At 38.9% G+C, this 243,793-nt stretch overlaps 2 protein-coding genes and 1 long non-coding RNA gene across 9 annotated transcripts; 1 reads left to right on the top strand and 2 right to left on the bottom strand.

The window, feature by feature from the left end:
• Positions 1 to 348: 348 nt before the first annotated feature.
• Positions 349 to 15,370, bottom strand: LOC119716737 (uncharacterized). Its single transcript, XR_005265252.2, has 3 exons — positions 15,188 to 15,370; positions 6,465 to 6,569; positions 349 to 5,128 (listed from the first exon to the last, which is right to left on the bottom strand). It is a non-coding gene; the product is annotated as an uncharacterized lncRNA (long non-coding RNA).
• Positions 15,371 to 20,025: 4,655 nt separating this feature from the next.
• On the top strand, positions 20,026 to 21,940 carry POU4F2 (POU class 4 homeobox 2). The gene is made up of 2 exons (XM_027456518.3): positions 20,026 to 20,393; positions 20,922 to 21,940. The coding sequence occupies exons 1-2, from the start codon at positions 20,100 to 20,102 to the stop codon at positions 21,861 to 21,863; spliced, it is 1,236 nt and encodes a 411-aa protein (XP_027312319.1). The 5' UTR covers positions 20,026 to 20,099; the 3' UTR covers positions 21,864 to 21,940.
• An 11,034-nt stretch (positions 21,941 to 32,974) lies between these two features.
• TTC29 (tetratricopeptide repeat domain 29) lies at positions 32,975 to 159,286 on the bottom strand. Of its 7 annotated transcripts, XR_011809078.1 has the most exons (14): positions 158,886 to 159,286; positions 156,506 to 156,602; positions 152,560 to 152,643; positions 138,168 to 138,391; positions 134,077 to 134,256; positions 127,454 to 127,639; positions 109,214 to 109,426; positions 108,231 to 108,316; positions 92,609 to 92,700; positions 87,710 to 87,833; positions 83,207 to 83,438; positions 45,256 to 45,388; positions 37,394 to 37,457; positions 32,975 to 37,007 (listed from the first exon to the last, which is right to left on the bottom strand). XR_011809078.1 is itself a non-coding variant. In XM_072037406.1 (13 exons), the coding sequence occupies exons 1-12, from the start codon at positions 158,893 to 158,895 to the stop codon at positions 37,420 to 37,422; spliced, it is 1,566 nt and encodes a 521-aa protein (XP_071893507.1). In that variant the 5' UTR covers positions 158,896 to 159,282; the 3' UTR covers positions 32,975 to 37,007; positions 37,394 to 37,419. The 7 variants fall into 7 exon arrangements, 5 of the variants coding, with proteins under 5 accessions (XP_071893507.1, XP_071893506.1, XP_038034750.1 ...); XM_072037406.1 differs by lacking the exon at positions 45,256 to 45,388 and having other exon boundaries at positions 158,886 to 159,282; XM_072037405.1 differs by lacking the exons at positions 32,975 to 37,007; positions 37,394 to 37,457 and adding an exon at positions 41,221 to 44,927.
• Between the last annotated feature and the right edge of the window lie 84,507 nt (positions 159,287 to 243,793).

The following is a 243,793-nucleotide window of genomic DNA, read 5'->3' as shown; positions in this document are numbered from 1 at the left end:
CGCTATCTGCCATCCAGAACCACATCCTGTAACATTTTACTTTCCTCAACAGGTTCCCATACAGATACTGTGCATTACCTATTTAACCACTGGGACTGCATCAGGTCCCCGAGTCATCTGGCACCTGTGTAAGTGCATTCTCCATTACATCATACAAAACAGCGTCGGGATATATTTAGCTGTGGCTTAGACACAGTATGAGAACAAGAATTTAGCATCTCTGATTTCACATGACCAAATTTTCGTTTTTGTACAATTTATTTCAAGAACAGAATGCAAACATACCTCGGGGCTTCCAGATGCTTTCCTGCCTCTGAAGGCCCTGTTGCTTCCTTCTGCATAATACAAAAGCATGGTGACAGGAGTAGCTATATGACAACAGACCTTCGCTGCTCACAAGTAGTCTGGTGAAATCAATGAGTCTGTGTGAGCAGCAACCAGTTGTCACATTTGCAAAGATACAAAAGTGGACTGTGTGTTTCTGGGCTTCACCTCACAAAGGATCAGCCTTATGTTGTTCGTAACCGATGCCGAGACATTGGCTTCTGTTTGTGCCAGATGGAGCCTGTTCCTTTTGAGTCCTCAGCCTCTTAGCTGCATGACATACCTGGCTGTCTAATAACTACACAGTTAAGTTACTTCAGGGAATGTGCTGGGATTTTTAAGTCGTATAGTAGCAGGTGTCATCTGATTATGCATTTAGACAGAAGAGATTTCAGCATAAAGGAGAGGGGATCATGAGATAAAGGGAGCTTAAACGAGAGGAAGAGAGTAATAAATAATTTAGCTTGAAAAGAACAAAGATATTCAGAATGAACAAGATAAAGCGAGGTGTTAATTATAAATAGGAAAGTTGAGAAGAAAAAGTGGAACTATATGGGAGACAGTTTACAACACATTTATATTTCTCACAAGCACTTAGTGGTATAATCTCAGGTTTTCTCAGCAGCTGGAAGAAATGGCTGTACTGATCCCATTAGCTGGTTTTGCTCCTGGAAATGGAGTGCACAGCGCTTACTCTGTCCTGGTCTAGGTGCTCATGCTCTTATCTGTACAGGATCATTTAGCTGCTGCTACTGGACATTATAAAATGCCCATGAGCACTTACAGATTGCCAACTGCAGAACTTACCACCATTAGTGCAACGCAGTAGTAGGAATTATGTACAAGTTCAATTTAGTACAGCACTTAATGGGACTTAAACACACAAATAGGTATGCTTTTCTAAAGAAGCTATAAGATGGTAAAAGGTTTTCTGGATCTTTATTTTTATTTCTATAATGATTTGATCCCACCCCCTGAGACTTTAAATGCATAATGCTTTTTCTTTTTACACTAATAATAAAGGCTCCTCAGATATTTAGGTATCCAACAAATGAGCAATTATTATTTTATTTAAGAGCCCAATGTGAAATTCTCATGCAGAAGTCTTCAGCATTAGGAAGAAAATTCGAGGGAACAAGCAGGGACCCCTTTCCTAGAACCTACTTGTTTCTACAAAGTCACAATGCACTGGCTTTGTGCTCCTCTGCTCACAATATTCTCTTGTCTAGACCTCCAGGACAGCATATAGATATAACAGGAGGCAAGACAACTTTTGTATTTTGCACTTCTTCAGAGAAATCTTTTCACACTGGACAGCAAGACTATAGTGCATTCAGATGTTAGGATTTTTTTAAATGATTTTAAAATGATTATCACAGCATGATAAAATTGTTTGAAATAATTTTCAAACTTCCTGAACTGCAATTTAGTACTTCTTAAAAAAAAAAAAAAACACATGAAAAGCTGTACATATTTAAACCTGAAAAATGAAAGTGAAAATGTAAAAATAGCTTTTCTGGATGATTTCACAGTAAGCAATGACATTTAACCTGCTAGATATTTCAGAGAGGACATACTAATGCTTTTGTATCTTTTTCTCCTTACACTTTTCACAGATGACTTTTTAGTGTTGCAACAGTCATACCAAAACCCCCTGAAATGTGAGTAGTTTCAGTATCAACCCGTTGCTGTATTTACAGAGGGAAGCAGCAGCCAAGGTTTGTTCCTGGGTGTGCACAGGTGTGCAGATGCCAGCTGGTTACTACAGTTTCAGAGTAATTAGCCACTCACAATGGGAAGAGCATACAAGTTGAAGAACAAGGAGAGAGATCATCCCCGCCTACAATACTTGTCACAAAGGTCAGGTTTGCAAGGAGCAACCACTAGAGAAACCAGAAATACATGAGCACATACAGACTTGAGAAAGAGGCAGCTGCTAGAAGGGTTTGTCTTCAGGATGTTGAAAACTGGGTTTTAGGAGCTTAATGTGTATCTTTGATGAAGGAGGAATGGTGGGACTTGTCCATGAGGAAGGACAGTCCATGAGGAAGGACAGCCCATGCTCCAAGCTTTGTATTTACCTAGATGGACAGAGGACAGGCCTGATTTATTTTGTGCCTGTCCCTTTTGATTTTAACAGAACCAAAGAGTTTAAAGGTGCAGAGAAAGAGATGCAATACAGATGTGCAATAGAAAGACAGAAGCATACACACATCCTCTGTGCTTACCTTGGCACGTTGACTTCTGTTGACTATTTCAAAGCATCAAACCAGTTTCATAACAAAGCCTGACCATTCACTTCTCACCAGCCACCATGATTTCCCCATGATATCCTTACATAAGGATACAGATTTGCAAAGTCAAGTTTTACCTGCCCTCCCCCTAGTAAGCCAGGCCACTCCAGGTGCAGGGAAACACAGGAGCTTGCAGTCATCTAGCTTGATGATGCAGTCCTTTACCTGCGTGGAAGCCGATTCTACATTATTCACAAATCAATTTCTTTGATCACAGCCCTATCTGGCGTTTGCTTTAAAATGGACTGGAAAGTGCTCCCAGAGGAGCATCTGTGCATGTGCTGCATAGGCCAGTCCTCAGAGCACCTGCTCCCACCCATCCCTGCAGCACCAGGCTCCTCTGCAGTGCTGGAGTTAAGCTGCCTGCTTTCTTCCTCAAGTGTTATTTGTACCAAGACAGAAATCTTGATCAGACCACAAGGCTTCACTGCACCAGCTCTAGCAGAACTCCAGATAACATGCTAGCATAATTCCAGGCATGTTTGCACCGCAATCAAGGAGCTGTAGTGCATGTGCACACAATGCACCTCATTTTAAGGGAGCCCTCCTTTGTGCCAACCACAGTGATTAATGCTTCTGGAATAATGACTGCATCCAAAACTAATCACAGTGACTTCCAGATCTGGATCTGATTACTGCTTCCATACAAACAAGCACCACCAAGACAAAGTTATCAGGGTTCTCCCCTTTGCTCTACTCTGAACACAGTCAAAATCCAAACTTCTCCACCTCCTCCTGCAGACACCCTCACCAGCCCTGTCCTTGAGGCACCGGGGTGTATCAGGCCACATCTACCACTGGGGATCAGGTCCGCTCTTCCTCTCCCCTCAAAGATTCAGAGTTAAGTGGAAAACTCATCTCAAGTGTGAAAGCAGACAACCAAAACCAAAAATGGAGTCAGGTAGGAATACAAGCTAATGGGAAGTACACTAACTAATGAGGAAAAATATAGCCAGATAGGAAGAGATCCTTTGAAAACCATTTATTAACAAATCAGCTTCTGTACAGTTACTTTATCTGTCAATAGAAGAAAAAATGAGGATGCTGACAAACCTTCATCCCACGATCTGTGGCATTAATAAATAACGAAGTGTTAAAAAACTGGGACACTTTGTGCCTATAACAATATCACACAAGGACGAGGGAATAAAGCTGAACAAAAAAGGACATAATTGTGTATTGCTGGTAAATAATGACATGAATGGAGAACAAAACTGCAGAAACAAATCCAGTCCCCCCACTACAAGCATCTAATAGAAAGAAAACAGGGCTGCCTCTTGTTGTTGTTGTCAGTAATCAGATCCAGATCTGGAAGTCACTGTGATTAGTTTTGGATGCAGTCATTATTCCAGAAGCATCCAGCCCAAACTGACTAGATAAAGACAGAGGGGATGGAAGCAGAGGGAGGGCTTTTGGGGTATGTACCACCCCAACGTAAACAGCACAAGGAAAGATACAGCCTGAAGGGAAAGCTTTTTAAACCCCTAACAACATTAATCAGATTTCACAAAGGTTTTTAAGCAGCACACCCTACTGCCTGCCATCTACACAGCTTATGCCACAGAAGCCATCCAATGTTGGTTTTGCGTTGCTCATTTGTCAAGTCACATCCAAGCTCCCTGATTTTGTTCCACATAAGCGTCTCATATGCCAAAGCATTCTGCTGTTGAAAGCAAGGGAAAGGATTCATTTTTTGTGGGTTCAAGCAAGTCAGAAAACACTCTACAGAAACTAGGAAAGCAGTTAAACACAGGGAAGGATCATCTGGTAATGAAGGTTGGACTAAAAAACAGGAATCTGAGGAGGCTGAATTAGGTAGGGCCTTATATTCCCTTTATAGGATGTGCATCAAGCAGAGCTCTGCCTCGAACCCTCCAGGAAACAGGAGAGTTACGATGGTGCCTTTTCCCTAAGAGCATCTCTAAGCTTTCCTCACAGGAAGCTTTCCTTGTGGTGCATTCTGAAGTAGATCAAATGTACAGGAAAATCCCAATTCAGAATTAATTGGCATACATTTTTCTTCAGGAGCTGGAGAGATTTTTGAATTTCTTCCCTCTAGATGAACTCACAACACTCCCACAATCCCACATTTGAGGTTGTACCTGTCTTTGTAAGCATGCAAGCAAAAGGCCTGCAACAATGTGTCTGATTTTGCCACTCAACCTTGCTATTCAGATGCTTTCCAGTCTGCTGTCCATGGCCCGTGTTTGCTCCAGCTTCTCCTTGCAGCCTTAGCTTCCTTCAGCTTTGTTCTTGTTGCGGGTGCAGTGTCACAGGACACAAGCCTTGTTTGGCATGAACCAGCTGCAGAACCAGATGCTTGGTGGTGCCAGGAACCTGCCTGCTTAAGGAGTCCAGAACAACGCATCACTTGGAAGCACTTGGTACACCGAGCTCAGGATCATCACACCACATCCTTATCTTCTGGTATTTGATGACAGTGAAGGCATTTATACCATGACAGACCACTGCACCCTTAAGCCATGCTTCTTCTCTGAAGAGACGGCTTTCTTTTATAGAATGGAGAAAAAAAAAAGAAAAACATGCCAGCCAAACACCACATCCCCTGCTAAGTACCACTACTACTTATCCGGACAGGTATTCACTTTTCATCTGCCATCCAGCAGCTATCTGTACAGGCACCAAGCTCCGTCTGAGTCACACAGTAATAATCACTGCTTATATACAAGATCCCTTGTGTACTGTATATTAATGTCTGGCTGGTAATTTAATGGCACCTCTAGGCATAAACAAAAGTTTATTAAAACAGTAAGTAAAATGTTCCCAAAGACTGGCCTGCATTTTTAATTTTCTATTCAGCATTCCAAAATCCAGAGCCAGCCTTTTTATGCAAAAAGACAGCTACAGAGTTAGCACCAAGTAGCAGCATTTTGTGCGAGTTAGACACAGCATGGCCTAGAGCAATAGGATGCTTCATTTATATTCCTGACCCTTTCTTTTCTGATCATCTTTAACAATGACAGCCAAACAAAAATTTGGATTACTAGGAAACGTGTACAACTCAAGAAAGCAGCAGCATATTGATTACTCCTCACAATCAAATTACGTGTCAGCTCATCCCTGGGAAGCCACATGGCAGCTGAAGCCTCAAGTCCCAGCCAGCAGTTGGCAGTGCCCCAGTGCCCTCTGTAGTTTAGACCGGGCTGTGCTCTGAACACTGGGCACACAAGTGTGATGCTGTGCCCTCCCTGCAATCCTCTTTGTTCACACAAGACACTCATTCCACAGTGTTTTGAAGACCAGCAGCTTTCTTTTATGAGAACTCCTTGAGCATGATAAATGCACACACTATGGGCTTCAGCTGCTACACATACTGTGCATTGCAGTGGGTGAGTAGGTGGATATTTTTCAACAATACCTAAGCAGAAAACCTCACTGATTTTCACATTTTGGGTTAATTAACAGGGACCCAGCAATCTGCAGTAGGCAATTAGTCCATGAAGGAAGTGCAGCACAGAGCCACCAGCAGCCAAGCAAGGAGCTCTGCTTGCCACAGGCTCCTGAGACCACAGCCACATGTCCTAGCAGCAGCAATGCTCCTCTGCTGCAACTCATCACATGCTAGTGGCCTGCAGCGCTTCCCAGCTCCCAGACAGTAACGTGCCCCATCCCCACTCTGAAGGAACGTGCTCGACTCTCACCCACACTCTTGGGTTTCCACAGCAAGGAAACCTGAGCATTCAGGCAGCCAGGTGTGCTCCCATGTCTGCTACCTACACGACCAGAGGAATAGGACTCCAGGAGCCCAGAGCAAATACAGATATTGCCAGCTCTTTGCTTGAAGCCTGGAAGCATTTGTCATAACCTAGAGATTTGCCTGCTTACCAGAATCGAGTCATTCAGGCAGCGAAGTCTTTTGCAAACAGCACCAACAAAGGAGAGACCACAGGTACTGCAGAGGGAAATCCACTAAAATAAATCCTTCAGTGCCTGTGTAAGGATAAAAATTGGTTTGTAAGAGATAAAAGCACTCGCAGCACATCAACTGCCTTTCTGTGGCATTCTTCAGTGCTGAACACAATTCAGGTTTTTATTGTTAAAATACATTTTCCTCATTCTTAAGAGACATCCTAATATAAACAGATTTGCTACTGCCCCATTAGCCTTAACCTGCAGAGCTTGGTGTCCTTATTTATAGCAACATGACTTTACCCTTAAAGAAAAACTGTTCTTTAAGCTCCGGTCTTGCAGCTTCCATGGTCTTGTCAAAGATTAGATATCAAAGCTTTGAATATGCAGCAGTAAGTGTGGGATTTTAAGTCTTGCACATGTATCTTGTTTATTTTGTCTATCAGAAATTGATGGCACTCTTCATGCAAGAGGAGGCAAAAGGCAGAAGGTAAGGTGCCAGGAGCAATACAGATACAGCTGTGGTATTTCACATTTCCAGCTAAAGACCTGGGTCAATACTTACCTATGATAAAAGGATTCCACAAGGTATTCAGGCATAATGGACTGTTCATGCAAATAAGGGTTTGCAGGATCTGGTGCAGAACTTGAAATTAAGCAGACTAACACTGCTGTCGGACCCCTCAGACTTGCTGTGGTGGCAAGTCCCTAAAATCCTCACGGAGGTCAAGGGGTGTTCCACAAGGGAGGGGAATTTGCATTCAAACCATTCCCTGGCAGAGGACATCCATTGTAAGACCTTCCTTTCTAGATCTTACCCCCTACAGATGAGGATGGTTGCTTAGGACCTTCACCCTTTCAAGGAGAGTATTCCTCCCATTTTGATCTTCCTGTTGTGATTTAATCAATGGTTTAATGTTTCTCTGCCTCCACAAGGTCCAAGCTGCCCAGCAGCCACGTGGATACAATGAACTGTGGATAAAATTCTGGTCAACGCTACACTTGCATACATTTTTAAAGGTGAAGAGGCAGATTCATTTAAATGCTCTGCTGAGTTAGAGACCTATGACCTTAAATCATATGCAACTTAAACCTAGCTAATAGCAGATATATATATATGCACAATGACAGCAAGCCACTGACTCCTTCGTTCCAGGAACAGGAAAGAAAAACGTTGGCCAGAGTCTGGAAGCTTTGCATATTCATACTTCTTACAGTTGTTAAATGTTTGAAAATTCAGGTAATGAGCATACAATACTCTGGCTGCCTTTGTATTGCTTGGGGGTTTGCTATTCTCGTAATCTCTCTACAGAAACCGTTCTATCAAGTCAGTTTTTTTCCCCTCAAATTGAATTAGCACTTGTACATTGAAGTTTTCAACATCACCCATAAGATTTTTCAACTTGTCAAAAGAATCTGCGTGGTCTCTAACCATGAATAAAAATGATTTCAGATATCATCTTTATTTGAAGTTTTATTTCCTGGGATTAATTTAATTGATTGTGCTGGTGGCTTGTTAAGCAGCTGCTGAAATAAACAGACCATTTGTCTTTCTATGTAAACATATGGGTACCTGGTTTAATTACACTTCACAATAGTGCTGGAAGGGGAAAAAGCAAAACAGAATAAAAGCCACCCTGTTTTCCAGAGAAAACACAGACCTGAAGTCATAAGGATTCTCCCATAGCAACAAACTTGGCTGCTCTTCTTCTAGGAGATTTTAATAAATCTTTTATCATATGGAAGAAAAATTATGAGGTTATATATATCTACTGAACTTTTTCCACATATAGCCACATGCTTACCGAAGACATTCGTGTTTTTATCCTTTCCTGATATAACTAGGAATAGCCTCATAAATCTCCGCTTCAATATAATCCTCATTTTATGCTTTGCAGACCTAATCCTGATCTGTGTCTATTACAATCACATTAACCTTGTTTTATAGCTGTGTAACAGATCAGGCCCTAACCTGGGAACTTGAGATAAAGCCAGAAGAGGGGCATTCCTCTATTTTAACATATTTTTACTTCTCCCAGACAGTTCTGCTGAAGAAAATAGCATGGCCAACAGAAATAAAAGGATCGATAGTTCCAAATAATTCTTCCTGGACTCTTTTGCAAGAATTATTTAGTTCCTTTAAAACCTATATATATATATATATATATATATATATATATATATATATATATATCCTGACTTCCCTAGCTATGCTCATTATACAAGCAATAACTCATGGACTTATGTGGGAGACGAGACAAGCAGAAGGAAGTGGAGACCCCAGCACTGGAGCTAAAGGAGGCAAAAAGTCACTTCTGTACTAGGAATCTGGAAAGCCATAGGGGTGTGTAAGATCAGTTATCAATATCCTTTTTATGCCCAGATAAGCACCATTCCTAGCAATAAGCACGTACTGCGCAAATGCAATATTAACAGCATGTAGCTGTGTCCAAACAGCAGGAAACCACATAAACAAGACTTGTTACATTACACACAGCCTCAGCTTTTCCCCTCCAACCAACTTTGCCAGCTATTACAAGCTTTTGATGAAATTAAATACACAAACACTATCAAAGCACCTACAAGAATGGGACAAAGTAAATACTTCAGGACTATCATTTTGAGGCAGTCAGAAGGCCTTGGAAAGAGTAGAGAAGCATAGAAGTGTTTGGGTTGGAAGGGACCTTAAAGCCCACCCAGTTCCAGCCCCCTGCCATGGGCAGGGACACCTCCCCCCAGCCCAGGTTGCCCAAAGCCCCATCCAGCCAGGCCTTGAGCACCTCCAGGAATGGGGCAGCCACAGCTTCTCTGGGCAATAGCGGAGTAACTGGATTGCGTGATGTGTAAACCAACTCCAAGAACCAGACCAGAAGAAAAGTGGCTGTGGTCCCCAGGCCAGCGAGCTGACAGGTGCTTCAGAGCCAGGAAGCTGGGCTCCAAAGTCATCTGCAAAGCTACTGCTGCATGGCTGACCCTGCTGGTGGGAAAGGAGTAGGTCTCTAGCAACATGAACTAGCCTTGCAATTGCTTGCAAAGTGAAAAAAGGGGGAAAAAAAAAAAACAAAACAGGAAAGAGAGGAGCCCTACACCTTCATTACACAGGAGATGTCTGGCCATGAACAGACAACACTAAGCTTGAACTCAATAAACACTCCCTTTGCCCCACTGTGTCCTCATCTACCACTGCTTTTAAAGCAGCAAACCTTGCCCCTGGGGCTGTACACCCCTGTATCTACCCAGACACGTTCAGGTGACCGAGCATCAGCCCTGCCTCTGCAGAGAGTTCAAGCTCTGGTCCTCAGGAAGACTGCAGAGTAAGTCAGGATAGCCACAGATGCAACTCCTCCGCTGTTCTCAGTGAGATACTGGATTTAAAGACATACCAAAGACTTGCTTTTAAATGAAGTGGGATATTCATCCATGTATCAAGTAAATGGAACGATGTTGATTTGTCACTTGACTGCTAAAAAATAGAGGAAGGCAGTTAAGACAAGGCTGCAACCACATCACTGGCACCGCTTGCTGAAAGCGAGCATCCACCTAATGACAGACGTAAGCTACTCCGATTTCCTCGGATCAGTTTATAATTTGGGATGCTGTCTTGGGATATCCTATTTTTACCTTTAACGGAGGAACATAAAAATTCTAATCAGTTCTAAAGTCTCAGGAGTCCACGTGGAATTTGCATTTCTGCATAACGAAGGACTGGGTACAGAAGAATAAAGTGGGAACTATTTGGATTATACAGAGCCAGGTAGGATGCTGCCGTGGTCAGTTCCTCAGCAGGATTTGGCACAGTTGGCAATATTTACCTTTCCCCCCTCCTCTGGAATGAGGCCAGCTGTAATTAGACATTATAATGAGCAAGATGCTTGAATTCACAGTAGAGCAGCAAACTTGTTTTTCCTCACCTTCAGTAATGTATTTCTGCCCTCCTTCTTCATCTTTCCGTGCTGTTTTGTAGTTTGTGTCAAACAAGCTTCATTCTTCTCATTACAGACAAAAATCTTTGCTTGTTGAAGTGCTGAGAGAGCTAATTCTCGTTGTTCTCACTTGTTACAGAAAGCCTCCTGCCAAAGGAGCCATTTGGCTCAAAACACTGTAAACAAGCTCTCCTTCTCCCCCCCACAGCTTGCTTCAAGAAGTCTGTTTTCATAAACACTACATCTTGTCTGCTCAAAACAGCCAAGCTTGGAGTTGCTAATATCAAATACATTTGTAGAAGGCAGCAATAAAGAAGCACCTCGACAGACTAATGATGGCCTCCCACAAGCCTGGCACTTAAAAGGCTCACCTCCCTGCCTTGCATATTAAAAGGTAACAGCCGAGTGGCACCATTGCCACACACAGTTGTCAGGTGGAATACCTGCCCTGTTGGCCACCGAAAATTAAAAACAGGCATTGCTGGCAATGAAAAGAGGTGTCACTGATGGGCTGACCGTGAGTCAGGCTGTGTTGCTGCAGACCCTGCCCGTGCCAGTGCCTTTGGGCAGCAGCAAGGCACGAGCCAGGGATGTGCTGCAGATGGGCACGGGGCCCAGGCACACCCCGAGCTGTTTCCCTGGGAGGTTGCACGCTGCCAAGCCGAGCCCAGGAGGATGAGGGGTGATGCCATGCCCCTCCTTGTATCAGCTGTAACTTGGCGTTTCGCCCTGCATCCTATTCTGTGGGGATCCCACACCACATGGCACACAGATAGAGACCACCGCCCTCCCTTGCATAGCGTATCCTTAAGATGTTGGACAACCACAATGAGGAAACAACTTGGAAATTTGCTGGCCTGTGGTCTTGCTGCAAGTTTGCCATGATCACCACCACTCAGCCCACACACGGAAAGTGGGGGCAAAGTGAAGATTACTCACTGAATTTGATTTATTATTACAGGCTCTGAAGGTAAGCAGAAAACCTTGGTAGAAAGAGGTGAGGAGTGAAGTGTTTGTTCTGTTCAGGTTAAGAGGCAAAAAACCTCAGCTAGGTCAGAACTTGCTGAAACCCTGTTAACATTTCTGGGAGTAGCAGAGACCAATCCATCTCTGCAGAAGGACCTGTGTCTGAACACAGAGCTGCACATTCCCATCAATGGGGAGTTGAATGCTGGCTTCTGGCATAAATAAGCCACTGGACAAACCTGACACCAACACCACTGGGCTCTTCCACAGGGTAGGAACGAACAAAACTATCTGAAACAGGTGGAGTTCAGGGTTCATCCCAGAAATCAGGATTAATGCTTAAAAATGGGAAAGAGTAAAGATAACCCTAAATAGCAGTCAGCTATAACAACAACAGAAAGAGGGATGACGCCGAACCAAGCCCTGTTTTAAACAGCCTTGTGCTTGGTACCTAAGACACTTCGGGTGATGTTTGCTTTCCTATAAATAGTTTTGAAAAAAGAAAAATTACACTGGTGTCTTTTAATAGGAGCCAACTCTTCATAACTTTCTTTGGAGCTGGTTACATGGGCGTGCCCTAGAGGTTTACCACCTGAGCTCTTTCCCTCCATCTTCCGAAGCTGTGTAGGCCAATATTTATTCATCACTTTGCTTTATTAAGATGCGTTTCAGGTTTTCACCCATGTTGCATGTTTTGCAACTATGAAATATGGATCTAAGACCCCAAAGATACGAGAGAGTAAGGAGCCTTTCAGACATGGGTGGTTTTTGGAAAAAGCCCGCCCCAGATGCAGGAGCAGCACAGCACTGCTCTGTGACCTACAGCAGCTTCTAACACACCCAATTGTCTTCGGCTTAAATGTCACTACATTAGAACAAGTACAGAGCTCCTTTTTTACATTTTCATCGCGTCCTGCTAAAATCCCAGGTCTGACAGTGTATCTTGACGAAAAGGTCCACATGAAATACGTTGCTAATTATTTATACACCTCTTCAAAGGCTCGGCGCTTCTACTTGTACTTCTTACTACTCCTACCTACCCAGGCCCTACAGCTGTTTTTCAATCACTGAACCGAAACCCCTTAGAGTAACAAGTTTGTAATAGAGGTTCATAAACCTGGCAGTGATTAACAGCACGGGTTAATCAAATGAGTGTAGAACAGGCTTTCCCCCCTTTTCTTTAAGGAAAACTGGCCCCAAGTGTTTTTTCCCTTATTGCTGCACAGAAATAAATTTGCAATTAACTCGTACTTGCTGGTGTCACAGCAGGCTCCGCGGAGCCCAGCAGAAGCAGGCACCACTGCGCTCCGCAGCCCCTGAACGTGCAGGAGCAATCCCTCTGCAGAGGTGACAACAGCACGTGGACACCCAGGGGCGCCTGGGGACTGGGCATTGCTCAGTAATTAACTACCGAGACCAAACTGAAGGGAAGGTATGCTGTTTGCTTCATCTCCTTGAGCCAGGATTTTCTTTCCTTCCATTAACTGCTTCTGGAGTTTACCAAAACCCCACAGCCCCTTCAGTCCGTTCCTCTTACCCCCATCCCCATCACTACATACAGTTTTTCCCTCCTGCATACACTTGGATGTTCCTATAGGTTGCCAGTATTGCTTTATTTTGGCAGTAGGTATGAAACTGGGTGCTTTAGCTAAACCCCCACATGCACAGAGACATCCTTACAGCAATAACTGCTGGTAACCTGGAGCAGCGGGCAGGACACATCACTTCCCTGCTCCTGGGTGAGCTTGCTGAGATGAGTTCTTCCATACAGGCAAGTATTAATGAAAAACAAATGGGAAAAAGAAAAAAAGCCAAACCCGATTACACTATTTTCCACATTGCCAGAGGAACAGGTGTCTTCATCCTGAAGATACAGGTGTTTACCTTCCCCCTCTAGCACTTTTTCTCTAAGATGCTATTTAGCTAGGTCCACAATTTGCCCTCAGGAGGCACAGGCTTCCTGCTAACATCCTGTGACACTGTTACATGAGATCCCACCACCCTCCACCCACTTCTGTTCTTGATAGGTTATAACAATGTAACAGCAGAAAAATAAGCTTATTTGCACATAAATAAATATAAAACTGGAAGCAAGTTCTGAGTGGCACAGCTCCAGCAATCTAATGTAGATACAGACAATTCAGACCAAAGTTTCTTCTCCTTCAGCTATCTTCATACTAGCATACATTTCAGAAACATGGTGTAAGAATAAATAAGACCAGACAAAGACTAAAATTATCTTTTTTGTCCTCTCTAAAGTTTTGGGGGTGTTTTATCCAAAAGATGGTAATCTTAACATGCAGATGTGTGCCAGCATAGCATTCAAGGTGTGATTTGTATGTGCATGAGCTAACAAACTAGGGGAACGCTAACAGACACGGGAATGTCTGCTGACATAATATGGAGAGGAACAATGATTATTTCAGAAAAGTAACTCTGTTTATTCCACATGAATACGACTCTATAGTCTTTGTAAGTTACTTTTTAAATGGGGAAAAAAAAGAAAAATCACAAGACTGCAAATTTAACTCTTCTTAATTTGAATAGCACTCGCACAGCCTAAGTCTATCCTCTAGACAGAGACTAAACTCTCATTTGACGCAGCAGCAGCTTTGCCACAAGGAAGAACACACGAGCACAGCTTTGCTTTGGAGCTCCCATCGCTCTTGCTTTACCATAGCACCTTAAGTGCACAAGTCCTTGAGTAAGGAGACAAACATCCCCTGCTTGTGCTGATACAGAGATCTAGTGTTTTCACCACTTCACATGTACTGCTGGATTTACATGTAAAAAACTGTGATTCCAATGAAGTAACCAGAAGACAGTGATGTCACACAGAATTAAGTAAGGAATGCAGTGTTTTAAAAATAGTTATAACATCAGCCTGCACTTTTAAAATAAGGGGTGTCCCCAAGCTGCCCCTCAGAAGATGGCACCTCTTCCCTCAAAGGAAGGCTAGCCAGCCACCCCCAGGCCAGGTTTAACTCCACAAGAGCATGTAATGTTCAGAGTCTCCACACACGCATCCAAAGGAAGCATAGGTGTTTCCAATTCACTTGGTTATTTTTGACTTAAAAAGGAGTAAATAAAATCTATCTACTTAACTATGCGTAATTAGTATTTCTCCCCTCCCTCTTTGCCTGCCCAAGCTGCTTTGGATACACACAGTGGTTTCAGTCAGGACTAAGCTAATGCAGCCACCCCTGCTGGGACCTGACACCCTCCCACCATCTCTCATGGCAGCACACACAAATTCATTATCAAAACATTACCTAAAAAGATGTTATCTAGGTACAGGAGTAAGCCTGCCATCTCCTCAGAGACCATCCAGTTTTATTATACCACAGAAAACACAGGTTTGGAGCAACCACCCCTCTTCCTTCCCTCACCTGCCAGCCTGGAGACCTCCTTCCCCCCCACAAGCTTCTTTCCTGCCTACGGGCATCTAAAGTAGGTAGGCTCTGCTCACTGATGAGCTTTACTTGCTTTGGTGTCCAGGTGTTTAACATTTATTTGTCAGATTACCTTTCTTTCCAGCCTTTTGAGCCACCTTTAAGCACTCTGAGCAATTCAGGAGCACAGAGTGAGCCACTTCATTTCTAGATCAAAGCACCTCCTGCCTTTGGCATGTTTATAAGGCAAAGGCTGGTCTTACTTTTTAAAAAATAAGTTATTTCATATTACCTATTTCAATAAAATAGTATGCCCACAACACACTATGGCATGCCACAAGACACCACACAACACTGGGGACGCAGCACAAAGCACCAAATAGCACCAGAACACAGCCAGGTGCCACCAAGGCCATACCTCCGCCTAGGGACAGCTCCTGATGCCCTGCCACCAAACTCTCATCCTCTCAGGCAGGGCAGGAGGAGTCTGCTTCAGGCTCCGCTTGGAAAAAGATACAAACCACCCGCATCCCCTGCAAAATGATGGGCAGGGGCAGCAAGCTGCAGTTATCACCACACACCCAACCCCAACACACACAGCTTCTGCACGGCCAGAGGAGAAGGGGCTCGCTGGGCCCTAATTAAGCTGTTACACAGCTGCTAGCACCCACTGCAAACGAGTTTTAATGCTAGTAAAAGCTTTTTTGAATCCAACCCCCTTCATTCAAAGAGTTTAATATAAAATATTACAATGAAAATGTCATAATGACCCCAAAATAAAATAATAAACACCATTTTGGCCTACTTTGGGCTACTATTTACTGTATTTGCTACATATATATGTATAAACACATGGTTGATTATGATGTTTGAAAATTTTTAAAACACATCTTCTTGTTGTCTCTGGTCAAACATCAAAGCAGTTAAGCACAAGTTCGGTTCATCCTAATTCAGCAAAATATTTGAAGCTGGGTGTGTGTATGGGGGCTTGTCTGAAGTGCTTTGCTGGGTGCCCAGAGACTGTTGGAAAAGTGTAAAGTGTTTCTTCCAAATGAAGGGATGAAAGCAGAAATGCAGAGAAATCTTCCAGTCCCACTCATAACGCAGGACAAGACCTTACCAAGACCAGAGAGACCATGGAAAGCACAGAACAGAGGACGACACACACCAGATAGCGCAGCTGAAGGTTAAACACCTCTCGTGTGGGACAGCAGATCTGTGGGATTTGTGATAATACATCTACAAGTGAAATGGATTAAAACAGTGTAATAATAATGAAGGGTAATCTAAGGCACCATGTTATTGTCTCGATCAGCAAGAACAGAGTCCCGAGGACATCCACATTGTGATTTATAGGACTTTTTTTTTTTAATGATCTGTGAGATCCTAATGTCTTCTGTACAAGGAATGAGTGGGAAAGAGGTTGGGAACGGATGCCACCTGTGGGGCTATTTTAAGCTAGCTAGGTTCCCTGTAAGACTTACATTTGACATTCTTACCAGTTTTGTATAGCCCATTACTTCCTTTTGCACTGTATGCCCCTTTATGTCTGTGAATTTCCCTCTTTACAAGCCCCAGGAGGCATGAGGCCATCTGTGGTTTCCCTGCTGGACCAGGCCCATGCTGACCACCAACTGCAGCAGGACGGGGGACGAAACCACCACCAGGTGCCTGCCCAGACGTCCTGCGGCCCCCAGCCAGCCTTACCCTCGGCGAGACCCCTGAGGGGTGTGGGGAGGCAGCCCCCGGCGGGCGGTGAGCAGCCTCCCCTGGGTGCTGTTGGCAGCCTGCTGGGGACCAGGGCTCAGCCTTGTCTGAGATGCTGGGTGGCTGTGAGCAGCGAGGACAACCCATCCGTAATGATTTTTTCACTTATTACCGGTTTTGTTAGATCCCCTCACTTGTGCACGAGGCTGCTGTTCGTGTAGCCAAATCAAACGCGCCTCGGTTTGCAGGCGGCTCCCAAATGTGCTCTTCGCTCTTCCCCAGCATCGCTCCACATCTCCGTGAGGCAAACTTGCCTCCCGTCCCAGGCAGGTCCGAGGCGAGGCCGGGTGCTGGGGATGGGGATGGAGAACGGAGGGGCCCGGGGGGGAACCGGGACCGTGCAGGGAGCGCAGCGAGCGGGGCTGGAGGGCGGCGCGGCGGGGTGAATGATGCGGGGGGGTTGCAGGATTTCTTGCAAGTAATTAAGTTTCGATTTCTTGCATTTATTTTAGTGCCAGGAAGCGCGAGGCGCCACGGACGGCAGGAAAAAAAAAAAAAAAAAAAAAAAAAAAAAAAGGAAGAAAAAAAAAGGTCTCCATTGATCGGAGCCGGGCTTTGGGTTTGCTTTCGTGGCTCCTCCGCTGGGCGCTGCTGGGGGCAGGATGCGGGGTGCGGGGTGCTGGGGGGGGGGTCGGCGCTCCCCGTCCAGGCGGGTGCCCGCGCTGGCAGCGGAGGTGGAGCGCGCCCGGAGCGCGGCCCCGCATCCCGACGGATGAAAAATTGATGGGGCGCATTAGGTTCGGTAAAATATGAATGCGCGGCGTTAAATTTTAATCGTAAATCAGAGCGCGGATACATGAGAGGCGACAGGGATTTCTCCCCTGGTGTCTGCGTGGGTCAGGCTGTGGGCGTGGGCATGTGTGTGTGGGGGGTGGGGGGGGGAAATCTCCTTTTATTTGGGACCGGGGGCTGCGCGCCGGCCCTGACCCCCTCCCCTCCCTCCGGCTCCCCTCTCGCCCCGGGGATGCGGCCTCGCATCTCGTCCGCGCCGAAATGACCCAGACCCCAAATCAATAAGCGAAGGAAGAGCCCGGAGAGGGAAGCGCAGCGCTCGTTGTGCGGCGGGGCTGCGGGCAGGGCGCGGGGCGGCAGCGGGGGCTGCGCGGCTCCTGCGCGGCTTTTGCGCGGGCCGGCGGGGAGCGCAGCGCCGAGCGGCCGCGGCCGAGGGGCGGCGATGCCCGGTTTGGGGAGGGGGTCCCGGGACAGGGAAAGTTTCCTCGGGCGTCCCCGCCGCTGCCCCCCGCGCCCCGAGCCCGCTCCTGCCCCGTCCCGGGGCGCGCAGCGGCGAGGAGCGGCCGGCGCTGCGGAGCGGGCTTGTCAGCCGCGATTAAAGTCAAGATTAATTCATATTAACGATATGCGTCCTCCGCTCTCCCCCGTGACAGCACGCATTAGGACAACGGCCGCCCGTAATTACCCTGCAGGCGGGAGGGGCTGCAGCCGCGCCGCGGGGAGGTGCCGGCCCGCCCGATCCGGCCGCCGAAGTTGAGCCGCGGAGCGAGGCGCACGGAGCCCTCTCCCCGCCGGGCTGCCCGCCCCCGGACCTCCGCGCCTAGACCGAGGCGTTTGCCTTCATTTTTTCCCCCTTTTTTCTTTTTTTTTTTTTTTCTCTATTTTTTCCCCGGACCGGAATGATGCTCCCATCGCCCGCCGGGCCATCGCAGAGCCCCCGGCGCGGCGCGGGGGGCAGCGGCCGGGGTCGGGGGGGCAGAGGCTGGGGCAGGGGGTGCGGAGGTTGGGGTCGGGGGGGCAGAGGCTGGGGTCGGGCCCTGCAGCCCCCCCCGGCCGTCCCCGACCCTCGCACGGGGTCCGGCGGCGAGGCAGGCAAGCTCGGCCGCGGACTTTTGTCAGGCGTTGGAGGGGCTCGATAGTTTGGGCTAATTAGACAAGCCAAAAGGCTTTTGAAGATTAAGCAAATCGGACAACCCTTGTTAATTAGAACATAATTTAAAGTTTGAAATTATATCACTCACGAAGTAGCCTAATTAGTATGACGATATGTTAATAGCCTACTGAGACGCGAAGCGCGGAGGTTTGGCACGAACTCCTTAAAGGCTTGCAAGAAAATCCTCTTTCCTGCGTTGTCATTAATAAAAGATTTCTATAGACTTCAGCCTTTCAACGGTGACATACAATTTATAGTACACACAATGCATTAGCCCATAGTGCTGCTCACTTTTTTTACTATTATGAAAACTAATAAATTCGTCAAGCTGAATTAAGCATACAAATCAGATGAGGCATAACAGATTACATATTGAAGCGCTGTGTCTCCCGAGCCTAAATGAAATTTCAATCTAATAATTCCTTCCTGGCCCGGCCATAATTTGTTTAGAGATGTTGTTCTACTTCTTTCCAAGCGCTATTCGCACCATAATTAAATGATACTCAAGCTTTTAACTTTGATTTATTTCATTTCTCCGAGCTGGCGACAGTGAGAGCTGATACAATGCAATTTTTTTTTATTTCCCTTAAAATTACCAAGTCTGCTGTTTAGGTGAGAAATTAAACACCTAAGCACTTATTTTAACCTTCCTGGCGCAAAGCGAAAATTCACGGAAACGCACCCGGCCACCTTAACTAAACCCGACTTCCCCGGTTCCCTTCCCTTTCTCTCTCCCGATTTAATTTTCCCCCCTCCTTCGGCCGGGAAGTTGCCGGCCGGGACAGCGCTGCTCTTCGCGGGAGGACCCCCCCAGCCCCGGGGGAGCCCCGGCGGCCGCTCCGCGCCTCCCCCCGGCGGCTCCCGGTCCGCGGCCGCTGCGCGCTGCGCATCCCCGGTGCGAGCTCCGCAGGGAGCCCGGCCGGGCCCCTGCCCTCCTGCCTTTTATTTCACACCTTTTATTTCCTAACGGAGGTCGGATTTGGGGGCGGCGAAGGCGGGGTGGGGGCGCTTTTTTCTTTTTCTTCTTTTTCTTCTTTTTATTTTTTTAATTTTTATTTTTTTTAATCCCCCCCCCCTCCTTTTCCTTCGCCCTCCCCTTTCCGGGAGGTGCGCGGCGCGGGGGGCACGCGTGGGCGTGGGCGCGGGGGGGCGGCGGAGGGGAGGGGGCCGGGGCCGAGGAGGAGGCAGGCGCGCAGGGCCCTCGGCGGGGAGCGGGGCTGCGGTGACAGCCGAGAGGGGAGGGGAGGGAGGGGAGCGAGTAAAACCCACCGGCGCGGCGCCGGGGAGGGCACTTGGCGAGCGGCGAGGGCCGGCGCCGGAGCGGAGGCGGCGGCGGCCGGCGGCGAGCGCCCGGGCGGGAGGCAGCCCCGCGCAAACCCCGCGCAAACCCCGCGCAAACCCCGCGCAGCCCCGGAGCAGCCCCGGAGCATCCCCCGAGCGTCCCCGGAGCCGCCTCTCCCGGCCGCCCTGCTGGGGGCCGAGAGGGATTTTTTAAAATTTTTCCTTTTCTAAAAAAAAATCTCGCTTTTTTTTTTCTTTTTTTTTTTTTTTCTTTTTTTTTTTTTTTCTTTCCGCGGGAGGTGGGGGGTGGTGGTGCAGGCGGGGCTCCTGTGGCTTTTCCGGGGGGTCCGGGCCCCCGGGCCCCGCGCCCCTGCCCTCCTCGGCGGCGGCGAGCACGATGATGATGTCCCTGAGCAGCAAGCAGCCCTTCGGCCTCCCCCACGGCGGCGGCGGCGGCGGCGGCGGCCTCCACGAAGCCAAGTACTCGGCCCTGCACAGCGCCTCGCCCTGCCCCTCCGCCGCCGCCCCCGCCGCCAGCCCCCCCAGCAGCACCGGCACCGGCGGCTCCGCCGCTCGCGGCTCCGGCTCCGGCTCCGGCGGCGGCTCCGGCTCGGGCTCGGGCTCCGGCGGCGGCTCCGGCGGCTCCGGCGGCGCGGAGGCGATGCGGCGGGGCTGCCTGCCCACCCCTCCGGTAGGTGCCCGCCGCCCCGCTTTAAGGGGAGCCCCTCGGCGGCCCCCCGGAGCCGCCTGATGATTTTTTCATGGCCGCGCAGCAAATCACCCGGCGGCGCCGGGCCGCTCGCCCAACTTATGCATGCGCCGGGGCTCGGCGCCCCTATGAATTTTTATGACCTGGGGCCGCTGCGTGGGGCCGCCGGGGCGTGGGGCGGCCGGCGTGCGTGTGCATGCTCGTGTGTGCGTGTGCGGGTGTGTGTGTGTGTGTGTGTGTGTGTGTGTGTGTGTGTGTGTGCGTGTGCCCGCCCGTGTGCGCGCCCGTGGCAGCCCGCGCCTCGCCCGCTCCCCTCGCTCCCCGTGCCGCTCCTTCTCCCGCTCCCCCCCCCCTCCCATCCTCTCCCCCCCTCCCCGTCCTTTCCTTCCTCCCCCCCCCCCCCAGGATCTCTTTTTTAACATGCGGGGAAGGTTTTAGTGGCACGGCGGAGCGCGCGGGGAGGCGAATTCCCCGCTGAGCGGTATGTGCGCCTTCTATTTGCAATTGCAGAGCAATATATTCGGCGGTCTGGACGAGAGCCTGCTGGCCCGCGCCGAAGCCCTGGCAGCCGTGGACATCGTCTCCCCGAGCAAGAGCCACCACCACCACCCGCCGCACCACAGCCCCTTCAAGCCCGACGCCACGTACCACACCATGAACACCATCCCCTGCACCTCGGCCGCCTCCTCGTCCTCCGTGCCCATCTCCCACCCGTCCGCCCTGTCGGGCGCCCACCACCACCACCACCACCATCACCACCACCACCACCAGCCCCACCAGGCGCTGGAGGGGGAACTCTTGGAGCACCTGACGCCGGGGCTGGCGCTGGGGGCCATGGCCGGGCCCGACGGCGCCGTGGTCTCCGCGCCGGGCCACGCTCCGCACATGGCCGGCATGAACCCCATGCACCCGGCGGCGCTGGGCATGGCCCACGGCCACGGGCTGCCGGCGCACATGGGCTGCGTGAGCGACGTGGACGCCGACCCCCGCGACCTGGAGGCCTTCGCCGAGCGCTTCAAGCAGCGCCGCATCAAGCTGGGGGTGACCCAGGCCGACGTGGGCTCGGCGCTGGCCAACCTGAAGATCCCGGGCGTGGGCTCGCTCAGCCAGAGCACCATCTGCCGCTTCGAGTCGCTCACCCTGTCCCACAACAACATGATCGCCCTCAAGCCCATCCTGCAGGCCTGGCTGGAGGAGGCCGAGAAGTCGCACCGCGAGAAGCTGGCCAAGCCCGAGCTGTTCAGCGGCGCCGAGAAGAAGCGCAAGCGGACCTCCATCGCCGCCCCGGAGAAGCGCTCGCTCGAGGCCTATTTCGCGCTGCAGCCCCGGCCCTCCTCCGAGAAGATCGCCGCCATCGCCGAGAAGCTGGACCTCAAGAAGAACGTGGTGCGCGTCTGGTTCTGCAACCAGCGCCAGAAGCAGAAGCGCATGAAGTACTCGGCCGGCATCTGACCCCGAGCCGCCGCCCCGCGCCCACCCCGCGCCGCCGGGCCCCGGGACGGGCAGCGCAGGGGGCGCGGGGCCGGGGGCCGCCCCGGCCGGCAGGTACCGCCGCGGTAGGGGGGGTGGGTGGGGGGTGGGGGGTTGGGGAGGGTTTTGGGGGGATTTGGGGGGGTCCCGAGCCCGCCCCGGCCCCGCTCGGGGGCTCGGGACCCAGACTGCAATCCAGAGTTGAGGCTCGCGCCGCGAGGGACGCCTCTAAAGTATTTTGATTTAAATAATAATAATGATAAAAGAAAAAAAAAAAAAAAACAGATGGCAGGGTTTTCTGCATTTACACTGCGTATTATAAATATATATATATATTTTTACTGTGGTTACTACCCCCCCTCCCCGTCCTCCTCGGGAGCCGCAGCGCTCGGGGAAGGAGCCGACCCCGCTGTGTTCACCGCTCCCCGAAAGCTGTTATTAGATTGCCGCCAAGCAGCCCCTTGTAAATTATTAATTTCTCTCTCTAGCAACTTCATTTCGTGCTCATTCGAATTAATTGCACCTCTTTAATCTAAGTCTTGGTAAAAGTAAAAAAAAAAAAAAAAAAAAAAAAAAAAAAAGGATAGTGAGAATCAAACATTTTGTGTTGGTAGGATTTCTGAACGTGAGCTTCTCTCCTCGCCTCCCGACCGTCCCTTTCGGCCGGCTGTAAATTGCCCCGCAGCGCCCGGCCCGGCCCCAGCCGCTCCCCCCCTCCTCCTGCCCTCGTTTTCCGCCTTGCACAGAGATTTGGGGGCGCGGGGGGGACCCCGGCTCGCCCCCTGCTCGCCTCCCCCCGGAGCTGGGGCGCAGCGCCCCGGAGCCGCCCCGGCCCCGTTATTTCTCCACCAGCCCCGCATTTCTCCGGGCCGCCGGCTTCTCGCCGCCTTCCACGGCCGTACCGGGCCGCCGAGGGTGGCCCCCTTTTTTTTTGGGAGGCGTCTCCGCGGGGGAGCCGTGTGCAGGGCAGGGCGAGGGGCTGCGGGGGGCTGCGGGGGCTGCGCGGTGCCGCTGCTCGGGGCGCGGGGGGGGCGCGGGCACTGCCCGCTCCCGGCCGCTGTAAATAGTGGGGGTGGGCGCGCACCTGGACCTCCTCGGACAGATTTCGCTGTATTGCTGTTCTAGCTGAGACTGCTGAGTCTTAAGTCCTGTACATGACCCGATTTCGTTGCTTTGGTTCGCTTCCCTTTTTTTAAATTTTATTTATTTTTTAATTTATTTTTTAATTTATTTCCCTTTTTTTGTTTCCTATTTATTTATTTATTCGGGCAATAGGTTTATTTATTCTAGTCCTGTACCGCGTTATTTTTCAATGGTGTTGAATCGTCTTTCATTAAAAAAGAAAAAAAAAAAAAGATTTTAACGTTTTACTGGCACGGCGCGTTTGCTGCTTCTTTCTGCCCCCCTCTACCCCATCCTCTCCCCTTTTCCCATCGAAATCCTCTCCCGCATCCTGCGGCCGGGGGCAGGGGGGGGACGAGCGCGGCGGGGACGCGCTCCCGACCCCCCCAGGCCCCCCTGACCCCCCCCTTGACGCCCCCCGGCCAGCTCCGCGCCCCCGCCCCGCCCCGGGGGGGGACACACGGGGGACCCCCGGTCCCCTCCGGCCCCGCAGCCTGCGCGGCTCCTTCTGGCGTCGCGAAGAAAAGAATTACCTATAAATATTTCTAGATAAATAAAGCTGGGAAAAGGGGAAAAAAGAAAAAAAAAAAAGTGCTTTCACCGTGCGGCGCTCACAAAAGCCGGGGAAACCCGACGCCGGGCGGGGAGGGGAGCGGAGATGCTCCGCAAAGCGCTCGTAAATATTCATCTTCCCGCCCTGCCACCAGCTCCAGCTGCAGCTTCAAAGCCGCCCGGGCACGGCGAGGTGCCCCCCCGGTCCCCCCGGCCCCCCCGACCCCCTCCCGGCCCCTCCGAGCCCCCCCGGGCCCCGCAGCCCCCGGCTCCGGCCGTGGCGGTGGCGGCGCCTTCCCCTGCCCGCTGCCCCCGCCGGGCTGTTGGGGACGGGAGCGGGGGTTTGGGGTCGAGGGGGTCCGATGGGGGTCCGGGGATGGTCGTGGAGGGGGGGCAGGCGCTGTCCTGGAGCTGAGCCCCGCGGCGGAGCGGGCCGGGATCACGCAACCCCCGGGGTGTGCGGAGGGGCTGCGGGAGGAGGGGGGCGGCGGGGCCGGGGCCGGGGGGACCGGGGGGGCCTCCGGGGGGCGGCATCGGCCGGGGGGGAATCCGGGGGGACCCCCAGAGCCCAGAGCCGGCGGCGGGGCCGGGCGTCGGGCGGGCAGCGAGCTCCGCCGCCTCGCTTCGCCCTGCTCGGCGAGCCGCTCACTTCGAGGCTATTAGGGGCGAATTAATAAATTACACAGCGAATTATTAAATCCAGATAATTACAAGGAATAAGTAAGTAATCATTAGTTATCTCAGCTAATTACTGCGGGTCAGAGCGAGCGAGAAGGCGAAATCCTCCTCGGGAATTGAAATTAACTTTGCACGGGGAGTCTCCGCTTGACATCCCCCGTCTGCAGGCGCACGGCGGCTCCCCTGCGAGCCGGGCTTCCCGCTCCACGCGGGGAGAATGGAAATAAAATTAAGTGGCGAGGTGGTAACAGGCAGAAAGCAGCCGCCTTTCGTTTGGGTTTCTATTTTTTTTTTTTAATTTTCTTATTATTTTTATTTTTTCCCCACCTTTCGCCGCCCGCAGCCCCCCGGCAGCGGGGAGGCAGCGGCGGGGCGGAGGCTGCCGGAGCCCCCCGGGCTCGGTGCGCTTTGTTTTGGGGACAATGAGCTGCCGGCCCCGCGGGGAACCCCGGCCCCCTCCGCCGCTCCCCGGGAGCCCCCGGCCCCCGGTCCCCTGCCCCGGCCGGGCGCGGCCCCGAGCCGCCGGGCGCGCTCCGGGAGGGCAGAGCTGCCGGCGTCCTCCTCGCCTTCCTCCCTCGCAATTAGGTGGACGGTCTTCCCCCTCTTCCCTCGCCCCAGTCTGGGATGATAATTAAAATTTAATGAAGCCTGGGAGTAGCGGAGCTCTGCCTGGGGACCGCGGGATGGAATATTTTAACTGTACGTTTACACCAAGTGTCTGGCTTCAAAGACGTGACTGCTTTTAATCTCGAATTAGAAAACCACAGCCCTGAAATTAAATATTAGCCACCCCCGGCTCCCCGTCCTTCCCGGCGCGCTGTCACGGCCGTGCCTCCCTGCCCTGCCCCACGACACCCCCCCGTTCCCCAATTACCCTTTCGTTAATAATAGATGGCTTCGCGAGGGCGCGGTACTCCGGGCCTTGCCGATTTTTTTTTTGCCCTCCCCCCCCCTTTTTTTTTTTTGTATTTAATAGGGTTAATGCAATATTAATTGCTGGCGGCTGCTATAAGAGCGCGCCGCGTTTTTCCAGGGACAAATCGATGGAGCGGGGCAGCCGGCGCGCAGGGAGGAGGCGGAGGCGCAGCCCCAGCCCCGGGGCCGCGCAGGGTGAGTGGGGGCCGCCGCGCAAATCCCACGCAAATCCCGCGCAGGGGGGGCGCTGGGGGGGGTGGGGGTGCTTGTGCCCCCCAGGGAACGCGGGTGGTTGGGTGCGGGAACCGAGGAGGGGGCAGCCAGCAATTGTCCCCGCTGTTGGGGCAGGAGGATGCCCGGAGGAGGAGGAGGAGGAAGAAGAGGCCGGGGAGCGAGGGAAGGGAGGGGGAAAAATCCCCGAGAAAACTCCTCGTGGTCGCGGCCGGGACTCCCCCCCCGGCGGGGAGGGGGCTGCTCGGGGAGCCCCCGGTGCCTCCTCGCCTCCCCCAGGGCTGGGCCCGCCCGCGGCACTTGTTGCCTGAGAGAGAAAAAAAAAATAAAAGAGAAAAAAAAACGAAAAAAAAAGAAGAAAGAAGCGGCAACACCAACATCCCGCTCCCCTGGCTCAAAAATCCCAAAGAGAAACGGCAGGGGACGAAAAACGCGTCCCGGGCAGCTGAGCCCTGCCCCAGGAGGAGCCTTCGGCCTCCTCCTCCTCCTCCTCCTGCCGGGCTGCCGTCGGGCAGGGGCACGGGGCCGTTTGCGCGCAGTTTGCGCGCAGTTTGCGCGCTCCCCGCCCGGCGTCGCGCAGCGCAGCGCAGGGGCCGGCCTCGCCTCCCCGCTTATCCGGAGCGGGCTCATTTCCATAAAGTCCTTAAGGCAAATAACTGTTGGGGCTCTAATTTATATCTGATCGAAAATTAGCCGTCATTATGCGCTCCATTAGCAGCGTCTTTAATGTGCTTCTAAGCACCATTTGTCAAGCGGCTTGTTAATATCCTTCAAGTCTTTAAAGTTGAGAGCTCATTAAGGAGCGCGCTCCCTTATTGATGGCATTTAGATGAGTTTGGGGGAAGGAGCGGGCAGGGGCCGGGCCCCCCCGCACCCCCCCGCCCACCGAGGCCTCGGGGACCCCCCCGGGGGTCGTGGCTCCCCTTTTGGGGTGCACCACCAACCCCCCCCCCCCCCATCGAGGGAGCGGTCTCGGGAGCATCCGCGGCTCTGCCCCAAATCCTCACCTCCTGCCCCCCCCGGGCTGCTTGCGGGGAGCCCCCCGCGCCCCCCCGCCGCCTTCCCCCGGGCGAAAGCAACGAGGCGGTAATGAGAGCGCTAAGCAGGGCTGCGGGGGAGCGGCGCTGACAGCCGGGCCCCGCAGAGCCCCCCCCGGCGCTGCCCCCGGGGACACCCCTGGGAGCCTTTGTCCCCCCCCGGGCCCGGGGCTGGGGGCACCCCCGCCTGTGCAGGCGACCCCTGATGGGTTTTGTTGCTCTGGGTGCGCTGGGTCCTGTTTGGGGGGGAGCTGCTGCCCCGCTGGCAGCTCGCCGGGGTGTTAATTTCGCTCCCTGCCTTGCTGTCCCAAAGCTGTCTCGCTTCGAGTGCTCGCATCCAAAGCCTAAACTTCTCGTGGCATATTTATGCGGCTGACATTTTCATTCACTCCCTTTATTTCTTCATGCAGTTTTGCCAAACGCATCAGCCGCCAGGCTCCGGTGGTGCCGGTGTGCTGGGGGGCCCTGCACGCACCCCGAGCCGCCCTACGCAGCCACGGGCCCGCTGCCAGAGCAGGGGCACAGCGCGGGTGAGAGCGGGCAGGAAAGGGGAAAAAATGCACCAGAGGTGAGTGGCAGTGTATTTAACCCATGTCCCAATGGACTGGATGCTTTGGTTGATTTCTTCTTTTCTTTTAAAGACTTTTTCCAGAGTTTTACATTTTTTTTCTGGGCCTTCCTGGCAATTCTGCGCTTCTCCCAGCCCACGGCGGGGAGGCCGAGCAGCGCTGGAGCCCAGGAGGGTGATTTCCCCTCGGATTCACGCCCTCTGCTTGGATTCTCGGGCGTGCAATAAGGCACAAACTCTGACCCCTGCTTTTCTCGGGGATGGGGCATTAATAAAATCTCTTGCCTGGGGCAGGTACGTGTGTGATTTTCTGCCTTTTCCCTGGTGTGGGGCACACATGGGGCCTGTCCCTGCTGTCAGCTGCCTCGCTGCACAAGGGCTGTGGGGATGCAGTCACATTTAAGCCCTTTCCCTCTCTGTTATGCTTATTTGAAATGTGCCAGAGGATTTAAAAACAGAGGTGGGGAGAGGCAGAGAGAGGCATGACCACGCAAGCAGGCAGGCACACACGGTGCGACCCCACCGGCCTTCCTGAGATGTGGCCGTGAGGGGAAATGTCCGACACCGGGGGAACCTCGTGGGCTCTGTTCTGCCCCAGGACAGCTCCTGGGACAGCTCCTGGTACGGCTGTCCTCACCCTGCCCCTTTTCCCTTAGGAGTGCTTTAAGGACCCTCACCAATAGCTCTAGAGGGTCTTTGGCTTTAGGAGAGCTCTGACTGATGTTAAGGTTTAACCAGGACAACTCAAAGGTTAAATTGCAAACAAACTCCCTGTAATTTACTCCATAAAAAGCAGCAAATACATCACCAGGGCTACTTGGTTCGCATCCTTAGAAAAGACCCCTCAATTCACACACACCTGCAAAGCCTGAACCTCGAGGAAGGAAGCAGGACCCCCAAACCCCCTTCCAACCCCCAGATTCCTCCCTCCCCAAGGCTGGTGGTGTCCCCAAACGCCAGCACTTTCCTGCCCCGTGGTGCCCGGGCTGCTCAGCTCAGCTTCGTGCCAGACCTCCCCGCGGGTGAGCTGAGCTGCAGGACAGGCAGGGGCCTGACAGCTGGGCCTGACAAAACTGTCTGAGGCTGAGTAAAGACAACCAGAAGCCATTTAGCACATACCAGCACCCTGCACATCTGAAAGAGGAAAAACACCTGCAAGGACCAGAGAAAGGAGCAATATAACAATTATTGTGCTTCGGTTTCAGAACAGGCTTTCTAGGAAGAAGGCGCTGCTCCAGCTCTCCACTCTCTCATCATTTAGAAATGACAAGCCTTCCCTCGACCCAGGGAAGTGCTGTGCTCAGGCTGAGGCCAACTATGATGGACCAACATCTCGCAGCATGTATATTTCTTTATTTCGAGGTACCTCAGAGCGCTTCTGGCTGGCGTTACATTGCATCTCAATCTTATTTCTGGCGAGGCAGAATCACTCTCACACACTGTAAAACAACATTGCTCCTGCACACTCCAGGCAGTGGGCTGGAACCGAAATGCATACGTGCAGCCGGTTCCTTTTTGTGCCCACAACCTCTGCGAGGCCAGCTGTCTGACACGGCCCCATGCATTAGGCACTGTGCTGCCCCGCTGACAACCCCAGGTCAGGAGCACTTCCCTCTTCTAAACCTGAAAATACTCCTGGAGTACAAAACCCCCAGAAGAATGTCAATTGCAATTACAACCCTAAACTAAACGCACAGGATTGCGGCCTTTTCAGCATTGCATTTCTGTGCCAAGTTTCTCCATTGTGCACCCACCATTCAGTCATGTTGGGACAATTTGTTAAATAATGTAGAGGCACTTCATCACGGCGCAACATTGGAGGTGATTTACAGTTTGGTCTTTTAGCAGCACACCTGTAAATTGCTATAAATAATGCTAACCCCTATTAAGGAGACACCAGGGTGCTTCCAGGCTGAGCGAATTAATGGGGAGGCAGTTGTGAACGATACTGGATAAAAGCATCACCAGTTCGTGGCTGATATTCAGACCCGGTGGCGTGCCCCACAGCCAGACCTGCAGGCTGAGGTCTGTTCCCCAAGGGCAGAGCCTGGCAGGCAGTCAGCTGAGTGCTGGTACGCAGAGATCAGTGTCTCCCTGGGCATACCTTCGTTTGTCTCGAGGGCATAGTGTAACTTTTACTAATCAGCTAATTAATTTAATTAGAAATAGCTCAGTGCAGATGATCTTCTCATCTATACTAAGTCTTCACTCAGCACGTGTACCGTGTTAACAGCAGAGGAAGGCTATGAAGCAGGTAGACCAAAACCCCAGGCTATTTCAATGTAGAACACGTGCTACTATCCCACAGCTTTCTGACACCTGAAAACCACTGGGCACACCAGCTGTGAAGTTGAAAATAAGCACAACTAAACAGAACTTACCCACTTTCCATGTGTACAATGCCGATGGCTTACCTCCCTTCTCAGCAGTACTGAACAGTTTAATTTCTATCCAGCAATGCAAACAACAGCACAATCATTTTGGAGATGTGACTCATATTCAGCTAGTAAGAAGCGTCAGACAGTCAGGGAAGCCTGGTTCCTCATGAAGATGCTGCTGCAGATGCCATTTTTTGGCATGTTTTGTGAGGGGTGGGGAAAGCTTCTGCAGAACCCCATGTTAATTAACATTGAGAAGACACAGGTGGACAATCAATGTCACCCTACTATCAATGTCACCCACTAAACCATGTCCCTAACCACCATGTCCAACCTTTCCTTAAATACCCCAGGGACGGTGACTCCACCACCTCCCTGGGCAACCCGTCCCGATGCCTGACTGCTCTTTCTGAGGAGAAACGTCTCCCAGTTTGGACGTGGAAGAGTGTGAGAAAAGAGGATCGAGTTCCTAACCAAGGAACCAGTCATGACAAAACAGAAAATCACATGAAAAGCACTTCCCCCAGAAACAGGTGATTATCGCCCAGGGATGCAAAAGAACAGCTGAAGATGGCAGAACCACGTTAAACCATGAACTAAGCTTTCCTCATAGGTTCACCATGAACACTTGCATGTCAAAGGTGTTGAAAATAATTGACAGGTAGAGATTCAAAGTACCTGAACACAGGCAAGTGTTCACACAAGTGCCCTGAGCTATGCCTGGGATTCGGCTGAACCCACCCAGCTGTATTTTTGAGGTGTGAAAGCCTCCTCCTGGCTCACTGAGTTGATACCACCACAGGCTCAGCAGGCTGCAGCAGTGCAGCTCGGGAGCCTGCCACAGGTTTCACATGCTCTTTCAGCTGACGAGGGCCACTATATATTTCCAGCATCTTTTTTCCTTTGAAAAAATAGTTAACTCCACTCTCAGTTACAGTCCTGCAGATATTTCACTCATGTCTGATATTAAGAAATGTACAACAGGGACTGCAGAAATGAATCACACCATCTGATGGTGAGATTAAACCCAGCAGCTTTCAAGGGGCAGTGTATTGTCTCAGTGATGGAAACACCGCAGCTCCCTACAGCGGGGTGAGGGATTTGGGAAAAGCAGAGGGAGTGACTAAGACAAGCATACTTTTTGCAAATATATTAGTTCAATTTTTTTCTTCATTTACTTCCCTCACAGCCTGGCTTTCATTTACTTTGCATAAACTACCAAGCTTCCCAGTACAGGTGGCCTCAGGAAGTGATTTTCCAGGCAGGTTCCACTATGCTGCGATTTTCTAGTCAGGAAGGAGCAGGAAAACAGCCTGGAGCAGGACTCAGAGTGAGTGACCGCAGCCAGCAGCAGCGACTGAACCTCGCCTGCTCTGAGGTGGTTTGGTGTGCACGTGTGCCGGCCAGGGCCGGTGCTCGGGGGTGAGGTGACAGATGGCTCCTTGCCCTAAAACCTTTCAGTCCAACGGGCTCCTAATGCACTTAAAGTACTCACCGTGATCCTGGGCATCTCTCCTCCCTGTGCCAGCCACCCCTGAGCTGGCTCGGCCTAGGCTGGTTTTGTGCGAGGGCTCCCAGCCCTGGCTGCGGAGCTGCCCTGCAGGCAAGGCCATGAGGCGTACATGGGGCTCCTCCCCTTACACCACACAACAGCTGACACAACTCTGCCTGCCTTGCTTCTGTAGCGCTTTGGTGGCACGCTGTGTACGCAGCCACGGCTTAAAAACAAGCCTCTGCCACCAAGGGAGCTGCGGCCAGCCCTGGAAGCCTCCGGTCTTCCAGGAGCAGCTACTTTGTACAGGCCTGCGTGGGCGCCTGCTCTCCCCTAGCTCGGTGCACATCATCCACGCTATTGCCCCTGGCAAGGGGACTCGCACCCCTCCCTGCCCCTCACGTGGCTCAAGGATATTAGTGCTGGGTTTCAGCGTGACGGGAAGAATTCAAAGCGCCATAAATCCTGACCTCCCTCTGATTAACTGTCCCCATCTCGAGCAGTTGTTTAGCCATTTCTGCCAAATGCGCTGCAAAACGCGAGTGCATTGGTGGTGATATCGCTCTCCCACAACAGAGGCTGGGAGAGGCGAAGTAAAAGCAAAGGCTCTAATTCATCAAAATATTCTAATACCACAGAGCTCCTTTGAGAGCATCACGGCTCCACACAAGTGAAAGCTCATTGTAATTCAGAGCATAAAAGTTGAAGGGCCTGCTGTGGTAGAGCGAGGCCTGGAGACAGAAGCCAGGTAATCCTGAACTTCCCTTATCATAAATACTTTTTGTTTTAATTTGTGCTGTGAGCCTGGCATGAGCCTGGTTTGCCCAGAAAGCACACAGCAATGTCAGGGAGAGTGATTTCCCAGTACTCACGTGGAAAGGGAGAGTGTCCAATTTTCTGAGCCAACCGATGCTGAGGAGCCGGGAGGCAGACAACTCTTATGAAAGAAAACTGGAGAAAATAACTTTAAACACCATGCTTCAGGGAGGGCTCTTTGAGGATGCTCTTAGAAGCACCACTGTGGTCAAGTCCAGATTCGAGACACGTCATTTGCAAACCGTGATCCTGTGGCCAGATGGAGCAATGTTTTCTGACACAGTTCAGGAAGACTGGGGAGCAACGCTGTGAGAGCATGGGTCACAGTGTAGGGGGCAGGAACCTTCCTGAGGTGCTATATCTCTGTATATGGATATGTGCTTCCCTAGTTGGAGACTACTCGTGCCAGGTACGAAAGCTGGTGTTGGAAGCAGCTGACCCCCAGAGACAAGGCTTACCTCTGTTTGGGGTAGGAGATAATCAGCTTGGAGCCAACTGGGAGCCAGGAGCTACTTCTGCTCTCAGATGCTCCTCCTGAGATGCACAAGCCCCCAGCCTCTGGGTCTTCTGTGTGCTACTGAAAATCTGTTCTTCACTGTTCTTCTGTCTACCCATACAGATAGGCAAACTGCAGAGCAGATCGGGAGACTGGATAGCTGCTGGAACAACTTCAGACCTTTTTCTCCTGTCTCACTCTACAAAGAACCAAGTGGTTCTTCGGGGTCTGCACACTCTCAGCTCCCACAGACTGCAGGCAGGGCCCTTTCCAGCCCTTCGGATCTCACCTGGATTAGCTGTGCTTGGAAGCTGCTCGTCTCAAGGTTGTCTGCCTTTCACTTGGTGGTAAAACAAACAGGTAACTTCATTGTTAACCTCGGTGAAACAAACCTACTAATTCAACACAGAGAGGGACCAGGGGTTTCAGTTACTAAGTTGCTTTCTCACCCATGGAGATTAATTTCTGCCAGCCAGCATTGCAGCAAGCAGATAGGAATCTGGCACTCACTTTGTCCTGCAGATGAGTTGGGACTCAACAGTAGGCTTTCAATCAAAGACTCACTTTGACCTTTTTCTCTTTCTTCTCCTCTGCTAAATGATCTTGAGAGCTCGTTTAACCAACAGCTATATTGGACTTTTATGCTTTAACATTTAAAAGTAAACCTTAAATGTTTAGAAGGAGAAGTTTATTTCCTAAGGTTAAACTCCTGGCAATGTGCTTTACCTTCATAGCTGCTGGGCTTCTTTATGCTCGGGATCACTCTTCAGCAATATGCCTGTGTCAAAAGAAGACTCAGACATGGAAATATTCATTAACATGTTTATTTGTTTACCTTCAAAGACAGCACATTTTATTTACCTGTAGGCATACATGTAGAAAATACAAAGATATTATAGAGAAATGATGTCAAACAAGACACAGTTTTATTTTTTCTTTAAAGTCCTCATTCTCTTCTTTGTAGTTGTTGTCTTCAGAAACATTTCATGAAATCTCAAGACAAAATCCTTGATGTACACCATTTCTGAAGGCTGCTGAGTTCTGACCTCATGTAATAGCCAAGTCTTACATACCTACTTATGACTTTACCCTATTTCTTGCATTTTTACATGTATATTATTGTTTCTTTCAGTTAGTCTACTTTTTCCTAGCAGGAAACTAAAATGTGGCTTTAGTAATATCTACCATCAATCTTATTTATTCCATCTATTTCTAGGTAATTATATATAGTGTATTTCTTAGTCTACATTTGGATGGTCTATTTAGAGATGATTGGATCCCTTCCAGAATAGCAATGACCTTTCTGTGACTCAAACATTAATTTTCCAAATGGGTTCACAGGTAAATGGTGAAATACCTTATATATCATCATAATTAACAAGATATACCTTATTAATGATTAGAAAACATGCTTTTCATAATTATAAACAGAATCCTTTCTGAGGTACAAGCTTACCCTCTGCTAGGAATTGTTAATCAATACCATCAGATAGATCTAACAGCAAAACCTTCTAAAATCCTATTCCAAAAGCAGTCTTAATTGCGAGGTCTCACATACCACAGGCAGACGCATTACTCAGATTTTAAAGACATCAATATTACCACTTCAGAACTATTCAGAGTCTGATCTGCTATAATGTGTTTGACAAGTCTCTGTTTTGAAACAGACAACTGGCATTACGATCTACATTGATTTACCTGCTTTCCTAACTTCATTAAAGCCAACTATTCCTATAATTTCTTAGCGCACAGAAAAGCCTGCAACTTGGTTCTACCTCTCTCATGAGTATTCTTTTCTGATCATAATGTTTTGAAGGAAAGGGAATTAGAGGCTTTTTAGAAAAACGTGGAGGAACAGTAGCAATGATAATGAACCCGGCAGAGCAGAAAAAGATTCTGTTCCATATGAGGAGCTCCTTAAAGAAATCACAGTCTCCCTCACATAAAGAGAGGAAGAACCAAAGTTCCCTAATTGGAACTAATTGGAGTTCTGATCTCATGAGTATCTGAGCAGCAGGACTATGTCTGGCAAGAGATCACCAAAGGCAAGTGGCGTTGGAAGAGGCACTGGTAATTCAGTCAGTGGCAATCTTTCTGAAGTAGCGGTGAGTCACTAGCTCAGCCAAGCAGTGGTGAGAGCTGTGCTTTCAGCCGGAGCATGTGGGATATTAGGATGAGGCCTGTCCACTAGCCACAGAGCTCTGACTGTTTCTAACAGCTGAGAGGCTCAATCCAGGAACCCATCCAAATTATAATGTATGGAACTACTCTCTGTCTAACCACCTTGCCCCATTGATTGGAAGTGGAAAGCACAGCCATTGTTTTTCCACTAAAAAAGTCCGCAAGGAGCAGAACAATAGCTACATGCTGCCAGCCAGACAGCTACTCGTCAGACAAATAGTTACTGGGATGGGAGGCAGGTACATTTAGCTCAATAAACAACATTTTATCCAGGAGCTTCCTGACTGAAGAACACAGCTTGTATTTGCATCATTATAGGATGATAAAAATCCCCTTATTTTTATTAAAAGCTTTGTGACTAACAAGTATTTTTCAGAAGTATGGGAGAGCTAATGCTTTAGAGGAAGAATTTGTGACCATTTTCTCACCAGCATACAAAACTTACCACTTAGCAATGAGTTCAGATTTGCAAAGAATACTGATGATCATGGATGCTATTTAATATAGATGCATAACAACTTTTGGTATGCATACATATAATTTTTGTAAAACCTTATGTAAAAATGTACATAAGGTTCAAAACCCATAAGAATTTAGAAGCTTGCCCTTGAAAAAATGATAATCAGCTTTTCTAGAATGTCAGCTTGGTATACAATATTTTTTATATGTTTTTTCCCCACTATGAATGATAAATTCACATACCCCATTCTTTTCAACAACTTTCTGATAAAAGAAATTACAAATATCTAAAATCAGCATCATGTTAAAGAAGCTCTGCCACGTTTTATCAGGACTAGAAGAGTTTGCATATTAATGTGATTTTCAGGTGTTATTTCCAGTTGCTGTATTGTTTTTCTAGTACTTTTAGTCTTTCACATCAACAGCATTAAAATATGAGGGGTAAACTGTATACTGTTATTGTTTATATTTAATTCATGGTCCTGTTCCCCTTCCTTGTATTCATTAAATGTTTACCTTCTTTAACACTTAGTAAATTTGTATGCTTAAGTATGTGCATAATTTTGTGTAGGAACATTTTTATACAAGTTTTTATCCTTCTAGAAACATTCTAAATTAAAATCGTTGTCATGAGCCTTGTGTTCAGAAAATAAAGACCTCTAAGTAAAAGAATAAAAGTATTGCTACAGGTATTTGTTTACATTGTAAGCACACAGCATCTTCATCAAAAATGATCTAATAAGAGCTAGTTAATGATGTATTTTTCACCATGCCTTAACAGGGAGAAATCCTATTGTCACGTGTCAACCAGTTACTCAAATCGCAACCCTGAAGAAAACCAGTGAATTGAGTTATTACTATAGCAAAAGCTATTGCTTGCTCAAAGACTGTCATAAAAACTGATTACAGGTCTAATGGACCTTGCTTCAAACTCTGACTCCGGAAACCTCCGTTTAAAGACAGGAAAGATCAATTATTGGGATTCATAATGCTTTGTTTATGTAGCTCAAAAGAAAGATTTTCTAATATATGAAATTGAAAAAGCTTGCATGAATTTTCCTAAATAAAATCCAAAGGTTCCAAATCCTGTCTCGCCATATATTTTGTGAGTCAATAACCACCACCTTCTGTCCTTTAACTGTTCTTGGGGCCAGCAGTGACAGTGGCTGGGAAATGCCCCCTGAGAATGGTGAAGACCACAGGAGTCAGACTGCTGCGGGTGATGGGTGGAACACACAGCCAGGAATGTCAGCACCTCAAAACAGGAGACAATTCTCCACACACCCTCTATAATCGGGGCTTCAGATTATTTATCAGAAAGAGCCCAAGCAGATTTTTACTTTTCCAGATTGTGTGAATGAACACAGTCTTTACTAAAAGGGAAATTTCATTTTCCGTGTTGAAATGGTGACATACAGGTATTCTGCTAGATGCACTTTCACTATTAAATATACTCATTTCAGCTGTGCCTATAGATTGATGTTTCACTTGAGACAGTCAATGGCATTTCAAATGCTTTGGTTGTACAGATTTTCAGCAGTTTCTTAAGTGTGCTCAACCAGATTTTAAAGAAACTTAGTTGTGTTTGGGTCTGACCTGCATTATAGACAAGATCAAAACTGCACCACAGTGGGCCACCCAGGCTGGATCTATTCTGTTCAGGTCATTGTTGAACCACAACTGTTAAGCACAGAAGCTAAAAATCACTGATAGTTCTAGATATAAGGCATCAAGCTTGTAGTTTTTTTGTTTGTTTGTTTGTTTTTCCTGAATAGGACAATAATTAGGGATTTAAAGCAAATATTCCAGACATTTAGAAATTGATCTTCCAAGGTATTGAGCATCTTGGATTCACGTTTACTTCAGCAGGCATAAAGGATGTTTGGTATCTTAATGGGAGGATCTCGACACTTTGGAACACAACAAGCATTAGTGGCACAAACAACAGACATCCTGTTCTGTATTATTCTTTTCCTTTTGTATTTATGTCAATGACACTAGCTACTTTTCATAAAAAAGATGAGGCCACCCTTAGACAGACAAGAACTTAGAGCTCTCAGGTATTTATACTGCACCACTGTGTACCCACTTAAATGACAGAATTTCCACCAAAATCCTTACTTTGTTACGTGAGTCTTCAAGGATCTTCCAGTTTTTATAATAGACATCTATCAGCTGCTCTGTAAGCAAGCAGGTGTTCTCTGTAATGAAAAAAGGCAAATAACAAATACCAAATGTTGTAAGTTTATACTTGCTGATATCTACGTATTTTATGTTTGACTTCAGCATCTGGTTAATAGATTTGCTTTTGTCTCAAAGGCTTTTTTCTTTAAATTAAAAGCAGTTACAGGATCAAAGGCAATTAAATTCCAAACACAGGAAAAACAGTAAAAACTGTGAAGGAAGTGTGAATTTGTTCCTTTATGAACAAGAAAAATATTGTTACTTAGACAAAGTAAACCAGCTGATATACAATTACCCGTCAAAATCAGGTTAAATTTTGATACCAAATGACATTTTATGAAAATCATTATATTATTAGTAAAAAAGCATACAGATTTAGAGCAAATACTGTACCAGGAATTACCTAGAATTCTTGTCTCTGGAAGAGGCTCACAGGGGCTCCGAATCACTTGTTTCTTTATCAAGCTCTGTTATTACAAAAACAAACAAACAAGAAAGTGTGTTAGTGCTTTGGACTTAGAGCACTGTTGTAAGACAGTAAAAAGTCACAAGAGAAGGAAATCCTAGACAACAGATACAACTTTAGCTACCTAAGATACAGCTCTGGATTACAGAACTGGCAGGGGCTTCATAGTTCTCAAACAAGGTCTAGTTTTTCAGGATACGGCCAGGAGAGACCACTCTGATTTAATTCACTGAAGCAGCTGAGAGCCTCATACAGTTTGCCAGTGCTGCCATAGGGTCTGAACTATGTTGTCCCATCCCAGCTTTACACCAGGATAGCATTAATGTTCTTCCCAGTGGAACCTCAACGTTGAAGAAGCGGTGCAAGACCAGTGGGTGCCTCAAGCCCAACATGTGACTATGTATGTATAGTACCAGATGTACTTGCAAGGAAATACACTTGAAAGTGTGTCTCTGACAGCAACGTATCTTCCATGCTTTGACACATACAAAACCCAGTGGAGATGTGCATGACAGATAGGGAATAACAGCATAAATTGCTGTTCTCATGCACCTTTTGGCCTTTTGCCTTCACACTTGGACACCAAACTGTCACTGTCTGATTAACAGTTCTACCCTCCCAGCAAATATGAAGTGTATCAAGGGTAAGTAACAGAATACTGAGCCATAGATGTTTTCTTGGCGGTTGCTTGGCCTGTGCTAATTGGGAACAATAAAAGCATCTCATATTCATAATGATAATACATGTAAACCACCACAGATCACACCATCTAGCATCCTTCTGTCTCATTGTGTTGGGTAAAATGCAGCGCTAAGCATTAATATGTATTAATAGTATGTAAATACAATTAATCATAATAGGATGTTCCTGACATATTATCACTGCTGTTGATAAACCATAATTAAAAATTGTCCAGTCACATTTTCAGCGTAGAAAGAATTGGCATCTCTGTTGTTCTTGCTGTTTACATGACTCTATGTAAGAAATTGTCACACTTCTAAAAATCTCATTATTTCATTATGTTCCTATAGTAGAAGTTCAAGCAGAGCTGTTAGTCCTTTACACAACGTAATTAGTGAGAAGTCGTAGGACAGAATGAAAGCTGCAGTTACAAAGACCGTACCTACAATGATCACTGGCTTCAGAGAGGACAAGAATTTTAGGTACCATTCTATCAAAAGGTTATAAAGGAAATGTAACAGATCCCAAGACCGCATGCCCATGAGATGAGAAAGCATTCAAATCCAAGGCATTTTTCAGAGACACGTGGACTTTATTAAACTAGAACTCCACTGAAAAGCTCCATAAGTTGATAAAGAAGCATGGCTTGGGGAGCTGAAAATTCTTAAAAAAAAAAAAAAAAAAAAAAAAAAGGCATTGTTTTGAGTTGATGACAAGAGAAGTGACAATGAGAGTAACATACAGAAGGTGACCCAGAAACTGTTTTTTCCAATAAAGAATGAGGTAAGATACAAAGAAAATGGCAGGTGATGAGTTTGGAGACGAAGGAGAGGTTCTTCATGCACTGCCATCTCACTCTTGGAACTCCCTGCTGCAGCATGCTGAGGATGCCCTGAATGTCTGTGCACTCAAGAAGAGACATGGCAAGCAAACAGGAGAAAAGTCCGTGTCCTCTCCCATTTTTCCCTTATAGCTAGCTTGCTAAGGTGGCATAAAATATTATAACGCATCAAAAGTCAGGAACATGTTTTAAATATATTTAGGTACATATGCAACCAACAACACATTTGCAGCTGTTGTTAATGTGAGTGAACTCTTACTGTTTTGTACATGCAGGAGTAGTAATTTATGGCAGTGTTTTTATATCTGTTTTCCTTTTATACAGTGAACCTCATGTATTTGGGCTCACTGCTAGCCAATACTGTATTTTTGTCCTAAAAGAAAGAGAGAAAAATAAAATCTCACTGCATTCTTTACATCCTATCCATGATATGACAGGATGCGCTAGATTATCCTGCTGGTGATGAGCTACAATCTATTATTCTCATTTAAAAGCTACTTGCATTTTAAAGGTCATGCAGCTATTTTCAGTTGTATAGTCTGTAGTATGACGTAATGGGGGAGGAATAAAGATGCAGCAGCAAATAATATGACTCAACAACACAGGCATGTCCCACACTTGTAGATTTTCCTACTTTTTTCTGTTTTGATAAATTAAAATCGATGCGATGCTTTTTCAAAAAACAGATGGGGCCCACATGTTTAGCCATGTATCCTGACTAGGTTCACTTGGAATGGAGGCAGTTGTACTTGGAGGTTTTATGAATATAAAGATTAATGAATTTGTACAATTTGGGCATGCAGAGCATTTTTATCAGGCATATTCCATTTAGCATAAGCAGTAAACCATATATAAGGGTTGTGTCAAAGTTTACTGAATAGGACCCTTGGTAGCTAATGTAACATTTCTCCAACAAATCAAAGGTATTGTTCTATGCTCACATGAATATACAGTAGCCATTACCTTAAATTTAAAACTCACTGTGAGCAGCAAACACACTGTGGGGATATGAAGGCCATATTGTATCAGTGGAGTCTGCAGAGATTTTCTTCATATGGCTTTGCCTGGTTGAAATATATGTCGCAGTTGAAAGCTAAAGGGATTACTTTTGAATAGTCATCACAAAGGTTGATTATATTCGTATATCATTTAGCTGGACCCTGCAGGCTATTATTCCATTAGCTGTGCTGGCCCTGCACTGTCAAAAAGTTGATCATATAATGTAAAAAGGTTACATGCCTCTGTTAAGGTATGTGGAGTAACTTGAAACAGTAATCTTTTAAGAGCACTACGGCTTTGTACTTGAAGGTAGCTTGCATTTAAAATAAATATGTGCCAAATGGAATGGAATACATACCATGAACCTGCCTCTGCTTCCTGCTTTTCTTATTTTGAGTAGGCCGTATGCAATTTGAGCAAGCTAATTGTGCCAGGTAAGACATTGACCACAGAGTATTTTTTCAACCTTGGATCCAAATAACTGCACCCCAAAATAGCCGTGCCTTTAAGTGAAACATTTACAGAAATTATGTTTCTGGTAAAAGAGATTTGTTGGTTATGTTTCCCTCGCACATACAAACACACGCACATTTTCTTTCACTGCTTAATAAAATGGATCTTCAGATGGTTCCATTATGTGGATGCCTTAATATTATTTTATGCTAAAACATGGACAGCACATTAGATTGAAAGCATCTTACTGCTCCACGAGGCAGAGTAATCATGGACTATCCCTAGACAGCAAATGCTCCCATTGGGAAACAGTGCAAACAACACAGGCTAATGAATCACGGTAGTTATTAATCACGGGCATTTGTAGGAGCCACACATAACAGATGAACTCTCTCGACGAGGAAGGTTAGAAGGTGGGACTGAGAAAAGGACAGATCACCCAGTTGCATTTTAGAGTAAGTTTAGGGACGGGTATTTGCTTCAATACAATTATGCCTACGCCTGCTTCAGTCTTTGTGAGCAGGCAGAGAGAAACAATTCAGTCAGCTTGGTTCACTTGGCTTTCAGATCCTTGAAGGACAATTTGGCAAAAATAAATAAAGGCACACATACAAGACCCTTAGGGCTTATGGCCTGGTTAGAAACGAGACAGTGCTTCTGTTATCAGACAAAGTTGTTTAATTCAGATTGTAAAAGCCACAGTTGGTTCTCCTTCCTATATACCATATATATTATTCAGGGCAATGAATGAATCTTTATGAGTACAAATGGGAGCCTTAAATGAACTACAGGAAGTACATCGAACAGGTAGGTTTCTCTGAATAAAGTCTTTACAGATAGGTAGAGTTATGAATGAGAAGCAGAATTTATTTTATATGCTTGTAAAGAGTCCACTCAGACTATGGCACTGTAAGGAAAGAGCAGGGTTTTTATGGTTTGGATAAGAAAACTAAAAGGGAATATAAGTATTTCTCTGCTTAGCAAGTTCTGTCATTTACTTGTTCATATTCAACAGTCCTCACACAACTTAACCTTCCTTTCTTTCACAGTTTGGACACATCAGGTGTTTGTACAATGATGGGACTCTTCATCTCACATTTTACAGTTCTATTTGTTATGAAAATTCTACACCAGTTTGTGACAATACGCTATAGCAGCATTTGCATAAGCCATATATCAACTTGAAATAACAGCTCTGTCATGTTTGAGTGTAGGTCAACAACAAAAAGGCCAAAATGTGACAGTGTCTTTTGCTTTGTCTGGAAGTTAGGGATATGCCACAAAACTTCTACACCTTTTTTTTTTTTTTTTTTTTTTCATGGAAAAATCAGATTTGAAATACATTCACTAAGAAGGTCACTTCAAGAACCCTAAATAAAATAGCTACTAGTCTTTAGTTTATAGCTTTATCTTCATCAAATTTTACATGAAATCCAAACTATTAAAGTTTCAATAAGGCATCTCATCTCTGGCATATTCCAACCCAAGTTTAGAAGAAATTAAGGAAAGATAGTTTCAGATTTAGTATCTCTAACCTTTCTCAGTCTAAGGCAAAATTTTGGAAGCTGCCTGAATGTCTGCCCAGCTGGTTAATCCAGGTTTCCACAGTGCGAAGGAAAATTCCCAGAGGCCCAGGGGAGGCTTTCTTTTCTTTCACCCCCCACCCAGATGCAGAATAAAGATCACAGCTGGAACCTACATGCTCTCTCCTGAAAACAGGATAAGCCCCTGGGGAACTTCCTGAGACAGCCAAATTCTGAGCAAACGGGGGCTGCTCTGTCTCGGGGTAGATGCCAAACTGACCCTTGGCTACCCTGAGGAGCTGGTGAGGAGAGAACATACAAGCAGCATAAAAACACTTCCACTGCTTCTATCTCTGCTGCGAACTGTGAGCCACCACTGAAGATTGAGCCCAAAAGCTACTCAGAAATCCTTATGAAAAGAAATCCTTCTCTTGCTCATGGAGCTGTTATTTCATATTCTTGAAGAACTTTTGCCAGCATTTTTGAAGATATTCCTACAGGCTTTTTGCAAAAATGTGCATCTTAATGATATATGCGGAGACATTTTTAATGCTCGTCTTTAGAGTTATGAATGGAATCTAATCTCACCGCAAAGGGCAATGAAGCAGTAAGTGGACTGATGTTTTAGACAATATAATAACCACAACAGAAGCAGCAAATTCCTGCTCAATTTGTGTGCAGTGTTACCGTCGCTACATTTATGTTTTTTGTTTGTTTGTTTGTTTTTAAGCAAGGTATAGCAGGCGCTCAGTAAATAAGCAAAATACAATGAACCACAGGTTTCAGACACAGCAGTGATTCTGAGACCAAGTCATGTCCAGGTCAGAACACTGAAGAATTCCCTCAGATCACCCCAATGTTTGTCCTGTCTTGTGTGTGAACCTACTTTATGTACTTACTATGCAATGTTCTTGCACGGCTACACATAAAACCTTATGCCTTCTCCTCGACTCGTACAGACACACTGCATTAAGCCTGTTAAGTATTTGTTACAAAGGCCCAATTAAAAGCTAGAAGACAGGATCGCAGGACAGTTCATAACTATGCATTTTGTAAACACTATCTTCTACCCATTGAGCAAAATATGCCACTGAACAGAGGATCTCAGCATTTAAATCACTGGTAGTGTGTGATATTTATTTCTGAATATGCAGCTTGATGTGCCTTCAAAGCATCTGGCTGTCAGAGAGTGCTTAGCACCCCTTTCTCTGAAATTCAGGTCCCTCAAAGGTGTCCCAAAGGGAGGGAAAGCTGGAAAGCAGATTACTTAAACACTTCCTCTTGCTTAATTATGTGCCATTAGCATACTGAGGATCAAATATAGTATCAGATTGCTCTGATTAGAAGTATCTGTGATTTTAGTTCTTTTTGCTTTTATCTCTGCGTTTTGACATGAGTGCTGTATGCAATTTTGTTGAGTTTCTTGTTTTGCAGATCTCATTCTTTATGTTCTGGCTTGGCTCTGCTGTTTTCTGGCCTCTGAAGACTTACCTACTCTTCCATAATTATATATAAGAGCCCTTTTTCATGGCTGAGACTTCTTTATTTCAGCATCTCCAGTGACTACTCTGCCTGGTGGCTCACAAACTGTTTATTATCTGAGGCCTCTATGCAACTTTTTTTTTTTTTTTTTTTCCTGAGAAACTGTCTTCCAAGAGCTTAGCCAAAGGTATCTTTGGGTACAGAAACTGAAGCCAGTGAAGCAGAGAAAATCCAACAGTGCATCTGCTACAAAAAAAGAGGATGCCAGGGAGATTTTTTTGTCTCCTTATCTGACTTTAGCTTTACATCCTCTAACACATCTTAGGCATGAGTGCACCCTCTCAGGCTAAGGAGATGTAGGGGAAGCATCTGGAAGATTATGTTCTTTAAAAAAAAGATAGAGTCCCTTACAGAAGTATCAATTTTCTTGTGAATGAGGTTTTCTAGGGAGAATAGCATTCTTTGCAGCAGCTCAAGTCTTCTTCTCAGATTGATACAAAGTGCTCCTACTTCTCTCTTCCAAAAAAAAAAAAAAAAAATCCTCACTACCTTCATATAACCAGATCCCCTCTCTCTCTTTCCCCCCTCCCAGGTACAGGTAGATCAGAAATCATGTAGTGTTTTAGAACAGACCAATGATTTTAAGGGTGGAAATCACTTATCTTTGAATTGCTTTTCTAAGAAAACTCTGTTATTGTGAAGATTCCCTCAGAATGGGTGGTTGGTGCAGCTGCCACTAGTTGTGGAGGCCTTGAGAGGTGCCCAGACAGATGGGTGTTGCTGGGAAGCTGAACAGGAGGCATGGATTCCCTCCCTTCTTTCTACTCCAGCCCAAAGACTGCTTTGCCTCCTTGTCCAATTTTTGTGGAGGCATCCTTTGGGCTTTCTCCCAGGCTGCCTATAAATATCCATCAAGCTACCCAATTACCTCCATGCTCTCTTTTCCAAAGGGCTCAAATTATTTTGATAATAATCAAGCAACTGTTTACTCGGCTGCTGAACATCATCTCATTTTCTCCTACTGCTATTCGTTTCACAGTATTATGACTGCAGAATATACAGCTCAAAGGAAGTCCAGCTACCAGCCAGGTCATGCAGTACCACTCTAATACCAACAGGCAATAATGGCAACAGCTGGAAGTTAAGGTCCAGGTCTGTGGAGGGTACTTGCATTCACACACGGCAACATGGGTATAACATTGTGAAATACTTCCCATGCAGTGTCCCGTTGACACTTTGAAGGAAGTTTTTTCTATCAGCTTTCTTTGTTGATTTTACCAACAGGGTGAGATCAGACCTAGTTCTCTTCATCAGGAATTGGGAACAATACTTCTGTTGGTCAGACCAACACTGAGTGTTGGGTTTCTCCCTCTTCGTTTTTGGATTTATGGACTTGTTCTTCCAGATAACTTGGGACAACTTGAAAGGCCACTACTTCTCCCCTCTTTACAGATGTGTAGAGAACTCCAGCTTTCAGACCAGTCATCCGGTTCTTTTGATGAGAAATAGATTCACATGAAAAAAAGATTACACTGAAAAATGGAAATGGATTTTCTGCTTTATTAGCAGTCAGCATAAGACTTGTGACATGCTTTGGAAAGTTATAGAACTACAGAGATTTTTAAGAACATATGAGTAGAAGCTAGAATTTAAAAATAAATGCCTTGGCTAGTCTGGGCCTGATCCTCAAGTGATACAACCCATGCAGCTTCGCTGAAGCCATGGCTATGTCAGCTATGCCAAATTGTCTCAAAATAGGTCTTTAAAAAAATATTTGACTTCAGTAATTTTAAATTCACTTTGAATTATGCCATACTCACCGCCTCGTAACGTAAAAGATGTCACCCTGCCACTCCAGTCTTTGACTGAGTGACGAGGCTGGGATGAGAACCGATGAAGGATGCTGTCCTTCAGAGGCCCCATGCAGCTGCAGGAAGGAATGGGTTTCTAGGCCTGGCAGAGAGAGAACAGAGATGGGCGATCTGGCTTCTTCTGGACCTTTCCCCCCAGCACAAAGCAAAGAGAGAAAAGGAAGCAGAGTTACTTTCCTGTTGCTGCTGAAGGTTAGGCTGTTAAGGGAAAGGTTTCCCTCACAGCCCAGTCCCTCACATAGGCATTGGTGGAAGTTGGGGCAGACACCATTTCTGTTACAGCTGCTGCTGGTTTGAAGTGCCTTCCTAGGATGTGGTAAATCATGCAAGGTCACCAGTTCAGAAATAAGGAAGGAATTTTTCCCATGGAACAAGTCTAAGAGTGACTGAAAGTTTTTTTTTTTTTTTTTTTATCTGTGTAATTGTTCTCACAATGAGGGAAATCTATTTTGAAGTTAACATAGATTTGTTATATCACGATTTCCCTAGCAAGTAAACAAAGTGAATAGGGGACTCCAGATGATTTCAGCTATCTGAATTTACTACTGTCCTAGGAAACCCCTTGATTGTGCCATAATCCCCTTCACGGGAGAGAGCGAGAGCTCTTTCAAATCAAAGCTGGATAAATTCCAAGCATTAGGTAGAAGACTGGGTAATGGTAATTTGATAATCCAACACTAGAGTGTACTCTGATTAACATCTGGTGCTTTGATAGGAGACCAGGTCTCCCCACTAAGACACAAACCTGCAGCTTTCCTCTTAAAATCCATGCTGGAATCAGCACGTTCTGATCAAATCATGTTCCAACCTCATCACAAAGCTCACAAGGTGTGAAAGATAAATTAGAATAAGACACACCTGCTTGGAGTTTTAAGAGTCTTCATGCAAAGCCTTCTTCCAGCAGAAGGAATATTTCACAGGCACAAATCTTGAAAACTGCCCCTCTTCCAACAGTGGAGCCCTAGTTTGATTCTGGGGTGCAAAAATATTTATCAGGCATAAAACTAGAAACTGTAACTTGGCTTCTTTGGGTTCTGCTTAGATTTTACCTGATAATATCACAAGCTAGCTGAGCAGATTATATAATATGAAAGAATAAAAACAGTAGCCTTTCACGGAGACTTTGTTTGAGCTGAGCAGTGTTTTGTGGTGAACTCCACAGCCTGTGCTAGCATAGAGGCAGGTCAGCGCACTCAGCAACATGAACAACCATCTCCTTCACACGCACCTTTAGCGATCCCAAACTCAGCGTGCACGAAAGAGCAAGGTGGGTCATGTGGAAGCATCTTAGGCAGACAGCAGCGGGTTAGCAGTTTTGGAAAGGTTTACTTGCCTGACTACAAATCTCTCTGGTGAACTGCTTGCCGTGGCTCTATTTAATTCTTAATCTTTGCTTCTCTGTTTAATTCCTAGCTGCTTTGGAGACCTGTTGTAACACAGCAGTTAAAAAAATATTCGCATGTACTGTTGGGCCTCCCCAAAGAGCACTAACTTGACACGTAGGCCATGACAGCTGGGCTTGGACTACTAAGAAATCTAATCCAGGGTTTCCATCATTTCAGTTGTTGCTTTTCTTTCATTACAGTTTGACTCAGCCCCTAATGGATTCAGCTTTATAAAATCAGAAAAGAGGAAAAGAAAGCAATTTATTCATGTTTCACTAGAGCTCACAGAAGACATGAAATCTCTCTAAAAATGCAAATTATTTTGTGCCACACAAGTGAGACTGGGCAGCTAAAGCTCTTAGAGGAAGGCTCTTTCCCAGGGCTAATGTTTTTATACCCTGTGATTGAATAAATCAATCCCTTTATTATCACATCTCTTTTTTTCTTGAGAAGAATGTAACCGAAGGTACCAAAGCACCCTTTTTAATTCTAACAAAATTGATTATGCGCGTTAATTTTGTTTTTAATCCCAGACATATCAAAATAAACACCATAAACATGTGTAGCAGAAATCAATCTCTCTTAAGCATCAAGTTGGTAAAAACAAGGATTTAGTAAGAATCCAAGATGTAAAAGACTAATGTACAAACTAAGCCCTTATTTATGTAATGTGCCTTTATACAAGCTCAATATAAACCTGAAAGAAACTATTTCAGGAGAGCAGAAATGGTTTACTTGCACTGCATCAAAAATGACCCCATAAGACCTCCTTTACTGAGATAGCCCAGATATTTAATGTGAACATATGTTTTTAAAGGATTTCTTGTCTTATGTCCAGTCATTCTTGTTAATTCATGGGACAGCATACTGCAGATGTGCTCTTTTTTATGTTACATAAAGCAAAAATTACATTTAACAAGTGTAAGGTTGGTCATAAAAAATAAATAAAAATAGACTCTTAAAAGCTGGGAAATCACAAAGTGAGGCTATCAGTCATTCTTATTGAGAAGGGTGAGGACAATGTGAAATAAAACTTGCACGTCTATGAACAGACATTCCTAAAATGCCAGCACTTGGCTGTTATTTCATGTTCTCTATAGGTTGCTTTCATCAGTCCAATATTTCTTGCATTAGGGGAAGCTGCAATGTACTTTTTCACGAGGTGCCCTTTTTAGGCACTGACTTCAAATTCATTAGTAATTAAATTAAAAATCTTAACCTATCTGCAAGTTTGTGTACTTGAAAGAATAGGAAATAAAGTACATGTTAGTTTTGGTGTGTTATACTTCTGGTTAAGACCTCTAACTATTTATTTGTTTTAACAGAAGTATTCTTCATTAATGTAATTGCAAATAAAACCTTTTTCAATGATTAGTTTTCTAATGATAATCCAAATCTACATATCCATCTGTGCACCTTTCTGGCACATACACCAATTGTACCAATATTGTTGGTATTTACTCTTTATGGTATTCCTCCTTCTTGAGAGCAAAGAAAATAAGCAATATGTCTTCAAAAAATGAATGCTCTCTTCTATTTTTGACTGACACAGAAGATGCCTATCCTGCATGCAACTTTTGTAGCCAAGTTTTATTCTCCACCAAGCCTCTTCTTAAATTGGCGTAAGATGACATAGTCAAAAAACTTACTAGAAGGGATTTCTAATTAGAAGCTACTCTTGGAGACTTGGCACAGTAGAAATTCAACCCAAGACATGGAAACAAAATGGCTTTTAAGGCAGTGAGGTTAGTTTTTGTTTTTGTTTTTATTAAGCACACAGAGAACAAACAGAAAAGCTGTTCCTTCGGACCTCTCATCACCATTTGATACTATCTAAAATTGCAGTCTCATCTCAACAAGATAAACGAAGCCCACAATAACGCATAAGTCATCAGTCAGGCTTTAACAGCTGGAATCTTTCCCAAAATTTGTCACTTCTAGAGAGGCACAATCCCAGCACCAGGCCTGGTATTTGCAAGATTCCACAAGGATTAATTCTGCTCTTCATGTAATAATTGTCTTTTGTAACACATGGGTATGGCCATAAAGGGGAAGGATCAGATTAGACAGTAAAAAATGCCAGTAATATGTGAGTGACTTGCACAGAACAAGAGACTTTGAAGCACAACTGAAGGTCTTGTAATGTTACATGACACAGACCAGAACAGCTACACCCAGTGAGACACATCTGCACATCAGCTACATACTTCTGAATTTTGGTCACTCTTTCTTACTATTCATTACTCTAGACACCCACATGAAATTCAGGAAGGGAAAGCATTCTGCAGTCTTCTAGGACATTCTCAGTTTAGACATTGCTAAGTAAATTCATATATTTTAAAAGGATATACTTCATAAACACATCCTTTTACATATTTACATTCACTGTTGTTGAATCGTACATCTATTATTGTTTGCAATGGCAGAAAGAACTCATTATTAATTATCATATGGAAAGGGAGGTTTAGTATGAAATTGGTTTTCCTATTTTATAGGGAAAACATGTTACAGAGCAATATTTACAACTCAGTTCCCTGGGAGTTTTTAAGTAATGATGCAACAAAACAGAGTATTTTATTATAACTTATTCTGAAGTTTAATTCCACACACAAAGAAAAGATTTACAAATGAATAAAGACTACAGCTATTGGAATTTCAGAAATAGTTTTAGCAGAGAAGCCTGAATTATGAGATGTGGGACATTTACTTTACTAAGAGTTCAATATCTGTTTATGGACAGCCGCATTTCTTAAGACAATGCTAATTATTTTATAAATAACATTTCTCCAAAGTAAATATCTATTCAATGAAATCAAAGGTAAACAAACAACTTAGTGTGTGCTGTATCATTGCCAAATTAGTGGTTCAGGTCTGGACTGAATCCTGACTTCGTAAAACATGGCAAGTCTCTTCCTTGATCAGTGGGTAGATTGGTTCTAAATAGTTTTGATTTTTAATAATCTGAGCTGAATTCTTGGCAATATAATAATGGCAACTGAAACACAATGATCCCAATTAAGTATTTTCTGTACAGTCAGATATTCTCTATAAAGCTTTAGGTCAAGGTTCTTAACTTGCACTTAAGCCAGCAAGGGAATTAAAAATGTTAAAAGTATATTTGTATTCCATCTCTTTCTGCCTGAACTAAGATTATAATTGAACTTTATTTCTAAATATGTTATTTAAAAAAGGGGGAAGGTGGAGGAGGTGGGGATGAAGAGCATACTAACAAAATCCTCAATAATCTTAAACCAGACCACCGAAGAATTAAGCTAGTAGAACTTCCCCTTTGATTTCTTCAGAGTGTTGCTTTAGTTCATAGTGAGAATAACATGAGAAATCTTTTGCAAAATCATAGCTGCTTTTATTTACTATCTGTACCATCCAGGGATGTTAGAAGCAAGAAGCCCATTCAATGTAAAAGAGACAGTGTCATATATGAAGACCTTACTTCAGTAGGTTGATGAGGACAAAAAAGTGGACCAATGGGTTCATACCTTCCTTCATTCATTCCTAGTCCTTCAAAAGTGCAGAAAATTACTGTGCAGTATCCACATTATTTGGCTCCTATATTTAAGGCTTAGTTTTGTTAAAGTACCTAACATTTCTTATTTTTTTAATCAACCACTTTCTTAAAATATGCAAACATTCTTTTTCTTTTTAATTTCTCACACTGATCTCTAAGCAGAATCCTAGGGATCTTGCAGCAGAAAGATCTAGATTAAAAATCCTTTTATTGTGTATGTGTTACAACCCAAAAAAATGGAGAGGAAAAGACAAAGACAAATCTCTGCTGTAAATACAGGAGAGCTCAGCATCTAGAATAAAAGGGATCTATGAAGAGAATAAGAAGTTTCTCTCTCAGAACTGAATCAGACATCAAGGAATGTCTAAGAACTTTTTTTCTCCCCAGTTTGTGTATTTAAATCTATGTCCTTTGAATTTTTAGGATCACAGTCCAATTGCAGCACTCTCATTATATAATCTCGTTCATCGAACTACTAAGTTCTACATTAACAACAGTTTATCTAACACTTTATGCCTAGAATTTCTTCAGAACTTCACTAGTTTTAATTCCCAAATCTAGCAATGTGCCATCTCATAAATGTTTACTTATGCATCAATGTTATCCTTTAATTTTAGAAGTTCTGCTAACTCGGTGTTTATTCATTGGGGTATGCGTGCAATTGTGCACAATCACACATGTACATAATCATTTCTACTAACTGTGGTGGGAACACGCAGTATTTAATTGTATGCACGTCTTATAGCATCAAACTTTAAAGGATACCTGTCTTGATGGTTTACTTTTTATTTTTAAATATTGCATTATGACGCTACTTAATTAACTTGAGAGCAAAGATGCCCTACAGCTGCAGGCAAGGCCTTAATCAATACAAAATGGTTATATAATATCAATCCAAGGTTATATTTTTACCTACCTACTTTCATGCATTATTCTTTTAAACATAGGTCTCAACCATGTAGTCACCAGAAAATCCATCAAACTAAGGACGCTGTAGTAAAAGATTAAAGCTAAGCTGTTGAAAAAGGAAGGGTATTTCCAGTCACGTTCTTTAAAATCTTGTAAACATTTAAAGAAATTGTGACAACACACATCACTACGTTTGTGAGAAAAAGTAATTTGGTAAAAACACAACATGCCAGCTTTAAACAGAACTTTGAAAAGCTCCCTCAACATACTGCAGAGCACACACATCTGAAAGTTTCCAGACATGCCTATTTCTGGGCTTCTTTACAAACAGAAAAACAAGCGACACTAAACAACCAACCAAAAAATGAGTAAAGGATCACAAGTTGAATTCATTTCTTTCAAGATCTCCCCTGCTCCTTTCTGTGTAAGCAGGCAAAATGCTTTGAAGATGCAAGTCCTTCCTTTTTCAAGCACTAATGTCTTCTATTGTTTCAGTACATTTATGCATTCCACATTCCTTCTCTCCACCCCTTTCTCTCAAGTACCCAGAGACTTCCAGGACAGCTTCTCTGAACAATTTCTTCTGTTTGTTTCCTCCAAGAGATTAAAATTTTTCCTCCAACAACTAATCAATAACTAATGCAGTAGTACTTGCCTAAGTAGGCACACAGCATAAAACGTCTCTTTAAGAGCAAACTGCTTCTTCCTCTCCTAATGTGATTAGGATGTTACTTCTGAATCCAAACAATGACATTTTACTATCAGGTTAAACTTAATATCTGATTATTTAACTTCTTCTGTGAACTGGGAGTGAAGACTCAAGTGCCTGTGAGGAAAGAAACAGAGGAAAGATAAAAGAAAACCCTGAAGACAACAAATATGTGAACAGAAGGACGAAGGAAGAAAGTGAAAACAGTAATGAAGAATACATTTTTTTTTCTTCCCCCTTTCAAATAATGAATAAGATAATACAGTGAAAAAAACATGCATCGCTAAAAGTTTAGTTAGCGCTTCAGGATGTATGCCAACACCTATTAGAAGCTTTCCCTGGGCTTTGCAACACATGAGAAGCCCCAGAAGTCCCCAATATATAGTTTTTCATTAAAAGCAGAATTGGGACCTCTGTAGCCTGACATGCCTGTCAGAAATCCCCTTGAATAGCACAGAAGAACAGAGCTGTTTTGCGGTCACTCTCTGTCCTGCCCCTTTGCCACTAATGCAGAAAGCTGCTTGCAGGTATGATCTAACAACATCAACTGGACACTGTCACTGTGCCCACAAACAGCCAAAAACTACATATTTTTAACCTGAACTTTAATATTAACATTCACATTGCCATGATACCAGTGACAATTTTCTAAAATATAAAAGCTGAAAGATTTCAAGTTATTGGCATAAAAATATGACTTGGTCCATTGCTTCTTCTTACAATAGGAAGCAGATTTCAGGCACCACTTCTCCACAGACTGCATTTTTCCCATTTCTGTTTGTGTCCTTACAACACAATAGTGGGAATAAGCATAGGTGCATAGTGTTTTTTTTTGTTTTTTTTTTTCCCCTCCCCAGAGGAAAAAAAAAGTTGAAAGAATACTCAAGAAATGAAATGTGACAGCAGGAAGGCTAAATGTATTCTTGGGATGGCATTCACTAAGGAAGACCGCCAGCAGAGATGTACATCAGCACCTTTGTTTTCTAGATAAGCATGAGAGGAAGAGCCCCAAATACATATCAGTAGATGAGAGTTAGAACAAACTGAGAAGTGAGTCAGGAGAGAAAATGGTATTTGCTCAAGAATTTTAAAGGATACAAACATAGGTGCTGCTTCCCTCGGCCTCAATGTCAGAATAATAGGAAGTGCCAAAAAAGTCATTAATGAAAAATAATATACATTCCATGGGAGGAAAGACTAGAACTACCATCTGACCTCCATATTAGGTGACTTAGTTACAACTATAATAAAGAATATAAGGATAGATAGGGGAATTAAAACATTATAATAAGGGAAACAAATCAAGGTGGCTTTTGTAGGGGTCTCGTGAGGTTATTGCTCTTTTGAGGAATGAGTAAGAATCTGAATGGATGAATACTATCTGGTTGATTAGATTTCCCAAGTGCATCAGATATCTTCTCTGGATTAATAACTGTATAAAGGTATGAAATAAAGATAAGGATAGATGGACTGATTTGCACTATGAAGACAGATCAGTAGTGAATTCAACAGGAAGAGTTTGTACTGTTAAATGTTAAAAAAAAAAGAATAAAAATGTTAGTGAACAGCTAAGTGATAGAATTTACTGTTGATACAAAATTACACAGGGTAATGAAAATCAAATCTTTAAAGAACTTCAGAAAGATTTCATGACTGGACAATAAAGCATCACATAAAATTTAGTGCTGATAAATGCAAATTCATGCACATGTGGAAAAGTTTGTTATGCACAGGGAGTGTGAAAGCTTTGGTTGATAGAAAGATGACCGATGGTGGGATATAAAGAGATGCACATGTTTTTGTAAGTATCATGAAGAGGGGGAGTGGGAAACAATAATTCACTCTTTCCCTTGGAACAAAAGTTGAGAGGCAACTTTTTTTTTTTTTGAAATCAAATCATGTAGAGTTGAGCCATGACATTCATTGCAATGAGATGTCTGCTCAAGTTACCCAACAGTTTGAAATAGACTGGACAAATTCATGGACAATACAAGAAAGCCTGTTTAACAGTGGGATTGGCATTCAAGCTCTGTGTCAGGAAGTCCCTAACTTGCAGGTTGATGAAAATGTGAAGAGAATACCAGACGGAAGTATCACTGTCAACTTGTCCCAGGACGAGGGGGAATGGGCTAAAGTTGCGCCAGGGGAGTTTTAGGTTAGATGTTAGGAAGAATTTCTTTACTGAAAGGGTTGTTAGACATTGGAACAGGCTGCCCAGGGAGGTGGTTGAGTCACCATCCCTGGAAGTCTTCAAAAGACGTTTAGATGTAGAACTTAGGGATATGGTTTAGTGGGGACTGTTAGTGTTAGGTCAGAGGTTGGGCTCGATGATCTTGAGGTCTCTTCCAACCTAGAGATTCTGTGATTCTGTGATTCTGTAATAGCCACCACTAGACAGATACTAGGCTAGATGGACCTTTGATCTGCCCTACTACCACTTTTTTCCCCCCCCGGTATGCTACTGTTAGAACAGCATGATCATTTGTGGAAACTACAGAAGGGTTAACATTAAAAAACCTAAATAGGAATGCTTCCAATTCACTATTAAATCAGACGATTTACCTCTACTGTACATGATCCCAGGGTCTTCCTTACTCTCAAAATATGGTATTTTTGGCCATTAAAACTCATTCTATTAAACTTTACATTTTCTGAGCAATAATGTCTGTTTGGCTTTCACTCAAAACCTACCAATAAATGATGGCATGTTAGTGCTGGTCTTTCTGAGATACCAAATGGCTATTTTTACTTGCAAAAATAACACTAACTCTACCTGTTGTGTAAAGGCATTGACTGTTTTTGTACAGTTTTTAATCAACAATAGAGCACTGTCACACAAACACTGGACATTAAACTGATAACTCAACACTTTACTCAGGAGCTAGAGGGACAGCTACTTCAGAGAAGACCCCTTGCTATATATACTGAAATTGGGAACACGCTCTACTAGTTACTAAAAATCCCAATCGAAGCACTGATATTCAAAGATAGAAACACCTTTTCTTAGAGCAAGTGGAGTTTACAGGCTAGTTTTGAGCTTGCAGATCATCTGCAGCAGCCCTGTGGGAGGACAGTTTTTATAAATAAAATATTTGTGAACAGCAGTAGTCACAGCATTATTACAAAGTCCAAAAAAAGATATCAAAGGGCACTGTTGCATGTGTTGAGCAACAAGTCCTTTTTTTTTTTTTTTTTTCCCTGAGCAGTTGTATACTTCTATAACATGCCCAGAAAAAAAGAATTTTTAAGGTAGTTTAAAACACAATGCAGGACACCTTTTAAAAAAAAACTAGTGACACTACTTTTGTGTATATGTGTAATTAGTATTACCTACCAAATTAATTATGGTTCTTACAGTTTTTGCATATTTTGCATTTGACTGAGGGTGCATTCTCAAATCATTGCCCAGGCCCTAATTCCTTTTCCCACTCTGATGGTGAAAGGCTAGGGGAAAGTCTAAGAAATACTTTTTATACTTTTTTTTTTTTAAAAAGAGATAGGAAAAATATCTCCCCTCAAATTTGGCAAACTCCTTTGCTGCCCATGCCTCACCACACACACTCGCTCTGGCTTAAGCTCCCTCATTCTTGGCAGAGTGACCTGAAGCAATTGTAGTAGCACCACGGAGACTGGTGATGGGTAGAAAGAAGTCCACAGGAAAATGAATTAAGCACTAGACTATCAGCTTGTAACCAAGTGTCTGTCAACTTTCCAGCCAGTGACTATGTGCGCCTATCTTCATGCTTTTGACCACTAAGTATCTATTGTCCCACTTGTGAAGAACTTGGGGCCAGTAAAGTAGCACTGGTCTATGAGGCCATGCAAAATGGTCCACTGGAAAGTGTTTTTAATTGAAAAGTTGAAGACTGCATAGTAATTTGCAATACATTTTGAGGCCTGACAATGCTAACATTGTACAACTGATGTGGTAACCACTGCACTAAGTCCTCACTGCAAAAGTGGGAAAGAATTAAGTAGGTACAGGTTTCATGTTTTCTCTGGTCAAGCAAAACACTAAGGATTTCAGGGTTTGGGTTACAATATGGCAATGAAAAAAACTTCTTCCTGTGGTATTCTTTCCAGTATCAAACAATTAATAGAAATTTGTGTTTGAATGGCAGTACTAAATAGTTCTTGGATAATATGCCTATAATACATTTATCATTTACATTGGGGGAAGAAAGTGATACACTAGAAACCTGCATAAATGTATGAAAACAAATTCATCAAGATATATCATTCAGCATGAAATATATGCCAGCATTGAGTCTGCTAGGTAAGAAAAGGCAAGTAAAACGATTTGATATGCAATCTTAGTTCTCTGTAAACAGAGCATTACACTAAGTTGATTAATGTGAAAAGCATGGATGAACCAAGAGCACACTTCGGGATTAAATATTACTACCAGACCTGCACATCCTTCATTAAAACCCTGCAGGATTTTTAGTCCTTTAAAGTATTGTTACTGTATCACAGTCCAGACCTTCAGAGATGCTGATACTGGGGCAAACACCTTCATTGATCTTGCCATTTCCTCCCACACAACATCATTAGCTTAAATCAAATACAATAGCATATTTTTGAGCCTTTATTTTGCATGATCACCAAACAGAAGTCTTATGAGTGGTAGTAATTTATGGCAATCTCTGAGATTTTTCATGTAACACACCATGCAAAGAAAAATCATTGTAAGCCAATAGATTTGCATGCAGATTTGGGCCAGATTTTTCAAAGAAAAACCTCTGGATCTCATGAAGCTATCAGTACCAGTATTTCAAAAAATTCTGTGAATTTTTTTCTGCTGTACTAATATATTGGTGTTCAGATTGGTTCCCAACAGTTATTGTCCACAACTGAGCACAACAGCATTGTTCACAGCAGGACTAGACATTAATCTCTCACAATGATGTGATTTTTATACGATTTAAAGGAAGTACCTACCTCAAGCTCCCCCCAAAAGAATTCCCACCTATTTTTGTGAATAAGGTGTATGCTGACAAGGCTACCTTTGTGGCTTCAATAGATACATTTTTATCAAACATAGTTCCTGCTATGTCCCTCCTCTAGCAGTAAGTATCTTTAAACAAATGTATTCAAGAAAGCTTCCAAAATGCAGATTTTGTTCTCTGCATATATTTCAGTGTTGAAACAGAAACTACACAGAACATTCCTGGATTATATTATCTGAGCTGGGGGTCGCAGCCGCCTTGTATTCCTTTGGGTACGATGTGGGAGTTGGAGAAGATTTTAGCTGAGCATCGTCCCTAAACATTTTATTTTTAAAAAACAGACTTGTGTCTGTTGTTCCCTTTTCACTTACTCTATCTATGCTGTAGTGTAGTATACATAATTTAACTAACCAGGGAATCTCTCTGGGCTCAAAACCACCTGCTGGCTTATATTAGCTAATTAATGGTGATTTATCCAAGTTACTAATTTGAGTGGAGCTGATTGCCTTTAGGAATTTTGTGAACGTTGTAAGAATTCTGATTATAATTATGCTTATTTGATGGGCAGTCTACTTAAAATACTTTTAAAAAAATATTTGCCTGCCAGCTGATTTTTAACTATGCCAAATAAATGACTTCATGTTGTTTTCTACTTGAAAGCATGTATTCTGGTAGTTTGTTTACTCTGCTACTCAATTTTATCTTTGTATGGCTCCCTATAATTTTCTCTCATATTAGGGTTTATTTGCCTAGCTTTGAAACAATGACTGCTTGAAAAATAGTACTGATCTTGAACCTGCAGAGCTTAATCATTTTCACAAAAACTAATATAGCAGATTCATTTTAGCCAAACTTCTCTGTCATGCTGGCCTGATTCCCAGGGCCTGAAAGTGTGAATTTAATGGTGGTACAATGTCTGAGGTAAGAATATAATAGAAACCTCTCAGCAGTATATCTATTGGATCAGTGTAATTTCTTTTTTCTCTACTGGTCTCAATGTCTCTTAAGGCAATCTAGTCTGCAGACAGCAAAGGAGGCTAGCCTTCTCTTTTACTGTGATCCCAGTGCTACTTATACTAAACAAAGAATCAACTCCCTAGATAAGGTACACAGTAGACATCTGTTAAACACATACTCCCAGAGGAAAGTTGACTCTATTAACAAATTTATTCTTTTGCTATGAATTTAAGAGGATACTACTACGAGGTCTATCCCAAAGACCAGAAAATTAAGTTATTACAATTTGGCGATACAATTTTGCTTTCTTATGTAGAGGATGAAGTTTTTTTTCTTAACCATTTTCAGGTACTAAAAATGAGAATTAGTGTACTACATTCTCTAGGAAGTACGGAGAAGCTGGTGAGAGACATGCTGACTTCCAGTACACATTTGTAGGCAAAAATTTAACAGAACAAAAGTAATTCAACAAACCGAAGCAGTTGTTAGCAACACAAACCATGCATGAGGAATTCTACTGATTTGTACTCTTGCTGCACCTACTACCACACAAGCACTCAATGATGTGCAAATTCCTTCTACAGAAACTTCTGTGATAAAGGAAACTTAGAATATGTCCCAATGTAAGCGTGCTCTCACAGATCCTTTACACAAACCTTTCTGCCAGAGCATTGCTTACTACTGATGAGATGGAGGAATCTGTATACAAGCTTCCTCAAATAAAGCCACAGTTAATTTCATCTGAAAAATTATACAAAAGTTACAATTTATAGAAAGTGTCTTTACCACCTTCAGACATTTAATGTCACATCTTTGACCAAAATCCAAGAATCATAAGATAATAAAAATAGTCCTGGAATAATGCTTTTGATCAGAATCAACTGCACCTGACCATTTTTGACAGATACCTTTTTTTTTAACATACACTTCAAAAATCCCCAAAATACAAAAATTTCATTGTCTCCCTAGGCTTCTTAAAAATAAAGTGTATATTTCCATTGAGAGTAAGGGTAATCAACATTTCAAATTGCTTTAAATATTTAGGTATGGGTTTCATTGCCTAATTATAAATAGCTAGTATTAAAGAGATCTGACCTTAGGTTTCAGTAAGCTCTTTTCTCTTCCTGAATAATGAAAGATTTAGAGGAGAATTAATGAATAACAGTACTTTTCAGTGATTAAAGAAGTAAGAAAAAATATATGTGAAAGAAAATGATAGTTTCCAACATTTATAAAGCAAATCAGTAGCAAAGAGGGAAATAAATGCCTATCTGATACTGCACAACCTTCAGTGCCTCAGCCTCTCCAGATACTACTTGCTATGTGATTTTCTGAGTCTTTCCTGTGCTGTAAAGTATTGTGTGGTATGAAAATCAAACTCCACCATTTTCATCCAAGTTAGGCTGCCACTTATCATTATTTTTTTTCCCCTCTCTGAATAGTGCTGAATGAAATAAACCAGAGAAATTTAGAGCAATTTTATCCACTGCTCATTCATTAAAAAATTATCTTACTGTTAAGGAAAAGGGGAAATAAAGGGCAAAGGTGTTACAGTTCACTTCCGCAGTTGCTTTTGCTCATCTACATCACAGTAAAAGCTACAGAGCTTATGTCAACTTTTACAGCAAGATAACTAAGCTACTGTTAGTTTTTTTCACTATAAAAAAAAAACACCTTTTTTGGCAGGGAAGACAAAGCCAGCTCTCCCTCCAGTTCCTCTACAATCTTTGATCTCTTAATTCCCCTTTCTCCTTCCCCTTGATGTTCTGGTCTCTCTGATCTCTGTTCATCACTACCATATATGTCCGTATAATCTCCCACTCACAACAGCTTTAGGACAACCAGAACCTCATTCTTCATTTCTGGCAGATGTGCATTTCTTTGCAAATAAAAAAACTAGGCAATCTTGTGGTCTTGTTTTAGAGCAGTTCATCAATGATGTTCTGCAGAACTTTTGATTATGATTGTGCAAATTCAATGAGCACATCAGTGAATCAGGACTGCAAACACCTGATCTACAAGATTTCGCAATCATGAAAAATATGTAAAATAAAATACAAAGCATTCTTTGTCACATTATGTCATATTTTTAGCATTGTATCATTTAACCCACTCAATCGCTGGTAGTGAACATTTGAGTTTTACTTAAGTTGATAACATAATGCTCAGTGACTTTTTTGGTATGTTACCTACTGTGCGTTTAATAACACAGCCTAATTTTTCAGCAGTTAATTGACAAAGAGCATAAGTAGCTAAACCTAGAAAAGCATGAGATATATGAAGTACCTATATTTTGTATGCCATCACCAAGTACTAAAGCAAGAAACGAAGGTATGAGTTGTATACAGTAACCTTAGAGTTTGATGATCTCCACATTCTGAAAACCAGTTTATTACAACATATTTGACATTGTGATATATGGAAAATGAATGCTTACTGATAGTCCCAATTATTTTATTCTCTCAATTTCTACCCCCCTAAAATTGAATATGCTGATTTATCAGGTTAAAAATTATTCAGCTGAAGAGCCATCATAGAATGAGATGAAATTGTCTTCATATCTCTAACTCCTTCACAAAAACAAAGATTTCAAATTCAAATCTCTGAGTATAGGATGAGCCAAACTGGCCATCTGTAGAGTGTATCTTATTTAGGCTCTATTCACATTTAAAGCACCTAGAACAGTCCAGCATTTTGAACACAGACCATAATTCAGAAATTAACTAGGCAGCTTTGGATGTATTAATCATTTTTCAAAAAAGATTTTCTTGTGTGAAAACACACTAACTCATAGCTACTGTCTTGTGCAATGTACTTATTAAAAACAGCACATCCCTGTAGCCCAGAGGGCTGACAGCTTCCTCCAAAGCTGTACCGCTGCTCTAAGCTAACCTCCAGGGGCTACTCGAGAGTGATGCAGCCTTCATCCTCTCCTACAGAGTATGAACATATCATACCCGCAACACTCTCAACCTCAGCTATCCTGAGAAATGTTATTCCTAAGGTGGCTACTGAACTTCAGTTCTAGTAGAGAGGTACTTTGGCTAAGCAGAGAAGGAAAAAAAAAAAAAAAAAACCCACACCAAAAAAACAACAACAAACAACCACCACTACATCACCAATCACTTTCAAGAAATTTCAAACAATTTTATGAAAGAATAAGAGCATGGATTCAGTGCAGCTGAGGGCTTTTTTCCTCCTGTTCAGACACAGGTAACATTTGTTTCCATTACATCACTCATCCGTGACTTTTTAATCTCACGCGATGAAAATATAACAAAGAAATAAAGCTGCCAAACTCTCAGCCTTACAACTGAGATGTGGAAGGCTTGCAGACAGCACTGAAGAACAAAAAGCACTGAGCAAATTCAGTTCAAAAAGACCGATCATATCCTGAGGTACAGCTTGGGCTTTTTTGTTGTTGCCTGTTAAAAGTGGCATAAAGTCTTTAGAGATTTTTTTCTCCAAAGATGACATTTCTCAAGTTTACTAGATACACTGTTTTACTTTGCATGAAAACCCTCTTTGACATTAAGTTCAGCCTTCGGGCTAGCGCCACTTATGTCTGTTTACAAAAAGCCCCCATATTTGATTGTCACGTTTATTAAGTCAAACTCTGAATCAACTTCTGTCTTTCTATAGCTCTTTTCCCCTTCTCTTCTTCCCCCAGAATGTAAGCACTCACGTAGTTTAAATGCTTGTAGGAAACTGAAACTATAAATACATTTTAACCGCAAAGTAGTGCAACTCAATACGTAATTTCAAACACTAGTCTCATTTTCTATATTGAAGTATTCAAATATTTAAAATAATATTTTAAAACATAACACTCACATATTTTATATTTGCTTAGTTCACATTCAAGAGCCTAAATTTCTTGGGTTACAAAACCCTTAACAGTGGATAGAGGGAGAAAACACTGCCAACCAGATAGGATTTCTGTCGAATTCATTTTACTTGTTAGTTACCCATGCCTAAAGTTGAAAACCATATTATATTGAGATAAGAAAACCTTTAACCTGAAAAAATAATTGCTAATAAAAAACATATTGTAACAGAGTACTTAAAGGCAAGAGAAACAACCTTGTGGCTGCATAAGGACTGTTGAATGAGAAAATCTCTCTCTTCATTGACATCAGCCAGCGGATGTAAGCCTTTCAAACTCAGTATGTGTATACCAGAGTATTTTACCTTGGAACAGCTCTAAAACTGTATTTACACAGTGCATTATTTGGAAAACCATAACAAGGGGAGACTGATTTGCAGGAAGAGCAGGGAAGTTTCATCAAATGGACTAAGAACAAGAAACTAGGAAATAATATCCACCTCCTTGCAAGCTACTGTTGATACTTACACTACTACTTGTAAGCTACTCCTGATGCCTTTTAGCTAGGATCTGTGTGCCACTCTCCAGAATGATTTGCACTGGAGCATTGCAACCCCCCTGACATATGTCTCTGCTACACAGGGATGCCATATCCAGGTGCCATAACCCATACATGATAGTTAATAGCTCCAGTGTTCCTCACAATACTAGGTCAGGGCACAAAAATGTCTCAGAAAGCATTCAGTAATTGCACCTCTCTTTCTTAAAAGATGGATTTTTTTCAGCAATTGCAGAAAAAGAAGCACGTTCACCAATGCCTACATGCACACTTGCAAGCGAGTACCTACAGCTCCAATTTTGTTTAGAATCAAACCATTCATTTGAAAAGTTCTGAGGACTATACTGAATCACTGCTAGACACTTTAGCTCCCACCCATTTCTGGCCAAAGCTGCCCATACAACCCTTCAGATTCTAAGCAGAAAGGATGCTGAAGACACTGCCTGTGTTCTGCAGCTCCCTTAAGACAGGCTTTTCATTTGGGGGGCAATGCAGCCAAGGGAATAGCAAAAGAGGAAGCTGCCTACTTAGAATATACATGCTCTCTTGAGGATTTCTTTGAAAATGTACCTGAGGAGGAAAACGAAAATAAAAACTTGTGCTGTGTAGTCAGTATGTTCATAAAAATGCCATGAATAGCAACAGAATAGCAGGTCATATGAGTGACTTAGGCCCCAAAGAGATACTGCTCTGGAAGAAAACACAGGCAGAAACTCAAAATGCATTTACAACTTGCAGCCCTGGCAGTCCAGAACATGATAAAGGCAAGATTAAAAAAAAACAAACAAACAAAAAACAAAAACAAAACGGCCTAGGCTGGAAAGTGAGCAAACAACATATGGTAGTGCCTGTGCAGTTCAAGCAGGACAAGGCGGGTTTCCCATTCTGTCCAGACACAGGAAAGGATGCATGGGCGGTGGAAGGAGGGAACAGCATAGGCTGCAGGTCTCAACTCTAATCCCAGAAGGCAAAAGTAGATTTCACCCTTCAGTCCTTCATAGCTTTCCCTCACATTAAACCTGAATATGAAATTGATTCCAGGCTTCTCAACAATAGGCAAAACTGAATCTTGTTACCCGAACAATCCACAGGAAGACAAAATTCAGTATTTCAGTAGCCTCAGAATGGTTTCTGCAGAGGAGAAGGAGGGATAAGAAGAAAAGAAAGAACTGCAGAGCTTCCAGGGAGGAAAGGATAAGGAGATGAGTGGTGGTAGGTGAGGACTATCTCTTCAGTTATCTCATAGTAATACTTGCTCTCCGTAAGCCAAGGATTATTTCAGAAAGCTATTTTATAAAAAACATCAACATCTTAAAGCTGACTTCATTGATGGGCAAACTGAGGCACAAGAAAGTTGAATGATTTGCCCAACCTCTCTTAGTAGATGAATGCTTATTGCCAAATAAAATGCTAATCAGAAACATCCTTCCAGTAACTGCATTTTTCTACTTCTATTTCAACCTCCTACCAACAAAGAGAACAGATAAATATCTATTTTCTCCTCCTCTTCAAACTCTACATGTCTGAAATCTGCTATTGGGTCTTCCCTTGGTCTCTTATGTAGACACAGAAGCTCAAATCTGCCATTTATCTTTTCTCTTGGTTATAATGTTTAGTTTGTTCAATCTTTCTGAATTCTTTCTCCAGTTTGTCTGCATACTTCATAGAGCATGATATCCAGAACTGTTACAACAATAAATGGAAACCTTACCAGCACTGAGTAGAGTAGAAGGGTTACATCAGGAGTCAGCAGCTTTTAATATCCTAGTATGACATCTGCAGTTTTTAAAACAACACTGTTGATTCTGGTTAAGTTTATGATTTAGTGCCAGATTTTTGTTTGTTTTTCCCATCACCCTCTCCTCCCCCCCCCCAGACAAAACCGGGGCTTATTCCCATTTTATAGCTATGCACTTGATTATTCTTGTTTATACACACACACTAATGCTAAGAATGTTACTACACGTTTCTCAATTCATCAAGATCCTTTTGAACTGCAATCCATGAACCTAAATACTTATGTCCCTTTCCCGATTTGTGTTATCTGCAAATTTAATAAGCATACTCTCTATTTCAGTCTCTATATAAGGAATGAAAATACTGGATAGCACGGGCTCAGATCCTTGTAGAAGCACATGCTAAATAGGCTTCCATTTTAACAACAAACTAAGCTTTTTGTAGTCCTTTTTTTTTTTTTTTTTTGGTTTGTTTTAAATCACCCTCTTGATAGTAGATTCCTATAGTCCACACTTCCTTACTTGCTTATGAGCATAGTGTATTATGTCAAAATTTTGGGTTCTCTCTCTCTCTCTCTTTCCCTATTTAAACTTCTTTATTGAGAAGCCCTATTAATTGTTTTGGCTTGACACAATTTTTGACAAATCCATTTTGTCTGTCACAGGTTTCTTTGTATTCTCCTAGCTATCTATAGAATATTTGATTGCATGTTCCAGTATTTTTCCAAGGCAAATTTTTAAGCTGATCTGTCTAAAATGCCTTGGCTCCTCCTCTTTCCCTTTCTAAAAACACACATCAGGTTTGTCTTTTTTCACTGTTCTGCAACCTGACTTAACCCCCACAAGTTTACAAAAATGGCAAATGGCCTTAAGATTTTCCCAGCCAGCTATTTAAGGATGGAGTTTCTCAGGCTCATCTGATTTGAAGATTCAACTCCTCTAGGTACTCTCCAGCCTACTTTCTCGTGTTCTAGCCCTAGATCTTGCTCTTTTGTAGCTGCTATAAACTCCAGTTGCCACATGATCCCAGCTGACCCTTTCAGTGGAGATTAAAGCAAAAAAAGCATTAAAGCACGTTGGCCTTCTCTAGGTCATCTATTAAGAGTTTCTCCCCTCTGTTGTATAGCAGACTAATACTCTTCTTGATCTTCCTGTAGCTTATAACGTAATAGTTTGTTATCCTTGATGTCCCTTTCTAACTGTATCTCTGCCACAGTTACTCTAATTTTATACTTTATCAGAACATGAATCTTTTCTCCTCTGCTGCATGTTCTACTTTCTCCATCATGCTTCATTCTGTATGATTTAAAAAAAAAAAAGCTGATATTTCAGTACATGAAAGGAGGCATTCTTTTTGTCTGCACCAACATATGCACTTCTGCCTGAAAAATGTCACACTGTTATGAATTTTTCAGTATTAGCAGGAATAGAGGTGCTATATAAACAATGCTTTAACCATTTATTGATTGGTGCTTCAACATTATCTGACTCTGCTAAAATCACAAGTAGATGACTAGAAACTCTTCTGAATGTCATTGATTTAAATTAGATGTTGCACCGCTGCTGATTTTGTAGACTTGAGTTTAGGGGAAAAAAATGGTGCTGTGAAACAAATCCACTGGAAAGAGAGTAATATCAAAATTAAACATATCCCAGCACTGGACTTTTGGCATGTTTCTTACCAGAGCTATCGAGAGGTGGGTATAACAGGAGCAGTTCCCTCAGGGCCTGGCAACAGTGAGGGCACCATCTGGGTTCTGTGGTCTCAGAAAGTGCAAGGAGAAGGGGAGGGAAGACTCGGGAAGGGGGAGGAGAGGGAAATGTTATGAAGGGAGATGACTGCCACAGCAAGTGAGAATAAGACAGAGGGAGAGGACAAATATTTTGCTACCTTCAGGGCCTGAAAGAGCTCCTGGTATCTCTGTCCTTCAAACGTGAAATTTATTGCTTAAATCCCAGAAATTATTTTTTCCTTCTCCAAAATACGTATGAAAGAATACAGTAAGCAGGAATGAGGAGAAAAACAACTACAAACCTTAGCCTTTTAAAGCTTATTTAAATGTTTCAAATAAACTACTTCCAGAATAGAGTCCATCCACTTCTAATCCTTATGACAGTGAAACTATTCATATGGGCAGGGGTTACTTACATAAGTAAGAATTGCAATTGTGTTTCATAATATGCTTATGTCAAAACAAACTGGATCCATTTTTCTGCATGTTTCAAGAATGTAATATGAAAGGATGAAGAAAAGGCTTCAAAAGTGATATTATTTCTGTTTATCTCAAGCTAGAAGGAAAACAAATTAATAATTTGCAAAGCAACCAGAATGCAACCTTGAAATGCCTCTGGTCATCAATTGTTGCAAGAAAGGAAAAACAAAATGCAAAAGAAAACCAAGAATTACATTTTACAATCAAGAAAAAAACAGCTTCTATACAGAAGAAATGTTTGTTTATACTCTGCATAGATGCTGTACAAGCAAAAACCTCAATATATTAATATAAATTGTCTGAAAAAATTTGACCCGATTTCATAAGACCAGCAAAAAGAAAACAAAGGGAAGCATGACGTTTATGTGCTTTTTTCCTCTAGCACAACCATGCAAGCTGAGCTGTGAAACTGTGATGGAAATATTAGAGCTGTTGTGCCTGAAAAAACGCAGTGATCATTTCATTCTTCCTGTCTTTTAATGCTCCAGGGTTTTGGAGACGAATAGGAGCAATAAGTTCACTTTGCAGAATTAATGCTGTAATTCTTTATCATAAGAGCAGAGCATTACCTCAATCTGATTTTTCTACAAAATGGTTCAAAGTCTATTTTTAATGATGGCCCTAATTTGTTAACACCTTTTAAATTATTAATCCCCTTTATATTCAAGTAGTTATTGCATGTCATAACAATGTATCTATGCAGGGAAATTTAATAGTATTTTCTACATGTCAAGAAAAGGCTTGTTCTGCAAAATGCTATTAAAACTGATAATGAGCTAAATATTTGCCATAGCAAACACTGAAATTACTATATCAATCAACTTTGGGTTCTCTTATTCAATAAACAAAATTTAACCTATTAACTTTGCCTAATTTTAGGCAGCAAAATGCTTGTTTTCAGGCATATCTTGCCCTTGACTTCATATCTTTATCATCTGATAACTACATTTTCCTGGCCAATTAAGCCATTGCTTTGAATCAGATGTAGTAATATACGCCTTCTATTCCGCCTTGAATGCAGCTGGGTTACCAGATCCCGAATGCGATTTTCACTGAGCAAATTCTGACATTTTAAAGCACGCATATATCACAGTAAAATGATATGTTATGTTCCTGAAGATTCCTTCCACATTAAAGAAAAAAAAATAATAAAAAAATCCACGGGTTTTATAAGAAAGTCAAAGGGTAAAATAAAACCTTCTGTTGCACATCTCTGCCTCTTCAAATTTCAGTACCTCCACAGCTTTGTCTATGTGGCAGGACGTTTGTGTTAGTATTTTAAGAAAATAACTCCCAAACTATACAAACTACACGCTAGCATCACCGCTGACAGGCACGTGAAGGAGAGCATCCTCGTTCGGGAGCATCTAAAGCATAAATCTGATTGCTGCCTGAATACCTAAGGTCCGATTCAGTGAAAAAAAAAGAGGCAGGTTTCATCTCTGAAGAGCACACAGGCTGAACTGGTTTATTGCACGAGACGAGCCTTGCCTTAGCAGCGTCTGCTGTTGTGTGATGCTCTGGCTCATGCCTAAGTGGCTATATTCACCGCTCCTTGCTTTTGTCACTGCAAATCGGTGTGAGCAAGAGGGAGCAAAGCGCACCCTCTAGAGGCCAAACGCGACTCCTGGCACGACTGCGAGGCACTGATTCCCCTCGCCCCCCCACCCCGGGTACCGCTTGGCTCTAGGTCACCCCTTGCGCACAAAATGAACAGCGATAGTCGTGAGACAGGTATTAAAAATAACACTTTTACACTGGTGTCTGGATATAAGACGTTAGAGAGTGTTCTTTTGCAAGTGCATCCTGCACAGTGTTGCTGTCCAGATTAGCACAGAAGTGCAAACAGAAAATGAACAAAATTTTCTTACCCTTGCTTGCAGTAAGGGCCACATTTTGCTTGTGCCAGTGTCCATTGTAAAGCTTATAATAATTTCCAAAAAAAGAAATCCCTATATCTTAAACTCATATATTGTAGAGAAAACAAAGTACAGTCAAAAGCCATGCTCTTCCAGTTTCGAGGGGAAATGATGTATAATACAATAACCTGTAGTTCTTCTAACCCTTAAAATCATAGAATCACAATTAAAACTTCATTGATGGAAGGAAACTTTCCCCCTCTTTTCCCAGGAAGCTGTAGAGCACAGTCCTTTAGTCTTCTAAGTAATGATTGCTTCAGAAGCACTTACGCCCTTGTGTTACCCACAGCAACATATTCTCAGGCACACAGGAAACCTCAGTGTAGTCCAAGTCAAACGCAACACCTGCCTTAATATTCAGACTATGAAGTTCTGTATATACTTAAATTACAAAGTCAAGGAAAAACATTTTCTGCTTAACTAAATGTAAATGTTTATGTTGGACATTAGCAGGTCCCATACATGCATCCTCAGAGACAAATATTTGAAAATGGTTATGGCTAGAGAGGCACTGAAGACTCAGTGACTACAAGAACCTGACCACAAGGCTCAAGTTCACAGAAATCAGTAATGGGCTGATTTGAAATGTCTCATTTCGAGGCAACATTCATAGACAATTTTCTTCTTTTCGTTAGGAACAACACTCCGCAAAACACACACATACACAGTGACATCTCACAGAAAAAAACAAAACACAGTGCCTCTGCAGAGAACACATAAGGAGAGGAGCTGCATCCTTTTTCTCAAGAGAAGGTCCATCCATCAGTCTGGAGCACTCGTAGTAGAGTGAGATGGCTGAGACTGGTAGAAGCAAATTGAAGAGGCATCTTTCTCACGTGGAGTGAAAGATGTGTGGAAGACCAACTAACCGCCTGGCTGCAGCTGCTTCCACAGGATCTCTTTCTGTTCAACTATGACAGAGCCTTCTTCCCAAAGCACAGTCTCCTACAGAGGACTGCTTGCTGGATGCAGTTTGAGTGGGTTTTATTGATGATTTGATCTATTTGAAAATTAATGCTTTTTGTACTCCATTGTCTTAGCTATAACTTCTGCAGAGGACAAATACAGCCTCAGAGATTTTTCATGAAAGAACTGTATGCAAATAATAGCCTTGCCAGCTTCTAACTGGGGGAGAATTGCATGCTCCGTAGGATGCAATATTTTACTAAGGGAGGCAGTAATGGTTAAAACTCAGGATAGAAAGGAGAGGTGACTTTTAGAAAAGAATTTCACTTGAGAACCTGGAGCTAGGGAACCACTGTAGATGAGACTATTAGAAGGCGGCTTCAAGGCCATAAAACAAACAAATAAACAATCAAAAAAACACAAAACACCTTAAGTTGCAATAGCCGGAAAAATATGGATTGATGAGAAGGAAATAAAAGCATTTGATAAGGCCTAAAACACGATCTATTTGGCTTGTAAATATATTTTGTTTTCTCTTTATAAAATGGGCAAAACAGGACTCAGAACAGCTTTACGAGAATCAACAATTGTGAAGGCACACAGCAGTACCATAATTTTCATTTAATTAAAGATATGGATTTAATTACTGAACTCTGAATGTGGAGAAAATCAGAGTCTGGTTCCTGAAGTATCTACACAGTCTAGAATAGAAAAAAAAAAGACTGTTCAGATCTCACATCTTGGGCTCTAGATGAAACACCTGCAATCATAAATAAGAACTTCCAACACTTCATTTTAGTTCAGTTGCATCTCTGGTAAGAGATGAGATACGAGTGGATTAACTCAACAAGATGAATTCAGAAATTTAGCTGCTTCCCTACTTCAGGAACTTACATAAAGGGAAGAGCCCTGAATTATGTAAGAGACTTTGAATAACAAAGCCTCCGAGCACTTAGCGAGACCATTTAAGAATAAGCAGCAACCCTTCCCTCTGCATTGGTTGATTTCTTGCTGGTGAAGCCCCTCGTCTTCCTGCTCTTTTAGAATAGATACCAGCCTACAGATTACTGAGCTCAGATGAGTGATACGGACTAATCCCACAGGGTAATACAACTGGAAAGTACATAAAAAGAAAACAGGATCCTTGCCTCTACCTCCTTCCAACAGCCATGCTCATAAGAAGGCACTACATTCCTTCATATCTAATCAAATACCTTTGTAATCAAGTAACCTTTGTAAAATACATTTGTAAATCAAGTAACCCTAATAATCTTATCAGAAATCACCACAATTTTTTATTTTGTTTTTGAACTCCAGCACATCAGATAAATCCTTTCTTCAAGGTAACTGCAAAACTGGAGGGAATTAATTTAATGTCCTTGTTGGATAGAACAAATACTGAATTTGAATCATAGACACACATAATAATAACAATTCACTTCAGATATACAGGAAAAACTTTTTTTTTCCCTTCTTTTCTTGCATGATTTTACTCTTTATCAAAGATTGTTCATGCTGTGGATGCTGTGGAAAGCCCATCACCAGATATCTTTTCAGAAAGGCAAGACAAACTTCTTTTGGAAGTGACATATAGTGGCTTCTGCCTTGGGGCTGGAGTAGATGACTTCTTAAAGTCCCTTCCGATTACTATTTTTCTATGATCCTATGTTTATTGTTCTGGCTCATTAAATTCCACAGTTCTGGAAAAGACTAGAAATGATGCTGCCAAGGTGATTTGGGTATCTTCAAATTAACCCCACAGGCTTTGGCACTGAGAAATGGAAAGACTGCCAACTGCTCTTTGCATTTTCCCTAGCCTGCTTCTGATCCTTCTAATTGGCATCCTGTCAAAGTAAGACTGAACTTGTAAACCTCTGTGTTTAAATGAATCAAAGTCTCATAATTTACAGAAAAAAATATGTTAGAACCAGATAATTTAATAAAGTTCATACCTATGTGGAAACTGAATGTGGCTTTGATTGTCCCATCCAAATATATCTCAAGGAACTAAAACCTCTGTCCCATCACCTTACCATATTCAACTCACGGATATTTGCATCTTCACAAGTGGTTAGATTCCAGCTTTCTCCATCAGATGTTTTTTTTTTCCCCACTTTACAGACTCTGAGGACAAACCTTTTGCTAAGACTGTCATTAATATGTACCAAAAGAAACCCTGAGAGCATACTCAAAGAGGCGGGTGAAAGGTGTTTTACAATATACGGAAACAAATTAATTGAGTGGAAATTAATGTTAATTATACTAATAAGCTTAAATGAAAATATCACATTACAACTGGAAACAGGCAACAGAGTAGCAGCCTCTTTACTCAGCTTACACTTTAAAAGGCTGCAGCACATTTGCTTCTGTATCAGCCTTATCACCTACGCTCAGCTTTAACTGCTGTTACTCATATATAGGTAAGCTGTAAGGCAGTGAGAGCCCCAAATAGCAGGCTAAGTTACTGCGCACACATAATGCCTACCTCAAGAGTTCAAGGTGTCAGCAAGTCAATAGCACATTACACAATTATGCATGTAAGAAGTACTTCAGCAAACAGCATCAGAAGAAATAGCATACTGCAAATGCCATAATATTATTATGCCAATGAATAGCACACACGATCGCAGTCTCTCTCTGCAAATATCAGATGTCACTGTACACAATTTATCTGCAGCAACGAGATGGCTTCAAATTAGCACTGTAAAGCATCCAAGTTTTCCTGAACTGATACTTAGTTCACTTAGGAATTGGAAGGGACGGAGAGGTGTCACTTGCGGTGTGAAGACCTCTTTCCAGCACTTCCAAAAGGCTTATACTGATGTCTTCTTTGCCCTAACCAAGGTGGGAGAGTAACAGACTCCTCCTGGTTTTATTCTGTGGTGACAGAACTGGCATGGAGAAGGAATTATACGGCAGTCTGCATAGTATTACTTTATACTGCAGATTGTACAGAGTATTACCAACTCCAGATGGCTCAGGCAACATGGGACTTAATTTGAAAATAAATGTTGCAAGAATTTAAATGTAGAACTGATATGCAAGATCCTAATGACCTAAATGCAAGATCCTGGATATGCCACAATGTACTACAGCGGGCCTACTGAGTCAGCCCAAACTGTACATTTTAAAATAAAACCGTAGTGGGACTTAAATTAAACATATAGCCTAAGCATATGTAGCCTACAAAAAAAAAAAAAAAAAAAAAGCTGGAAATACTGTTAAAAGCTTAGGATTACCTTGAAACCTTCTGGAAGACAGTGGAGCCTGTGAGATGAATTGATACAGAGATGCATCATTGCACGTATGCAACGATGTGCATATATGCATATATCCTGTAGGTACAACCAAGGATCAGGGTTCAAAAAGCCCTGGAAAAATCTAAACATCTGGGTGTAAACAACCTAGACCTCTTACTCAAATGGGGGAAAATAATCTGGAAATAACGCTTATTCTCTCTTAAATGAAAGATTAAAATGGATTAATCATTGACTTCATCCATTTGCCAATTGCTGACAGCTGTCAATACAGGGATTTGATTTCTTTATCCGAGCATCACAAACACTGCATTAGTATCTTCAGAGAAAGATCGTGACTGTGAGAGCTGCAGTTTCACTGCCCCAACTCAATTACTGCATTCTTGAACTGCAATGTATTCATTTGTGGGCACTGGGGCAGCCAGTGGGAGGGTATTGATTGGAGTATAATGTCATGTGTAGCAGCGAGAGTAAGATGAAAAGTGTTTTCTGCTTAATGGGTTGGTATTAAGTAGGTGGGAATGGCTTCTAATTAGCCAACAATTGCTGTGTTTCTCAGTTTCCCTCCTTTCCCTCCTCCTGTCGGTCACCAGCTGCCAATCTCTCTCTCCTTTTCCCTTTTTGTGTGGAGTTCATTGCTCACTGCAGTGAAAGCCTTTGTTTAAAAAAGAGGGCTCCCAGGGTCTCATCTGCCAGGGTACAGCTTGCTGCCTGCGATGAGTAGCAACTGTCAGTTTATTTTATCTCAACCTTTTCATCATTCTGCTGAAACTGGTCGAGTGAAACCACCTGAGAGACCTGAGGATTCAGTACCTACAAGTCATTAGCCAGGACTGCTCAGTCTCTCCCCACACAGCAAGTCAACTGAACACTGCTTAAAATGTAGTCCACTTTAACCCCGTATTTTCCTATGGACGTATTAGATCTCTCTGTGCATCGTCCTGATTTTAGAGTTCACCATCATTCCTTAAACATGCTATAACTACAACTAGCAAGCAATGTATTTTCTAGTGCTTCTCAACACAAATACTCAATGGATCACTCTTTAGAAATGCAAAACAGAATACCCTAAAATCCATTTATTAGAATACCTTTAATCTGAACCTCCCTCTTACCTGAACCTAGGTTACATCCCCCAGCATGAATGCCACACTCAGCAACTCTCCCAATTATTTCAGTCCCTGCTTACCCAGAAGTTTTGATAGTGCATCTCAGATGAAAGGGAGGAATTCTGCTCTTAGTTACACTCGTGCAACCCCCAAAAATCAACAGGATCTTAAGGGCATAACAAAAACAATATTCAGCCCACAATTTTGGGTATATTTGCAGCATTTCCCTCTCTTTGCCATCAAGGTCCTCTCTCTTTGCATGTACATATAAATATATGCACATACATAAAATAAACATGCACATCTGCCTTCTAAACAGCTAATATAATTGCAGTACAATCATTAAAAACATAGTAAAGTATTTGAGAAAAAATATGTTGTTTTAAACTAAAATCGAATAGAATTTATACAGATAAAATTCCAAAGTTGTTGGCCTAAACAATCTTGCTCTTGGGATCACAGCTAACCTGCTGTGGTTATTACTAGCAGTTTTCATAGAATCATAGAATCATAGAATATCCTGAGTTGGAAGGGACCCTTAAGGATCATCAAGTCCAACTCTTGACACCGCACAGGTCTACCCAAAAGTTCAGACCATGTGACTAAGTGCACAGTCCAATCTCTTCTTAAATTCAGTCAGGCTCGGTGCAGTGACCACTTCCCTGGGGAGCCTGTTCCAGTGTGCAACCACTCTCTCTGTGAAGAACCCCTTCCTGATGTCCAGCCTAAACTTCCCCTGCCTCAGCTTAACTCCGTTCCCGCGGGTCCTGTCGCTGGTGTTAATGGAGAAAAGGTCTCCTGCCTCTCGACACCCCCTTACGAGGAAGTTGTAGACTGCGATGAGGTCTCCCCTCAGCCTCCTCTTCTCCAGGCTGAACAGGCCCAGTGCCCTCAGCCGTTCCTCGTACGTCTTCCCCTCCAGGCCTTTCACCATCTTCGTAGCCCTCCTCTTTAATACAGCAACAGAAGGGTTGCTGTCTCTCATGCAAACAGTGAGCTCTTTCAAGGTATGAAAGAGATAAGAATGCAAAACCAGTTATCCTCCAATATTTCAGTTGATTTCCTAATGCTCAAAACATTCAATGTTTAGTCTGAATTACATTTAGGCTGCAGCATAACTGTGCATACTTGAACAAATACCAAATATATATAATTTTCTTTATTATTATTCACAAAACTAAGCTAAAGGTACCAGTGCAGGTGAGCTCACTTCTGGGGAATGGCACACCTCAAGATGCTGTTCAGCAGACTGACATGCTCTGAAATCAAAGGGCTAGACTCCACATCACCCCCAAGTGACATTTTCCACTAGGAGAACAAAATAAGGAAAACAGGGGGCTGCAAGACATTATTCTCCCCTCCTGGTTTTGACCAATTATAACACTGATTTTCCTTGACAGTAACTATTGGGGCACCACCAAAAGCTCCTATTCCTCAGACTCCTTGGGTGCACAACATGAGCAGAGCAAGGTTACTATATGGCATATTCATCCACCATTTTTCAGGTTCGGTTTTATATCAGCAATGGGTTGAACGCACATTACTATCACTTAGGTGTCCAGGTGAGATGTGTAGGCACAACTGAATGTGTCTAAGCAGATCTCACTATGTTAGTATGAGTTGTGAAGGCCTATTTCATACTGCCTAGTAGTTATAAAAAAAGCCATGTTGAAGTATCACCTTTCATAGACATTATGCTTAGTTATGAATAAACATCAGGTTTAGACGTGAGAGGTGCTGGTCACTTGCAGTTCCCCTTTCAAAAACTGTTGCAGAAGATTAATTCCCCACAGGAGCTGACACCAGCTACGTTGTGTTTGACTAACATCCAAAGCAACTACATTTCAAAAACATGCCAGATTTTTTAGGAAAATTAATTGTACCACTGTAGCAGCCATGGAAAAATATGAAAAAGCACTGATTCAAAACAATTTTGAATTGGCCTCCCCTAATCAAATACTCCATCTGATACTTATTAATGTCAGTATTACAGAATAACAGCTAGATGGTCAAAATGATGTACTTAATTGACACTACAGAAAATGCTGTATAATTACTTGGCTCTGCAGCAAGACTTGTATGAACCCTTAAATGGGAGTATTCTGTATTACAGATAATATCGAATGCTTAACTGAGTGAGTAGAAACAAGTGCATGAGCCTGGGGGCACGGTCATCTACTTAAGCATGCATTTGGATCTTCAAGCTAATTAATCACCTAGTTGTATACTTAAACCTGGTCAAGCCATTTGCACAGGTGATTAAGATCTCTTTATAGGCTATTTTGATACTTCACAATTTTCTATTAACTAGTTTACCAAGATGCTCAATATGAAGTGCGATTCTTTCCAGGGTATTCTCTGATTATCACGTAATAAAAACACAGAGGATGAAGAACAGCACCAAAACTGCAAGTACTGACACACAACTCTTAAACAAACCTATTGATCGTACAAGCAGCACAAGAGAGATACCTAATAAGGTTCAGATTGAGATGCTAGCTACTGAGTATAGAGGTAGCTGATGTTCCTTAAGCACTAACTGCAAACACACATAAAATTAAGGCTCTGAATGAAGGTATGGAGCCAGAAAGAGAGAATAATTTGCAATATAGAATTGAAGAATGGGAGAGAGAACAAAAGATAAATAGGTCACAGAACTGACAGGGAAGGAGGAGAGACAAAAGGAAAAGAACTGTTTCAGAAAAATCACAAAATATTCCTAATGATTACCAGAAACAAAATAAAAAGAGGTGGATTTGTAGGCAAAAGAAATACGGTTTCATAAATACATTAATTGTGGAAGTATGACATTTCACTGTATTAAATGGATAGTCTGGATTTAAATGATTTACTTTTAGAGAGAGACAATCTTCAAGCCACAGTCTTAATGAAAAAAGCAATTTGTCACTTAAATATAAGAGGAACATAAAAGAATATTCCTAGGCAGGGGAAGGTATCTCAGAGAAAAAAGAGAAAAAAAATGCAGAAAAGAAAGCTGGTTTGGGAGTCCAAGAAGGAAGGTGTTTGATAGGCTGGCTGTGACTCCTGAGATGACCTAAGGGTTCTGTTACAGAAAATATGCACCGAGTACAGTTTCTTTGTCTTGGCTTTGATTTTCTGTGTCCAGAGATTGTTGGGGAGCTTTTGCTAGGGATGGTTTTACAGCAGAGAACTGTTTTCATGTTGGCCTGAGGTCAATGTTTCTCAGTTGGCACATTTGCAGATAGCATCAATAAAAGTTTTTTTATGAAGTCTAAATGACAACAACCCTTCTCAATATTAAGCAACAACAACAACACATAAAAGTCTGCTGTTTGGTACTTTCTGGAGATCCATTTTCCCTTTTGAGAACAAGAGAATAAGGTCACCAGAGACATCTCTGGTCACATGTGCTTCAAGCCTGTGATGACACATGTGGAGAAGCCCTGAGGCCACATCAAAGTGTGCTGACCAGTTATTCCTCCTTGGTCCTGCAATCAGCTGGGAATTGCCAAAGCACAGTACCTGCCACCTGTTCTGCTTTATGACTCTTCTCTTTGTCAGTGCATTTCTTATGCTCTGGATTGCAGGCAAACCTCAAGCTGCCAGGTAGGTATCTCCAAATCAAGGATTTCTCCAGAAGTGCTCTAATGTGGCTAGGCAAGTGCTGCCATTTCTTTTGTACCATTTAAGAGTCCTATGGGATCAGAGTAGAACTGAGCTCCTGCCATGAGATTTTTCACTCTTTAAACTGTTAAGGAACTCCAGTTTTGGTAGGAGTACTGACAGAGCAGTGCATGAAGCTACTAGTTCAGTGCATAAAGCTACACTAAAGGTTCTGACAATATACCTTAGTTTGAATGTTGCTTTCAACATTTTTTTTTCCACAAGAAAGAACAATTCACCTTGTTTAGGGAACCATTTTCTGCTGATCTAGAAAGCTTGCCTGAGAAAACACAGCTGGATGCCAGCAATGTTTAGCATAGGATGGCTCTAAAGCTAAATTGCAGGGTGCAATTTAGATATCTCCATAGAAAGTATCAGATGGCAGAAAAATCCAGATGAGAAACCCAGATTCTGATCTGGTTAAGATGTTCTTATGTAACTCCAGATGACAAGAACACTCATAATCACATGAGACAGAATGACAGTGAATTTTTTGAAGTTATAACACCAGACATGCAAAAACGTCAACTCTTAGCACAGACTACAAAGAAACTTCTCTGAGCACTGAAATGTTCTATGAACCCTCTTCTGAAATCCACAATATTGCCCATCCACAGATCTGACCTAGTCCAATCCTGTGTGGAAATTACTAATTATTTAAGGCCTAATTATTATTTAGAAAGAAATCATGGGACAAATAATAAAATGCATCCCTACAAAGCACAAAACCACTGAGTGTAAGCATCCCCCAGTATATTTTCTCAGACAAACTTCAATCATCAGCAGTAAACAGAACAAACTATTGCACTAAGGAAAACTAACATAGATGTTTAAAATGTGTTTTCAGATCTCTTCAGCTCTTCTCTTCACATCTGGTGCTTTCTGTAGTCCAAGCAATAACCACCCTCACTTTCTAAAACTATTGAAGCATATCACTAAGCTGAATCACTCAAATAAATGAAGAAATAAATTCAGATAAGATGCATGCACTATGTAAGCTTATTTTCCAAAACACATCTTCCTGAGCTGTTCTATATCATCATCATCTACATTTAAGCATGCTGTCTAAGGTATTTCAAATAGTTAATACTATCTATTTAGCAGACAGGTATGTAACAGTATACTTAAGTGTATTTTTTCCTGTTCAGAATTATCATTCTGTAATTCAAAACACTGAACTAAAGAAACCGCTCTTTCACATCTGTTGTTACTGGAATATGTTCAGGTAGTTCTTCCTACCTTTTTTGCCAGCCACCTATCTTGATAATTACTTAAGGTATTTTGTGTTAATATCAAGGACACAGCAGTACAAAAAAAGATTGAGATTTTTGATGATTAAAAAGGGAGATATGCTAAAATTCAGCAACTGATGAGCGTCAGATGTGACTAAGTAGCACTAAGAGTTTAGAAAATTGTAAGGAGAAAAAAATTGACAGAAGCATTTCTAAGCTGTTTTTGTTTTCCCCTGTTTTCCCAAATGTGTATATTTTGGCATTTCTAACCAGTGTTTTTCCAGAAGTGAGTAAACTATTCTATTTGATAAATTCCACAACGGTGTGCAGAAGCCATCCTCTGAATTCCAGCAGGGGACACTGATGTGTTTGAGCTACTTCTGAAAAAAGCTCACTGAGAACTGAGCCCTTATGCCTCTGGCACAGGGACAGCTTTGGAGTCTGCACTTGGTCACAGGCTTGCTTTCCATGATTTAAAATCATAGCTGTTATTTACCAAAGTGAACAAGTATAACTCTCTTCATTCGTGTTCATTTGTATTTTCTGAGAAAACACCATTTGTCATCATTTTTGGTCACATTAACAATGTACTCCGAACAATTAAATGAACTCTCAATTTCTCTAACTTTGTTGACAAAAATCATAAGCACGTGGAACTTGAAGGAGAGCCCACTGAGGAGCCTAGTTCCAGGCCTATGCAGAGCAAACAGAGCAGGCTGAGAGGACAGAGCGAGCAGGCCGCCAGGAGGCACGGGCACATTCACCACATTCAAAATAAGGGTCTGAAGCATTCCCATCTTCTGCGTGGCAGTGAAGGGGAAAAGAATCATGATTTGGTCTGTTTAAAGTCAGTCTAGCTATTCCGTCACTGACAGTGTGCACTTTTAATTATTGTTCCTCAACAAGCTTGTTACATAACCCACTGATATGCTATCAAGTGGAAAGGTTACAAGAGCACTGACTGCGGGTTAATTCAGTCACCACATAAGCTTATATGTTCACCCTCTGTACAAGCTAACTACAAAACAGAACTTACAAACAAATAAATGGGCCAAATAATATAACAAAAATGCAAAGAGCAACTTTGAGAGAGTGCAGGCATGTGCCCAATTCTGGTAGTCCTACCTCAGTACAGTGATATGCCAGAATCCATGACAGAGCTTCAGATACAGAATACGAAGGGAAAGGAAGCTTAACACAAGCCTCTACTTTTCTACTGACATCAAGAACTATTTTAAGGATGTACATCTGTGTAAGGTATGAAGCTTTGTAGTTTTGATCAGTATGCCATATCTCTCCTTCTCCCCCAAATGTTGTCATATCAACAAACCTGCTACCACCGATAAACGTTTACTGGACAGACAAAATATGATTTATAATAAACACTACTTTAGCAAATCAAAACCAATATTCACTAGGAAACAGGCATTTTGGGTACAATGCCTTAGCATAACAGCTATTAGAATGCATTTGAGGTAACTGGCATCATTTATTAATGTGTGGAAGCCCGGATTTGCAATGTTAGAGGTATTTCTGGAATTAGCGTACTTCACAAAGATGAGACAGTAAAAAAGCAGTTTATCACATTAGGAAGCACACTGTTCTAACATTGGGCAATATTATCAAAATGGCACATAAATTATGTGTTTGTGGTAAGTTATAGTAGAGAAATGTTAATGGAATGTGTTTAGTGTAATTTTCGATCTCACACCTCCCTTCTAATTTTACCATTCTTTAGGGATAATCCTTTTATTAATGAATGATAAAATCACACACAAACTTCCATCTAAAATTCATCTGGCAAGATCTCTTTTCACCATATTAAGTTAGCTACATCTTTTTCAGGAAAATAACTATGGAGCATCTAAATGAACTTTTAAGAATATGAATTGATAAGATGAGAATTTGACTTTTTATACAACAAAAAGGACCCACTCGTATTATGTAATGTACCATTCCTTAGCTCCGTAAGAGGGAGATGGAGAAAGAATATCAAGGGATCACATGTATGGGAGTAAGGTTAAAAACTCATTGTATTGCATTTTCCAAGCTATAGTTTTAGCTGGTGCATGCATTTTAAATCACATGGAAGGCTGCTCAGGTGTGGAATGCTAGAAATAGTCCAGATCATGCTGAAAAATGAAAGCGTTAATGGTACAAGATAATTCTATTGATCACAAGACTGCAACTTATGGTATAGGTAAGACAAACACTTAAGCAGCGTTAAGTGCTACTATAAAACAAACCAAAAAAAAAACAACCACAAAACAACCAACAAACCAAAACACACACAAAACTCATAGTAAAATGGGTTAAGTTTGCAAAGTTGCAAAATTGTCCAAAGTCAATAAATATAAATTGCGGTCAAAAGCACATAACATTTCTCAAGAAAACAACTGAAGATTTTTCAGAATGAGGAAAACAAAATATTTTAACTTGAACTCTGCTCTTAAAAATGTCTAGATGATTTCAGGCGCCCAAAGCCTTTTGCAGAGGCAAAGCACTACCAGATGCAATAACCTGGACCAAGAGTTGCCAGACTCACAAAAACATAATTCTTGAGGAGCATTTCATTTAATTAATATCCAAAATTCAATCCAAAATTTTCCTGCCTTCAGATTCTTTATTCTTCTCCCTTTTAGAAGATGACAAATCAGGAGATTATCTATTGAAAGACCTGTGAAGTATTTTCTCCACAGAAAATATTTCCTTTTTTAGGCTTTAAGGTGGAATCATGAGAATTTTTCCCTCCTGATATTGTTGATAATTATTTTTGTATACTTTTGACAAAACACAAAAAGATCAATAAAGTCTTATTTGTTCTTACAGTGGCATCTCACTATGGCATAAATAACTCTCTTGTAAGTGAAGTCAGGTGACTGAGTCAAAACACAGCAGACAGAAATACATTCTCCTGTGCATTTATCAACACTGTTTTCTGATAATCTCATCCCTTTTCCATGACAACTTCAGTCAAAACATCCATTTTATTAATAAATGTTGAGGTAAATTGAGTAATTAATGGTTCTTCCTGCTTGGTTATTGAAATGATTGATTTAGAAAATAAGCCTTGGTTGAAAGACATAAGGTATCTAGCAGTACTTGAATTTAAATGTTATTGTTCCTCCATCAGCCTTAGTATTTCTTTTGCTTAAGACTACAGAAACTACTCTTATTTTTTGTCACAGAAAAATTATCCAGTCAGGACAGAAATGAAAACTTATTACTTTCCTTCTTCATTTCATTAAATTCCCCTGCGGATTAAGAACTACCATTGTATCTTGTCTTCAGCTATTTTACCCTCAAAAAGACTGAGAAAAATCTAGCAGATTATCGATGTTGAGCTATTTGAAAGAGCTAGAAATACCATTCTATTATCATAGTAGGAATTTCCAAAGTGATGAGTTCATCACAGGATGCACAGACATTCTGCTGGAAGATAGGATAAAGGCTGTACCTGAAACTCAGAGCTGGTAGATCTTAATCTTGAATTGGTGCCAGGTCATGTTTTGCCAGACAAAGATATTAAAAATGTAGTGCCAGTACTAACTAGAGATTTGGCACACAAAACATGAAGAATGTTACAGATTGTGCTGACAGTGTGACACTATGTTTTCCTGGATGTAATCTGGGTATCATGAGAGTAAGCTTGGAGCACTAATGAGAAAAATGATATTGAACTGGAAGAGCTGCTAAATATGCAGTAGCCACAGGGTTCCTGGAGTTTACTGGAACTAAAATGAAAACTGTAATACCATAAGTAACAGAGGGTAAACTAGGCAGAAATGCTAAAGGAAGAGACTCTCAGCAGGCAAAACTTGTTTCTGCTACCATGCTTGCCAGGACATAAAGGGTTTTTCTAATCAAACTCTTTTTATCCCTGATGTCCTGTTAAAGAGGAGCAAGAAACTTGAGATTAAAGGAGCACATACCATTTCACGATATAAATGAATACCACAACTAACTGGAGAAAGCAATGTGTAAAAGGCTGAATGGAAAACCTTGTTAGGTGCAAGAAGTAACGTACATGTTAACAAAGATCATCCTAACTATCTCTTCAGGGCTCCTGTTTTTTTACTGTTTACCATTGTCGATTTTCATTGGTCTCGTATTTATTGCACCTACAGCTTATGAACCCCATGTGGAACATGTAAAGTTGCTTGACATTGGATTCTTTGGCCATCTCTGATAGTATTCTTGGCATCTTCACTACATTCTGCACTAACGGTCTAGAAACTTACTATGCCTTGCAGGAGACATGAGCCCAGTTAATTTTGCCAGCCAGCAAAGTCTGTTCACGAGAATGCTGGATATCCACTTGTTCAGGAGAAAAAAAAAAATCATAAATATTTATGATTTTTAATCATAATATATAGTCAATATATAGTCATTCAAAAAGAAATGCATTAAGAAAGAACTGCCCTGTTACCATCATGGGAACTCTAAACAGTTTTTATCTCTTCAGCATGCCAAAAAGAAAGAAAAATTTTACCAATGCCAAGAAGTCTACTCCACACAAAATTTTCCTCCCTCCTGTAGTTAAAACTAGGGAATTGGAGAAATCACAAGAGTTACTTCCCCTTTCCCCAATGTTATTCACATATAAGGATGCCAAAAATAAAACAGGATGTTCTTCTGAATTCATTGCTATGTCTGCTATGTTAAGCAGAAATTACCTCTTACTTCAAAAAACAGAGAAATTGTTTCTGGATGTACTTGAAGAGCTGACTGCAAAGTAAGATTTTTTTTTTTCTAAGTTTAAAATTATGATATTTGACTGAACTAACATATCACTGTTTGCCCAGAACTGTGATGTTTTAGAAAACAGTACTGAAAAGAAGTTATCATCCCCAGAAACTGTTTCTCCCTGATATATTGTATTTAAACCTATTTAATTCTGTCTTTAAAATAAGCACACAAAGGAGTAAATCTAACCTCCATTCAGTACAAGGGTAATCCAATAAGGTTAAACCCAGGAAATAATTTAATAAAACTCTACAAGAAAAATGACTTAACCATTGAGAACAATACAGCACTAATGTGTTTCATAACCAATGTCTTACCGACTGTGAGAGGGTCAGTGCACATGTCACTTCTGTTCTCCTTCCATGCCAGCAGGTACTTGAGGCTGACGGGATCTTCTGCTTCTATATAGCTGTTAAACGCCACCATCAGTTTATGAGTCTTCGCAATGCCACAGTAAGTCTTTGTTTCCCCCTCTAAGGGCAAATTATTTAAAATGCTTGCTGCCTCAAAAGCTTTAGTGAAATATTCAAAAGCTTTATTGTAGTTCCCCTAGCAAAGAAGAGGGAAGAAAAAAAAAAAAGGAAAGAAATAAAAGAATTGTAAAAACTGCTTGCAGTCACTTGTATTTACCTTGATGTTAAAACCTGCTCTCCTCACACCTGAGATGTCGCAGCTGAGAGGCCAGCCCACAGAATGACTCATGGCATGGTATTAACCAAATCACTCTCCCTTGGTGTTTCCTAACCTCTAAAATGCAGAAAGCAATACTCATATCTTTTTCAGGAACTAAATTGTTTTTAGCTGTCTGTGTAGTATTTTGATCACGCAAATCACTTTATCAATGCTAAGTATTAACACTGATTTCAGTCAGACCTTTTATCAATTTTCACTGTTGTTTCATGAACAACCCTGTGGGAGGAAAGGTCCTAATTTACTACTGTGATACTAAATTTTAGAAAAGAAATCTTAAAAATGAAGAAATAAAACCAAAAAGATGATAATGAAATGAAGCACTGAGAAGAACAGAAATCAAAACTTACAGATTTATGAGAATGGTAGTATGCCAAAAGATAGGGATATTCCTGATCAAACAAAAAGAGAAACAATAGGAGAAATTTGTCAACCATTCCTAAATAGAAAACCCAAAGAGTTTATCTCTTTATCTGCAGCCTACAGAAATCTAGCATTCATGTGTCCAGTAATGGTTGAAAGCATTTTGAGTTGGTATCACATGAGGTAGCATGCAGAAACTTTCTGCTCTAGTATTAGTATTGTCTAAGGTTTAAGTATTATACAGAAGGGATCAGATGACAATTTTGGCAATATACTCTAACAAGCTAAAAATAAAGGCTTTTGCAATGCTTTGACGAATTTCAAAGGGACCTAATAACACTACCTGTGTGATTATGTGATAGCAAATGAAATTAATTCTTTAGAAAAAGATAGGTAACTTGTGCTGTCTGAGCTATTAATAACTTTTACTGGATTCTCACTAACTCAGGCTCAAGAAGAAGGCCTTCAAATAACATGGGCAGCTCTGCAGTGGCTGCCCCTAAATGCAAAAGAGATCTAAAATTTAGTAAGGTCAAACAAAATATTAGCACTCATCAAAAATACAGTGGAGAAAACTAGGATAAACTCTTTATATAAATAAACAGCATATTAATAAAACTGGACAAAGTAAATACAGGCCAAACAACAAATATAAAAGAGGAATAGATGTAAAATTGCTACCAGATGTAACAGAGGAATAGGAATGAATTGAATGTGACTGAAAAGCGGGAAAATTAAAAATAATTCCAGATAGCTCTCTCCCCTTAATAGATTATTTGTGGAGAAAATCCTGATCACAAGCTTCCAAAGTGGAAAGTTAAATGCTCTTGTGGCCAAACAAACAAACAAACAACAACAACAAAAAAAAAACAGTCAACAAACAAGACAAGGGGAAAATAACATCTTGGGAGCATGGCATTATGTAACTGTTCATCCTTTACCTTATTCTGAAGGAATCAGTTCTGGCTATTGTCAGAGCTAGAAAAATTTCTATGGCTATTCAGACTAATTATAGCTGGCCCTCTCCATGGAAGATGCCTCCTAGCTCTCCAGTTTATGAGGAATTCTGCTGCCCTGATGGTGCAAACTCCTGAATGAAAAGTGTTTTCAGAGCTGTCTTATCCTTTAATTCTCAGCTTGATCAGCTTGATTTAGAAAAATTAAAACTCCCTTCTGCACAGAGTAAAGAGGACAGGAACACAGACTCCACTTTGATACCTGTTGCTCTTGATACCACTATTGGGGATCAAAATTTGTATGACTGCTAAAGGGTGTCTGAATTTAAAAAAAAAAAAAAAAAAAAAAGGAAAAGGATAAGGATAAGAGAAATTCAGATTCTGTTTTAATACATCAGGAGAGCAAGATCAGGCATATGAGGACTCAGCAATGAATAAAGAACAATAAGCAGTAGGGTAATAATCAGAAAGGAGAAACATCTACCTACTGTACTCATGAAAACTATAATAGGTTCAGTGATACAATTAGTGAGAGGAATGCAGCAAATCAGACTAGGAAACTCAAGAAAAGTGAAATGCGAAATGACAATGTCATACTATCTCCATCAGAGTTTATGCATATTAAGTAAGGAACCTGTTTAAACGGGGAGAAATCAGAGATACTAATGTATAATATAAAAACAGGCATTTAAAAAATGAAACATACTGGTAAACAATCACGACTAAAAAGCAGGAACTTAGTGTACAGCATTAAGGAAAGACAATGATGGTGACGGAATGGTGAGATGACAGAACTATAAAAAAAATAGCAACAGCATGGACAGAGCAAGGTGAATTTGGTCAAAGCCACTTTGGGGAGGATAGTAAGTTATATCCCTGGTTTACTAAAGGTCCCCAAGGATAGATCTGGATATAAATAGAGATATCTGTAATTTGATGATACAAATTGTATCACCAGGTGAAGTAACAGAGTGGAATAAAAATACCCTAATAATAGCTTAACTTAGATAATACTGGCTATGACAGCTGACACCAACCAGGCAGTGATCCACGAGAAAAAATGTTAATTAAGACTCAGTATTAGTAAACATTGCTGACCTTGCAGAAAAAAAGTAGTATAGAAAATTGAGAACTGTAAAACTTTTTGTGAAATCTTTTTGTCTATTTAAATTCTATATTTTACATAGGTTCCTAAGTCTAAGTCACTATATATTTTTTCCCTTCTATTCCCCTAACCCAGTTCAAGGCAGCAAATTCTTAACTGAGAAAAACAATTTAGGGAACAACCCCAAAGAGGTTAATTATTAAAAATCAATTCTCATATAAATGATTATTAGCAATGGTGTCAACAAGCAGTGAAATATAAAAGTAGTTAAACAGAATTTTGTTATTTGTTTTTCAAATTTGGGGTAGAATATTTAAGTACAGTGTCACACCACCCTCTACTTCAAAGAAAGTTTCAGGTCAATTTAAAGTTATTTTAGCAAGTTCTCAGAATTTCAAACTTAGTTTTCAATGGAGATTCTGCATTTATGCTAAGAACTTAAGCAAACAGAAATCTCCAGCCTAACTTGGAGAATACGGAGTAAGACTTTTTTCAACTGCTTGTGCAAAGGGTCAGTAACTTCAGTAACTTCAGTCAGTGAGAGTTCTGCGTGAGAACAATCCTGAAAATAAAAAGACATTTGCGGGTAGTGTAAAAGCAAAGGGGCAAGTAGCCTGACATATTACACATAGAAAAGAAAACCTGTTAAAAATTGGGCAAAAGTTAGTACTTAAAAGCTAGAAAATGTGAGATTTACAGTTGCTGCCTGTTTGCCTTCATACATACACACTGAAAACAGCACTTTGCCAGTAACATGAAAGGTCCAGTTCTCAAATGTCCAGCATGATTTAGAAAGGGTATTTCTTTTTTTTTTTTCTTCATAGTGAAAGCGTTTCCTAATTTCAACATTGTCCAGCCTGTAGAGCAACTCCTATCTATTACCAATTTTATCTAAATAATTTCATGTAGCAATTCAACTCTAAATCTTTCACTTCTGCACCTGTATTTTTAACTCTTTTGACTACAAAAGCCAAGTGCAAGTTCTGTGTCTTTGGAGGCTGAGTGAACGGGGAGGCCACTACCCAGGCAGGCTGCCAACAGAACTGCTGCTTCTGCAGGGCCCACCCAAGAAAGACAGTTCAGAGACTGGCATGTGGCTCAGAAAGAAGCACCTCAAAAAACCTTAGGAACCACAATAAAGGGAATTTTTTAGTTGTCCCTACCCTACCTTAGCATTATCTGAATTAAATAAGCCAAATCAAAGCTGTCAAGCTAGATGGAGGTAAAAAGAACAGAAATCCCTTTTACTACTGACACAGATCTTTGCCAAAATATTTGCTTCTGGCACCTATTTCATAAATTTGGCTGAGAGAACGTAAAGAGGCAACCAAGCTAAGATTAAAAACTCCATATTCATTTGCAGTAATAGTATAAATTCATTTTTTAAAAAGGATCATTTTCAATGTATCATATACACTGAAATAATTGATCCACGATTTTCACAACACTGAACGTTTCTTATGATCTGAACTTGGAATTTTCATTCACCCATTCTAGAATGATATCCCATGTATTAAATATGTTGTGAAATTTTCACCCTACCCAAAAACTTAAGGCGCGTTTTTAGTCACACATTATTTTCTCCTTTGGTAACTCTTGTAAGATACAATATCTCGATCAAACTCTGCTGGTCACCTCATATGCAAATGCAGATTTTTATGAGTTAAACTCAATTGTTTGACATCGTTACTACAGCCGGTACTTACTCTTTCATTGTAAATGTTCCCAAGCAATACACATGCATCCACCAGGCTTTGGCTTAGATGCACATCCTCAGCAACCTTCATAAACTCTTCCAAGGACGTAAGAGTTTCAGCCACTTTTCCTTGACTAAAGCAGAGGACAAGGAACAAAATTATTTATTCACTCAGATGGCTTCTCCAAAGACTGCAGATCTATCCCCCTGTTCCAAATTAACTCTGCTTTGTGATGGCTCATCTGCTTTATGGTGAAATACGGATTGTAGTCTCAATATGGGTGTCTAGACCCTACCTGTACTGAAACCAATTACTGAAACCTGTACTGATTCCACATGGAATATCTGAGGGCAGAAACTCCTTTGAGAGAAACAGAAGTTTTCTTCAGAAAATTGTGCCATTTTTAAGGGCAAGAATGAAAATGTAGGTGATGATTTTACAGGGTTTTTGGAGTTTCCATTATTTTAATACTTTCTTCTACTGAACAGCTGATGACATTTTCAGTACAACTGGACCTCACATCCTGAAACTGGACCTCACATCCTGAGAACGGTAGGAAGTAGGAGTGCTAGCCTGCCATTAAGACTTTTTGTGCTCCTATCATTTAGAGGTGCCATTTCTTGCTCTAGAACCCTGGTGGTACAGCAGCAGCACCATACAGTGCTGTCTCTTAATTCTGGGCTGACAGCCTTCTCTCAGGTGTAATGCTGCACTTTGGCTGGGTGGATCAAAGGTTGCTGGAGTCACACAGGGCAACCTATAAACTGTGGATTGCAGGTGTCACCTCCAAATCCCAGAGAGATCAGAGCAACCCAAGGTCACAGCTGAATCCAAGTTGAAAATTGGCTAATGTACTTTGACAATAACATTTGCAGATTTCCCTTTTTTTTTTAATAAAGCCGCGCACACTAACAATATAAGATCTCTGCCGTATGGTTACAAGATATAAGATAGACATCTGGGTTTGCCTTGTAAGTAAGGTACTACGCTCTTTTTCCCTTTAAGGCTGAAGTGTTACTGCAGCTGACCTCAATATTAGCCATGAACTTGAGTCACTAATGGAGGAGTGCAGCATGCTAAATGTCAAGCCACCAAGCCAGACAGAAAATACAGTCTCTTAATTAAGAAACTCACAGAAACAAAAGTTTCTGTAAGTGATAAAGAACTGTGATTTATTTTCTATTTTAAAACACCTTCAGGTTATATTCCTGCAGCAAATGACTGTCTGGGTTTTATTTATATTTTGAATTTTATTATTAACTACGTTAATGATATGTGTTTTCAAAATCTGGCAGAAGTCTGCAATTCCCTGTCTTATGAAACAGAGTAATTATAATAATATGACAGAGCCTTCCATTGCACAGGAAACACAGTAAAGCATCACTGCAAATTTACAATATTGCAGTGATTATGTGACTGAAGTGAGCTAGACTGCTACAAAAGGATGCTAAAACACTGGAAACTAACATGTTTGAAGTATTCATGAATATGCTACTATAAAGCTTAGTTGTCAACCAGCAGAGCTGGATTTAATAAAATTTCCTAACTTATGTATTTAATATGAAAATATTAAACATACTTTACTGTAAACATTTACCAAATGTCAAAAAAAAAAATCTAAATTTTAAAATTAGAAACATATTTTTTTCAAATCTTTTTTTTTTTTTTTTTTTTTTTTCCCTAAGAAGAGAAAATCAAATGTTTCCCCACAGAAATCCAGCATATGATTTATATAAGTTAAAGGACAAGGTTAAAGTGTTAGACAAATATTAATTCCAGTTTTTCTAGTTTTCTATATGCAGTGCACAGGTGCAACTTGAAGAGCATATTATATGGTATAATCATTAAATCCATTCAACCAGACCTTTGAGAGTTAAAAACATATATTCTGAGGAAAAGGACTCCTCGGTCCAAGGAATGAGAATGAAACAGTGCAGAATATTTGTGTATCAAGGTGATTCCAGTTTCCAATTGGGAAAACAGGACTGTTAACACCCACATCCCCTGACAACTGTCCAATTATGTATATCACACTTGGCCTACTGTTTGCAGTAGAAGTAATCAATAAAGGATGTGGTTGAGTGAACATAGATTTTGGTTGAACCAATGCATGAAAACTTAATCATTTACTCAGAGTGCAGAAATCAAATAGAGCAGGGATGAAACAGCCACTGAGGGGTTTGTTGATTGTGCCACCAAGTTTGTGGGCTAGAGGCTGAAAGTAATAAAGCAAATGGAATCAGTGACAGGAGAAAATGTAAAAAGGTTTTCTTAATTTCATGAATTAATAGAAATGTTTTCATGTATTTTTGGTCACTTTTTATATTTCACATAAAAGCTTATGTTCCATGTGTAGAAAATATAAAAATTGCTAGGGCATATAATGTCTTTCAGGCAAACAGAAATCAATTTGACACGTATCGGAAAGATGTTTCTCAAAGCTAGAACTTTGCTTACACCAACTAGCAGTCACTTGGTACACTTCAACAAGCTTTTGAAGGAAGTATTTTTAAAAGAAGTACTGCTTGAGATATTTAAAGTATGCTAGAAGAATTACTGAAACACTTTATCCTGCACAAGACCTGATAACATGATAAACAGGTCTTTCCTACTCAAATAACTAATATTTTATAGTTCCTTCCAAAATCTACATGTTATTTTATACAGCCATATACTTTCTATCTCCTTAGACATCACCTTTCTAAATGCATAAAATGCAATTTCCTATAGATATAGCCATTCATGATCCCACAGAACAGTTATGATGACTTCAGCAGAAGAGATTACATATCTACAGCAACTCATTTTCCAGTTTCATGCTAAAATGCCCTATGAGATTTTTACCCCTATTAGACTTTTATGAAAATATGCACCTTTTATAGGATTGCTCATGTGATTGAATTGGATGTATAAATCATTTGTCCACAAGAAGTCATTACCATGGTGGACACTGGCAGAATAAGTCAAGAACATGATGCTATTATGTCAGATTTTTCCCTGGAAAATGACATGCCTAAATGCACATGATAAAGATTTTCAGTTTGCCATGGTCTGTGGAAACATCTGCAGCAAAGATTTCAAAAAAAAATCCAAAGACATAGACAATTTCTGAGCCATCAGGGAGGGCTCAGCCACTTTTCTCCAACATGTTCCAGTCATCTCTTCTTAGATCAGGTAAAAAAAAAAAAAAAAAAGTAAAAAGTGATCTAGCTGAGTCTGGAGACTGTGTCACCAACAGTAATTATTCATGCATTCATCCAATATTTTCTAAACTTTCCAGAAATTGACTCATTTGCTATATATCAGACAAGTAAATATCCAAAAGTTTAGTAAGGTAAACAGAAACTTGTATATTTAACTAATAATCTAAAAGCCTCTCTTTTCTTTAGCTTTTTTTTTTTTTTCATTATATTAAACTGTTTTTTTACACCCTCTCTTCCTCCAAGCAGTAAGGAAGAACAAACGAACTAAACCAGCACAATCTTGTTTATGAAAAATTCTGCTGTTGAGTTTCGAAAAGTAAGTTTGTTTGGAAAAAACATCATATTAGTTTACAGAAAGTTTTCTATTAGGGAGCATTACACAGCAAAAAGGAATTAATCTAGAAGGACTGCTTAAGAGAAAAATAATGGAGTCACAGAATATTTAAGGTTGGAAGGGACCTCTGGATATCATCAAGTCCATCTGCTTGGCTCAGAGCAGAGTCAAACAGAGGAGGACTCATGAATACTTCTGAGAGCTCTGACACCTGACTTTTACTGTTTCATTGTACCATGGGAGCCAAGTATGTAAAGTCACACATTGCAACTTAGTGTCCCACCAACTACTTCTTTCTCAGTTAAGCTTAAGTCAGTTCTGAAAATTGGACATGGTCTTCTAAGTCTGTTTTGCAGCTTTTTCAACATCTTATCCTGTGTGCTTATTTAGGAAGCTCAGAATATGAACAGCCATGAACTGCGTATCATAGAGATGAAATGAGATGATTGTGGCTGATCCCTATATGCACTGAAAGGTCAACGCTCCACACAATGAATTAAATCTGGTGCCAAGTCCTCCTCAATAAACAATTTGCTGCTTTCTATCATGTGTCACACGCACTGAAGCCCACAAACATGTGATTAGTGAAGGATAAACTGCAACTTTCCCTTTAATATCTTTTTTTTTTCTGATGTCATGATAATTGCATTATACTGCTTTATGTCAAAATTATTTGTGTAAGAACTTAGAGTAGTTACAAAATAATTCACCTGGAAGAAGTTTGTAATACCAAATGCTGAAATGAAAACAAAGACAAGCATCTTTTATGGCACTAAGGAACATGGTTTAGTCATGGGACTCAGGAGGTCAGTCTGATGGTTGAACTTGGTGATATTGAAGGTCTTTTCCAACGTATATGATTCCACAGTTCTATGATTCTGTCTTATTTGCAACAAATATATGTCTAGTTAAACATGCACTAAACAGAAATGCCTCCACAGAAAAAGTGAGGTAGAACAGTAAATGGAAATTTACAGAAGTCTGGAAAGATTACAGTGGGGCACCTACTTAAACATGCTATGTTCTTAAAGTTTTTCTTTTTTTAACCTGGAAAGTATGTCTAGATTTCTATTTTTCAGCAAGATCTATCCCAAACTTGTGAGAAAAAAATGAAAAAAGCTCTCAAAATACGGAAATAATAATAAAAAGTGCATATTACAGTTTATAGGTAAAGAAAAGCTTTGGATCATACACTTAAAAAAAATTGTACCAGCTTAAAATAACTTTCAATGAAAGGGTCACTTACTGCAAGAAGGGCACTGCTTAAAATTTAAGCAGTCAGTAATGGGAAGCGACAGACCTCTAACAATTTAAGTCTTTCACAGTTGAATGAATCTGCACTGACAGCCAGACAAGGATATGCTAACCTACCTTACGAGGATCTTGGCTATCATTTCATATGCTCTTCCTAGGCCAGAAGAATCACACAGTGCTGTGAAGATTTTTACAGAGGTGTTCAAAATCTGTGAAGCAGGAAAATAAAACTCAATAAATACAATGCTAAGCATTTCCACATTTTTTTTCCCAATCTCTGTGTCCACATGAAAAACAAAATTAAAGTTTTTGCACCTACACTTTCTTTTTTAATTAATTGTAATAAGACTATATTTTTGATCATTACTCATAGTTGTTTGAAACTATGTAATAATTACGAATTAAAAAGATAAAAATTGCATTTAAATCCCTACATTTTGGTGCTTTGCAAAAACCAGAGATATTTCCTAATTCATGATATAAATTTCCTTATCCATAATTTAAAAGATTTCAAGAGGCTGTTTTTATGAATTTCTATGAATCAATACCTTAAGACTATGTTATTTGCATTCAGAGTTGTAGCAAAATACACTGAAATACAATTTAATATTATTTTTCTTTCTTTAAAGTGTCACTATGAGAACTTTTTTTTAGTACAATTCAGATGCATAAGAATTGAATAAATTATAGGTTACACATTTAAACCAGATTGACTTAAAATATTGTAGATAATTTTGTTGTATTTCTGACTAATTATTCGTGCACACTAGCGATCTGTTAGTATTTGTTGTGAATATATTCTCTTATCATGTTCTCTCCCATAACTGAAGGCTTACAGCTGCTGCATAAAAACATATGATCTTAATTTAATTTAACACTGACGTCACCTGTATTGCATAATTTCTCTTTTCATCCTTTCTTTTTCCAATGGTGATGAAGGGAGAATACATATAAAATTAAATCGTATTCTTTCCTTCTTCCCTTTTTGTTGCTTGACCAACCTATTACACACATGAGAACACAGGAAATCTCCAAAGACTATCTATGGAAATCCTTTTTGCACATTTCCAAGAAAGGAGTAGTGAATGTCATTTACCAGCTTTGAAGGGGGATGGGAGATGCACAGGGACATATGACAGTATCCTGCATGCCCCAAGATGCCTATTTATGCTGAGGTAAAAGATAGGGCACTTTCTATTAAGACTGCATTCGCTGTCAGTGGCAAAGTGCACGACTCAAAAGAAGACATCTTGCATGTGCTAACCCTATGGATGTCACCATTTCTACTATTGTTTCCATTACTCAGATATCCTAGCTCTTGAAGGTCTTAGGTGTATTGCCAGACAAGGCACTTATATTTAGTTAATTAAGCCCTGTGTTTACAAAAAGCATGGCTTATTAATATACAACAGACAATTTATCTTCCCTCAAGTACTTTCTTATCAGTGTTGTGTTCGATGTACATCAGCATTGCATCCTGTACTTGAAGGTCATTGTCAATTGAGTTATCGATGAATGATATGACAAAGAGAGTGAAGGCACTACTATTAGGAACTTGTCAGATCAGTTCAGATCTGGCCCTAAACTGAATACATACACACAGTTGTGAAGGCCTGCAGTCTGTCCTTCTGATAATACAGGCCGATAAAAGTAATGTGCCAATGTGCCATAGCCAGGACAGCTGAAATAACAAGTTGGTTTACTATGTCTCTGCAACAGCTGCTAAAAATAAGTAAATAAATAAATAAGCAAACTCACTCATTCATATTAATTAATAACACCCATTTTGGTCCCAGCCTACTACTACTACACAAATTTGACATTTCATTATTAACAACGATGAAATAAAAATAATTAAATCATCTATATGAAAGGGAGGAAATCTGCACAGATTACAATGGAAAATGTACTCTTTATGTCTTCATTGCAAATAACTCCTCCAGCTTCAGGGAGTAGGTAGGGACACAGAAAAGGACACATTCTTGGTGGAAGGGAGCTGTGTAGCGCTAGTGCCCTTTAGGCTATACTTGCTCAGTATTCATTTATAGGGAGGATGTGAAAAGGGGCCTCATCGCCTATGGTGCATGCCTCACCTTCAGCACCCAGGATAGAAAAAGAAGTAGAGCAGGATAAAACAGTGGATTAACATGTTAGCATTAGAGGACTTAACCCAAAGCCTCTTGTACTTACAGTACAATTTTGATTTAATTAAAACCAAAAAATTATAGAATTTGCATGCTGGCAAATCAAGTGGAATTGATGCAATGATCTGTGCCAGAATCTGTGAACAGCCTGAAAACACCAAATGGACACAAAAACATCCCACTTTATTTTCATGGGATATTAACAACCAGTCCATCTATCTGGGTTCCTATGAATACCATATAAGAAAAGACATGCTTGTGGCAAGAGAGTTCAGAGTGGGCATGGCTGGGCCATTCATCTCTCAGTTCTCTGACAAGTGGATAAATACTGGGAACACTGACCGTTTCGATCTATTGGAATTTATATGCTCCCATGAAAAGTTGTTTGGGATTTAGACGTAAGTATAGCTCCGAAACAGGTCCTGAAAAATATGAATATTCTTGCCAATCTGTGCAGAGGACAGTGACATCCAAAGGAGAGGTGGAACATGTCAATAATTAATGCTGAAAACTCCTACACAAATGTGCAGAGTGAATATGCAGTTTTACTGCATTTGTGGTCTCAGGGAATACAGCTGTCATTACGAAAAAAGGATGGAAAAACTGATTCAGAATAAGAATCCACTTGTTAAAGGAACATGCTTCTGCTCCAGTGTTACATAGTAAATATTGTGCATTAAAATGTCATCGTGGTAATTTTCCTCCTGGTAAGAAAATGCAAATAAAAATATAGAATATTGTGTAAAGAAATACTGAATGGGACTACATAAGAATTGGTACTATTAACATACATTTAAAGAGTGGGTTTGGGTATTACACAAATCTGGCTGAAAGTCAGACAGTTCACAGAGATTTAAAGTTACTGAAGGGAAGATTTATTTATTTATAATCTAACAAGAGTTTTGAGGAAAGAAGCTGTTGCAATAGTTTTATCCTGATGATGCTAGGCTCGCCCTGTTATAAAATTGCCATACTGTTTCAAAGAGAGCTTGATGCTCCTACAAACTAGTGGGAAAAGATCACAGTACATATGCAGTTGAACAGATAATAATTATGTATGTTTTGACTTCAGAAAAAAAAAGGTAAGTAACAAAATAAAAATGATAAAAGCTGCACTGATTATGGTCACAAATTATGTTTTTGGCTCTATGTGGCCAAGTGCAAGAACTGTCTCAAATTTCCTACTTTTGTATGTCCACAATGGAAACATGGGTTAAAAAAAATAAAGTGAAAATCAAACTCAAATTTCAAAAATGAACACTGGGTTTCAAGCACCTGTTCAATTTCATGCAGGATTTGGGAAAGTGGCAGAATGAAGACTTCAACTTTGCCTTGCACGTTACAGATAACTGTTCTAAATGCCATCCACTATTATTTTGGCATATACAGGTAAAGGAGGGGAGAGGGAGGAATCATTTTTATCACTTCAAAAAAAGGAAATTGAAAAATAAAAAATAATTCTTGTTTTGCTTAGCACAAAAAGCTGGATATGGGTGCATCTGCAAGGAGGATAGCTACTATAGAAGCAGCTATTTGTTTACAAAAACAACCCTCTTCCTTTCCAAGTCTGTTGTGGCTACACTTTGCTACAGCATAGAAATAAAGCAAAGTAACAAGCTCTGCTTAAATCCTCAAACTAGAACCTGTTTGTGGCACAGCTCTTGCACTAATTCTCTGGGAAGTGGTGAATTTCACATTTGCCTCCTCTGCCAAGAAAAGTATCAGTCAGATCTCAAATCTAAATTTCCTTCTCAGTTACCTCAGCATTATGCCAGTGTGACCCTCCTGGGGTTATGCCATTAGCATAAGACAGAATCACAGAATCATCTAGGTTGGAAGAGACCTCCAAGATCACCGAATCCAACCTCTGACCTAAACCATATCACTAAACCATATCACTAAGCTCTACATCTAAACATCTTTTAAAGACATTCAGGGACATACATCAACCTCTCCCCAAAATCTCACCTTTTATTTTTCATTGTTGTCACACCTATAGCCCTTTTATATATATGTATACAAGCACACACCTCATTGGCATATACTGAGGACTCAAAAAATGGGATGTAGGCTTTGCTAAATCTTGATATGTACATCTGGGCATAATGGATGAAAGAGCAAAAATCGAAGGTATGAATTTATGTTGAATAAAGAATGTCTATCCAAGTCAACACAAGATTAATGTTCCTGCCAGTATTTTATCATTTTGGTAAAATACATTACTCTGACAAAAATGTGATGGGATGATATTGATTTATAATACTGTAACTTTAAAAACCGCAAAAACATAGTTCTGCTCTCAGCTTTGCACTTGATATTGTTGTCAAACTTTATTGGAAATACATTTATTTTGATTTCTGAAAATCTCTGTTTAGCCATTTCACAGCTGGTGAGCAGTAAAGATGCTTCTGCCTCATTTACAGATCTTGAACATGAATCAGACAATCAACCGCACCATTAGTCAAAGAGATCACTAGCTAATGATTTCTGACAGGCACTGCAGTAACAGGCCGGGGCCCAGCCTGGGTAGCAGCACCTGACAGTAATATTTCTGGAGCCAGCAAGAGGTGTTGGTAGACAGACAATGCAATCGAGTGAGACTCCTGGCCTCATACCACTTAGTACCTCTTACGTACTTTCAGAAAAAAACACATTGCCCTACCTGTCACTAAATAATCTTTTCCGTACAGTCCAGTGAAAATAAAAGACAATAGAGCTGTATGCTTGGCATTTTGCAGTTTCGCAAACTCCTTCCCTTAGCTCCCCCTAAATGCATATTTAAAAATACAGTGAGGATTTTTAAACAGCTCGTGCTGCAATTCTGACACTTCATCCACTCTAGATCAACAGAAAAATCAATCACAGGTTCTGTCACAGAGTTGCCCTCTGTATCTTTTGTATTATCCTGAGTTCACTACACAGTGAATCTGCCAAGCTTTTGGAGGCTGAAGTACCTGCACAACAGAGAGAGGGCATGTACATTCATTCGGCTGCAGCTTCTTTTACGAACCCCACTTATAAGGAGGTTTCATAAGACGCAAAAGTATTCTGCAGGAAAACTACTTCGGCTTTAATTTCTTCTTCATATTTCTCAGGTTTCCTCCTGACACTGCCATTTTTTATTTTCTTTCTATGCAAGAGACTTCCATTGCACATGGAGCGATAGAGCATTTGATTTATAAAAGAATACTAACACAATTTTTTGGATTTCTTTCCCCCAGTTTTCTGAATCTAAGTTTCCTGCTTTATAATCAGAGTTTACCCTTATTGTACTCAATTGGATTATGTTTTGATACCAGTGCAGCCTTCATCGCCACATTTCAAGTGGTGAACATGCCCATGGCTATCCTGAGTAAGGTCAAAGACTTCCACAATACAAATCCAGATATATCCTTATTTTGGCAAAAACAGTATGAGGGAGGTTAAACAGCAATAAGAAAATTTTATTGTTCATTTAATGTACTGATTATAGTAGAGTTTGTTAATCCCGGGAAAATAATTACACCAACGTCAACTGAATGGCAGGCCTCACCTTGCTAAACACTGAATGTATTTAGGTGCAGTGAGCACCCAGAAACAGTATGCTAGACTGTCTGCATGCCCACAATTAAGGGATACTAAAACTGAATGCCATGTTGAGAAAAGGGGGAGTAATCCCTGATTTGGCAGAATTCTTCTCGCTAGTGCGTAGACTTCTTGTTAGTACGTGGCTATTACTAAGGTGTTACTTGGAGGACACTCTCCTGGAGAATTAATTGCTCCATTCACTCCTCTTCCTTCCCATTATACTTGGCCATCAAGTGTAATATTTACCCTGGTGCTCTGCAAAGTTGCACAGCCATATGTGCTTCAATTTACTTATATCTGCTTGATGGATTACAACCCTAGGGAGGTTAATGTTTCACTCATTTCTTAATAGTCTATCAGGATAAGATCTAGGGTTCTAGGTCTGTATCAAGTATGTTTGTACACTTAACATAATATTCAGAGAACAGTTGTTTTGCTTCAGTTCTGAATGGACAATATGTAAATACAAGCAACTCATTAAAAAACTTCCTCTCCACAGAACCATTTCAAGCTTCTGTTGACTTCCATGAGGTCAGAAGTTCACCCTCAGTGCTATGTTTTGCTGCACAGAAAACTTTAAAACCATGAAATGTACAGATGATTGAATAAATGTTAACTTTTGTCCTCTTTCTTATTCCTTCTGTACTACTGTTGTTAATTCTGGCCTTCTGTACCCCTTATAGTGATATTAACTCTGATTCCCTATATCTATGACTTTGTAGGAATTGTAGTCATCATCTTACTATTTACTATACTTCACTTCATAGTTTTCTTATAATAATAATAATAATAAATCAGCCAGGTCCTTTAGAGTAAAAACCTACCCAAACCTCAAAGCCAGGTATTCTCATTTATTATTATTGTACAATTTGAAGTCTTTACTGCAAGAGACATTATTCTAGTAAAGGTTGTTGCAATCTTTATTTAGTAGTGGAACGTAATGTTTTTCCAAACCAGCCATTGTTGGCATATTTCTTCAAAATAAAGCATGGCTTAACAGTCTGGAGTGAAGAAGCTTCATCTGTTACCCTTTAACAGCAATATAAGAGGAAAAAACAGTTTATGTATCCTTTCCATCCTGACAGATGTGACAATAGCTGGAAACACTATGCCTGCCAAGAGCTTTTATCAAGTATGTTATAACAACTAGTAATAAGTGTAAATAATAAATGGCTACGATCTTATGGGAAACGGTGGCAATACTAAACAATTTTTGGTACTTGCTGATGGGAGTCTGCTAGTCTTGGAATTCCCTGGCTTCCCAGTAGAGTTTTGGCTTGACAATAAACAACAGTTTAATACTTTATCTAATCCCAGCCAGGAGGTAAGTTCAACAGCAAGCTTTTGCAGATGTTCACATCCAATAATCTATCCATAATTGATGAAACAGGGAGGTCAGATGTAATGGTTGCTACTATTCCAGCAACAAATAAATGGTTATTGACAAAACAAGCCAGTGTGGCGCTGAGTGCTGAGCAGTGACAAGCATGAAACAGTGCTGAGACAGAGGTAGTGATGTGAATACAGCCCTTCATCTTGAGAATTCCTCAATATGATGTGTGGCATGAGGGCCACTCTGACACATAAGCAGATGGAGGTGACTTGTAAAGGAAAAATGAGATTCCGCAGGCACATAAAAGACAAAGGCAAAGGCGGAGAAAGAAATGAGAAAGGGGTGGACAAGACTGGATATTTGGGTAAGTGCAACTATATGAATTGTTCAGAAATGTTTTTGTATTAGCAGCACTGTGATCCAGATGTCTGGACGGCTTTTATCACGCTGCTGTGCCTACATGAATGTACCTGGCTGTCAGATTGCCGTAGCCTCCTAAGACCTTAATAACTGTACTGTATGCATGTGCATGCTTCAATGCTCATTCCTTCTTAGACAAAGTACCTATAAATATCCTCCTTTGTGCTTATTAATATCTAGTCCATTTGTGAACTAATATTTTTGATTGCAAAAAGTTTTCCTAGCTAAAAGCAAACATACAAACCCTTAGATTTGCATAGCACTATGGAAAAATATTAGAGAAACTAGGAAGGTATGCAAAATATGTAAGTCAGCTAATTTTTTTTCTGCATATGTATATAGAAGTCAAGCAGAAGTTCTTATTCAGCTGAAAACCTCATATTCTTTAAATTTTAACCCATGTGAGAAATGTAGTAAAAGAATTAATAGACTGTTTTTATTGACTGAATAAAACTTGAGTCATTTACATGCAAATAGTCACTTGAAATCTTTTGCATCCATTTCAGTGCTAAAAGATAGTATTTTTACAATGTTTACTGTGTAATATTCTAATATGAAAAACAGCAGAATGAAATGGTGGCCATTATTGCTATATGTAGTCATAAAAAGATTTCAGACAGAAATATTTTAAATATTAATATTACTAAAATCACTTAAAGCACCAAGGAATGTTAAATCGATTTATTTAGAAGTACAATTTATTTCACACTTTGCTACCAATTCTTTTGATCAGCTCTGAAATAATACATAAGCTGAAAGCAAAACAGCAAAACAAATTGCTTCTAGCGAGAAAGCTGCAAGCTTTAGGTTTTAAAGTGGCACACTTCAGTGTTTTAACATCTGAGGTTATTTATCTATCAAAGGGCAAGTCTGAAATTCTTCAAAATCAGACGACTGAATTGAGACCTCCTCTTCTCCAACCTAGCCATCAATGGTTCTGATCAAGCAAAGTTGTTAAGCATTTGCTTACAGCTGAATATCAGTCATCTTGTTGAAGTCAACAGGAATAACCGTATTGAAATTTAAAAATGCATTTAATAAGTAACTTGCTGTAGCTTGAACCGTACCAACGTGAGAAACCAATTTAATTTGAAAAGCCTTACTTTATAGAATTTTTAAAAGCCTGATCATTTGAAATAAGCTATATGAAGGAAAATAAAGCCTCTCAGATGATGAATGTATTTGTATTTAAGAACTGAAATTCCAAAGTTTGTACAGTGTGGGTGCCAATGCTCTGTTTCTCAAAACATATGAAAGGCCTGACTTCTCTAAGTAAATTATCTAATAGAATTAAAAATTTCTTAAAGTTTTTCATCCATTTATTGCAGCTCTAGTTATAATACGTGTAAATTCTCTAACCGACACATTACTGGCAGTTCTTAAGATCTTTCACACTATTGTTTCTCAGATAATATACAGCACTTAGATGCAACTATCTCTTTCCCTCAATTATATGCAGCATTTAGGTTCCTAAGTTTAACGCACCTAAGCGAGAAATCCAGCATAGTCTAAAGTAGATGAAGTAAATAACCTCTGTAACATCTCTAAAAAATACAGTGCTTTCTCTTTTCTTTCCCTAGCCTGTGGGAATGAACCAGATGCAAACTTGTATATCATCAGTTATTTATTTATTTTATTTGATACTGTAGAAAAAAAAAAACAAAAAAACATCTTAAGTAGAAAATATCTGCCTTAATCCTGTATTTTAAGTTATGGAAAACAGCAGTTAGAGTTTTAGAAAAAAAACTCAACACGGGTAAATAGATGAATTGTAACCCTATATCTCATAAAACAGACACGGTATAGTTGTGGGCACAATTTGACTCCTACCTGGCCTGGAAAAGCAAAAGGAAGAGCTATCTCCAGTGGTCATATCCAGCACACAGTACTGCTCCATCCTGTTAGCTATGCCAAAGAGCTAGGGGCAGAGCAAAGGCTCCATTCATGACTGCAAACTGCTCTGCCTTCCACGCCTCAGTGAAAAATGAATGGGAAGATATTGTTATTCCCTTGCAGAGCAGTTTGAGAAGATTTTATAGTTTCATCCTCAACGTTTGAGCATGCTCAGCACGTCAGACCTAAGCAAACCTCCAGTAAGTGACATTTTGCTTCTTTTGAGTTCAGACATCATAATAGCAAGCTACAATATTATGGAAATGATTGGAATCTTATGAATAGTTCTCTTGATCTTAGGATAATATCTGTTACTACTATTCACTTGCTTTGGCACTAATATTCTCATTAATGTTGCACACCAGCCCCCTCCAGTTTTTCTGCTAACTCACACAGTGCGTGCACGCATGCATGGCCACAGATGCACGTGTGTGTAAGGTAATAAAAAAAAAATATATATATATCTCCATTTCATAATAGATGTCCTGGGTCAAAATTTTACAAAAAAAATAGAGTTCTAAGTTTGGAAAATGTCACAACTTCTAAATTCAGGATGTTTAATATGTATGTTTTAAACAATGCTACTTTAGAACTATACATAAAAGCAGTAACTTTCAGACCATTTTGGAAATAAAAACAAACACACAAACCGAACAACGTCCTCCTCACAGAGCCCCAAGAAGTGGGGTTTTAAACTCATATTCAGATTCCTGAAAACACCAGTGGTCACATAGTCCTAATATTTGAAAAAGGTCTTACAGGTTTATTTAATGGAACTTATGGTCACATCTGCAGCTCACTATCTTCTTGCTCTTTTGGGGTGTATATATGATCACATTTGAAGTCATAGTAGCCGAGATGAAAGTCCACACTTCTACTGCATTTTGGTAACCAGTCTTACAGAACATGAGATCCCATGAAGAGGAAGGCTGATAAGTCAATGTTGCATTTACCTTCACTGTTGCTATGGCAAGACATGCTAATGATCTGATAATCTTTTGATTGGCTTGTAATGCATGAACTAATAGTTTTGCTTGTTTTACATGTTTCTTTTTTTTTTTTCTCCTCAAAATCTATGTTTTTTTTTTTTTTTTTTTTTTTTTGTGTAATTTGACTACTGTAATTCTGCAACACTTCATTTAAGAGTGTTTTCTCACAAAGTGTATTATTGTGGTATATTTACCTTGACAAATCTCTAATTTACTGTGGGGAGCTATCCTGATGCCATTAACCAAGCAGAATATAATTTGAACTGCAGGCTCAAAAGAAAAATAATACCATGTTCCAAGGCAGTTGTAGTGGACACCATATCACCAAGGTGTGAATTAGTCCAGTACACAAAAAAGTACTGAAAGAAAACAATGTCATTACCTCTCAGAGCTACTTGCTATTTTTTCCCCTATTTTTAATCAGGTTTTCAAGAAACTGGATCAAATAGGAAAATGATTATCCAAATTAAACCAACAGAAGGAATTCATCCTTCACTAAGAGACTGCCAACTTCCATATCCAAATAATAAAATAAACTTTTCACTTTAAGAATTAAAATAAACTTTTCACTTTAAGAATTAAGTGCTAAATTAACACAAAAAATGATTGAATGATCAGACATTCACTTATTCCCTGAAGTTTCATCTCTTCTTTAGGATTCTCAACTCAGTTAATTCCTAAATTTACTTCCCTCAGTATTTGAGTCAGTGTATTTTGTCAGGGCAAAGTTCACCACCAGTACTAATTGCTCCCTTTTTCTTTCTTCATCCTATCTTCATCAATGCCTAGCAGTAGCGGAATCTCTCAGAAACAAGAAATTTAACGTTGCAAAACTAGCTCACTAATTCCAGACCCTCAAGAAGAAAATCTTTCTCTGTACATAATCCACTGTCAGAGTCAAGATCAGACAGAAGTGCTTACCTTCAAGGCTGACTCAGATTTGTGTCTGGTCTTTCATTCCTTAGATATGAAAAATACAGAATTTATATATGAGTACAGTTTTAAGAACAATTAAAAAACTGATTCAACAAAAGCAAGGCCTCTAGGAATGTTGAGAGCTTTTATTAAAGTTGTATGCTAAATGCCTTTTCAAGCATGTGACCCCATTTGCTACGCTGAGAAGGTTATACTTCATCAATAATGGCTAAATATCCACTATAAATGGATAAAGGACAATCTGACTGATGAAAAAGAAGTCTGAAATAATTTCTATTCAATACTGTCTTTTGACATTTTTTCTGAGCCTCCATTTAAGTGTTTCTTTGTGTAGTGAAAACAACGAAAGCTTAAATCTAAGCTCAGTTTTCTATCCAGACACCATCCACAGAAACATGTCTTGAAGTTCAGCCTCCTAGCAATGCACTAGAATAGTAAGCAAACCTCAAAGGAATGATGCTCACTATTCTCAGCCACCTTTTACAATGCATGGGAGAAAAGAGGATAACATGCAGTCTACCTTTTTGAGTACTTTTACTTGCTAAGATCCTCCTTGATGTGCAAATTCATACAGACACATGGACATCATGTATATAATTAAATATAACAGATGTAATTTGATAAAATATACTATGAACAATCACTTTAGAATATCTGTATCCCAGATATATTTACTTACATTCTCTCTACTTGCATGAATTAAAACAAAATTTTCAGTTGTTTTCATACAGACTTCTTCAGAAATTAACTTTATGGTCATAAATCACCTCTGATTACTTTAATAGGGTCATTTTGAATGTGAAGATGCCTTTATAAGTTCATAAATTTTCTTGATAATTTTATGCCTGTGGCTTGTATACCATAATTCTGACAATTGATGCACGTGACATTATGTCATAAATTACCACATTATTTTGGCATGAGTCTCAGTGCTCAAGAACATCGTCTCTATTATTTGAATATGTAACATATCTGAAAGGATACATATATGCAGGATTCAACACCAAAAATGAAAGAACACTTCGAAATAAACAAATGTTCAGAAAGGTATGAGAACTGGAATCTTCCTGATAATTTGAGATGCGACTAATTGAAAGAGAAAAAATCCTTGATGCCCAACACTTTGAAGCATTCTTGAGAGTCTAGTGTATATATAAATATATATAAATCCCATATCATTAGAATACCTTATATAAGATTTCAAATGACACAAACGTGTCTCACTTAATACTTCACTTGTTATTTAAGCATAAAGAAAAACAAACAGTAACTTCCACTTTAAAGTTAGTCTAGGTGCAGAACTTTCCCTTATGAAATTTATAAGGCTTAAGATAAAATCTATAGTATGAGTACTTTTAATATTTTGTGCCATATTTGGGGGAAAATCCAATAGTCTTGGTAATGATATAAAAAAAAACAGATGATATAAAAACCATTATGAACATAGCCCACTGATACTGAACATAATTAGTTCTTAGGCTTTTAAACTTGCACATATTTATGTTTTTACATCTGAGTAGGTCCACTGAAATCAATCAAATATATCAAATAAAATTAAATCAATTTGTACAGATTATACACCAAATCAAATTATGTTAGATTATACAGCAAATAAAAAAAACCCTTCTCCAACAAAAATAGCCCATTCAATACAAAGTGACTGCATATTTTTGATGTAATAGGCTGCAGCTTAATCATTTCAACCTTTAATTACTGCATCAGATAATGAATATTTTGAACATATGCTTCTCCACTCTGGAAGAAGACATGAATGAAACAAGTTTATATGCATGCTATGTGTGTGTGTGTTGGGGGAGGGAGCGGCACACTGAACAGCAAAAGGAACCAAGTGGCAACAATTGGAGGAAATGGTATCTGTAACAGCTGCTCCTTTCAGATTCCCCTAGAAGGAGACTGCCTGAGGTGGACCACAGCACAAAAGGATAAAGAAGATGAAAACTGATGCAAAGCAGGGAAATAACTGCTGAGACCCCTGAGTCTACACCCGAGTAGTCCCAAGCTGTGTGGCAAGACCTCTTTAGCATGCTACAGAAGCTGGTGATGAACTACATATTACCATGAGGCAAACTGGCTCCTAGCAGTATTGTCTGCATGTTATGTGTAATGATAACCAGTAGTCCTTTGGGAGCAGGATGCAATGATTTCATCTCTGTAAGCATCTGAGCTCCCCTTGGATACAGAGACCATTAAACTGAGAACAGAAGGGTAAATTTTAGGCAATGATTTCTAATTGGAGAGTGAAGACAACTTGTGCTCAACAGTACTGTCAACCACTGATATTTTACTGCTGTCTATATTGATCACTGCTAAGCACAAAAGGAACTGAAATGTTACCCCCTTTTCTTAGTCCTATAATGTACAACATATTTTCTGAATGAAAGTACTTTATTGGTTTCTTATATAAGATTATTGGAAATGTCACTATTTTAGAAATCCTTATTTATATTGCAAAATATTAATATTTTCATTACAGGTAAAATACCATTGCATACTCTAATAAAATTTATCTATTTATGTTTTGTACTCCAGAGAATTTTCTTCCCTTTTAATTAAAGCGCATATTGCTTTCCATACCTGTCAACTGTTTTTGTAAGGATAAAAACAATAGGCCCAACCTTTTATGTATACACTTTAAATTAACAGTAGTACATTACAAAATTCAAGGTTCCATAATATTCCTTAAAATAAATATGCAAATAAATTCTGTATGTAAAAAAAAAAAAAAAGAGGAACTTCCAAATTCCTATAACTTTTTGGCAGGGGACATGGGGGAGCAATGTTGGGAAAGGAGTAGCTATAAAATTTAAGGAAAATGGACCCTGAGGAAACAATGTCAGGACATCTAATATTTTTGAAACTTTCAAGGGTAGTTAGATCCCTTTTATAGCATAGAGACTGTGCAGTCTTGTTCATTAATGAATTTATACTGGGAAGAAGAGATCAAATGTGCACAACGGCTTTGTTTAGCATATTTATTTGTCTTACTGCTCTTCATCATCCACGCAACTTATTCTGACTCTCAGAAACTTAACAAGAAAAGTTGATCAGGTAAAAATACCTTCATACTTGTTGGTCAAAAAACAACGCAGATGAAACTCAGCACAAAAACAACTCTATCCTAATCTGTCATACTGTATTGCTTGGGATCAAGTATCTTCCCTTTTATTGCTGTTACAACCCTTAGATACAATTTCATAAAATTTTATGCAGACTTCTCTTTCTGAGATATTTTCATGTTCAGCTACAGACTTGGTCTGAAAGTGATGTGAGAGCAGATTCTCCGGCTTCTTTGACTAGAAATTCACTATCTACAACATAAACATTCTACTTTCCAGAATTCATTTGATTTAGAAGAAAAGGCTATCAACTTTGAAGAATTATATATAAAGATGGTCAGAAACTTTTGGAAAAAATCATATCACAATCATTAAAAGTATATAAGGGCATATTTCAAGAGAAATCTAGAACCCACCCTACTCAGCAGAAGCCAAGTAAGCAATCCTTAAACTCACACTCAATTCACTCTATTACTTCTACTGGTCTCCTTCTGAGAAGGATATACAACCACACACACAAAAAAATGCTCTCTATGAAACATGCTCATTTATAAAATACTGAATCACTGCACAGTTAAAGAAAGAAACAAAAAATTGTCCAGCTGATTAATTGCAATAATCATGGATAAAACATTCAGACAAATACATTTTCCCACATTTTTAAGTGGGTCACTGAAAACTGAGACCTCTCTGATGACTGGCACAGACAAGTCAAGTTGATGCTTATCTTTCTTCTCTCACTGACCTAAGATGAACTACAAGAACCCTCCTTCCAGAGCTGTCACATGCAGAATTCTCACTGTTTGAATTATCGTGTATGGGAGGCTCACGGGAAACACGTGAACAGGAACTTGAAATCACGCCTCAGCAGAAGAGATTCCATCAGCACTACAGCTTTTCACACCAAAAGTAATTCATATTTGTTCTACATAATCTGAAAAGCTATACGTGTGGATTGACATAGTTTTAATTGTTGCTCACAAATGTGCTGTACCAAAATACATTCAACTTTTTTTTTTTGTGTGTGTGTGTGTGTGGGGGGAGGGGTTGTTTTTAATAAAATCATAGCTAAATTAAACTAGGCACAATTATTTTATGTGTGTAAGAATACTGGAAAGAAAAGCTAGTTACATGTAACTTGAGTTGTCGATTTGTATTATTTCTACAGAACCACGCCTGGAAACATAAACTTTGTTCTGGAACTCACTGGAACCAAAGTTGCTTAAGCCATTTGGATGTCTGTCTGCAGAACTAGATACAGCTGTAAAAGGTCTGTGAGGCAAACCTCTCCACACCTTTTCTGCTATATAAAACTCCTACGATGCCAAGGAGGCAGTGAAAAGCATTGGGAAAATTAAAGCAACTTTAAAATAAACTTACTGATAATGCTGTCTTTTCTTCTCCAGCAAAATGATACGCCCAACTTAAGCAATATGCAGCCTCTCCTTCCATCTTTTTATCACCTCCTGAAGAATAGATTGAAGTTACAGTCACCAGTGCAGTCTTAGCAAAATTTCATTAGCACAGACAGGTCTTGCGGTTTATTAAACAAGATGTAGATATTGACATACTATAGCATTTTTTTCCTTTCCCTTACCTTTGCCATTTATATCTTTTTATCCGTCCAAAACAGAGCTGCTTCTATATAGATAATTAAAAACACAGGCCATGGATTTAAACAAAGTTCAATAAGAAAGTTCTACAAAATCAGAGAAAATATCTTTCAGTAAGTAATAAAAGTAAAGTAGTATCTTTCAGTAAGTAATGCAGAACAGTCAATTTAATGTGTTGTTCTCTGATTGTGAACTGTTTAATAATATAAAATAGAATAATAAAAATTTTCCCTTCAGAACATGGGCATCTATTAAAAAATAATTTGTAAGCAAAGCCTGTAGAAATTAACATCTAAAAACATCTTTTGACAACTAAGTAGTAGTAAACTATCTAAAAAGTCTGGAAGATGGTGTTTATTTGCAAGTAATAACTAACTATGTAAAATGAAAAGGCAGACACCCAGCAGATAATATCACTCAAATATTGCCAAATCAACAGTGACTAGATAACAAAAAAACCCTCAACTTCCATCAGTGACTTAATGTCTGATTATGGATTCGCTGTTTAATACCATAATATTTTCCCATAATATCGGGTTTTTGGAATTCCTTTTAGGAATCTAAACCATTCTTTGTCGTCAGCAAGGTCTTTCTGATTTAGTGAGATCTGGAAGCGTAATGATAGCAATTGCCTTTGACTTTCAAAGGAAATAATCACTCAGTTGAACACCTGACACTTCCTACTTCAATCTTGGGAAAATCATGGCATGCACATCAAATAGAGGCACGTGAAAGTTATTCTACACCTACCTGCTTTTGTCATTATGAAAGCTTTTCTTAGCATTTTGATGGCCTGTTCTTGTTCCTTGTTTTCTAGCATTTTGTCTGCTAGTAATGTATAAATTCTCCAAAGGTGCTCACATGCCAGTGAATTGTAAGTACGGCCTGCCTCATCCTTCCATGTTGAGCCCTCTGTTAATTGATAAAATGCTTCATAATGCTCAGCAGCCTTCATGACATGACCTGAAAAATGTGATTCATAATTACAATCAGTGTAATCAACATTTTGAAAAGTTATTAGTGTATAATTATTTTTTATCACTAGAAAGTAAATTGCATCCCAATCATTTCACTGATATTTCAGAAATCTTCAATGTCTAACTATATCTAAGGTGCTGGAACATACTGCCAAATTTCAGCTACCAGTAATATTGCAATTTAAACTTTTCACATTTTAAATTAGTTTTTCTTTATAGATGTTGAACGTCTATGATCCCAAGGGTATTAAGACAGAATTTTCTAGAAAATACATCCATTACAGATTCATGAAGACAGCCTTTGTGGATCTCAAATGAAAAAAAAAAAATCACATGTATGCATAAGCCATCACAGCTCAATCTGTTCCTCAAGTTTCCTTTTCCATAATGAAAACCTGTTGCAATGTGGAAAACAGAGGTATCAAAACTGTGGAAAAGAACCTTTATTTAAATAAATGAATTGATGAAAGACAAAGAAAAACAAATCCTTTATTCAAGGATTATTAGTAGACCAACTCTGGTGAGTCTATGCTGTAAGATTACTGGAAGGGCATGAACCATTAGCACATTAAGTGTTGAGCCTGGAGTAACACACTTTAAGGTCTTCAAATGTAAGCTACTCAAACATCTTTAAGGCGAAAGAAAAAGTTTAATTCACTTGAACATGCAATTAATTCCTCCCTCCCTTGCTAGCTTCAGCTAGATTTTTACATGTAGTCTAGGAAATATCCAGGCTTTCCAGACAGTGGAAATTCAAAGCCCCTTGAAAGAACATGTTTTTTTCTTATACGTAAGGAAACAAGGTTAGAGGAAAACTATTAGAAAGCAGGTAGGTTAAGATCATTAGCATACAAAACACATTCTGGACACAGTACCCTGTTTTACTAAGGATGTTCTATAGCACGGGAGAATTGCGAAGGTAACCCTTCTTTCACCAGTTTTTGTGTCAGAGAGAGAGATGGAGGAGTTACATCCCATGGATAATCAATATATCAATTATTATTTCTATTAAAAGCTGAAGCAGGCAATTAACTAAGTTTGTTTAGATGTGCTTGCAGCTAACGTCTCCTCTGAAACATGATCCATAAAAAATGGATACTGTTTTGAAAGCTTTTTACAGTGCTTGCATTCAAGTTACAAAAAGAACTGGTAAAGAATTGAGAGCCAAGGATGGAAGAAGGATCCTGTTTTCTATTTGTACAAAAGGAAGGGAGAGAAGTTCAGAGAACGGCCTGCTTTAAGCACTGTAAAGCAAAACAAGGCTAATCCCCCAGGCCTCCAGCCAACCCAACAGTGCCCAAGAGTGAAGTGCCAGCTGTGAGGGAGGACATCCTACAGCTTGCCTTACTTGGTTCTGCCACAGCAGAGGACACGTTTTGAAGAGATGGCCCAAGATATTGGAAAAAGTCTTACTGCCACAGTAGGTACAAGACCCCATGAACTGACAGGAAAACATGTATATATTTTTTCCAAAATATCATGTACTTGACACAACACCAAACAAACAGAAATGCAAAGTGAAATTATCATGACCAAACCCAGTTTAGTTTAAGGATTGAGTGCTGGTAGATGGAACAAGAAATGGAGATGCAGATGTGCTAAACCCAGATCACTTTCCATTCTAAAGAGAATTCCAAATTTTATTTGGGTTTCTGCCTATCCAGATAACTTCTTAGGGGAAGTCCAACTCAGAAATCAACAGAATTGCAGTTACCCAAGTTGCTAAATACAGACCTTAGATACTAATTGAAGAAACTGGTATTGGCTTTCTAACAAAGAATGGGAAGGTAAGTTCAACAAGTTGATCTAGCATTCTATCCACTTGGATACTCACAAGAATAGTGTCCTCCTTGGAATTCTCCCCAAAGTCTACAAACCAACAAACTGTCTCTTCCAAAGGATATAGCCATGCATTTATGTGCTCTAGTTTTACCACACCTGTAAAGGATTTTCTAGAATAAAAGAGTTTAATTCATGTATAACTCAAAAACTTCTAGTAAGAATGGGAAACAGTAAACAAATGAATGGTATCACCTGGACACATAATTTGAAACCGAACAGGAGTATCTGAGTTTGTCCTAAGACACTTAAATATAATCTTTTAGATAGACATTCATGTTAACTACATGTGCATCCCTCAGAACTATTGTTTAGATTGTCAGAACGATCAGACATGCTAATTCCTATCCATGCTCCCTCACTTGCAACATCCCCTTGAGAAAAGTTTGTCAGTTTGGAAACTGAGCTCATATATTCCATGTACCCCATAGTTCTTAAGAGTTGGCCTAACCATAAGAGCTTTGAGCTGGCATCCTTTTTGCCAGATCTCAATGAAAACTCTTTAGAGGACAATCCATCTACATCAAGCTTCAAAACACAGAAGTAGTATATTCTTTTTTTGTAGCACTCAAATGGAATTAAATTAAAATACTTCATTAACTACCCATAAAGACTGTGAAAAAAACCCCAATGCATTTACATCACAAAAATGCCAAAAAGATGATGAAAAGAAAAAAAAAAAAAAAGCTACTTTTAAAAATATTTGCTAAAACAAGGGAGGGATGGAATTCCTGACCTGAAAGCCCTTATATAAATAGAAATTTGCTGACTGAAGACTCTTTCAAGAAATACTAGCAATTTTACTAGCAATTTGCAACCTGCAGACCTCTCAAATTTGTGGAGGGTGAAACATTTTAAATATCGAAATTCATTTCTCCATCAAAATCACCTGAAATCCCTTTTTCTCATTGGCAAATGACATACCATACTATTTACTTAATCAATAATATTTATGTGAACCTCAAATGCTTGTGGAAAGATAATGTCTTCAGGGGGATGGCAGGTTTATTTACTCTGATGAGTTGGTTCAGTTGGAATTGCTCTGGCCAGCACATTCTGATTTTTAAACTCTTAACTATTGTAACTGTTAGGCACAGGCAGAGGTGGATGCTTACTAAACATTTTGAAAAGCATTTCTGAGAATAAGAAAAAATAATCTGAGCAGTGACAACATAGAGTTTTAAATGACTTCTGTCGTCAATTAAAAAAAAAGCATAAAGAAAAATTAGAAGAAAAACAATGAGTAGGAAAATAATTTGAAATAGTTTGTAGAATTATATCCTTTGTATCTGTAAGAATTCAAAGAGAACATCCAAAATTGCTTCTAGGAAATCCATATTTGAAAATTCTACTTGCAAAATTTGACAGAAAGGAGTATAACTATTTTCAGTTAACAAAATTAACAGCAATTACTTATTTATTCTTCCCACTGCCACACAGAAATTAGCTCAGTGCATACTAAATGGAAGAGGTATCAAAGATTCTCAAGATCCAGCTTTATAAAAGCAATCATAAAGCAGAAATGAAGCTCCTACAACATATACACCATCACTAGTAAAGTGTTATAGTTCAATGGAACTCAGGGCATAACAAAAGAAACCCTATCTGAAATAGTTTAATCATATATGGGAGGTAAACACTGTCATAATATAATTTTGGGATAAAGAATCAATTTTAAACAATTATATCAAAATGATATAATTGACAAAGACATGACTCAGCCAGTAACGTATCAAATTTTGGCAACGATGCTCATCTTCACAGCAACTATGTATGTATGAACAAAGATTTGTGCTAAGGCTTTCATTGAACTTAGTTGCTTATAAGTCAAAAAATAGATTTATTCATTCAAACAAAAGAACTCAATGTAATTTCATAAATACTGAAGAGAAACATTTTCATATCATCTGAAACTTCTTTTATAATTCCTCTTCCAAAAACCTACTCCAAAGTATACATTTGTTATATCAAAATAGATATTTTCAGGAAATTTCAACCAAAATGGTGACTTCTATTTTGCCTTTTTTTTTTTTTTTTGAGTAGAAAGATTGACTAGATATTAACACAAATGGGTTTAAATGTGAAGCTGCCATAAAAGCAGGCACATAAATGTAATTCTCCCAGCCGCTATTTTGATGCACATTTTTGATTCCATGAATATTTTATGAAATGGCCCAAACTAAAGCCATATAACATTCCTGCATTACTGATGCTTGCGCCCGTAAGCTACAAACATTAGAGGCATGATTGAGTGCATTAAAATGAACTCATTCAGCAGTGCATTGATTACTTGAAGGAGGGAAGAAAAAAAAAAAAAAAGAGTTACTCCCACTTAAGAAAACAGCACACAAACCTGAAGTTTTCAGTACAGAAATTAAAGATAGCAGATTTGAATAATACGGTATTGAATAAATAAATTCAGTGCAAAACTGTCTAGAGTTCTTTATACACAATTCTGACATTAATTAGGTGAGATGTTAATTAGGTCCACAGATCGCTTCCAGTAGTGAACAGGTAATTTAAAATGTCACAATCTGCAAAATGCAGTGACTGACCTGTTCTAGCTCCATGCCTCAGCAGTACTGAGAGCACCTAATGATTTCCTTTTCTACCAGCTTGTACATTTACCAATGAAAATAATGCCACAGAAACAATTGCATAAAAAAGTGACAGGCCTGTTAGGTACATTTCTTCAGCAGCACTGGTATATGCAGAAAGCACATTTAATTTTAAATTGTAAACATTTGTTGAGGACTTTAGAAAACATTCCACTTCAGCTTAAAACAACAACCAAAAGGAACAATAAAGCTTTACATATATATTGCAGCATATTTTAGTCTAGAAGTAGGATATCTTTTGTAATCATTTCTTTCAACCATACCGTGTGGACATAAACTCTGCTTGAAGCAACAGATAATGGTAGAAAAAAAAAAAAGGAAAAAAATGTTATTACCATTTAAGAAGATACATGTTTACATTTCATTTTAACTGCTTGAACTATTTGTATTGTTTTTATTTCTGACATTCAGTTATGATAACTATGCTAGCACTATTCAGGCTGGAATTGTTAAAAATCTTGCAGTTTCCAATGTGAGCCACTATCTACAGAGTTTATAAGTCTTCAACACGCACTGGACGGTCAAACAAAAATCTCATGATAACCAGAAAAGCAAGTTCTCATTCAGTAAGTAGCTGAACCACCCTGGACTCCTGAGGTCAAGTTAACTGTACGTAAGTCACTGGAACTGATCTTAGATGCAAACCCCAAGTTTATGCAGCAATCTGCAACAGCAAGACAAAATTATGAAAAAGATTTAGGATAAAACTTTTCTCTTCCATAGTCCTGCAAGGTCCCTCTAAAACACAACTGATCATCAGATATAAATCAAGGAGAGCACTGTCAAGATAAACAGTTATTGTCATCTACTATACAGGAGTTGACAACATTGTTTAGAAAGATGCCACAGAGATTTTTAGCAAAATGACATAGGCAGTTAATAAGAACACTGTAACAAACATGCTTGTTCATCATAGCATATCCTGACCGATTTCCCACTTTGACAACACACCAGTAGCATAACTCTACTTATATAGAGTATAATATACTCCCCAAAGTATATATAAGAGGCTCTAGGTCAACTGAAAGCTTGCCAGAGCAGTAGAAATCTTGAAGATCAAAAGAAAGGAGATAGGAGGAAAGCTGAGCACCACACAGCCTGGGATATGGCATTGGTGTACTGAGACTGCAATGCAAGAAGATGGTATTTTATGCTCACTTGCCTGGGCCAAGAACTGCCGGGCTAATCCTTGGTATTGCAATGTAAAAATAAATAAATATATATTTTTTAATATATATATATATAATTTCTGTTGACACTAGTTAAGCAACTATCTGTTGTCCAAAAGGAAAATAAAATCACGGGAATCCAGTGAGAGCTAGATCACTATGTACAGTGATACTGTATGTATCACTCTAACAGGTCCATGTCCTTCTTATTCTGGTGGTCCCAGAGCTAAACACCTTACTCCAGGTGGGATCTTACAAGAGCAGAGTAGAGACAATCCCTTATTGTACTGTATTACAGCATATCATCAATGTAAGATATTAAAAATGCTTTAAAAAGATGTTGTTTAAAGAATTTTTTAAGGGACACCTCATAAACATACCACCACTTCTGGTGCCTGCTTGCCTGTCTGTCCCTAATCCCTTCCACTGGTTCTGCTACAAAGGCTGTAGACAAGGAAGGGATTCCCATGTGCTGAAACGACAGCTGCTTTGTGGATAGTTTTCTGTGGACCAGCAAGAGGAAAAACTGGATTAACAGAAGTGCACATTAACAGATCAAGAACTGTTGTGAAAAAACTTCTTGTTCTTAAAAGAAAGCATGGCAAGTACAGGAGGAACAGGCACTGGTGCAGAGGAGCCCAGAACAAATATCCTTCTCTTGCCTTTTTCCAGTTACTACACCGAATTAGAGAATTTTGTACCCTCAACATTCTTGGTTAGCTCCAGGCTTTCTTAAATTGCCTCTGGCTCTACATAAACCTTTCTAATATTCTCACTAGGAGACATACTGCTACTTCTCAAAACCTATTGCCACAACTCACAGTAAGCCTACAAAGAAAATCTGGTGTCATTACACAATTTCTCCTGAAAATGTATGTGCACACAGCTTGCATGTACTTCACAGAGTGGGACAAAACTGACAACATACGGACACACATGGAAGGTGATAATAAATCAAAGAGTGATTTTACACTAAATGTAACTCTTAAACGATTCCAGAAGTTAGAAACACATCTATAAATACTTACTATCCAAACCACATTATTTTACTTTTTTCCCTTTGCTTTAGACTTACTTAGGAAAGAATAATGCTTTGGGGATTTTCACAGAAGTTAAGGTCTGCGATGAAATCTAGCATCTCTGAAGACTTTGCAACAGTAATTGTACGTACTGTTCCAAGACCAGTGCCCAAATACAGGGGAAAAAAAAGAAGAAAAAAAGAGAACAGGTCATATATGAGAATTCTACTAACTCTTCTGTTACACATCCATGTTCAAAGGAACCAACATTGCAAATTTTGTTATACAATTAAAATTCCTTTAACTTTTTAGGTTAACATATTCTATGAAAGCAGCATTTGTCAAATGTCTTCTTCTGACTTGTTTGATTGTACATAAACAAATACTATTTGATATAAATCAACTGTAATCTAGAGGAGAACTTTGCAGACACAGTGCTGAACAGCAGCTGAGTACTGTTCAGTGTACCCCTTTTAAGAGAATTCTTGCTTCCTGGTAACATTCAAGACTTCGTTTTCATACTTGCAAAGCATCAACAGAGTGCTTCCTACCTACAGAGGCTATATAAAATGCAAAATAAATTCAGAAAGCTCACAGTTTAGGGCTACAGCCTCTGATTACGAGCAGGCCTGCATTCAGTGAGATGTTTCACAAATATTTCAGTGTTCATATGCAGGTACCAAATGCAGAGAGAGAGGTTAAAATGCAATGATGAACAGTGAAATATGACAAGTTTTGCGGTTTTATTCTTCAGGACTTTTTTTTTTAAAAAAAAAAAAAAAAAAAAGGGTTGATATAACCAAATGAAAACAAGTTATATCATTATTTATATATCCAAAAAGGATATATGATCATTATCTTTTAAATACAGAAGGTGGCCCTGAAGCAGATTAGTTTCGTTTGAAATTGTATTTTTGCTAACTCACATCAAATGCTTAGCTCAGTTTAAATAATTTTTTTAGTGATTAGATTTTATTCAGATTCTACCCCTACTCCACTTACTTTCCACAACATCAAGTTATAAACTTAATATGAGATGTAATGCTCCTGCACCAGAGCTGTTGTGCAGATAATCTACTTCATAAGGATGCTTGGAGCACCAAGGTTGGACTAATGACCTCCTGAGGTCCCTTTCCACTTGATTTATATGATTCTCTGAAGAGTAAGATATATTTTTATTAATAGTTCCATAATGTTTGTTTTACATATGAATTCTACACATTACTGATAATGGCTGTGGAAACGCAGTCCCATTGACAATAGCTTTACTCCAATCAATTCTCAGTTCTACAGAGAAGGCACCTCTGGAAATAGCATCTCCTCTATCAATTACTAAAGGGAAACACTCCTTCAGGAAAGTTTATCTAATATGATGACAACTGCAGATTCAGCTGCAGTATTCCAAGACCTTGCAAAGCTTTGAAGAAAAAAAAGTAAAAAAAAAAAAAAAAAAGTTAGTGAGTGGGCAGCTTTGAATGAAGCTTCATCTCAGAACTACTCATTAAGCAGTAAATAATTAAAATACCTGGAAAAGACAGGTAAAATACAAGCAGAAATGTCAGTAATAGACATGAAAGAGAAGAATTAAAAAAGCAAAGAAATAATTCATTTGAAGTTTTAATAAAGTTTCATTTGCAGTCTTGTTTAAAGATATATCAGACTTTAGGGATGTAACCTAATTACATTTTTATCCTAAGTTCTATTCAAAGACCTTGGACTTTGAATCTTTAACACAGATCAAACATAGTATAATTTACTCATGGCTATCAATACTTTAAAAAGATCTCTTCATTAGATGCCATAGTCTTATGAACATGCACATAAAGCAAACAGGACAACATTTGATACAACAAACTTTAATAAAGGACACAATTCTTATTGATATGTATACATAAACAATTAATGAGTGCTACAAGTTATATTCAAGTGCACATAAAATGTTTTTTCTAAAATATTTCTGATAGGATAGCTTTCAATTTTCAATGTAAACAACAGTAATATTTTCTTCAGTAATTTTAGGAACTATTTGAATTGAGCTTTACAATCACCAAATACCTAAAAAAAAACAAAACAGTATTCTTTTTTTTGCATACGTGATAGAATTTCTATGGAAAACACAAATTACACAGATTAGAATTAGCACTATTGCAGTGCTATGAATATTTTGAAAAGCTTTTCATTACAAAGAATACAGACTTGTCCCTGGGTGTTATATTAAAACAGAAAGATTCTCCATTTGAAGAATGAGCATAGGGACATGGTAGTGTTGGTGAAAGGATTTAGCAAACCTGATTTTCTTTTCCTAATGCAAAGAATATTATTACGCACAAGGAAGTGGTAATAAACATTGATTTAAATCAACTGATGGAGAAGCATGAAGACATTTTCACGGTATTAATTTTCAGAAGTGAAAATAAGAACCCTGCAGAAGTCTTGTTGAGTTTTGTTACTCAAAACATCTTCATTGGCTACCAACACTTCTTAAAAAATAAAAATTATTTGAAGAATATTTTTTGATCAATTCAACAGGCCCTTTCTGCTTTCACATTGCGTTTTTATAAGCTTTTTTCAGACTTTCTTTAGAGTATACTAATTTGAACTGAAAACACACAATTTCTGTAACTTCAACTTAAAACAGTACCTGCCAATTCAATACTAGTAACAACCGTGTAATAATAAGATGTCATTTATCTGGGAACTACATTCTGTACTTGCATGAGGATGAGCTCAATTATTTAATAAGCCTTTTAAATCTGTCCTTCCCAAGAATCTATCTGGATTTATGGCTGCTTCTGTCAGCCACTGACTGACAGAGAAAAGCATTGTATCTGAAGACTTGATCTCCTAGTAATTTTCTACTTAAAGCATTTAAATTATTTACTTATATTTATTTATACATTTATTTTTATTTTTTTCCTAGCTAACTCATGCATTCAATTCTTAAGCAATCAGAAAAAAATATAACTGCTTTATGAAATAGTGCAAATGCAGAATAATAGAAGTTACAGTCAGTTTATATAATGAAAAGTAAATATTAAAAGCATTTAAAAAGGTCAAAATGGACATGCAGAACTCTATTTCCATTAAGGAAACACTTCTTTCTAAAGTTCCCTAATGCAGAGACTCTTTTTAAGTGGTTCTACATAAGCTCAAAGATAAATTTTAGCAATGGGTATATGCAGCCAAAGGTACAGGATTTGGAAACCTGTGAATAAATTCTCAAATCTGAGCTATTTGTAAAGTCCTTTTTCTGAAAAAGTTGGTTGGGATCAATCTTAGAAATTAGCAATCTGGGATACGCAACTGGAGTGGGGGATATCATGTCAGATCAATGGTATTTGGTTACTTCTGGTTGTGTTTTGTTATATAAGAAGAACTAAAAGTACAGATAATCATGCTATGCGACTTCTACAGAACAATCACTAGAAAACGACATTTTTACTTAGTCTACAAAGGAAAAAAGTCTATGTGATAATCCTGTCCCCCAAGTGGATTAGGAGTGAACTTCACCTTCATTTGTTAAGAATTGGTAAGAAGTCCACAGCAGTCAACAGCACATCCACATAAATCTTTCAGTTTATCACAGCACACACTGAATCCAACCAAGTGCAGGTATTACAGAAGCAAAAAGGAAGCGGGTATTGTATAAACACAGAACAAAAAGTTGGTTCCAGCCTCAAAGGATATACAGTCTAAATCAGTAGACCTAACATTCACCTTATTTAGACCACTGTCATGTTTTGACCAGCACTCAGGCTTCCTATAATACTAATTTAAAGAAGTACATTGACATTTGTATCTTTAAATCCCTTTACTCTTTTTGGTCAAAACTCTGAGACACCCCAATATAAAGACAAAGAAAGAAGAAAGGAAATAATGAGACTAATCTCTTCTCAAAGATCACAAATTTATTTGGCCTTCCTTACAAAGAAGCATCTCACAGATGCAAGGATAGATTAAACCAAAAATGCCTTTATTAGCTGAGCTCCTGCTTTGACTTTTGATTCTGAAAAAGAAACATGATCCATTTTAGGTTTCCCTCCTCCACTGGCAGACCTGCACTTGTGAATACAACAGTAAGGACCTCTAGATACTGGCTATACACCCTATGGTGGAAACATATCATTAAATACACAGGTTGGCTAGTTTATCAAATGCAGCAATATTGTTTGTTATCAGTAACACTTCTGCACCCCGTGTAGTGAAGAAATTTATCACTTCATAAATGTTGTCCCACTTGTTTATTTTATTTACCAGCCATGTCTAATTTTGCAATCGGACAGTAAAGGTGCACTTTTCGTTTCTACATTATACAGCACAATGAGGATTTGCTGTTTAAACAGACTTGGCAGACCTGCAATACAATGCAATACAATTGCAATACAATGCAATGCAATGCAATACAATGCAAGACAATGGTATACAGTTATCTTAATGTAGAAGGGGCATGTGGGCCACCCATCCCCTGGGTGAATTTTATTCTGGATATCCTTAGGAATCTCCTAGCAAAAGACACTACATGATAACATAATTAAAACAAATTCACAAAAATTACTCAAAAAAGCATGAGAATTTTCAGAAGCAACTTTAGGTTTTGCCTTTATACATTTTTCTTTTTTTTAGTACTTCACTTAGCAACATTAGCATTTTTATTTTTTATTTTTAAAATCTAAATATAAATTATTTCTGCCTGAAGGCAAACCAGTTGGGGAAATTCTGCTTAAATGGGCATATTTCCTCTGCATAGATACTCATGAACATATGCTGAGTTTCCCTCAATTATTTATACATTACGTTTTTTAATTGAAAAGCACTTGCCATAAACAATTAAAAACACAAAATCAACAATTACTTAGCAATGGATTAAATAGGGCCTGCTAAGAACAAGAAACTGTCAGTTTAGTTATTTTATGTTCCAAAGCAAAAATATGCCAGGAACTAACTTCAATTTGTTGTTTACCAAATAAACTCAGTAATTAATAGTTAAACTTCAAAAGCTTGAATCAAATGTCCATTAAACTCAAAAGGAATCTTTCCACCAACTTTTGCAATGCCCTGATTAAAACCTTTAGTTTCAACAGTATGGTAAAATGACAGGTAGAATCCTAATCCTTGATCTTAATCCAGATCTTGAAAGTCTGTAAGAACCCTGCTTTTTTTACACAACAAATTAATTATTTTATCAATTCCCTTGTGTTCAGTAGGCCTTTCCACCAGAAAAGTCTCTAACAAATCCAAATATATAAAATAGGCTGTATTTGTTAGATGCAATTCATTTTTTATTTTTTTTTTGGGGTGGGGGGTGGGGTGTGTGTGTGTGGGGGGGGGGGAAGGTGTGGGTGCAGGGGGAGATGAGAAATGCTCAGCTCTAGCATAGCATTGCCCTGACTGAAAACCAACAGGAACTTAACATTGCTTACAATTAAGGCAGAAATGGATCAAGACTGAACACTTAAAAAAAAACTCTATTAATTTGCAGAACACAACAGGTTTGTTTTTTTTTTTTAAATGTCTAAATATATTTCAGAAAGGACTAAGGAGACCCTGATCAGGAATTCTTTAAGATTTGGAATCTAAGAGCATATAAAGAAAGATGAAATAGATTAGCTAATAGATTAGAAAGATAATATAGATTAGCTGAATGCCATAGCTAACAGTTTTGCATGCTGTACCTTTCTCTTACTTGTTCTGCCTGCCTTTAGTGTTTCCGGTCTGTTAGCATTTCAGAAAAAGTATTACCTACACTTTTGTTGATCCTTAGGTGCTAGCAGAAAACAAACACGATGACTAAGCCACCACTGCATTGAGATTAATGGCATAATTTTCACACATCTCGCAGTTCTCGTACCAGGGGATATACAGTTTCTGGCATGGCACTGATTTACACTTGGAATTTGTTGGGGGAAGTTTTATTCATTTGTTGGAGGAAGTTTTATTCATCAGACTCTACTGTGAAACTTACATGCTTTTTCAGATCTAGTTACTTAAATGTACCCAGAAACATCTCCAAGCACTGCAGCCAACAGGTATGGAAAAGTGCAGCTGTTCCAGTAAACTCCTTGAAAACAGTGTGGCTGCATGAAAACTGTCTATTAGGAAGTACTTGCAAAGCTCCTAACTGCCAAACTCTATGCCCATAAATAATTGCAAGGGAGGGAACTGCAAATTAGCAGAAACTAACAGCAAGTGTGGGACTACTAGCATCACTTTAGCACTATCCTGCACTCCTGTGTCCACCGACATCCCTGGATGCTCTTTGGTTTACTAATACAGGAACCAAACCATGGCCTGTGAATATCTACCTTCATTGCTAATGCCTGAAAGGTAACTGTTGAGATCCTTGCATCATTTGAGGGTGGGAGGATAGATACTCATAATAAGATCATAGTGATGATGTTTTCTTTGCTTCCTCCAGAGTTCTTGATGTCACTCCACCTGCTCCACTTTCCCACAGGCAGCATACCACCAACTGAACTTTTTGTAGGGGTTTGCCTTAAAGGAAGAGTGCTCATGCACCTGTACTAGAAGAACACCATCAGATATGTTCATTAGTTACCTTTAAGCTTGTCTCACAAAGGCAGAATTGCTTGACATTAAGAGTGAAATTTTGGTATCTGGACTACTGGCTTTAAGGCACTGGCTACATAGATATATATATATGTACATACCTATACACCTATATACACATGTATATACAAACACTTGCAATGGCCATGATGGTTGCTTTCAGAACAAGCACACCCTCAGATGTCTGTTTTTATTTTTTATTTTTTGAACATATAGACACATTCCATCTGATCCTGTTACAACCTACATGTATTTGAAGTAAACAGCTCTTATAAGCACAAATTCTTTGTACTCTGGTTCCTTTTTTTTTTTTTTTTTTTTTTACTCATATAAGTTATCTGAAATTGTCAAATGCATATATTTAAGATCTACATCATTTCTTGCATGATAGATGTTAACTATTTAATACAAAACAGAAAGCCCTCAAATATTGTAATGATGAGCACTGGTAATATAAGAACACATACAAGCCAGCACTGGCCATTATTTATCAATACACTCAACCTTTATTTCTTCTGTAAGATACAACAGTGCAAACCTGAACTTTGTAATTAACTTTAGCAGAATTTACACTAATAAGAACTATCATAGTCTGTCCTCAGACTATAATAATCTTATTCTGTGATTTACAGAAGAAATACATACATTTACAATGATGATTCTGATTATTACTTCCAAAAAGATATCCAAAACACAAGAATAAAAATATTTTTTGAAATTTCCTTTTTTTTTTTTTTAAACTGAGATTCTGCCATGAAGCCAATGCCTACTTGAATGACAAATAGTGCTGGATTTAATAAAACAAAATACAAGAATACGAATTGCCTTTTCAACATGCAAAAAAAAAAAAAAGTGACATCATGACATTTAATTACTCTATAAGAAAATGACTAGTAACCAAGCTAATAAAACTATATAATATCAGCTCCCTGAGGAAATACAAACTATGAGGTAAGTACAGCTAATTGAATGGTATCATAACCTGAACACTTCTGCAATAATCCCTGAGTAGCTTCTCATCTGGGTAACTCAGAGACCTAATTTCACAAATGCATTTTTTTTAAAAGAGATAAGAAAACTCATTCTGCAAAGAACCGCCACTGAAATCATGTCTGCTCCAAGCAGAATATTCTATTCTCGTCTGTAGCAGGCTACTCAGTTATTACTGTTTTCTTTCCCTTATGTACTCACAGCTACTAATCATCTGCATCCAAATACCATGGCTGTAGTCTATACAACTGACACTTCAAATATTTAGCTTTGAAGATTAATGAACATCAGATTATATCCAACCTCTAGGACAGGGACCAGGCTGAAAGTCAAAGAACTTCAGATTTGATTACACAATAAGCACTCACATTTATTGATTCTCTTCTAAGGCAAACAACAATTTTTACAACAAGCACCTATTTAACTTCATACTCCCAAGCATATACAGATGACTTCCATTCACAAATAAAAAAATACTCACATTCATGTGTGTGTACACTATTAGATGTGAATATCTTGTACAAGTTCTTTTCAGTTCCCTCACCCAATAGAGTAAGACTAACATCTCATTCTTTTAAAATTTTCCTCTCTTCCTGGCTGCATTGTTAATCAATGGAATTAATATAGATATGATGTTTTAAATCAGTTGAAAATATAATGTAAATGTTGGACATCATTCATGTACATATACATACTGGAATGTGTGTTTGTATGTATGTACACATACACATTCCCATATATGCATATTCGTGTACACATACACCCCTATACATATGTATCTATTCCTGTATATATGTATATATCCCAAGAGGAAGAAGGCATCTGACTCCTTCAGTTCACTATCAAATTAGACTACACCATTATAAATAACTGAAGAAAAAATATTATCATACAATTTACATGCTGTGCCTATGTGTTCTAAAATCAAAAATAGTGTGTTCAGAATTTAACACGACACCATTAATACTTATGTAATTTTATACAATGCCAACTCAACATCTGCTCTTACAATTTTTCTGCACTCAAAACTTGCAATTTAATATTTCACCCTCTGAAAATACGAAGTGCAAGGAATACATCTGTCTTTTTCTCAGTGGTCCCTCAAAACAAATCCTATGCTTTCTCTCAGTTCCTTGATTTTTTCACCTCTCCCTATGGAAATAAAATATTTGCAAAAGACAGATGCTATGGATTTAGTGGAACTTTACCCTGGACAGTGAGAAATGCACCTTGTTTTCTCTCTCCTTACCAATGTTACTACAAAGCTTTTCTTCTGGAAATTTCTAATATTTAACATCAGGAAAATCAAATTTTTCCCCCCTCCTCTAAACATTTCTAAGTATATTTAATAACTTCACTTATATACTTTTCAATAGGATTGAATGCTTAAAGATACATAAGTATTCAACAGTTTTTGCTTAACACATCTTAAAGGTAGGTAATGTTAAAAAAAAAAAAAAAGTTTGGCAGTGGCATGGCAAACAGTTGTGAGTCACACTCTGAGTCCTTAAAGATATATAGGAATGTTTGCTTTTATTTGCCATCTTATAATTTTATGTTACAGTAACTGAAGAACCACGTGAAAAGGTTGCAAAAAAAAAAAAAAAATCCAGCAACTTTAATCATTTTATTCTACTGAGGATCAGATAACCTAATTAAGCATATTTCACTCAAAATGAAAATGGCTTGGTTATGACTGGCTCGGCTTTAAGCAAGTGTTATCTTATCTACTGGGAAACTGAATCTAGCTTAGCTTCAATTCCTGGAATAAAACTGGAATAAATAATCAAACAGATTATTCCCAAGCATGTAGATAAAACATGAAAATGTAGTACAACCAATGCCAATACATCAAGAGTGAATGTCATCAGACCAAACTTCTTTTTAATTTAGGAAAGTTTTTCTCACTGTCACAACTTCCTTGTAAACCATTATGGAAGCATAGTTCACCTGTAACTACTGTTAGGTGAGTGCAAATGGGTTGGGAAATCCTATAGATACACACTGGTTATCGGTAAGTCACTGTCAGAAAAAGGCACTCAGTAAGTTGCCACCGGTCCCTGTCCTAGGTACAGTATAATACTTAGTATTTTTTATTAAGGATCTCTATTACAGAATCAAAAGATTATTACATGTTCAAATGATATCAAACTGGGAAGAAAACAAAGCATGTTGAAAAACAACATCAGAAGTCAAAAACAATCTTGACAATTTCTAGTAACTATCTACAAAATACTCTGTGCAAAAATTAACAAACAAAACGTATTTATAACAGGCAGGAATAACTGGTGATCCCAGAATGGCAAACTGAATACCTAATTAACAGTTCTTCAGAAAAGAATTTAGAAATTACTCAAGTTCATGAACTGAATATGTTCATTTTAGCATAAGTTGCATTCTCAATGTGGATGTTATACATGAAAATACAAATAACTGCGCAACTTGGAAGAAAAGTAGTTCACTCCATTTTATCTATCACTGGGGTATGAACTCCAATTTTAAAACTGAATCCAGTTCTGGGTGTTGCAGGCAAGAAAGATATGACAGATACAATTCCAGTTCAGAGGAAACAGCATGAATGACTACCAGTCTAGAAGACATGAGGAAATATTACGTTGGGATTTTTCAGCTGTAAGAGAACATGGGAGGAAACAAATAAATAAATAAAGTCACAACAAAAGTTTACGGATTTTATGTTTCATGCCCAAGTTTTTCCTGGGGAAAGGGGGAAGCTAGGCCATTATTCAAAACATACCCATTCTGTCAGCCATTTACTAGAATTGCATTATTTATACAAAATATTTCAGTTTCTGTGGATTTTTTTTTCCCTGAGAAAAGCCATTCTAGCTGAGAAACCGAGCACAAGCTGTGCTCAGGTTTGGGAACATTTTCAACCCATGAAGTAACACCTCTAAGCAAAAAAATAATGACCGTGCAAATCACATTTGAATAAATTGTTAGGAGAAAAAGTGTATTCAGTAATTAACACTGGAAGATAGGTTTTATTCAGTTGCTTGAGTCTCTTGATATAATACAAAGATAGGAAAATCTTTTTCATACACGTCTTGTTATACACAACACAACCCCTTCCGCCATTAAAGGTAATGTATTATTTTTAAAATATGGAAACAAAGGTAACAGTTACCTTAATTAATACCTTATATCACTTTCAGAGATTCACAGTTTGAAGATACAGACACACAAATGGAGAAATGGAGCTTAAGGTAAGGTATAAAGCTGAAGCAAACATCACTATGGCAGTCATATACAAACATCATGTGATCCTCAGGTAAGAGAAACAGAAGATTTTTAAAAGAGTACCAAAAAATGTAGTCTGTTTTATCCAACTGTAAGTTTTCCATCGAGGCAGAATTAAACTAAATTATGTGTTCATACCTTTTTTAAATCAAACTAGTTTGTATAAAAACAGATGCCACTCTACTTAGCCACCTGTGGCCTGAAGCAGCATTACCAGTCCTTGTCAAAAATACACAAAAGGAAATACATTTAACACAGAGGACCTCTGTTCTAAATGGATGTTCCCTTTAAACTTAGGCTTTGGTTTTCATCTGACTGAATACTTCCAACTGTTCATGGAAAGTAAACAGGGAAAATTGGTCTATGAATAATTACAGACTTTGTCTATTTGCTACTCCAAAAATAAGAATTGAAATAGCTTTTAAACTTCTTTTAAGTTATGGTTGCAAACCAATTTTACACAGAAATACAGTGCCCTGTAACAAAACACAAATTACCAAATAAGACCATCTTAATGCTGACACAACGTAGCATTACGAGCTCAGTGACTTACCTTGTTCCTCACTGATGAGGCCCGCGTGTGCGTGTGCTTGTGCTCGTCTTTTCCCGCCATCAGTTTTTATTAGTTGAGCAGTGTTAAAGCATCGTTCATAAAAGTAATTCCTTAACCATTCATCCTCAGGGTCATTGAAACAGTAGGCCAAGTTAAGCTGGTTATCATACACCTCCCCATAGTGCCCTTTAAAAACAAAAAATAGTCAAAATGCTAGTTTTCATCAGCTTTCACAAAGCTTACACATTACAGCAATCACGAGATAATGAAAATGAAGGAGTATTTATACATCCAGCACAAAATACTACCAAGTTCTCCTACATAGCAAGGAAATATGATAAAGGGAAAATGACAACCTTCCAAATTAGGCATAATTGAAAACTTAGTCTAGCAAAACTGCAATGAATTGCTATCACTTGTTTACAAACACAAAACTTAGTTCAATAAAACACACAAAACCTCTATAAGACTCATTTAAAGACAGAAGCCAGAGTGAGCAAAAAGACCCACACATCCAGTTTCTACTGGAGAAGTGTTTGAAGCACTGAGACCTGGAAAGACACCGAATGCTTTCAAAACAGGTCTGAGGTAGCAACCACGATGATGTAGATAAAGAACCAAAGAGAGCACTCTGCAAGTGCCCCCCACTAATTTCATACCATTTAAAATATTTAAAATAAGAATAACAAGAAATGTTTTGAGTTTTCTATCTACTTTCCCATTTTTATTACATTATCACTCTCTCGAATTAAGGACCAACTGCAATTTTACACCTTGACCTGAAAAAGACAGTCCGCCAAGCTATTGCTCTCAGTAAACACGGAAAGCAGAGGAGATTTAAACTCTCAGCTCTCCTTTATGATTTGAAGAAAAAACACATTTAGTTCCCACTGTAACATCCAACAGCCAGCTAAATGAATACATACTATTCCTCATATTTATAAAAACAGTGCGAGTCCCACCTCTAAGTAGCATTACAAAATTATCAACAAATACATTATTTACAATTTAAAATTGCCTATTGAATTTATTTCTCTCACATATAAAACAAAACAAAAACAACCACAAAACCCAAACCACATGAGATTATTCAAAAGACCTATTAATTTTGATTAGAGAACTAAAACTTACCTGGTAACTCTTATAATAGTGCTACTCCCTAGGGGTATTGAAGAATATGTTCCCTACGTGATGCTGAAGAATCTATGAGATAAGAGAGCGTAGCATGTATCTATATGTTTCACTGTAAACTTCTGGTACACTAAATGAATTTTCTTTCCAAACTCTGCTTACATTAGATGTGAATGTGAATAATTCACTAAAATTCCATCGCAGTTTTGGTTTTCTTACTGTGTTTGGGGCTGTGAAGCACAGCCTGTTCTTAAAAACAATTCTCATGTAGTTGGGTAAAGAAGGAGTTAAGAACCACAAGTGCTGCTGCAGGTGAGAGAATGTTTGGATAAGCCAGATGTGTGAACAGAACGGCTTTGCTTTCGGGAGTTCTGCAATTTGTAAGCTTTACTCAACAAAGAGAGAAAAGGGGAAAAAGAAAGAAAAAAAGCTTCTCTTACTTCTGATATGGAGCACCACACAGAAATAAACACGCACACAAAAATACATTAATACATTGATTTCAATGCAGGCATGATCTCACTCCAAGTCCAGATCTTTTCAAAGCACTTTAGATCTACGACATTGTATCAAAAACATTTTTATCAGAGGATGCAGTTATTTTTTTATTTTTGTTTTTTAATCTACAGGAAAAATTGGGGAAAATCCAACTTTCCAGAAGGACTAATTTCATGACTGTAAATTCTATCATCAATATGAATCCCTTGCATTGTTTAGAACACACAGTGGTAATTACTCAGAAAAGTACTTTGCATCTCTAAACCACACAGAGGAGTGCTTCCTCAGCCTCATCTGCAGTATGTTCTGTCTCAAAAACTTCAAGTTACTATTCAAATATATGTAAGTAACATAAAACCCTCATTCATCCCTCATGACATCCCTCATGTCATCGTGACTAAGTTCTTTGACTTCAGAATGCCTTGAAAAAGCCCTTCACTGTGCTTTGTGATGCAGTAAAAACTTTATTCTTCTGAAGGAATTCCTTTACCACCAAATCACATTTGCAACCTTCAACGGATTTATCTAATATTTATTTCTCCTCCATTTTTATCTATTCTGCCCATTCTGGAGAACATCTACTTAATCTTCTGTGTCTTTCTGAAATCAAGCTGAAATGGCTTTGCCTCCATTCTTGAGCACTCACTTTTTTGTCTTCTGGTTTATGAACTAATCCCTCTCCTTCCATGGTAAGCAATGGTTTGGGCTTAATATGCAAAGATAGCTACACACGTGTGAGTGTGTATTGCTGTGCATGTGCTCATATGCATGTATATAGAAACATACATTCATATGTGTGCGTATAAGAGTTGAGATATATAATTGGGATACACTCAACATAACCACTTCAGACATAGCTATATGTTTCCTAGAGTCCCTTTCCAGTCGGTGAAGAACAGCAGATACTGTCTGGCTGTGATTTTCATACCAATTTAAACATCCATTGTGGCACAAGATCATATCCAAAGTAGAAAGCAGAGGTTCCCATGATGATTACAAGCACACAAACATAACCACTTAAACACGAGAAATATAAAAGCTAATTATAATCACTAACTTAATCTAAGGTAATAATAATACACATCGGATATTGATTACAGCAGAGTGAAAATGAACTTAGAGGATATCAACAAATGCTTACAATAACACAGCAAAAGGAAAGAATTAGATTGTCATTGGGGAAGAACACTAGATACAAATTTGTTGCCTTTGAAATCTTTGCTACGATGTACCAAGGCACTAATGCTACATAAAATTATGCAAATAACTTCAGGTAGTGCCCTACAAATCTCAGGAGATGGAACTGACCTGAGGCGGACTATTGCTACTGCCACAGCTTTGATTGAATGAACTTTAATGTGACCCTCCGATGACTATCCTGCCGGTGAATAACAATGAGAAGTGCACAAAGACAACCATTTCTCTGTAATTGTCTTGGACAGTGGCTGACCAGATACGCTGGTGTCACAAGAAAATAAACCCCAAAAGATAGATGTTTAAAAGCCATATTGTCTTCTGGATTCAAAGTCTCTCTGATTTACATATCAAGAAATTCACTGAGATTATTCTGACAGTGGCAAAGCCAGTATGTCAGACTTGGCGAAAGTGAACTTTTATCTCCCCAGGAGAAAAAAAAATATTAGAATAGGTAAATACTCTCTTCTACAGAATCTCCCATAGGTAACACAGTCATTAAAGCTTTGACCCCTCTGATTTTTTACAGTAAGTTCTCTGCATCTGCTAATAGATTACACGTAGAGAAAATTTTTATGTATATATTGATGTAAAAAAAATCTGTACCACTTATCAGAGAGATAACGACACCACTGGAATATGATACCAAATGAGCAGAAAGAACTCTGAGTCACATAAGCAATTGTAAAACAGTTCCTGCAAGACGAACTGTTCTTAAATGAGTAAAAAAAAATATAAGAATGCACACAAATAAAGGTTCAAAAGGTGTTCTCATTAATCTTTTGAAAATTACATCTAGTCCATGGAAGGTGAATCCAGGTTCCCTAGAAGACACAGGATTGAGAGAATGCTGTAAAGAGCAGCAGAACGGCTGCCCAAAATGGTAGCTGAGCAGAACAAACCAAACTTGATGGAGCAGATGGTGAAGCCTAATATTTTGTGGTTTTGGACATAACTTAAAATCCGCTGAGAACACACCTTATAAGCAATTAGCCAGTGTAACATTTTTTTCAATGCCAAATTACCAAATTTAAGGCAGTAATAATAATTCACAAGAATTGAGTACAATTGTTTTTTAAAACAAAAGGTCATCCCATGCTGCAATATTTATTTTGTACATTTTTGAATGTTTTAATCACAGAATTATAGAAAATTTACTTTCCACTTTGTTTGATTTGTACTTTTCAAAATATTTTATTTTCATTGTCCTTTGCAATGGAAAACAAAACAAATCACGTTGAAAGTGGGTATCTATGCGCAAAAGGAAAATATTCCTATCAAACTTTACTGGTATCTTTTTGTTGAAAAGAGATTTAAAAATCTGTTTTCTGCTTAGGGTTCATATACATATATATATATGTAGTTTAAACATTAAACCCTATATATTAAACACATACAGGATTTCCTGCTCTGCATCAGAATCTCTTCAGGTGCATCTCAACTGGCACATAAGGATCTTTTATTGTCATGCTTGATCCATAGCCCCTGGTCAGCCCATTGAATAATATCTTGGTTTGTTCTTGGACTGTTATCAAGAACCCTTGGCAAACAAAAGTGTGCATGGAGCAGATAATTCAGGTCTGTGCTCTGCCTGTTGGCTGTGTTCAGCCAGACAACTGCTGAGTAGTGCAATGCACAGGGATAGTGAGGTGGAGGCTGCGTACGAGTAACAGAATTGGTACGAAAGAAAAGAAGCATATGGAAGATCTGCAAGCTGTGCTACTGTGAAGTGGTTTAGTACAACTGCTGCCACATCTGTCTGTATGATCTCCTTTGTGACAGGATGTAGGAGATGAATTGAAAAGAAGTACAAGAGTGATCTTTAGAATGGAGATGAAAACAACATCCTGAAGAGATCCTGGCTTGGCATTTTCCCTGAAGAAGATGCTGTTGTTAACAGAAAACAGAACTTGTACTTCAGAAACTCACCTTTAAAATACAGGTATCAGAAATAAATATTTCAACATCTATCTCTGGCTGAATATTTTCTACCAAAGGAACCACCAGTCAGTCATTTGTTCCTGCCAGACAAAGGCTGTAGGGAAACTTTTCAACAGCTGATAACACTCCTCTTTCAGTTCAGTTACTCGCTTTTAGTGAGTATGACTTAATTATAACTGACCATTCACTCTTGAAGACATGTCAAGGAACAGCCTAAGATCATTTAAGTCACTAGGAGCCATTTCTGATGTCTGAAAAAGACATCATCACTACTGGAAGTTTCATTTTTCTCTTGCCAGAGAGATCAATACCTGTGACTCAGTAGCAAGACTACTGATGCTGTAAAGAATTCATATACAGAAAGATCCAGGATGGAGGCTCTTGGGCTGATAAGGAGCACGAACAGCAACAGAATATGGTGCTACTAACAGTTTATTTCTACCTAAATTCATACATAGCAAAGAATCAGTCCCATTTTGTCCCATGGTTCGGGACAACCATGCCTCTACTATTGCAGCTGGAAGACCACACTTTGATTTCCTTTTTTTTTTTTCTTTCTAGAAGTTTTTCCACAAGCCACACTCAGTGAGTGAAAACACACAAATGCAAATGAAGAAAGGTTGCTATGGGGTAGCATGCTGACATACAATCAAATTGCATGCAGAGCCTCCGTTTCTTAGATATCATGAAGCAGGGCACATGCAGGGTGCAATCCCCTCCACCCCTCCCTAACGCTGCTAAGTACCTAAGCAGAATATACTCAAAGTACAATCTACACAAAGATGCTGGGAAATGGTCAGGATATAATTTTATCAAGTAATAATAAAGCTCTCTAATGATAGCAACATAAGACAATTCAACGGGTAATCTGGGACACTAAAAGGGGACTCCAAGCCACTGGAATGAAAACACGCCACTTAAATTAGAGGCACTCAGGCACTACTTAAAATGCAGAAATGCTGCCTCTGTTGAAGTCAGCTGGCTATATTTTGAGGTCTGGCTTCTTTCCAGAGCAGAATAATTTCACTTTCTGTAAGCTAATTGCAAAAACAATAAATTCTTCCACTGGTCTCTATCAACTGCTAGCTTTTCTCTTGTGAAACAGTATTAAGTAGAAAAGGACAACTCTGCTTGGAAAACAAAAGTATTCCTTTGCCCATACAGCCCCAAAACCAAAGCGAAACTACATCCACCAAGCAAATATTAAAGGAGGGTTTGGTATGTTTATCCTTTTTCTTTTTTTTTTCTCTTTTTTTTTTTTAATGCACAATCACTTTTTTTTCCTCCTCTCCACAATAGCATGGGTAATACAGTTATTGCAATGTTTCAAGCCCAGCCTAAGGCATAAGCGTGAAATCTTACAGAAAAAGCATTTCACTGTAAAATGCTAAACTCTATTTTCAACCTTTAGTGCCTCAGACATAGAAAGATTTTCTAGTGTGAACACATCAAATACTCATGCTTTCTTCATATACTTTAGGAAAAGTCATCTTTTACAACAACAACAAATGATAATTCATGCTGTCAAAAGTTTGCTCGCTGAAGTGAGGAAAAAAAGCACCGTTAGCAGCTCCTCCTAATTGTTTGTGTCTGATATTCCCTAGAACGCAGGTCAGCAGCTTGTAGCACGTGCACAGATTTAGCATTTGACATACCACAAAGGCAGTGCAGGCTCTAAGAAAGGCAAGCTGTAATTCCTATTATCCACTAGCTGCCCCAACGATCAGCTAATAAGCGGTGTCTTGCCCCTTTGAAGGCACATCCGAGCTGACTATTAGCTCTACATGCTGGATTTGCCACAGAGAACAGTCATCTGCTACCACAGTGCTGACTGCTCCACACACATCACAGCCACTCACCTGGGGAACTTCCCATTTCTGCTCCCCTGCGCCAGCAAAGGAAAGCCAACAGCTGAGAGGACTCTTCCTTTAATTGCTCCTGAGCTGTAACTTGCCTTCTGTTCCCTTCATCTGGTGGGGCCAGAACACAGGTAAACCAGCCCACGCTGGCAAGCACTGATCGTATGAGCTCTTCGTGGCCTAGATTAGTCACCATAGGTGAAGATTCAGTTAGGGTTCAGCCCCACATTCAATACACAGTTCAGATGTGATCTGAAGAGCAAAGCTTTACAAGCCTTTTTAGAATAAAACTAGGACTGGTGACCCCTACTTTGACAAATGGTAGATTTGGCACACCATCCCTGACAAGCTGCTGACCCCAGTCTAAAATACTGTTCAGTGTCAATCTGCATAGCACCATCCTTTTTTTTGGCTCAGTGCTAACTAAATAAAGGTAGCTAGGCAATAATTTGAGGAGATGATTCAAAAAGCTTAGTGAGATTTTTAGGTACAAGCCTAACAAGTAAATTAGTAATGCATTTTATAAGAGTAAGACAGGCTGTAGACACCAAATAACAATTTGAAAAATCAGTTATATGGTAAAAGGTGTGCAAACAGCAGCTTAAAGCTTCTGATTTCACTTCTAAGTATTATTATCTGAGGAAAGGCAACACTTGTCATTATAATAAACTCTTCTCCCAGGCAGGCATGAAATTAGGTGCTGTTCAAAAACTCCAAGAGGTGAATTTCCTTTCTTCCTGCTGTTTCCCTATGACCCACCCAAACATGCAGAGATATAGGGTCAAATTTTATCTGCATCTTAGACAGACAAAATGGATAAAATTAATTCTATTTATCCAGTGCACTTCTGTAGGGTATGGTCATCACTTGTTCTCACGATGCCAGCAGCCAAAAGATACTTGGTTAGCAATCCTCGTTTTCAGATCAGGACGGGACTGTGGCTTCAGACTCTCTCTCCTGCTAACTTTCAGAACAGTCCTGACTAGGGATGAGGGAACTGTGGCTCTTCAAAGGGATAGTAATAACAACCTACTGACATTGGTATGCCTTTAAAGGACAATTATAATTTTAAGTGAAATTACTCTGGGCAGTAAAACCAGGCAGGCAATTGGGCAGGCTATTTGATGGCCTCAAAATATATATTTTCTTTTTGAAAAAGGACATTTTCAACAACATGTATTAAGAAATAATGGCATACATCAGATGCTGAGCTATGTAGATTACTTTGGCATTTATCCTGCAATTTTCTTTAAAAAAAGAAAACAAAACCTAAAAATATACATATTTAAACAGGTAAATCCCTCCCCCCCCCTTTTTTTTTTTTAAACTACGGGGACCAAAACTAGTAAAAGAGAGGTTAGTTCATGATAACAAATGATAATAAAGAAATAATTAGAAACAACTCTACTCTGAAGTCAGAAGCATTTATATTACTTGCATCGAAGACAACCAAAGAGGAATGCAGTCAACAAGTATTGCCAATATTTCTGCAGTGTTGTTTGTTTTTGGAGGGGTAGGTGGGGTGTAATGCTGTACCTAGGGCAGAATAAATCTGTCAGTTATGAAAATGAAAACAGAGAGAACATTCACTGCTGTGTCCAAAGCTTAATGGTATGGACAACGTAAACAGTCACAATTTTTAAATGAAGAAATAATGAGCATAATTGCTCTTTTATATCAACTTCCACATCATAATGGACTGCCTTGATTCATCCTGTCAAAGCAAAAAATTTATGTCCATCATTGCAGAGTCTAGAATTACAGACTACCAGCAAAAAGAAAAGATTTACATATCCCACCAACAAATATGGAAAGTGGGTCAACAAATACCTAACTTTCTCTATGTAACAACTCTGAAACTCTAAACTTTGGAGCAGCGGTTCTAAGCAAAACTCACAATGAGACAGCAACACTGTGATACAAAAACATCAGGTGAGAAAGCTAAAGAACAAAAGGGAAAGCTTTTTACTGACATCAGTAATGTTTCATTTTCCACTTAGCACCTCAGGTTAAAAAAAATAAATCTCTTCATGAAGTTTAGATTTATCAAAGAATGTACAAGTCCTACAGATTTTTTTCATACCTTTACACCTGCAATCTCTTCACCACAACCGTTAGCTCAGGACAGCATACTTGAGACAGGTATGTTTTCAGCTAGCCTAATATTAGTGACATCAGCCACATTGTAAAACTCTCACTGTTCACTGCCCCAAATGTTACTTTAAATGCTTTAAGCCATATTTGGCTTGAACTGTAGTGGCTGAGGAGCAAACGCAGGTCAGCTGCTGTTGTGACTGCTATGCCGTAGTAAGTTGCAGCTGAAGGATGAAGCCAACTGCTGAACACCTTTTAAATGGTTTCAGCTGAAGTTGTCATGAGATTGTAAACCAGAGCTCCAACCAGTTTGATTAGAATCAGACAGCAACTGGATTAGTGGAACTCCTAAATTAGTATTTGATGAGCTGTGTAATCCATATGTTATCTTCACAGCATTACTAGCTCCAACAAGCTGTGATACAAATAGCATCCACCCCTTTGTCTGCCTCACTTAAAGATTTGTGGAAAGGTTTACACTGAAACTGGCAAAAAATCAAAACTCTTGCTACCCTGATCTTGCAATTCAGTCCAAATGTGTTGCTTGAACGCTTGCCAACTCCATTGGCACATTCTCATTACTTTCTTTGCTTTCATTTTAACCAACTTGAACAGGCAAAGTGTGGAAATACTCTCTTCCAGAGACAAGACACAATCAGTCAGCTGATGGGCAGTATCCCATCTCTCACAGAGCCCAGCATACAGTGAATGCCAATTTCAGTGAGGGAAAGGGCCTCTGCTTTCCACAGGGGCAAAATCAGCACAGTCAGCACCTTGCCTCTCTGGGAGGGTATTCACCACCTCTATTGGCAAACAGCAGTTAATAATACAGAAAAAGATCTTGCACTGAAGGGACACAAAATACTCTCCTTGAGCATCTGCTGGAAGCAGGTCCATCAAGAGGTGCCTTAACTACCACTTTTCAAACACCAATGTATTGGCACAATGCTTATGTACGGCAGAGTAGTCTGGGAGCAAAACTCTATCATACTCCTGCGAACAACATGGGTCTGTGTTCAGGTTGTAGTCATACTCAAGATAAACTTGAATATTTCTTCCTATCATAGGCTGGCTAGGATTGTAGTGAATTAAATAAAGAAACACAACTTTTTGCTTTCAGACTAAACGTAAACTAAACATATTAAATGAGTGGAAAGCTGTCTTTTCTAAAAATTAAGTTTTCTGTTCCTAAATTTCAGCAAGAAAGCTTAGGTCCCAAACTCTCAAGCTTTATTTTAGATTTTCCTCTTTATAGCAATCAAAATGTAACTTGAAACAAGCCAACTATAATGAAATCAACTCTGCTATGAAACAGAATTGTAGTTAGAGCTTTACCTGCCTCCATTTCTTACAATTATTCCAAGGGAGAAACACAGAGTAAGTTATGTTACTATTTACAGTAAAGCAAAATGATAAATATAAGAGCTCAGTAAATAGTAAGCAACAGAAAAAATACAGTAATTTGGAGTTATGTCTTCACTAATATTTAGTAATTCACAGGTGGCATGTTACATCTATGTGCTGTATTCTATTTGACATGTTCACAATCCTTTTTAAGTCAGTCACAAATCCAAACAGTTAGCAGACAGTGTATTTAATAAAACCAGATTTATAAAACTATTACTGTTTGAAACAGCATTTCACCTATTAAATTTTTCTAATACAAAACCAGCTAGTCAAATCAATAGAGAAAGAAAAACAATAAATAATGAAACTGTGAGAAAATATTTGGTGTTATCAAAGCTATAAATATATTAAATATTTCTGATATTATAATGCACTCTCTGTGTGTTTTTTTTTTCCCTCTCCAGAAAACCTCTCCCGATATCTGCAGTTCCTAATCATTTATTCTATAAATACAGCTTAGTTGACTAAGGCTGAAATGTGCTAAGATGCAGTAACGTTTCAAATTCATACATGAAACAATTTGGAAGCTTCCCCCAGGCATTGGCGGCTGCGGCTCCCGCTGCTCTGCTACCCACAATCCCCCCATTTACCTGCTCGCTGGGCTGCCTCAGCCCTGGTCAGGAAGTGGTAAAGCTGATCCAGCTTATCAGGCTGCTCCTCCAGGGACTTCTGCTGCCATATGGCTGACCCAGGCCCTGCAGCCTCCCTCAAGGCATTCCACTTCTGTATCAGAGTGAAGAGCTCGGAGAAGGACTTGTGATAACCCTGTCGCAGCATGTCTATGCAGATGTTCTCCTTGTATGAATTCCTGTTACTGGGAATAAGAAAGACGGATTTTAAGCCTTTAAACCTGCATTCTGTTCTCCACCTTACCAAATAATTACAGATACTAAAACAGCTTTCAAGATGAGACCTCTGCAGTTCACCAGCTGGGAAGGGGTATATTTTTCCCTTCGCAGAAATCATTCTACCAAAATACAATTACAAATATCCTACCCTAGGGAAGTAAACATGGGAATAGTGAATAAATACCCAAATATATATCGCAAACATGTTCAGAATATACTGATATTTTAGCTGGTACTGTTAAAAAAAAAAAAAAAAGGTTGACTGATGGGAAAAAAGATATGTTTACATCAGTTTATGAAAACACAAACTCTTAGTTTGCTTTAAAACACTGCAGAGAGGAAAAGATGAAACATCCTACATGTCAAAACAATGTATACATTCAATAGTTTTGCTGTAGGATACAGTGGCTTGGTTTAATATGTCAAACAAATCTTGTGTCAGAAACACAATTGTTAAATATTATTTTGCTTCTCTTTAGCATATAACTTCAGCTGGGACTGGTTCACATCCTAATTTTAAAATCAAGCGATGCAATGACGAATTTACATCAAAATTATCCAATTCATGAAGTCTGAAAAGATATACTAGTCCAAAAGCTGTATAATCAAATATTCTCAAAAGCTAATATATCTTTTTAGATATTATTTATGGAAATAATCAAAATATTTCTTTTATGCAGCATGAAATGATTATTGTGTCCCAACCTGGAGAAAGCTATGAGTTCAATGGGACTACCTGAAACACTGAAGCGTAAATGTAAATGTTTGCAGGAGCAGCTATCTAGTTTGGGAAAACAAACCCTCATCCCAGTAAAAAGACAAGGACCTAAATGTGGTAATTTTAATTTGTATATTCCACTTAAGTTTTCTATTTGTTTTTAAGACTGTCTTTTAAGATGAGAATCTATTTAACTACTATTTCTGAGAGGCATTAAAATAAATATGGAATTGTGAAAACTGAGATTTGCAGTGTATGCAAGAAATTCAGATGACCTCATGCTGAACAATAGCCCAATTAGAATAGTATTTCTAGCCTAAGAAGAACTACTGCAGTTCTTTAACAATCCTAATTAGACTTGAGATTATGTAAAAAAAAGTCTTAGCTAGATGTCAGTCAAGTAAATGGTAATCTGAGGTGCAAGAACTAAATAATCTGCATTATTTCAAGTTTAATATCATTATTTAAAAAAAGCTATTAATTACTCCATAAACTCACATTAATCCTTCATTTGTATTTCTTACATTTTAGTTGCAGAACTGAACACAAAAAATATTACACAATTCTAAAAGGTACATGATATGACAGACTAAAATACTGAATGTATTTTTTAATGTATATGTATTTCAATATGGAAAAATGCAGTGTTTACGTATACAAGAGAAAAAACATAACTATTCTGTACCAGAAAAACATTTGCAAAATTTATCTTAGAAAAGTAAATGAGAAGTATCTTTAATCATTTACACTATATTTGGCACATACCAGGTTCTCAGTATACAGCTTCAAAATACCACACAGATATTATATTAATAAGGTACAATATATTATCTACTCTGTATATGGAATGCTTTTTTCTTTTTAAAATGTGTGGTTTTTTTTTGTTGTTTTTTTTTAACAACAAAAAAAATATATATGTAAAAAATTCCCAGCATCTTTGAAAGGCCTAGGACTGAATCCTACAGTAATATCACCCAAAGCATTGGAAAAAAATCTAAATAGCAGACGTACATACATGCATCTTTATTTATCTATATGTGGTCTGTACGTTAGTATATGTGTGTATGCATTATATGATCAGATGTGTTAGAAGCAAAGAAGAAAGTAATTAGCTGCTAAAACATCTTAATAGTAACTGAACAAAACATCATTCAGTTCATTTTTAACACTCAATACACAGTACCAGTATTTGTATAAATAGAAAAACTGTGTCTGTGTAAGATGTTACTTGTTGTGTATTAACGCACTTGATGTCAAAGCACATTTTCTGCACAAGACAGCATTATTAATGAACCAACACAGGAAAACAAAAAATGCAGGAAAACTTCTGTTTAAAAATTAGTTTCACCATTCTTTTTTAACAAAAGGCCATGCAACTTAATATATAAATTGAAATAATGCTGAAGTTACCAAATGTACAGAGCACATTTCTTCTTTGCCAAAGATAACTGTGTTGATAACTCTTAAGCAATGAAACTATCTTGTGTATAGCCACTCAAATTTTAGAGGCATAAAGATAAAAGTTATCTCACAAAGCTATAATTAAAAACAGGCAGTACACAAAGAGACGAACAATACATGTGTTTCTTTAAATTACTACAACACATCAGCCACAAGTGCCTGATCACACGAAAGATACAGAAAGGCCAGAAATGAACGATAGTATGGGGATGAATGTTATTAGTGACACCTAAGAGAGAGCTTAACACTGCAACCGATTTCTGAAATTGGTTCAGTTATCCGAGTGGATCCAGATGGAAATGCCAGGCTTCTTTCTCCAACAAGCAGTCCTTCTGAACAGAGGAGCAGTGTCAGTGACAGAAGAAAACTGAAAAGTTCTTGAAATATCTTTCAGTATCTTGAAATAAATTATAAGTCCTCAATCCTCAAAATCCTTTTTGTACCGCTTTTTATAATATTGTGCAGCATGTAAAATAAGAGATTAAATACAATGCCTCATGTTTTACATTACTGCACATTACTTTATTCCTAACATCAGTATCAAAAATGGATACCTAATTAAATGTATGTGATTTATTTTATAAAATCCAACTGCTAACTTTATGGTTCTAGTACATTAATAAACTAGTTTATGCTGAGCCTTTTGAACCTTACTACCACATGTATTAATTATGATATATTACTAAAACAGCAAGTTTATTTTTCTACATTGCGTCCACGCCGATTTTAGGTTTCCTTTGAACAATTATGTTACTCCGGGAAGCAAAATGAAAAAAGACTGGCCTTTCATTTGGTTGAAGCGGAGCCGTTCAGGAGGTTTAATGGTCTCTGGGGGCATCTACTGGAAAACTGGAAAACTGCAGGCCGGACAAGTTAATCAGGCAGCTGTCAGCGCGGCACGGCGCGGCGCAGAACAAAGGGAAGGCGCAGCACGGAGCCTGTTCGCGGGGCGCAGCCCGAGCAGGGCGCAGGACAAGAGCCCGGCTCCACTGCCTGCGCTGCCTCCCGCTGCTCGCTGCCCCAAAAGCACGGTGCCAGAAACATGCCTGCACTGCGCGCAAGCAAGCAATTAAGCTAATCAGATTATAAGGAGTGCATAGCCGGGTAATGTTACCCGTGTTTCATTTTGAAATTGAACTGTAAGGTGAATATAGACCTGAAGTCCCCTTTCCCCTTTGAACGACCACATGCGCATGTTGGGAGAAAGATTTCAAATGCACCTGTAAAGACATCTTATTAATAACAACAACATCTGTTTTTATGATCAAACAGAAGCAAATAAATCTAAACTAGCAGATTACTTATTTTTAAATCACGAAAGCAACAGATGAAAGCCGATACTTAACGCAAACACAGAGGAACAGCGGATGCTCAGCACTATCTGATTGCACACTCGTCTCCCTCATCCACAATCTCTCTCATCTTTCATCGACATCCCTGTTGATGTTACTAGATATTGGTTCATCCAGGTTGGGTAAAGTAGTGAAACGATGTCACCTTACTGATCTGGTTGGGTATTCTGCCTTTGGCATACACCAGCAAAATTCTGTTTACTTGTGGGGTGGTGTGTGTGTGCGTGTGTGTGCGTGTGTGTGTGTGTGTGTGAATCAGCAACATTTCCGATACTAAATAAATAAGCACTAAAGTTAAAGCTGCCATTTTATTAGGACCATGTTTTAGATGGCACAGGTAGAAGCAGCTATTGAATGTAGATCTGCAAGCTTGAAAAGGCACTGCTACTGTTCACATGGAACGCCCTTTAAACGTACCAGAATATTGCTACAGGTATTTCACTTTACTTACACTACACAACTACTTATATAATTTTCTTTTATTATCATTGCTATTCAAAGCCATCCAGAGCCATGCTGAGAAATCTGGCTTGAGCACAGAAACGTGATTCTGATCTGCATTTACTGGTGCAAAAATCAGAAACACAAATCTTCACTGAGGCTAATGAAATTACATTGCTGTTGCCATCTCAGGGACCTTCCTATGTTACCGTACTGTACTTTTACAAGAGTCTTAAGCAATGTGTGGAGATCAGCAGAGTATCATCCTACTTTCCCTTTAACTTCAAATCCTACACAACAAAGCTATTTGCTTTCTATCCTTTACAGAGAGAAAAGGAAACAGAAATTAAGAGGCCAAGTGACAAGTACTGGTATTAGGAATAATCAAAATAGTCAATATATCATACCAGAATTTCTTATTGTGAGCTTAACTCTCCATATCTCCTGTCTGATGTAGTCAGTTACAGACATGCAAAATAGGTGCAAATGGCTACTAGTTTCAGATGCCAATTTTTTTTTTTTTCATATTAAAGTTTGTATCTTTAAATTCTCTAGGATTTAGTTAGTACTATAGGTTAATGCCAGCTGCTGATTACAATGCAAGCGTACTGTAATTATCTCATTTTGTAAAGCACTAAATGGCATAGATTAAACAACGATAGTATATAAAATTAAAATGTATTAACAATGTAAAATAATTACTATACCAATGATTGTACTATCTAAAAACTGTATTCAGATAGATTTCATCCACTTGGGATTTCCTCTGTAGCTCAAAAGTTAATGACTGATATAAATGCCTTAGATCAGGATGACAAAATTTAGAAAAAATAACCAAGATATTTTTGCTTACCTTTATTTAAGCAAGTACTAGTTATTATACTTATTGTCTATAAAACTACATGAAAAAATAATATAAATCAAGTATGTGAACACTTAGCTACTTTATGCTTAACTTATACACATACACACATAATATAAACAGGGACGTATTAGAATTTCCTCAGTAAAATTTGGAAAGTGTATGCATAAAGTAAAACCAAATATACTACAGAAAGCAAAAAAGATAAGCGTGCCGTAAGTGTTTAATATTTCAGGCTGTTCTGCCTAAGAATCAAACAAAGAGTTATCATTTATTTAGAGCTGGACATCCAAAAAACCTTAGGAATTTTGTAACAGTTGGTGAACCACGTCTGTAGTAAAGTCACTTTTGCAGGGAGAAGTACTCATTTAGATGCTTAGTAAATATGGACGCTGAAAGATTTCACCAGTTCAGCATTCAGTGATGCTATGATCAAGTGTTACAGCGGTATTAAACCATTCACTCACACTGCTAGAAACCACATTGTCATGCATTTACGTTGCAATCCACCAAGGTTAGGTACATACCGAACTTGAAAAGATATCCAAGTAGTCAGAGTATCTGAATTCAGTGGGAAAAAATATAAACATGAACACCTGGGTGAGTCAAGCCCTCAGTGTGCTGGTGTACTTAGCACATTTTCACCACATACTGTTACTGATACAAGGATATTTAACTGCATGAGGGCACAACCCTCTTTAATCCCAGTTTAAAGGCTGCCTGCTTAAATACTTCTCTTTTAATGAAATATTTACTGGGTAGTAATATGTTAAATTGTAGAATATAGCAATCTCATTAAAGAAAGATATGAAAGTACAGTAAATGCTATTAAGTAGTAATAGACAGTAGCTTACACATGAGAATTTTTGATTACTAAAGCTGAGATTAATAGGATATTTTGGGATGGGGTGAAAGATTTTAATTCCAAATTATGAAGATTAAATAGCTAGTATCCTACTATAAAAAAGCAAAAAATCAACCAACCCCCCAAATGTTTTGATAAGTGGTCCCTACTCTAAATAGCAAATAAAAAATATTGCATAACAATTTGTACATATCATCAGAAGTAGGAACATCTCCTTGAAAAATGAATTATGCAAAAATTATTTTTTTAAAAAATAAGGAAAGGATTGTGGAGTTACACATTCAAAACTGTTAATGTAAAGATGAAAATAAAGTGTATCAGAAAATAAATATTATACCCTACATACAAGTACAATAACTTTCAGCACAAGTAATGCAGTATTTTTTCATCTATTGCCTCGCAGTCTGACTATTGTCAAACCACGCTTTAAACTAACTCATGCAATCAAAGGTGGATGCATATCCTGTCAGTAGGATCCCACAAAGAACACACATATTGGACTCGCTTTCTTTTGTTCAAAGCTACACTGCCACTTTAATACTACATAAAATGAAAAATTAATCAATTATAAACATCAAAGGATGACATAGAAGAAGTATTTTAAAATGAATGTGAGTACTGTAATAATTAAGAATCCTCATTAACACAGAAAATGGAGATATAAATTTAGCAATGAACTTTTGGCATATTTTGTTTCTAAACAGAAATGTAACGAAAGCAATTAAAAAAAAAAAAGGTGCTAACCTTATAAGAGTGTTTCTCATACAACAATGCACACACCTGTAATCATTACTTTCTATTTTAAGCACAAGAAGAAAAAAAACATTATCTTCATTAATCTTTCTGCTTTTCTTTCTAAATTAATTACACTCATTAACAAAAAGTAATTCCAACCATATTTTATGGACAGTTATTTATCAAAATGAACTATTTTTTAACTTTCCCCTCCTAATTCAGAGCTGACCTAATGGACCAAGAGCCAGGAATTTCTGCAGTTGTCTTTCATTATCTTTGAAAAAGATAATTATCATTATTTTTTCTCTGTATCATTTCAAGCTTAATCATCATCTTATGATTACCATAAAACACTATACAAGGCTATTCATTTACAATCATACTATTGCCATGAACAATTCCCAGAGTATTTTTGCATTTGTTTATGATGACCTACTCAGTCTCAGTACCAGAACTTACTCAGTAGTCTAACGACAAATAGACAGAGATTAAGTGTGAGGGAAAGAAAAGCAAGGATTTTACAAATTCAGAAGGATTCACTGTGAGAATTATTAGGAAGTCATGACTGCATCAAGGCAAATTGGACTGTCTTTCTTTATTTCACACTTTTTCATATGTTAGACATGCTTCACCTTTGTGGAATAGTTTAAAAATAGACGTCAGTTGTGTATAGCTTGTACATTATCTCCAGTACTAAATATTGTTGAACTACTGAGAAATGAAAGCACTAGAAAACCTTAAGACCAAACTTAGTAAAAACAACAAGTTACATAAAAAAGAAAAACTTCAGCTCTCTGTGTTCTTCTTTATTAAAGTATGTCATGTATTTTATCTTTGCAAGAGTTTGATGAGTTTTTGCAAGTAAAATTCTGTTTCCTCTATACTTGCTAATAGTCATGAGAATCTGTAGTTTGCACCTTCCCATTAAAAATGTATTGTATTTTTTGAAATTATTCACCCCGCCTTTTATCCAGATCATGTCTTTGAAAGGAGGAAGTAGATAATAAATGGAATAATTCATGATTTCCCATTAAATATGAAACTTTCTTTTGCAGAGTTTAGAAAATGAAGTTCTACATAATGTACAGAAGTTGATTAGAACTTTTTTTTAACCTTTTCAAGAAAAACCTTTCACATTACACAAATGTACAGAGAAGTTTCTTTAGGAAAGGCAAACCATTCACTTCCCACACAGTTCTGTTCTTTAGATATCTGTCCAATTACACTAAATCATATGTTTATCAGGCCTGAAATTCACAGAGATCATTCATCTGACCAAAAAGAATGTGTGCCTCTAAGTACTAAAATCTCTTTTTGAAAGTTGTTTAATAAACATCGAATACTGGTCGTGACAAGTAAGATTGTTAGGAATTATTCAGACAGAAAAAAAAAAAACCATATTTAAATAATATTGTGAAAGCAATGGCAAAGAAAATTAAAATTTATCATCTAGCTCAATAAGTAACTTGTGCCATCTCCCTTTCCACAAGCATCCTATCAGCAGGGAGTTTGGGATAGAGCCTTAATTTAAAATTTCTTTTACTGTGAAAGGCTACATTTCTCTGCTTTTGAATTACATTCTTCCTTAGTTATTTTAAAATGAAGAATCATCCTTGTGAAATGTAAATGAGTTGACACAACATTCGACCAGTTCTCAACGTGAGTAATGTGACCACAGGTTATAAGGTGCTCTTGGGTCACATCCAAAGACTGGTATCAGCAAGAACAGCAAAATCTTACTAAGACTTGACTATGAAAGGCAAAGACCAGTTGACTTCTTGCTCCTTTTGCTGCTTCTTTAGCTGCTTGGAGCTCTCCTCTCTCCCTCTGTCTTCTTAGTATTATACAAAGAAGGAATGGAAGCAGCTTCAATGAGTCCCTGACTATAGCCAAACACTGTGCAATCAAGGACTGAAATACAAGGGGAAAGCAGAATTTGCACTTACGTGTTAGCTGATCTATGTCTGAAATCTCCTTTTGCAAGCTTTTGGTAATAGCATTTGCATCTTCTTCCTTGCCTTAGCTCCATACTAATAAAATATCTTTACTAGCTTTTATTCTTAGCAGTGCCTCTGTCCCTTAAGATCCTCACTCCTCAGTTTTACCTCCTAAACTATTTTGGGGTGGGGGAATTCATAACACAATAGAGGTCAAATCCACCTTACAACACAGAATTCCCAAACCTACATTACGCGTGTCCAAATTGGGAAGCTCCTGTAAAGATGTCAGGTTGCTAAAAAGAGAACATGGCAATATAGTAAGCTGTCAATGAAAAAAGAGGTCCCAATCTATTTGTTTAGGAAAAGATACCACAGGTAACCTATGAAGACAGTTCACTAATTTATTTTGTAGAAGTGAAAGCAACTAGAAAATTTGGATTAATCAAAGACCCAATCAGTCATTTGTACTCAGCTTCCTTAAAGGAACAGGTCCATTAACACCAAGAACAATGACAAATACAGAAACAAAGCTAAAAAGGAGCACAGGAACTGTCATGATTTAAACAACTGATCAACACAGGACAAGGTCAGAAGAAGCCCAGTCTAACAGCAGGGTTTAGTAGTCTGTCATGGCTGTGATGAAAATGAAGGATAAAACACTCTTCAGACTAAGTCTTCTCCTCTCCATCAGCCCACAAATCCCATTCTTCTCCCTTACTGGACTCTCTGGAACACCCTGGCTCTAATCAGGTGAGGAGGTTCCTTTCTCTCTAGTCCTGGAGGACAGATGGGGTTAAATATGCAGAGACCAATGGGTAAAACATGCAAGGACATAGGACAGAAATCTGTTATTTCTCCAAAGTTATCTTGAAGACTTGCATATAACCCCTTGTTGATTTTCTGACATCTTTCTTTTTTAACCTGCCCTAACTAAGATTGACATTGAAAACAGCAGGAATTTGGGAGGGGAGGATAGTTAATAATTCGTCCCTTCAATTCTTTAACTGAAGAATGGAAAAATAATCTGTTATATAGCGGTACCATAAGATTCAAGATGGATACCAGGTCATTTTTGTTCTGGACTTGCCTTTTTTTGTATAAACACCGTCTCAGAAATTAGAAGATGTGGAAAGGTACATTCACTATCTGATCTATTTTACACTTTTCAAAATGCAATAGTTCCCTAGTGTGGGATTCAGCTGATAAAACATGGATGTCTACAGCTGAGCTGCTCAGCCCAAGTTCAGTATATAGGCAACAGAGAGAAACAGGTACTTCAAAAGTATAATCCACCTTATTCTAAAGCAGTTGTCTGAAGATTCAAAGATGGGGTTCAGCTAATCAAGAGATTTATTCTTACTTACCTCCATTGATTATATGGGGTGACTAACCTAGTTATTTGGATCTGAGTTAAACTTGTCTGAAATCCCCTTTGCTCTTTTTGCAAAGCAGGATATAGGTTTACAGAAGTAAAGAATTACTACTGTAGTCACTAGTCATCATTCCTACAGCAAAAATTATCACATTCCAGCTTTCTTATGTTGAGATGTTGTCTTACTCAAAGAAGCACAACTTTTCTGTAGTAGTTGGAAGAAGCAAAAAAATGGTAAAAGTCTCTTTAGACTGACTCTAACATTACCTCACATCTTGTAGCTAAGTGCAGGTGATGGCAATCTTTTGACTGGAAAAAGTAAATAAATGACAAAGCCCATTGTTTAAGAGGGCTGTTTAAATACTCACCTGCCTTTGAAATTACCAGAAGCCTGTCTCATAAAACATGAAATTGCTGGGGAATAATTCCAAAGTTTGGAGGACCCATACAGCCTTTGGAGAATTACAACATTATATTTAATTAGAGTAAGAAAAGCAAAATAATACTTTAAACTCTTCCAGTCTCTACTTCTGGGGATAAGTCTGACAATTTGAAGGCTGAGGGCCATGCTCCGGACATAAAAGCTGCAGAAAATGGAAATGCTGTCACCTTCCAAAAGAAAATCTTGCAGAAGCCTACGAAGAGTCAGACACCCACTTCTATACAATCTGCAGACCAGTCTTCTCATGAATTCTACGTAGAACAACTCACTGTATCTCAAAATGTTTATACAATAATTTGTCTCCTGCCTGAAAAAGTAACATCAAAGTACGTCTTTACAGAAAGAAAATTATCAGGTTAAGCTGTCCATAACACACTGCTCAACCACAAGATAGAAAACACAAACACTACTGTTTCTGCTCATCTAGGTCAGCCAGTATCTTCTCTGTATAATTGAGAAGTCATCTGACTACCAACGAGTCCAGAGTGAGGACACTAGAAGTCTAATCCCACCATCTAATTCATAGAAATACATCCAGTAAAACCAGTAATGCAGTATTTTTGTTACTATCAACCACAACTGTTCCTCTCATCAGAAAGATTTCAAAATGTCTCTTTTTAGTCTTTAACTCTTTTTTTGTTCATATGGTTTTATCCAGATAGTTTTAACTTGCATGAAGAGGAGAGAACTGTAACTTGATCTTTCTGGCCCTGACAAAAAGATCAAGAAACAAGAATAACATTATGAAATTCTGGACCATTCTAGGGTCTACTTTCATGTGAAGACTCAATCCTGGAATCAATCTTTTGATGGAAAATGCCTTACTTCACAGTTCATCATGAACCTTTTGACACTTAGATCAGCCATAAGAACAAATTTTAATTTTTACTGCAACCTGATTTCAAGCCATTAATAATTTGGTGAGTCAAGACTAAGAACAGTATTCAGGGAAAGCACCATGAAGGCCAGTGGAGTCAGCCAACTTTCTCACAACTTACAAAAGGCTGTGGCAAGAAAGCAGTCACCTTCTGCATTAATGGGAACCCTTTTTTTTTTTTTGTCTTTTTTTTTTCACCCCTCCCCTCCTCATTTCTTTTCCATTCATAGCTTCCAGCACCACATTTACTTCTGACTTCAGGACACGGGCTTAGAGAAAGAATCAAAACAAAATCAATAAAAAAAAAAAACCAACAAAGCAATATCTTGTTTTAATGTAATTGAAGTACCATCTTCCTTTAGCATTGTTTTTCCTTCCTCCTCTATCATATCATCCTGATACAAAAAATACTACCAAAAAACCTCTGCATTTCCCCAAACAAACAGAGATTATAACATAAATACACTTAGAGGAATTCTTCTCATTTACTGAACTTCGGAAGAGAGTACAATACTGTATAACGGAAAAATGACTGCAACACCTTTATTTGCCTTCAACTACAAAGAAAGTAGCTTACAGAGTTTTCATAGAATATCAAGCAGCACACCATTTCAGGGAAAAATTTTAAAGAATACTGCTTTTTTCCATATATGTAATACTATGCTTAAATTCCAGCATTTAACAGGTAATAAACTCTTATCTGCCTAATTGGCACTGAAAAAAGTAAATGAAGTTTAATAGTAAGCAGAAGTGTGACTACAAGAACATTTTGACAAAAATAATTGCTTAGTAACAACATGGATGTTCATTTAATAAACTGTTATTAAATAATAATTTATTATTAATTTCCATAGGAGCATGAAATTGCTTGTAAATATTGTCCTTTCCAATAAACAGAAAACAAGCTAATTTTATAACTAGAGTACTAGGAGTATATTAGCTAATTTTTTTCACAAATTGCCAAGACTTCTCCCACCCGCATACCCTAGCAATTGTCAGCATGGGGGATGCAGAACTCACACTTGAGAATCATTAATCAGTACATCCTTACACTAATGAATCTGCATTTAAACATGCAGTACCACTGATCTATCTACACATGCACAACTGCTGTCAGCACAACTGCAAATCAGTGTGGAAGAATTTGCTTTAGTTCAAAAAAAGTAAATTTCTGTTAAAAATCTTGTTAACTTAATTTGTTGACCAAACTCCAGGATGCTATTGCTCTGGCTAAAACTAGTGGCTTTTTGCTTTAATTTTAAAGCACTCAGTGACAATTCTTCTGGAAAAAAAAAAAAAGATAATAATAATAAAAAAATATATAAAAGATCATAATTCCATTATACAGTATTTAAAACTTAAAATCTGTTCACTAAGTAAGTATTGTCTAAGTATCTCAACAAATGTGCAAGTATTTAGGTGGCAAAAGAAAGATGCCTTGCCCTTTTATACAAGGGTACAACAATCTACTTTTGGAATGAAAACTATTTTAAAGCTACACAGCATATTATAAGCCCTTTCTCACACTTTTTTAATAAAAGTCTTTTGTCTGCAGAGGCATACAAAACGTAACATTGATTTTGGTAATATTATTTACAGATATGGCATTGCCTTACTTCTAAATTGGCTCAAAATTACGTTTGATGCACTTAGTTTTTTACAAGTATATTAGCCCAGTACTAATGTAGCTGTGTAGCTGCTAGTTTGTTACTTGTTATTTTATGTTTGTTTGTTTGTTTGTTTTTGCTTTAAAGGTTTACTGAACAGTACTTGTAAACTATATACTACAGAAATTTTGTAACTGCTGAGTTACTATCAAAACTTGAAATTCTAAGAGTAACTAAAAACACAGACCATGAACGCAATCTTTCAAAAGGTGTACTTAACAAATCTGCCTAGAAATAAAACAGAATATATATGACATTTCAGTTTTAATCGTTAAGAGGTTTTTATAACTTTGAAAAACAGCACGTTAAGAAACACTAAGGAAACTGCTTCAATGGCACCCCACTTTGCCTTGGTATTGCAGGACCTCGATATTCTTTGAGCGTGGAGCAGATAAAGCTGCTGTGAGGCCAGGAATGGTTAGTATGACAGCACGATCAAAGTCTACACAGTCTGCTGGCTAAGTATAACACGGTAGGGTTTTAGGATACTGCTGAAGTTATTACCCCTAGACTTAAAATACCCCTGGTATTTTTCTAGATTCTCATTTGAAAGTGCATTATGAAGGTTTGCAGGTACATCCTTAGGCTAGGAGGAAGAAACGAAGCATGCTGGCCAGCTGGTCAAATTCCTGTCTGATTAATAGAATGTTTCTAATCCACAAGGGTGATCTTGCAATATTAATTGTTAAGGAGCCTAGAGCCCTTGTATGTGCATCTTTTTATTATTTAAATATTGAAATAAATAAATCATCTCACTTAAGCAATTCAGATTTGTAAGAATTATTTCATTAATTTTGATGGTGCTGAACCCCAGCTCTGTTAAAAGCCCCCAGAAAAATAAGTCAGTTGGTAGTCTCTTGTAACATCTAAGTGTAAACACCTCAGCTGCAAGAAATCAAAAATTATATAGATTTCTTTCATTCATTGGGTTTTTAAATAACTAATGGTGTATTAAATGCTTCACCACAGAACTCAGCAGTTGGGCTTCACTAAATAATAATTCAAAATTACAAGAACATGTATGTCTATATACTAAGCTTGTACCCCAGAGGAGATATTTCACAGAGGCTCAGAGGAGGAAAAAAAAAAAAAAAAGGTAAAAAAAAAATAAGCACAATTTCAAGTATAATTACTGACACAATCTTAAATACAGCATTACAAACATGATATAAAACCTTGGTAAATACACAAATTAATAAAGCCAAGGAGTTAAATGCTTTGATACATTTAAGATCAGGAGAAATATCCATCATTATTTAATATCAACTTCAATTTTTAAATGCCAAGTTCCACTAAAAAGGGTAGGACCTAGGGAACTTTAAATTTAAATGATTATGATGACTAGAAACAAAGGAAACAATAAACTTATGGATGTTAAAATGCCTCAAAAAAGCCAACTTACGCAGCAGCTTCTTGTTTTGACAACCCTTTGATATTCTTCGCCAAATAATCATCTATGCCATCTTTGTCTTTGATCAAATGAATCCTAAATTTAAATGAAAAAAATTAAAAGAAACACTGTGAGGTGCTAACATAGACTTCTGCAGCATGTATAATATATTAGCATTGCCAAGTAGAGCTAAATACTGAAATATTGACAGAGTAATGTATCAGACATTCTATAAACACATACAAATATCTTTTTAATTTTTAGGTCTGTAGCTATTTCAAATCTTTATTTCTGCAAGAAAAAAAAAGAATTGGTTTAGCTTTCACAGACATGGTTATGTGATATTTCTGTCTAAGCTACAAGAAATTGTGTTAGCTAAATCAATAACAATTAATTAGGCTACCTATATTTAATCTGTTTTCTAAATCAGAGCCATTACATTTTTGTGTTATCAGTATGGACCAGAGTGGTCTAATTTATTGTGTATTTCACTTTTTCAAAGAAAAAAAAATCCCCAAATCCAATTCAAATATATTTTCCTTAGTGCAATGCACAGTTTTAAGTCTGCTCTCAGCTGTCCACTGTTTGAGCAGTGCATTACTAAAAGTGCTCTGCTAGAGGGGTAACAAGTGGGCAGTGGCCAAAGAAATGGCACAATTCCTAAAAATTTCAAGGTGCTAAGATCTAATTTTAAAATTTGAACCATATATCATTTAATCTTTCATTTGAGCCAACATCTCTACTCTGATACGCAAAAGACGCCTCGAATTTTAAAGTATAATATGCACTTCCTGACCATAAAGTGTATTTAAATAGATTCTGATATTCCAACAGCAGAGGACATTAACTTCATAAAAGTAATGTGAATTTATTTTTGTTCTTTAAAAGACCATAAAGATTGTCTGGTTAACCAATCAAAGACAAAAGAAATTCAACATTACTGTTTCACATAAATCTATTACTTTCCTCTCTCTCTGTCTGTATTACATTGCTGTCTTTCATTATAGGCATGAGAGTAATTCTTTTCATAACATTAGCTAATGTAAGCATCCTGCTCCTTATTGCTCTGAGAATACCAGAGACACTTCATGAAGTTCATTTAAATGAAAACAAAAGAGCTAAGCAATGTAGAGATATTTTGATATGTCTGTATTTAAAACAATGTAATAGTGAAAACTTCCAGCACAAATAAGGCATTTCAATTTGTTCCAGAATTTACTACTACTGAGACGCACCAACAGAGGCTTGTGCTTTCAGGCAGCACAGAACACAAACCATGTGAATTGCTGCTGGCCACAAAAAGCACACACCTTATAGATACTGCCATAAAAATTCAGCAATAATCAACATCAAAATGTAATCAATATCAAAATTTTCAAAATAGTGACAAATTAGGAAGACAGCATCATTAGGACAAAGATAAGGCAATTATTATATATTTTAAACTGATGTAAAATATATGTTAAGATACAATAGTTTCATTATACCAGGTAACAAAAACATAGTCACTCAGAAATACCAGTTTTCAAATAAGTATAAGCTATTCAAAAAATGTACCTGAAAAATAGCATGTCTGTGTAATTAAATATGAACTATTTGGTAGAAAATGCAAAAATAGCTGAACTTTGTGCTTTAAGATTGCAAAAATGAGCCTTTTTCAGACCACAAACACATAGAGAACCCACCAGATATAGAAGGAAAAACACTAAAAGGTTCAGAACCCCAAATTGAAATGTTCAACTTAATATACAAATTTCTAGGCATCACTTTCAGCTTTCTTCAATTTAATCTACGCTGCAATGAGAAAAATAAATTCAAACTGGAATAAAGGGAAGACTTATGTCTTCTCACTATATTCTCAAAGATATTTAAATAGGAAGCAATCAGGAAAAAAAAAAAACACAAAAACAAACACAGAACCATACATGTATATGATTTAAACTGTTACCTGCCTTACAGTCAAGATAAAAATTCCTGAATTCTGATTGGGAACACTTTCTAACTTAATAAAAGAAAAAGACATATGCAGCCAGGGTGAAAGAGAGCAAAAGCAACAACTTGCAAACTAGCTGCTGTTTAACGTATGCCTCACCACAGCCTGTGTATTGGACTGATGGAAGTAAAAGACAAGCATACATAGGGGAAAAAAAAACATAGTAGATAATTCCATTACCTCCAATAATCATTACTTAAAATATCTTGTTATATGCAATGAGAATTAAAAATAATAGAAGTAATTAATGTGAAGAACTGACTCTGTGACTTAGAATAGACATTGTTTCTAATAGAGGAATGAGTTGAGGATGGCACTGGCTAAGAAGCACCATTTCTTTTCTTCAATAAATTGTCACTTGCTTCTTCCAAACGGTTTAGACTTATTTCTCCAGTGTTCAATTATGACTCACTATATTTCATAAATAGTTTATATAAAAGTATTCTCCACCTGTAAATTGAATCTTATTTAAACCACTCCCTTATTAAAAACAATGTATTTTAATCCAAGGGACAGCTATCCCAGTTAGCATTTTATACCATGCATTCTTTTAACTATTTCTGTTACCAATTTACAGAGCAAAAATAGCTACTAGTTATTACTAGAAATAAACTTAACAATAAATACACCTGGCATTTTAATCAAAGAATAGAACAAAGTCGCATGAAATACGAAGGACCAAACTGATTCTCATGTAACTCTCTATCCCCACTGAATATTCTGTTAACTTAGACTCAAGCTTTCCCAGCATTTCCTATCAAAGAAAATGGCAGAGCTTGTCTTGTTCTAATCACTAGGCACCTACAGCATTGCCTCCGCCATTACAGAATCACACATTTCTTTTCTGCAGATAGGCACAACTTCTACAGAATGGCTGGAGAATTATCTTCTAGAATATGAAATTTCCTAAGCAAAGGAAAGAAACAATCCTACCTCTGAGGTAAGTTCTCCAGCAACATAGTTACCAGAAAAAGTGAGGGCTGCAGAACACGGCTCCAGCCATACAGATTAAAATTATTAGTTTTTTAATATCTTTTAAGATGCACATAATTGCATTTTCTCATTCTATCAATGTATGAGAGAACATCTGCCAGTATGAAGCCCTGAATCCTAACTGCTTTAGACATGAAGAAGCAGCTGCTGAACTCAGAGATACCCCAGACCCGTGAGCCAAAGGGCAATGGGGAACACGCAGACCAGGGAAAAAAACAAAACAAACAAACACAGAACAAAACGAGAAAGGAAGACGAAGAAAATAGCCACAAGTCTTTCTGAAATGGAGGCAATTCCAGAAAAAAGAGTATAGATTTTCAGGACTACAATTATGGATGATTAACTAAAGAATACATTTGTTTTATTAAATAGTGGGGCAGAATAGTAACTGGGAGACCAGTACTCACTGGCAGAGAAACAAAAATGTATAACTAATAATTAGTAAAAACTAATAACTGGGAGGAGAAATAAAAGCTGAATGAAAAGCCATGCAAGCATGTGTAAAAGGATAGCTTGAAAGGATTATGGCATTGTATTTTACTCTCTCAATTATTAAGTACAAGATAATGTTTTTTCAAGACAGTTTTATTCATTATGTTTTGAGATACCAAACTGTTTTTTTTTTGTTTGAATAAAAAGAAAAAAAACATATTATTATTTTTTAATCCAAATGAGTACATTTCAATTGACCTTCATTTGCACCAATGAAAGACAACACCTACTAATTGGAAATAACATCCTACAGCTCTTGAAGGGGGGTTGAAAAGTTAGGATGAAATATCAACCTTAAACAGAACACATTTCCTTTTTCTTTCCTTTTAACAATGAAACTTTCTTAACAGAGGACTTCCTTCTCTTTGATTCTTGCATTTTTAAACATCACAACAAAGCAAGCGTAATTTTGCATATTGGCATAACTGATTGAAGTCATTCATGGTAAATATAGTACTCTGAAAGAAAAAAGGCACATACCTTGCAAAGTCTAACGGTGGGCAAATGGTCTGCTCTATGAACCTGGGATGCTCCCATGGGCTTTGTATGACTGCTTGAGGCAGCACATTCATTTCAACTAAAACAAACGCACACCATATTATTTTAAACAATGCCTTCGCAATGATCGGGCTTCTTTTTATGTCACATCCCAGTTAACTCTCTTTTATTTCCATTGCATTGTGTGTAATGCTGGGCTCCAATTCCCCACAAATACTTTCAGGCCTCAGCTTTGTCTCATTAGGCCATAATGCATAGAACAGTTGCGATCTTACTTTCAAAGGTTTTCTCTGTTACATTGGACTGTTCTTCATTTACACAGAGGCAAGCAATGCAGGAGTCTTACTTGCATGTGATTCCCCATGCTTCCTCAAGCTACGCAGGCCCAAGTATTAATAATACTCCAAGTTAATACATAAGGTGAAGACAGGATCGAACATGCAGTGTGCTATGCAACAACAGGTACTGCATTAACATTCAAAATAATGCATAATTGCACCAGTAACAACCATTTGAGTAGAAAATCTAAGTAATACTACAGTTGCAACACGGGATTTTACTTAAAACAGAGGCACAAAGCCCCACAGTTAGGTAGAATCGTCTAGCTTGACATTCTGAAGTACATAAATGCTAATAGGACTTTTTTGTCATATAGAGCTACTGTGTTTTTTCCCCAAGTATTCAGCCTACACTTCGTACCATTAAAGTTTCAGCTGCCAGTTCCTTCATTTTGCATGTCTGTGATCTGAGGACGTTAGCAGCAGGAGCACCCTTACTTTTAAATTTGGTTTAATGTAGGTATTGCATGCCCTGCTGGTAGGCCTCAAGGCACAAACTTTTAATAGGGATGGGAAAACAGAATATAATGGGGTGGGGGATGTTAACTATTTGCTACATTTGATGGAGGGAAAATTCTTTTACTGGAAGAAATAGATATGAATCATCTTGATATGGAATGAGTGGTATCAGACTAGCATAGTATTTTATATATTAGCCTTTTGTGGAAAAAAAAAGTCATTTCACTGCTGAAATATTTTGTTACAGCTATTTTGAAGTATTTTTTGTACTGTTACTTAGAATGGAGTAGCAATAAACAACTATGAATTGAAAGGATAACATAAAATGTGATATTTCCTTTCAGTCATTCTTTGAGGTTTAGTACTAAGGATAAGTTTGTTACAGAAATAAAGATATTATTTATAAATAATTCGCAATTAGAGGCAGCAACATTTTACACAAGTGTGCAATTGAAAGAAAATAAAATACCAATAAAAGCATTTAGGTAATTCATCAATATAAAAGATTATGCTTCCTATAAAGAATGTCAGGTTGGTATCCACAAGCAATATAGAAAGGAAAAATCTCTTTCTAGGAAGATGCTATTGCGTGAAGAGTAGCAAGTAAACTTTGTAACAACATTGAAGCCCAGAGAAGAGGCAAAGCTCTCTACAAGCCTCAGTTTTGAAGCAATGGGTGGAAAAAAACCACAAACAGACCAGGGTTGAATGGCAGGTGTTGAATTTGGCAGGCAGAAGAGCCAACTAACTGCAACAATGGGGCAGGAAACTTAGGGGTAGCAGCTGTAAGGAGGCCCAGAAAACCCTGTCAGTGCCGCTGCAACCACCAGAAATATCTAGTTTTAACTAAAAGGTAGGGGGACTCATGCATCTTACCTACTTAACCAAACACCTAGGGAATGCAACAAATGACAAAACAGCCCAGTTTGGCACTAAGGAAGTGCTGCCTCTAGCTCCTCCTGAAATCAGTAGGAATCTGCCCATACTCTGGAATCACCCCAACATACATTGAAGCTAAAAGGCCAGCTGGTGGGAATGGCATTTCCCCGTGTATTTTAGGTGGCAGAGAACAGAATCTCTAGTTCTTCCTACACATTTTTGAAGCATGCTTAAGTCTAAACAGAGGATGGGTATTTCCCAAGGCAGAGAACAGCCCAGAAGTGGCAGAGCTGCATCCAGCCGTCTTTGTGGAGATGTTTGCTGCTACCTCGCACCCCATGAAACAAAAGGACACAACAGACCTGTAGCCAAGCTGCTTTGTTATACTGAAAGCACTGATTTGACTTATTAAAAAAATCACTATGTTTTAAAAGTCTACAGCTTTTTTGACTTAATTTATTCCAGGTAACCTGCATTGGGTCACAGCCCAAGGCAGCATTGTGTTCCCCCACACTCGAGCCCCTGCCCACCATAGGGTCCTACAGCATTTCCTAGTCTACCAACTATGAGCCAGGAGCATTTTTTTCCTCCCTCACTGCTTCACCCCCCTGCACAACCTAAACCCCAGAGCTACCTCAGCCCCTCAAACACAGAAATAAAGCCACTGGGCTTCCCAGGGAACGGACCTCTCCTCATGGCGCGGCGCACGGCGGTTACCGGCCCCCGGCCGCGAAATGGCGGAGCCGCCCCGCGGCCGAGAAGGGGGCGCCAGGGCCGGGGCCCCTCGGGCTCGGCTCCGGTGCCGCGGCCTCGCCACGGCCATGGCAACGGGGGCGGGCGGCGCTCAGGGCCGCCCTCCTGCTGCCGCCCTGCCCAGGCAGCAAGGCCAGGTTTAGAGCGTGTGAAAGCTGTGAGGAATGAGCGCAGCTCAAGTTTTTAGACGTTAACAGGTCTTTGATGTCAAAACTGCAGAGGGTTTCTGAAGTCCCATCTCGTTGGATGGGAGGGGACGCTGGTGGTTGTTCCATCCAACCTGTACGAGCAATGCTCACAGAGAAGTCTTTGCCCATCTGCAGTGGAAAGGAAAGGCAATCATTAGAAAATCGATATACTCAGGCTAACTGATAGCTTCAACTTCATTGGAGCTCCAAGAGAAGCATATCTCAAAGCTAAATAAGTTTCTGAAGCTGGCAGGCAAAGAATCAGTGGCAATATCTTATTGATACTTAAGGGAATGTTTATATGTAGTCTCTTAGGTTATATAAGAGACCTTATATAAGGTGATCACTTATAGTGGACAAGCTTTTTTTCTTTCAGGATCTCTTGTCTTCTCAGACATACTTCAGGTCTTTTGAGCAGTTAAAATGAGCCTAGACCTAACCTCTAAGAGATATAACATGAAGACCGGGTTTGGGGAAAATTCTGTCAAGGAGAGCCCGCAGCCTAATTTATTGTAACAAAGGAACTTTCTTCTAAGGGACTGATCAGCTAGGGAGTCTGGGAGCTTCGAAGAGTTGGAACTACTGAGAAAGAACCAATGAATTTTTGGGAAGTGTGAATGGAAATGATGAGAAACCATGATCAAGATGCCAAAGAGTACAAAGAGCACAGATTTTTCAGTAGCCTCTGTTCTGCTGTTGGAAACTTGACCCCAGCAGAAGAGGTCATTTTTAGTACAGATTTGACCTAGTTATTCTTGCTAAAACTGGTTGGAAAACTGGCATGTCAAAATCAATTGTTATGATCTATTTTGGAAGGATCAAGTGGACAGAAAGCACTTCAAAAATGGCATTACCTGCTTCTGAGTTGATGGCAATCGGAAGCAAATGATCTTGAATGTTTATGGGTCAATGTTCTAATGGATAAGTCAGAAGTTGACAGAGTACTTAGCTGATATCAAATCACACTAGAGAACAGCATGACCTACGCCTTACCCATCTATAACATACCGGGAAAACACTCGTGTACTGTGGTGATTTTCAATCTGAGTGACACATGCTGGAGGTCTCATACTGCCAGTGTTAAAATGTACTTGGAACTTCAAAATATTTTAAATGTCAATTTCCTAACTCAAAAAGTGTTGTATCCAACACAGGGGAATTCTATATTAGACCTCACCTTGACAGATAAAAAGGAATTGATCACAGAACTAAAAATTAGTCATAGCTTAGGTATAACTGATAATGATTTGATCACATTTGTTATGAGCAAACAGAATTAAGTCCAAGCCAATAATATATACACTTAATCCTTTGAAAGGCCTTATTTTATGAAGGTGAAAACTACTATAAGTCTTTTGGGATAAAGAATTGAATTTGAGATGGTACAAGGTTAATTGGAAACTGTTTAAGTATGTTAGCCCAGATACCCCCAAAGTCATAATCCTAAGGAATACATATTTCAAAAAGCTATGTTGGTTAACAAGGAAAACTTCTATGAAATAGAAGAAATGGGGTATCATACTTGTGCACTGAAAGTTAGAAATTGTAGAAAATGACTACAGTCACAGGCAAAATATGGAACTGCCAATATAAAACTCAGTAAATAAATAATTTGGTAGAGGACAGGTAATTTCTATTAACATGAGCTTCTGCTAAAAAAAAAAAAAAAAAAATAGATCCTGGCAAGCAGATTTTGTTTTCATAATGCAGCTGCAGGTTTCACATATAGATTTAATTAGACTTCAGCAACACATTTGACTTACCATACGTATTTTTGCATGAAGTGCTTCTATACATAAACTTACAAAGAAAACTTACAAAAAATGGGAAAAAAATGGCAGATTTAAAATTACTGTTAATGTTCTGGAATAATACCTGAACTAGTTCACAAGCAGCCATTTTACACTATGGGTATGTCTGCTGTGTTAAACATATATAATTCATTTGACTAGGAAGCAAAGTAAGATTTCTTTTTTTATGGAAACATGTTCAAAGGATCCTGAGTGCCAAACAATGTGTAACTCAGAAAGGACACTCGTTAACAAAGAATCAAAGGCAGTCACTATCTGTGTAGTAACATAAAGAGGCAATATCCTTTCTGTGGTTAAGGATGAAACCAATTGCTATTACAGTGCTATGTTGTAGCACCAATATAATTGGTCTAGAAATGTTTGGCAACTTCTGAAGAGGAAAAAGTATCTGTTCATGGAAAAAAAATAAAAGTATTTTCACTTGCTAACAATTTTTGTTGTTACCACTGGGGTTGGTCATCTAATTTTATGGGCACTGGAAGTGTCCAAGGAAGTATAACATTCTACAGCAGATAAATTTTGCAAAAAACATTTGTGTGACAAATGCATTTTCTTGAGTAAAACATGGCTTCCAGATATTGGCATATTCAAAAATCTAACCTAAAAAAGTGCAATATATTTATCATTTTGTGTAGGTGTTGCCCTTAGGAAATGTTTGTTCAGCTTTAATGGCTGGATGAAGATGTGATTACTTCAATATTGCTTGTGCTTAGATGCAGCAATGCCAAAAACTTATCAAGGCATTTCTGGATAGTCTTGAATACTGCTCACAACAATAGCTAAGAATCCCTGCACTATTTCTTTATCCATATTAAAAAAAAAAAAAAAAAAAAAAAAAAAAAGCACTAAAGATGATAAAAAATCCAACAGTGTAATGATTCTTGTATGTACTGAAATTTTGTAGGCTATCCCTCATCTTCAAAATCATAACTATCATCTCTCTGCTTTAAATGTACTGGAGGGAGCATCATATACGTAGCTTGCTTTTGACTCCTGCCTAGCTGTCCATCTTCACCCCCTAATAGTTTTGATTTTTTTCTGTTACCTGTTAACCTGTCTGCTAAATATATATATAATAATTGAACTGTCCTTACTCCTCCACTCTAGAAGAGGGGGGAAAGAAAATGGGAGTTGGGGAAAACTGAAGTGATCATGGAGAAAAACATGAAAAGAGAAGAAAATGTCAAAGTGTCAAAAATGCAAAAATGGGGAATGGGACGGTAGCAATGCTGAGCATTCTACCAGGCAGCAGTCAGTGTACAGACATGTACAAAGTACACAAGAAGTACAACAGCTAGTGCAGGCTGCTGTGGAGACATGACAGGATGATGGAACAGGAATGATCTCTAATGAGGATTTCTTAATCAAACTTCCTCCTCCTCCAGGCTGAGAACCAGCATCAAAAGGAGGTCAGTGAGGACATTCTGCAGCTCTGTGAGACCTCGGATGGCACACTAAGCTAGGTACTGCTTTGGCATGAACTTTAACCAAAAGGTGACTGTGGCACTAGTGTTCTTCATACCAGATGAAATACACAGGAACTAAGAAAACCAGAGAATTTCTGCAGACAAATCTTGTAAGGTTTTGCAGTCGATACTTCTAACCTGAATTTTAATTGTTTTGTGTTGTTTTCTTTAAACCAAGTAACTAGAAATCTACCACTTCTCAAAACAGATAATCTTTCTGAAAAAAATGAATATTTTTTCTATGTATCTTTTCCTTATACATGTGAGATGTAAACAGCATTTCTACCTTTCAATGTTACTATGTTAGTGAATTGTGTAGCTTACTGTAGTTATCATAGGCCAAATACCTCCAAAAATGGTTTTCTTATACACACAAAAAGAACCACTTCCCTAGGTACTTTACAATATTTTTCTTTCATAGTAGACTCTTCAAGACTGCATTTAGGGGTTTTACGCATAACCACTCTGTGATACCCCTCTGGTTTCTTCAGAGATGAGCATGAGGAATTTTTGGATTAGTATGAAGCCCAGTCCTGCCATGTGTTGATCAGGTTCTTTGTCAGTTGATAATGATGATTGGATGGAGTAAATGTAATAATTAGCCACCTTAAGCAAGTCTTACATTTTGTTCCAAGGAAGCCTGTGCCAGGCAAGACCTGGTACTGCTTTCTTTGACCGCAATGAACAACTTTTGCATATAAAAGTTATGTTTCCTGTAAGAGCCATCAGTTTTAATTTCAGAGCCAGTTGTAATGCATAACTAAAACTGGATGATTTGGCTCTTATTTTTTTCTTCATGGCTAATACATATTTAGATCTGAGTAAGTAGTATCACATTGACTAATGATTTCCAGTGTTCTTCTAATGTGGCACTTGCATCCTGTTCAACCAGCCTCAGGAATGTGTCACCATGCATCTCCTCTTTTAGCTTTCTATTTGAGTGATGAGTTGGAGACAACAGTGCCAATGAAGATCAAACAAACTTACGGTGTAAAAGTCACTGTAAAAATCTCTAGTCCTGCTATTCATTATATTTATTTTATGTATCCATATACTAGATCATTGTCAAGTGCCATTACTGGCATAATAGGTTTAGGAAAAAGCCAAATATTTGAAAGAGAATGCAAATATCTAAAATTTTTACTTCATGGTTCTTGTCACTTTTCATATTGCTGTGGCTTGCAGCTAGTACTTAGAAAGAAGTCTTCCACAGTAATATTAGAGTAACATGATTAGACACCATCAGGCTTCTATTTATCAGGCTTTCCATTTCTCTCAGATTGCATAGTTTAAATACTACAGTGGGAAACTAAGCAAAATAGGACCGTGTTAACAATGCTCTAACCTGCTGGTGAGCATTTATTTATATAAGTTTTTCCATTAATTTCAAATGAAACCATTCATATGACTAACAACTTGGTAACGTAAGTAGCAACCCTTCCAGGTTTATCTCTAAACCAGTAGGTGTAAGGGCCAATATAGATAGTAGGAGGATAAATATAATTATGGTTTACTAAAACAAGCAATGGTTATTTCATTAACAATCTAGTATGAGTGCTTATGAAAGTATGGAATGTGCCTTGATAAGAATAGGTACTAGGGAAAAAGGTATGCCAAAAAAAAATATGTTTTTTTTTTTTTGTTTGTTTTGTTTTTGTTTAATTTTACAAGAGTAGCATTTCTTCAGCTATTGAATTAAGGGATTGAATGGGAAAAAAAATTCTCTTATTCAGGCCTTATGGTTCTGCATGCCTCAAAATCTGAGTTTTATGTTCTTCAAAAGAGGGTAGAAACATTTATTTGTAGTCCTGGAAGTACCAGAGATACCATACTTCAATTTTATGGCTATTAGAGACCACGATTGAATTCACAGAAACCTAACAAATTTCAGAAGTATCTAAACCACTAATTATTTAATCTGAGAGATATGTTTGAGAATAACAAAGAAGTGGCATTGTACAAAGGTTTTACTGGCATTTGTTGAGATCTTTTAATAAGCTTATCCATGAATGATGGGGCTGCAAGTAACAGTGCTTTCCAAACCTCAGGCTGTTAAGTCTTATGTTGTGCCATTGTAGGTCCTATATTCTACATGCATTAGGGAGAAAACTGCCCCAGCATTGCTGTTTTGCTGTTTATATCTTCTCTTCCCCTTTCCACCCTACTTCCCAACCCTTTCCATAAACTGAAATGCATCCCATTAATATCTGATCCTGGTTTTGTTTACTTATTTTAGGTATTATTATTCATTGATTTATGGGTATGCCTCAGATAGATTTGCACCTACTGAAACATTTGTAACATTATCATCTTATTTGCTTTACCTGTCTAGAATACCTGCATAAGAAGTTAATCAAACTACATCACTGACTCAGCTCGTAAGTACAACTTTTTCATCACCATAACGGTATCTACGTGACATCCAGCTTATCATCATGAATTATGGGGGAAAGGATAAACAACCCATTAAGAAGTTAAAGGCCCACGAAGGTGCAGTTTGATAAAGGATAAAAAAAATCCACAGGGTACATATAATAAGATCTCTCTCCCCTGAAGAGTGATTATTATCTTTCTTTCATGAGCGTCAAAGACCTGGAGCTTCTCAGTGCCTCAGGCAAGTGAGTTTGAAGGTCTCCTTCATGACTGAATGGAAAATAGTAATCAGAATTTAGGTTAAGACTGTTTATTCTGTACGGTATTTTTTAGAAAATGTTTTATGTGTAAAACTGATGTTAATAACTGATAGAAACAGCCACTGTATTAGGAAACCTTACTGTGTTTGTTGTATTCAGTGTGTCATCGTCTATTTCATCTGGTATATGTTGGGACAAGCTTTATTTCATGGAGCACTGGGCTAAATAGCTCTGCCTAATACACTTATTCCCATTTAATTTGTGCAGTCTTCAGTCTGTAATAAATGGAAGTCTGTGCAAAAGAGTGGTGACTTACAGATAAAGATATCTTTATAACCCCAAGAGAAATATGTTATTCTTAAATAAGTTTTCATTTCCTAAGACAAAATATCCTTACTGTATTGTAATTAATTAAATATGTCCTTTTCATGCTAATAGAAGGGAGTAGTATTTACATTTTTTCAGATTCCTCTGAGTGAATTTCTTGATTCTACACGAGGTATGACTTGTGGCTGAACCAGGATCTAACTAAATTAAAGGAGATACAGTCAAAATTAATGACTTAAGCGATGACAATAGAAGTATCCTGCACAGTTCTCTTCCTTTTCTGTTAGATTATGCCTAAGTTGGTGAAAGAAATCATTTGACATCATCAGAAAGATTGCTAGCAAAAGGTGCTCACATTCATTATTGTTGAAGAGTACTTTTTTTTTTTTTTTTTTTTTTCCCCAATAAGCTGGAACTCAGAAATTTTGTACTTGGTCCCTGAAGATTGTTTAAACTTCTATTACACTAAATGTTACTGGTTTCTAGTTCTGGTGACGCCCATTGATTGCTTTTCATCTTAAGTCATCTAAATTGTAAACAGTGACAACACTGACAAGTAACTACATATTATTTATAGATAATATTTCAAAATGGAGCCTAGCCTCAGACCTTTGTGCACTACTGCAGTGTAAATGATAAATAACAGTATGTTAGCTGCACAGAACAGATGCCTTTTGTGGTCAGTAGATCTGAAATTCTCTTTCTAGCTGACTTCTGGAACACTGTCCGTGACAGCCAGCACTGCCTTTGGCCTAATCCCTGTTGGCCTGTGATTTATATAACTTGTTCAGGTAGAAAGTACCCAGTGGAGGCTTACCTACGTTTTAAATGCCTACCTATTGAGGTTTATAACTTTAAAGTAGCTGGAGTGAAAAAGGCATAGAAAGGTAGTATCAAGGATAAAAATCACATGGTGTTGTTATGTAGTCCTAAGACATTTAGTGTATCATGCCAGAGACGGTTAAAATCCTTCAGGGCTGTAAGTCTATGGATTAATGGATGTTTTTTCTCCACTGTAAACTCTTTTGTATCCATAAGGCTAAGAAATGTTGCTCTGTAGGTATAGGAGATGTTTAAATTGAACTCTGGAAACTGCTTTGGGGATGAAAAGTACCATGTAAACATATCCTTCCACTTTCAGGACTTACAGGTACTTACCTTCAAACTGAACTTGAAGTTATCCATTGTGATAAAAGCATTGTATATATTAATGTAATTTCATATTAGTGTCTGTACCAAATTATTTTGTGGAAGTTTCTGATATATTAGATTGTTGTTATCAACCAGCCAAAACAGTGACACTGAAATTCTAATGGAGGCCATTTTAACATTCCCCATCAGTGACATGAATATAGGCTTCATTTATTAATTGTAGCTGATTAGCCACAAGGCAAACATTTAATTAAACCTTGAGAGACAATAACATTGCACATAAATTATCCATTTAAGAGCACATAGGTCTTTATATTTCATTAAAAATTGTTTAACCAATAACCACACATCTTAAGCTCAATCTGTGTTTGCACAGATTTGAAGTCAGAAAATCCCCTAGTGCATTGCTGTTTTTTCAGACATTTATTTCTTGATGCATTTTGATTTGTATTTACTTGCCACTTGTTCATGCTGCTTTCCTGATTAGTGAGACTGTCACTCAAGTCATGTATTAACAATTGATTAAAGAAGTCCAACCAAAATTATTTACTTTTTCATTTATTTCAAAATAGTCTAAAAGGTACAATAGGTGCTCGAGGAACTGTTAAAAGTAGAAATCAAAACAAATACAATTTTATATAGCTATATATTGAAGTCTTCTGCTTTGTATTATTTTTGTCCCTATGCCGCTATTTTCTATTCTTTTAGGACTGAGGAAATCCTACAATAACACATGCTTGTTGTATACATTTTTCTAAAAGCACCCATGCTTTGCTTGAGTTTGAACAGATCATTATCTGCTCTGTGAAGTAACTCTAAGAAGTGCAAGAACCCTCAAAATAATCGTGGTCAGGCATGGCATAAGCCTTGTGAGCAGGTCATTTTACTTCAGAGAATGTTGTGTTCTGAACACTACATGTTCTGAATAATGTAGACTGAGGCAAAGACATCTGATGAGTAGGTGAGTAAAAGAGAAAAAAAAAAAAAAGAAAAAAAAAAGAACCTGATAAAAAAGAAATATGGTTTTGCTAATATAAAACAGTTTCATTTTTTCATACAATTTCAAAACTTGCAGCCCAACCTCAAAGTTGGGTTGATACTAAATACTATTTTGCTATCTAATGGTGTTTTATAAGGAATATAGGGGAGCATTATGGGAGGTTTCCTTGATTTTTCTTCAGTGTATTTTTGTTGATTAAAAAAATACACAAGTATCAAAAACATTTATATATATTGGACAGTGCAAGTATTTCCTGAAAACAAATCAAAGAAGTTCTCATAAATGTCAGTGCCAGTCCATACACCTGCTGCCCTCTTTATCTGGATTTTGTCTTGGCAACACTTAGATGAAGGATTTTGCCTTTCTATTTACAAAGTGTCCTGTTTTTAGGAGTACTGGAAAAACAGCTTCTACGTCAATTGTGCAATGAAAGCACTACTGAAAATCATTTCTGTAGGGTGCTACCAAAGTTTTGCCAACAATTACTAGTAATAAGGTATCAACACCAGACAAATTACTTCTTCTTGAAAGAAATTGCCCAGTTTAAGGACATGAACGCCATCAAAGGAGCCAGTAAAACAACTAAACCTCTTTTATCAGGTGGACCCTCCAATATCCCAAGACAATCTTTTTCTCTTCAGGTTTAGGAACAGGGACAGACTGTTACTTACTGCCTTATTTATCTTTTCCCCCTCTTATGGAAAGAGTTTTATTGTAGATTTGGAAAACAGAGGAAAAACATCTAGAAAGCAATTATCAAAAAAAAAGTAAGCAGACAAAAAAAGCTGAAATACAGTAGATTTGCAAACTGTCTGTGAAGTTAAATGTAGGTTACTCCATTCATGTACAAAGATATTTAGATGGCAAATGGAAACTAGCTGCTGTGAAGCGTATCACATTCATATATAATTGAAGCACCCGAGAGTAAAATAGTGAGGCACAATAGGTGACAACTGATAAAAACAAGAGAGGAAGTATAAAACAGGATACAAAACTCAGGGGAGTAGAGAGAATATCTAACACTGGCTGAAGAACCTACAATAACTGTATCTAAATTACCAGATGATACAAAAATAATAACTGAGCTGCTGAAGCCAGAGAATTCAGTGAAATGCTGCCAACACACAGAGCTTCTGTTGGAATGGTGCTATGCAAACCAGCAATAAATCAGTAACATTTGTCTGATTTTCTTCTTCTCTACCATGTGAAGGGAAGATTTTTACTGGTTGCAGGATGTGCAGAATGGATAGCACCAGTTCCCCAGCACAAGCCACTGTCCTGCTGTGCCTGGAAGAACAACTTTACTCATTTGCTATGGATCTGCCTCAAAATAAATTGTTCAGTGATGGAATTGCCATTTGTTGCTGATTATTGTCCCTCAATCTGCAAGGATATCTATGTATAACTTAAGATAACACTGATCCAGTCAAACCTTACCCTTTTTCTGCTTGCTTATCTAATCAAAGTAACGTCTTTTGGAGAATGAAATTAAAGACAGCAGCTGGCAGTGACAATTTATGAGCATAACTCTTGGAAAACATATATTGCTATGGAAATGGGTATGCGTGCAGTTGCAGCAGGCTTTGACGTAAAAGCCTTTGTCTTGTGGTGTCCACATGGCCAAAACTGTTATTGTAAGTTCTTTTCAAAATGTAAAGCAGAAGTTTGTATCAGAGAGTTTCTTACAAATTAGGCTTTGTGAGAGCACACTGTTTATTGAAAATGCATTTTGTTGGCATTGATTCTTCTGTGGACAAACTTCTATCGTAACTGTAGTACACTCGTAACTGTAGTACAAGTATGTAGCATTTTTACACCGGAATTTCCTCAGATTCAAAGAAATCAGGCATATTGTCTACCTTGCTCTATTTTGGCCATCGTTTTCACAAATATACAGGCTTTCTGAATTTTAAATCTCTCAACCCCAATAAGGTGGGATGATGCAAATGACTCCTTGCTTGGGACAGTACTGTGAATCCAAAACCTGTGTAACCATTTGTTACCTTTATGTCATAACCCTGTCAGTCTTTAGCTCTGTCCTGGATGTTGCCAGGTACATGCTCCTACAGGGTGACTAATGATAATTTGTTTGAACAATGTTATTTAAACAGCTTCAGTTAAGTATTTCTGCCTTGAAACAAACCGAACTGAAATTTCTGTTTAGTAATACGGCTCAGCTGGGAGATGGGTTAAGGCAGTTTTCAAGATAATTTGAGTTTACTGCAAGAAAGATTAGAAGCTAACATTCATAATGAAATTCAGCATTATCTCCTGCTGGATGATACACTGCGATGTCAGCACCCAGCTGCCTTTGATCTTGGGATTGTTGAGAGGTCTCCACAACCCAGTATAGAGGATCTAGCCAGCAAGTACCTGTGCCCGTGCTCATTGAAGTAGCTGGTAAAATCATAGGACTGCATCCCAAAATATGGAGTGTCTTGTGGCTGGGGATAGAATGGAAGGAGAGAGCTAGAGATGCTTAGTCTGGGTGTTTGGGTGCTTGTTTGGAAATGGCAGCAGTGTAACTGCATTGCTAAACCCTGGCTAACCAAGGAGGCAAGAGTGACTGATGGAATGTATTTGGGATAGTGGTGTTGGGTAGGGAGTTTGGAGAACAACTAAGTTGCTCCTGTTGGCTTTGCAGAACCAGCCTTTCCTGTCATAGCACCTTAAAAAGATTAGGGTTACGACTCTTGCATAATATAGTTTCACAATCACCTATGTTTATAATTTTAATAGCCTTCTTCTTCTCTGTTCTGTAAACTTTGCATCCAAACCCTCACTAGGACTTCATAGTGAATCCTCATGCTTCTCAACCTGAAGACAACAGAGGCGTTGCACTGCCTTTTAGTCTCTGAATACACTCTTAGCGTGCATTTGCTGCACTCTCCCCTGAGAGATGGCCCCCTGTTATCCCGCCTTGTAGGACTCATTGCAAAGATCACCAAGGGCTTTCAGGATATTAGTCCTTCTTTCCCCAGTTGCAATTTAAGTGGCACAGGTTCTTAAAGTACCATGGCAGACAAATGCAATGACTGAAGTGTGTGGAATACATGCATTGCAGAAATCCTAAGCCTGATCATTTTGAATTTTAACAATATACAGAGCTAGACAAAAATGTATGACACTTGTAGGACTCATAGCTAAATGAGTCCATACAATGACTTGTATGGACTCATAGCTAAATGAGCTTTTTCCCTATAAAAGTAATCCCTTTTGTTGCCATCTTTATCTTAGTAATTTTTTCTCAGTAAGTTTACATAACCTTTTGAAGAGGAAGAAAATTCTGTATCATACAGACAGGGAGTAGGCCAGCAGGGCTGCAGAGACACCCAGAACCACTGTAAGTTTAGTACATGGCCAGAAAGCAGATGGTACTGCTTATGGCACAGTCGTGGACATGTGGAAGCACGAGATCAGCACTCCCATGGTGCTGCCATGAACACACCTGCCTTTGCTGCCTTGCCTTTGGGAGTAACAATTACCAAAATAAATAACCCAGAGTTATTTATTTTGTTCTTCCTGGGAAAGATTTAGTCAAGGTCCATTCATCTGAGATAACTTATTTATGTACATTGCTTGCTTTTCCATACAATTTTTTGTACCATAAATCATTCTGCGTCTTTCCTGCACATATATCCACGGTATTTTACTCATTATTTTCTTTCAAGCATTAGCATCTTAAGAGGTACAAAGAGCTGATGTCAGGTGTCAGTTTGCATATCCTTTTTTGATTCCAGCCTTATGCTCTGATTCAGGCATTCCCACTGCTTATTCCAGTTACATCTTTTGAACTTCCTGTTGCCATGTAGATAATTGGGTATCTTGCCCAATCTGTTTCTATACAGAGTAAATGTGCCACTCCTGGGTTGTAAGTACAATCTACGGTCAGTCCTTATGCAGTATTTATGCATGTCTTTCCAGAAAGATTATTCTGATGTTAATTTACGCCACTGAAGAGCAGTCAGCCATCACTAGTAAATTAAAACCTGTAGGCATCAGATCTGTTATTTCATATTTTTCAAAATGATGACAACTAACAACTAAATGATATGTGAGTAACATATCTATTCCCCACCCCTTCTCCCCCCCCCAAAAAAAAAAAAACAAACCAAAAAACCACAGTGAAACTCCTCAAATCCTGTCAGTGACAAACAAGTTTGCAATTTTTATGGTTTTATTTCTGTGAACTTTCCCAGGGTTCTACTATTTATGAAGTGCCAGATACCTCGGGAAGGTTGGGGTTGATGTAATATGTAACAGTAAGAGAAAAGATCTTGAGACACACAACTTTTTCCACTTTGTTTGCCAGAAATTTGCAGGCACAACTAGTAGAAAATCTGAAACATTATAGATTCAATATATTATTTGGCAAAGACTGCTGCATATATTTCAAAATTGTTTCAGCATTATAGACCAAAATATCATTTTAAAATGTCCCAGTGGAATAATTAGAAATTGCACATTATACTATTGCCACACAATTAGTAAGAAGAAACGAACTGTGGCCATGTAATAGAATTTTAAAGTTCTGTGTTTATTATCTAATTACATCACTGATCCTGTAATGCAAATAACCTTAGTAATGTGGCCATGCAAACCTTTTAATTCGACTTACTTTTTTTTACAGTTATGTATTCTTCATGTTGCATTAGTATATGTGCTGTTTATTTCCCTAATTGTGACGAGCACTTAATTAATTACACTCTAACCTCTTGAATCTACAGGCCAACTGTTGCGTCTTTAGTTAATATTTTAAAGTTTCATCTTCTTCCATTTTTCCATGTGTCTTTGATGTTTTGTTTCTTACCCTTCTTGTTTGGGTTCTCTGTGGAATAGTCTCAGAATAATCCTGCAGTTCTCTTTTATGACTGAAACTTTGCATTTTAACAGTTGTCTGGAGATACTTTCTTCCTTGTGAAATATCAGTTTTAATAACAAGAAAAGAAAAATGCCATAAATCTGCACTAACCACATAAAGCTGAAGTCTCTGAGAGACTGATTAACATTGAGACTCTACACAGGTTTTTCAATAATTAGAGGATGTGCTTGCATGGAGCTATGACTGCACTGGCCTTGATGCCATTTCCCAGGGCAGACAGCAATTATTACAGCCCACAGTAAATTTCCTACATTCTCTGCCTCCAGCCACTGAAGATCTTTTTGGAGTAAAGGTCTCTTAATTTTTTGCACTCTTGTCATCAGCTTGGATTAGCAACATGTTCTGCTTATTTTCTGCAGTTGGTTTAGAAACAACTGACAGCTGCTTTTCAGCTGCAGTGTTTTCTCTGCACTTGAGGCTGGAGAGATCATGATCATAGTTTTGATTACATTAACACAGCAGATAACAGTCCTGGCATTTTCAGCAGGGTGGCTAGAACCAAACTGTTTCCACTATCTTTGGGCTCAAGTTAGTAGCCCCCACTCAGCACTCACCAGCTTTGTGGTGTAGATTCTATTTATTTATTGTTCTCAGATTTTATCACTTCCATGTTTCACAAATGAATTATTCATTGAGGGAGAGGCTCCTTCTTCACCTGGTCTATATATATTCAGTGCTTATTTCAACTGGAATTTTATTGTATTATAAAAACATGATCTATAAAAGTGACTTAACAAATTTAGCATTAAAAAAACAAAACACACAATATATATACTTGTTGCTAGTAAAATAAATGTTAACTGGTTAAATTTAATGGTTATATTGCTCTTTAATTATACAGGTGAGATCCCACTAGAGTTATTAGTATGGAGAAAATATCCAGATGGCTTTTGGTAGCATAACATTGGACTGGGCTGTGTAAGTTATTGGAGCTATTGCTGTTTCCTGCGGAGTTCAGATCCCACTAGAAGAACTGGCAGATTTACATAGTGTGCCTTCATGGGTAGGTGTTTTCACCCCTCGTCATCTGGCACACCATACACTTTGCCTCTCCATCTGATGTTGTCAGTTCATGCTAAGCCTCTCCAGCTAAGCCTCTCCAGGATGTTGAAGTTAAATGTAGTGAAGGAATTTTTTAAGCAAGAGGAGACTTTAAACACTCACAGGATCTGCTGCACCAGACTGTGTGGGCACTTCTGATATAAATTCATACACATTCACCAATGTTTCGAGCTGACCTGTGAAACTTTTTCTGGGGCAGACTAAAAGGTGTGGGAGCCCTTAGCATCTCCTAGTTATTTTTCATCCCCAGCTGAGTCACAAAGAACAACATGTAAACATATGGAAACCTCTACATAAAGCAGAGCTCTAGCTCTCCCTGAGCATACCACAGAACTAGAGCCATGGCTCTTAGCTGCTTTACACCAGTTAGATATAAACTTTAGCAAATGTTGAGATGTTTCATATGTGAATACAAGGGGTGTTAGGGTTCTTACTGTGGCTTGGATATCATGTCAACATGTATGTGCAGGTTTGCTCTATACAACTACCGAATACCACAGATGCTTGCACAGAGCTTTGTGCAAGCTGGGTGTAATGGAGGCAGACAGTAACAAGAACTGAACAAAGAATGCTCTTCAGAAAGAAGAGTGGAATATAACATCGATTAGAGAAATTATTAGAAAACCTTTAAAAATGAAGCATGTGGAAACTGAAGATAATGTTTCAAGAAAAAGAAGACAAAGGAGAGAAAGGTCGAAACGGGGAAGAGACATGAAACAGGTAATTCAGAGAAATGTTTATTAAAAAACATTTATTGAAAAAAAGAGATCAGGAATTGTTGAGGAAGGAAAGAAACTAAATTTAATGGAATGGGAAGAAAAAATGCATAACTAATGTTACTAGAAGAAGAAAAGTTAATTAAAACCTGTTTAGTAAACTTCTAGAGAGAAAACAGTGAAAACATTGTCAGGACAGGTATTGGCTGAGAAAAGAAGATTGAAAATGCAGGTAAATGGAACTGAATATCCAGTGCACTGATATCAGTGTTGCCAAGTACAGCAGCTGGCAGTTTCGAAGACAAGGTGAGATGTCTAGAACATATGTGACATGTGAACAGACTTTTCACTCTCAGCTAGTTCCACTAGGATCAGTTTGAGTTATGAGGTAGAAATACCCCGATGAAGGGAATACCTTCTTACTGCTGTATCTGCTCCACGTGTTAAAGAGATATTCAGTCAGGCACCATTTAGAAAGAGTAACTATTTTATCTAGCATTTCTCTTAAGGAAGGAAAATATAAAGTATCCTATTAGCATATCAACTCAGCTAATATCTGTGGCTGTGATTTGTGGATTTGGGTACCAGGGAAATTGTGCTCCATTAGAAGAATCCACCAATTCTGCTTCATCCTTGTCTAAACAACAATGGAGGAAAGAAGTAGACTCTGAAATGGAGAAGAGTCCTTTTCCTAAGCCAATTCACAAAGAACTTACACTGTTGCATCCAGTGGAGATGAGAGGAAATAGACAAATAGACAGGATGAGGTGAAGAGAAGGCCCTAGCGTTGTATGGCTTGGAGCTGACCTTTCCCAGACAGCTTTGCAAGAGCATCAGAGGAAGTCTGATAAGCCAGTAAATGCAGAGGCAGCCTATTTCTTCCTGCCAGAGATGGGATGAGCTGAGCTTCAGGTGACTTGGTAATGTGACACTGATAAGTCCCTCTTAGTCCAAGGTCTCAAATGAGATTCCATACAGAGCCCTGTTCCAGTGGAAGGAACTTGTGCTCTGGCACCACACACCCTGGACATCACGCCTCCAAAGCTTTCACTGAAAGGTGTAATTCCTATGTACTGCAAATTGTTTCTCCAGGCTTTAAATGTTTACATAACAGTAGTTCCAAAAATTGATCCCCCACAGAAATATTCTTCTTGCAGAAACATTCTCTAAATTCTCTAACATTTATTCCCTAAATATGTTAGTTGTTACTGTACTTCTAAATTTTGTGCCACTAAAATGAGTCCAGCCTTCAGAGTGGCCTCCTCCTTTAGGATATTTGGATCCTTCTCTGTATTTAAAACTTCATCTCAGCTTTAAATCATTTATTCTTAATTGAAAAACACCATTTCTGAGAATATGAAATATTGTTTATCCCCTCACCACTACTTTATGAGCACTATGTACAGCCTCTTTTTAGCTTGGCTCTTTCTCCTTCAATATAGCATGTCACCATCATTCACCTTCAGTGAATTCTCTCCACACTTTCTTGTCTAAACTCCACTGTAACAAGTTACACCCATGTAGCATTGCATTAGGCTGCATTCAAAGGTGCAGATAGGAAATCGTTAGCATTTCATTTGTCTAGAAGGAACATCGGTGATCTTAGCAAAGATAAATATTAGGTATTAATCTGACATTAATTTCTGCAATTACAGGCAGCATGCTTCACAGCTTTCTGTGTATATATTCCAAATTCCAGTGGCTCATACCCTTTAAATTAAAAATATGTTTTAAAATAGCAAATGAGTAATGTTCAGAAATGCAGGGCTAGATTCTCAGCTAGCATAAAACATTGCTCTGTTAGCTATGCCATTTTATGCCAGCTGAGAACATGGCCTATGACCTCCTTTTACTTATTTTATGATGTGATAGAAATAGAAACAGTTGAAATTAATGAGATTTTTAGACTTAAACTCTAAATAAATAAAGTCAGGAAAAGAAGTGTTTCTGAGTTTATGCCCATTAGAGAATGATTTTAGGGATACAGTATTTTTTACTTTCAGAATAGTTCCTAGTGCATTCCTTTTTAGTTTTGAAGTTATTGAGATCATCATTAATAATACAATAAAAATAAGGGGTGTTCTAAACAGATTAACATATACATGTGCATTTTTTACATGCATGTAATAAGTCTAGCAGCTCATCACCATACTGTACGCCAAATTTTAACAGAATTTTAAAAGGGAATAAACATTTTTATTTGGGAGCAACAAATAGAAAGTAAATTTTAAAGAAGAATAGTTTAGTATTCAACAATGTAACTGTATTTTGCTTTGAAAAGGGGTACAGATTTTATAAAACTGCTTCAGAGCATAAGCTAGTAGTAACTGGAGGTGTATGAAATAAATGTCCGAAGGGGGCAAATTGTGTCATAATTCTGCATTATGAGATGCTGTCTGCTCTTCCACAGGTCAGAGACATGTTATCACAAACAGAAGATATCTGCTTCTGCCTGATTATGTTATATATGTTATATATGTATATGTTATGTTATATATATGGTTATGTTATATTCTTACGAGGATAAATAAGTGATATTATATGAACAGTGTAGAAAATGTTTAAGTAAATATGATATTGCAATACAGTATTTTAGGATAAAAATAATTATTAACAAAGTATTTGACCATAATGTTTTTGTTTCAGGATAGTGTGATAGTGGTAGAGACAGTGCAATTAAATACAATTAGGAAGAAAACAGTTTTCAGACTAGAATATTGAATGAAGCCCTCACAAAAGAGTAGTTCCTCTATTTTACATGGTCAGATAAAGTGATGTGCTCCCTGTAGACAAGAAAAGTACAATCTTTCCAAGGATCCCAGGAAAAAGATCATGTGGATTCCTGCCTTGCAAAACTCGTGCTGCACCCTCCTTTCTGGGCTATTGTTTCCAGCACTTGCTGGCTTTAGTTAATCAGGGATGCTGGCACATGATAATGAACTTACGTCTTTATTTTACTGTGCAGACAGCTGCTCTGAAGTTAGCATGATATGGGATTCCAGGAAGTTTATTTTTTTAAGGGAAAACAGGTAATGATAGAGTTTGATGTTAAAATTGATGAAACAGACTATCTAAATAGACTCTTTCAGAAATATGGGCAGGAAAGAAAACAATACACCAGGGTAAAGCAGCACTCAAGACAGATTGATCAGAGGGAGCAGAAAAAGGTATAGTTAGAGCTGAAGACTGAATAAATTCTCAATCTGTCTAGTGTTACTCTTGAAAAGAACTGTTGTCAGTGACAAGAGTGTTAGGAATTTGTAGAAGATGGGGTGACCATGGTCACATTAAAGATACTGGAAAAACACACAGTTGAAAGTAGCTGAGATTTTGTCAACAGGATACAACAGGATAAACAGATAAAGAGAAAACAACCAAAAAAAAAGAGGTGGAGAGGAGATACCATATCACAGATTGGGGATAGTGATATTTTTCAAATTCCACCTAAGTTTTGAATTTACCCTGAAAATATATAAGAGAAGATTTAAGAACTGTAAATAAAACTTGATGGAAAAGTATGTTTCATTTCTTAAGCACCAAGACATATTTCCTCAGAAATTTCATGTCTAACAGGTAGCTTCTGTGGATGTTTTCTGTGTAATTTCCATACTGTCTTTGCTCAGTTTACCAGCCAAAATAAGTTTTTGATAATTTCAACAATGTAGATCCTGTCTAACATGCAAAATTATATTCTGTTGGTTTCAGACATCATTCTCAACAATATGAAACAAAATTCAGATCCAAGAATGCTTTTTGTTAGTGATGCTGCCAAAAGCACAAGGAATGCAGTCAACCTCTCCCAGGGCACTGCAAGTCAACACTCTTCATTGCTTTCTTTTCTGTGGATTCTCAGATGCTAGGACCAGCTACCTACTATGTGCTGACATTGCACTGGAGCAAAGGAGCTACTGTGAATTTTGATAAATCCATGTAAGTAAATTGCAGTGTCGTCCGCTTCACTTTTTTTTTTTTTTTTTTTTTTTTTTATGAACAAAGTTAGCCCTCACAATTACAGATAGCACTTGTGTTGCTGCTCTCAGCAGAGATCACTCTTTCTGTTACACTTGAATAGTCTCTGTAGAACACAGATATTTGGAGTACTTTTCTTAGCTGTCTAAAAAGATCTGGGCATATTGCCCATGATTTGGTGCATGTGGGGTTTGCATTCCTACTAGTGCCAATTCATATTTTTTAAACAAAAGTGTTTAATTCTGTAAATACTTGTAAATTTCCAGCATTCTTTCAGTATGTCAGCAAAATAACATGAAGAAATGAATTACAATTTAATAGAACTTCTAAAACGACCTCTCTAAAGTCCTTAATGTTAGGTTAGAATATAAATACTCCTAGGATGTTCAAGAGCAACAGGATGTATAGAAGTGGGTTGAAAATACAACCCTACTTCTTTAAAAGAAATAGTATGCCCTTGCTTGGAATGCTACAGTCGAATCTGACAAACAAATCTGAGGAAGATGCACAGATAAAGAGGGGACTCAGGAAGGCAGATAAAATTGTCTTATTACTGGATTTGTCCCTACTGTACCATCTAAAAACCTTTCAAATTTTTAAAATTAAGACTATTGCTCCTTATTTGTAGCATGTTAGAGAAACAGCTTATTTTTTATTCTGTACACATACTCTGCATTGCTAAATCAGTAGCTAATTCCTGTAATTGAAAGTCTTATTTATGCTTACTTATTAGATACTAAGGATTAAACACTGAATTATCTGTAGTTTATATATTTTATTGATTTAATTAACTTTAACAATAATTGGATTTAAAAATTCTTGGCTATATGAAGTTTTTTTTTTTTTTTTTTTTTTTTTTTTTTTTTTTCCAAGACTTCTGTCCTGGAGTTTTATGAATGCACAGTGCACATCTTACAGTAAAGTTTCCTTAAAGCATTAACTCCATGTGATCAAGGCTTAGCTTTCTTCATGAAAGGTGAGGAGAAGACAAAAAAATGAACAAAATCCTAAGAAGCTGACTATGTCTAGTTTAGTGTACAAACTTCACTGTGGTTTAAAAAGATGAAATCAATTAAATCTTTTTTATATATCTCATAAAGTAGGGGTTATTTTTGGAACACTCGTTTTTGGCCCTTCTGCAGTTCCCAGACAGAAAATTATTTTGAAAGGATTCATAAAGGTGACCTCTGACAGATTTCATTGTACTCCTCACTGCATGCTATTACACAGCACAGTATCACCTTTTTTTTTTTTTTCCCACAGGATTTTTTGACTGATAAGAAAATAAAGCGTGCATAAAATCAGCACCCCATCTTTCTTAAGGGATTCATGTATACATGAGGATTGTATGCAGCTTTTCTCTGCTATTTCTGGAGCACCCCAACTTTATATGAGCTTAATTGCATTATTTAATTATTTGCATTCTATTTTGTTATTTAGTAAGCTCCTAGTTGGCATGAGAAATAATGAGAAGGCTTTCAGAATGCACATTAATGCAGGATTTTTTTTTTCTGGCTGACATTTCCTATAGACCTACAGTACAAGTGTCATCTGGAAAAATAATATTTGTCACAAATGTATTAGCAGGAGGAGTAAAGTAAAAAAAATAAAAATTAAACAAAACCAAGTTGTTGTGTATTTTTTCTGTTTTCTTCTTCTTTTTTTTTTTTTAAATGGAGAAGCTACATTTCCTACACCGTTGCTAATATTACTGACCGCTCTGGCAGTACGCGGCCAGAGCTTTGACAGAACAGTCAGTGCAAGGGGCCATCTGATACTGTGCAATTCTGTTTGAGCCTGGAGATTTGAAAGGAGGATCTGCCATGAAAGAGGAGGTCCTTTCCCATGCTCCATCATATCACTGAGACTTAAAGAAAACATTGGAGAGTGAAACAAATTGAGAGTTCATTACAGAATGTAAGGAACAAACCAGGTAAACAAAGAATCACAGCTTTGGCACCAGCAGGGCACTCGTCTGCCAGTCTTCCTGTGCACAGCAAAACAACTGGTAGACAACACAGATATCCCTACAGCAAAATACTCTTACGAAGTGACCTTAAAATGCTTATTTTTATATCTGGCAGCTTCTGTATCTCTGTATGTTGCCACAAGTCCTTTAAACACAAAACCTACAAGCTGCATCTCTTCAAATTCCCACCACAGTCATCAGCTGTTGCTCTATCACCAGTGGAAGAAAACTGACTAAAAATTAGGTTGGTATTGCCAGTCCAGATCTTTCTATGGAGATTGTCAGAGCTAAGAACTTCCTTAAGTCAGATGTGTTTTGTTGTTGAATTTGAGAGAACTTCTCAGACTAGCATGAAACATAAACATTGCTGCATCATAGCAGAATCAGGATTTTACAGCGATTTCTTCAGCCAGAAGAGAAATGCCTCAACTTCAGAGTGTCTTTCTAGTGTAAATTACTGCTATTCAAAATGAACACGGATTATTTTACTTTGAACAGAGATGATCCAAATTGTGTACAAGTAATTCTTCTTTCAAAATATCCAAATCAGACACTACAGTGTCAGCTTTGTTGCCAAGAAGATACCTTTCTTCTCTCTCATCTATTTCTCTTGCTTTTAGAATACTCTCTTTTCCTTCCTGGGCTCTGCTTTTGATCCAAGAAGTCTCGCAGCTCAAAGGAACTAGCCTTCAGTTTGATGTTTTGAAACCTTGCTTGGCCTCAGCCAAGTGGATCTAACAGCTTGGGCACCCCTAAGGGTAAAACAACGTCCAGTAGAGCCTACCTTTCCACCACTACTTTTCTATCCAGAGTGCTTAACCCATACAGTCACCTGAATGATGAGGCCCTTTATGTTTAGCACCTTCTCTGGATAGTTTAATATGAAGTAATTCCATTAATGTTTCATACTCCTGTTTCATTAATTTTTTGAAGGAAGATTGTAATATTAAATGTTTGGTCCCTTCTCTCTTATCAGTTCAATTAAGGTACAGGAGTTACATCCACAAAGATGTCCTCCAGCAAAACCAGAATTAACATCTGATATTTTGAGGATTAGGGCAGCTAGCAAACTATAAAAACAAAAGGTTTTCAAGCTCCTCTTAGATATAACTCACAGAGAGAAAAAAAAATGCAGGTACTATTCCTCTTACTAAAGAAAATTATTTCAACTTGTTGTAATGTCACACTAATAATTTATTAGTGTGACATAGAATCCTCTCTTTAAAATAGACCTTTTGACTAGGAGAAAAACCCACATCAGGTCAGTGTGATAGGTCCTTTCTCAAGGATCTTTCAGCCATTGCTTTCCACGCAAACCTTTGTCTCTACTCTTACAGCATCAGCTCTTCTTTCCACTTCTTGCCAGTTTTCTGTTTCTTCACACTTCAACCTAACTACATTGAAATCACCATGTTGCTACCTAATTGTTCCATTCCAGTCATTTTTAATGCTGCTTATTGACAATATTTAGTTACTGAAGATTTCCCCTGATTGACTTAACTGCATGAACGCTGTGTTTCAAAGTAAACCATGTCTATTTATTTCTAACTTTAGGTGATACAGTCCACTGTGCTCACCGTAACTTTATAGTTCCATGATACAGTCAGAATGAACAGCCCACTTCAGCAAGTTTTCAAAATTGGTAATTCTGTAAAATAAGCATCTACTGCATGTGGAAATTGTAGTAGATCTAAAATTCCCAGGAAAGGGATTTTCCCTGTGTGGGGTCATAGAGACTTGAACGGGGACCTGAGAGCAAAGTGCTCCAATAGCACTTTAATACAAGCAAGGTTTACAAAAAAGTCAGTTTCACCAAGTCTTACTGCATATAATGCAGCCGGGTTGTGGTACGAACTGCCCGAGAGTCTTACACAGGCCATGCATGGACTGTGTATTTCTGTCCCCAGAAACCCCCACATCAAACGTAGCTTAATTTGGGACTGTGCCATCCAGAGGCTTTCTTCCACCACAGCTTTAAAGCCAGCTGTCAGAGTGCCCCAGAACAATTCCCTCTGTTTGTGCAGGGACACCAGAAACCTCAAATACTCTCTGGTCTCCCCCACTTTTCTCCACATTATGCACAGTGTTCCTTCATCCTATATAGTGCATGCGAAGATACAGAGTATTTGGTGGTGTTTTTCCTTTTTTTTTTTTTTTTTTTTTTAATATGCTCTGCCTAATGAGAGCATAAATTCCTGTGTGTATGTTACAGAGTGTTCTGTGTAATGCCAATCATTTCTTTGACTTTATTGCCATACTCAAGGAAAAAAGTTTCTGATTAACGAGTCCTTTTAACCCTGTGAGCAAAAACCGAAGAGGTACCATTTAAACCTAGTGAGTTGCAGAGACAGGCAGAGGAATCAGCATAGCGTTGTTCATGCATTTGACTTACTTAAATCTATCACATAACTAAAATAGTGAAGAAATACTCTCGCTTTACCTTCTAATAGAGCATTGTGTTGTGAAATATTTTCATCTGCTGAAAACATTTTTTTAAAGTATAGATAAAGGTTGTATATTTACAGAAAACAAACAAACAAACAAAAAACCCAGCACAACAATAAAACACTTGCTTAAGCCTTTGCATCAATGACATAATTGGAAACACTTTGTGAAACCATGTATTAACTCAGTAAAATACAAATGAAAACTGTATATTAATTTTCTCTGCCCTCCTGTACTCATGTTTTATTAACTTTTTAATATTACAATGTATCATGCAAGCATGTGCTACTCTTCCAAATAAGGTACTGCTTTTACTTGGTTTATGAAAATAAATGAGCATTTCAGATTAGCAGTTTGATATTGAATGAAAGAATAGAATATTTTTTTTCTGATATTCCCTGATTGTTTCAAGGGCATCGTATCGTACTATAAGGCTGAAGATTCTTTCAGCTTTCTTCTGATGAAGTTGCTAATTCCTTTTAATTTTACATGGTATCTGAAGACTTTAAATTTTACTGTTACTATCACTACCAGATTCTAACATCATTGAGAGTAATAAGACTCTCAATAATTTTTCTGAATGTTTCTCTTACAAAGTACAGTGATGACATACTCCTCCTCCGCCTCATTCCCTTCCCTGACTAGAATTTTATCAGAATACAAATGTTAGGGAACTCAATGAAAATACAGTTTAATGCAGCCAGTTAAATTGCCTGAGAGGAAACAGTGAATACAGCTTTTTTAAAGCCTTTCCCCTCAGGCCATTAACTAAGAAACTGGTCACTAACTGCTGGTAACAAACCATTTTGGAGGGATTATTGCTATTACCAGTATTCAGTGGTTTATGGCTACATTTTGTTAAAGACATTAGGAACTGTAACATGGATGGGCCCACAGTATTGGAAAAATCATTCTTTTCCCTTGTGATTAACAACAGTTTTTCTTCCAGTCAAGATGTCTTGAGTGTGCATGGTGGGTTCATTATTTGTCATATCTCTCAATGCTGTAAAATAGGCTTTTCATTATGGCCAGGATTCAAGTGAAAAGAGTGAAACTATAATACTGGCTTCTGGGAAAGTATGACTCATGTAGAAACTATATTTTAACTATTTTCAAGAATTTTTGCTGCCATTGAGAACTGGTTGGCAGAGAAACATACTTTCCCTTCCTGTGATCAACTGTTTCTTGGTGAAGGCATCTGCACTGCTGAAGCAATAAACAAGGGGATGGTATTCATTTTATGTAACTATGTAGTGTAAATTTAGGTGTAAGAAAGGTTTAGGGTTTTGATCACTGTTTCCAGCACTCCACAGTTAGTTTGGTTTCCTAATTATTACAGTTTGCATAAACCATAGTATTAGCAAGGATGGGTCAGCCTTACCATGATGGAAAGTGCAGAATCGTAGGTAGTTCAGCGTGGTAATTAGGAAAAGTTCTGTGGAGCTCCAAAAATCTTTCTTTTGTTCTTTTTATAAGGAACTCTATCTAAGAAGGTATTTTGACAGCTTAGTTGTATAAATGATATTGTTGAGTTAGAATACAGATTACAAACACGTTATTTGCATGAGAAATGTGTTTTTCACTCCATTCTATCTGCCTATCTTCTAATTTAAAAAAAAAAAAAAACATAGATCAGAACATATCATTAGCTATGCCTCTTAGTGAACCTGACTTTTCTCAAGAAATTTACATCTTTCTCTCATTTTCTGTTAAGGTTTCTTACCCTGTTTTCTCACCTAAAGAATTATAATGAGGTAGAGTGAATGAGATCTATGGGGAAAGCAGTGGACCTAGAGACTAAAGGTAAAAGGATGATTGATGGTATGAAATTACCATAAAAGTACAATCAGGATCAGATTTTAAAATGAATTTTTAAGCAGCCTAAGAGATACTCTTTGATTTGTAGTCTGGTGGAATGGATAATGTCTCATTCAGTGGATAAAGTTTCTCACTGTGTGACTTGAGCTTTTTCTGATCTTTCTGACTGGGAGTAAAATGGAACCAAAGCCTAAAGTGGTTTTTAATGCTGAAAATATCAAACACAATATTCTTAATGTCAAAACCTAGGCATAGCAGGTGAGAAAAGAAAAATAAATATAAGAAAATTATAGTGTTGGTATTATTGTGTTAGGTTAAAGCAGCTCTCTTCTTAAGCACCCACTTGATCTGTAAAGCTTTTTAAGCACAAGGTCTTATAAGATAGGGTCAGATCTTTATGTTGATCTGGAAAAAAAAAAAAAAAAAGAACACCACAAAGATTTAAACAGCTTAATATTAAAACATTTGTGAATTTGTTAGAAAAGGCAGTAAATCCTACCAAAATATTCAAACACAAGACACATACTAAAATTTATGTCTACTTGAGCAACACATAAATCTTGTGATCCCTGTGTAACAAGCAACAATTTACACTGCTTTTGAATTCAGTGGATCAATTAAAATTTTCATATGTAATTCCATCAAATATTAAAATACATTAAAGAAAGTTTGAAATTGAAATTAGGACATTTTTATTTTGCTAATTTGGTATGTACATGAAGCAATTAATTGGCTCTTTAGGACTGATATTAGAAGTTAATATGTTGTTGCCAGTCTTCTTTTGACAAAATTTTTGCAATTATAAATTCTTGGTGTTTTTTTTTTTTTTTTTTTTTCTCCTCCCACTACTCTCTGGTTTTATTTATTCAGTTGAGAGGGTTTAAATACGATGGTAAAAATTTACAGTTGGGATTTTTTTTGGTATGGTAATTCTCTCTTCTTTCGAGTAAAAGGAAATTTTAATTAATTTACTTTCTACTATATATGTAATGAAGAATGTGTATATCACTTATCATACAACCTCAAAGGATTACATTTATTGTATCTATTCCTTATTTTGTGGCTGGGTATTATGATATTAAAATTAGAGACAATATTTTAAAATAGTTTAGCATTATATAAAAAAAAAAAAGATTTCCAACAGTTGCTTTTTATGACAGTTTCCATTTTTTTCCCTCCTACTGACAGTTCCCATAATGACTTTAATCATATAGTCTGGAAATGGAGAAGGTTACTGAACAGCAACAAACTCACTGGTCAATGTCGGTGTCACTTTTCTGGGAGCAGGACTTTTTGAGCATCAAGGAACTAATTTTAACAGCCTGCTGGAAAAGTGTTAAGTGCATTAACTCCCTGTCAATCACATTTTTAGCATGCTGGCCAAATTATTATTATTTGGCTCGAGACATTCTATTGAAACTTATTTGTATGGTATTCTTATCTGTGTACCTTATGTGACTAATGATGATTGTTTATGGAGAGCTGCCTGTCCAATTATTTTTGAAGGAACACAAGAATGCAGAATGACTGGAAGCATCAGGTTTTTGCCAGAGAATGCCTCAGGTAAGAGGAGAATGGCTAGAGGCTATAAGGAATCACAAGAGACAAGTCAGAGTCGTAAATTGGGAAACTGACATATCTCATCTAATATACTTGCTAACTAGGCCTTTAAAAACCTTGACATTTAACTAAGTTTGTGGAAAAGTTATAGATTTTGTCCTTTTCTATTGGCTATAACTCATTAATATGATGAACTGAGGTGTTTATAATCATTACCAGCATTAGCAGACTAGCATATGGGATCATTTAGAGATCCAGTTAAGCACCTAACAACTGCTCAGTTGTTTATGTAGGTTGTGCCTTTTTCAAAGTCAAGTCAGTCAAAAATGATATTGCAAGTTATTTACCCTTTTGGTACTTCAGTGTATGAAATGCGATGAAAGAATACTGGTATTCAGCTGAGGCATTTAAATAATGCTTTGGAAGTCCTGGCCTGCTTAGAACAGACTGCAATCTTTACTGTAAAACAGAAATTTCTGATGGTTCCAAGAAAAAAAAAAAGGTAGTATGAAAACAAACTTCTCAGAGAATGCTGCCTATTAAATCAAATTGATTTAAATACATTTGGGACTAAACAGCAAAGTAAACTTCATCTTTACCCATTAATGTTTCAAGGATAATATATCCTGTGTAATTAAATGCATACCCTGCCCTCAGTCTGATCCTGTTTATACAGATTTTTATCTGGGTGAAAATGTCTGATTTCTGTGTAAAAAAAATAAAATAAAAATCAAGCCACAGAATTTTGTGAACAAAAGGAACTCATTGCAGTATGAAAAGTGGAGATGATCACATAAAGGCAGAAGGAGGCACTGCAGCACAAAATCCATAGCATTGTAAATGTTAATTTTTGCATATTTTCCTGCCTGAAGAATTAATTTAAAAACAATATACTTTGTAAGCAAGCATTTTTATGCTTAGGAATTGCAATAATTATTAAAAAAAAAAACAAAACAGGGAACATGTGGAGGGAGCTAGTCAATGAAGGTGGGGGAAGCCAGGGAGAGCTGTTAGGGATTGTTTTCCCAGGGCAGGAAACTGAAATTCAGTAGGAAATGGCATTTTGACAAGCGCTTTGAATTTCCAACCAAAATGGAATCTTTCTCATTTAGTGGAACTGGAAAGTAGTTAATTGAGACAAAAGCCCCACCTTAATCTTATACAAGAGCAATTGTATTGACTATTACAGGCTTCGATTTAACTCTTCCAGCACTAAAAATTCATTACTTTTACCTAAAGTACTTTGGAACATGAATAAATTATACTGTAACATATTACAGTAGGAGAGAAAATGACTAGTACTGTTCAGATTTTGTGACGCTTTCCATGCTACCCCCATTTTCAGCAGCTCAAAACTTTCTGAAAACTTCTGGCTGCCAGGTGAAATTCTCTAGCTTAGGTTTCTGTTGGATGAAAATTAGTTTTTGAAAGTTTGAGGCACTGCTTCCATTATTTCTGAATATGCATGAATAAAAACATGTGTCCCATTACTCAGACATTCTTGTTCCTTCTGCAGCATCCTGTCGCCCAAACGGAGGAATGTTGAGGGATCATTATGCAAAGTTGTAGACCACAAATCAATAATTGCATCTCTACCTTTGAACAGATTAGTTACTTTTGAAAATAATGAAAATCTTAGAGGGATTTCCATTTTTGCCCAGTGTGCTGCTGTACCCCCTTAGCTCTTTGTCCTCAGCAAAGTTTCTTCAGTGCACCTCTAGCACATTTTTCATGTCATAACCGCAATGACCAGTGTTCTTTAACTGGTCATTTACAATCAACAATTACTTGGCAGTATTTTCAAGTATTTTCACTGGTCTGAGGCTGCTCAAGGCTGTATGTTGGATTATTCTCAAACAAGACTGGATGTAGTGGAATGAAATCACAACGTTCCAGTAGGTGTAGGCTCTGTGAAAAGGTACAGATGTAAGGAGTGATCCCATTGTGAATCACTTTACAGTTAGTTAAAGAAATAAGTGTAAGCAACCCTGAGAAGACATTTATCCTTGGAAAAGATGTAAAGAAAACCTGACTTTTCAAACTGTTGGTCCCAGCATCTTCAACTGAGAAATTCAGTTCCGCGGTTGTTCTGGCAGGCATGTTTGCATAGGTAGCAGATTCCTAAATGTTAGTATTTACATTAGAAACTTGGCTACAAATTATTCCCAGACAGTGAGGAAATTGTAGGCATATAATATCACTCAATGTCCACAGAACAACAGTAAAATATTTTAACAAACTGCCTGCAGGTAATCTGCAGGACAAGAATGATTGTAAAAATGATTTGGTATATAAATGCTTTAGGTAAGAAAGGAAATAATTCCTGTTTTAAGATACTGCAAATTAGACAAGCAGTCAAGACAAAAGGCAGGCAAAGCAGGTGTGAATGTATACGAAAATATTTGTGTGTGGTACCGGTCCCTTTACCCAGTAAATGTTACTGGTCACTTTCTTTGTGAACAGAGCACAAGAGGTATGTGAAGCCAACTGTGAAACCTCAGGCAAAGTGTTCCCTAGTCTGCAGATACTGTCTTCAAAGAACAAGAATTTCACTACGAAGAACAACATATAGCTATGAATACAAAATAGATGGGTCTTGTTTCTGCCATACTGGTCTCTGTCACTAATACTTTGAAAAGTATTAGTACTTATATATGCAAAGCAGCTCTTACAACTCGCTCCTACTTCTGTCAGAGAATATTTTTCCTATTACTAGGAACTCAACATGAGGAACCCTTCATTCCTGGTCAGTATAATTCCTCCACTTCCTGTAGGTCCTGTGGGCAGAAGACAGGAAATGACGGGTATCCCAGACATACTTTACTTCCCTCTTTCCATCTTTATCGTAACATATCACAGTGCTTCACAGACCTCCTCTAACTCTTGATTAGATCTTATCCACACATCATTCTCATTCACTGACCTGAAATCCATGTTATATTTTATTTTGATGTCATGCAACCAGTATTTGATTTCTGCTTCCTCAAAAATGCTTCTGGTGCTTACCTCACAAGCCAGAAGTTGTGTTAGCCTTGTCTTTAGATGTTCAGAGTCAAAACATTATTTGAAAACAGATGATCTGGGCATGGTCGCTGTCTGCCTGTCACAGTCTTTCCAATGCAACGCAATGAAATGCAGCAGATTGATTCAGCTAAGGCCACTGGAGCTTGTAGAACAAGTGACATACACTTGGGTTTTCTTGGGTTTTCTTTCTTTCCAAGTCCTGCAAGGCTCCTTTATCATACAAACTTAATGACCCTTCAGTGCTATTCAGCTCTGGAAATGGGGTCGTTAATTTAAATCAAATGACTAAATAAAGGTGTAAAAGGAAAGATCTACTGCAACCACTAGAAACAAGCACTTCTGAAGAGATGATGTGGGAGGCAGAACATCTTCACTCCAGAGTGAATAAAAGGATGAGGAAGAGCTGCTTTCTTTCCTCCTTAACGGGATTTATTCTCTTAACAGATGACACTTAGTTTATGTGAGCCACACTATGCCAAGTTAAAAATGACTTTTTATGCTGGGCCTAAACTTGCGGTTTGCCTCTTCTGTAATGCTGTAGACTAAAACCTCAGGCCTCACAGTGAAAATTCTAGCTCCAGTCCCAAGCTTCATTGCTTAGATAATATATCTTGTTCCAGAATTATTTTGTAGCTCTTCTATCCTGCTTTCTATTGGCTAATTGATAGGAATAAGTGAGTAGAAGTTAATTATATGCAGTAATAGCAGCAGTAAATTAAACATGAGATATGAAATATTTTCACTACAGTAAGAGGTACAATCTGCTTCTGTGAAGGTCAGGGAAGTTAGCAAAGAAAGATACTACAAGATACATACAGCATATGAAACAGATTTGTAAGAGCATTTTCTGGAAACATGTGTACATGACTCTTCCAGCAGCAAGTATAGTTAATAAAACAGCAGCTCAGTACATTCAAACCCTGCGAGTGTCTAAGTGCTCTAAATGCACTGAGTTGCCCATATTGTTTTCAGATTGGTGGTTCTGTTCAGCATGCAGGCTTAGCCCTGTGCACGTAACAGCTACTGACTTCAGTGGGGCCTTTAATCCTACACATGAGTATATCTCTTTCTGCTTTACAATTCCAAAATTTATTTAATCAGATCTGAGACATGTGCATCGCTGGACATGAATGGAATAATTACAGAGAAGGAACTGGAAAAGCACTTGGAACATTTATTGTATTTTTAGCAAAACAACACTTGTGGATACACTTATATTTCCATTTTCATGTCTTATTAGAGTCTATGAGAAGAGAGCAACAGTGTGTAACCAGGTCTGTATAGGTCTTCCTTGATTCTGTCTTATATGAACATTTAAGAGAGAGGAATGCAGAGTTGGCAGCCATAGCACCCCCTGTGGCTTTGTGTCTGCATGTCCAACCTCTGTGCGTAGAGAAGCTGAGCTGATGAGTTGACGTTGTGGCATGGGAGAGTAGAGTGACAGTACGGAAGGCTCCATGCCTCCTGTCCCCTTTCCCAGCAATGCCCCTGTTGCACCTTGTTGCACATGTCTTTCAGTATTTTGGGTATGGAGAGTCATGGAGAAAAATCCTGTTTGCTTTGGTCCTGTGGAGCCTCAGAGAAGTGTCAGAAGGGACATACAGGAGGTTCAAGGTTGGAATTAGAGCTGAGATGTAAGGTGAGAAAGCAAAGAATTGAGGAAGAGAAGACCAGGCCTTTGGACTTAACAACAACAACAAAAGGAACCTCTTAGAGTATGACTAGGCAAGAGGCAACAAGCCTTTGTCCATAGCAATATCTGTGATCTACAGTTGTGGATAGTTAGTTTTGATACATGATACATATGATAGTTGTTGCATGTCTTGATTTTGACTCACTTGAGTTAGGGACCACTTTTGATAGAATCAGTCACAGTATTTTAATCTATGTATGTATTATCTACTGAATTGCTTCTAATTAGTTCTTTATGTACTCTAGCAGTTTCAAGACAGTTTCAGTCAGTGTTGGTATAACGTCAAAGTAAGAAGTGAAAAGGTTGAAGTTACACTGACAAATTCCTTCTAAATACTTATATTCTGCTCCGCATTTAAGTGTAAAGCCTCACTTTAAAAAACAAAAAGTTCTTTGACCTCATGTTTTTTTTTACAGTATTTTGTATTTTCTATATATGCAGAACTTAAAAAAGTATTTCTGCTGAGCAGCTAATACCATATTAAAAAAAAAACAAAAAACAAAAAACAAAACAAAACAAAACAACAACAAAAAAAAAACAAACACAAAAAGTATTTGATTTATCTCATATATGCCATCCTTACCTAAGGAATCCACTGGGACAGTAGCATCAAGTTCAGTTCCACTTTCCTGACTTGGTCACTAACTTGAAGGACAATCATGTTCTAGTCACATAGTCTAGTCACAGTGTCTAGTAACTTTGATTTTATTTGTAAATAAATAAGAACACTTTAGAGAAGTAGACATTATTTTTAATGGAATCAGTTATGCCTGAACATAGGCAATATCCTATGCTGGATGAATGAGGCTGTCAAGCTAGATGCAACACAGAAGTCCACTGTGTGAATGGGACTATTAATCTTACCTATTTTTCTCTTTTCCTCCTCCTGTAATGGTGCGCCTGGCACTACCGGGCTTGAGAAATCTAGGGTTGGCCCCTTAAAGTAACTGTGTTGAACATAATGGTTTATAAATAACACACAAATATCTTTGCAACATCCAAGACAAGAAGCAGCTGACTCCCCTGATTTTGTCCCAGTCAGAACCTCATCTCTGTGCATTGTTGGTACATCTGCAAGTAATCTGTCTAGTTTACAAGAGGTTTTACTGGTGAAAACACTCTTAATAGCCTTCTTTTTGGAAAATAACTCTGGAACTCTGACATCTCCATTAGATTCATGACCATTTTACTGAACCGATGTTCTTCCAACAGCCTCTTAGGTTCTCCCTTCTTTTACCCATTTATTGCTAATAAAGAAGCCCCAAGAGCCAATTTAGCTGTGTCCCAAATTATTATTTATGTCCCAAATTACTTAGTTGTATTAACTTTATTATTGAGATCAGAGTAATACTGAGTTACTTGTTCAATTTTATTTTTATCAACAATGAAGTGATTCTTAAAAAGGCAGTTATGTCTTTAAAACCTTCCTTCAGAGGTTGTGCCTTCTGTCTAGGAGATACAATTGCGATATGATATTCAGTATACTTGGCTATCTAGGAGGTACCATTTATTTTCTTTATCGATTAAGAATAAATGATTTCTCAGAAAAGAATTGTAGGGAGTATACATCACCTTTTCTTTCCCTAGGAAGAGTTGCTTGCAGCAGTATATGGGAAAGGATACCATTTAATGTCTTTAAAAGCTGCTTATCCATTGCAGGTTTAATAGCAACCTTCTTCTAGTAGTTGAAACCTTCTCTTATAGCTGAAATAATCTGAATTCATATATATCAGCACAAGCTACTCACAGACTAATGTTTAGCTGATACTGATTAAATCTAAAAAAGCAACTGGCCTCAGTTTTCCTTTACACAATTATATTTACAATTCACTCTTTTAAAACTGTTCTTTTCCTAACTCTTGTTTGGAGCTTAGCACCCTACCCTGCTAAATCCCAATTTACATTTTTCTAAAGTTCCTCCTCCCTCAAAAATAGCAAAAAAAAAAAAAAAAAGATATTTCCACCTCCATACTGTGAAGAAGCCACATATTACCCATTTCTCAGGATGATCTACACCAGCACAGAAGGGAAGCTATTTTAAAGCCCGTGCTTTTAGCCTTTGTGTGTTGGGCTCAGCAGTAACTTTTCACCAACATCTGTCTGTCATGAAGCAGGAATGCATTGTTATCTCCATTGCTACTGACTGGAACAGAAGCACAAGAAAATGATTTTCTCCAGCTCATACCAAAGGGTTATCATAGAACTAAGACAGAGTCTGAATTCCCTAGTCTTGGTAGAAGGCTTTAATTGCACATTACATAATGTTGCTAACTGAAAGGATATAAAGTTAATAAAGCCTCTTTTTTATCATTACCTGAGGAGGAAAAGAGCAGTTTGTCTTACTTTTATATTATACTTCTTATTTTACATAAGTCTGTCTTAAATTGCCTATGTTTTAGGGTGCCTGACTGTACTGGGGTTGATTGTGGGGGCAAAGGCAACTTTCTGAATACTGATGGAAAGGTGATTTTCAACTCCGCTTTAGGAGTGGCAGGTGTCAGCATGTCTCTGCTTTACACAGTCAGTTTGCACCTCTCACTGAGGGGGTTGTTTTGTGGATCTATCAAAAGTAGATGTTGGGGAAGTAGTGTTGATGGCTGCAAAGCTCTTTGTGTTGGCTGATTTGTGGGTAGAATAAGCCTTCTCCTGTCTAGTGTTGCTAGTGCCCTTCATTGGATTCTGGAGATTGCGACTAATTAAAATAAGAAACGGGTAGTCATTTTTCAAAACAAATGGTAAGCCTATAAATAAAACATAACCTGACTGTGAAGTCATTATTGTAGGGAATTACTATGTTGCCATATTCATTACAGCATGCAATAAGATCCACATGTTTGTAAATTTATCTTATTAGTTCATTGGCATGGTTGTCCTCCCAGACAACTTTTCAGACTCTGTAAGTATTGTGTTTGTGTCCTAAATCTTCAAATTATAATCCAGGTTTTAATACTGACCATTGAACTGCTGACGATGTGCATTGCCTGTGGTGAATATAAACAGACTTGCTGGAAAATGAACACCAGTTGTTTTTTTAAAGGCATCTGGCAGATTAATGGAGCATCACTATTATTATCTTAGCGGAGGGCAGGACGCAACTCAACATTTTCTCAAGTCTCTTGGGCCAAAATCTCTCATGTCACTGTTGCCAGGCAGATGAGCACTGTAGCACACATGATGAGGACTGACCCATCATGCGATGGTCTAGAGCTTGTGCTGTGTTGTGTTATCATTTGAGATGTTGTGAGTGTCCAACAGGGTCACTTAGAGTAGACCTTTCGTCTGATTCATAGATGCAAAAAGCTGTCTCGGTGAAAGTATCTTCAGTGTCTAGACTTAGCTCTTCTGTGTTTTTCTGACTGCTGTTCTTATTGTGATGCCAGTTTATGAGGGTAGTTGAGAAAAGCCACTGACAAAAAAAGATTCTTTAATCATGTTGGTCTTGCTATCCTCTAACAAGACTGACAGTCAACAACTGAGTACACAATGACCCTAAACCCTGTGGAATGATTAGCCAAAGGGTGTCATCAGTCATACACTCCTAAAGACTGAGAAGTGGTCTACTTAGCTGGGGTGCTGTTACCAATTTAACTCCAGTTACTCTTCTGAATTAGCCCAACTGGAACAGGACACTTTGAAAATGAAAACTCCACACTGTCATCTGTGTCATTTCATATGTTTGTAAGCCTGTATCTACTGAAAGCTTAACTTTGAAGACCACAAAAGATCAGATAAATACCACCTTATAATACCACCTTATAATTAATGCTAATAAAAAATACAGAAAAATGTAAAGTGCATCTCTTCCCTGTTATTTTCTTTCTGATCTAAACACATTTTTGTCTTTTTAGTGCTAGATGATTAAAAAGCAAGTTTTGTTTCTCTCCACTGAAATGGAACAATACCTAAGTACAGTCAAAAGATACGTTATCCTTAGCATGCGCTTTACGGGTGGAAGACAGTAAGTAACTGCTAAAAGCCACATGTAATGCTATACAGCTTTGCTGCTTTAACTGTTTCCTCTTTCTGCATCTCTTATGAAGTATTTAAAAGATTTTACTGGTATTCATTGCCATGAGACTAAGCATGCTGACCATTTTCTATGCATAATCTGTATTTAGTGTTTAAGCGTTAAACTAAACAGCAACAGGGTCAAGTTAACACCTCTGGCTTTGGCATCTAAAAGCCATAAATAACAAACAACTGTAGAATTAAACTCTTCAGAGTGTATTTTTATCTCCCTTGTACTAGAGCAAAGCAAGCACTTCCCTGAATTATGGTGTAAGAATTCCCCCACCTTTTCTGCATACATGTGGGGTAATCTGGGGAAGCAGAAGGCAACTGGAACTTCAGCTGAGCCGATCTGAAGCCATACTGCTGAATAGTTACATTACTAACTGAAGTGTTCACTGACATTCTAGCAAACGCCTCTGTGGTGACCCCTTGGAGTGAGAAGGGTTGTCTTTTTTTTCTCCTATTAAATGTGATATGGGAATTTGTGTTGGGACTATATTTAAGAACTCAAATGACACTTTTTACTGAAAACACGCTGAATGGATTTAAATTATGTGATTTGAAGATCATTTTTTTCTAGGCTATTTGTCACCCTCGCGTCAATTTCATGTGATGAATCCTTGGGGAAGGCAAAGGAGGTAAATTGCAGAAAGGGAACATGTAAAGAGCCCAGCGCAGTGAGAGCTCTGACAGCCCCGTAGTCATTCAGCTCACTGTCCCATGAGGCTGTTGTGTCCTGAGATCGTGAGCGCCACCAAAATCACCAGGCATGGGGATGTGGGTGCCACTTGGCCAGATTCTTTCCAGGAAACATTCTCCCACAGTCAGTGAACAGATAAGAGAGGTGAATGTTGATAATTAATTATAGTTTACAGTTCAACGCAATTAACACTTTAATTTGAATGAGTAACGTTTTTAATGTGAAGAGGTTACTGTGCAATCCCATTTTTATTTCATACTTATTGCCATATGCTGTATGTTTTGTTCTTTTAAATAGTATTAATATTCTCTTTGACTGCCTCATATACAATAGCACATCTCCCTTTTGATTTATAAAATATGCTTATGAGACCAAAAGCATGTACGGTATTAAAATACATTAGACAAATTGAGCCACTGTCAATTAAAAGACTCCTCCAAAAATTCAGTTTATGGGCTCAAAAAAGTCTCTTCAAAAAGATCAGCCCTGAAGCTTCTGGGGGAACAATCTGGGGCTTTTTTGGTCAGCAGGGAGCTGAACTCTGAGCTCTCACTGCTCTGTGCGGTTCATAGCTGCCTAAATAGCTTTATAATTCAAGAATTTCATCTCATCTGAAGCGTCAAAGTAGAATACAAATAGAGAAGTGACCTTTAATCAGTAACCCAAACCATAAAACTCATGTATTTGGAAACAATCTGGAAGCTATTGCAAGCTTCCCTGCTAGCAATCCCACCACGGCAAGCAAGCAAGCACATCCTGTACTACCTGAAGAGACATCAGATTTAGCTCGGCTTGAATGCATTACAGGGTGGAGATAAATCTCCAAAAGGAAAATGTATATTTTTCTTTGCCAAATACGTGTATGAAGAAAACATTATTGGGTCCTGATATTATTATTTGTCCATCAAAAATAGTGAAAATCACAGTTTGCACACATTTTCTGCAAAAATACAACTTCTTTTCTATCAGGTATATTTTAGCAGAAGCAATTTCCTCATATCAAAAGGCAAAAAGTCAGGCAATCATTATAGCGTTGTCTCTCTGCACTTCACACCCTAGCAGCAATTGCTTCAACACGTTTTTGTTGATTTTCACTTAAATAAAATATTCATATTTTTTTTGATGAACAAGAAAACAAATTCTGTTAATGAAAAAATTCAGAAAGATCCCATTCAACTAATGCAACACAAACTACTTCGTAATTATAACAATGAGAACATTTTCTATTACTTTTTCAGGCATATTTCCTGCAAAACAGATATACAAAAAATAATCCTTTGTTGCTGTCATGATACCCCGGCTCCAAAGATTCTCTGTATACTGGACCAAAGTTTGCATGCGGTGTCTGGTAGCTTTATTACACTGAAAAAGCAGGAAAAATACAGAAGGATGTGCAGTATAATATGAGTAGGAGAAAAGAGATTTTTAGTTTTCTATATTTGTTTGTGAGGCTGAGCTGGCAGCGTTCATGTTAATTTAATTCTGTGATTATGTTTCCTCAGTAAATATTTAGTGCTGCTGTAACAGATGATTTGGGACTGTGTTGGCAGGAAAAGCTTCAGCCTTCTTTTTTACTTTCTTCTCTTGGTCATTTCAGACAGCATTCAGGGAATGTGCATATTAACCGAAAAGGCACTTCAAGTGCAGAGCTGCTCTTGCTTTGTGCTGCTGTGTGAGGAGCACCTTCACTTCCATCACTGAAATGCACAACTGGTTTCAGAAGGGCCCAGTCCCTTGCAGGCTCACAGCCATGTCTAGTTATTTGTTGAGACTAAAAGGTTCTGCACGCACCCTTCCACCACATGGACCCGGGGAAAACACAGCTCAACAGGAAGACCCACATAGTGCCAGCCAAGGTACAAGGAAAAGAGCTGATCTGCAATAGACATCTCCATTTGCACATCTCTAAATGGGTACTACCTTCTTCAAGCATATTTTGTCTATTTTGTTCCAAAAAAGAAAGCCTGGATGCTCCAAGAGCAAGTGCTGATTGTCACAGTGCTGCACACACATCCTGCCCACTGGCTATCAGAAAGCTGTACCAAACACAAGTGCTGGCCACAGGATCCAGTCATGAAAACGCACTTGCTAAAGAATGCATGGCCTGAGCATAGGCTAACATAGACAGATGAACTAGAAAAGATATTTGCCCCGGAGAAATTTCTGACACTTCAGAGTTTTGGTCTTGAACCAGAACAAAAATGCAGCATTTCAAAATTTGCTACTAAATTCCCTCAAGCCTGGGGGAGAAAAGATTTTGAACAATTAACATAAAAATATAATACATTAAAATAAAATATATTGTTTTATATAACAATATATAAAAGCATCCTATAAAAATAGAATATTAGTCTTAAATGAAACATAATACTTTATGTTACCAAAAATCCTAAATATATACTGATAGAATCACAGTGAAATAAGAAAATTAGAATAACTTGCTTTAATTTGTTTTCATTGGGAGAAAAAAAAAAAAAAAAAGTATTCCTGCAAAATATTTCATCTCTGTCCTTTGTTAACTTTTCCAAAAGATGTTTGTTAAAGTTTTCTCTCCTTCTATGCTGTTTTCACTGTAAAAAAAAAAAACAAACAACAAAACAAAAACAAAAAAAAAAACCACTAAAATGCTTATCTTTTGTGTTTCTGTAACCTGTACCCTAGAAGCTCTTTGTGCACTGTCTAGCAAAGTGATCTTGGCCTACAACCAGTGCTTGTGTGCAACATGGTAATGCAAATAATACATTTTAAAACTTTTTTTTTTTTCCAAGTACCAACAATCTGAAGGTGATTACTGGAACTGTGAGAATATTCACATTCAGAAGGGCTGTGCAAGGTAGTTTTGAGAAAAGTAAAGTAGGGAGATATCCAATTAACATTCAAAATGATGCCTCATTACTCACAGCTCTTCTCCTTCCCCTACAAGTAGCAACAAAACAGAGCTCATCTTCTCCCTGTGACATTTCATGTCAGTTAAATTGAGGAGTCTCCAAAGTTTCTCAGTGGGGTTTCTTCTGCCAACATACACAAGCATATACAAAATCCACATAAAAATTAAAATTAAGAAGTGGAGAATCAACTATACAAGATCTCTACAGCAAACATGGATGTCCAGTTCCACATTTCATTGTGTGGTAAACTGCTGCTAGAGTTTCTCAGGCGGAATCATCAATATAACCCCAAGAGACCAAATGACTTTGCGACTGGCTATTTATCTCTATCTCACTTGTGTCAGGAAATTTTGTACTAAAAGCATAACAAATGGTTCTTGAATTTGTAATATCTAATTCATGTGGTATAACTAACTGCTCAGTGATATATTAATGTCAATCTCAGTTAAACTGGTCTAATTTTATTTCAGTTGCTACCAGGAATGAATGTCACCCATACAAACTGTATTCATTGTGAATGCATTGAATATAATGTAGTATGATGTTACTTTCCAAAAACAATTTAAAATGGTTTTAATATATACACGTACATGCATGTTAGTGTGTTAACCTGTACTAGCCCTCTAGCTAGTGGGGAATTAAACCAGTAAGATTTAAAAAAAAAAGTATGTTTTAAAAGCTTTTCTCTTCAGATCTCTCAGTGTAAGAATGGAGGATGAAGCTGTGGATATTTCAGTGGAGGCAGTTGCTAATATACTGCTGCAAAACTGAGAAGGACACTGCAGCTTGACAAGGAAAGGAGAGGACAAATGGTCAAAGCAAATGTTACCAAAGAAGAATAAGCAAGAAAGGGCCTGAAATGATCATATGTTTGCTGGCCTTTCTATGGCATTCTGGTTCATATGAGTTGCATCATAAATTGAATAAGGAACACAAATGTGGAAGAGTGAACATGTTTTCTGAGGGGAAGGAGAGGGGAATGTATCCCATGTAGGAAAAATGTATGTAGGCAAGGCATAAGGAACACCAGCGGAGAAGAAAGTGGGAGCCATGAAGAAGAACTCAGAGGTTTACAAAGAGACTGTAAGTCATGTAGCACGAAAGTGGAAAAAAGAACTCTTACGGGACAGGACAGGCCAAGGACTGAGCATGAAGGACGTGGTTCAGAAAGAGGAGAAATGAAGCATAGACAAAGCTTATTTTAGTCGTATGAAAAAGAGAATGAAAATTGGTGGCATATAGGAAGAATGAAAATTTAAAAAAATATTAACATTCAAAGGATTCACATGGTAGTTTTTAAATCACCATTCTGATGTAGAGCATGGCTGTGACAGCAAGGGTGAAGTACAGGCTGCCTGCAGGATGCCCGCTTGCATGCAGTTGATCCACCACACAGACGCTCCCTTAAGCAGACTTTGTGTGTTCTGGTTTACAACTGAAATTTATAAATAAAAGAATTTCCAAGTCTTGAGGTAGATAAATAAATTACAGATGTAAATGAAGCAAATGGTTCTCTCTTTTACAAGATCTAAAAGCTGCAGGCCAATTTCTGTAAGTGCCATTGGCATTCAGAGGAGCTTAAAGCCAGTTCAAAGTGGAGATTCTGGATTTGCTCTGTCTTGCAGATAGATGGAAACTGTTAAATAGCAGTGTTAATATTGAAAAGGGGTTAGACTTTTCTTAAGAAACTTGAAACAATAATACCGAGATACATGATTTTTTCTTGCATGCCTTGGGCAGATACTACTTCTGAGCCTCATTTAATGCCTCAAATACATGTGTGATGTTTCAGAACTGACCATTTAGCTGAAAGATCAAGTTAATCCACACGTCCATGACTGTGCAGCCTCATGACTGGTTTAGCAGTGGGTTAACAAAGGATTATTACCTGCAGTCAAGATTTTCTGGAGACTACAAATAAAATTTAATCTCTTCTTTAATCTTAAAATCATCTCTATTCCTTCCACAAAGCAAGAGATTTCCCAAGGAATTGTGATACAACTTCCTAGGACTCCGGCCCTAATTTATGGGGACAGCTATGTCTTGTAGGATAGGATAAACTGGCCACCTGTGAAAAAGGTCAGGTCCTGTTTCACTACATGAAAGCAAATAAATTTGCTGCAGGTAGAACGCTGAGATACGAAAATAAATTGTTAGAATCTTTGTTTTAATGTGAATGTTCCCAACAGCAACACCCAAACTCTTGTCAGTGTGATTTCAGGAATTATGATACCACTTCAGAAATGCTCTCCGCACTCTGTAGCCTTAATATCCCTGAAGGTACCATCTCTACCGTTTTATCAGACAACCTTCAAGGCTGTTTTTACATACCTCATTTGCATGTTTGCTGGTCTAATATGTTACCTGTTCTGTGTGTACATGGCCTCCATACTGTAGTTTATGAATGATTATTTGCTGAACAGGGCTTCACAGTGTGTTGATCACAGCGTGCAAATGTTGTTTACATTTACATAGTGAGGGCACACAGAGTATGAGAATTGCCACAATTTATTAAGTGAAACTTAGAATCAGATTAAGTGTACTCCACTGCGAGGCAGCACTAAGCAGCTCTGCTGCCCTGCCACCCAAAGAGAAGCTAATTTTGTTTTCCATTTTATATTATGTTTCAGGGAGCATGTAATGTCTTTCATAGTGTGCTATATGTTTATCTCATGAAGGTTTACAGACAATAAGAATCAAACAGCGGTGTGGCTGCTCCAGCAAAAGTGCCAGGCTAAGTAAAGAAAATTTCCACTGTTCCTCTAACCAAACCTGCATTGTTGCAGACGTGGGAGCAGGTCCCCTCAGACCACAGGTTTGCCAGTAAACTTTGTGCACCGGTCTTGGATGTTTCCACTCTCAGTTCATGCTCATGCAGCAGAATTATTTAGACAAGCTGAGATTTTCCCGGTTTGGAATGGGAGGGAAAAGAGTATGGTGCTGCCAGGCAGAAGATTATATCTTCTTTTTGGTGGAGGTTTCAGGCTCTTCAGAGAGCCTGTGGTTGTGGCTGTCACTCTCTGCCACACTCAGAGGCTTTTTTTTATTGTCCCTGTCAGTTAGCAGCCCAAGGTTACTGCCAGCTCTCTGTCAGTGCTTTGATTTTTGTCAGCTATGGCCAGGTCCTTTTAGTTATCTGCTATCTTTTCAGCTTTGTTCAGCCTGAGCTCTACTTGTCTACTAATTAGCTCTTTGGAGATTTCCCTTTTAAAACTCACTATCACAGAGGACAGGAACCGTTCAAAAGTTTTGTGCTTCATAGAAATTCCATATTCATCCACATCCCATACAGCCATCTTTTTAAAATTAAAAGTGGCAGGTCAGGCCAATTTAAGGTATATAAGCAGCACAGCCTGTAAAAAGATACCTTTAGGTTCTTGATCAGGTATGTAGATGAATGACAGAAAAAGAAAAAAGGTTTTCACTGCAAGGACCAAGGTATACAAATAAAAAAGAAACTATCATTCTGTGTAACATATTCTCATTTTCTTTATCTTCTGGTGTGCAAATATTGTGCTAGCTGAATATAAAAGTAGCACAACTTTAGGGTACAAAAAAACCACACTGTAACAACATCAAGAGTGGTCTTACATCAAGGAGGGCCCTGAGGATGTCTTTGTTGTCAACTTCAGAAGAAAAGAGAGGAACAGACGAGGAAACTGGCAGAAGGAATAGATGCCAAAGAGAACTCAAAGGATTAGGTCCGGGTGAGGTGATCGGTATTCGAAAACAGTCTGCCTTCTGGCTCTGATCTAAGGGAATAGGCTGGCAGCAAAGCCAGAGGGCATAACAGCACAAACACACCTTCAGCACACTGCTGGAGGCTTGCCTCAGTGCCTTAAAAATTGTGGTAGCAATTAGAAATAAAGGTATATAGGAGCAATAGGTGAAAGTGCTCTATTTATGAATAAAAGTCCTCTTTTTACATAATACTCAGTCTACTCCTATCTTTTTCTCCTTCTTTTTTTTGCCACTTAGTACGTTTTTCTTGTGGTATCTCGTCGATGCTGTAAGTTGCGCCTACATTGCACTTACATAGTGTTAATGCCTGGAAGATGAAAGTAAAAACCTTTGAATATATTAATGTTATAACACAGATGTCTTACTTTTTATACTCTTTTTTTAGAAATATGGTGTGGTTAATAATGATGCAGATTGTGCTGGATGGATGAGCAGATGAAACAGGGGAATACAGATTAAATAAAAATTTCTTCAAAGCTTACGTTTGCTTCATAATTTAACTTCTGTACTTGTCATGATAGCAGTAGCGAGGTGCAACCACGCATAATCACATTGTTCTAAAATATCCTGGTGAAACAGAACAAACCTCATCTAAACAGCACTGCCACACTTGTTCAGATAACTGGAGAAAAAAGTAATTAGGAAATGTCAGCCCAGCTCCATGGCTGATGCTAATTAGAAATCTGAAGTTACAATAAATAGTACACAAAACAGTTTTACAGTTGAGAACCAAACATTTACTACTGGAGGCAAGGCTGCAAGAGAGGCCATTGATCTATCTGTCCAGGCCTCCTTTTTGACACACCAACTCCTGCAGGTTGGGCCTGAGCTCATATTTTTCTTATGCATTGGACACCAGAAAGAAATATGGATTCGGCAGCTTTGGTTTTAATGGGGAAGCTCCCTTCTCAGGTAGCTGCTGGTAGCCTGGGTGATGTGTGGCCTCCTCAGAGCACTCACTTGCATCTGGGAGCTGCTCTTGCTCCTTAGATTTCAGGCTCTCAGTGATCCAGGCATTACAATGAGTTCCTGCTACATAGGTCCTTATTCTGTGAACTTCTCACGTATTTATACTTCTACTATTCTTCAGAAATACCTGGAGTCTCTCCTCATGTCTGGCCAGACTGACAGAATGACAAACATTTAGATCTTTCTTCTTGTTTTTATCTTTTGGACTTTTTCAGCCTCTCTTAAAACTGTCTCATAACTTCTCTGGCTGACTGATTCTGAGAGCTTTACACATTTTTTCTGTTTCTTGCAGGTTGAAGATTTCACACATATCCTGCTACAATATTTTAATTCTGCTGCTCTCAGGGTTGGCTGTATACCATAATCTTTCTGCTGTTAGATTAATCCAAATTAGAGCATATGTTTCATAAACATAACAGTTATTTTAGATGTATGCATTGAAAGCATTTTTGAAGCCACTCGTACTGGCGTTAAGGAAAATTCTGTCTTGTCATGCTCATTTTCAAATTGATTCACAATCTTTGAACTGTGAGACTGAGCAGGTCAAACTTGGGTTTTGAAAAGGCAGTTTATGACTTCCCTAATATTAATTCCATCGGGTTTGATATAGGATACCTGGTATTCTTTTTGTAGAAGCAGCAGCCCAGACACTTTCTCATTGGCATCACATTATTTGCTTATGCCTACTTGCAGAATTTGTACACTAAATAGCTGGTCACTTGCTCCAAGATTTACATACTGTCCACAAAAGTTGAAGCACTCACATCTGCGTTGCATTTTTGTCCAACTGACACCTTAAATGTTTGGAAGCAATTTAGTCAGATAATTTGCAGATAGGAATAGTCTCTCAGTCTCTCCTTCCTCACTAGGAAAATGACATACTTCAGGTATGGGCAGCTGCTGCATTGCTTTATCCTTTCCAGGTTCAGCCTCTGTTCATAACAGACAGTAAGTGACCACTGTATAATACTGTTCACCGCTCATCTTTTTTCCCCTTACTTTGGTTATGCCTCCCCTGCTTTTTCTTAGAAGCAGAAGGATGTTGCAAACACGATCTACCTTGAGTTTCTGCTAACTTCAAATTAATACACCTGAGAATGCTGATCACCCATATATTTATCTCAAGCAGTCCTCTTAGCATATTTGGCTGACAGCATTAATATTCTTTCACAGCAAATTTAATCCAAATTGTCTGCCTCAGCCATCCACGTCTACTCTGTGCTGTGCAGAGCAGGGTAATTGCTTGCTTAATACAAAATTGCATGGTTGTGAGACAATCTGTACTTTTGCCAACTTAGATATAATTTCCTCAATTGCAGGGGTCTGTTACCGAGCTCATCTCAGTACCATCCTGTATAAATGCATTTCTCTATGCATATGCACTTTGTCAGTTTTTCACCAGCTATTGTGCTGCTTACCCACCTGAAGGGCTGTCTCAGAACTGACTTTTCCCGCTTGCATATACTGAAAACACTGAATGCATCAGCCGAATCATTTTATCTAGCTCTAGTACTGTCTGACAGACATAACAGTCCTTGAATCTCAGTAATCTTTTAATAGCTTTGTTCTGAAATGCACATTTTGCACTTTGACTGATTTTATTTCTTCTGTGTCTACTTCATGGATTGTTCATCCTATTACAATAACGGAGGCAACACATAGCTTGCTGTTGAACAGTGATTAAGCTGGTCAAAAATTGGGTGGAGATTCACACAAAATTGTAATTACTGGTGTGTTTGCAGTATATGTAACTTGAGAATTTTCTGAGAAGAAATTAGTTTTAACTAGTAGGAAAAAAAAAAAAAAGGATGGGTGCATTATCTGTTTGCAGATCCATCCTACCCCCCTGAACCGGTATGTATTTCTGCACAACTCCTGATGATACACTGTGCTTTAAGGCTGCATACAGTATTATAGCAGAATAGCCCTGTACCTCCCAGTCAAGGTTTGTGAAATCTCTGACTTCAGTACAATCACTCCTTTTGTTGAAACAAAATGTTTTTAATGCTCCTGGCCATAAAGAAAAGTTGCACAATATGATCTAAATTAAATAAAATCACCGAGGCCTGCCTGAGTTTGCAGAGAACTGCATTAATATTTGTGTGAGAGAAAAACGGGTTCATTCATCTTACTGCTGTGCCAAACTGCATGTGAACCCCACCCCAGCAGAACAGAACCGGCCCTCAAGATGGGAGGAGACCCAAACTACCACTCCTGTTACTCCTAAAAAACAAGGCCGTGAGTTTTGGGGTGGCAAGAGCCATGGCAGCAGGCCACAGGGCCAGGCCCAGCGGGTAGCCAGCAGGGGGGCCGGTGAGAGCTGCCCCCAAGGGACGGCACTGAGCCGCAGGTCCTGCTGCCAGGTGTGATTACCTACTTCATTGCCGTTTATTGAGTGAAATGGCAACATTTTTCCCCGGGCATGGAACCCATGTTTGAAAAACAAAGGTGAATTTTAACTGTGAACCAAAAGAGATTCCTATTAACACTTTTCCTCTGCAGGCAAACATCTATTTTGCTGCAAGATGACTACTGAAGAAAAGAAAAACAGAAAAAAGAAAAAAAATACCTGAAGATGAAAAACGGCAAAGCTCCCATAGGTAAAATTTTTGTTGTTCAGCCTGCCATATTTGAAGTACAACATGGGCTGCTTACTGGGGAAGCAAATAGCTGTCATGGGGAAGGAGATCAGATGAGACCGTGTTAACACGAAACATGCCTGCTTCCCAAGAACTTCATTAAAGAGAATAGAGAGTATTTCTCAGGGCTTTAACAAATATTGAAAACCCCAAACCCATGCTTGAGGCATGTAACTATTAACATCCTTACTTTACAGAGAGGCTAAGCTAAGAGAGAAGCTTAGACTAAACATTTGTAAGTGCCCTCCAGTTGAGGGCCAAGCTTGTATTTACATGTACATCCATTTTGGATGTCCAAGTCTGGATTTCCTCTTGCTGTGGTTTTCTTCTTACAGACGATGCTGGGCTCCCACAACTACAGCTAAGACTGAGAAGAGTAGTGTCAATGCTCAGTGTCACAGAAAATTGAATTCAAATTATTTCAGGTAGAAGTCCAAATGTTAAAGGTTTCGGTGCAAGAAACTGGACTCTCAGCATCTTATCCAGGTCACTGAGTTCTGATTCCTCTAGCTCAGCACTCCTGCACCAGGAATTCACAGTGCTGCCACCGTGCATCTATGTGAGCACAAAAAAATCTTCAATAGGAAAGGCCAAAGGGCAAACAGCCGCTGCATAAATGCTTTGAAAGTTGGTCTCTGATGTGATGAATGGTTATGGGGACATCTACAGTCTTTCAGATAGATAAGAGCCTGCTTCACTCATTCTCTGAGCTGATCAGGCACGGATTACTCCACACTGAAATCCTGCAGCCATGGCTGGTGCTGTGATGAACCCAGAGGCATTGAGCCCTGCAGCATAGATCAACAGCACAGTAAAGCTATCACGGCTGTTTGCTTCATCTGCTCCAGACTGCAGGCAGAGCTTCTTCTCATCCTATTGCAAAGACTTCACAGACATACCCTAAACAGCAGCTGTTGCATTACTCCCTCAGAAATTCAGAAATATAATGCTACAGATGACTCGTCTTTCTCCGTTCATGGTGGGTTTCACACAGAGAAAGGAGTAAAGACCAAGATGGCAAAGACAGGAAAAAAAATCTGAGGACTGCCCTTGTGCACATGTAGACAGCTGCTAAATGTAGCTGCTACTCTCCACTTACTTCATGGTCATTTTTTTAGTCTTTCTGTAAACATTACAGCACAAATGACTTCTAAAGCAAGGCCAAAAGGACATGGATGTGGGGGCCTCAGCTCTATGCCAAATCATTTGTATATCCTTCTCTTCTCTGTAAAAATTAATATCTTATTTTTTTCAAAGAATGAAGCCTCTCTGTAAGGTGAATAGTGCTGTGGGAAGAAGGCACAGCAGGAGTTTAAGAAACCTGGGAGTTTTCCACGTCACCAGTGCTGTGAGTGCTGCAAAATAATTGAGATCCCTGTAATTAATAAAATATGAAGTCTGCATAACTTCTTACTTGGTATATATATACAACGATAGATTAAAAATGGTGATTTCTCCTGATTTGTACTGCAAAGTTAAAATGGCATGCTTTACTTTTTTGAGCAGTTAAAAGAAGTCCCTCAGTAAATACAGTACATACAGCTGACTGTTTTTTATTTCCTAGGTCAGCTAAACGTCATTCACATGGCACTGCATAGCACATAGTGTTTTCACAGCTTTGTCTTTGTTGATTTGGTAAATAAGGAAAAGAGTCTTTCCACATTTTTGAAATGGCAGCAAAAACTGAAAATCTAAACAGTGGCATTGGCAGCCCCTATGTCAGACCAAATGATGGAATATAACTTGAAGCTGAGACCCCCATATCCCCCACACATTTCCCCTCTTGCCTTATCCCTGAGCCCATCTGCATTACAGCCTTCTGCCAGCACAGGTGCGCCAGGGAGCAATGTGGTGAATGCAAGCTTTGACTAATGCAGATGATATGTTGGCAGCAAAGGTCATTTATGTAGCCAAAAACTATTCTAACTCTGCTTTCATCAGCCATGAATACAGTGTTAAAACAGAGGGGTAGGACGATTTTTTTTTTTTTTTTTCCCTGCAGAAATGGCATCCTCATTTAGAAAGCTTTCAATACAGGCTTGAATTTTTCCTAGCTTAGAAGCAGCCTGGAAGAATGTATGTGGAAGCTGCTCTTTTTAAAATTTATTTGCTTGTTGGGCATTCCTTCTGTACAAAGCGTTTCTTGCACCCTTCTGAACTGTCCAACCTTATTGATCAAGCTGAGGTGCTTTCAGCCTGGAAAATTTGTAAGCACTTGAGTTAGGCACCTCTCTGATGAATTAAATATTTTACCTGTCGTCATTTAAACCCTTCTGTATTTCACAGTTTGTTTCATAGGTCTATATTAGTCCTCAAGTTATCCATCTGCTCTCATGTGCTAGCAAGCATCAGTGCAAACTTGAACAAAGAACATGTCTGCACTGACAAACACAAGACACCACAGCCCTATGCCTTGTGGTGGATCCCCTTCCAGATCCCAACACACATGCACAGTTGCAGGGCCCAAAGCCACATTTTCAGAATTTCATTACAATTAATACCCAGCTTCACAAATGACTGCATTTTTTTTAAATTGTACTAGACATATTCAATTTCCTACTTAGTGATTTAACCAACTTACCTCCTGCTTCTATGCTAATAGATAGATGGGATGAGATAAACTCAGCCTAATGCTAATTCAAATTAAACACTGTCCAACCTATGGCTCTAACAGAGAACTTATGCATGTGTTTGATAAGAAGAGGATATACCTTTTCTGGCATCAGAAAAGCATGTAGGGATTTCTGTGTACGGTTGCATGAGATAATGAACCCATTCAGGAAGAGGAATTTTTCAATGTTCAAAACAAAATTACAATCAAGATGACGTGTATGTGATTGTACTTCTATCCCTCCTCAGTGGTTTTCTTAATCATCACTGTACTCAGGAGGAAAGAGATTTCTGAAGAAAGAAAGGGACAAATCATTTTTCAAACTAGAAAGAAAAAAAAAGAAACCCAAGCACTTTCACATTAATGTAGAAAATGCATCACCTTGCTGGCTTCCATCTGCATGTCATCTTGACAATATTGGTGTATTTTCCTGGGCAAAGCAGTTACATGCTAAGAAGGCAAAGGAGTTCTCTACTCAAACTTACAGAATATTGAGATTTTGTATCTTCCATATTCACTTCTGGTAGATTACTACTTAAAAAACATTTTTGTCTCCCAAACAATGGAGTGGAACATGAAAAAGGTGAAAAGTATAATTAATACCAAGTAGGATATGTAAAAACACAACTTCCCTGTGCCAGAGAAGTGATGAGTTTCTACCTGGTCCCTTTTGGGCTAAGCTGTTTGATCAGCTTCCCTCAGTCTCTGTGGATGTCCTTATACTAGTTTAATTGAAGGACCCCTGTTCTCTTTTTATTTTTGCTCTATGAAAAATGCATTGGAGATGTCTTATAATGAACTTTGATATGGTGAAATGATAATAATGTCCTAATTATATATAAAAATGTAATTACACTTGCTACTATTATAGAAAAACTCCCTTTATAATGAAGTGTTATGTTAGAAAAAAAGATTTCATTATAGGCGGATTCCTTTACTTGTTAATTTGGCCTGTGATTCATCGCTTTAATATTAAAAAAAAATTCTCTCTAAGTTACTTTTGATGTTTCTCATTTATGGTTCATTTCTCTGCTCTGGCACCTTAAGATGCCAAAATTACAAACTTATTTAAGATATACTTAAAAATGCACTAGTTTTTTTTAAAAGAAAGATGGGAAAAAAGGGGTAAGAGTCCTTTTTCTGGTAAAAGTACTTTGTAATAGAACATGGAGCCAGGTTAAATATCTGTGGCCACGGTTTTGTGGACCTATTACCAACTTGCTGTTAAAACCATTTTTCCTCAACACACAATTAAGGAAAGATTGTATCAAATACCTAAAATTGCTAGTGAAAGGGAAGATAATATTGAAAATAGCCCATTTAGAATGAACAGTTCAATGAGAGAAGCATCCAATCACTTCTGAGAGTTGCAATAAAGTGACAGTCCTGAACAAATAAGCTTTTTGTAATGGGAAACAGTATTTCCCAAGCTGAAACATTAAATGGCTGTGAGGTGACAGAACGCCCAACCAACTCTATTAAACTACATTGTTCTTGTAAAGTAACATCTCCTAAGATTTATTTTTTTTAAACGATAAAAAAGATCTTTTAATAAAGCATACGGCTCAGCTTACATCATCCTTCCAAGTACTGAACGTCAGTTTCCTTTTGCATGGAAGTCCTGCTCTCACCCTTTCTCTCCTTCCTCCTCTTTGCTGAATTCAGGGTGGTCTCCCTAAACGGGATCTTCCTCACTGGCCAGCAGCTTGCAGGGCTCCAGCTCTTGCCGGAGTAGGAAATGGATCTGCTTTGCTATGGTGCATCATAGAAGTAAAATGTGAAGAAGAGGTCCCTGAACTCTACCAGAGGCCTAATGAAAGATGGTTTTTCCTTGCCTCATTTCTGTCTTTAGACTATCATAGCAATGACAACAGTTATTTATCTGGGATAAGCTCTATCTAAAGCTTATATCTAAAGCTATTGCATTCTGTTTGAAGTGTATGCTTCATCATGCTCTCAGCTCTTGCTGAGACATCTACATGTGTAAAACTAACGTATTGTTTTCTTCATAGTTCACATCCCATATCTGCCTTCCAGCCTGTATATAAAGATAGACTCTGAAGGTCCATCTCTTTGTGGGTTCAGTAGTGTCTTTTTTTTTTTTTTCTCATTGCACATTCTTGTAAAGCTGCACAAGGCAAGACCCTCAAACCTGCAAATCTGTGAAGGTTCTTGCACAGAACATTTAGGTAAGAAAAGTTTTCGTCCACATAATCAAAATGAAGCAAGGAAAGTTATTTGAATAAAGAAAAATTGAGGAACATTTACTCTTTAACAAATATGAAGAAGTGAATACGAAAACAAATGCTCTACCTTATTTGAGACCACATCAGTCCAACCGTATATTTTTATGTGTCTTGGTGATAAATTCAGTAGTGTCTGTTATATTCATATGTACTTATTTATATTATGTTGGACAGAATTGGATCTAACATTTTATTCTTATTCTTTGCTTTCATCCTGCCAATTTGAGGAGCTCCTACCAAAAATAAAAAATAAAAATAATAAAATACACTGGAACATTGGAAAAGCCTTCAATAAAAAGCCACTCTTGCCATAAGAGAGGTTAGTGTGGGACAGGCAGCTGTTACAAAAAACTTCCCTGGGAAGGGGGCCACTCCACTGTGCTGTGTGACACTGCTGTCTCACACTCACAACAAGGCTGTACCCTCCTTTTAGAATGCTAGACAAGATTGTTTCTTTTACGGTTAGAAAATTCACATTAAAAAAAATTATTCCAACCTGCAAACTTAAAATATTACATAGAAAAAGAAAAGCAGTCTAATAAATACTAAGCACGACTTGTTGCTACACTTTTGTCTATAATGTATAAAAATTCCTGATCATCATACATGAGCATTTAGCAGCCCCAGAGTATCCTATATTCAAAACAACCTCCCAATGAGTCCTTACTGCAGCCCTGTGTAATACAACTTCGTGAGTCATTTCTTCACAGTTATAACACTATTCTCTCTTCAGAGGCAAAAACATCAAGAGGGCTGTGAGGAAGGGCAGAATGGAGACTTCAGAAACAGAGCAAGAGATGTAGTTTGCAATAGAGCAGCAAGTGTGGTTGCAGGAGATGCAATCTTGTGTGCTACCACAATGCAGAATTTCCCCCTCTTTTTTTCTTTGTTGGAGAAGCACTCACATGAATAACTGCAGATGAAGCACAAGGTGGCATCAAAACTGGTTTTATAGCAGAAAACTACTTAAAATTTTAATCACAGAAAAAAACCTGAATTAATAAAAAGGGTTAATTCATTATGTCCCCTTTCAGCTCTGGAAAGAGTAGTTTTGGGTTCCTCTGGTGTTTTGATGGCAAGGAAGTATTTGGAGTGTTATTTCAGATCATATTAAAATTACTAGCAGATGAGTGCTATATTTTCTGCTTGGTTAAAAGCACAGTGAACCATTTAATGAAAGCTAATTATTTCCCTGCTACTCCCAGCGATGCAATTTCTGATTTTGAACAGGTAACCAGTGGTGGGGGAAGTCCTTGCTGACAGCTGTGCTTACCCCAGACCCTCGCAGGGGTCGCCTCACCTCGGCAGACTTGCCTGGCAGCTGAGCTGATGGGGCTATGGCAGGTATACAGGGCCAATGGCCACAGAGCTCAATGGGCAGGTGAAGCTAATTTACTGACAATACTTCTGGCAGTCCAAGATGCTAATGCCAATGTACAAAGCATTTCTTCTGTTAGCAAAGCCTCACATAGTAGAGTAATCACAGTGATTTCTGACAGAAGGCACACCTTTGAAGGCTTTAAGATCCTTGCAGCCTTTAAAAATTTCATTCTAAGCTAGCCAGTTGCAAGATATTTCAAAAGCTTAAGCTTCCCATGATCAAAGGCACTCTTGAATAACACTATTATGTTCTCCTCCTTAAATCCTGTCTACTTGGCAGTGTTGGTGAGGAATTCGGCAATTTCTTACTTCCACTAGTGAAGCATATTGAAACACGCAAACTGCACACACACAGCTCCTCAACAGCGTCACATATTCTGTTGATGTACATCTCAGGATCTGACAATGTGTAGCACTGTGTTTATGAAAACAGATTGCTGTTTATTCCATCATTTAATTTAGAAAGCAGGAAGGTGATTAATGTTCAGTAATGTAAAAAAAAAAAAAAAAAAAAAAAGTAGTTACCACTTTGTTGTCACACATTTTGAAAGTAGCATCTATTTGAAAATAAAATTGGGGACCAAATTTTCAGTCTCTGACAACATTTGTTAATTCAGTTTTGCTTGCTGTCTTCTCTGCCAAGGTAGGCTGTATTCACAGCTCTTTGCAGGTGCCAGATAGTTTACCCTGTCTTCTCATTAGGGTACACAAACACAAATTTTACATTATAGAAACCAGATGTACGTTCGCATTGTTCAAATAGCCAGTTTTGACAATAATTAATGCTATTAGTGACAAGTTTGTGGTAAACCACACAGCTCCTCACCTGTACTTTATCCATACAGTCTTGTGACTCGTTTTGACTTGGCACTTTTTTGGGGGAGGGAGGGATGGGGAAGCTGAAACAAATTGGCAAACACTTAGGAACAGAAGAACCGTAAGGAAGCTCCTCTGTAGCCCCATGTCCTTTCTATCACAGACGCATGAAAACTACAGAAATATAGCAAAAGCAGAAGTGTTCCACAAAGTCTGATCAGTGTCACTCAATCCTCTTCCTTATTTTCAATAAGGCCTCTCCTTTGAAGAAATGTGCATTTGCAATAAGGTTTGTACAGATAGCAAAGCCAACTATATATATATATATATATATATATATATATATATATATAAAAGGTACTAATAGCTTCAAAAGCCTTCCAGTCAATCTGCACTGGAGCAGGCTTGTGTCCTATAAAGTTCAATTTTCACACATATACTCAAAAATATTTTGACAGTTCATTTCTCATATTTCCAAGTAGACACATGCTGTAATGCACTTAAAAGACAGCCTCTACAAAATACCTTTTCTACTTACTATGTTCTACAGACTAAAAGCACTTGCCCCGAACTTTAGTTTTGCTGAGATCAATGAGAATTGTGCTATGGATTCTAGTGAATCCTAACTTTCATTTTTATATTTATGCAACAGGTAGGATTTGCACCTATAAACCTTGTTTTATTTCTGCATCTAATAATAAGGTCAAAATAAACTGAGAAATCTTTAATATTCTAAAAGAGCACTTCAGTAATTTTTGCATTTCTCCATACTCCAAATAGAGACCATCAATGACAGCAAGACACAATTTATAATTCCTAGTTTGCTGAACCACAGAAGAGTCTTGCTACAAAGTCCCAAGGGCTTCAAGGTCATTCTGTTACCCAGCTATTATTCTTGGAAAACCTGGTCAGGAAGAGATAGAGGATAGGATAAGTGCATTTGGCATCCTGAAGAAAAACTTTTATTTCAGGTGTAGCTTAAAGTGAAACTTAAAAAAAATATATTAAAAAATCAGTGGGACAACCTTCCTGTATATCTTATGCCAACACCCATTCTCCCACCACAGCAAGGCAGGCTCAAAGCCGCAATCACTAGCTGTTTTTATGTCAGTCTCCTTTGGGGGGTCTTCTCTGTCACCATCAGGACTCCTCAGGCAGACAATCTTTGTCTCAGTCTCACCCACACCCCGTCCCCTTTTTACTTTACATAATTTAATATAAACTATTTTATCTCTCTTTTTGTATGAAACATTGCTGAACATGACAGAATGTGCAATTTATCTGCTGAACCTATAAGATTACTCATCTTTGCCATTACAAGAAATGCAATTTCTCCTCTTGCCTGGAGAGAAGGAAGAGAATGAGACAAAAAACAGGTATATTGTGGCCAACTAGTGGCTCTACCCATGGGATTAAGTTTTAGGAACAGCAAGAACAGGAAAGCAGGAGTTGTTCTCTCCAAGGGAATGAGCTATTGGGAAAGCAAGTGATCAGACCCAGCTTCCTTTCCTACACAGGTCTATGACCTACTGCTATCTATTCATATTTTGCTGTAGTCTAAGCCCTGATCTTGGCTTCTAATTCCTTGGTTTCTTCAAATATAATAATTTTAAAATTTCGAGGTATAAGCAGCTGTGGCCACCTCTGGCAGATTTGAACCAGACCCCATACTCTGCATGCAAAATGAACAGCCAAGCAAAAGCATAAGCATTATCAACTGCCAGCATCAACAGGTTTTACAGCTATTAAGGTAATACAAAACACAGCTGGTGCTGTTTTCATATGTATCTGTTCATTACAAGCTTTGACTTTTTAGTTTTTTATCTTATCTGAAGCCATACTACGGAACATGTGCTGGTTTTGGAAGTACCATCAACCCCCGCTGAGCAAAATGGAGAAACAAACATCTAGGATGCTCCGCCAGGTTAATGCTCTGACATTTCATGTTTATCCCAGAACTGAGCTGTATGAAAGGGAAACATGAGCTGTAAGTCTGTTCCTTAGCAGTTTGGAAAGCATATCAAAGAACACCTTCAGATGAGATGAGCAGCCTAGTCCAGCCATTAATATCTCCTTCATTTACCAGAACCAGCTTCTTCTTATGATACTACGCATGCAATTGTGTTTGTAATTGAACCCTTTACTGTGGTTTTGTGCATACAGGAAAGCCACCCACTAGAGGTAAAGCCTGCATAGTCAAGAATCACCACCTCTTTGCTTTTCCTCACCGAACAACACTGAGCACTGACCCAAACCTGTTGTAGCCAACAAATTAAGAGCTGTGAGGAAATGCTAATAGGGTATTTCCTGGCAATCACATTAAAGAGACTTTTTTTTGTGCATATTCCTTCCAGCCCTAACAAACCACCACTGAATGAACAGTGCAGATAGCTACGAAGTTCCAACAACGCAAACAAAAAAGCATGAAGGTTCTCGAGGTGTGGGAGCAATGTCAGTTAGCTCAGTAAGGGAGACCAGTTCATTTTCTAAGTCCTGATGTACCTAAACACTATCAGTGCATACAGGTGACACAGCTGTGCCAGACCTAAGTCAGTTTTTACTTTAATCTTGGAGTCAAAATCCTGAAGAAACATGTCAGACCACGTATGCCAGTGGATGCAGATCTTTCACCCGCCTGAGGTTGTTAAAGTGATAAAAAATCCCAAAACATTGTAAGCAGAAGCTCAGCAGTGCAGCAGACAGTCACACACATGCATGGCTCTTCAAATAAAGCTCTGCTGTCAGTACTGGCGAGTCACCAGACACTTTCACACATTGTGGCATGGGAGTAGCACCCTCTTCATAGCCACGCTAATGAACTTTCCATGACTTTAAAGTCATGACCCAAAGAATTACCCAGCCTGTGGGTGTTTAAGGACCATGACACTCACTATAGACAGTCACTTGCTTTGCAAACAGTTTATAAACTAGGTTTGGAGTTACTAAAGCTGTTCATAAAGCAAAGTCTTCATCAGCTTGATTAAGGGCAGCAAAATACACTATGAAGTTTGCAAAGAAGTCAGGTGTCTGATTGATCTCAGCTGTTTGACAGCTGGGAAAATCAAGCAAAAAAAGAAACATATCATGATGGAATATTATTTAACCATTCCAAAATGAGAAACTGTATGTTTGGGGAAGAAAAATATCTTATATTAAAAAATGGGGAATGAATGGGAAAGTTGTGGTATGGTCACATCTTGAGAGAAGAAACAACAGTCACCAGGATACATAATACAGCAGCTAATACAGCAGCTCCTGCATTTCATCATAGAGCTGCAGTGTTCAAGCAAGGGAAACTGCTTTTATTGGCAGTAAATCAGGAAGTCAATCAAGTCTGCACAGAAGCTTTGCTAACTTCTGAAGAGTTATTCATTGTTCATTGCTTATTCAATTTTGATTGTTTCACCTGATGAATATTCATTTTGAAACGCTGGTTTAACATGCATGATGAAAGTGGGGTTGGGGAGGGTCCCAAACACATGCTGATCCCAAAACCAAGATCTTTTTTAGGACGTATTAATTGATAATTCCAGTTGTAAGTAATTTCTTGAAGATTTTCACAGAGCGCTTTTTCTTGCTGCAAAGAAAGCTATCAATATGCCTGTAATAGACTGGAATGTCAATTATTTTTAGCCAGAGAGATGTCACAGAAGACAAGCATTCCACCCCAGTATCTACACAAACCACAGTCTGAGTCGCTACACAGCAACATGTCGTGAAAAGCAATATTTAGGTAAAGCACTGATCCTGCCATTTTTAAATTCTCTTGATTTTTTTTTGTACTTCTTATTCAGAATTACGGCAGCTTGAGTCCTAGTCTTTGGGGAATGTCTGCAAGACATTTCAGTGTCTGATTCTTCAAGTACCTCATTAGGGTGATGAAAAGCCACATGATGAAGGGGCAGTGCCATGCTTGAAGAGCTAGGGGTTCCTGTTGTCTTGAATTATTAACAAGTCAATATTTAGTGGACTGTTCCTGCCTGCCTGCCTACAGCAGGTGGTACCCCACTGCCTTTCACTTGGAAAGCATCTGCTTGCTCTGAGCCTCCCCAGAGCTTGCTACAGTCATTTGTTCGATTTAAGACAGACACTGTCATTATTCCGTGCAGCACTTCACAGAAATATTTCCTACTAAATGCTTGAACCATCTGAGCAGCACTAGGCAGGCTGCAGGCTTCATTAATAATGCATCCATGCTTATCAATAGATTTAGACAACTGGTATTTAGAAGCTTCTTCAGAAGGAGTGGGTTTTTTTTCACACCAGTTAGCTTCATTCTGTCAGCTCCTTGATGTAGACATTACATCCAACTGAGTTCTGAAAGGCAGAGGTGCTAAAATTGTATTTGAGCTGCTCCCTTGCTTTGGAGCACCACTTGACTGATGTACCTCTTAAGATCAACCCTTCTGTTGCATTATTCTTCGCTGGTTTCAGGGTTTTGGAGTAGGTAAGATTACTTTTATATGGAACAGAAATTTACCTTTATCTTACTTAAAATTCATGGAAGCATTGGCTTTGTATTCTCAACAAATTCAGCTTCCACTAACACTTCCGTGGACTCAGCTTACAAACAAGAGAAGATTCAGCATTAGTTATCTTATAATTTGCAGAGGAGTTGCAAACCCTTTTACCAAAGCACTCAGGATACTAAAAACAAAGCAAAAGATATCAGACCCTTTTCAAAGAGCAGTGTGGACAAAGTAGTTATTGCCCAATTTAACACATGGACAAGGAAAACAATGATCTAAGAGAACAGCCTTGGATAGCAGTGTCATGATTATAAGGCAAGATACACTTGGATCCCTTCTGGTTCTGCTGGCAAGCCTTCCTTGACATCAGCTTTCCCCTGCACCACCCTCACTGGTGAATCCCACAACCTTCGGATGGATTTCTGCAGTGCAGTTTTCCTTCTTGCTGGGCTGACTGTATTTGCTAACCACAAATAAATCTTTCTTTCTTTTTATATATATTTTAAATGGAACAGCCAAGCAAAGGGTTAGAGAAACCTAATATATGCAGGTCTCATCTATACTGTCACCTTGCTTGTAAGTGTACAGAAGTCACTTTCAGCCATGTTACCTCTATCCCTGCATGAGGAGAAGCTGCCGTTTGCTGAAGTTTCTGCTTATTCCTCTGTAGAGATACTCACCTCTAGCTGCTGTGAACAATCCAGCAGCTTTGCATTATTCTGAAGACCTGGAATCTTTCTTGGTTTCACATCCCTTTGTCCCCAGTCCCCAGCCTGCGTAGCTTTCTTGGAGCTGGGCATTTGCTAATTAATGGTTTTCAGACTAGGGAGATAAGCAGCCTTTTCATTGACTTTATTTTGCTTGCCATAATTCCTTGATTCTTTTCATTAGGGATTTTTTTTTTCCTCCCAACTATAGTAATGAATTAAATCAGAATTTAGCAGAAAGTATGGAGATATTAATAAACAATGGCAATGTCCAAAGGTTGCTGCCAGGTTAATTCCAGATTGTTTATGCTATAGATTGGTTTTAGTGTAAAATTGCTGGTTGGTAATAAAATAATTACAAATCACTTTGTGTTTCTGGGCTAGTAAGATTCACTGCACATGCACTGATTAGTGAGTGCACAGGCACCCACATGCACATTAAATTTAATACCTCTTGGATCTACCAGAGTCACCACCAACATGGAGCAAAACTACATGCGAGCAGCTCTCAGTTTTCCAAAGTTTAGTTTATTTAATTGCACAGGCTACTGGCAAATTTAGGACCCAGTCCTGTACCTAGTGATTTGAGAAATACCCAGCTGGCACCAGAACTGGATGTTGCCTGTATGCTGTGCTTTGTGTCTAAACAAACACTTACTGAAGCAGTGATGTTGGCACATGACTGGAGGCTGTCCCAGTCAGTCTCGGTGTTTGATGAAGTTCATGGGAAGTTAACATTTGTCCAAAAACGCCAGAATTTGGCTTTAGTGAATAGGATGACTTTCACACTGTAAACAGGGGAAGCTGAGCTGCAGCTGCTGCTGTGCTTACAACAGAAGTTCTTTCAAATATCTGTCAGGAATTGAACATGAAACCCAATTCGGTGATGCTCCACAGACAGAATTCTGATATGGGAAATAAAGCCTCAGCTTTTAAAAAGTGTGTTTTCTTCTAATAGCTTGATGCAAATATAAGAGAAGTGAAATTATTTCAATCACAGCTCTTCATAACAACATGAATTACAGGGGATTGAACATCCATGCTGAATGGACCTCTTTGGAAGGAGCTCATCCCCTGTCCCTGTCCACAGCAACTAAGTCACACATGACTTCTCCAAAGATGTAAGAGTTTATTTCAGAAGAACAACTTCTGGATCAAAAGGCAGTTCAGTCTCTTTGCCTCTTAATTCCTTAATTTAGCTAGGAATTGCCAGGGATAACTAATTCTCATCTCTATCCCCCAGTAACTGTACTGTTGCCAAAAACTTGTTTAATAAATTAAGAATGATTACTTAAGCAGAAGTACTATAAGGTACAGGAAGTCAATGTATTAATTATGCCTTCTTTTAATTACTATTATTTTTTAATTCTGAAGGAATAGATTCCCTTATGCTATCATTATATCTGTCTAACAGGGTAAAATTCACCTTTCATGTGGAAAGTAAGTGCAAGACCTTCCGCTTTACCTATATGCAATCTTGATAGATTGCATATATCCTTCCTATCCTCAGTGGACAGAGAAAAAGCAGTTGACGGTCGGCATGTACAGAAGCAAAGAAAGAGCAAAAAGCAAGAAATCATGTATAGTCTCTATTTCTACAAATTCAGTGCCTCTAAACTGTCAGGAAAAAAGGGCAACTCTGCTAAAGCAGCAGCCACCTGGGAATAGCACTGATCTTCATACTTTAGCTTGAAGATGGAGAACATCTAAGTCCGTTTGTTCTTCATCAGGATAGTACAATTCCTGTCCCACCAAGGAAAATGATTTCACCCTCAGGTGATTGGCTTGATTTTTCTGCCTGCCATCAAACCAGAATTAAAATTCTCACCTTTTATAGTCTTTTTTATTGTTTGTTTCGGGAAGGGAAGGGAAGGGAAGGGAAGGGAAGGGAAGGGAAGGGAAGGGAAGGGAAGGGAAAGGGAAAGGGAAAGGGAAAGGGAAAGGGAAAGGGAAAGGGAAAGGGAAAGGAAAGGGAAAGGAAAGGAAAGGAAAGGAAAGGAAAGGAAAGGAAAGGAAAGGAAAGGAAAGGAAAGGAAAGGAAAGGAAAGGAAAGGAAAGGAAAGGAAAGGAAAGGAAAGGAAAGGAAAGGAAAGGAAAGGAAAGGAAAGGAAAGGAAAGGAAAGGAAAGGAAAGGAAAGGAAAGGAAAGGAAAGGAAAAGAAAAGAAAAGAAAAGAAAAGAAAAGAAAAGAAAAGAAAAGAAAAGAAAAGAAAAGAAAAGAAAAGAAAAGAAAAGAAAAGAAAAGAAAAGAAAAGAAAAGAAAAGAAAAGAAAAGAAAAGAAAAGAAAAGAAAAGAAAAGAAAAGAGGAACCAATAAAATAAAGCTGGTTTAATAATTTTTCTGGAGATTTTAAATGATACTCACTTTATCAAGGCTGATGAAAATGACAGTGGTGTCAGAGGGTAACAGGTTGCTAATAAATACAATAGTTTAGGAAAGTGCTATTCTTGTCATGGAAAAATATATTTTGAGAAAAATGATACTACTGTAATTCATTTCTGAAAGCTACAGAGACTTCTCAGATGAGGAATGCAGTTATTAAAGGCAAAAGTACACAATATGTTGTAATGAAATGGTTGTGCTGCACACTTCATTAAACGTTTTGTGAGCCATCTGGGAAATTCCAGCTCTCCCCCCTCGGAAAGAAATGTTTTACGTGGTTGGATCACTAGAGGGAGCACACGGAGCGAGGCTGGCACACAAAACCACACTGCCTTGGTGACTCCAGGCTGCGAGCAAGTGAGCATGGGAAAGATTAAGCAAGGGGCTACCGCAATGTGTGTTTATTCTTCTCCTGCAAGAAGTATGGTTACAGGGTTCATTGAGAAAGGCCTGAGCGCTCGCAGCTATCAAACAGAAGTTAACCCAGCAATGTTCTCTCTGAGCGACAGAGTTGGGAAAAAGCTGACAGGCTGCGTATTGCACGTGTCCATTGGAAGAAAACTGGCTGTCATACGAGATGCTGAAAAGCTTAAAAATTCAGAGAGCACAGTAGGGAGTCTTCCAGAAGGATTCAAAGAACTGATATGTTTTGGATGTGTTGATCTGCTTGATTTACAATATTTAAAAGTGGAAAATAAAAGGGAAGAAACAGTCAAATTTCATATGAACCTCTGAAGACCAGGAGAAAAGAAATGGCTGAAATGCAGATATATTGGAGTAACTATGATATTTGTATGATCATTTCAAAAGTTAGTAATTTGTGTAAAAAAAAATAAAGAAAAACAAAATTCTAACTGTGCTTTAACATTATGAGAATAATTGCTGAAATAGTACTGTTCACAATGTGTGTTTTACCTTTTGTTCACTCTAATGCACCACTCCTTTTCAAAGAGCAGCAAAAGCTACATTGCAGACAGAAGCAATGCAGGAGAAGCTGCCCTCCTACCACAGAAGCAAGCCAGTGAATTGCTGAAGTGCCGTGTCTTTAACAGAATGTAGAGCCATGCAGAAAGCTTGAGGCATACACCCAGCAGTGAATAAAGCAAACACAGAGATGTTGTTGTATAATGTCCCAAGAAATTATTTTTTTCTATGTAAATCATCGAAATGTCTCATTTTGCTCAGTGTTTATCAATGCCTGTAGCCTATGAACTTCATTTTTTATCCTTAGCCTGAATTGCAATATGCTAACTTGAATAAATGTAGCATAAAATACAGATTGGAATTTTAAATGAATACTTTTCTTGGCATTTTAAAAAGTAGTTTCTTAGAGTAATTGCACTAATAGGTACCTCTGGCCACATCCATGGACTTGCACTCGGGAGGCCCCTGTGGATATGAGCAGCACCGGGCACCAGAAGTGCACCATCTGGCACCCCCAGGCATCGCTCCGTTTTGCATTGAGCCCAGTGAAACTCTGCGCACAGACCGGCTGCAGCTCAGGTGCATCTTGCTCCCTGCTCCCCAGTGGATGGGATGGCACTGTCGCACCCCGACACACTGTGCTGAGCACTATGTGTGCATGTAAAATACAGTATTTCAGTCTTTAACATTTGTAATAAAAGATACGCACATATAATAAAACTTCCTGTCTCTTTCCCTCTGTACGTGTACATATATATATACATAAATATGCAACACTAAGTCTGAAGTACATAAAGATTTTAGAGTCATTCACTCACAAACTGACAAAAACATCTGCAAAACTAAAGGAAGCACCTCTATTAAGGTTGCTCACACAACCTTCAGTTTCTCCATGAAATTGCAGTATGGTACAATCTGGAAATGTCATTATCACCTTTTTTTTTTTTTTTTCCCCTATAAAATCACTGCCTCATTCAGCAAATGTTTACATATTAAATACTGTTCAATGAATGGATCATTCCAAACCTTATTCTCACACACTCTCCATTCCTGCAGTGGGAATAAAATTACTGATTTTTGTGTCACCAAGTCAGTGGTGCTTTACAGCAAGAATGCATGTATTTTCATATATACCACCTCCACCAGCAAAAATATATATATTATTATTCCTGCTTTATAGATGGAGAACTAAAATTCATCTTAGTTAACTGAGGCCATTTTTTTTTTTTTTGGTCCTGTAACTTCCTCCTGAATTTACCATTTATCTTCCAAATGGGACAGTAAAAAAGAGGCAGGAGTCCTACAGACACAAGTCTTGTCTTGTCCCTTTTTCCTGAGCACTGTTCATCTTGGCCATGGCATTGAGTGCAATGCCACATGAAATCTAAGTTAGCCTAGACCTGTGACTAGCATCCAAACTATTTATCCTGCTCCCAGCTGCAAACACAAATATACATGCTGGTCAGACAAAATCAGCTTACCTTCAAGCAGATTATGCGTGAGTCTGAAACGCCTCTCTGGCACAGGGGGGACAAGAACAAATTAACCATACACTGCAGAGAAATCTGTGAATGGCAAACTTTGTTGACTGCTATTTCCCTAGAAAATTAAACAAGCCTCCTGAGGGGGTAATTACAAAGTATACTACCGGTGCAGATTTTGGAAGATGGAGAAAGCAGGAGGAAGTACTGGGAGCCCAGCCCCTCTTGGAACTCCTCTTGGTGACAAGGAATGTGCTCCCATGTTACGAGGTGGGCTTGCCTGTGCACCAGTTTAAAACAAGGCATCACACATCCCTCTGCTTCCCATGTGCGTGCTCCTTGGAAAAGCCCAAGGAGGAGAATTTTGCCTCCCTGTTCAATTTTTATTTGCAAAGCTAAAAAACTCTGCAGAGAACTGAAGTGAATAGCAAAGTCAAGTGTAACACGGCTTCTGGCCTTTCTCTCTTCAGTTCTCAATCTTTTAACCTCCACAGCATAATTCTTCCTTCTAATCCACCCCCTTTTACATTCCCTATGGATTCTCTTCTTTCTTTTAGCGCACAGTTTAAGATGGCTGGCCTTCCTGGGAGATCTTCCATTCTTCCCTACCAGCGTCATCTTGCTTGCTGATAAAACTTTTCTGATTCAAAGTTGGTATATGCCCCCTCCATGTTCAAATCCTTAGGCTTACCAGTGCTCACTAAATAACCTCAATTTCTCAGTTTGCCTTTCTAAGGTCCCAGAAGTACAGATTTATCTTCTACTTTTCTCAGAAAGAGAATTGAACAAAATTGCATTTGCTCTAAGCTGCTTTAAGTTAAGTTTTTATGTCCATCCCCTTTAGATCTTGCTGCTCAGTGAAAGTAAGCATAAAACATCATCATTTTTTTGCTGGTTCATTGTTTGGTAAAAAAACAACCAACCAACCAACCAAAAAATCTAACTTCACTTCCAAGAATATCCTATCCCTGACTTTCTGGAAAATACATTTGGAAAAAAACAGTTGGTATGCAAATGCCCAAATTTTCAATGGACTATGTCTTAGTATAGGAAATTAAAAGTCTCCCAGAAAATCATAAACTCCACTGTTACTTTCTCCACCTCCCCTCCTATAAAATTAACAAACCTGCCCAGTTCTGAACCCTGGATATTTCTCAATATCCCTCTTCCCAGTGGCCCCATTTTTTATTTCTCTGACAGACAACACTATCTCCGTGTCTATGTATGTATTTCTCACTTTCCTAATCAGTTTATACCCTTTGATTCTGGAATTCAGAGTGTGCCATGTCTCAGGTTCTCATGAGCTTCAAATGACCTAACAAGAAATGAAGGTTGATTTTATAGGAACAGTATATGAAAGCAAGCAATGTTTACAAACTTTATGCTTTACTACATATGCAGCATAGGGATTATATTTACCAGACAGGGAAACCAAAAAGTAATCCATCCCCAGTCCTTGCAACAGGCCCCTTCATATTCCATGCCTACGTTCCTCTGTGTACCTATTTGCATTGCAGTCCCAGTGGCCTCTATGTTACCATTTTATATTGAGAAACCATAGGATCAGAGAGGTGCAAAAGAGAGTGGCAGCGCCCAGGGAGAGCCTATTATTCTTCTCAGCCTATTCAGAAATGTTAAGTTCCCCGACAGCAATTAAATGCAGTTAATACCAATACTGCCTGATGGTACAATACATTAAGGGAAATCTCTGCCAACATCGCATCAATCCCCTTGCTCCCACATCCATCCCTAACCTTATGGTCTTCCCAGGAGTATCTTTTAATAGGATTAGGAAAATAATGTGAATTAATCTCATGCTTAAAGACTGGAGGATAACATCCAAATGTATAAAGGAAAGAAATTTTGCTTCAATCTAAGGGATGGTAACACATAATTATTTGTTTTAACATTACTAAGAAGGCAAGATCCTACTTGACAAAGCCTCTTGCTGTACAAAATCCACATTTTGGGCTGCTCAGTTAAGAAAACGTCTGCAGTTCCATGAAACCTTAAAGATCTCTGTGGCATTTCCATCCTCGTCACTCTTGTCCTAAAAGCATTTGCCTTGACATCCCCTACTGCTGGTGCCACCGCACGCTCGCAGGCAAGAGGGCACAGTCTGGGCCCCCGTATGCTGAGATGTGAAAAATCAATTGAATCCCCAGCAGATGGAATCACTGGTGCAGAAAGTGACTAAACACCAGCAGTTATTCTGTGATACCAAAGGCTTGAAAGAGGATACTGCAAACACACACTACATGAAAAAAGTTGATTATATTTAGAATAACTGTCTGCATGTTATTTTTCTGGGGCTCTGTCCTTCTACAGAAATGTTAGTATTCACTGGTAAATTAAGAGTCTCCCTCCAAATATCTTTTTGCTCACTGATAACACACAGATATAAGAAATGATAGGATACACACTGATATATGACATTATCACATTAGTGAAACATACAGAATATTTCCATTCCCATACCATTATGCTTTAAAAATAGAACTGACAGCAGAGTCCTTACAGACTGTGACAGGAAACATGATTTGTATATTTATTCCAAACTCTGTGAATCTAGGTTCTATATATTTATATTACTAAATAATATCTAATTATTACATTCTGAGCATAGTATCTATAATATACAGTTTAGTCCTCAATACACATAAATCCAGCCTGTTTTCTCTTTCTTTATATTTTTTTTCTTCCTTTTTTCCCAGTCATTCTCTGTATTTTCTACTGATTTTATCAGCATCTCCTCACCTCTCTCTACGATTCTTTGTTTCTCTCTTTCAGGTCACATATTGCCTTATATATCTGTGCTAACATCCAGCTGAGCTGCAGTGAGGATTTTCCTAGTGTACTCTCTGTTTGTGTCAGTCCTATTATAATATACTCAGGATGATATATTACACTTGAAAGCTTCTGGTATAAAAATAAAGAAGTCATATTAGCTATTCCCAAAAGAATGTTAATCATAATCCTTCAATCATACTGATAATCATATTCGTATTTGGAAAAAAAAAATCTTTCTATGGTTGAGCATAGGAATAAATGTCAGAAGATACATGTTCTCTTGGCTTTCAGACAAACATCTTGTGGTTGTAAGGAAACTGATTTTGTTTTCTAGTTTATCTGTCAAAATACATGAATAATACTGCCCTACTTGATTGGGTGATGCTTGATTCAGCTAATGTTTCTAAAGGCTTTGAAAACATCAACTACGCCAGGTTAAAAAGGTGCAAAGTATTATTAGCTGTCAATTATGTTTTATAGAAAATGCTGTGGCTGAACATTCATCAGACTATTAAACTGGTAGAAAGAAGAAAAACAGGGACAATAATGGCTGGTTAGCAACAGAATATACTGGAGCCGGAGTGCAACAAACTTTTGCATGAAATCTTCTGAGTCTGCACAGACACTCATGCAAAGCTCAAAACCACAATTTACACACACAGACAGACTGGTCAGAGTGAAACTTTCCAATTTTAAATTCTCTGTCTTTCTCTGTAAACTCTATGCTGTAACTATACTGTATACGGTATGAGGTCAATTAACTTTGATCTACATTGACAAGAGGACTAGCTCCCTAATTTACTGGAAAGAATAAACTTCCAGCAACCTTGAACATTCCCTGTGCACCACTGTGTGTGCTTCTTACCAGACTTATAATTGAGCACACTCTAGCGGTCTCCAGCATGCTCAGAAAGCTGTGTGCAGAAAAGTATAGCCAAACAGAACAAGTGAGTTTGTACATTTACTTCTGTAATATGACACAAAGTTTCAGCTGTGGACAACTCACCATGGCCTTCCAGTGCTTTGAGAACCACTGGCCTAAAGACTGATGATATTTGGCACTTGCAAATTTGACGATCTGTAGCTTGCTTCCCAGTGAGATTATACTGTTTTAAAAACCAGCCAGGGCAATTTATGGAAAAAAATGCACGTCACTAGATTAACCAGTTTGAGATCATAATTTATCTCTAATGGCCTTTATCTGACAATGGAAAAACAGAAGAAAATTAAGCTGATAGAGCTGTTCTAGTAATGTCAAAAGTTGGCATTCTTTATCAGTCTTTAACTTGAAAGCAGTCCTTGTCAGAATAATGATAAAGGCATCATAGAAATTTTGCTTTTCATCTGTCTGACATATAAATCAATGATCCAGAAAACAAATCATTATATATGTATTTCTTTTTTTTAAAAAAGTGAATACAAAGCAAGCCACCTTGTTTACATTTTATATTTATCTTTGCCAGAGTTAGTTACACCATTTCTCTGAGCACACACAGCTGAAACTGCTCTCTGCTCCCAGTTATAACACTGACCCTGTTTAGAGGGCACATCACAAGCAGATGCACTGAAATCGGTAGCCTTTTCCAGGGTGTGAGCTGACATAATGGGCGGCTTTCCTTTCCCTTGGGAGCAACCACTCTCTTTATCACTAGGACAAATGACCTGAAGGAGAGGCAGCCAGGGCTAGACACTCTGTTTCCTTATAAGTGCCAGATCAGATCATAACACATTACTGTGACTCACCGTGTTAATGACCACGCACTTCGATTTGCAGGAAAAGCATGAAGATACATCGGACTGAAGGCAAGCCCTGTGCATGTCACAGTACACTTTCTAGGCAGGCACACTACTTTTAAAACTTTGCTTTGCCTTAGTAAACAGCTTTGAAATTCACAATTACAGACAGACCAAACCACTCACATTATCAATAAGTGAGGCTTACCTTAGAGCAATCGGGATCTGTTGAAACAGTGTAAATTACATTTTTTTTCACATCAGGGAAAGGCAGTTTTCAGCTCTCAAGGGGGCTCCGCCTGGATTCTTCACTTTTTTTTTTTTTTTTTTTTGAGTGCGGGTCCTTGTCCCTCGCAGGGGGCAAATGCCAGCAGCTTTATATCCTTTCTCAGAAGTACAAGGCTCCACCTCACTCCTCCATAGTCCTGAGAGTGGAGAAGGATTACTGAGCCTAAAAAAAAGAAAAACAAATCTTTTTCAGGGTTCAATGAATCAGAAAAAGGGAAATAGGACTAGTCCATACTTTGGAGAAAGAAAAAAAATTTACTGTGGGAACAATTAAAGGGAAAATAAAAAAGAGAAGTAAAGAAGGAAAATAAAGATCAGACAATATATGAGACAGAGAAAAGACAATGGAAACAAAACCAAGAGATCAGAAACAAGAAAGAGAGGGATTTTGTAATAAAAAGGAAGTACTAGAAATAAAAATATTTACTATCCCATTGATGTATTTAAGATTATTTTTTTCCTCAAAGACTTCTGTTAAGGTTAACTATTCAGTGAATAGAAAAGCTTCCTGAAAAACAAACAAAAAACCCACCACCTCAAAAACAAACAAACGAACAAGAAACAACAGAAGAAAACAAGAAACTCTGAAAGAGAATACATGTGGAAGGAAGGACAAATATAAAGGAAAATGTTAAGTTACATAGAAACATGGATTTTCACACTAGTCACCAGTTCATCAGCCCTGTAATCGCAGGCAGCCATACTTCCATCCATTTGGAAGCCTGGATGAGAATTGCCCACCAAAAATCAGTTCTTGTCAGGCCGTTACACACTTAACAGAACACTGAAGTAAACAAAATTTTTGCTGCCTCAAAATAACATTTCAGAGGCAGAGACCAAAGCAGAACGCAGTACCTTAGGTCCCTTCAAAAGAGATTTTTTTAGGTTAAAATTCTCAGAAAGTCTCAGAAAATATATCCTCATGCAACACAGGAAAGAAATAAAAGTCTTTTCTTTTTTTTTTTTTTTTTTTTCTGCCAGGTTTCTGGAACCCTGATTTTCTGTACATAATCAACAAGAAATAAAAAAGAGGAAATGAACTGAGACTTCAACTCAAACACCTTCAATAACACAACTTTTAGGATGCATCATCTTCCCAACAAAGGTAGTCACAAAATTGTATATATTCCCCAATGCAGTGTTCAGACATCCCCCAACCTAGGAAAGTACTCAGATGTTTTGCCAAATTCAGAGAAAAAGAGTAATGGCTTTTATTTTAATTACTGTTGTTCTTGTTAATGGACACTGTCGTTATTCACAAGTCTAAGACCTCTGCGAGGAAAGGCCCTGATTCCTTGAACACCTGTTTCCAGGAACTCTCTTTACCTGAAATATTCTAAAAACAAAACAAAACAGATTTCAAATCCCAATAACCTATTGCAAAGAAGCGAATGAAGAGCTGTGAGGGCAGTGGATGAGGCAAATCACCTGTCTCCTTCCTGTGCCAAAGATATTCACTGTTCACTGCTTTTATGTGTTTGTCCTCTGTACTAAATTAGTTTAAACCACATCTTCATCTTTTACTATTTGAAAGTCCTTCAGTTGGTTTCCATCTTAAGAAAGCTTCTTAGTGGAGCCATTTTATATTTACATAAAGTGCCATAAATAATAGTCAGATGGAGAAACAGAATAGCTTTGGTAAAGCTGGTTACAGTTAGCACAGTTTAGCTGGCTAAGTCTTAGATTTTCCAGCACAGAAATTAGGAATCAAAATGAAGCTTTTCCAGATGTTACTTTTTTAAACAGCAAGTTAAACAAAACCACTTAATTTTCCTTTAAAAATTGATAATGTTTTCTCAATGCCCATTGCATAATGTTATAGGCAAGGCAAGACAAGCTCTGAAAATAAATTTTTATCTGATATGAACAGCTTTTTATGGAAAGTCTCACAAAAGTGTTTCAAAACAATATACACCCCCAGCACATAACAAATTATCAAAGCCTTGTGGTTTAGTCTTGTTTTCACTATGAAGATGATAAAGTGTTCTGCTTACTCCCTTTTCTTCCTGTTGCCTTCATATGCCTGCATGGAAATTCCTCTTAATCACATTTATATGGAGCAATACGTTTCCTTCAATTTTTAAGAAACTCCCTGTAGAGCTATTGGTGAAAAATAACAGTCACAAGAAGGTGCAGAGACAGCAAACAAGAGAAAAGGAATCAAACTAAAGTGAATTTAATGTAAAGACGGAAAATATTAGGAATTATTATTTCTGCTTTACCATTTATGATTACTTGCAAATGAATGTTCCTTTCTTTCCTTGAGAAGTTCTGTGTTTAAAAAGGCCTTTTATATTAGAAATCAGTTTGTATGTCTCAGGAGAAGGATGCTGGAATTCATGTGTGTGTATGCCTAGGTCAGAAGAGTTAGAAGTGTGAGTTTTATATATAGGCATACCCATACATATACATGTAGGTGTATGGTCTTCTTGATCCCAAAAATAAAACTGGAATATAGGCACCAGTACATTTCCCTTTTCCACACAACACCTACTACGTGTCTGGTTTTGAGCGACGCAATTAATCTTCCCTAGAGTCAGCAGGAAATAGATCCAGTAACAACAGCTGAGGAGTACAGAATATAGATCAATCCTTGTTAAGTTTATATTTGATGTGAGTGTCATGTTAGAGAAAATGCATGAGCACAAACTCTCCAGGAACAGACTGCCATCACTGTATTTTTCCCAAGCAGCTCCATGACACCTATTTTCAGGTGTCCTGATGCATCAGAATTACCTTCAAACACATTAAAGAGCGAGACACAGAAGCAGGCAGGTCAGAGGAAGAGAGAGATCTATAGGTTGGATCTTTCAACCCCAAGGAAAAAAAAAACAAACAATACTTACCCTCACCTTGGTAAATTACCCTGTTTCATATTGTTTTGCATGCTTTTGCTTCCTTCTAAACTGTTGCATGCATTGTGCTTTCCTTCACACCTCTGTATGAAAGTTACTGCTGTTTACCATCTTATAGTGACACGCTATGTTTGACTGAGCATAATTTCTGTCATTTATATTAGTAATAACATTTTGAAAGAGCTTTTCAGCTCGTTTATTACTATTTTAAAATGAAAAGATAAATGCAAATGTTTTATTCCAACTTCAGAAGCATTCATGTTGATAACATTTTAACAAAAATACAAAAATTAGCTAAAACAAACAAACAAAAAATAACAGTAGCTAAAAGGGATTTTTTTTCCATGCAAAAGGTACATTTTCTAAGCCTGTTATATAGAGATTTTAAACATCTGTGCTATTCTTGCCAGTTTTTTTTTTTTTTTTTTTTTTTTTTTTAAGCCTTTGACTTTTATGGAAAGAATATTTTTACAGGGTAGCTGTGATAAATAAGTAAGTGCTGGAATTTCTAAGACTATAGATGATATGGATGATTTGCTGATGCAAACTGAGTACAAATAGGTTGCAATTGCTTTTTTCTACTGTTTCTATAGACATTTGATAGCATGCAAAGCTTCATGCTAGTGATTTGGACATGTAAGGCAGCATTTAGATACACACATTGCCCAGAACAAGTCATTTCAGAAAACTGGACTTTGAATGTTTTCTTTTCACTAGTAACAAAGAGTGCTCAGAATTACATAGGCTGGAGACCTATTATACTCAGCTGTATCTAAAAAAGACAGTTCTCATCTAATGAAACCACAGATCTTTTGTTCACTCTAAAATATGATATAAAGGTGATCCTTTGAATTAAAGATAAGTAACGCCGCAGTGATAGTGGCTGAGCTGAATTAGGCTAAGTATCCACATGAACCTATGGAAATGCATGTTTCATAGCTGTGGACAAAGATAATGGCATGCAAGGAACTGCTATTCCAGAAAATGATGTAGCCTTTCATCCTTAATAACCAAATAAAAAATGGGAAGTCAGTACTTGGGAGCTACTCTAGCAAGCAGATCTCCAGGAAACAAGGTTCCCCACAGACTCTTCCTTGATCTTAAAGCTTAACGTGAAACATTTATATGCACGTAGCACCTGGCCAGAAGACGTGGGAAGGCACTTTTATCACACTGGCTGTATTTCTTTCTTAAATAATAGATTTCCTCTTCTCCCCACCCCCTCCTGGAAATGAAATACATGCTCAATAATGTTTCTCTGCATTTTTTTATTATTGTTTTAACACTTTAAGAACAACCAGACGATTCTGAAAACCATTAACACCCTCAAATCGTCTGATGCTGAATGCATTGCAGCTTTTAGACAGCAAAAATATGTCATCAAAGCGAGTTAAGTCTTTTCTAAAAAACAAAACAACAACAACAACCAAAAAAAAAAAAAAAAAGCCAGCAACAAACAAACCACTAATGCTAATAATAACTGAATGCTAACCTAGTAGCCACAGATCTTTGACATACGGGCATGTGGATAAACGATGCTCAGACTAACTAGGTCCAACTGAAACCACACAACAGTCAGTTGAATTAATGCACAGTATTTTCCTGAAGACGTTACACAGGAGCGAAGAACAACGGCATGGAAACCTTCTGTCACTGCTCCCAGCTACTGCCAGCTTCACAGTGGTCAACTCACCGGGGTGTCATGCAAGAGTATCAAACATATTACGTGTATGTAAACCTGTACATGTCATGTTTACCTCTTTGTGAATATTCCTCAAATTATCCTGTTTTGTCTACATCCTCAAGTAACAGCATGGTATCAGTCACATATGCAAACCTTCGTGATAACAGCAGCATAAAGCAACATCTAGGTACCTTCCTCCACTGAAGCCAGTGGAAAAACACACTTTGTACCAAATGACAAGCAGCTTAGAGCAATGCTTCTGCACTTTTGATGTAAATGGAAAAGAAAAAAATTAAAGGGGATTTCAAAATGGCTTTTATTTTTTTTTTCAGTATTAGTATTTTTGTTAAAAATAATAAATCCCTAAATATATTCTCAATTAAGACTATCATCTTTTGAATGTACAAGCTGAAAAAATAAAGACATTTTTTTAAATGCAAAATAATTCTTCATATCTTTTTCAAACAAAAAACTAATTTTGCTTCAGCTTTGCAAATGCATCCAGCTTTTGGCTGAGAATGAACCAGAAAAGAAAAAAAATAATCATGCATTTTAAAAGAAACTATGAAAGATGGCAGCATCTTGCTTACTTCTCTGGTCTGGGATATGCAGAGTTTGGACACCCACATGTAGCCTTAAACCACCTCTTGCTAACTGCACATAAACTTTCTTACCTGTTTCAGGATTCCCAGGGAACTGAAAAATAAACCTTAAAAAAATCACGAGGTCACAGGAGGAAAAACAGTTGGAGAGACTGAATGCAACCCAGGCAGTAACAAATGCACTTTGGTCCAAATAAAGCAAATGAGAAAATATTGGAACATTTCACCATCATTTTCACTTCGCACTACATCAAATCTCTTAGCTGTAAGTTGTAAGAGGAGGATTTGAAATGAGAAAGAAAAGCAGCTCTCTTCATCTGCAGCAGAAACAGAATGTGAAATACCTAAAAACATTTGGGGCTTCTACAGCTATTTTAACAGCACTCATCTCACCAGCCGATTTTTCTAGATTTGCATATGTGTAGAAGAATAACAAGCATTTGTCTTTCCTCCTTCCCCCGTGTAAGGCTGCATTGTTTCCAATTGACATTTTGGAAACTGAGGCACTGTAAATCCTCTGCACAAGCCAGCAGGAAATCGGTGCTCCCCCTTCTGCTCACTCTGATACCTTGGAAGTCTTTAAGAGCACTCAATGACCTCCAATGCTCAGGAACAAAATTTCAGAAAACAAACAAACAAACAACAACAACAACAACAACCAGCAAAAGTGCAGCTGCTACTTTTGAATTGGACAGCTCAAGCTACTGAAATGAGCACGGAGATAGGGAGCAAGCCATTGCGACTGTAGGTACTGTGGCACCTGGCCAGCCCTGCACAATGCTGCTGCGTTCCTTATGCCAGTATATGGAGAAATGTAGATGCTTTGGAATGCGATTCAAACAAGCCCAGCACAATGAGCAGGGAAGCCACTGTATTTTATGTCAAACAAAGGGAAGTAAGCATGGCTCCAGCTCAGAGAGCTAGAGCTTAGTGAGCAGGTGGGGCACAGGTCGAAATTCATTCAGAAGGAGGAAGGAATCACACCCTGGGCAAATATTGCAACTACATGGTCACCGAACAAAAAGCAGTGTTCACTTTTCTTCCTCATGTATTTTGCAAAGCCTGCTTCAAGAACAGCACAAGATGGGGCACAGGAGCTGGGACAGGCAGAGAAACCCCAGCTTTGTGATTTTAGATGTGTCTTCCCAGTTCTGTCTCATTTGAAGCAGTTCAGTTCTTAGAGCTTTAGATGTCTTGGGACTTCTAACATAAGTGAATGTGGGTGCATATAGAAGCTGGGCAAATTTGGTGTCCAGATAAGTAGAGTCTTGTGAAGTTCTCACAGTGGGACACAGGCAGTCCAAAGGGCTACCGTAACTCCCTGAATATGAATTTAGACCTTGCTATCATGGTTAGCTCATTCGGCTTGCTAAACACACTTAAGAATCCCTAGCTGCTTAGCATGAGGTTGTTTTCTACCCTCACTAAGCAAGCACAGAAGGAATTACAAAGCCCTGCTGCAGCACTTTTACAATTAGTCCAAAGGTAGGGTGTTGGTACATCCTTTTCAGGTGGGGACAGCAAACATTGCATGAGCACAGCAGTATTACTTCCTCCAAAGCAGCTGAAGAGGAGCTGGCAATGCGTCCTGCATCTGCACTGACCAGTCTGTTAACTATAAGGGACTTGAGGAGAGAGGCCATGCCTGTGGCCAAGCCGTTCGTTTGGCGGTCGGTGTGACTCTTGGACTAGCTCAACTCCTATGTGACCCTGGGCAAGTTGTGTATCAGTTTCTCAGTCATGCAGCTATAAAGTGGCAATTCAGAGCACCTCCATGTTTCCTCACTATCAGCCAGGTCTATTTTCATTGTAAACACTGGGCAACGGATGTCTTCTATTATTCATAGACTTAGGCCAGATGGGATCAGAACACCTTCTCGTCTGACCTCCTGAATACCAGAGGCTGTTATGTGTATCTACAATACACAGTGGGGAGTTGATCACAAATGGGGTCTCCAGGTGCTCTTCCAACAGAAGAGAAATAATAATATTAACTCATTCAAACACAGCCATCACCTTCCTCCACCTGGCCAAAGCACTGGGCCTATTTAGAATTCACGTAATTCTTTTTAATTTCAGTAAATCTAGCAAGCTTTTGTGTTTCTTCCCTACTTTGATTTTTTCCTTATTTTTCCTGCTCTTTAAAATGGAAGAAGTTACTGAAAGAGCTCATAATCATTAAGACATTTCAAAGAAAAGACACACTTGGACACCCCAGTTCTTTAACTGCTGATGGTATGTGCTAATGCACTTAGCATGAATGAAATTGTTTCTAAATTAAGTATGATACAGCTTTAAGATAAAATAAATTCTGGAAAACAATTAGACTGTCTAGTCATGAAGTATAAAACCATATAAATCAGACTTCTTTAAAAAAACTTGCCCCACTTATTGACTTCTAAATATTATAAGACTTACCCAAGTAAGGTACTCATATTTTCATTGTTGCTTAAACGAACAAACAAGTAGCTCTGGTTTATCCAAATCTTTACTTTCATGCACCTTCAGATGATGTCATCAGTGGCTTATTTTTGCTTTCTGTAGGTTTACAAAGGAAGTATTTAAATGGCACTCAACTATACCCAAGAGAGGATCAAATAAAACTCAGCATAATGGCAATAAGCTTACTCCTCCTTTCTGCTGGAATAAAAAAGAAAACTGCTCAACCCAAAATCGTAGCAGAATGTTCACATCTTCTATCTTGGACTAGAATAAAATAGCACAAAAGAAAATAGTGCAGCAAGAAATCTGATGGAAGGTATATATGCCTGCCTAACATATTCAATTTATAATTGTATTATACACTGCCCTCATGTCAGCTCTCAGAAAACAAAACAAAACATGATATTGAAAAATGCAGTGATTCACATTGTTTCTCATCCAAGTGTGTGTATGTGTGTGTGTTTCCTCAGGCTTTCCAATCCTTGTTTAGAAACTATGATCATCTCAGTGTCAAAATTCAATTTATCAAATCCAATATATATTAAGGGAATGAAACATAAGGGCTCACAGCACGTAAGAGTTCAAACAAGATGATTTGATCATTCCCTCTGGACTTAAACCTGTGATTCTGTTACACTTAGTACTGAAGTGAAGGAGCTAGAAGATACACTATCCTTTTTCTGTTTCCTTGTAACATAACCAAGCTGATTTGACTATGGAGCTCCAGACAGCATAAGACTGTCCTCAACTGCACTCCTGCAGGTATCTTCTCTTGAGGACTTCTTTCAGGAAGAGTACACCGAAGAAACTAGGTAAATAAAGTTCAGCAGATCTGAAGATAAGACATACCTAACTTAAAAACAGACAGGACAATAACTTGACTTGCACTGTGCTTACATTCAGGAAAACACACTATAATTGAGGGCTCCAAGACTCCAACAGCCCCTGTTATATGGGACAGGATGAGGGCAACTGGTACTGGAAGTGGAGGAAATGAAGAGTGGGAGCAGGGGAGCAACATAGTACCACTCAGGCTGAGTCTGACATAGGGAATAATCAAGAGATAACAGGAAATTTGCAGGTTTTGAAATGATATCAGCTCATCTATTCTAACTCTGGAGAGTACTGGGCCCCAAAGACAGCAAACCAAGGTGAACTGAACCTAGACAGAATTAGCTACGAAGTTGGAGAGACAGCTGAGGTTTTTACAAACAATGAAGAAAGACAAGATGAAGGATTCAAGGAAGAATAATATAGGGAAGAAAACCAGGGGCAGTGAGAACAGGACACAAGACTGAGACAGGGAAATGAGGAGTAGTATGACAAGGACAGACACGTGCAATCTTTGAGGATCTGGACAATCAGCGATGACTCCCTTCCAGTGATCTGAATGGTATGGGAAGATTTCTCCATTCCCAGCAACAGGTTAGGGAATCCAGAGAATTCACATCCCTTCTTCCTTTCTGCTGACAGTCAGTACAGAAAAATAAGTCTCTGCCTCCACTGTCAATTACATAGTTGGCTCACGTAGGAGATGGTTGTCAGATGGATCCAAAGATTGCCATCTTTCAGATAACCCCTGTGAGTGCTGTTATGATTCCACAAAATAGAGTTTGGTTTTCTGTTTGTTTTTCTAAAAACCTAGGGAATGGCACAAAATATTAAAAAGAACATTGTGTTTGCAATGAAGAAATTTATAAGATAAAAAATACCATAATTACAAATGCATTTTCACTTAATGTGCTCTCTTCTGTGCCTATTTCTTATGATATACATCGCTCTGCTGTGATCACAGCTGCATAGCCAAGGCAACTGTTGTCTTTGTAATCTTCGTTTCGTTTCTTCTTCTTTTTTTTTTTTTTTTTTAATAACTCAGAAGACAGGTGGCAAATTAATGAGAGAACTGCAGGGAGGAAAAATAAATATTCCTAGGGTCAAGGCAGTTGAATGCTGCCTGAAGAATGAGATCCTGTGCCTGCCTCTGTATGTAATACATGGCAGGCCTTTGAACAGAAACCTTCGCTAATGGGATGATCACCACTTCTCTCACTTTTTACTTGTGCCATGTAAAACATCTGGCCAAGTTTACTGAGTCCTCACAGCTGCAGCTGCAGTTCAATGTATCATAACAATTTTCTGAGTACCTAATATGGTATAAAAATGCAGGGTGCTTTGAAGAGCATTTTGTAGACATCTCAATGTGACCACCAAAATTAATGGCAGTTCTGCCTGTGCTGATTTTCTACAGATACTGTAGATTTGCAAAAGTGTCCCCATGGATCACCAATTCAGTCACCATAACAGAGCACAAGTAACGCCTCTGCTGAAGTAAAGATTATGAAGGAACATACTGATATGGTGGAAATTACGTAGTGTGTTTTACTATACATAATGTGTTTCTACTTCTGTAGGAAGGAGAAAACACAGGACTTACAAGCAATGTTAAATTTAACATATACTTGATTTTACAGTGTTAACACTTTGTTTCTACATTTTTAAAATGCAATATCCTATAGACAATCTCATCTAAGCAATTTTGAAGAATATATAGGGAAGAGCCAGACCCAAAAGAAAACAGAGTGTAACCCTTTTTGTACCAATTTGGAAAAAGGTTTAACCTGGCACGTTACTTCCAGCCAGTTGCAACACAAACTTCAGCCAAAGCCAGGGGCTGGACTAAGAAGAAACACAGAAGCAACTTAATTAAATTATAGACTAGTTTTTTGAAATCATCACAGTTCATTTCAGTATGAACAGAACCAGGAGTGTTCCTGATTTCCATGCACGCACAGGGAACTCAGTGGAGGACATGGATTTTCGAGGCTTTGCCTTTAGACCCACACACCTCCAGCTAAAATTCACTGCAAGAGCGCTTCTGGGAAACCTTCCACTCGATGACCCGCGGCAGACACGCGTGGGGATTAATGCCAGGCGTGCAGGCAGCCCCTGCTCCCGAGGTGCCGCCTCAAACCCCTCGCCCCTTCCCCGCGGCCCGCCCCGCCCCGCCCCGCCGCCACAGCGCGGCCGGGGGCCGCAGAGCACGGCCGCCATCTAGCGGCGCGGGGAGGCCGCTCCCGCCCGAGCGCACAAAATGGCGGCCGGCCGCCGGGGGAAGGCGGGCAGGGCGTTGAGGTGTTTTGGGATAACGAGCGGCACCGGGTGCTGGGGGACCGGGGGGCGCTTTTAAAGCCTCCTCTGCTTTGGCCATGGACGCCAATTTAAGGCGACAGACTGACATAAACCTTTATTTTTCTCCAGATCAGAAAAACCGGGAAATCCTTGACTCCACAACCATTCCCGTGTTGGATTAAAAATAATAATAAAAAAAATAAAAGAAAACAAAACAACATCAACAAAAAAAACTTCTGCACAAGAGCTTCTTAATGAAGAGGCTATGAGATATTTTCTAGACATATAAGCAAAATATATTTTTTCCTTCCTATCTTAGAAAGCCGAATCACTTTTGCTGTTTCTGGAAAGTTTCATTCAGCCTGATGCTTGCCAGGGAAACCTGCCATGGAAGTGCCAAGACCAAGTGGTTCCAAGCTGGCAAGCAATCAGCTAAAAACAGAGCCCCAAGTGGGAGTGCTGAGCAAATACACACAGATAATGTTACCGCTTCTTGCTGTAGCCTTCCAGGACTTAGACGAGCTACACAAGGAGATCGAATTGAGTATGTCCTGTTTTGCAGCCCAAATATCTGATTACACCCTTGAAAGTTAACCCAAAGTTTCTAAAGAGAAATGTTCCCTTAAAATATAGTCCTACTTGAACTACCTTTGAAAAAGCAGGAAATAGTATGTACATGGTTAGAACTTCATGAGAATTCACTCAATGTAATGAGTGTATTAGCACATGAGATCAAAGAAATACTAAAGAAATTTCTGTAGCTGAAGCCAACCTTCTCTTTTGTGAGCACAGGTGCCCTGTGTTTATCTGACATCCACATAACCTGTAAGGCTTCTCTTTCTTTTCCAGAGGAAAGTTTGGAGGTTTATACTGTCACGGGATTCAGAAAAAAGCAAGGATGGCTGTGGTGGTTTAAGCCATAACCACACATTGCTACTAGTCCTGTTTTGCTTCCTTCCAAAGCTGTTGTCCCCAAATCTGATTTATGAGAAGGGGATACATGTTTTTTCCATCAGTGCATAAAACTAAAATGTTGGGCTTCAGATTGCAACAGTGGAGACCCAAGCATTTCCTTGACTCAGCTTCAGGAGGGGAAACCTCCAGCAGAGACACAGCACAGGCAAGCTGGAGCTTAAGGGCACACCAAAGCACCACATTAGGATTTACCAGGAGTTGCCTGTTAAACCTGAAGTCAAGGAAGTTCAGGGAGGGCTTTACGGGTGTCCACCTGCTATGCTCTATCATGCTCTATTCTAGCAAATGGCAGAGAAGGAGAGGAAGGAGTTTTAGAAAATTGTGTAATGTGTTTGGAAAAAAAAAAAAAAAAAGGAGAACAAAAGGAGAAAAGGAAAAAAAAGGAGGAGACCTCTTATCCACACATCACAAAGCTATGCATGTTTGGGGACAGAAACTGAAAAGAATACAGCAACATGAAAACCAGAAGCAACCATAACAGTGAAACTTTTCCTTCTTCTCCTAAAAGCTAATAATAATACTAAAGCACATGCTGGGTAGCAGCAGTCTGACCATGTGCCAGAGGAAAACAAATAGGACAAAACTAAAAAAAAAATTGTCCAAAGCATTACACAAGCCAACCCCTTCAGGAGTAAAAACAGCCCTTTGAATAACTGAACACTAGGTCCTGGCATTAGTTTTTAGAGTTGTTATTTTTCTCCTGTAAGACTGCAGCAATCTTGAATGTCTACGTCTTGAGAATGACTACTTCTACCCTCTTCTGAGGTCCATGCAGTGGTCTATTTATAATTGTGGGATACCAGTGCTAGTGCATCATGACACATGGCCTCTTACTGGAAATGTTCCTGGCTGATTTACTAACAGTACGAGCAGATGACATATCCTCCAAGAACAAGAAGTACATTTCTTAGGGAGGATGTAGGAAAAAGAAAAGAAAAGCCTTGAGATACATAGAAAGGTGCTCAAAACAAAAAAAAAAAAAAATAAAAAAAAAAGGAAGGAAAAAGTCTCAATTTTGAAGGCAGTTATCCTCTATTAGAGTTAAGTAATGGAGTGAAGCTATAGACCAAAGTGTCTGTCAATTCTGTTGCATCATCTTGTATGTTCTAATGGAGATAGCAAGGGTATATACTTTTTGAAGGTGAAAACTATTGGTAACTACAAATATCAAAACCAAGGTAAACAAACCTATTAGGCATTTTAGAAAAAAATCGTTCACAAGACTGCCCATCATCACACAAGTCCACAACACTGTTAAAAGAAACTCATAAAACTGATTTCAGCATAAGTTTGAGAGTTCTTCTTCCCTGCAATCCACCAGGAAGATTTCTTGACGGAACCAGAAAAAAAAAATATCCTACTGGGATATCAGCTGACACATTTTCATTCTTCCACAACTTTCGCTTTTCCATTCCCTTGAGTGCTGTATCAGTCAACACTTCTCAAAGTCCACATTCCCTTATCAACAACCAGACACTAGTGTTCATGGCATCCTCTTGCCAAAGGTTCAGCAAGTTTGAAGCATGCCTTATTTATTTTGGAGATTTGATAAACTGTGATTCTTGGCTCTCAGATTTCTGAGTTTGGGAACAGTTTTATTTACCATGAGCTCTGAATTAAATCTACAAAATTTCTATGAAAATGTGTAGAAGGCCTCTTAAAGGAGAGCTGTACAGCTCTGCTAATGAAATGGTTATGGACAGTGTCTGTTTAATAATAAAAACAACTTGAGCTAGCATACTGAAGAGTAAGCCACACCAGTGCTGATATGACTGGAGTGTTTGTCACACTTAGTGATAACAGAAGCCTATTTATACATTTCAGGCGCTCTGTGCTGAGCACAGGTAAGAAAGTAAAAATACACAGTTATGAATAGTCTTATCCTATTTAAATGGTACTATTGGGTCATACGATCACTTTCAAGGTGTTTTTCATTGAGTTTAAGTTACTCAAGGGAAATCCACAGCATTCCAACCATTGCAAATGCTTCTGAATATTCACATCTCATCCAGTGGGAAAGCTACTCTGCCCTGCATTGTCAGCAGGAAACTCTTAGGGTTTTCACAGGGCATCCTCGTGTCATAGTAACTACTCAAAGAAGGGCATTCATTCACATGTGGTATTCTCCTCTGAAGCATCTCAGCACATGTTGTCTACTGTATTTGGAGCTCTGCAGTCAGAGGAAGCTGTTATTTCAGACAGTAGCAACGAGGGAATTGCTTTTTCAGAGGCCTGTGTTTCATGATAAAGGAGGCTGTTGCTTGGGAAGAGAAGATTATCATTATAAATATCAGCTTCATACACTTACTCTTCTTGGTAGTGGTTGATATCTGGAGTGCTAAATTAATGGACAAGTGTGGTAACTACATCCTATATCGTAAAATCAATAAGTTAACTAGTCTCCTTGGGTTCTTTAGTCTAATATAAAGTCTGTATTTCCTTGTCTACAGCAGAAGATATCTGTCTGGGGAGGTCACATTACAGGAGTCAATAATAGTATGGAAAGCACTTTGCCTCAGTTTGAAGATGACATTTTAATCAAAGAATCATTTCTCTAAGGAAATCAGAAAGAACTTCTGTTTAACTCAATGTAGGCAGCCCCAAAGACACTACTGAAGCTTTTTGCAAGTAATTTTAGTAAATAATATAGCCAAAATATTTAGGCTGTACAGGACCACACAACAGGAGATTAAGGATTTTTCAGGCTAAGAACTTGCATATACTTTTGCTGCTGCTTCTATTTCACCAGGGTTATTTAGTGTTGTTTGTTTGGGCTCACTGTTATGCAAAGCTCTCAGACATGTCAATAACACGAAACCTCTTGCCTGCAATGTTTTCTTCTCACAGATGAATTCAGTACCCATTATTTTGAAATAAGGACTGTACCTCCCTTTCCACTACATGTTTTGATCACATATGTATTTCATCTATAAGGTGCAATTGTAGTAAATGCATATCCCCACTGCCAGCAGTTCATCAGAAAACATTGAGCTCATTGCTGCTTTAATTCTGCCTATGCCTCCAAACACTGTTAAGAAGTAGTTTCAGATGGACTTGGAAAGACTGAGGGCAGGAAAAGTTTTAGAATGATACGGTCTTTCAGGACGGAGAGGTAGGATTCAGGATCTGATTCAGGATTCAGCCAATGCTCTCCTGAAGGACCGGTACTGTGTACTTACCTGCAAATTAAAGGCTGGTGGACTTCAGGCCTTCTAGGGAAGGTGAGCCAGAAACTAGTGATGATGATTTACTGGGGATTCCTTCTTCCCTCCCCAAGCTAGTGTGCTGCTGTCTTGGCACTCCTGATTATGGATATACACATATCTCTCTATATACCCTCTCTTGAGAATTAACCCTGTCTTTCAACCCATACTTTCCAGTGTTAACAATAATTCACAATGGCTTTCCAGGTATCAGCGTCAGCATTTTGCTTTCAATGAGGCATTAATATTTATTAATTTTTCAATATTGACATGATAATTCTCTCCAGTCTGTCCTTGGGCCAGGTGTTCTTTTTAGGCATCTTCTTCCCGTGTGCAGTAGATGGTGATTTGTAGGCCAAATGCTGCCTGGACAGTTGCTGATCAGCCCTGGACAGCCCTGCCTAGCACAACATGTAGCTTCCACGTTCACAGCCCCCTAAAGGGGGGCAGCTCTCCCATTTGAATATTAAGCGCCTGTGGTGCCTGGTTTATGCAGACACCGCAGGCCAAACAGCATCCCTTTATCGGCCTCTACAATGGTAGAAGAAAAGTCTTTCTGAACATCCTCATCTTTGTTGGCTCTAAGTCTCCTAATTTCCCAGCTGCATGAAAACCACGACATCCCAACAATTCTTTGCAGCTGCTGGAACTTTAACCAAATATATTTTTGGCACCGCACAAGGTGTCTATTGAGAAACTCAAGCCAATGATCCTCTGAGCTGCTGAAAGCCTCCTGAAGCCTCCACCCACACACCCCTTCCTCTGCCCTGTCTGTACAGTCAATTGTAATGAGAACCATTTTTTTTTGTCTTTTTGTTTGTTTGTTTGTTTGTTTGTTTACAAATATCTTGCTGTCTTCTTTCTGGGTCTATAATGCTTAAGTCAGTTTGCCATCAATTATTTGATGAATTACCAGCTTCACATCATTCCTAGAAGATTTAGTGGAATCCAGAAACACCTGATGCCTATTGAAAGCAAGGTACAGGGTATGACATTGACCTGCAGACAGGGACATTACAAAACTTACTGTCCTAGCAGAAAGTCTAGGGTGGAGTGCAGGAGGAATCAGCACTCTCCTAAATTTACAATGCTCAGTAGATGGAGAATTCCTCATTTCAGGACATGAATAAAATATAGGAACCTCAGTGTGCTACTCCCAAGGTGCTCTCTGTTCAAGTCATACTCTGCACCTACTCTTCCTATTCCCAGCACAACTCATGCTAGAGCAAGGCCTAAGAAAACACCCTGAAGGGAGTTATTTTGAGCTTTCTCATTGGGCCTGCAACAAGAACATTTAAGAACATCCTGATTTTCTTTCAAATGGTTTAAAGGGATTCATCTTCTAAGGATTTCCTTCTTTCCTTTTTTTCTTCTTTCTTCTTGATTTTTGATTGGCTACAGATTAATCATCATGGCTAAACAGACAAATGTTAAATGCCACTTTTACTGTTAACTGATAC

Source organism: Anas platyrhynchos, chromosome 4 (genome assembly GCF_047663525.1).
Source record: "Anas platyrhynchos isolate ZD024472 breed Pekin duck chromosome 4, IASCAAS_PekinDuck_T2T, whole genome shotgun sequence".
Taxonomy (NCBI): domain Eukaryota; kingdom Metazoa; phylum Chordata; class Aves; order Anseriformes; family Anatidae; genus Anas; species Anas platyrhynchos.
Note: the sequence above shows the minus strand (reverse complement) of the source record. Positions and strands in the feature narration are given on the sequence as shown.

Excerpts from the sequence above, each read along its gene's own strand:
- TTC29 (XM_072037405.1), bottom strand. Across the intron at positions 92,701-108,230 it reads AAGAAAAGACAGCATTATCA|ATTTTGAACACCTCTGTAAA; the intron begins GTAAGTTTATTT and ends CCTGCTTCACAG. Across the intron at positions 83,439-87,709 it reads GGAACATTTACAATGAAAGA|GGGAACTACAATAAAGCTTT; the intron begins GTAAGTACCGGC and ends CTTCTTTGCTAG.
- POU4F2 (XM_027456518.3), top strand. The coding sequence starts at position 20,100 with ATGATGATGTCCCTGAGCAGCAAGCAGCCCTTCGGCCTCCCCCACGGC. Across the intron at positions 20,394-20,921 it reads GCTGCCTGCCCACCCCTCCG|AGCAATATATTCGGCGGTCT; the intron begins GTAGGTGCCCGC and ends TTGCAATTGCAG.